Here is a 265932-nt window from a genome sequence, read left to right as displayed (position 1 = left end):
GTTCGCTACTTTCTTCATTTAAACCATGTTTCATGTTTAAATCATAAACGTGTAATATACGCATTTAATAAATATGAATAAAATTAGACGCTCACAAAAAAAAACAAGCAGCTTATTTTTTTGCGAATTGGATTATGCAAGGCAGAGAACTACATTTTGTAGCGGATACATTTTGCTGTGACGTAAAAAAATCCATTCAATACGTCAAAAGACATTATCAGGTAATCAATCGCCACTCCGTTCAAAATACATGTATGTGTATTTGTATGTGAAATAAATAAAATATCTGTATAGCATCTGCTCTGTATCTTTTATAAACAACTCATTGTATAAATGTTACATTTAAAGTAAACTCGGCAAGCATTGTTTCCATTTAATGAAAATATATATATATATATATATATATATATATATATATATATATATATATATATATATATATATATCACAATTCAATTAATTATGTGTTGGTAACCTAAATTGTATTTCCCTAATTTAGCTCCAGTCAGGATAGTAAATGAATGACGAAAAAAAATGCATTTATATTAATTGTCACCAAACTCATAACCACCTCTCTCTCTCTCTCTCTCTCTCTCTCTCTCTCTCATAAGAAGTATAACACAAAAAGGTACGTACCTGGATAACAACGGTTCCAGCTGTAGCCAGTGAAGTTAATTCTTGTGAATGGAATAACAATTGGTGTAGAGCTGTTAGTCGCAAATACTTCTATGGTAGGACAAGCAACTGAAATATTCACCACGAAAAAGGAAATCTAAAATTATGTGAAACTATGTTCTGATCTTTTTCCACTCAGGTCAGATTGAAAGACATTTCACACTTGAATGGACTGGCTGGCGTAACCATACACAATCATCATTAAGAACGTATTTCACGGCTCTCCTTTAAACATGTTCAGTGTTCTAGTAACATGGCTATGCTGGTAAGATTATTATCCACACAGTGTACAAGTTCTAGTGATATGGCTATGTCGGTAAGATTCTTATCCACAAAGTGTACAGTGTTATAGTGATATGGCTATGTGGGTAAGATTCTTATCCACAAAGTGTATAGTGTTATAGTGATATGGCTATGTTGGTAAGATTACTATCCACAAAAGTGTACAGTGCTCTAGTGATATAGCTATGTCGCTAAGATTATTATCCACAAAGTGTACAGTGTTATAGTGATATGGCTATGTCGGTAAGATTATTATCCACAAAAGTATACAGTATTCTAGTGATATGGCTATGTCGCTAAGATTATTATCCACAACGTGTGCAGAGTTATATAGATATGGCTATGTCGGTAAGATTCTTATCCACAAAGTGTACAGTGTTATAGTGATATGGCTCTGTCGGTAAGATTATTATCCACAAAAGTGTACAGTAACCTAGTGATATAACTATTTCGGTAAGATTAGCATCCACAAAGTGTCCTATTGATATGGATATATCGGTAATACTATTATCCACAAACGTGTACAGGTTCTAGTGACATGGCTATGTTGGTAAGATTAGTATCCACAAGGTGTAAAGTGTTCTAGTGATGACTATGTCAGTACGATTATTATCCAAAAAGTGTACACTGTTCGATTGATGTGGCTATGTCGGTAAGATTCGTATGTACAAAGTGTACAGGTTTTAGTAATATGGCTATGTCGGTAAGATTATTATCCACACAGTGTACAGTGTTCTAGTACTATGGTTTGGTTGGTAAGTATATTATCCGCCAAGTGTACAGTGTTCTAGTGATATGGCTATGTTGGTAAGATTATTATCCACAAAGTATACAGAGATCTAGTGATATGGCTATGTCGGTAAGATTATTATCCACAAAGTGTACAGGTTCTAGTGATATGGCTATATCGGTAAGATTATTATCCATAAATGTGTACAGTGTTTGAGCAATTTGGTTTGGTTGGTAAGTATATTATCCGCAAAGTGTACAGTGTTTTAGTGATATGGCTATGTCGGTAATATTATATCCACAGAATGTACGGTGTTCTAGTGATATGGCTATGTCAGTAAGACAATTATCCACAAGGTGTACAGTTTTCTAGTGATATGGCTCTGTGGGTAAGATTATTATCCACAAGGTGTACAGTGTTCTAGGGATATGGCTATATTGGTTAAGATTTTGATGCACAAAGTGTAAAGGTTCTAGTGATATGGATATGTCTGTAATATTATTATCCACAAACGTGTACAGGTTCTAGTGATATGACTATATCGGTAAGATTATTATCCACAAAGTGTACAGTGTTCTAGTAATATGACTATATCAGTAAGATTATTATCCACACAGCGTACAGTGTTCTATTAATGTGGCTATGTCGGTAAGATTTTTATCCACAAAGTGTACAGGTTCTAGTTTTATGGATATGTCGGTAAGATTATTATCCACAAAGTGTACAGTGTTGTAGTAATATGGCCTGGTTGGTAAGATTATTATCCGCAAAGTGTACAGGTTCTAGTGATATGGCTTGGTTGGTAAGAGTATTATCCACAAAATGTACAGTATTCTAGTGATATGGCTATGTCGGTAATATTATATCCACAAAATGTACAGAGTTCTAGTGATATGGCTATGTCGGTAAGATAATTATCCACAAAGTGTACAGTGTTCTAGTGATATGGCTTGGTTTGTAAGATTATGATCCGCAACGTGTTCAGTGTTCTAGTGGTATAGTTATGTCGGTCAGATTGTTATCCACAAAGTGTACAGTGTTCTAGTAATATGGCTATGTCGGTAAGATATGCATCCACAAAGTGTACAGTGTTCTAGTGATATGGCTTGGTTGGTAAGATTATTATCCACAAAGTGTACAGTATTCTTGTGATATGGCTATGTCGGTAAGATAATTATTCACAAAGTGTACATTGTTCTAGTGATATGGCTATGTCGGTAAGATTCTTATCCACAAAGTGTACAGTGTTCAGTAATATGGCTTGGTTGGTAAGATTATTATCCACAAAGTGTACAGTGTTCTAGTGATATGTCTATGTTGGTTAAGATTATTATCCACAAAGTGTACAGTTTTCTAGTGATATGGCTATGTCGGTAATATTATATCCACAGAATGTACAGTGTTCTAGTGATGTGGCTATGTCGGTAAGATAATTATCCACAAAGTGTACAGAGTACTTGTGATATGGCTATGTCGGTAAGATTCTTATCCACAAAGTGTACAGAGTTCTAGTGATATAGCTATGTCGGTAAGATTATTATCCACAAAGTGTACAGTTTTCTAGTGATACGGCTATGTTGTTAAGATTATTATTCATAAAATGTCTTGGTTTGTAATGGAAATAACGTGGTGATATAAATTTCTGCGGTCATTAGCAGGCAATATTATAAAATGATTCATTCATCACGGAAGATATTGACATTAACAGATATGACACCCAAATATACAAATCTAGCCACCTAACTGAAGTTGATGCTACCATCCAAGGTGTAGAAAGGTGCATTTCTGATGTGAAATCATCGATGACATGCAGTGGCGTATTAACCATTAAGCAGACTAAGCACGTGCTTAGGGCACCAGGGCCAAAGGGGGCACCACAAAGTTGAGAAAAGGGTGAAAAGAAAAAGAGAATGAAGATGGGTTTAAAAAATTGATAAAACAAGTGCAAATTGATCATAATGTTCTGTTTATTGATCATGGTGAGCCCTAGGGTTATCTTCCCAGGTGTACGTGGAAAGGAGGAGGGCACCAAGATTTTTCAGTGCGTAGGGCACCAGTGAGCCTTAATCCGCCCCTGATGACATGTGACAAGCTGCAGATGAATGATGATACAACTGAGGCCATTCTGATCACAACACAAAGACTTTCTCATTCACATCCTTTACCTCAAACAATAAGTATCAGCAACACCAACATTAAATTCACACAACCAGTACTAAACCTAGATGTTACTCTGGACAGTATACTCACATTGCACCAACATGTCATGAACATATGCAAGGTTGCATATCTTGAGCTGAGACGCTGGGAGGTTTTATAACAAATTTCGTGCATCTACCATGCATGAATGTACCTTGTATTTATAGATAGAAATTCAGGAGAATTTCAACTATGGCTGAGTTTTGAAGCCCACCAACAGTACGCGTATGGGGCATTTTGTATGTATAGAAAACTGGGTTCTTTAGAACAAAAATTTAAAACATGTGGAAAGTGTAAAGTCTATCTAGTACTGATTGAAATAACGATTTGTCATGTTTGTATAATGGATATTAATGAAACGAAAAACAAAAACAAATTGTTGAAAATGCCATTGTTTTGTATATTCAATTTGCATTATTCGTTTGTTAGTTTATTGGCAGTTTTATTTCATTGTACCCTATGGACATTTGTGTTTTGGACTTGACCCTGTGCAAAATCAAGTTCATTTTCTAATTACCTGAATCGTTGATTTTGGTTTTGTAGTAAACTTGTTTATCTCAATCAAAATCTATAACTTTGGAAAAATGTTATGAGATTCCGGGTCTACATGTTGATTACGATATTTTATATTATAATTTTAGAAATAGACTTATTATAACCAGGCTTTATCTTGTAAACATTTTGAGAAGTCCCGAACGAAACTCTCCGTTAGGTATGTGTTTTCTTAGAAAATGCTAATTGTGAATAGGAATATATAATCTTGTTTATCCCAATATGTGTTCGTGCTGTAAGATATTAGCAGAGTCAATTGTTGGTTGCTGTGTCCAGTAATTCATTTGGTCTGGAATTTATTTATTAAAATTATTTAAGTCTAGTGATTTTTCTTTGGAAATAGAAAGTGTTAAAAAAAATACTTGGAAATACAGACTTTAATATCTTGTGAACTTTCAAATCGGGACATATTCTTGGATTGCGCTCTTGTGATTAAAACAAAATGCTGCTTTCACATCAACACTACACGGGTCACCACAGATTCATCTACACTTTCAGCGTTTGATTTAATTTGGATTTCTACTTTGGTTTATTCAGAACGTTATTCATTGGGATTATTTAGCATTTAATTCGCAATTTCCTAGGTTCCTTTTTTACATTTGCACTTCTTGTCCTAAGAAAATAAATTATTTGTTGAAGTGTACAAGGCTTGTTGCTCCTCACTTTTTTCAATTTCTTGTTTTAGAACCCTATAGTCGCAACACCATACAAAGTACAAAGGATGTACGGCTTGTGCTGAACAGCAAATTCCTGAAACTCGTAGGGTGTATTACATCATATCTACTTGCTAGAAGGATACCGTAATTATAAACGATATATTTGTAGTTTTGGATCAGATATAACTTATGCATAATTTTATGAACATGTGACCTCCAAAGTTAACTTACAATTTGAATGAGAAAATGATGACTGACAAAAAGAGTTTATACAACCAATTAAAGATAGCTCGATAGAGTTGCAAACTAGATTGGAGTTTTGTAGAATTGAAATTGCATCAATTAGGAATAGTAACGACCCAAATATCACTTGGTGTTGAATCTATTTTCTGACTTGAAAAACACTCTAATGATCAGGAGAGCCGGTAAACAAAACTGGTTTCCCAAGAAACACGTTGCATCTGATCTTGAAATAATTAAATATCTCATTACCGTTCAGTTATTTAAATTCCAGGGAGACCAATGCACACTGTTATCAAACAGCCAGAACATATAGTTAAATAGTATAATGTGATATCAGACCTATTAATAGATAAAGTATTTCCTGGATAGATATTTTACGTGACACAGGAATGTAATAGTTGGACTTGCATTACATCTCTGTGACATGGCTTTCTTCATGATGATACAACTCTCTGGTACGATGAAATATTGTTGTGTTATCGGACAACACCGGACATTTCCCTGTGCTCATCCACTTTAGCAGATGTTTGAGATGTAAGTACGGTTCTTTGCTTAGCAACAATACTAAAGGCCTCTCGTTTGGTGAGGCATTTGTTACACCTCGGTTACTTTGTGCCCCTCCGAGAGGAACACCGCACGAGTAACATCCCAGGCGACGCGACAGTCCAAGGGCTGGAATACAGACTTTGATGCTGTTTCAAAAGAGGAGGTACTTTCTAATGTGACAATAATAAACTAGCTTATTATATATATATATATATATATATATATATATATATATATATATATATATATATATATATATATATATATATATATATATATATATATATATATATATATATATATATATATGGGCCATAGAGCTGATAAGCTTCTGTTTAACCTTTCACATCTTCTAATTTACTTTCTTTCTGTTTGTTGCCGTAGATAGGAAACAACGACCTCATTATGTGCCGGCAATACGTCAGCACATGTAGCTATCTGTATGTTGTCTTAGTAGAACTGCCGACTTCGATCTGCATTGATGAGGTAATGAGTTTAGTCATGGAAAATAGTATTTCCATTTAATTTAGTTCAAGGTTTTCTCAGTAACAGTTTTTGAGTTTTAAATGTACACGTGGCACACACCGACACGAAGCATTGTATCTTGTATTTACCTTAAACTGTATAATATCGTCTTGCACATCTGCCACGATAAACACTTTTCCATTTGTGTTGAGTGTTTACGTCATTATGTAATCTGCATTTTAATCTCAGTAAGGCTAGTTTTCTGGCATGCTCTAAGGCTGCAAAGTCTGCGTACAATGTATTTACAGGCATGTTATAAGGCTGCAAAGGCTACGTACAATGTATTTACGGGCAAAGCTATAATGCAGAGATACACAAATACTATGTAGACGCACAAAAAGGCATTTCAGGCAACAGAAAAATAGTTTTACTACTTTTGATTGGATGAATACGGGAACGAAAGTGCAAAGGAAGAAAAACTAGACAAAATGATGATATAGCAAAAACGGAAAAAAATAAAACATAATTACTTTTTAAATTTTTTTTAGATCAAATGCACAAGTTTTGTTAATGAGTCAACTTTTTCTCCTGAGATATATGCCGAACTCTCCCGGCCATAACGACCATATTGGTCACGTCTACCTGAAGGGCAACTTTGCTTGCAGTAAAGAAAGAGATGCATATCTCAGCAATTTGACGTGCTAAAAGTGTTAAAATCCCAAACCAGTAAATTGATTTAAGACATGAGAAATTGTTTACCAAAGATGTAAACCATATGCAAACTTTCTTAAATTTTAATAAGAGCAAAGGTCACATGACCAAAATGCATGATAACTGTTCTTTCAAACTGCGGAAAACACTAACATTTACTCATTTGGCAAGGGGGGGGGGGGGCACGATTGGCCGAATGGTCTAAAGCGCTCTCCAATACGGATCACTGCCATCTCATCTCCCTCTGAGTAGATTCAAGTCTCGGATTCGGCTAATTTGGGTATGTGAGAAAGCTTGCCAGTAACTTATCGTGGGTCGGTGGTACTTTCCGGGGTTTACTCGGGTTCTTCTTCCACAATTAATACTGCCAGCCATGTATAGCCTATCGTGTGCTGAAAAATGCCGTTAAACCCTGCAATAACAACAACAACAACAAAAACAACAACAACATTCGGCAAGGAGTGTTGTCGCTATTGCAATCCCTGATACATCAGTTACAGGAGAAACAACTGTCACTAAATTGCCGACACCATACGCCACGTTTACTGCGTTCTTGTACTTTTCGTACAGAGTGCGCCATTGTGCAGCTTCGGTCTGTAAGAAGTTTTCAAGTTTGCAATTTTGTTCTGGCCTTGGAGTCTTGGATTGGGCGCCAATATAGTTCCTCCGGAAGCAGCGTGATATAAATGTATAATTGATCCGGATGGGTGCGTTGATTAGATCTCCTGTGGACACGCACATCTAACATGTTGTCGTTGTACTCTGGTAAAATGGATATGATGTCAAACAAGGAGTCAGTTTGTCTTATATCATTAGATCTGGAATCAACACGATCTTCACAGACAAGCTCATCATGAGTCAGTCACCAATACATTACCCTCAGTTAGCAAGTTCACCGAATGCATTTATTTTCTGGCCGATTATTGTGAGTCGGCAAAGCGCATCTCTCTCGTATGTAACTATGTCCTTTTAATGTTGGTTCCACTACTGTTCGACTAGTGATTGAGGACCTTACATGCCACGGAGGGAAATTTATCGCCGAGGTCTTTTTGCTACATACTACACTGTCACTGTCGTAACAAGTTAGTTTGAGACCCCGGAGTAATTACGGTTGTTGATCGGACACGCAATGGCAATTAAATCTAGGTCTTTGCTCGTTGGCATATGATGCTCATGGTAACCATAGTGTTTCATGTCATTATGTTCTGCATCTCGTTCTACCCCAATATGAGCTAGAACGTGCAAACCCTAAGTTGGCTTGAATGATCACGGAGCAGTTGTTTGATTTCGTGTTATTGCCACTCACTGTTTGTTCAAACTATACTGCACGTCTTCGTCTAAATCTGGAAGGGAATGCTGCATAAATTAGTCTCATTCTATGTGTGATTGTTCCCCCGTGGTTTTATTTGTTTGCCTTTAATTTATATATTTTGCACCAGTTATAATTTCGAAGCCAAAGATGGTTAGAGTTGCTGGAAATCCAGACGCTTGTGTGCTAACGTTGAGCCCGTTGCACCTGATGACATCGCAATTGGCAAACATTTATGAAACCTAGCCCGTACGATTCAATTGATGTGTATTGAAAGCATTGCCCACGTTCCGTCGTCACGATTCCAATGTAGGGCAATAAGGCAAAGATAATAACGTTGGTGTTGCTGATGGTTCAACAACTAAAGTTTTGAGAGTTATACGCTGAGTTCCAGTGAGAGTGAGGAGATGCATTTATTACGGTAATTTCGCTAACTGTGAGCCTTTAAGTACACGACCAATTTGGTGATGCATCTGCTTTACCTAGCCATTGTAGCTCGGTCCACCTAGGGTCCAGTAATTTTATCACCTGTCGCAACATTAACTGGAGGCATTCTCACATTCCTTGTTTTTACTTGAGTTTGTGAGTGAATGAACATGTCAAAAGCTCTGTCGGGTATGATTGTCAAGTGACACACCAGCTATGTGTGAGTTTGCAAAAATAAGGTGAAATTGTTTGTCTGGTTTACAACATCAGACTATGCTGAAAGAGCCAAAGACCGTACGCTTACCAAGAATCCCTTCTTATATTGCTTTTACATATCACGTGTTTACTTTAAGATAAGGACGCTACTCAACCAGCTGTGGAGCTCCCTCAAAGACAGACAAGTTTCCATTAGTTTGACAATAATTTTGATGCACACTCACTGTTTGCAGAGAGTTTAATGTGGATTTAAAACTGTACATGGCTCCCAAACGTCTCCCACGATGGACATTTAATAATATTGTCGGTTGTATACCCGCAATAAATAGAGCAAACGTGTTTACAAGTGACCTCGATTCCAAGTGACCTGAAGCGGCAAATGGATGGGAAACATTCGTAGCTGACAATTCACAATGCTTTATTCGTGAAATCAAAGTGCGTCTTAACTAAAGCGAGAGAGCATAGGTATTGGCAATCCTGGGTGCGCAATAGGAAACTAAATTCTCAATAACAGGATCGGGCACAGCCTTCGACGCCGAAAATCAGTCCCTAGCTACCGTGGAAGATGCAACTCCACCCCAAAGTACCTTGGCAGTTCTATTCAAAACTATATGGATGTGATTCGTTGTTTAATACGGTACCTTTGCATTATACCTAGAGACGTGTATTTGTGTATATTAACAACGAAATTGTTGAGGAAGTTGTCGATTTAACTTGGCACTAGCAATGCGACATGGTTAATTATCGAAAAATTAGCGCAAATAGAACGGCAGTATTCAACAAATATTCTAAAATAGTGGTTCCAAACATTTCCGGGTCACTGCCCCTTTGGTTCTTTCCAGCGCCTACCTTACCCCGTAAAAAACGTTATTCAGCATTAGCGACCACCCACCCACCCCCCTCGGTAATCACCCCAGGGCACGTACCACCCACTTTGGGAATCACTGATCCGAAAGGAAGCTTTGAGCAAATACAAAGAAAATCACGATGCCATCAAATAGCAATAGTCTTGGCTGATACTAAGTCGTGACCCTCCGAACACCACCAAATTCCTACTTAGAAAACAACTATGATTTTCTAACCTGGTTTACAATATTGGCGTGTGTGCGTGTGTGTGTGTGTGTGTGTGTGTGTGTGTGTGCGTGTGTTTGTGTGTGTGTCTTAATAAATGTTCACCTAGGTCCAAAATAATGTTCCCCTCCTTGATGACCATGGACATTATGGTGCTGCAGGGAAAGTAGATCGAGATTAGACCAAAGTACTAACCACAAGAAAAGTGGGAAAAAAAATGTATCTTCAATAACGTTACGAATTAAGAAGTTTCTCTTTTAGCTGTAAAGAATGCCTTTCATATTAAGATCTTTCAGTATCAAAACTCAAATAAAATGCTTTGTTTTTCTTTCAGAAGTCATCTGCTCGTACAAAATCATAGTCAACGAACCTACTTGGAATCAAAGTCCAAAAACCTCCGTGGAATTAAAGTCCAGGAACCTATTTGGAAACAAAGTCAATGAATCTACTTGGAATCAATGTCCATGAACCTACTTGGATTCAAACTCAATGATCCTACTTGGAATCAAAGTCAATGAAACTACTTGGAATCAAATTTAATGAACTCAGTCTAATTGGAATCAAAGTCAATGAACCTACATGGAATTAAAGTCAATGAGACCCTACCTGGATCAAAGTCAGTGAACCTACTGGGAACCAAAGTCAAATGCCTACTTGGAAACATAGTCCAGAACGCAAAAGGAATGTCTCTATTTTAATTCTTTCCTGCAGACCCGCTTAAATGTGCAAGACATTACATTCCGTTTGACGTTTCTTTTCACTTGATGTTTTAAATATTAAAAATGCTTTAAATAGGTTGCCACAAAGCTATAAGTGGAAACTTCAAACTGCACGTTTCACTTTGACTCAAATATTATCCTTTAATAGAACAAACCAATGGCAATTGAAAATATTTACATGGCAGTGTTACTAAGACTTCCCCCCATATTAAATTTGGAGAAACCTACCTGTACTTCGGACACGTACAGTACTCTGATCCAGATTGGATTGTTCCAGGCGTGTCATTAATGTTTGCATTTCTGATTGAATGTACTGTTCGAAATCCGATGAAAGGCTGCGGCCATTTCCGAACACCAAAAATAAACGTAACCTGACCGTGAGGTTGCTGTAAAGAAAAGAAAATTAAACGTTGATTTAGATTTTTTATTTAGCAATGACGAAAAAAAATCCCAGGACTTGATCAGCTACACGAGACCAAAATGGATCCCTAAAAGATCCTGGTATAACATTTTTTAATTGAAACGTACATTTATCATAATAAATTCAAATAAAAAATGCACACATCAGAGAGGCATGTTATCAACATTAGAATCAGTATTTAACTGCTGACTAAGTTCAGGGTAAAATTGTCGCCTGAACTCGTTCAAGATTTCTGGCATAAATCTGAACAAGGCTTATCGAGTTGTTCCGCCAAGAGACCAAAATCATCAGAACCTGATAACTGTAAATGACGACTTGAATGCAAAGTTCCATGTGATATAAAAGCGATAGTAAATCCCATCATTGTAATTACTGACGACTTGAATGCAGAGCTCCATGTGAAACAAAGTGATTATAAATCCCATGATTTTAATTAATGACCCCTTGAATACGAAGATTCCTGTTCCACAAGGAGATTGTAAGCCCCATCATTGTAATTAATAACGAATTGAATGCAAAGCTTCCTATGAAACAAAGTGAAAGTAAATCCCACCATTGTAATTCTGTAATTTGTTGTGTTGTTTTTTTTAGATCTATCACTAAATGTCGCAGCTATTGGAGAGAATAGTACATTTTCTAATTGGGTAGTAAATTCCCTTTAAATCTGATTATAGGAGAATCACATAATTTCCTGATATGAATCGTAACACTCAAAATGCATATATATATATATATATATATATATATATATATATATATATATATATATATATATATATATGCTCATACTCAATATAATATTTGCAGTTTACCTTGGTTGGACATATTCTATATATGAATTGTAAGAAGTCAACGAAAACATCCATGGTGCTCGATAGGTTTCCTGTTCCCGAATATCACTGAGGGCGAAGTACAACATCTCATTTATTTGAGCTATGTAGGACGAGTCCCTACAGAGGTTGAAAGCAACTGCATTCTGGGAAGGGAAATCCCTGGTTACCCGGAGAGGCATTCTGACCATCATAACGTAGATGAAAACATCTGGTTCTAAAATTACAATTCGGGAAAACTCTTTTCAGCTATTTTTTTTATTTTTTTTTTTTATTTTGTTTTAAGGTTCTTATTTTCTTTTTACTGATACGTTTTTTTTTATAAAAAAAAACTTGTTAAATGCGATGTTCTTTCAAAAGTTTATAACAACGAACACGTCGTCATAAGTAATCCGTCCAATACTTTGCTACAAAGTTGTTGGTCGAAAAACTAATCTTCGCATGTAACACTAACAATGTTGCAAATTGACATGTAATAACTACAAGTGATTCGAATCGGCCATAGTGTTTGCCTTCTTCGCATGTAAGACTACCAGTGATTCGAATCGACCATAGTGTTTGCCTTCTTCGCATGTAACACTACGTGATTCAAATCCACCATAGTGTTTGCCTTCGAATCGACCGTAGTGTTTGCCTTCGAATCGACCGTAGTGTTTGCCTTCGAATCGACCGTAGTGTTTGCCTGTTTTACATGTAACCTTATTATCTTTTCCCGAATTAATGTTGCCGAATATAAGTAATCTATCTTTGATGCGTTCAGTCATGACCAGCCATTAAAGCAGATAGTATCCTCATATGAAGTGATCAGAGGTAGTATTTGTCATAGGTACATATCACTTGTGTGATACATCGAAGGCACTGAGGACCAATTGCCGTGATCAATCGCGGGCACTGAGAATTACCTATGATCAATCGCGGGCACTGAGAATTACCTGCGATCAATCGTCGGCACTGAGAATAACTTGTTGTGACCAATCGGGAAACTGAGAATCCATTATTGTGATTAATCGTGGGCACTGAGAATCACTTGATCTCTGATGTGTTCTATACTCCATAGACAGGTTGCCTGGTGTAATCAATTTCCCATTGGCCAATGGTACAATTCCAAAGTTAAATCTAAGCCAATAGAACCGACCTTTGTCTGAGGATTTTATTACCAGTTAAAACATTCCGTACACACGGACTGTCTTGTCATAAGTATTCCTTTAATCATCCAGTTAAATTGTCTTATTTACCTTTTAATGCCAGTAACCATTAACTATTGTTGGGTATAGTGTCTCAGAAAAAAACAAATTTCAAATACTCGCCTATCCATACTGGATCTATTTTATTATTCTGTTATTTTCTCCGCATGAAGTATTGCTTCGCTTATCGATACACTGATTGGTTCGAAACGCTAGGAAATTGTGTACTTCCTTGAACAAACTTTGATCGGACCTTAACATTGGAAAATATTTGTCGAAACTGAGCATTTTTTATTGCATATATTTCACCAGATTTGTTTTATATTTTATTATTTAACCCTTTTCCTGTAAATTTCGACTGTCACTTAAACATGCATATAGTTTTTTCGCAGCTTTTCTGTCTCGGATTTCTGTTTATTTTCACACGTTCCTTCTTCCTCTGGATATATAGTCTATATATACATTTGTGTATTTGTATTTATGAGAGAGAGATATCTGAAACTTTTACTTATAAAGTAGTTGTATGGCGCCAACTGATTGGGTAAGGAACTGTTCCTGTGCACATATAAAGTCTTTTTGCCATGTATGATGGTTACACAGTATTGAATTATGTTATCTACCGTTTAGAAAACGAACGATTTAATATATATGTTAGATACCGGTCACACACGTAATGATTGATTGCATTTATGTACCGTTCCCACACTTAATCATTAAATGCATGTTACATACCGTTTACACACTATATGATTGAATGCATATTATATACCGTTTACACACAGTATTAATGAATGTATGTTATATACCGTTTCCACACTGTATGACTGAATGCATGTTTTTTACCGTTCACACACTCAATGACTGAATGTGTTATATACCGTTGACAAACTGAATGATGTTATATAACGGTTACACATTGATTGACTGAATGTATCTTGTATAACATTTGCACACTCATTGACTGAATATATGTAATATGATGTTTCCACACTGAATGACTGAACTTATGTTATATACCGTTTCCACGCTGTATGACTGAATGTATGTTATATACCGTTTCCACGCTGTATGACTGAACTTCTGTTATATACCGTTTCCACGCTGTATAACTGAATGTATGTTATATACCGTTTCCACGCTGTGTGACTGAACTTATGTTATATACCGTTTCCACGCTGTATGACTGAATGTATGTTATATACCCTTTATACTTTGAATCATGGAATGAATGTTACATACTGTTTACACGCTGCAACATTGAATGTATGTTATTTACCGACTACACACTGAATGATTGAATATGTTTTATACCGCTGGGTTATAATTTAATATTCTTTGAGTCTTTTAGATAACACAAAACTCACGGTAAATTGAACATAAAGGCTGACAATAAAAATGCATTAGCCACTTGGAAGAAAATGAAGTGCTCAGTTTTGGGGCCTAAAATAATATTAAAGAGCAAGCAATTTGCGATACATATCTTAAGATTATATTTAAGCATGATTTTATTATATTGTCTATGCCACAGTTTCAGTGCTGTAAAAATTAATCAATTCTAATACTTTTTACACGTGTGCTGAAATGCAATTTCAAAATTGCTTTGTAAAGTTAATTTTTATTTATTTGATAAAGCAATATATAAATACTAAACACATGCTTTAAGATACATACAGATATATATATATATATATATATATATATATATATATATATATATATATATATATATATATATATATATCTCATCTGTGTGTGTGTGTGTGTGTAAACAAACCTGCGTATCTCACTAAAATCGTATTCGATTGAATAACATTTTGTGGGTTAAGCGAATACAACCGGAAACTGTAGTAACCAGTGGTCTCCTTAAAATCCGGCAGGTTGATGAAATTCGGCTCTCTTGGAATAAGACCGTCATCTCGAAATATAACAGGAATGGTTAGATTTACTATATACGGACGCTCAAAAGAGGATCCGAATGAAGTCAAGATGTAGTCACTTGAAACGACCTGCAATACAGGAAACACACAGAAAAAAATCATGTTTGAGTCTGTTGCATACTTCTAAGCGTTACTTGAGCATCATTACAATAGTACTTTGTAATCATTAAAATAGAAGCGATTAAATTATCTTTCATCTTTCTTTCTTTGTTATGCTAGTGTTAGGAAATGTGGGAACCAAAAACAACTGGCAACACGGCATCATCATAAGTAGCAATGGTGTTGGTATGGTTGCAGTACTAGTAGTGGCAGTACTTATTCTTGTTGTTGCTGATGTTGCTGTTGTTGCAGCTGAAGCAATATTAATATTCATAATTGAAGTCGAATTTACTGTGTGCAAAGTAGATGCTACCTAACTCGAATTTACAAAACAAAGTAGATTCGACCAAACACAGATTTACAGTGTACAAAGCATAAGCGACCGAACTCGAATTTACAATGTAGGCATATCAGATGCGACTGAACTCGAATTTACAGTGCAGGCATATCAGTCAACCACGACTACCTTGTCCTTATGTCCTTGCCGATAACCTAAAGAGGCCATGTGTGAGTAATTTCATAATATTATGCAAGCTGTGCATGCTTGTGGGACTTTCCCTCGCCAACTGAATAATAATATAGTGTTGAAAGAAAATAGAAAGGCCAATTCAGTTACAAAGAATGTTACAGTATGCCGAAAGAGATATTAACGAATACACGGGGATGCACATAATGCATATATTCAATATATCAGAATGACACCAACTGTCTATATTCATCAATATCATCATTATTTCTTGACATTGCTTCAAAATGTTCGGTAATAATTAATAGTATTGGCATGAAAATATAGTAAACTCTGTTCGGAACTAAATGGCGAGGAGGCCTTAAGAAAATATCACCTTGCGAGAACTATAAATAACAATAACCAAACACAAACAAATAGGACAAACAGTGTCCATCCTTCCCTGAGTTTATGCGAATCAATCATTCCATTTTAATATTTAATATTTCGTTCCTTCATTTTACTCTTCTGTTCAGTTTTGTTGTATACCTCTTCCCCGTTATGTTCAGCAATCAATACTTCATTTTCATTGGGCGGTCGTGACATCTTGAATGTAACCGGAAGTGGAGAGAAGGGACGATTATTCAGGAGCTCTGTTTGGTCCTCATATGGGGAATAGACAGTCATTTCCGCTGGAGCTGTAAAACAAAATCCGATGCAAATCTAACAATTAAAGAAGGACTGGGTATACATTTTTCTTGTGAATAGAATACTAGTCTTTATAAAGAGAAACTATAATTTTAGTAACGCGATATTTCAGTGATTATTCACGCTTGTTTTCACCATTCAGTGTCCTGCCACACATCTTGAAATCTTGTCCGAAAATATTAAATCAAACGGTTGCATATTTCCAGTATTATGTCTAAGTTTGGAGTGACAATCGTCGCCTAAAATGTTGGGCAAAGATTTATTATGAAAATACCAGAGAGTGCTATTAAAAAGTGTCAAGCTGGAAAAGAGCCGGGAAGGTTGAGTAGTTAGCGAAAGTGACATGGTGGAAAGTGGCCGGGGAGGTTGAGTGGTTAGCAAGTGTGATATTTACGCTGTTAACAAGTGTCAAGGTGGAAAATGGCTGGGGAGGTTGAGTGGTTAGAGAGTGTGATATTTACGCTGTTAACAAATGTCAAGTTGGGAAGTAGCCGGGGAGGCTGAGTGTTTGGCGAGTGCGGGATTTACGAACATACGGCTCTGGATTGGCATCTTATCGAGACCATGGTCGGCCGCCGTGGAGTGTCTCCTGGTCAAGTCACTTTACTCAAATGCACCGGAACATTTTACACACCAAACAATGAATCACTTAATATTATGTTGGTTACTATCTCGGTCTAAAATGTTAGACCTCATCAGTGTTAAAGCATACTATACGGACATTGTATTAAACCGATATTGCATAACAGGTGGAGATGTAAAAGGTAGTAGCATTAAGAAATCATGTAAATCGAACTCAATGAAAATATGACGGTGAACAACAATGTGCTCAAATTAAGACTTTTCATTCATTAACATAATAGCTGTGATTCTCAAAGCTCGTAAATCATTTGCATTACTACAAGGTTTTCTGCAGTGACTGTTCGCAGAACAATTCGAGGTATTCCGACGTTTGATATTATGGAAGAAAAGGGATATACAAAGCTTAGCATGGATGTCTCACTACTGAGTTTAACTCACAACTAGCGATGTGTAAAGTGTGGCATGGATGTCTCACTATTGACTTTAACTCACAATTAGCCTTGTACAAAGTGTGGCATGGATGTTTCACTATTTACGTTAACTCATAATTGGATATGTACAATGTTTGACATGCAAGTATCGCTGTTTACTTTATATCACAATTAATATTGTACAAAAGTTTAGCATATAAGTATCGCTATTGATTTTATGCCATAATTAGCATCGCACAAAGTTTAGCATAGAAGGATCGCTATTGATTTTATGCCATAATTAGCATCGCACAAAGTTTAGCATAGAAGGATCGCTATTGATTTTATGCCATAATTAGCATCGCACAAAGTTTAGCATAGAAGGATCGCTATTGACTTTAACAACACATGGTATCGCACAAATGGCAGTTTGTTCTAACCAGTGTTTTCTTAGCTTCGCATTATTCACAAAGATCACCTTTTGATAGACAGATATACAAACAATGATATATATATATATATATATATATATATATATATATATATATATATATTTTGAGATAGGTAGAAAAATTGTTGACAGTACATGACTCTTACCTTTATATCGGGTTGGCATCTGGCAGGCAAAAGGCATTGCAGAATCACAGTCATGTATATCAATTGTCTCAGAAGCCAATGCATTGCAGATACCCGTTGATTTTACCCATACCGAAAGATTCCCAATGCTAAAATCTGCAAAAGAAATAACATTACTATCGTATTGCAACGCCAGAAAGGAAAGCTTCTCTTCTCGATCCAAGAAACAATCAGGTGTATTTTAAGGTCAAATATATAGTGCACAGAGTGTGGCCCCAATCAGGAGACAAACAGAGTGTTCTGATTTGGACTCAATACAAATAGAAATTAAAGACCTATTCATCCCACTATATGTATGTCCGTCTCTTCGTCCGTCTATCGATCCAGCCGTCCGTCCATCCATGTCTCTCCTGATCAATTGAAACTATAACTAATCATATACAGTCTACCTTAGTTTTCGACTCATCTTCCTTGTAGTAGAAAAATGAGGTAAACCAGTCAACGTTATGTCCTTAATACAATAGTATTTATTTTCCAGGTACAAAGAGCAATTTTACCCCCTTCTAGAGTTGAATCGTTCAATAGTGTTGATGATAAGTATGACTCACATGCGTCATTGTTCTTGTACCAGTTATACACGCCACGGGATATGCTCCTGTCAAACTCGGAATCTGCTCTCATCATAGAACCGTTTAGCTTTTGACAGAAGTTGGATGCATCCTCAAAGGTTAAAGAGTTCCTGAAGATCCGATAGCACGCGTCCAATTCTTTATTGCCTATCCAAGCATGTGGGCAGGAAGATGCTGAAATTGGTAATCAGTGCAGTAATACACAGGTTAAGGTAATACACAATGTTACGGGCACACACTATAAATTAATACATAGTATTAAGGGCATACGCAGTATAACGTAATACACAGAATTAAGTAAAGGTGAAATAAAATTGGGTTTAATGGTTAGATATTTATTATCAAATATACTGTTGTGTCCATTTAATAACGCGTGAATATATATTGTGGGTTTTAGTTTTAAAATGCCATGATAGGTACCAGCTTCAAGTTGTACGGAATATTCTTATAATAATATGAAAGCAACCGTTTTGATTCTAAAAACAAGAAAATATGTACCTGGTTTTAGTTGTGTAAATAAATATTTTCCATAACAATTAATTTTTTGGTTGATAAATTTCAAGCAGTTGAAGTCCATAATCAATTTTATTTGAACGGGTTTTCCTTTCTACATCTAAAACACGTACCAGCATGCGCACGAAGAGCAAAAATTCAAACTGCTCCTTAGCAATGTAGGTGAACAACACTTTACTTAGACAAACCGCATACAACAGTGGTAGACCTCTTTTTAATATGTAATTTTAGCAATCCATTCTGTTCTTTTGGGGCACCAACAGATTCATAAAAGTTCAAAATAACACTGCTAGGTTTGTTAGCTCAATGCTGGACATTTACAGATTTTGTGTTACTTGTATCAAACAATCTGAAATATGGGCTGGTTTCGTATTTGATAACACTGGACAACAAATTTTTACAAAAGTCATGTTACTGAAATAAAATTAGTCAATTCTTATCAATTTTTATGTGCTGAACACGAATATGACAGTCAAATTGCAAAATTGGCTCTAGTTTTTTTGTAATCTGCAAGAAATTAATGTTTACATAACGAAATGCATTCCAATAGTAAAAGGTCAACTGTAATAGCCTACCTATAAAAAATCAAGTCATTGACTACATCTTAGATTTCTTCACCTGTCTCTTGTACAGCTGTTCGGGAGCATCTCTGAGGAGTGTCCAGCAGTAGTCAGCCAGCATTGTAGTGGACCATTTTCCCTGGTATCTTTGTTCCATTGTTGCGATATCTTGATGAAAACGTTCGCCGTGTTCATCACTAACAATACCACAGTTGCTAGGAAAGAAATCCAAATGGGAATGAAGGAAGTGAATCTTTAGAGACATATTGCAGCCAAGTTTCTTATACTTCATCAACATGTCTTCTACTAGTTCCTTATAGTTTTCTGCCCTAACATTTCCGAGGAAGTTTGTAGAAACTAGGCGAAAAGCATTCCATGCTTGTTTCGCGTCACCTTCCAGCAAGTTGTTGAACCGGTCATCTTTGAAAAGCTCTCGAATCTGAGGACCCACAAAAACTCCCTCTTTAATCTTTGCTTCGCTGAGTCGAGGGAATTTTTCATGCAGGTATCGGAATGCTGGCAAAGTCCGGTCAATGGCTTTCACGAAGTTCTTCATCAAACCTAGTTTGATGTGAAGGGGTGGTAGCAAGATTTTCTGAGCCTCAACCAGAGCTGGGTGTTGGATATTCTTCTCTCCAATGGCTACATTCTGCCTGTGAGTCCATTCCTTCCTCATGTAGTGCATTTCCCTTGCTCGGCTATCCCACTCGCATAAGAAACACATGTATTTTGTATATCCTTGCTGCAGTCCCATTAAAAGGGCAACTACCTTCAAATCACCACAGAGGTGCCAGCTGTACTTGTTATACTCAATGGAATTCAGTAGCTGCCTTAAGTTATCGTATGTCTCTTTCATGTGGACAGCATACGCTACTGGAATAGATGGAAGAATGTTTCCATTGTGCAAAAGCACAGCCTTGAGACTCAGTTTCGAAGAGTCCACAAATAGTCTCCATTCTTGTGGGTCATGAGTGATTTTTAAAGCATTCATGAGGCCCTCAATATCGGAACAGAATATCAGATTACTTTCCTTTCTGAAGAAAGGCTCCAATTGCTGGTGGCGCTTTCGATATGCAGTAATTGTGACATCTTCTTCTAGAAGATTCCATTGTTGGAGTCTTGATCCTAGCAATTCTGCCTTGTTCTTTGATAAGTCCAAATCACGAATCAGGTCATTTAGTTCTTCCTGTGTTATTCTGTGTGGGGTTGATGATGCACCACAGTGAAAATCTGGATCACTGCATGCTGATGGACCAGGAGAAGAACAGGTCGACTCACTTTTGTCTTCGTCAGATGAATCAAGAGAATATTCTGCTGGAGGTTCTGGAATAGGAAGTCCCTCACCATGTGGAACTGGTCTCAATGCAGACGGAATGTTTGGGTAGACTATTCTCGACTTCTTTCGCTTCGTTATTCCGCCGGAAAGAGGAGGAACCAAGCAGAAGTAACAGTCATTTAGGTGGTTGCTTGGCTCTCTCCACACCATTGGGACTGCAAACGGCATTGATGACCTTTTGCAATTCAACCACTGTGAAAGCTGTGTTGTACATGTAGCACAGCATATATGCGGAGCCCAAGGCTTGTCTTGGTCACCAACCTTGCATCCGAAGTAAAGATGATATGCCTTCTTCACTTGAGAATTGATACTTTTCTTCTGGTTGGCAAATGTCACTTCCCCACAAATATAGCAAAAATTGTCCGCGGTATTAACACACTTTCGAGGCATTACTGTTCTTTATTGTACGTAAATGGATAAAATAATAAGTTTTATGTAACAGTAGCTTGAACTGTCTCGCACAACGTCTAAAATATTTTAAATGCTGAACCTATCTGATTGGGCTTTATATAGTACACTGCTTACGTCAGCTTCAGCAGCCGCCTGGCATTAGTATAATAGGCCTACACATGTATAGTACACTGCTGACGTCAACTTACTTCAGCAGCCGCATGGCATTAGTATTGCATTGCATCAGAAAATGATGCAATCAACTGTGGATGATGTGAGCATGATGGTATTATGCAATGTTACATCATTATTCCGGATGTTGCTGCAGTCCTACTGGAGAAATTTACACAGTGAAACATAGAAAATGAGGTATATGAATATCTTCAAAACGAGAGCCAATACAAATTTTTCACGGTTATATTCGTGTTCGGCACACCAAAATACTACAGATTAGGGCCTTTTCAAGTCAGTAATGATTTCACTGTTGACCAGTGTAATATTGTTAACGTTTCAACCACATACACAAACAATACAGAGAAAGATAACCTGAAGCTCTCGTCCTCAAGCTAATGACGTCATCAGCAGAATGATTTAATTTCTACTGACTGTTAACATCATTCGATGTAATAGTGAACGATGTTAACATATTGTAAGATAAGCGGGAGGTTGTAGCGGCCCCTTCCCTGCTCAGCGTCGGGTTGTGCTGATGACGTACCTCACGTGAGGACGAACGCTTGTGTTTGATTCTGGATCGAATGGATAGCCAGCATAGGGTATAGAGCAGCGGGGAGGTGTGCTCTGACCATAGTACTCTAAGTATGATCTGAGCAGCTATGTTTTGAACTTTCTGAAGTTTGTGGAGTAGATATTGAGACGAACCATACATAATTGAGTTACGATAGTCCAGTCTTGAAAGTACTAATGCACACACAAGTGTTTTAGTGGCATCAACTGAAAGATATTTGAGAATGGAGCTGATGCGTCTCAGCTCAAGATATGCAACCTTGCATATGTTCATGACATGATGACATGTTAGTGCAATGTGAGAGTACTGTCCAGAGTAACACATAGGTTTCGTTCTGATTATGTGAGTTTAATGTTGGTGTTGCATATATTTATTGTTTGAGGTAAAGGATGTGAATGAGAAAGTATTTGTATAGAGATCAGAATGGCCTCAGTGTTATCAACATTCATCTGCAGATTATAACATGTCATCCATTATTTCACATCAGAAATGCGCCTCTCTACACCTTGGATGGTAGCATCAACTTCAACTGGGTGGCTATATTTGTATATTTGGGTGTCATCAGCGTACAATTGGTAAGACACTGGATGGTGATCTATGACACTTGAAAGCGGCTGAGTGTATAAAATGAAGGAAACAGGTCCAAAAACAGACCCCTCCGGAACACCTCTACATATATTAACTGGGCTGGAGTCTATTCCATTTGCAGATACAATTTGTGTCATGTTGACCAAGTAGGACTTGAACCAAAGTTAGGCTGTATCATGAATGCCAAATACATGCTGGAGACGGTGAAATAATATATCATGGTATATTGTGTCAAATGCTGCAGACAAATCAAGAAGGGTGAGGACTGTAATATTTCCGCTATTAAAAGCAGAATGTCATTAACTACTTTTAGAAGAGTAGTTTCAGGATTGTGGCAAGGGCGATATGCAGATTGTATATTCTTAAAAAGATTATTTGCAGTCAGATGAAATACAAGGTGGGATAGGACAACATTTTCTACATGAATCGGAGATTAGAAACTGGGCAGTAGTTCGTTAAATCGTTATGGTCTAGTGTTGGTTTCTTCAGCAGAGGTTTTACAATGGTGATTTTGAAAAATGATGGGAATTCCCCGGATGAGAGAGATGTATTAATAACATCAGTTATTGAATGCAATACTGGATATAATCACTCAGGCAGCAGTGATGTTGCAACTGGATCAAGATCGCATGACTTTGTTGCACTCTTCATCAGTTTTGTATGTACTAAATCCATAGAGACAGGTTCAAATGCTGTTAATTGTTGCCGCTGAAATTCTGTATCCCAACTTTATGGTGACGACGAATCAATTGAAATTGTGTTGTCAAGCTTATCTCTAATGGTTGTCAAGCTTATCTCTAATGGTTGTCAAGCTTATCTCTAATTGGTTGTCAAGCTTATCTCTAATGGTTGTCAGGCTTATATCTAATGGTTGTCAAGCTTATCTCTAATGATCTATATCTAATAACCTTAACCTTTAAAAGTATTGTGTTTCCTTCTTAACAAAAAAAATGGTCTACATCCTTTATAACTTGTGTGTGGAAAGTGGAAATAATCAGAGACAAAAGATACAATGTTACAGGATATTTTACTTATATATATTGCAATTAATATCATTATAAAATCAATTTAAAAAAAAATATTTGTTCAAGAATTTTAAAATTATAAATATAGCAACCTCCAGTTCTAATTATTCAGCTGCTCTATGTCACATTAAAGATTTTGTTTATTAAAAAAGATTAAAATAATTATTTGTTTTAATATTAATGTAGTGACGCATGATTCCGACTTATTTATTGTGTCGCACTTTGTCATGTAAAAGTAGTGTAGTTGGAATTATCAATGATAAGAGAGACAGACAGACAGACAGACATAGGGAGAGATAGTGCACCAAAACTTGCATATTTCATTAAGTTATTTTAACTTTATACATGTATCCTGGGTCGATGAGCAAGTTTTGGGACAGTTTTACTTTCAGCAAGTATCAACAAGGGAAACAACTGTACTGATCTTACTCGATACTTACACAGGATTATAATTGTATACATGTATCCTGGGATGATGAGAGTATTTTTGGACAGTATTATGACTTGCAGTGTGATACTCAGAACAGTTTAACTTTTGGATGTATAGTTCATGCAATCCTTGTTGGAAATATTCAAACATAAAATCTGACCCCTGATCAGGTTGGACAGATTTGGAGAGACAAACAAGTTGCCAAATATTGCCAAAACTTTGACAGAAGTTATTGCTTTAATATTCCTTAAAGGAAGAGCCTATGGAAATCTTGTGGACGCAAACATTATGGTCAAAACGTATTGGTTGCTTTAATTGATATTAGGTAAGGAACCGACAGACTACCATTTTTTTGCTAGATGGTTCATCAAATGTTCAAATCCAGGACTAGATGTACCGTATGTATCTTCTGAGTGGAATTTCCTACCGTATGACAAGTGTGACAAGATCTACGGTATTTATAAACGTTACTTTTGATTCAGATCTTGTGATAAATCGTATTGACACCTAAATGACCAGATTAAGGCGTGTGATGGGCTAGACTATGAATTTCCTGTCTATATAACTTAGGTACAACAATATGCTTGCTCACTGACCAATCATCACCAGCAGGTACATTAGGTGGTCTCCATTTTCTCATAATGACCCCCATTTTTCACGTAGTAACAGACCGGTACTTGTGTGGCTTCAGTTTCTGTAACCCGGTCTGGTGTCTTAGCTGAGTAATAGTACTTGGGGCCTATAACTCACATTAAAATCTCTTGCATGCTTATAAATTAGCTGTTACTTTCTTCTCAGCTATTTTACAACTGCGGTCAGAAATTGACTAGTGGTTTGTATTATTCTGTGAAGAAACTAACTTACTTATGAATCTCTCTCTCTCTCTCTCTCTCTCTCTCTCTCTCTCTCTGCGTGATTTGGTCATTTAAATTATGGAATTTACCTTATCCATTGTTCCAAGGCACATATATTATTTGTAATAACAGGCCAAATTTAAACTTTTATCTCAGGTTCATAAAAATGGTAGTTTGTCAAGGTCAAAGCATCAGAAATAACAAATTAGCAGATGAAATAGAATCCCTTTCGACGTTTTTGCTCAAACAGCTTATTTTATTGCTAGCAAAATAATTCTAAAAAAAAGTGAGCATTTTTGTACAGTGTAAGTATTGAATACAGATCTAGTAACGGAAATTTTTGTGACTTAATTCTTGAAACATTCACTAGCGGATATAAGTAGATTGTTTGTGAGGCATAATTTACAAATGTATGTGGTACACAAAAGGAAAGGTGCCTTGGCCAGTCCAGAATTTACAGTTTTAATTCCTCCGAAATTGCGATTATGAGTACTGTATATGACCAATGCAAAAAGCCAAATAGCGTGAAACGCTAGTCTTTATTCAGAATGTATTCTTGTGAAAGTGAAAAACAAAAGTGACTGGCAAATAAATCTACAAGAATATAGTAACAAGACAATCCAGGTATTTGTTCCTTACAAATGCCTGCCAGAATGATAAGTTTCTTTTAGACTAAGTAATCGAAACAGTATTGTTATTTTAATCCTGGTTTACATGAAATATTTTATTTTCTCTAATATTTCCTATGAAAAGTTAAACACCTTATATACCAATTGTTTATTTTTTAATACTTTATTGCATAGTTGTATTGTGCTGATATTGTTTGTGTCATGACAATATTAACTTATTGACAGGATACAATAACAATAAAATCACAAACTAATGAAGATATTTATGCGGGCGGGGGGTGGGGGGTGGGGTGGATGCTACAACAGCCTGAGCTGTGAGTGGCCTTAAAAAACTTTAAATGTGTTTGTTTTTAAATTTGTGTGTGTATATATGTATGCCTTATTCTTCTAACAGAATTACTGATTTGTATTAATCTTTTTAAATACTACATTAATTTCATATCCAAATGTGTCAAGCAAGTTTGGTTCTGTATTGTAGCAGTAATAATACCAACAAATTGAGCTGGTTACTGGTAGCGGTAGCACTGTTATCTACACTCAATATATTATATTTTTAGTTGCTACGAAAGGAGTCTGATCTTATATCAGTGAAGTACCTTACACTCAATCATCTAATATGTACTATAAATATCGCTACATATATGGATGACTACGATTCTAAATAATAAAAAAAAAATGTAATTTCCAGTTTGATATCTGTCGAAATAAAGAATATAATAATTGTATGGAAGTGTTCTTTATGTTTACATATAGAAACAATATTTCAGGATGCTATAATTTCTTTTCTAATGAAATTAAATAAGTTCATATTTTTGTTGCATATAGCTATGCTACAGTATATGTTTTGCATGTGATGTCATTGTTTCAGGTCATTTGCCTCTTGTTGCTAAATTGAAATTGGAGATCTGTTACTTGTCACAGTCATCTAGTGACAATATTTGCTGGTTATTGCATAAATATCGATGCCATACATATATAAAAATTCCGTATGACTTGAATATTTACTTTCTTGTGTGTGTGTGTGTGTGTGTGTGTGTGTGTGTACCAGTAGAAAGGATTACTATTTAATACAGATAATACTACCATACAGGTTAGATAATTTTAGTCAATACCTAGATGATTTTGGCCTTTAACCCGCGTACCCAGATGAGTTGTTTGAGGACTAACTAAAATCAGACGCTGGTGTAAAGTTTAGTCAAAAACCAGCACTGGTGAGTTTGAATGGCTTCTAACCCTTATTGTACTCTGGCAGTTAAGCTCCTTAATGATTCTGAACACAGGAGTAAATGGTGCTGTTTAAATGTAACAGGCAGCTAGGCATCGTTACCTGTTCACGCAGTGGAACAGAAAATTAATCATGGCGTGACTGTAAATCAAGGAAAGAAAATTGTCACAATGGAGTTTTCTTAAGATCTTAAAAGCACTATACAAGTTATTAGTGAAACAATACTTTCAATACCTTTCAATATCACAACAACAAAAAGTTCCAGTCAAGGCAACCATGAGATTCAACCATTCATACAAAATGCGTAACAATCACACTGATTGCATCATTCAACCATTCATACAAAATACGTAACAATCGCACTGGTTGCATCATTCAGCTATCCATACAAAGTGCGTAACAATCACACTGATTGGATCACATTCGATTCAGATCCATTGCCAGCAATGCCCTAAAATATATATTTTACAAAACAACACGTGTTGATGTAAAATTATTTATAAATTGTGTTCGACAAGTGAAGAGTTTGATATTTTTTGTTGTTGCAAATATTGAATATTGACTTACAACACAATAAAGAACAATAAAACATTAGGAATAAAAAGCAAACGAGATAATGCCGATGTAACATCTCACTTACTGTGTTTTAAATCGCCAGTGGACGTCACAAAGCGTTCACATGTAAACGGTAACTGTTTCTCACACGGCGCTAGAGCCGCCACATATTTCCCAGACGGCCGTGTCTCAGTAACATTCAGATTTCTTGTATCGTCATAATATGTTCGTGATGAGATGTTCTGTTTCATTTTTCCACATTCTCTCAATTCACTTGGTTCCCCAGCTTCCCAATACCAATCTGTGTATGTGTCCAATCTGGAATACAGCGTGCACACAAACCAGCCTTAAGGGTCAATTGTATTTAACAAGCACCTGCCCAAACCATACACTGTTTTAATGCTATGTAAATTAAATTAAGAGGGGCAGAGAAATTCTTCTAGAACATCCAAACAACCTCAGTTGTCAATATTTTTACTTTCACAAATCTGTTGCTATAAATAGTTTATAGCGTAAAACTATTCCATCTCTCTCTCACTATATATATAGAATGCCTAATTTCTCTGAGAACATTAGTATGTATCTCAGAGAAAATTTCAATGGAGACTACTCCTCGTAGAAGAAATAATTGCATATAAATTGCATTGATCCTTTATAATATTCTATATCCTCTTATCTCTGTGAATAGATTTATATAATTTATAAGAAAATAGCTTTGTCATATATCTCTCTCTCCATCTCCCTCTCTCTCTCTCTCTCTCTCTCTCTCTCTCTCGCCACCATATGCACACAAAAAAATGATCATCTGAAAAGTCTCTCATCCTTACTTACTGTCTTCACTGTGTAGAATCTGGAGAACACAAAAGAGAGATAGAGAGACAGACACACATAATCGGGTAAAAATGGAATAGATAAATGTTGAATGTTGCAGATGAAGAAGATTAAGTTACTGGCTTGAGGATAATGATTTAGAAACTATTTGGACAGGGAAACCTACTGGCTTGAGGATAATGATTTGGAAACTATTTGGACAGGGAAACCGTCCCATACGAGTCTTCCTTCTCTAATGTGCATCCCAGTCCAAAACTCCGTTACACCTGAAACATTTAATAATAATAATAATAATAATAATAACGATATTATTATTATTATTATTATTATTATTATTATTATTGTTTTCGTTACTCTTCTAATCATTTCTGCAATCATTAGAAAAAAGATTTAATGTATCATTTGCTTTGAACACGACCCCCAAGGGCTAGAATGCGAAAATCGTATTGAAAGTTACAACTCAATATTTTTATTTTTTGTAATAGATTGAAGTTTAAAATTACAACACAATGCTTTTATTTGTATAATAGATTGGAGTTTAAATTTATAAGTCAATGTTTTTTAAATAGATTCACATTGAAAGTTAAACATTATTCAGTCTAATACTATTATTTAGTGTATAAGATGATATTATCGTTTGATTAACTTGTCATTTATAACAGCAATTAAATTGTTTCCTAATTTATTGCCTAATTGAAGTCCTGATATAAGCAACTGAACAATAAACGAGGACAAAATAGCAACTGAGTAACAGATAGTAAACGTGTTGTAATATGCTCTCAGGTTGTTCAGACTGCATCTTACATTAGACTAACCCTTTTCAAAGGTATAGTTAGTGAAGTAAACCGTTCGTTCTAAAGTTGTGTTGAAGAAACTAAAGGAACTAGGACTGTCCATGTTGATCAGGTAACCAAGATCTGATTTGCATATCTGGTCTGCTTCCGCCCATGTTTTCGGCTCAGGCGAAACCTGCATATACATAAATATTTAAATATAACGTTTAACAAAAGGGCTATTACGGTGTCCGATGAGGTCAAAAATTTAGACGATATGCGCAATTTCTGCAAAACACTATTTCACTTAAATGGAAGCCAGAGCTAACAAAACCGGTGGAAAAGTGTGTTTTGGGGTGAATTCTTCTCATAATTTCAGTTATGAAGTCACACTGATTGTAAGAAAAAGCTCAGCTTCTTGGAAAAGAGAAGTTTTGAAATATGTATTCAGTTGCTGAGTCCATTTCTTTTCGATTCAAAAACACAAAACAACAATTCAACGATTAAAACGAATGTTAAGGCAGTTTTCAAGTATGTATGTATGTACGAACGAACACACATATCTATCTTCCTACCTCTCTCCCTCTCTCTAAGTATGTAAGCATATATATATATATATATATATATATATATATATATATATATATATATATATATATATATATATATATATATATATATATATATATATATAAAGTGGAGTCATTTTCCCCCACAAATAAGAGAAGGATGAGCAGTCACTGTTTTTAAATGGAAAAACTGTTTTAAAAATGTATTATGATAGAAGACAAATCATACCCATTACCTGTACCATTTTATCGTCAAAGAAGACAAATATAATGGATAATTGTTGTTAATCATAGCTGATACCAATAACTATTTATGGTAAAGAAGACAAATATAACGGATACTTTCCGTTACTCATAGGTCATAACAATAACATTTTATGTAAAATAAAGACAAATATAATGGATAATTGTTTTCAGTCATAACCAATACATGCATCGTTCTATTGTGAAAGGTTGTTGTTGTTGTTGTGGGGTTCAACGCCATTTTTCAGCACACGATAGGCCATACATGGCGGCCAGTATTAATGGTGGAGGAAGAACCCGGGAAAACCTCGGAAGAAACCACCGACCCACGAGAAGCTACTGGCAAGCTTTCTCACATACCCACATTGGCTGAATCTGAGACTCGAACCTGCGCGGACAGAGGTGAGATGGCAGTGATCCGTAACGGAGAGTTCTTTAGACCACTCGGCCACTCGGAAAGGAGACAAATAAAATGAATAATTGTCTTCAAGTATAGCCAGCACCTATAATACGTTATGGTTCCAAATCTAATTACAAAGTAGATGAAGCTGCATTTTATTTCTAAGGATTCCCGTCTCATAGCAACACACTGATAATCCTTACAGCAGATGTTGTGTAAGCTTTCAAGCACATATAGCTCCTCTGACGGTTTTCAAAGACACTATTTCGAACGGTTTTATCGTTATCCACTAGAAACGGTAAAACTAAGTTTAATTCTCAATTATGTTTACTGACATTGTGCGTGTGTTGTAACGTTTCTAGTTTGTTGCGACTCCATGGTCACAAAAGGCAAAACCAACAAGTTTTGTAAACAATAATAAATAGTTTTAATTGTCAAAGTCCCATAATGAATATTGAAGAGGTACTTACAATATTATTAATTAAATCCAAAATAATCCTTAAAAAGTAGTTATATAAGTTCTATAGAATCGAACGTTCCGAGCCAGTGTCATATTCACGAATGTACTGGGCTCCCAATAGTCCTGATGTATCAAATGGTACTTTCCAGAACTCCTTTAAATAATTCACAATAGTCCCAGAAATATTTTAGTCCAATGAGCACTTTTTAATTCCAAATAATAATATAAACAATAGATTCGTCTCAAGTAAAATCTAAACACAAGATTAAATACATATCAAATCTGATGTTACAAACAATAACATATGAAATAAGAACAAAAATATTGTCCAGCTTTACTTGTTTATATACAGGCATAGAATCATATTCACTACGTTACATATTGCGCATACCCCACACTGTAATATAACCCACTAGACGGTATAAAGAAATGCGAAATAACTTAATTTTGTTACGGACCCTCTAACAGACCTACCCAATGGGAAATAACCCCAAACATGAACACAAGTTATATTATTAGAAATTTGGCAACATCTATTTATAGATCCTATGCAATCTACAGCCATCCTTAATATCTTAAAATAATCTATACTAGTGTAGAAAATTTAACTGTGTAATAGATTCTTTATAAATAATCACTACAAGTTGTAGTCATTACTTACATGCACAAAAGATAGAGATATCCACAGCAAGATACACATAACTGCATATATGTTTTAATTTATTATTGTTTCAACATTTTAAGATAATGTTAGCATAGCAATAAAACACATATGAATACGTAACAAATGTTCAATCTATTTTAATATCCATTCCTAAAATTGTTATATTTTAGCAGAATTACCTTGATGCATTTCTGGGTAAATCTTTCACTTCTGAAGATAATATATCCATCCGGACATCTGTCCGAATCCGAAATAAATACCGCCTCTGTAAATATCAATAATTCCATTATTAACGTCCCTCCTGACACAAGCCGAACAAATGGTCGACATACATTCTTTCATAAAGGTGACGATTGCCTTCATATATATCACAGGATTTCTTCAAGCTAAATGATTAATACAAAGCTGAACCAATGTTCTTTCCTTTTGAAGGTATTTTATTTCAAAAGTTTTAATGAAACTGACTTCACCAATTTTCAGAGCTTTATTTCAATTTTATTTTAGTTTGGAAGTTGTACATGTGATAAAGTTTAGCATGAACATTGTGGATGATGTCCGAGTAAAACAAACATGTTCAATCAGAGCCTGACAAGAATGTTCTGATATAGTCAGTGTTATGGATATAGCAGATTTAAAACGTTCACTGGAAATTACATCTTTCTGCTTTTCTATTTTATTCTATAATAAAAAAGCAGAATTATTTCAATTAAACGATATTTCATCTTTAAACAGTGAACCATTGCATATAGCATAACCACATTTTGTTATTTTGCGACTTTACCAGCCACGGTGGAAAACAAATATATAAGGTTAGTTCAGTAGAGCGGTCTGCATGCCTGTATAGGTAATTTCTATAGGTGATCCAAAGTAATTAGATTTACAGGTGTTTATTCTACAGGTGTTTAATGTACATGTGTTTAATGTACATGTATCTAAGATTGGATATGCTCTGAACGGTGACTTTGTTTTATAAATATATCGACAATAAAATGTTCAGATTCACCGTTTGGACACTAAGGCCCGTCCACGTAATTCAATTACATGCATTTACTTCGTAACCGTACAAAATCAGTATTGTCTCCATGACAGACCGTCCACACATAACCTCTCGCCGTACAGATATTGCCTGCCATGGCCAGTAATATCACAAAACTTACGAATGATTTTTTGCGGAGAAAAGTTTTCCCGTGCTCTACGTTTTATCTAAATAAACGTTTCATCTATTATTTCTTCAAACTCACCTCTAATGTGTAAAAGGGTAACGAAGATTTGGAGTAGAAAAGGCAGAGCTGGAACCCTGGAAATCATGCTGGATGACCGTTTAGATTTAATATCTGAAATCAAAGAGATATAGAACAGCCTGATACTCAAATCTTTTACCACTCAATAAAGCGAGGAATGAACGAAACGAAGGTCAAGATACCAAACTAAGACTGGGAACATATTGTAATCTCTGATGCATTTCAAAACGAGGGGAAAAAATGACTTTAGTTTTCATATGAGGAATACACAACCATTTCCTCTGGATATGTGCTAAGAATATATGATTAGGTTTAAAATCTGTGATTAAATAGATAAAGAACAATCTGATACTCTGACCCTTACCACAGTCTACTCAATCTTTCGAGGAATGGTTGAAAATAAAGGTCGGATGCCAGACTACAATTGGGAAGCAGTGAAACCATGGTCGGGTACTGGAATAAGATTGGGAAACAACGAAGCCAAGGTTGGTACCAAACTAAGATTGGGAAGCAGTGAAACCAAGGTCGGGTACCATACTAAGATTGGAAACAAGTGAAACAAAGGTTGGGTACGAATCAAAGATTGGGAACCTCTTTTAGCCTCTGATATATTTCAGTTCACATTTAGACTAACTATATTGACATAAGTGCATATGGATGGATCACAGGGGAAGAAAAAAAAAAACATTCATTCTGGGTAAATATAGTATGTTTCATGCGAGACAATGTCTATTACGGACAAGTATATAAGACATACTCTCTGTGCAGCATTTACATTCACAATTATAGTCTCAAATGCCTCGAATGAGATAATATGACAAGACGTTAAAAGTTATCTCCCTTACCATGTCCGACTGGTGTCGAACATGTTGAATACGTATTGATCTTGACAACTGTCTATGTGTATAATATGTTGCAACAACCGTAATGTATTTATTTATTTATTTATTTATTTATTTATTTATTTAAATTGGAGATAGTTTCATCAGTTAAATGTGTGACGTTTATCAGTTCCCGATTTACCACTTTCCGTAAGTTGATATTAATAATATAATGAGACCCGTGTTATTAATATTTTCTTGTCTCCTTTTGTTTAAGCTGATGGACGTTTATTATTAAGTCTTGAGTATGGAAATATATATCTTCTCAGAGCTCTGAAGAATGCTCATTCTCTCGTGCTGAACGGGTTAAAATTGGCTGCGTCGAATTAAACTTTACTACGCGCTCGTCCCTGGGCCGAGTAGATGTTGAATAAAAACCATTGTATTCTAGATGTTTTGCAAACATAAACTATGACTGTTCGAGTCTCCTACTGGTTAGAGCGTCCGCCTTGGATGCTGGAGGTCGCTGGTTCGAACCCCAGCCGAGTCAATTATAAATATTTTCTGACCAAACGAAAAACATACAAACGTTTGATATTCAGTGTCTAAATTTATCTCATATCTAACTCATAAAGACGTGTGATATTCAGTGTCTAAAAACTTAAAGTTCACTGTAAACTCGGATGTCATAAAGACTTAAAGTTCACTGTAAACTCGAATCACTAAGACATCAAGTTCACCGTAAACCTGAACGTCACTAAGACAAAAAGTACATTGTCAACTCGAATATCACTAAGACATAACGTTCACCGTAAACCCGATTATCTCTAAGGCATAAAGTTCACTGTAAACTCGGAATCACTAAGACATTAAAGTCACCGTAAACTCGAACGTCACTAAAACAAAAAGTACATTGTCAACTCGAATATCACCAAAGCATAAAGTTCTCCGTAAACCCGATTATCTCTAAGGCATAAAGTTCACTGTAAACTCGAATATCATTAAGGCATCATGTTCACTGTAAACTCGATTATCGCTATGACATCATGTTCACTGTAAACTCGATTATCACTATGACATCATGATCACTGTAAACTCGATTATCATTAAGGCATCAAGTTCACTGTAAACTGGAATATCGCTATGACATCATGTTCACTGTAAACTCGATTATCGCTATGACATCATGTTCACTGTAAACTCGATTATCACTATGACATCATGATCGCTGTAAACTCGATTATCATTAAGGCATAAAGTTCACTGTAAACTGGAATATCGCTATGGCATCATGTTCACTGTAAACTCCATTATCGCTATGACATCATGTTCACTATAAACTCGATTATCATTAAGACATCAAGTTTACTGTAAACTCACTTATTTATAAGGCATCAAGTTCACTGTAATCTCGATTATTTATAAGGCATCAAATTCACTGTAAAAATTATCTCTAAGACATCAAGTTCAATGTAAACTCGATTATCTCTTATGCATCAAGTTCCCTGTGAACTATAATCTCTAAGACATCATGTTCACTGTAAGCTCGATTATCGTGTCCGAAATCTTACTTATATGCCAATAACAGGGAAATCACGATAAGTAATGTCCGACATCTTACTTATATGCCAATAACAAGGAAATCACGATAAGTAATGTCCGAAATAATACTTATATGCCAGTAACAGGGAAATCTAGATAAGTAATGTCCGAAATCTGAAGTACGTGCCAACGGCAGACCTTTATGGCGAAGAATTGTCCGATGTCTGATGTGTGTACCCACATCAGATAAATATCAACCAGTTTCCTTCCAAATGTAAAAAATAGTGGAGAAATCTTGCTGAAGTTGCTACAAAAATTACTGAAAAGGTTTTAAATCCAAATCACACACACACACACACACACACACACACACACGCACACACACATGCATATTCAGGTACACTCGTACATGCGCTCAGTCGGATTTAAAATGGATTAATTTATAACTTGTGATCATCAGGTACTATCATGAACATGTACTATATACGCATGCCTTAGGTTGCCGACTCCTGATCTATAGGACGTCTTTATTAATCACCCAAGCTTGGACGGAAACATTGTTTTGGTTCGGTTTTAAATAAAAATAGGGGATTTGAATTGACACAGGTAGAGAATTCCAAGGGGTGCTGTGGCAGCAGTAGTTTTGTAATGGTTGATTTTCGACCAAGGATAACGGTGGTAATTATTACTGGTTTATCTGCGATTACACTCAGTATTTGATGTTGTTAGGTCAGTTTGGATGGAGATACAATATGCAAGAGGTTTAGAGGCTTATATGATATGATTTCTTTAAAACAAAGAATACACTTTGTATTGGTAGCCAATGTAGACGTGAAAGCAAAACACTCTCGGTAGTGAAAATATATAATTTCAGAATTATTAGTGGGGACTTTCTTATTCAAGCTTATAAGTTCTGGATAATATTATATGTTGACGTGTTTTGCCATATGGTACAGCCGTAGTCTATCGTGTTTTTCCATATGGTGTAGCCGTAGTAAATCAATGGATCCAAAAAATTACAGTTCAAGTGATTGTGTGTGTTTGATTTTGTAACGTAGATTTAAATTTTTTTTTAGTCATGTCGCTACCATGTCTGCAGTGTGGCAGTATATAGTGATGTACAATGGGGCATCATGCCATAAACATGTAGCATGATGTCCCACCCAATCATATTATCTAGGCACCAGACTGACCAGTCTTAACACTAACATCTTAATGCTGAGCGCCAAGACAGCTGTTAGTACCATTTTAATGACTCGACCGAGGATCGAACCGACGACCTCCGCATCCGAGGCAGATGCTCTAGCTACTAGGCCACCAGAGCGGCTTCAATTGATTGCGGAGATATTAGTAATTATTATTATTATTATTATTATTATTATTGACACTACAAATTTTAGCTATTTTTTTTTTTTTTTAGAAATACATCCATGTCTGAGGATTGGTGCTGTTTTGTTCCAATTTTCATACATTTTGCTTTAGATTCAATGATATACACTGGGGATAAAATGATGAGGTCAATCTGAAGTTTGTTTCAATGGAACTAAGAGACTTATGCAAGGTAGAATCGTCTGCGAAGAGATTATTGTTAAACTGTACTCGATAAAAAAGCTAAATCTTTGATAAACATTTGAAAGAGAACAGGTCCTAATATAGAACCTTGAGGAATGCCTCTCAGAATATTAGAATACTACTCGTATCAGAAGTGAATTTACCCCACGTACATATCGTAATCTGTTAGCGAGATATGAGGTGGACAACATATGCTGAGTTTTGAAAAAAATCAAACATAAACGCTAATCGTTTTTCATTGATCATCGATTATATTCTCATGAAAGCAAAGTGCTCTAACATTTTAGTTATCGATTATACTCACAAGAATACACTGTTCTAAGATTTAGTTATCAATTATACCCAGAAGAATACACTGTTCTACAATTTAGTTATCGATTATGCCCACAATAATACAGTGCTCTAACATTTAGTCATATATTATACCCACAAGAAGGCAGTGTTATAACATTTAGTTATCGATTATATCCACAATAATACAGTGTTCTAACATTTAATTATCGATTATACCAACAAGAAGACAGTGTTCTAACATTTAGTTATCGATTATACCCACAAGAAGACAGTATTCTAACATTTAGTTATCGATTATATCCACAAGAAGACAGTATTCTAACATTTAATTATCGATTATTCCCACAAGAAGAGAGTGTTCTAACATTTAGTTATCGAGTATACCCTCAAGAAGAGAGTGTTCTAACATTTAGTTATCGATTATTCCCACAATAAGACAGTGTTCTAACATTTAGTTATCGTTTATTCCCACAAGAATACAGTGTTCTAACATTTAGTTATCGATTATTCCCACAAGAAGACAGTGTTCTAACATTTAGTTATCGATTATACCCACAAGCATGCAGTGGTCTAACATATAGTTATCGATTATACCCACCAGAAGGCAGTGTTCTAACATTTAGTTATCGATTATTCTCACCAGAATGCAGTGTTCTAACATTTAGTTATCGATTATTCTCACCAGAATGCAGTGTTCTAACATTTAGTTATCGATTATGCCCACAAGAAGACAGTGTTCTAACATTTAGTTATCGATTATTCCCACAAGAATAGTGTTCTAACATTTAGTTATCGATTATACCCACAAGAAGACAATGTTCTAACATTTAGTTATCGATTATACCCACAATAAGACAGTGTTCTAACATTTAGTTATCGATTATTCCCACAAGAATACAGTGTTCTAACATTTTGTTATCGATTATACCCACAAGAAGAAAATGTTCTAACATTTAGTTATCGACTACATTAACAGGACGACAAAGACGTTTAACATTTAGTTCATGAAGTGCTCTAAAAATTCATGTGTTCTGGTATTATGTTAGATGTTAAAAGGGAATGAATTAGGGCATCGCACAAACATTTTTCCAAAAGGTGGCGGGTTCTTGTATGTTCGTTACAGAAGTAAATAAATTTTGTTCGAAACATATACATCCAAGCAAGTCCCTTATACGATTCATTATATTAAAAATATTTTCAAAAATTATGAAAAAAAATAATTTTGGTTTGAATTTAGATACATTAACAAGATGCCCGGAGTGTAAAACGTTGAGCCAACTATATTAGGCACTAGACTAAAACGCATTACTACATGACTGGTTTTATTCCAGCCACTACACTAAAGAGCAATACTGCATGACTGGTTATATAGCCACTACACTAAGGAGCAATACTACATGACTGGTTATATAGCCACTACACTAAAGAGCAATACTGCATGACTGGTTTTATAGCCACTACACTAAAGAGCAATACTACATGACTGGTTATATAGCCACTACACTAAAGAGCAATACTGCATGACTGGTTATATAGCCACTACACTAAAGAACACTACTACATGACTGGTTTTATAGCCACTACACTAAAGAGCACTACTACATGATTGGTTATATAGCCACTACACTAAATAACACTACTACATAACTGGTTATATAGCCACTACACTAAAGAGCACTACTATATGACTGGTTTTATAGCCACTACACTAAAGAGCAATACTACATGACTGGTTTTATAGCCACTACACTAAAGAACACTAATACATGATTGGTTTTATAGCCACTACACTAAAGAGCAATACTACATGATTAGTTTTATAGCCATTACACTAAGGAGCACTACTACATGAGTGGTTATATAGCCACTACACTAAAGAACACTACTACATGACTGGTTATATAGCCACTACACTAAAGAGCAATACTACATGATTGGTTTTATAGCCACTACACTAAAGAGCACTACTACATGACTGGTTATATAGCCACTACACTAAAGAGCAATACTACATGATTGGTTTTATAGCCACTACACTAAAGAGCACTACTACATGACTGGTTATATAGCCACTACACTAAAGAGCAATAATACATGATTGGTTTTATAGCCACTACACTAAAGAGCAATACTATATGATTGGTTTTATAGCCACTACACTAAAGGGCAATACTACATGACTGGTTTTATAGCCACTACACTAAAGAACACTACTATATGATTGGTTTTATAGCCACTACACTAAAGAACATTACTACATGATTGGTTTTATAGCCACTACACTAAAGAGCACTACTACATGACTGGTTATACAGCCACTACACTAAAGAGCAATACTACATGATTAGTTTTATAGCCATTACACTAAAGAGCACTACTACATGACTGGTTATATAGCCACTACACTAAAGAGCACTACTACATGACTGGTTATATAGCCACTACACTAAAAGCAATACTACATGATTGGTTTTATAACGACTACACTAAAGAACACTACTACATGATTGGTTTTATAGCCACTACACTAAAGAACACTACTACATGACTGGTTATATAGCCACTACACTAAAGAGCAATACTACATGATTGGTTTTATAACGACTACACTAAAGAGCACTACTACATGATTGGTTTTGTTGGAGCCTCTACAATTCGTTGAAGAGCACTAAGACGTTCTTCATGATGTTTTGAAATGAACGTTGCATTACAACTTGAATAAGAGGCATATTAACTTATATGAATGCATGCTGATTATATATATATATATATATATATATATATATATATATATATATATATATATATATATATATATATATATATATATATATATATATATATATATATAATTCATGGAACCACATGATGCAGTTTAAAACAGACTGGAAAAATTAGAATATGGGGCTAGGAAAATTGACCGAAATTTTTCTTATTGATAAAAGGAGTAAAAATCACCTGTGCGCAAAATGGGTTTGTTACTGGCTTACCGTGACCCACTTACCTTAGAGCTTGTCAAGCAAGAATGATTGCTTTAATTTGTGTAAAATTTTGTTGTAAAAGTGGATGTGCGTAATACACGAGGATAAATGCATGTGTATTTTCATATAGAGACCAAGCATTTACTTTTCTTTTGGGGTGAGGGGAAGCGATTGGGATGTATCGTCGGGTGGGTGGGTGCTTGGATTCTTTTTTGTTTCATAAAAAGAAGAAAATCCGGCTTTCAATAGCTTAAAGCAATTCTTGCTTTGATTTGTAGATACAAAGAATTTATATCCGCATAACTGTATAATTTTATTATTTAGAACTAAATTTTAAAATATCAGGATATTTCCAAAGAAATCCCTGTCACCCCTTTCACCCAACCCCAAAATAAAAAAAAATGGGTCTTTAGGTTCCGGTAAATCATTATGGAGTCATTTTAATGTATATTTGTTCATTTGCACCTGTAATAAACCTTCTGATTGTTTTTCTATTTATCCCCATCTGTACTTCTCTGTCCATTCACATGTCATTGATTTAGCAAATTCAGTATTAAAAATAGAAACTGAAAGAAAAATGAACCACCTAAATATTTATTTTTATATTTGCCATTGTTTACACACACACACACACACACACACACACATGTATATATATATATATATATATATATATATATATATATATATATATATATATATATATATATATATATATATATCTTGTTACACGCTCACGGGTGTTTACTTGTTTACTTGACCGAGCGGTTGTGAAACCCTGGCGCGATTCTCGCTAGAAATCATAAATTTACCCCGACTTTCCAAAGACTTCCATACGATTTCAGTTGCAAATTAGAAAGCCCGACGTGTCCATTCTATACCTAAACTTTCCTCTAATTAATGCAAGACCACAGATAAACCAAACTGCCAACTGTCTATCGATCGCACCTCTGCATGTTTTACCTTCATCATGTTTCCGTTCACGCCTTAGAAAATATATGAGTACTCCCTAACAATGGGAACTATTTTAACTCCGCCACCTTAGGCCAGTCAATGTGTGCTTTCCAGGCGCATTTCGCCAATATAACTGCACCATATTCGCCCACATGGCGACATAAACGGTGTCTGCCAATTCCCTTTTTATTTATTTAATTTACCGGTTTAATACTGTAAGTACTGTCCTTGCAGTCACGCTACCAATGTATACCACTAGATTTTAATATGTACTATTTTACGACAGGGACATTCATTCGGTTTTGGTCGGAATTCACTGTTAGTGAACCATGACATCATGGAAACACACTAACACTTCACTCCGTGACGTTTGCTCCTAATAATTAGCTCATTATTTCGGGCTAGGAATATTTCCATGGCGCCGAATTCCAATAATCACACAAGTAATCACACAAATCTAAGAATTGCTTAAAACGGGGCGCTATAACCAAGTGCGCATACTCTAAATTGATTACAATATAAATATATATATATATATATATATATATATATATATATATATATATATATATATATATATATATATATATATATAATGTAATTATTAGTCACGCCATCAAAAACACCAATAATTGTCATTCCAAATAACATTAAAATTTGAATGACGTTTCGACTTATTCGGTTACAGTTTATTGATTCATTACAGTATGTGAATTCATCCTTGGACAAGTTACTGAGAATTCATCCTTGGACAAGTTACTGAGAATTCATCCTTGGACAAGTTACTGAGAATTCATCCTTGGACAAGTTACTGAGAATTCATCATTGGATAAGTTACTGAGAATTTATCCTTGGACAAGTTACTGAGAATTCATCCTTGGACAAGTTACTGAGAATTCATCCTTGGACACGTTACTGAGAAATACAGCTTTGGAAAACTGCAAAATTGCTAGTCGATACTGTGCTACTAGCAATGACAAATTTTATTACACCTAGATTGACAGCATTATTGCATTACTGTATTCTTACAGTCATTACTGCAATGGGATAAGATCAGATTGAAACTTAAATACATAAATAAATAAATAAATAATATATATATATATATATATATATATATATATATATATATATATATATATATATATATATATATATATATATATATATATATATATATATTTGTAAAGACATGTTATTCATTACTGTACATGGAATACACATTACTCCATAGTAAACCCATTACTTTATAATCTATGGTACTATTTTCTTCATTGAAATGGATAATACAATAAATACATAAATTAAAAATGATTTCAAATTACTGAATTTTGGATTAGATAATAACAATCATTTTAAATAGATTTCTTAAAACGCCAATGTTTATGAGAGTACAATAATTCTTTAAAATGCAGTACATTTTGTCCCTTACAGACCTCTGATCATGAAGTCTTTCACTAAATATTGTATCTAGCCAGAGGTGGTGGAGAATGTTTTGATTAATCCAATAAAGTAAAACCCAGTTTCCAATATCATTTTTTGAACTCTCTCAACCCACCTGTATTTACTCAGATTATTATTATTATTATTATTATTATTATTGCACTCACTTGTCATTCTGTCTCGTTCTCATCTTAAATTGGAGGCCCCGGGTGGCAACGTTTCTAAGGGCTTGGGTGGTTGAGGAGCCTAAGCTCAAGGGTAGCCGAGTGGTCAAAGGCCCCGAGTATGTCATCTAAGTTGCTCGCCTTTACTGATCACACATCTTTCCACGTGGTTTCGAGTCTCGGGCTCGATCAATGTGGGTATGTGAGAAAGTTTGTCAGAACCTTCCCGTGGGTTCGTTGTTTTTCCATGTATTTTACCTACACCAATTATTAAAGTCACCATGTACAATATATCATGAGCTAAAAATGGCGTTAAACCCATAACAACAGCGTCATCTTATTTATTTCGATTTTGGTGTTTTTTATAATGATCATTTTAATTCTCATCCGAATCCATGATAAAATAAGTTTGAAGTTTCAACGTGATGATAACGTGAGCACACAAGATAATGGTTCTGCCGTCAGTATGTACTATTTGAAGCAAAAACGATACATGAATGGTTATGAAAAAAATACTTAGTGACGTTTATGAGACAGACAGACAGACAGTATCTTTGAATGTATGTGTCTTACCGGTTTATGTTTTTTTCAATGAAGCAATATGGTCTGAACGCGTGTATCACGTGACAATGGTCTTAACACTGTTACATACATCTATACACTCAAGATGTCCAATTCAAACTGAACCAGTAAAACAAATCAGCCAACGTTTGTGGTCATAGTTCACTGCACATGCAATTTAAAGGATGGTCGTGTTTCAGAACACATTCAGCTCACGTCATTTATTTTTTTTTAATGAAATTATGTTATTTGTTTGACCCATGTAAGATCAATGATCCGTTCGTATATATTCGGTCATTACTTAAGATTGTTAGGTAGTGTCAATAATGATCACCGAAAAAATATCTGATATAGAAATAGATATTTGACTCCATCCACATTATTTACAACATACATGTCTCATATGACAAGTTAAGTTAAACATAAAAATAGTAAGTTATGTATTTATATATCTATTGTGGGCTATGCTGATAACTAGAGAATCTGACGTCGGCTTTAAAGTTCAATTTCATCCTCTTGAAAAAAAATTATATCGACCCTGCCATAAGGATAGTCTCAATCGTTCCTGTATTTGCTCTGCTTAAGTTGGCATTATTTCTGGAATAAAGTATTGGTACTCTATATATGATCGTAAATGTTCAGGTTCCACCAATATAAAAACGTAATCATCGTCGTCGTTCTCGTCGTTTGTCAATGCTCCCTAAATTATATATCAGAAATGTCAATTTTGTCTCAGCCATATACTTGTGAAAATCAGTGATCAACACCAGCACGTCTATCGAAGAAGTAAATCAACGCCAGTATGTGAATAGACGTAGAAACTCAACACCACTATGCCGCTAGACGTAGCAAATCAACACCACTGTCACAAGATGTAGAAATCAACACCACAATGTCAATAGACGTAGAAAAGCAACACAGATGTGTCACTAGACGTAGTAAATCAACACAACTATGTCACTAGAAGTATTACATAAACACTATTATGTATCTAGAAGTAGAGCATAACACCACTGTGTCACTATATGTAGCAAAGCAACACTACAATGCAACTAGAAGTAATGAATCAACTTCAGCATGTCAATAGAAGTTTTAAGTCAACACCACAATGACATTAGACGTAATAAATCAACACAACTATCGCATCAGAAATAGTACATAAACACCACTGTGTCGATATAAGTATATCAACACCACTGTATCGCTATAAGTAGTATAAAAACACTACAGTGACGCTAGAAGTAATGAATCAACTCTAACATGTTTTATGTCAACACCACAATGTCACTACGAGTAGCGAATCAATCCCATTGTGCCAACTTAAGTGGTGAATCAACAACACTACCGTCACAAGAAGTAGCGAATCAAGATCACTGTGTTACTAGTAGTAATTCAACAACACTGTGTCACATGAAGTAGTAAGTCAACACCAATGTGTCCACTGTCATTAGAAGTAGTAAACCAACACAAATGTGTTACTAGAAGTAATATATCAACACCAATGTGTTTCTAGAATTAGTAAATCAACACTACTATGTCCATAGGAGTACATCAACACCGGTATGTTAATAGTAGTGGGTAAATCGACGCCACTATATCATGATAAGTAGTCAATCAACACTATTATCTCACTATAACTAATACATTTAATGTTGTTACCAAATGCATTAGTGGCACAGCTTAAACAACTTTCTATTTTAATACCATACAAAATTGGGACCCACTACCAGTATATTCTAACACCATACAAGACTGGAACTCATAACTCAGCTTATATAATACTATACAAGATTAGGACTCACTACACGCCTATTATAACATCATACAGGACTGGAATTCATACACACAATTTGAAACATCATGCAAGATTGGAACTCAGAAGTCATCTTGTAGAACACTACACAAGATTGGAACTCACTACCCACCATTTATGACACCGTACAAGATTGGAACGCACTACACACATTTATAAAATCATACAAGATTGGTACTAACTGTTACCATTTATACCCACCCTTTTAAAAACAAAAATACAAGATTAGAACTGGGGTTTTATGAGCAGGGAACTTTTGATGGGTATCGCGTCCGGGTACCCAGTAGGGAACTACCCGGCGAGTCGGCTTTTATCGGGTAGTGCAAAACTCAGCAGGGTCCGAGTGGCCGGACCGGGTATCCGTAGATCTCGAATTGGATCTCATTAGACACTTTTACAGCACCATACACGATTGCAACTCACGACATGCTTGTATTCCTTAATACAAGACAGGAACTCACTTCCTACTATGACGACACTATGGTCCTAAACTAAATAATAAAAAAGAGCGAAACCAAAAAGTGTTATAAAATTCAACAAATAATTTATTCGGTTAAAATACAAAGTGTAAATGTAAAAATAACCTACGTTATTGCGAATTAAATACAACTAATCCTAGAATTTCTTACACAAGTCCTACTGAATACAGCTCTGATTAAACTTTAGTGGTATTTCAAATAATTTCAAACATACAATTTTATGCTGTACAAATTAAATGATGAGTAATTTAGGATGAAGTGGGATGAGTCTTCTCGGATACGGATTTACGTACGAATGTGGTTATTAGAATAATGATCAGTGTACAATCGTTCCTCTGTTTAAAAAAAATCAATTATTCAACGCGCATGAGTAACATGTATCATTGTGCTCGTAAGTAACCGTGTCTAGTGTATTACACTGAGCAGTCATTGTATTGTTTACTCTTCGCGGGGAGGCATCGAACTTTACGATTTTGTGAAACCTGTACACTGCGATCAATGGTGATGCTGGTCCAGAGGATGGAATCGGTTTACTCAATACGTGTCCAAAGGTCTGGTCCAGCGGTGTTTGGGGTAAGGATATTCTCGAAGGATCCTTCTGCAGATTCGGAGTAGCGGTAGATGTGGAATCGGAAACATCTCGTGTTCGTCGACTGAACGTCACGAGATAAATAACATACATAGCATACCTTCCATTTTTAATCTAAGTCAATGTGTAAAAATCTAATTGATTTTCATTCTGTAGAAAACTAATTCAGTGTTACTGTGTACACATCGAATTCAGTGTTACTGTGTACACATCGAATTCAGTGTTACTGTGTACACATCCAATTCAATGTCACTGTGTACTCATCCAATTCAACGTCACTGTGTACATATCGAATTCAATGTCACTGTGTGCAAATCCAATTTAATGTCAATGTGTGCACATCAAATTCAATGTTACTGTGTACACATTCAATTCAGTGTTACTGTGTACACATCCAATTCAATGTCACTAAGTACGCATCCAATTCAATGTCACTGTGTACACATACAATTTAATGTCACTGTGTACACATCCAATTCAATGTCACTGTGTACATATCCAATTCAGTGTTACTGTACACATCCAATTCAATGTTACTGTGTACACATCCAATTCAATTTTACTATGTACACGTCCAATTCAATGTCACTGTGTACACAATCTAATTCAGTGTTAATGTGTACACATCCAATTCAATGTCAGTATGTAACATAATTTAATTCGGTGTGACTAAGTGTCAAAATCAGATTCAGTGTCACGATATGGGTGAAAATTCAAATACCTGTCACAATCGTCAAAATACAGTTCAGTGTGACAATGTGCTGAAAATCTAACTCATTGTTACTATTTGTGTAAAATCTAATTTAACGTGATTGTGTCCAAAAAAAATTCATTATAATTATGTACTGAAACAAAAGTGGTTATAACTATGTGTCAAAGTCATATTCAATTTGACTTTGTTTCAAAAACATTAAATGTAACGTGTTAAAACCTAATTCAATATTTCTATATGTGTGAAAGTTGAATATAATGTGACATTATGTGTGAAAATAAATCATACACTCATCATACCTGTTGATGAGCCATACCTATTGTCATCATACCTATACACTGTGATCATACCCGTTGGGGAGCCATACCTCAATCACACTGTCATCATACCTGTTGATGAGCCATACCTTTATCACAGTGCCATCATACCTGTTGGTTAGCCATACCTCAATCACACTGTAATAATACCTGTTGATGAAACATATCTCAATAACACTGTCATCATACCTGTTGATGAGCCATACCTTTATCACAGTGCCATCATACCTGTTGGTTAGCCATACCTCAATCACACTGTAATCATACCTGTTGATGAAACATATCTCAATAACACTGTCATCATACCTGTTGATGAAACATACCTCAATCACACTGTCATCATACCTGTTGATGAAAGATACCTCAATCACACTGTCATCATACCTGTTGATGAAACATACCTCAATCATACTGTCATCATACCTGTTGATGAAACATACCTCAATCACACTGTCATCATACCTGTTGATGAGCCATACCTCAATCACACTGTCATCATACCTGTTGATGAAACATAACTCAATCACACTCTCATCATACCTGTTGATGAAACATACCTCAATCACACTGTCATCATACCTGTTGATGAAACATATCTCAATAACACTGTCATCATACCTGTTTATAAACCATAACTCAATCACACTGTCATCATAACTGTTGGTGAGTCATACTTCAATCACATTGTTATCATACCTGTTGATGAGCCATACCTCAATCACACTGTGATCATACCTGTTGATGAAACATACCTCAATCACACTCTCATCATACCTGTTGATGAAACATATCTCAATCACACTGTCATCATACCTGTTGATGAGCCATACCTCAATAACACTGTCATCATACCTGTTGATGAAACATACCTCAATAACACTGTCATCATACCTGTTGATGAAACATATCTCAATCACACTGTCATCATACCTGTTGATGAAACATACCTCAATCACACTGTCATCATACCTGTTGATGAAACATATCCCAATCACACTGTCATCATACTTGTTGATGAAACATACCTCAATCACACTGTCATCATACCTGTTGATGAGCCATACCTCAATCACACTGTCATCATACCTGTTGATGAAACATACCTCAATCACACTGTCATCATACCTGTTGATGAAACATACCTCAATCACACTGTCATCATACCTGTTGATGAGCCATACCTCAATCACACTGTCATCATACCTGTTGATGAGCCATACCTCAATCACACTGTCATCATACCTGTTGATGAAACATACCTCAATCATACTGTCATCATACCTGTTGATGAAACATACCTCAATCACACTGTAATCATACCTGTTGATGAAACATATCTCAATCACACTGTAATCATACCTGTTGATGAAACATATCTCAATAACACTGTCATCATACCTGTTGATGAAACATACCTCAATAACACTGTCATCATACCTGTTGATGAAACATACCTCAATAACACTGTCATCATACCTGTTGATGAAACATACTTCAATAACACTGTCATCATACCTGTTGATGAAACATATCTCAATAACACTGTCATCATACCTGTTGATGAAACATACCTCAATAACACTGTCATCATACCTGTTGATGAAACATATCTCAATAACACTGTCATCATACCTGTTGATGAAACATACCTCAATCACACTGTCATCATACCTGTTGATGAAACATACCTCAATCACACTGTCATCATACCTGTTGATGAAACATATCTCAATCACACTGTCATCATACCTGTAGATGAAACATACCTCAATCACACTGTCATCATACATGTTGATGAGCCATACCTCAATCACACTGTCATCATACCTGTTGATGAAACATACCTCAATCACACTGTCATCATACCTGTTGATGAAACATATCTCAATCACACTGTCATCATACCTGTCGATGAAACATACCTCAATAACACTGTCATCATACCTGTTGATGAAACATATCTCAATCACACTGTCATCATACCTGTTGATGAAACATACCTCAATAACACTGTCATCATACCTGTTGATGAGCCATACCTCAATCACACTGTCATCATACCTGTTGATGAAACATATCTCAATAACACTGTCATCATACCTGTTGATGAAACATACCTCAATCACACTGTCATCATACCTGTTTATAAACCATAACTCAATCACACTGTCGTCATACCTGTTGACGAAACATATTTCAATCACACTGTCATCATACCTGTTGATGAGCCATACCTCAATAACACTGTCATCATACCTGTTGATGAGCCATACCTCAATAACACTGTCATCATACCTGTTGATGAGCCATACCTCAATAACACTGTCATCATACCTGTTGATGAGCCATACCTCAATAACACTGTCATCATACCTGTTGATGAGCCATACCTCAATAACACTGTCATCATACCTGTTGATGAGCCATACCTCAATAACACTGTCATCATACCTGTTGATGAAACATACCTCAATAACACTGTCATCATACCTGTTGATGAAACATACCTCAATAACACTGTCATCATACCTGTTGATGAAACATACCTCAATAACACTGTCATCATACCTGTTGATGAGCCATACCTCAATCACACTGTCATCATACCTGTTGATGAAACATATCTCAATCACACTGTCATCATACCTGCTGATGAAAAATAGCTCAATCACACTCTCATCATACCTGTTGATGAAACATACCTCAATCACACTGTCATCATACCTGTTGATGAAACATATCTCAATCACACTGTCATCATACCTGTTGATGAAACATACCTCAATCACACTGTCATCATACCTGTTGATGAAACATACCTCAATCACACTGTCATCATACCTGTTGATGAAACATATCTCAATCACACTGTCATCATACCTGTTGATGAAACATATCTCAATAACACTGTCATCATACCTGTTGATGAAACATATCTCAATCACACTGTCATCATACCTGTTGATGAAACATACCTCAATAACACTGTCATCATACCTGTTGATGAGCCATACCTCAATCACACTGTCATCATGCCTGTTGATGAAACATATCTCAATAACACTGTCATCATACCTGTTGATGAAAAATACCTCAATCACACTGTCATCATACCTGTTGATGAAACATACCTCAATCACACTGTCATCATACCTGTTGATGAAACATATCTCAATAACACTGTCATCATACCTGTTGATGAAACATACCTCAATCACACTGTCATCATACCTGTTTATAAACCATAACTCAATCACACTGTCGTCATACCTGTTGACGAAACATATTTCAATCACACTGTCATCATACCTGTTGATGAGCCATACCTCAATAACACTGTCATCATACCTGTTGATGAGCCATACCTCAATAACACTGTCATCATACCTGTTGATGAGCCATACCTCAATAACACTGTCATCATACCTGTTGATGAGCCATACCTCAATAACACTGTCATCATACCTGTTGATGAAACATACCTCAATAACACTGTCATCATACCTGTTGATGAGCCATACCTCAATAACACTGTCATCATACCTGTTGATGAGCCATACCTCAATAACACTGTCATCATACCTGTTGATGAGCCATACCTCAATAACACTGTCATCATACCTGTTGATGAAACATACCTCAATAACACTGTCATCATACCTGTTGATGAAACATACCTCAATAACACTGTCATCATACCTGTTGATGAAACATACCTCAATAACACTGTCATCATACCTGTTGATGAGCCATACCTCAATCACACTGTCATCATACCTGTTGATGAAACATATCTCAATCACACTGTCATCATACCTGCTGATGAAAAATACCTCAATCACACTCTCATCATACCTGTTGATGAAACATACCTCAATCACACTGTCATCATACCTGTTGATGAAACATACCTCAATAACACTGTCATCATACCTGTTGATGAAACATAACTCAATCACACTGTCATCATATCTGTTGATGAAACATATCTCAATAACACTGTCATCATACCTGTTTATAAACCATAACTCAATCACACTGTCGTCATACCTGTTGACGAAACATATTTCAATCACACTGTCATCATACCTGTTGATGAAACATACCTCAATAACACTGTCATCATACCTGTTGATGAAACATACCTCAATAACACTGTCATCATGCCTGTTGACAGAGGCGTAATTAAAGTACTTGGAACCCGGACAGATCCTTTGACACCCCCACAAATAATTTTAAGATGTAAACAAACAGATATATATATATATATATATATATATATATATATATATATATATATATATATATATATATATATATATATATATATAATGTTTGCAATTAGACTTTTAAATAGTACAGTTCTGTGAAATCAGAAAGAACTTTTTCTTGGGTGAACTTTTCATTTGGTTTGGAAACTTGTATTTCAAGTCTCCCAATGCACCGCTCCACCCCTCGCACCCAGCTTAGTACGCCACTACCTGTTGATGAACCAAACATCAATCTTAATAAATGTCATACAATGAGCATGTCCATAAATCCACATGACAATCATACTTCTTTATAATTGCGTATTTTAGTAATATTTGATGATAGTTCCATACGCTGATCATGTAAATTGATAAACTAAATAGTAATTATTCGTTCCCCTACGTTGATTGTGTCCTTTGGAATTCCTTGCTTTGAGTAGGTCCACTTATAGTCTGATAAATCAACCACACACATTTGTATTGATACTGATGAACGATGTTGTGGTTATGATGTCACCTGTTCATTGCAATATGCAATTTTGCTGCATGCGAATCATTCCAGAACAAAACCGCGTACACTTTAGACAAATAGCGGTAATTGGTAAGAGTCATAACAAGCGCGAAATTCAACAGGTATGATGACAGTGTGATTGAGATATGTTTCATCAACAGGTATGATGACAGTGTGATTGAGGTATGTTTCATCAACAGGTATGATGACAGTGTGATTGAGGTATGTTTCATCAACAGGTATGATGACAGTGTGATTGAGGTATGTTTCATCAACAGGTATGATGACAGTGTGATTGAGGTATGTTTCATCAACAGGTATGATGACAGTGTGATTGAGGTATGTTTCATCAACAGGTATGATGACAGTGTTATTGAGATATGTTTCATCAACAGGTATGATGACAGTGTGATTGAGGTATGGCTCATCAACATGTATGATGACAGTGTGATTGAGGTATGTTTCATCAACAGGTATGATGACAGTGTGATTGATATATGTTTCATCAACAGGTATGATTACAGTGTTATTGAGATATGTTTCATCAACAGGACAGATGGTTGTGCTATTCCATGTGGATTTACATGTCACCAAACATAGGATTTGCTCAGGAAATATAATATACATCTCACCAAAAGAACCATTCAGCCGACGGTAGCTGCACAACCACGAGAAATACCGATAAGTGTATAAAAAAAAATACATTGATGTGTGCAGCAAATTTGATTGCAGATAATTGCAGCTTATAATGAATAGATGATGTCAGCCCTTCACGCGATAATCAATATCATCACGGGTGAAAGTCTGATTTATCGGCCTAGTCCATTTAGGAACGATATCATTTTCTTTTATTCAAACGCATGATTAAGTTGTCAAATTCATTCATCATTCACTTATATTTTAAAGATAGCATTCACGGAACTGATAAGTGTCTTGGCTAAATCCCAACCATTCTCATCTTATAATGCCCTTAATGACGTCATATTTACAATATAGCGTCATGACAATGTCGTCACTTGATACATAATTGTACCTTTACGCTCTGGACTCGGAGAATGAAAGCTGAACATAAGAGATAGCTTTGTTCAAACTTCTGTCGTTTATAAAATAAAAACAAACATGTATACAAATTATTTTTAATTACCACACAATAATACTAATATCAAGAAACAACCAATTAAAAGAAGACAAAAAAAATCTCTGACCGTACAATGCTTTTGTTATATATATATATATATATATATATATATATATATATATATATATATATATATATATATATATATATATATGAGCCTCGGTGAAACTGTTTTGCAGATAGTCATTCAACTATTAGTTTGGATGAATGCTATTAGCACAATGACGCGATACTTCCTGGCGTGACCAAGTTTCATACGGTGACGTATTTCGTGATGCTTTCTTGTTCCTTTCTAACTTTACATCCTGGATATAACTGCCTCTGAAACAAGCAAAGATCTGAAAGCATTTACACTACAACAGAAGTTCACGAAAACACATGTTTCTACTACTTACTACTACTACTACTACTACTACCACTACTACCGCTACTACAATTATTAATGAATGACGTTAGAGATGAGAGAAACTGAGAAAAATGTCAGGAAAGAAACATACACATGGTTGGTTAACAGAGCACTTTAGTTTGAGGTTTTCTTCCAACTCGTCAATGGGTCGCTTGTGCCATATCCAATATATGTTCATTATTCGTCAGTATGTGATTAGACTAACTGGGCACCATTGCGATAGGCTTAATGTAATGTCCGGCTGAGCGGAAACGGTTGTCAAGTTTTGTGTTGACCTTGTTCTGATGTGGAGTTTGTCCTTGACCTATATACAACTGTATTGCCAACATATTGGATGATATTCGTGTTGCATGTTGGAATATAGTCGCGTTTGTATTAACACTTCCTACTCTTTGGTTTCTATAGTAACTAAGTACTGCATGCTGCTAATCAAGTCAAATTACAAATGGCGTAACAATAAACGCGGCCGTAAAGGAAATAGTTGATACTGCAGATGCAAGCACATGGCAAATTTAGTTTGAAGAGATGACCAACAGTAGTTATTTGAGATACCAACCAAAGGTTATTAAGTAAGTCATTTGCATTGCTTTAGGTCAAAATGTTGGGAAAGATTTTCAGATGTAGATGACCTCAGATAAACATCGGCGTTTGGTGGAATCAAATGTTTACTCGATCCGATGAGACTGCCCGCGAGGGCGCAGTAACTTCTTGACCTTACACAACCCGTGTTTATCTACGATATTTGACACCTGACTTATTTTCTGTCTAACAGTCTTCATGAATTCACACAAATAAAACTAGAAAAAGTGACCAGGGTTTTCTTAGCTTATTAAATCTCTGCTACATAATTTTTTCATATAGAGTCCAAAGCTAATAATGGAAACAAACATTTGGAACTTTGGGCGTGCGTACAAAATAGGATGTGAAAGGTTACTAATAAATGCCGGAAATTAGACACAAACGTCAGTCTTCGTAGGAAAGTCTTCCTTGTGAATCGAATGACGAATGAGGAAAGTGTGACGAATGGTAGTTAAATGAGTGTATAAAGTGTGTAGAATGGTGAATTAAATGAGTGTATAACGCGTGTAGAATGGTGAATTAAAGGAGTGTATACAGCGTGTAGAATGGTGAATTAAAGGAGTGTATAACGCGTGTAGAATGGTGAATTACAGGAGTGTAGAAAATGTAGAGAATGGTGAATTACAGGAGTATAGAAAGTGTATGTAATGGTTATTTACTGGAGTGTAGAAAGTGTATAGAATGGTGAATTACAGGAGTGTAGAAAATTAATAGAAAGGTGAATTAAAGGAGTGTAGAAAGTGTATAGAAAGGTGAATTACAGGAGTGTAGAAAGTGTATAGAAAGGTGAATTACAGGAGTGTAGAAAGTGTGTATAGTGGTGAATTACAGGAGTGTAGAAAGTGTGTAGAATGGGGAAATACAGGAGTGTAGAAAGTGTATAGAAAGGTGAATTACAGGAGTGTAGAAAGTGTATAGAAAGGTGAATTACAGGAGTGTAGAAAGTGTATAGAAAGGTGAATTACAGGAGTGTAGAAAGTGTATAGAACGGTGAATTACAGGAGTGTAGAAAGTGTGTATAGTGGTGAATTACAGGAGTGTAGAAAGTATATCGTATGGTGAATTAAAGGAATGTAGAAAGTGTGTAGAATGGGGAAATACAGGGGTGTAGAAAATGTAGAGAATGGCGAATTACAGGTGTTGAGAAAAGTTTCTCAGTGGTGAAGTAGAGTAGTGGGGAAACATGTACAGAAGTATTCTTAACAGAAAATGAGGCCGAGAAGTGCCATTAATAACGATCAGTTTCTGTGTTCAAACGAATCATGATCATGAAGTTTGCGTCATGTTCGGTTCAGATCATGCTAATATGATTATAAACGTATTTTGTTAGTTTGTTTATCCGGATAAACGACCCCTTTCCCTGAAAATATTTCAAAATGTTATAATTATCGGTGGAATTTAATGGATTCTCTCTCTCTCTCTCTCTCTCACATACACACACACACACACACCATAAAAAGCTTACACCTCCAACTGACCTCACGTACAGATTTTTCCTTATTATCAGGATTTCTCTTCATAGTTACTGATATGTAGACGGATAATGCAAAGGAGAGATTGTTTTATTATCAAAATATATAACATTTCAATTCCTTTCGAAATCCTTCAATTGTTCAGTTTCTGGTCCATGTATATATGTATCTAAAAATATTGTAAGCTGGAAGAAAGAATAACGGAAAAATAGGATGAAAATCAGCGACATCGACTTTTCCCTCAGCTCTAATCGACTTCAGCTATCAGCGGATTTTATTTCCTAGCTGAGCTTAAAAGTGAGGACTCTATAAAAAAAATGTGGATTCCTATGTTACCAAGTTTATATTTCTTTCTCCAGCAACAAACTACAGATCCGGGTCCCCAGGTTTCAAAGCGGTCTAAAGCGCTTGCATTCACCAATCATTGCCATCTCACATAAATCAGGATTGATTTCGATTCTCAGGTTCGGCCAGTGTGCAGGCCGGATCACATTAAGTGTTGGAGTGGGGTGCGGGTTTGTTTTAAAATTTCAAAAAGACCCCGACATGCCTCGAAATGGCACCACAGTAAAAGTTTGTGTGTGCGCACATTTTCTTAAGCGATGGAGGGGTCAGCAACAACCACCCCCTCCGATCCGGCCCTGGGTGTGAGGATGTAAGAAAGCTGCTGGACGCCATGTATAGTTTATCTTGCGCTGATGGTAGGGTTAAGTCCAAAGTAATAACAACAATAAAAACAACAAAACAGAAATAAAAAAAATAATTTACCTTTCACAAAACATTCAGTGGGTGGGCAGAACGCATAGGCATGCGCAGTCTTGAACAAATGCTACATATTGATACCAGTTTCGTGTGACCTTGAAAACATTTCTCTCATTCACTCTTTCATTTCCATTTATAATCAGTACAAAGTTTAGCCAAGTGTGGCTTGTTCCCCCAGGATACACTTAAAATCTTTATCGTTTGCAATGAAAGTTATCTGTTTTACATTCCTCGGTCTAAACATCAGAGATTGGCTATGAGGTATACTTTTTCTACTTTCCTCCGTCGAAACCGTAGATATTTGATTTAGTAATTACTACACTATTGTCACGTGAACAGGACATTATATCATTCCATATCATTGACTCACCAGTTGGTTATGTTACTGTGTTGTTTTTAGCAAATGAACTCTAAATTTGGTTTGTTAGGGATACGCTTATTGCACACGAAGAGGTTTTGAAGTCTAAAAGAGAAGATGCAATGCAAAAATAATTAGATTGTTGCGGCACACGCACGATATGAAGGCAGGAAGGAGTCCTTATGACACAATGGGGGCGTTCCTTACTGTTTACACTAATCAATGCTGTAATATGCGAGCTGTACATTGACTGCCTAAGAGCCTTCACAGGGTTTAATCCGGCACTGCTTGATCTCGACTTAACAGCCGTTTAATATACCATCGTATGCATAATTAGCATATAATAGACCCATAATTACTCTTAGGGGTGGCCAACAGGTTGTTTCTAACTCATGTGCATAATACGCATGCATTAGACCTATAATTACTCTTAATAATAGCCCATTGGTAATTGGTTGATATTAGCTTGATCTCGACTTTACTATATTTATTTGATATACCACCGGATTAAACCCTGTGAAGGCCCTTAGGCAGTCAAAATCATGCCCCCCCCCAAAAAAAAAATTATATCCTACTGCGTTTTATCAATATCATTTTGATCCGTTGTCGCGGGCCCCCTAAAGGGTGTGGGGCCCATAGGCCGGTGCCTACTCTGCCTATTTGGTAATCAGGCACTGAGATCAAGCTAGTATCAACCAATCGGCCACCCCTAAGAGTGATTATGGATCTAGTCCATGATTATAAGATGATGTACTATATGAATATGGTAGGATCGAGATCAAGTTAGTATCAACCATTGGCATATCCACCATACTGTTAATTTGCACTTGTTATTTGTTGAAGAACAAATATGAAACAATATGATTTAGACACAAAATTGAACAGTATTTTTTTTAGTAAGACATGACTCTTTGGTTACGTTTGTCTAATTTCTTTCCTTGTATCTCATTGCAGCTCCTAAACGTTTGAATACATTTTTACTTTTGACATCCGGGCTTTTTAAATCATTTTGATTTTCGTCCCCTTGGTAATGTGCGATAAAGGTGGCAGCTGTTACGAGCGTTGCATTACAACATTTATGTCTGCGGTAGGGTGGGATGAGTAAAGAACCGTGTACCCCCTCCCGCTACCGTTCCGATGGCCTAGTGGTTAGAGCGTCCGCTTCGGAAGCTGGAGGTCGTGGGTTCTATCCCGAGTCGAGTCATATCATGCACTTCCAAAAATGGTACTCCGGTCGGCCTGGTGTCTGGATAATGTGACTAGGTGGGACATCTTGCTACATGTCTGCAGCATGATGCCCCAGTGCTAGACATCACTATAAACTGCCACACTGCAGACATCGTAGCGATATGACTGACAAATTGTTAAAGCTACGTTAAAAAACTCTCTCTCTCCCCCCCCCCACACACCACCACCACCACCACCAAACAACAGTCGATTAGAATAGACAGTATCAGAAAATGTGATACTATTAATATAATGATGATACGGCTCCATCCCAGTCGGGGCCCGGGTGCTCGAATGGTCAGATTACTCGCACATCTCACATCTGTCCGTGTGAGTTTGATTCTCGACTAGACGGACGTGATATGTAAGAAAACTTGCAAACTTGCCACTAGCTTCCCGTGGGTCTGTGGTTCTTCCAGGGTTCTTCCGTCACATAAATGTATTTCGGCATTGCCCAGTATGTGCTAAACGAAATGGCGTTAAACCACACCAGACCAAACCAAACCAAATCAACCATGTCGTTAAATAATTTCATATGGGATAAGTAAAGGTACATGTATATATACATCTACAAATGAAGAAACTAATTGATTGTTTGTGAACCGTAACATTTCGTACAGTGGGGAAGAAGTTATATTTAGGTCAGGAAGAACGATGAGATAGATTCAGAGAAAGAAAGAGATATAAAGAGGGTGACAGCGAGAGAGAAAAGGGGAAACGAGAGAGAGAGAGAGAGAGAGAGAAAGAGAATGAGGGGTAGAGAGCAAATGGCTACAAATGCATGTGGTAAAGAGGGAAAAACAGTCGGACAGTAAGATAACTAAATACTTGTACATTTGTTACAGGTCTTTTTTCCATTAAAATATAAACTCTTGGAATAAACGTTTACTGTGGTAGATATAAAGGTGAACTTTGTATGTATGTATGTATGTATGTATGTGAGATTACTAACCAACTTACTTCATTATATTTTAATTCAAGTTGAGATTTCGTATGAAAGCAGCATTAGATTGTGAATTGTTGTTTCTTCTTTCAGAGTGAATATGATCGGTTTTAAATATTCCTTTTGACTTGCATGATCTATTATTATCGTGATAGGGTAGTTCTTTACTGCGTAATTTTGTCTGTGTCATAATAGGGTAGTTCTTTACTGCGTAATTTGTCAGCGTCATAATAGGGTAGTTCTTTGCTGCGTAATTTGTCAGTGTCGTGTAAGTCTTTACTGTATAGTCTATAGAAAGTAGTAATCTTAAGATTCCCACCTGAATTCTTATAAAAACGTTCCAGCTGTGAGTGGCATCAGCCTGAATCCTAACAAAATGTCCCAGCTGTGAGTAGCATCATCCTGAATCCTAACAAAATGTCCCAGCTGTGAGTGGCATCAGCCTGAATCCTAACAAAATGTCCCAGCTGTGAGTGGCATCAGCCTGAATCCTAACAAAATGTCCCAGCTGCGAGTGGCATCAGCCTGAATCCTACTAAAACGTCTCGGCTGTGAGTGGCATCAGCCTGAATCCTAACAAAATGTCCCAGCTGTGAGTGGCATCAGCCTGAATCCTACTAAAATGTCCCAGCTGTGAGTGGCATTAGCCTGAATCCTACTAAAATCTCCCAGCTGTGAGTGGCATCAGCCTGATATATTTCCACAAATTACACCCAATGATTTTTTTTTTTACAATAAAACTTAATGACATCGCCCCTATATGTGTGCTACAGCTAGCGATATACGTGAAGACCATGAAGTAAAAGAGAGAGAAGGTGAAACATTTATTACCCTTTTTAGGGGAAAATGTGAAGATTGGTTTCGCCCTCGTTTAACATGGCTTATCGCAGGCGATAATGTGCGTACCAAGCACGGGTGATAAAATGTTTATCGTACCGAATCAAACGAGACAGGGAAACATTTTCGCGTGGGGTAGACACACAATCGCACGAAAGCATTTTGTCATATGGCATGTGAATCTACGTTCACCCAGCGTTAACACGGTTACTATATAATTACTTTTATAACGTACTATAATATATTTTCTTCACGCAGGTATTATAAAATTACTTTTATGAGATACATAGAGGATATTTTCTTTTCCTACATTAATACCGGATATATTTCGTCTTGGGGTACAAAAATGTGATATTTGTAACGGGTTTGGAAGCCACAAGTTAAATTATATAGTTTTGGTACCACAACATGAAATATATCCGGTATGACCTTAGGTAAAGGAAACCTCCTCTTTATTATATCCAAAACCTTGCTCTAGAATCGAAGTTTAAGATTAAAGTCACTCTTCGGCACAACACCCACCCCCACCCCTTTTCGTAAATTCACCTCACTTTCATAGCCTGATTACATAAATATACCTGACTAAAGAAAGCGATAGGATTGGGTTGACCTAACCTGTCAGTGTAAATTGCATTTTGATCATTTTGTAAACTATGTCACCCTATCTGAAAACAATGCCGATTTTGCCAATACGACAAAATGGGTTTTTGTCGTTGTTGTCATGGAAATAAGGGATACAACTTCAGTAAGACGCGAACGGCGTCTGCTCAAATTCCATTATCGAAGAATAAGGTACATTACAGAAATGTGAGCGCAGTTTCAATTTGTTTGTTCTAGCTGACAAATGACTCCTTTTTTGTTGTTGCAGGTACAACTTATGTAAATACACCTTCAAGTGTCGCATGGCACGATGGAAAATCTTATAGTTTCACATGTTATATAACGTGAAAATATAGTTCTAAAACAAATATGAAAATTATTTTGCCAATAAGTCTCTCTATTTCAAATTAAGTATGTAATTCAATAATATATTTTCTACACGCAGGTATTATATAATTGCATTAATACGGTATTGATAATATATTTTCTACACGCAGGTATTATATAATTGCATTAATACGTTATTGATAATATATTTTCTACACGCAGGTATTATATAATTGCATTAATACGGTATTGATAATATATTTTCTATACGCAGATATTATATAATTGCATTAATACGTTATTGATAATATATTTTCTACACGCAGGTATCATATAATTGCATTAATACGGTATTGATAATATATTTTCTATACGCAGATATTTGAGATTTACTTTTACGAGGGTCTATACTATATTGTATATACGTATGTATTAAAGATTTGTCATCTTTGCTTTAGCAGAAATCCAGTATCGCGTACACACTATGAGAACTGATGCAGTGTTTCATAGACTCCCATTTACACCTGCTCCATTGTAATATACCGACACATTTGTTCCATCTCGTCTTGAAACGCCGACGCTGTCACTTCACATTTATTCCATGGCACCTATTAAGAATGGAAGCTGAAAAGATCTGAATATTTTGCTATATTTGTTGTAGGTTTAATCTGTTAATATATGCTTCACCGATCAATAGACAAAATGACAATACAACGATCTGCTTGTAGCTGCACGCGCAGCACACCGGATACATGCAGTTAAATGGATGTGATGAACATGTGTACATTTCAGTGATGTAAATACGTCGGAAAAGCAGAATAATTCAGCTATGTGCTACCGTGTAAAGAGCATACTGTGAAATCCTGGCATTCTTACGGTACCGTGCGACTGATATCAAATCCGACTTGGATAAATTTTACGGATGCAATTATCTGTCTTATCCCAAAATGTTTAGGTAGTGTATCGTTCTAAGGATGATCGAAAATGAAGAAAATATGATTCAGGTGCTAGAAGAGTCTTGTTCGCGATGGGAGAGACAGGGAAAGACCTCATAAAAATGAAAGATAACCCATGTTTTAGGAGACCGTTGTCTGTGATTAGAAACACCGGAAGTGATAACACAATAAATGGAAGATGACCCTTATTTCTAGAAAACCGTTGTCTGTAATTGAGATACAAGAAATGATCGCAAATAAATGAAAGAGGGCCCATGTGCTAGACGACCAATGTCTGCGGCTGGAGATACAGGAAGTGATCGTAGAGGAATGGAAGGTGACTCGTGTTTGTAGAAGACCGTTATCTGTGATTGGAGATACAGGAAGTGATTCCAAAACAATGGAAGATGATCCGTGTGCTACATGACCGTTATCTGTGATTGGAGATACAGGAAGTGATCTCAAAACAATGGAAGATGATCCATGTGCTGCATGACCGTTATCTATGATTGGAGATACAGGCAGTGATTCCAGAACAATGGAAGATGATCCGTGTGCTACAGGACCGTTATCTGTGACTGGAGATACAGGAAGTGATTCCAAAACAATGGAAGATGATCCGTGTGCTACATGACCGTTATCTGTGATTGGAGATACAGGAAGTGATCTCAAAACAATGGAAGATGATCCATGTGCTACATGACCGTTATCTGTGATTGGAGATACAGGCAGTGATTTCAGAACAATGGAAGATGATCCTTGTTTTTAGAAGACCTTTGTCTGTAATAGCCGATACAGGATGTAATCGCAAATAAACGAATGGTGATCTATGTATTTTGAAGACCGTTATCTGCGATTAGAGATACAGCAAGTCATCGCAAATAATGAAAAATGACACATTTTCTACAAGTCCGTTAACTGCGATTGGAGACACATGAAGTGATCTCAAACAAGCGATAAATGACCCATTTTCTACAAGTCCGTTAACTGCGATTGAAGACACATGAAGTGATCTGAAACAAACGATAAATGACCCATTTTCTACAAGTCCGTTAATTGCGATTGGAGACGCAGGAAGTGATTGCAAATAAATGAAACATGAACCATGTGCAACATGATCGATTTCTGCTATTAGAAATATAGTAAGTGACCGCAAATTATCCTAAGATCACACTAGTCCTAGAAGACCGTTGATGGAGGAAGTGATCGCAAATAAATAGCATATTATCAGTGTGCAAGAAGAGCGTTGTCAACGATTTGAGATCACCAATAAATGGATGATTTCTCATGTGCTAAAAGGCCGTTGTCTGTAATGGGAATTATATGAATTGGCTGCTGTGAAGGAGACAGCTGATGAAGATGCTGCATGCATAATAGTAGACAACTCTACTTTTACGGACAGTGAAAGCTTCAGTTATTTTAATATATTAAAGAATCATTTGAAGCAAAGAAAGGTTTCTGCAAGTTAGGTCAAGTATTTGTTGACGGCTGATCTAAAGCAGGTCTGGATTGATATCGACAAGCAGTCACTCACCAAAACTATGAGATGATTGGTCTGGATTGATATCGCCAAGCAGTCACTCAACAAAACTATGAGATGATTGATCTGGATTGATATCGCCAAGCAGTCACTCACCAAAACTATGAGATGATTGGTCTGGATTGATATCGCCAAGCGGTCACTCACCAAAACTATGAGATGATTGGTCTGGATTGATATCGCCAAGCGGTCACTCACCAAAACTATGAGATGATTGGTCTGGATTGATATCGCCAAGCAGTCACTATGACATGATTGGTCTGGATTGATATCGCCATGCAGTCACTCATCAAAACTATGAGATGATTAAAGATATTTAAATGAGATTGAGATATATCCATGTGATAAAACGTGGATTTACTTGTTTTGGACCTAAATCACGATCAGTTAATAATAACTTTTGGATACGAGAAAACAGAGACCACAAATCGTCTACGTAGTCGGACCGTCAGTAGTGTTTTATACACATCTGACCGTCAGTATTGTTCTATACACATCAGACAGTCAGTAGTTTTTTTATACACATCAGATCGCCAGTAGTGTTTTATACACATCATACCGTCAGTAGTGTTTTATACACATCATATCGTCAGAAATGTTTTATACACATCAGATCGTCATTAGTGTTTTGTACACATCAGACCGTCAGTAGTGTTTTATACACATCAGACCGTCAGTAGTGCTTATGCACATTAGACCGTCAGTAGTGTTTTATACACATCTGACCGTCATTAGTATTTTACACATCTGACCGTCAGTAGTGTTTTATACATATCTGACCGTCAGTAGTTATTTATAAACATCAGCCCGTCAGTAGTGTTTTATACATATCAGACCGTCAGTAGTGTGTTGTACACATCAGACCGTCAGTAGTGTTTATGCACATTAGACCGTCAGTAGTGTTTTATACACATCTGACCGTCATTAGTATTTTACACATCTGACCGTCAGGAGTGTTTTATACACATCTGACCGTCAGTAGTTATTTATACACATCAGCCCGTCAGTAGTGTTTTATACACACCAGATCGTCAGTAGTGTTTCATACATATCAGACCGTCAGTAGCGTGTTATACACATCAGACCGTCAGTAGTGTTTTATACACATCAGATCGTCATAAGTGTTTATACACATCAGACCGTCAGTAGTGTTTTATACACATCTGACCGTCATTAGTGTTTTATACATATCTGATTGTCAGTAGTGTTTTATACACATCAGATCGTCTGTAGTGTTTTATACACATCAGATTGTCGGAAGTGTTTTATACACATCAGATCGTCAGTAGTGTTTTATACACGTCAAACCGTCAGTAGTGCTTTATACACATTTCACCGTCAGTAGTGTTTTATACACTTCAGACCGGTAGTAGTATTTAATACACATCGCCTTTGGATGTAAAAAGCGCGAAGATCCGGTTTTCAGTGCCTGACTCTTCTTATGTCACTATGCATTTTCTTTGTGTTTAAAGTGTTGCCTAAAGTTATGGAATACTGCCAAAAATCTCGTCCTCGCACCAGTATCCATCTAGTACATGACAACACACAAGAGTAGATATCAGCCAGCGTGACGGACTTACTGAAAGATCCCATCCTGCAATGAGGCAACATTTAGCTTCTAATCATTTTTGTTTGTTCATCAAAGATTCCCTGATCGGCAGACGATTTGAAAGCAACCATGCGATTAAAAGTGCAGTTTTCCAGCGTATGAACAACATACCAACAGGTGAATAACAGGATAATCCAAGAAATCGTATCGAGGTACATGGGGAGAACATTGAGATTATGTAACGATGCATTATTTGGTAATAAAGAACTGTGTTGTACAGTTCGCTATATATTTAAACCTTCTGGTATAAAATATATGTAAAAAATAGTACGTTGATAGATGTCAATCACGTCTTAGAGCCTCTTACTTGCATTAACTGAGGCTACGACAAAGACCTGATAACGGAGGCAACCGAAATGGCTAAAGAAGCGCACCTCAGTGACCTAGCATATATCCTGATCCGGAAATAGATGAGTCATCAGGAAACACTGGTCCATCGTCGAATCGTGGGACACAATAAAGTTAATCCTCCCAAGCAAACATGTAATAGCCTACCGGAGACCAAAAAAAAAAAAACAAAAAAAAAAAACAAAAAAAAAAAATAAAAAAATAAACCTCAACGTCATCCTAGTCAGGGCGAAGCTAACGCCAATATATAACGAAGACCACCCACCCCCTTAGCAAATCTGGCCCCTGTGGCAATATAAGTAGCAAAACTTGTCAACATGTAATAGAGACCAACACATTTTCTAACACAGCGATTAGCGAAAAACTGAGCATACATTGTCCGAACCAAACGTTCAAAACAGAGAACGTAATTTATCTGATCACATGTAAGAGCCGTAGCCTTCAGTATGTCAGAAAACCTGAAAAGCGACACCAAAAGATCAAAATTCACAATCTGATTGGATGACAAAGAAACTGTACAGAAGTCCAATCGCACAACATTTTTCTTCCCGTGGCCACACCTTCAGTTATATAACTCCTATTCCAATTGCTCAAAACATGAAATAGAGTTCAGAAACCAGGTAGGAAAATGAATGCTACAGGATACACCGCCTTGAAAAAAGAAAAGAAAATGACAGTCACGCACAAATAAAATCACCTTTGTGCAGCCGGCACATTTTCATTTAAATAATTTTCTTAATATTCTTATTACTTACTCTTATGTCACGTGTTTAGGCTCGAAAAATAAAACACAAGAAAGAGTGAAGACAATAAGCTTTGAAAAATACATTAATTTATTTCCCTGGAAAAATTCTGTAAAAATTAAAAAATATGAACATACGGTTTTATAGAATCAAATCCAAAAATATTCAGAGAATTATCCAAGAATAATATTTTTGAAGTCCTAATAACAAAAATGTTTTATTTATTTCACGTTCGAATCGCGACGAAGAATCCAAGATGGAAGACGATGACGTATACTGCAATCTGTAGTGTTGAAGTCTACAGTTCCTTGTAGAAACAAGAATTATTACTCCGGTTGAAAAACAAATTTATAAAAATACAAAACTTCATGTTCCACAATATTACACGTATTTTCCAGAAAAATAACAATTAATCCTCTTGAATCAATGTAATTTGAAATAACTCCAAACCAAGTCATTTGAAATAACTCCAAACAGCACAACATACAACTAACAGTTTAACAGCCCAGCTCGTACTGAGATTAATTCTCCAAAGCATGGGTTATATGGTCTTTCTAAAACGTAAACAAAGGGTCACGTGATCATCTTCTGGAAAGTTTTAGAAGCAAATACTTGTTACAGATCACGTTTACCCAATGTGACCCTGACGATAATCAATCATTTTTACTCTAAGAAATAGTTTTAAAAAATTGTTTAAATCTTAAAGACAAAGTCCCGTTATGACATTGGAAACAGCCAATCATTTTAAAATAAAATAGAACTTGTTTACGAAGGTTGCTACAAATTCTGAAACAAGGTCAGGATTTAGATCTACTTCTGGTGTTTATAAACTAACAGTCATAGGCAAACTATTTTTCTAAAAAAAAGTACCATCTCTAGGGAATAAATTACCATTACAATATCATGTAATGAAATTGAAAAAATAAAAAATTAAAACTGACAAAAAATTAAATTGAAATAAATATATATTAAATCAAATATAATTAAATCAAATATACATAACACTCACCCAATAACCTATAAATGCTACAATAACAATAAAATATCCGGGATATAATTTGAGGTTACATAAATATACATTAAATAACAGATAGCGCTCGCTCGTTGATTTTTAGGTCAATATAAAATATTTGTCAGCATTAGCATTAAGTTGAATTAAACTAGTTGAATCATAAAGAAAACAAAATAATTCAAACTTGTATTCTTGTTTATATAGTCATGTAAAGTTTTGTAAGCGCAACTATTTTTCTGTTGTTTCGCTTTTTCTTGTCTGATTTGTATTTGCCTTTGGAAGAGACTCATTTAGAGTCGAAAACACCCAGTCGTTGTCAGTTTCTTGCATTTGCATATATATATATATATATATATATATATATATATATATATATAACATTTTCAAGTTCTTCGGGGTCCAAACTTTTTGATTTAATATTCCCGTACATAGGTAGCATTAAGTCGAGGAACCATCCTACTGACTACCTCACAATTCGTTTTCTACATAAGTGTTGTCTTTCGTAATTAAATGCTTAAAAACAGCTATATTTTGAGCTATTAAAACGGGATATAGGTACTGTTACAAGCCTATGCTTTCAAAATAAATGACAGATAAAGACCGAAGACAACAAGCTTTGTAAAATTTAACAAATAATTTATTTCTCTAGAGTACAAAGTGAAAAATGAGATAAAATGACTTACGGTATGGCGAATTGAAGCCAATATGAATCAAATAATTAAATACACAAGTCCTAGTAATAAAAAGTCCTGAATAAACCTCAGTTCAAATCCCGAAGAGATCAAAAAAATTGAAGACGATGACGTGTCTGTTGTGGCCTACGAAGTACTGATGTGTCTACAGTCTCTTGTTGAATCACATTCATATTATTCCAGGTTTGAATTCAGTATAAATTCCAGCGAATGTCTTTATACAAGAATTTTGTCAAAGCACTTATATTTCCAGAGAAAACAATCACTTGAATTAAATAATTTGAAGAAAATCAAATTCAGCCCAAAAAAATTGGACACAACATAATACAACTTAAATTGCTAGATGTTAAAGCACGACTGGCAAAATTCTGACAGTCACAAGATAATATATTTCTCTGTTTGACCTCAGGTCACAAATTTGCATTTTCTAAAAACAACCATTACCTAATGGAAAATAATTTTCTTGCATGATTTAATGAGCCTTGTTTAATTACAACAAAGTAACCTATTAAATTCACTTGGGAATCTACAAAATCCTGACCCTGATTAACATGCCTTCTTGTTTACTCTAGTAATAATATGGCCAATGAGCTCATACTATTAAAAAAATAAGCTATTATTAGTTGGTTACATAAATTTTAAAAAATTGTTTCTTAAAAAGTCAATCAGGTCAAACAGAATTTAGCTTAATTTTGAACAAGGTCCAGTCTATCAAACAATGTTACATTACAATAACATGTAATGGAATAATAAAGAAAACCCAGACGAATAATTAAATTAAATATACATAACAGTAGGAGAAGAAAAGTCGATAATCTGATGAAAGAAGAATACAATATGATGCAAGAATTAGAAGCGAAACAAGTGTGGAGCAGATGAGTGTGGAACAGAAGAGAATAAGAGACAGGGATATTGTAAGAGTATATGTACATAATAGATATATCTTAAAAATCTAGTTCCTAATAACTTTACTAAAATATAACCGAGAGATAATTCACAACTGTAGATGCATCAACTGATTTTCATACATTTATCAAAAACATTTCAAACAATAGACATAAATTGACTCTTATACGACTAAATTAATAAATGTGTGTCAGTCCGGTTCAAAACGTTTCTATTTATTTTTTTATTTTGGCTAATTCTATCTCACAAGTGTAGTAACATCTAAAACAAATTTAAATAAAGGTAGGAATGGAAATAGTCTTGCATGTTACATATTGTACATGTATCTTTCAGATTCAGATGCCAGCAGTACAAATTTAATTACATTGCCTTCTTCTAACATACCGACAATTATTCATGTAAGCTAAAATGCATGCAGAAAATTAGTGTCGTTTCTAATCCACCGGCTTAAGTTATTCCGAAACTGCTGAACAGTTTGCACAGTCCCAAAAAATGTGAATTAATGTTTCAGGTGAATCCATATAAAAGGAACATTTATTATTAGTTGCTATTCAAATTGTTTCTAGAGTGGTATTTCTTGCAGGAACTCTATGCAATAACGTATACTGAACTCCATGGAGTAATTTATACTCAGATCTATGCAGTAATTTATACTGAACTCTATTCAGTAAATGATATTGAACTCTATGCAGTAATTTATACTGAACTCTATGCAGTAATGTATACTGAACTCTTTACAGTGATTCGTACTGAACTCTATGCAGTAATTTACACTGAACTCAATGATGTACTTTATACTGATCTATATGCAGTAATTTATATTAAAATCAAATTAGATTAGAATCTTTAGTAATTTGATATGCTAAGGTCAAAAAAAAAACGTTCCCAGTCTAATTCTTCTGGTAAATTAAGTTGCGTTTTCCGTTTAATTAATGCTTTAGTTTCAAATATTTCTGTGTCATTTGCTAAGATACTATAAAGATTTATGCAACCTTTCTTTGTTTTAAAGATAAGTAAGGTCCCTTTTGTAATCCAAATTTATTTCAAAATTTCTGGCTTTGATTCGATTGATAATCTATTCATATATGATTTAACCGAATTAAGGAGACTTGCATATTGTAGAAAGTTATTTCCAACATTATAGATTCATTCACTTTTTGCCATGAAAGGAATTGTCCATTACTCTGTCCAATATCGTTTATTAGGAGTGCGCCTTTTTAAAACCCATCTTTTGCTAAAAACAAATAATCCGGGAGGTCGTGAATTTGATCCTCGGCCGAGTCATACCAGAGATTTATGAATAAAGTGGTACTAACCGCTGACTCGCTTGGCGCTCAGCATTAAGAGGTTAGTGTTAAGACTGGTCGGCCTGGTGTCAGGATAATGTGACCGGGTAGGACATCATGCTACATGAGCAGCAGGGAAGGCGAACAGACCTTTATGTAGAAGCGTCCAAAACCGAAAAAAAGCTATCCTACAAATGATCGAAAAAAAGAAAAGCGTCGACAAAATTTAGAAAAGCGTCGACACTTTACTGAGAAAATTCCTCCGGAATTTTTCTAATTAATATTACTTTATTGTCGTTGGTGATTTTTTCTAGTTTATTATGCACGTGCTTTACGCAATTACGTCAACGCGAGGTCGCGACTTCCCTGCTGCTATTAATTTATCCAAAATTTTTTCGAGACCCACACGATATCTTGTTCTAGGATCATGTAAATGTATCGTTATAAATCCGTGTGGAGTAGCCTGCGCTCGTGAAAAGAAATTTCTAAACTTATTTATATCCATGTCACCGGCACACCAAGTCTGATGAATATTTCGCAACGTATGCGTATCGACTCCATTAAACACAACTAAAACATTACAATTGTCTCTGATTCACTTTTGGCATTTGTGTATACCGTTGTGTTACATATATCACATCAGTGTTTTTATGTCTTCCTCGAAAAAATATTCTAGCTGGATTTGATTGTTTGTCTAGCATCACATCATCGTATACAACCAAATTATTAATAAATCCGTCTAAATCATCAACGGTCGGAGCTTCATCAATGTTAGTTATAAATTCAATCACATTCTCGTCATTCAACAGTGTCGCGTTTTCATTAAAATCTTTAAGTACGTCATAACACCGCTGATCATCAACTGATGGCGCCACCAAATGTAACGTATCCCATTTCAACCATCTCATTATTAAATTAAGTAGTAACTGCGTCTTACCCGATTCAGATGGTCATATTATTATCATTCTGATCGAATTTGGCAACGCAGGATGGTGTTTAACTGGCTCTTGTTTTCGAGTCGCTGAGAAATCAATTATATCCATATTATATAAACATATGAATCTATATTGTTTACGCTGTAGAACTAAAACCCTAACTAACCATCTATCCACGGTTACAACAAAAAATGCGAGAATAGCATATGGTGGAAGATGTGCAGTATGTAACAGAAAAAGGTTTTCGTTTTTACCTAAAAGAGATGGTGGTGATATTGCTAAATTAATGTCAAATTTCCCAGGAACCCCATGGGCTACATACCAAGGAGAAAAACATCTACCAGGATATAATTATTGCGGTCCTGGTACTCGACTTGATATCAGACTTGACAATCAGGATCAACCAAACCCAGGCGAGGAACCAATAAACGCTATTGATAAAGCTTGTCATGTTCATGATGTAGCGTATAAAAGTGAAAATCTACAAGACAGACATATTGCAGATGTGAAATTAATTCACGCGTTAAATTCTATAAAAAATAAAAATATCAGAAAATCACTAGCTAAATGGTTAATAAGTTCCGCGATGAAAGGTAAATTAGCGCTAGGTGCTGGTAATGTATAAATGTAATCGATTTATTATTCCCCAAGAGGATACTGGAAAGGTAACGCAGCAGTTAGTAAACTCGCTGATGCAGCAAAAGTCACACGTGTTACTGCTAAAGCGTGGTTATCCAAACAGGCAATATGGCAAATTTACCTGCCACCACCGAAACAAATTCAGTACGCGTATTTCGATGTCAGCGTCCCTAATGAAGTTCATCAAGTAGATATCTTATTTTTACCACATGATACTGTACGCATAAAAACGTCTAAATACGCGCTAACTGTCGTTGATGTTGCAAGTAGATATAAAGAAGCAGAACCATTATTCACAAAGACAGCTGCTGCTGAAGTAGCCGATGCGTTTAAACGAATTTATCAACGCGGACCCGGACCACAACGTGGTCTACAATGGCCACAGCTGCTACAGGCTGATCCTGGCAAAGAATTTCTTGGTCCAGTATCATCGTTGATGAAGCAACATAATGTCAAAATACGACGAGAACACACTGCAATTCATCGTGATCAGGCAATTGTTGAACGAATTAATCGAACACTTGCTGAGCGGTTATTTGGATATCAATACGCGAAGGAATTTATTCAAGACAAGATATCTCGTGAATGGGTTGCAAGATTACCAAGTGTGATAACTGCGTTAAATAATGAAGTAACTCGAACGACCAACATGAAACCTATTAATGCAATTACAAAAAAAATACCCGTACATCGACGTGATTTTTCAACGCAACCAGTATTAAGTAATACCACTGTAAGATATTTATATGAACCCGGTGAACTCCAAGGTGGTAAAAAAAGAGCGACTGATCCTATTTGGAGTGTTACCACACATAAGATATCCACCGTGACAAGATCCTCAGGTAGACCCGCAATCTACAGATTAGATTCAACTGCTCCTCAACGTGGATTTACACGTGAACTATTACAGGTGATTCCTGAGGATACCCAGTTGCCACCGCGATCACTTAACTAGCACCTCTAAGTCGATTACACTCAAAACAGGTCAACATGGTATTTTCTCGTGTATGACCGCGACTGTTATCTTTTCTATCCACGGTAAATTGTCTTGGATTATTATTTGAATGTTTCCATAACATCACACAATTACAACTTGTACAATGATTATTCAGTTGTTGTTTCAACGTGCTAATAAATTCAACGTCGAGATCAAAATCGCGTTTATTTATTTTATTAGATTGTTTATAACCAGCTAATTTTTTTCTTATTACATCATTGTCAATATCATCACTAGTCACTGACTCGTCCAAGACAATTCTCCGCAACTGAGATATTATTCTGACTCGAGACACTGCGAGATAACCATGTTTGACCAGTCGATACGATCATCTATAATCCAAACAACTGTATCAGAAATAGTTAATCCTTGAGATGAATGTATTGTCATTGCATATCCTAGTGTCCACGGAGATTTGTTCAACGATAATGCAATTTCAACAACATCAACATCAACTGTGACAATATCATTTAATACTAAATTCTGTTTCTCTGTCTGTCCCGGTATACCAACGTCAATATTTTGCCGCCGTGTATCAGCTGGTCGATAACATAACGGACCCGGCAATGTTGGAAACTTTTCTCGTTGTAACTGAAACAATTCCCGTTGAAGTGTATCACGAACTATTTTTCTACTTGCCACTATCAAATATTTTGGTCGCCACATTTGTAGAAAGTCGTTCATGGGTGTTTCTGAAATTATTCCACGCATTACTTCACATTGAATTTTATTCGGCTGTAGTCTGATTAATTTTTTAAACTGTTTTAATTCTGCATCAAGCGCTCTATGATCATCATTTATTTCTTCTTAATAATCAACGAATTTTTTTAGCCATCCTTGTGGAGATGGTCCAACAAACGGTGGTGCTTGACCATGATCGCCGCACATTATCACAGCAGTATTTCTTGTCAGTAACCAATCAAGAAATGTTTTTAATGTTTCTAACGGCACAGTGCATATTTCATCCCAAACGATAATCCTCGGAATATATTTTTCTCCCATCCTTAAAGATGTCCATGCATCACCCTTCCACCGGAAGAAGCTATGATAAGTACATGATTGTACCCCTTGTTGTTTCATTTCTCGAGCGAGTCTGTGTGTAGGTGTCAGCACGATCATATCTGATTTCTGAAATAGTTCGATCGCTGGAGCGGTTTTACCAGAACCCCCGGTCCGTTTAGATAAACTGTTTTATTTCTGGTTTTTGGATCGTACACCGATGGTAAGAACGAAGTTGTCGAAGATAGCTTTAATGTTTGATGTTTTTTACAATAAATATCTTTAACCGCAACATCAGCTGATTCGGAATAATCGAGTATATTTTCCTTTTTCATTCTCCACGAATCCCATGATGCACAAGTACCGATATTTAATTTTTCCAACAATCCTGAATATTTTTAATTGATATAAAACGAATCTGTAGCGACTCTGACAGCGAGTGTAGAAACTTTACTTATCATCGATAATAGATTTATTGAAACGTACGCGAGCATCGATGGTCTTAAATGGGTATACTGAGGTGACTAACCGTCCATGTAGCTCACAATTGTACCTAGTTTATTTCCATTTGGCAAGAAAGCTGTTTCTCGACTTATAAACGTATTTCTTTTCGTTGTATCAGCGATTATAAAATCTAACTCAGCATCGTCCATGATCAATCTTGTACAATGTCGTCTGTGATCACATGCTCCTCCTTGGGTGAACTTGCCGATTATTTTTCTACGAGATCTTTTGTAATTTTGTTCTCGTAATCGGTTATATCGGGATTTTCATCATCGGAATACTTCTTTTGTTGTGGTAACCAAACTTCGGTTTGTTTCCGGTATGATATAATTGCTTCACTTACATTCAATAGTGTTAATATCGCACAGTCAAGCATATATCGTAACAATACTATTGGTGCCCACATTTTTTCTGAAAAATGTCTTCCAAACCAAACATAACAAATTGGATGGAGATCTTTAGACATTTCAAATGACTCTATACAAGCAAATCCAGTTAAGTCAAAATCCGGTAATGGTCCATTTATCGATACTCGTGTCATCTCGTGCGTCGGATGACCGAATCGCTCAAAGTACACAGAACAATCTCCGTATCCAAGAAAACTTCCAGAATAACATGCAACCATATCAAACGAAATAACATCTTTATGATCGTATTTAGGATTCCACAATCCACCGTGTCCGTATTCGACACAACTCAGTATTATATGATTACCAAAATCAGACCGAGTTGGTTTCCACAAATTTTTCTTTCTAGCAAAATGAGCCACAACTGACGGAACAGTAAAACAGTTGCTCAGTAGTTCGTCAGTATCATCAGTATATTGCAGCGCAAGATTTTTCATTTTTTCGTGGAGAAGATCTGTACGATAAATAACACCATTCGGTCTTACAAACTGATCAAATTAATTTTTTTCTTCCATATCTGATTCGTCGTTAGAATTCTGAAACAGCCATACTGACACAGGATCGTTTTTACTTATCTCGTTAATAAAATCAAACATGTCTCCGCGATAGTATTTAACAGTTCGATATCGTGGAAACACTGTTACTGCGCTAGTCCACGCGTGCGCGTTATGATCAATAATTTCGATCGAAGCTCCTTTTGATTCATATTTTGATTCATATAAAATCTCTCCTGTTATCGTCGCTACGGTTATTGGGAATTTTAATTTTTTTCCTAACTCAGCGACATCTTTGATAGACGCTCCGGTATCTTTAACCATTTCTCCCCACTTGTTTATTATTTTACGTCTTTTATCTGTTAAACCGTTTGCACGGGCCGCGTTTGTAAAATTTTCTATTACTCGTTAAGCCACACAATTTAGTTTTGAAATTTTCATTGGGGCTAGTTTATCAACGCTGGGTTTTTCATTTGTCACATAAATTCCATAAATAACCGCGGTTACAGGATATGCTCGTTCATAATACGGTTTGTCAATACCAGTCAGCGCTCCTGGTTTGGAATCTTTACTTACTATGACAGTTTTTTTTTTATTAGCAAGAACAGGATCATATTTGTCACGGATAATCCAGTTATCTGTTTCTGTTAACACGACAAATTTTATTCTGAAAAGATAATTTCTATCATCGAGCTGCTCAATAATAGTTGCTGCTCGTTTGTCATTCATCGTAGCGTCGATGATATCTTTGTCGCGTATAATCTTGAACGTTGACCAGACATGAGATGCACCATCTGCATGAAACTCTTTCTTGACGTCATGAATTTTATTGATCAAACTTTTAATTTTTTTATCAACTGGATGTTTTATTAGTAAATCAGAAGATATCCTGTCGAGATTGAATTTACTTCTTTTCCAAGGCTTGATTCTGGATAATCTCTCAAACTCATCCATATTATATTTCAGACAAGTATTTAAATAAAAAATATTATATATACAATGTCTGAACAGAACAAGTGCAAATGGTTGATGATCGGATCATTAACTCACTGTAATAAATCCTGCAGGAAGGAAATTTGTGGACAACACTTGCAGAGCGTTCGTAGAGGTTGTTTAGGACCGATACCGTGTCTGCTATGTGGTGTTGGAGTACGAGATCAAACAGAGTTATGTACGAAAGGTGGTGGAAACAAATATCGCGAGCTTAAAAGATATTATGATTTTAAAAAAATAATGTCAGTGACGGAGCTATAAAATCCGTAGAGGATTATCTAAATAAGTTTTCAGACAAATTATGATTTAAACAAATAATATTATTATATAAATGAGACAAGAATGTGTCCCACAGCCTATAATAACAAACTACGAATCAAATCTTGATGGTGTGATCAGAAATTGCATTTTGAAGAGACCAGTTGGTACTGTTACTAATGCTGATTTTCTAATGTTTGATGCTGGGAAGAAAACATATCTCTGTCATCGATTTGTGTACGAATGTCACAAGGGGAAGATCAAAGATGGTCTTGTGATCGAACATATTGACGGGAATACTCAGAATAATAATTTATCCAACTTTCAAGCTGTTACACAGAGCGAGAATAATCCACGTGGTAATACTGGGAGATGTAAAACAACCGGAAAGAGGGCGGTAAAATCTACAAACATGGAAACTGACGAAGAAATTATATTTCAATCAATGAATTCAGCTGAGAGATATTTTGATATCTGCCGGGGTTCGGTACAAAACTCGCGGAAAATATATATAAATCCTCTTTCTCAAAAAAATATAAACAAAGAGTCATCTTCTAATATTGTTAATGAGATAAATTATCATCACTATCAAGTAATTACGTAGAATTATATATATTTAATTATTTATCTTTTTTGTCAGAAATCCCCATGCTGTCCTTGAAACATCCTCATGAACTTGCTAAAACACTCGAATAGGGGTTCACATGGGGATATATTATATATATATATATATATATATATATATATATATATATATATATATATATATATATATATATATACCGTATAATAATGAACTACGAAAATATTAATAATATTATTTCTGCTATTAAAAAATTGGAAAAAGATGGAATTAATATATCTGATGAACTAAATACTGAAAAAGTAATTTCTGATTTTGAAATTTTACAAGAACGTATGAACCAAGGAATACACACACTATCATCCGAATACAGGTTCATAAAACGAATCCAGGCTGCGATGTTTCAGTCGCTAGCTACTATAGAAGATGATCAAGTGAAGGAATGTGTTCCTCTTTCTGCTGCATTAGAAAATATTAGATCTGAGTTATCCCACGAATACAAGGCAGAAAAAAAAATAATTAGTACTTGTATAAGACAATTAAGAAAAATTATGTAAGCGAATAACTTCGTTACTGATGAAACGACCGAGCACGTTTAATATTTTATTTTATTTTATCAGAAATATTTATTTTATTTTTTACTAAAATATTTTATTTTGTTCTGAAATATTATATGTTATTTTATCAGAAATATTTTATTTTTTCTGAAATATTTTATTTTTTCTGAAATATTTCGACATTTTTAGTCTATTTTGTTATTTTTGCAGCTATTTTTGTCGATTTTGTCAAGGAAAATTGATAAATTTTCCCAAATCATTCGGGTTTAACCTGTTGCGGTTCTCTAATTGATTTATCGATAAATCGTTAAAGAGCAGTAAAATTAGCTCCAAAAAAAATGAGATTTTTCATGCGATTTTTGTTAATTGTTCTGGCAATTTTCGAAAAAATGATGATTTTTAACGACTTATCGATAAATCAATTAGAGAACCGCTTGAGGTTTCACCCGACGAAAAACTGTAATTTGATGAATTTTCTTTGACAAAATCGACTAAAATAGCTGAGAAAAATAACAAATTTGACAAAAATGTTGAAATATTTCAGAAAAAATAAAATATTTCTGAAAAATAAAATATTTCTGATAAAATAAAATATTTGATAAAATAAAATTATTCCTGATCAAAGATCAATGATCAAAAATCATTACGATAAAAGTCTTTAAGATGAAGATCTACGATAAAAGTCTTTAAGACTTTACATGTAGGTTTACAATCAATTCCTCCCCACGCAGGTCAATTAATCGTCCTATGTGGTCGGTGAGTTTGAAATTGATTCGTGACAAATACTGATTATGCGTACGTAGATAAACAGGATTGGTTGGCTCTTGCACGATCAAACTCCCAGGAGATACTTGTGGAGTGAACGTGTATAAGATACATCTTTGCTGAGTCTGATTTGACTTTCCAAGATCTATTTGATAGCTGCCATCGATTACGTCACAAACAAGATTGACTGCGATCGTTGATGTTATATTAACGATTCCTGGTGAAACATGTTTACCACCTCCGTACGGGTCATTGTTGTATCAAAGAACAGTTGCTGGTGGTAATGTTTTTTCCACGCATCGAGTATTTTAGGAAAGTTTTCGTTGATAAGATCATTGAGAGATTTTTTTAGTTCATCCACGTTATATCCGGGGAATTTATAATTCGGTAGATCAGCTTCTTTTATCGAATATTTATTTAAAAATTATTGTTTATCGGCCTAATCTGATTTAGCATTGATTGCTGCCTGAATTAATCGTTGGTTACGATATTCCATGTCCGATACAAGTTGATTTAATATTTCTACACGTGTAATGATCCTACAGCGTGAACTTGTTACATCAAGAAGATATTCTTGGAAGGACTGCCGTAACTGCTCTCGTTGTTGTTCATGATATTGATTAATTTCTTCAAAATATTTAATAAGGTCAGATGTACGAATACCACGAACTAATTTATATCCAGGGTTTATTTCACATATAAATGACCAAAAAGTATCGTTATTATCACGGACTTCAAAATTATCACCCAACGCTGATTTTTTTATATTAAGTAAATTTTGATTGTATGATGGTGTACTTTCATGATATGATTGCCTATCCGTGACATGATCAGACTTTTTCGGTTCTGGTGGTATCGGTGGTATCGGTGGTGGGATTTCAGGCCAACCTAGTAAGGATCTTATCGATGATTGATAAATATCAACGGCATAATCAGGTGAATGTATTTCAATCGTTGCTGATAAAGTTGGCTCATGAACGTTAATGGATATTTTTGCTTCTTTTCCTGTGATTGATTTTATTCCACGTTGAAATTCTTCATTTATTTCCTCGACCTCATAACTGCCAGTTGGTATTCCAACAACGACCCAATTAGGTGTTCCACATGGTTTGTTTTTATTAGCAAATACAAGCGAATTATTTGCTGGTGTTCCATTAAATCATTTTGATCTGATGTTTGGCCAGCTGTAATATACTCGTAATTGTGCTAACGCGATTTCATTTGCGCGAATCGCAGTTGGAAAATTAACACTAAATTCAGGATTAGTCGAGTTTATCGAGATCATTGTTGTTTTTGGTGGAGCTGTGTTTGTCACGATCTGCTGCAGTAGCTCTACTGATGTCATTATTAATACTCTTACCTTTAACAGCACTGTTATATATTTTAATCATTTCTGAAAACTCAGAATCAGAAATTATTCCATCGCTGAGACTCGCTGATAACAACGAAGATAACTTCGAGTATGCGACCGTCGCTGTGTGTAATTTTATTATGTAATCGGATAATTTTTCATTGATGCAGGTGCATATTTTTTTGGCTACGATATTAAAAACACCTGCAATTGTTGTTGCAGCTGAAATACAGATTGTTACGGCTACTGGTGCCATCATTGTCATTGTTGACAATATAACATCTGTTCCACCGGATGCTCAATAAACAATCACGTCGACGATAACCAGTCGTCGACGATATTTTTTACTTTTACCGTATATTGCTCGATGATATCTTTCAACGCTGCTTGCCATTCACGTGCTTGATTGTACCTGTATTGAGATGCATCGTCGATTGAGGTACTCATTGTATTTTATGCAGTAACCAATTGAGGTGTTTCAGCTACAAATTCTATACACCACCAGTAAGATGTTGCGGTTAATTTCTTATCAGCTGCTTCCAGAATAAATATTTCTTCAGTTCCCTTGTTTAATATGATGGTTACAACTCCAGAAGACTTATCAGTTGAATGACGCCATGGATACGTTGTAAATATCTCGAATTTTGCAGCACTGAACACATATAGCCTGTACACGCCAGTGACTATTGCGGTATATTTAATAGTTTTATTCTGCGTTGACCATGTTGCAAATCCCGATGATACCGTGTATACGATGTTGGTAATATGCCCGGGAGTCATTCCAGGTGGAATTTTAATCAAACTAATTTTGTTAACGATCTAAGGAATCCCCGCTACGACGTTTTCGAGTGTTTATTTTAATCGTGTCGATGTTAATTTTGATATCAGATAGTTTTGCGTCAACGGTCAACGGATTACCAAAAAATTCCTCTGCGATTTCGTTAATTTTTCTAAAATTTCTACGGAGATTTGTGAACGCGTTTACGTGAACATCATACTCCGCCCCCAACGTGGATAATTTACCATCTACGATGTTATAGTTGACGTCGACGTATTTTTTCGCTGCTGCGTCTTCGTCGGATGTTGGATCCCTCAAAACTACTATCTTATTCCCGTTCATGCTGAGTTCTCCAGTCATTATGTCACCGGCATTTTTCACGCGATTAGCAACGCTTCTTGCAATTTTATCTCTGATGGTTGTAAACGATACACTTGAGTCTTTGATTTTTCCGCTGTCAGTAAACACAGGGATGTTATCCGTGACCGCACCGAGTACTCGTTGAACTATGTTATTCCATTTGATATTGCTGGCTTTTAAAACACCATATCGGTCCTGAAAAACAACAACTTCATCTCGGTCAACTCCAGCAAGATTCATAATATCGGCAAGTTCATCTTTAGTCGAGTACTTTGACAAATCAATGTCATCGGATTTTTTCTTACTTTTCTTACACGTAGAGGAAGATCTTCCGTAAATACCAACCATTATATAAGATCCTTGATCTGTTTAAAACAACATGCGCGCAACGAAGCGGTTACTTGTATAATCATGTACAACTTTATGTGGCGCTTTGGATGATTTTGATATGGCGTTAAGTACATTAATTGCTTGACGGCCGCATATTGGCGGATCTGTCATTGTTTGTGTTGGTAGCGTTGAATACCAAACTTTTTTATGAAATGGCTCGACATACTTGATAAATTCGACGGGTGGAGCTAACCCGTACGAATCAAAATAAACAATTCCACGTGGATCAACCGCGTATGATACCCAATGAGTACCGGGTCCTGAATTTGAGTCGTGATTAATAATATCCGTTTCGAGTTCGTTCGGTTGTTTTGGTAATTGATCTCGCATAAAAGCACCTCGAAAGGCAGATATTTTTAGTTGTTTAGCAGCATTAAGTAAATCAAATGTTGATGCTGGAACGTCTAACGGATTGTTCCTGGAAGCATTAGACCTCTTCCCCAACGAGATCCTGGTAATCTTAGGCCGCGTCCCTTTTTTGTGTTCTTTTCCTGTTGCTTTCTTTAGAGCCATTCCAGCAGCTGTTCCAACTGTACCTAACGCAGCCGCTTTTGCTACGGCTGGAGGATCAGCAGCTATTAATGCCGGAATGGTCGCGATAAGTGGAAAAATACCACCTGTTTTAACCATGTCCTTGATGGCGCTCGGAGAAAGATGAAAATGAACTCCGGTTTTTAATTTCAGCGCTTTATTGAGATGTTTAATCTGGTTATTTGTCAACGATAATTTGTTTGGACCGCCGCTAGAAATCTGATCTCGCTTTAGTGATATTTTAGTTCCGCATTTGTTGGCGGTTTTTGATTGTAATTTTTTCACCTGACCGGGAGTCAGAGTGACATTAACGTGATTGTATGACATTTTATGATAAATATCTTTTTCTAAATAACACGATTAAAGATTTTCCACTGGTGCATCAATGACTCTCATTCGACCACTACCACCTTCAAGTAACATCGCTTTATCACTGAGCATGACCGCGATTGCTCTGTAATTAACACCACCTGTATTTAATGTTGCTTTAAGATGTATATCAACGACAAATTGTTTTGATAGATCAAGATGCTCCAGCGAAAAATAATAGATAGGATACAAAGTTCTGAAATCATGTTGTGATATTTGCAAACCGGTATCCACATTTTGATCACGTCCCATGAATGACATCAAACGATGATATACACGTCCTATGTGATTTTGTCCATAATTAAGTTGTATATTCTCTGTTGGTTCTTGTTGTCCATTTATCCGTAAAGAAATATCTGTGATACCTAGTTGGTCAAATATCATATGAGAGTGAGTTTGCGAGTTTAATCGATCATAGTTCTGAAACGCAATGAAAATATGCCGCAGCGCAGAAACACCTTGTTGTGATGCTATATGCCATGTAAACTGACCGTTAGCGTTACTTTGTATACTATCCGTGCTTGTTGTTAACCATGATAACAGGGATTTACCACCTGTGTCCATGAAAGAAAGTAATCGCTGTTCTTCTGCGATCGTTGGAGTCATCACCGGCATCCACAAAGATAGTTTTTTTTAGTATTACTTTACCAGCACAACCAATAGGTCTCCACAGAGCATCATTATCATCACCCTTTCTTACAAGAGCAACAGTGTGTCTAGCTCCAAAAATAACTTTTCTAACATTCCTACAAAATCCAAAAATATGCGATAGTGGAATTGTACATGAAAAACTTCTAGTGGTTCCTAGCAACATATTTTTACGCGTTGCAAATCCCAAGTTGAAATTTGGGTTAGCACCATGAACCACTGGCCACACATCAGCTTCAGCGTTATCGGCATTGTTTCTTGGTCGTCTTATATTATACGGATCGCTTTCAGAGTGATTAGAACTATCTTTCACAATAATCATCAATGGACCTGCTGATCTTATATAATCATCAGAATATCTTGCTAATCCTATTATTGTTGTAGCAACGTCGACATCTTTCTGAATCGATTCGATATTTTTCCATCAATCATATAAGTGGCGCTATCAAACAGTGCCATAATACCATTGTTGACAAAACCAACTTTTACTGCATCTCCGTAATCATTATCATCCGTTTTAACAATTGTACCTTCTACCTCAATAAAAGCCTCAGCGGGTAAAAAGTATCTACTTGTATCACGAACTTGTAGTTCAATTCTTCCACTTTGATCTGGTAATCGTGCGTCATAAGAATAAAACTGATAATCGCGTACAGACTCATCTTTAAGGACAGGTGATTCCATGTCAAATGCTGTGTCGGACATGCGCTTGAACATTTTATTGTAATTATTTTTCGTCTAACACGTTGATTACCGCGTTCGGGAAATTCCACTTCCGGATATTAAACTTGAGATATTATTTCCCGATTCATCGAGTCCTTGATCTGCTAGTTCTGCTAGTTTTTATTTGCAGCTTGATTTATTATTTTGCTGACATCTGCGGGCATCACTTCAGTATTTGGTAATTTTACTGGTTGTCGTTTTCGTCGTATTAATCGTGCTAGTCTATCTTTGATCGCTGAGAACGCCTTACCAGCAAAATTGATAATTGCACCAGGAGCTTTTTCACGAACAACATCGATAGATTTCATCGATAATTGTTTTGCAACAGGTGCTAATTTTGGGGCTATCCTTCTAAATAATCCCTGAATAACATCACCAAGTCCATCTCCGTAAATTACTCCGTAGACTGGTAGTCGTGAGTTTACTACTCTGACCGGTACAGGTCTACGATAATTATTATGCATGATCATCTTATCTTATTTATAATTTATCTAATCGCGGTGACTAATCATCAACGAGCTCATCAATAAGTTCTCGGTAAACGCCGATATCCATGATGCCGCCGCGAAACAATCGCTGGCAAATATCAGCTGCTTCATTAATTATTTATGATGAGTTATTTCCGGCACGTTTTCCCCCTATGAGAACTTTTAACCGTGACACGTCATTGAGAATATTATCAGGACAAATAATATTACTTCCGAAACCACTACCAGTAGTAGGTACATCATGAAATTCTTCTTCTGGAGATTGTGATCGAGGAGGTTGTTTTTTCTGTTGTGGAGGAGGTTGTTGTTTCCTTTGTTGCTGCGGTGGTGGAGTTTGTGGTTTTTGCTGTGATAGAGGAGATTGTTTTTTCTGTTGCGGTGAGGAAAATTGTGTTGTTTTTAACGGTGTTGACAGATCTGCGGTTATAACAGGACTTGCAACCATTCTTGCTTTAACATCTTTCCTAAATTGTGTAAATTCATCGTCGGACTTTGCCGTGACCCGCTGAATATCTTTATGTGTAGCAAACACCAACCGTTCCCACTGATCATGAGTCAACGGTGGTGAACCCGGTTCCAGGTAATTGTCGCGATTAGCAAATTCACTTTCAAGACCAACCGCGTTATCGTAATTTTTCAACTTGATATTGTTTGCCATATCTTCCCTGATTTTTGCTTTACCACGTTGGTATTTCGGCGGAGCTTCGGCTTCAAGCGACGTTTCTGGTGCATCTATGAAAACTTCTCCAGGCGGTCTTGTTGTAACTTCCCTGATAGCAGTGGCCACCCTAGCGGCTGCTTCAGCAAATCTTTCAGCTGCGGCTGATAACCGCCTTGTTGCAAAATTTTGTTGTTGAGCAGTAAGCGCTAACGATGTAGTAACAGGTTTAAATAACTTTTTAGTGTCTTCTTCATATTCAATTTGTGCTTCCTGCTGCGCTTGTAGGTTTTCTCTAAATGAATCTCTAACAGGGAGAAATTTCTTAATTGCTTCTAGTCGCTCTCGGGCTATCCTTGCAGTATGAGATTCCGGATGTACCATTTTATTATAACAATAATTTTTTAAAATTAATAGCAGCAGGGAAGGCGCGACCTCGCGTTGACGTAATTGCGTAAAGCGCGTGCATAATAAACTAGAAAAAATCACCAACGACAATAAAGTAATATTAATTAGAAAAATTCCGGAGGAATTTTCTCAGTAAAGTGTCGACGCTTTTTTAAAATTTCGTCGACGCTTTTCTTTTTTTCGATCATTTGTAGAAAGGCTTATTTTCGGTTTTGGACGCTTCTACAAAAAGGTCTGTTCGCCTTCCCTGCTGCTACATGTCTGCGGCATGATGCCCCATTGCTAGACGTTACTATAAACTGCCACACTGCCGACATCGTAGCTACGTTAAAAATCAAAATCAAACACACACACACACACACACACACACACACAAACACACATTCATGTGGCTGTGTAGAGTGTATTGTACTAAAATACTCTACATGCCAGTGGCCATGTGGAATATTCACTACTAGAACTACGAGTACATGGCTCTGGCTCGGTAGAGTGCCTAGTACTAGAACACTGTGTCCATGCCTGTTGCTTTGTAGAGTCTAAAGACGTAAAACAGTGTACATGTCCGTTGTTCTGTTGAGTATATAGTACAAGGATACTGTACATGCCTGTCGCTATGTAGAATGCATAGGACTAAAATACTGTATCCATGCCAATTGCTTTGTAGGGTCTATAGACATAAAACAATGTACATGTCTGTTGTTCTGTTGAGTACATCTTACTAGAACACTGTACATATCTGTTGCTATGTAGGGTCTATAGAAATGTAACAGTGTGCAAGTATGTTGTTTACTTGAGTCTATAGTACTAGAACACTGTACATACCTGTTGCTCGGTATATTTCGTAGTACTAAAACACTGTAGCACATGTATGCTGCAATGTTGAATCTATGGAAGTAGAACAGTGCAAATCTGTTACTCTGTTCAATATTTAGTACTAGAACACTGTCCATACCTGTTGTTCTGTAGCTTTCGTGGTACTAAGACATTGTGCACATGGCCCTTGATATGTAGAGTCTGTTGAGTCTATAGAAATAGTACAGTGTGCATGTATGTTGTTATGTTGAGTCTATAGTACTAGAACACTGTACATACCTGTTGCCTTGTAGAGTGTATATTACAACACTTTGTACATGTCTGTTGCTATGTAGAGTCTATATAAATAGAACAGTGTGCATGTATGTTGTTCTGTTGAGTCTATAGTACTAGAACAGTGTACATGCATGTTGCTATGTAGAACGCATACTACTAAATCGCTGTACATGTCTGTTGCTGTGTAGAGTGCATAGTACTAAAACACTGTGTACATGTATGTTGCTATGTAGAGTCTATATAAATAGAACAGTGCGCATGTATGTTGTTCTGTTGAGTCTATAGTACTTGAACGTTGTACAAGCATTTTGCTATGTAGAACGCATACTAAAAAATCACTGTACATGTATGTTGCTATGAAGAGTGCATAGTACTAAAACACCGTGTACATGTCTGTTGCTATGTAGAGTCAACAGAAAGAGAACAGTGTACACGTTTGTTGTTCTGTTCAATATATAGTAATAGAACACTGTGCATACCTGTTGCTGTGTAGAGTGCAAAGTACTAAAACAATGTGTACATGTATGTTGCTATGTAGAGTGCATACTACTAAAACAGTGTACATGTCTGTTGCTAGGTAGAGTTCATAATACTAAAACACTGTCCATGTATGATGCTATGTAAAATCTATATAAATAGAACGATGTACGTGACTGTTGTTCTGTTGAGTATATAGTACTAGAACACTGTAATACCTGTTGCTAATTGTGTGTGTGCGATATGGATTTTCAACAAAGCTTTAACACTTTTTCAGTCATATCGCTACGATGTCTTCAGTGTGGCAGTTTACAGTGATGTCTAGCACTTAGGCATCATGCCGCAGACATCTAGCATGATGTCCCACCCAGTCACGTTATCCTGACACCAGGCAACCAGTCCTAACACTAACCTCTTAATGATGAGCGCCAAGAGAGGCAGATGTTAGTGCCATTTTTGTAAGTCTTTGGTATGACTCAGCCGGGGATCGAACCCACGACCTCCCGCATCCGAGGCGGACGCTCTAACCACTAGGCCACCAGAGGTTACCTGTTGCTATGTAGAATGCATTGTACTAAAACACTGTTTACATGTCTGTTGCTATGTAGAGTCTATAGAAATAGAACCGTATACATGATGTTGTTTTCTGCTGAGTATATAGTACTAGAACACTGTAATACATGTTGCTATGTAGAGTGCATGGATTTAAAATACTATATACATGTATGGTGCTTTGTATAGTGCATATTACTAAAACACCGTGTACATGTATGTTGCTATGTAAAGTGCATTGTATTAAAACACTATATACATGTATGTTGCTATGTATAGTGCATTGTATTAAAACTGTATACATGTATGTTGCTATGTAGAGTGCATAGTATTAAAACACTGTATACTGTCTGTTGCTATGTAGAGTGCATATTATTAAAACACTGTATACATGTATGCTGCTATGTAGAGTGCATAATATTAAAACACCGCGTATATTTATGTTGCTATGTAGAGTGCATAATACTAAAACACTGGGTACATGTATGTTGTTACGTTGTGTTCATAGTACAAATACACTACATACATTGTATGTTGTTCTGTAGTGTGCATAGTAATAAAACAGTGTGTACATGTCCTTTGCTATGTAGATGCATAGTAGTAAAACATCGTGTGCATGTATTGCTACACATAGTGATTACTACAAAAACACAGTGTATATGCATGTTGCTATGTAGAGTGCATAGTACTAAAACAATATGTACATATATGTTGCTATGTAGAGTGCGTAGTATTAGAACACTATATACATGTTTGATGCCCTGTATGGTATACAATACAAGAACACTGTACATACCACTGGTTTAACAGACTGAACAGTACTTGAAAATATTGTGCATTGACAAAACCATAATCATAATAGAAGAGACAAATGTAAGAAAAATGAAAGAATATTCCAACTTTATTTAAGGTCTTTGTTTGTAAGTAGTAAAATAAACTTAAAACAAATTTATTCAGAATAAAGGTTTATGTAAAAATGACTCGGGATATTTAAATAAAAACATGAGAACATGTATCTAATGACAAGCGTTATAATGAGTATTTATAAGGTGTACAAGAACCGCATTATAATGAGTTTTCTTAACAGTGTTATTAAAAACATGTACTTATTATATCAACATTATACTCCTGAGTCCGTGTTGTCACTTAAAAAACACAAAACATGGTTAATTGTAGCAAAGGCCAGTTTGATAATGATTTAGAAATGGGACACGGTTGACAAGATCACTCTCTCAGAAATGTAATGCTACTTTGTTAAATCAAATGTTTGTCAGCGAGCAACTGAGTGGCTGCCCATCTACAACGGATATGTCCGTAACTAAATGACACAATAAACCGCATTCAGGTTTTCGTGGAGAGATCCCGAATATAATGGGATATAATCCGTTTAAATTACGCAACTTATGTATATAAACGCCGACAAGAATATCGCTCATTCGTTTTTGAAAAATAGAAATTAGGGAAAGGCAATGAAACCCGTGCATAATGTAAAATGAGGTGTACGACAAAAACATGAAACACTTTTTTTCTCTTTTAGTTGTTTAGATATAATCCTTCATTCAGTTGAAACAAAAGTCCAGTCATGATACTTACAATAGTCCTCATCTGTAATACCTACCTATGCAAATCAAAGCGTATCATTTCATGTCATAATGCTCTTAAACACCTACCTATGCAAATCAAAGCGTATCATTTCATGTCATAATGCTCTTAAACACCTAAATATGCAAATAAAAGCGCATAATTTCCAGATATAATGCCCTTTAACACATAAATATGCAAATAAAAGAGTATCTTTTCGTGACATAATGCACTTAACCACCTAAATATGCAAATAAAAGAGTATCATTTCTAGAAATAATGCTATTAAACCCTTAACATGCAAGTAAAAGAGTATCATTCGCGCACTTCATGTTCATAAACACGAGCATATCCATGAATCAAAACATAACATTGGCTGGCATAATGCTTTTAAACACCTATCTATGCAAATAAAAGAGTATCAATTGATGAAATAATGCTATTAAACACCTATCTATGCAAATAAAAGATTATCAATTGATGAAATAATGCTATTAAACACAAACATATCCATGAATCAAAACTGGCATTATGCTCTTAAACACCGACATATGGAATGCACAACGTATCATTTGATGGCATAATGCTCTTAAACACAGACATATGCAATGCAAAACGTATCTTTTGCTGACATAACAATCTTAAGCACAAGAATGTAAAAAAAAATTGTATCATTTGCTAACATAATGCCCTTAAAGTTTGTCCGAAACTGGCATCTTTGAAAACTGCAGATTTAAGAGTGAAACAAACGACTTCTTTTCATTTAAAACTGTAGGCAGCACACTGGCAAAAGGCGAGTCTTTTTATTTAAAACTGTAGGCAGCACACTGGCAAAGGGCGAGTCTTTTCATTTAATACTGTGGGCAGCACACTGACAAAAGGCAAGTCTTTTCATTCAAAACTGTAGGCAGCACACTGGCAAAGGGCGAGTCTTTCATTGTTCGATTATGAGCATCTTCAGTAAAGGGTACAATAACAATAGTGCATGACGTCAAGAAGAAGCAAACTATACATTATCAATATGAACAAGCCAAGACATTAGGTGTTCGGTTTGTTTGAAAACTAAGCAAAAAATCTGCATCACTTTATCATTTGAAAATTAAAATTAAAATCAAAAGTATTTTTCTCCAGCTTATAGTTAGAATGATAAAATGTCGACATATTAACAGTTCTAGTTGTAAAATGGCAGATTTATTTAAATCAAAGCGTATCGTTTGTTGAGATAGTTATCTTAAACACCAGCATATACAAAGCAGAAAGAAATATTTGTATGTCATAATGCTCTTAAACACCAACGTAGGCAAACCAATGCGTATCAATTGATGGCATAATGCTCTTAAACACCAACGTAGGCAAACCAATGCGTATCAATTGATGGCATAATGCTCTTAAATACCAACGTATGCAACGCAAAACGTACCATTTAATGACACAATGCTCTTAAACACCAACATATGCAAGGCAAAACGTATCTTTAGCTGCCATAATGCTCTTAAACACATATATCCAAAAATCAAAACATATCATTTGTTGACAGTGCTCAAAAAGTTTTCAGAAGCCTAATCCTTTCAAACATGTAGATTTAAGAGTGTAAAAAAAATAGGTTCTTTTCATTTAAAACTGTGGAAGGAACAGCGGCAAAGAGCGAGTCGTTCATTGTTGAAATGTGAAAATCATCCATAAATGAATCACATAAAAGTGGTACATTACGTTACGCATAAGCAATATATGAACAAGCCGAGATATTAGGGGGTGGGTTCGTTTGTATAGTAAAGACAAAAGATGCATCACGTTATCATTTGAAAACTAACAACAAACATTTTTCTCCTGCTTATCGGTATAATGATAAAATATCGAGATATTAAAAGTTTGAGTTGTAAAATGGCAGACGTAAACTGATCCATTCAGATTTGAGTCATGTGAATGGTATGTAAATGAATATATTTTGACAGATGCTTTGCTTGTGAAAATGTTAATTTGTCCTTATTTGACTTAGCATGTATTAATTTTGTGCTTAGAACTAATGGGGTGGAAGAGGTTATGATAATACAAATGCCTTTACAGCTAACGTCTATCTTACATCAAAAAAAATGAAAAGCTGCCAGATTACGTAAGCAGTATTTATGTTAGCAAGCAATACAGCAATATTAAAAGCAATCCGTCATTTAACCGGATGAGTGGTTGACACTACTTATATGACCAGATTGCCAGTATACATAATCATTAGTAACATTCTAAGCAATCCATCGTTTAACCTGATGAGTGTTTGTCACTTATGATATTACGTAATCCTTATTTACGCTAGCAAGCAATGCAGCAACATAACGTGTTATCCATCATTTAATCGGACGAATTTTAGACACTATTGATAATACTAGAGTTTAAATGGAGGAGGGTTGTCGGAAGGAATACGTTGATCAGATTGATAAAGACATTGCTCCACTTATGTCACTATCCTCAGCTTCCACACAAACACAGTCCCAGAAATGAGAAATCCTGTTTGTCGATTTTAAACCAAGCAATGCTATCCCAGCGATGTTCAATGGTGATAGTCCAGCATCAAATCCAAGAGCTGCCGTTGCATTCTTTTTTGTTAGACAAGGGGGATAAAATAAATTCGCGCATGCGCATTAAGCACGCCAACAATATAAATGGATATGTTGATGGTCCAGTCGTTAATCCTTTGTATTCCCCATACAAAGCTAATACTAACAAGTGGTGCACTCTACGCATGCCCAGACTTCTCGTTGGAGATATTTGTTGATTGTGACAATGGGACGCTGTATTTAAGGGCATGCGAGTCTGTGGCGCTCGTGGTGTTATAGTCACTTTTCTTTTTACAACATAGCCTTGTCCAACTTTGTCTGACCTATCAGTGCAAAAGAAAAAAATGATTACTATGACGGTGATGATGATGAAATTGTTTTAATTATGACTTCGCTGTTAAATAAATTTTATTTATTATGATATGTTCTAACATATATTCTTTAAGTCTACATGTCGTATTAATGCCTTCGATTACTGGGCTATTATAATTTCTTTTTAAACCTCGATTTACTACAGCGACTAATCCTAGATACCAAAGATTTAGAGTATACATTTTTAAATGGAAATATATATATATATATATATATATATATATATATATATATATATATATATATATATATATATATATTCTTTCTGGAATAAAAGGTATAAAGGAATATATATATATATATATATATATATATATATATATATATATATATATATATATATATATATATATATATATATATATATATATATATATATATATTATACAAGCGGGCCATATAAAAGGTAACTGTACCAAATATTTGCCACTAACGTTACATTTAGTACTCATAAATATATCTCATGTGAACTAAATTTATATTATATTATATTATATTATATTATATTATATTATATTATATTATATTATATTATATTATATTATATTATTGCTGTTGTTGTTTTTGATGTCCTTATATCGATCATAGTTGATGTGTATTATATGTTATCTACGGGATTCGGGATACTTCTATCCGTGCACCCCAAAGGCTCGCGGCTCCCGACCAGATACTAATGGCATGGTCCATAAAAATGAAGATTACAGTTTAAACAAAAACCACTTTTACACCAACTCAGAATATGTATTCAGATGTTGACTTACCTGCTTTTCTCTCGCAGTAAACAGAAGGAATACGAAAAAGCCTTGGAAGGCGTTCAGAAAAGCAAACACGTACATAAAGGCTACTCTGGCGTCTTCAACAGCCAGGAAACCAAATACCCAGGTTAATCCTGCAAAAAAAACCCACACAAATAAAGAAACACAGGCATAAACATAAAGCCTACTTGCATATTTCATTTCACACACCATACACTGAGTGCGAATCTTTGAAGCATTTCGACATTTTAATGACTTGTCCTTAGTGTGTGTGTGTGTGTGTGTGTCTGTGTCTGTGTGACTTTTAAACGTAGCTTTAATAATTTTTCAGTCATATTGCTACGATATCTGCAGTGTGGTAGTTCATCGTGATGTCTAGCAATGGGGCATCATGCCGTAGACATGTATCGTGATGTCCCACACATTCACATTATCCTGACACCAAGCAGACTAGTCCTAACACTAATCTCTTAATGCTGAGCGCCTAGCGAGGTAGTTGTTTGTACTATTTTTTCATAAGTCATTGGTATGACTCGGCCGGAGATCGAATCCGCAACCGCCCCCATCCGCCACGGATCATCTAGCCACTAGGCCATCGGAGCGGTTGTCCTTAGTGGTCTCGACGTCTAATACGTTCCATGAAGTGCGGGATATCCGTCACGGGCTACCACACAAGACTGATGAGGCCATGTTGAGGAAATGGAATGTTTTGGGAACGGTAGTTGTGGTGGTGGTTGAACCTACCGAGACAATTAACACTGTAGAACATTTGATACTTTCTTTATTTCTCGAAATCGGAAATTGACTGCAATGTCGTGAAACTTTGATATTACTTCAGTCTTAGAATCTTTCAGGATAAAATTAATATGTGCCTGTAAGGTGCGCGACGGGCAATTTAGGTAGTGCAAGACTGTCGCTTTAGATAGTGCGAGACTGTCGATTTAGGTAGTGCGAGACTGTCAATTTAGGTAGAGCGAGACGGTTGATTTAGGTAGTGCAGAACTGTCGATTTAGGTAGAGCGAGACTGTCGATTTAGGCGGAGCAAGACTGTCGATTGAGATAGTGCGAGACTGTCGATTAAGGTAGCTCTTACCAGTATCTAACCTAAGGGAGATTTTTCTCAAATATATGCATTGAACATCCAGTCTTGAAAGGTTCGCATATGCTTTAATTAAGAAATATATTGGTTGTTGTCTGGGCGCAAAATAGTTTATATATATATATATATATATATATATATATATATATATATATATATATATATATATATATATATATATATATATATATATATATATATATATTAAAAATGAATTAATTGTACGATCTCTGTATCTATCTACTCCATAGTATATATTTAAATAGCATTGCAATATGTTCTATAAATAGATTATACTTCTGTTCGATACATGTTCTTCACAAATTCAAATGTCTTCCGAAGTATATTGAATGTGTGCAAAACTAATTCTACTGACCGTTATCATGATTACTTCATCATGGAAATATCGAAGGAATAGATTATATTTTTTTTTCTCAGTGTCAGGTGCTTTTTCTAATAATCCAGTAGAATTACAGAATGGGGTATACGTAATGTCAAAATAGAAAGATATATTCACACATTGTATAATATTCCAGTATAATTACAGACACAAGGCGGACTCAGACATCAGACATAGGCACAAACAAACTGTAAGCTTTCAGAGCATATCTCCTTGAGTGCAATTACCGGTAGATATTTACGATAAAAATAACTACAATATATATATATATATATATATATATATATATATATATATATATATATATATATATATATATATATATATATATATATATATGTATGGAAAGAGAGAGAGAGATGTATAGATAGATAGATATCGCCCCAACCAGCCACACGACTTTCATGAACATATTCACAACTTCCTTTTGTTAACTTTTGTACACTAACCGTTTCTTCAGGGATGTTATTCAGACTAGAGAGGGTGATGGTGAAAATTATAATTAATATTAAAATTTATTACATTTCTCTGACCCAGCTAATAGAACAAAACAGTCAGTCAAGCTGTATTTGTTACATTTCTCGGACACTTGGCAGAACAAAACAGCCAGTCCAGCTGTATTCGCTATATTTCTCTGGCCCACATAATAGAAACAAAAAACGGCAAATCCAACTATATTTAGGACATTTCTTTAACTTACCCAGTAAAACAAAAACTGCCACTCCTGCTTGAAAATTCAAAACTGCTATTTTATGCTCTGACTGGTTCACTTGCATTCCTCTGGGTCGTCGACACAGGTTGACGATGACGAGGATAAATACAATACAATTGGCGACGAGAATGAGTCCTATCGGCAGAATGAAGGCCCAGTATAGTGGGTACAGCTGCATCCAGCAACTGTATATTTCAAAATAATACAAAAATAAAACAAGTAAAATATGTTCCGTCTCTTTGAGATTTTACGAATATGCATTTTGGCATTCTGGGATGTATCGGAGTTTTGCTTGATGCTGATGGTAAGATTTGTTATATAATGCACACTTAGAAAATTGAACTATAATTACGATTCCAACTGATCGGATCGTGTGTATCTGCCGCCACTAGGGCAAAACTATATTCCACCAAGAGCAACAGATTTGTCAAGGGATATAATCTGTTTATGAAACCACCTCCAGTATTAAAAAAAATAACAGGGCATCGCCATCTGTACCAGAGATGACCAGTTTGTTGTTACTGCTTTTTTATTCCAAATCTCCTAAAGAAGCAGACTATTTTTATGTAGTAGTCGTTTGACAATATTCTTACATTATTGCAGACCGATATTAACAAAGACTATTTTTATGTAGTAGTCGTTTGACAGCATTCTTACATTATTGCAGACCGATTTTAACAAAGACTTTTTATGTAGCAGTCGTTTGACAACATTATTACGTTAATGCAGACCGATATTAATTCAGCCGATATTAACACAGACTATTTTTATGTTGTAGTCGTTCGACAATATTCTTACGTGATTGCAGACCAATACTGACACATACCATATTTATGTAGTAGTCGTTTGATAGCATTCTTATGTTATTGCAGACCGATATTAACACAGACTATTTGTATGCAGTTATCGGTTGACAGTATTCTTACGTAATTGCAGGCCGATATTAACACAGACTATTTTTATGTAGTAGTCGTTTGAGAGCATTCGAATGTTATTGCAGACCGATATTAACACAGACTATTTGTATGCAGTTGTCGGTTGACAGTATTCTTACGTAATTGCAGGCCGATATTAACACAGACTATTTTTTATGTAGTAGTCGTTTGAGAGCATTCGAATGTTATTGCAGACCGATATTAACACAGACTATTTGTATGCAGTTGTCGGTTGACAGTATTCTTACGTAATTGCAGGCCGATATTAACACAGACTATTTTTTATGTAGTAGTCGTTTGAGAGCATTCGAATGTTATTGCAGACCGATATTAACACAGACTATTTGTATGCAGTTGTCGGTTGACAGTATTCTTACGTAATTGCAGGCCGATATTAACACAGACTATTTTTATGTAGTAGTCGTTTGGGAGCATTCGAATGTTATTGCAGACCGATATTAACACAGACTATTTGTATGCAGTTGTCGGTTGACAGTATTCTTACGTAATTGCAGGCCGATATTAACACAGACTATTTTTATGTAGTAGTCGTTTGGGAGCATTCGAATGTTATTGCAGACCGATATTAACACAGACTATTTGTATGCAGTTGTCGGTTGACAGTATCCTTACGTAATTGCAGGCCGATATTAACACAGACTATTTTTATGTAGTAGTCGTTTGGGAGCATTCGAATGTTATTGCAGACCGATATTAACACAGACTATTTTTATGTAGTAGTCGTTTGGGAGCATTCGAATGTTATTGCAGACCGATATTAACACAGACTATTTTTATGTAGTAGTCGTTTGAGAGCATTCGAATGTTATTGCAGACCGATATTAACACTTATGTGTCGTGATACACAGCACAAGCTCTATGTGTTTTATAAATTGGAATTGCCCTGAAATCTTCCAGCATGTCATTATTTTCTCATTATCTAAAAGAATGATGTCTACCAAAGCGACTATTACCAGAACCAGAATGGTTAGAGGTACAGTTTTGTGCTACATATGCGTCAAAGTGACGACGCATCTGGAAAATTCAACTTTCCCCATATAATATCAGTTCCAAACTCAGTCATGTATATCAGTACTACGATATACTGACAGCTCGATATACAAAAACAAACGTCTCTCTGATAAGATGAGATTCCAAACTTCAATATGTATATTAATGATACGAGAGACTGAACGATAGACGGATATACAGAAGATACAGTAGGTAGAGGAAGCCAAAGACAGACAGACGAAGGGATGCAAAGCCTAAAACTTTCACAGTTGATTACTTTTAGATTTGTCACACTACTGTTACAGGGAAAGGATTAAGGTCCACACTACATTAATATGACATTAAACGATTAGTTGTTTCCTGTTATATATATATATATATATTATATATAATATTCCGTCCTTGTGACATACATAGCAGGAGAGTAATTTGTGTGTCTTTGTGACAGACATATTGATTTTTTTGTGACAGACATGGTAAGGGCGTAATAGTGTGCTTTTGTGACATCATGCGTAGTAAGAGCGTAATAGTGTCTTTGTGACGTAGTAAGAGCGTAATGTGTGTTTCACTGTGACATATGCATCAAGAGAGTAAGAGTGTCTTTTTTTACATACACTGTAAGAGCGTAATAGTTTGTTATTGTTACATACACAGTAAGAGCGTAATGTATGTGAGTAGTGAAAGGGGTCACCCTAGCGACAATGGGAATTAGCATTACAGAGACCCCTGGGTCACTCTAGCGACAATGGAAATTTAACATGGAGAAAAATCGTGGGTCACTCTAGCGACAAGGGGAATTAACATGGGAAAAAACCCTGGGTCACTCTAGCGACAAGGGAAATTGAACATGGGATTTTTTTAAAAATTTTTTTAAAAAAAAAATTTTTAAAAAGGGGTAGGCAATTCAAAGACTATCTCTTTTCGAGAAATATGGCTGGCCCTGAAAAGGGCCTTTGGGTTTTCTTCTTCTTCTTCTTCTTCTAATTTCTTCTTTTCCTCCACCAACTTCTTATTTTATCTCCAACACTCTTTCTCTTCTTTTTTTTCTCCTTCTCTTCTTTCTTCTCTTCCTCCTCTTCTTCTTTCTTCCTCTTCTCATTTTCCTCTTCTTTTTCAATTTTTTCGTTCCATGTTCTTATTCTTATCTTTTCCTCTTCATCCTCCTTCTCCTCCTTGATCTCTTTCATGACACCACTAATCTTGTCCTTTGCTTTCCTTAAATTGTTAATTTCCATCTTTACACGATGGGGACTATAGGAATAATGGTCTTCAACCAGTCTTAATAGCATCTGTTCCATTATTCCTAAGTTGTCTAAAACGTCTTGCAAGGTTTGTAATTTGTCCATTTGGTTTGACGCCATCTTCTTTGTATTCTTTGCAGAATGGTTTGAACGACGAATACTGTGGGTTCTTATACGAAAAGCGCGAACGTGAAGGAAAACATCCCCCTAAAACATAAAATGGATCTTACCTAGATGATGACCCAACATCGCGCGGACGTGAAGGAAAACATCCCCCTACTTTCTCATTTCATATAATATAACCCTAACTATACTCTCCACATTTGCTAAAAAACCCATAATCTACTATTCACACAAATATACCTTAGCTCTTACAAACACATATACTTCCACTATTAATAAAGAGTTAGTGTTTATTTTCACACTACTCTACCTACCCACATTGGCAAATTAATAGTTATTTCTTTTCTAGAGTATTGGGTAGCCCTGAAAAGGGCTGTTTTTTTAAACTCCAGATGCACCTATCTAATGGTTGCACCTTCCTGGCCTGGCGCCGCACACGCATCTTCTTCCCCAGTCTTCTTTCACCTTTCTTCTGGGGAGCGCAGAGGGAGGATGATTCGCTTCAGCACCCCAATCCTCTGTTTCAGGAATATTAAACGACATCATCTCTTCTCTTTTCTTTTCCTCCTCTTCCCTCTGTCTTCTCTCCTCTTCTTCCTTCTTTATTCTTGCTTCTTCTACTATAGCCTCCGCTGATAGTTCGTTTACTATCCGCCTGGCATATTCCAGGTGCATCTGGAGTTCTAACAGTTTCACTATTCTGCTAGTCATTCTTCTGGCTGTGTTGATCAATCAACAAGGGTAGCTGGACTGCCGAACGAGTTTCAATTTATACTGAAAGCGCGGACGTGAAGGAAAACATCCCCCTAAAAACATAAAATTCATCTTACCTAGATCATGACCAAAAAACAACAACAACGCGCGGACCTAAAAGAAACACTCGCTCACTTTTTTATGCTATCCATCACTTCAATAGACTATCCACATACGCAAAGCAATCCAATCTAACCCCAAATATACACCTCAAGCAGCCCAAAAAAAAAAAAAACAAACATCATTTTAATCTACTATCCACACCAACCTACTTTATCACTTACAAACACAAACACTCAAACACATACACTTCCACTATTAATAAAGAGTTAGTGTTTATTTTCACACTACTCTACCTACACACATTGGCAAATTAATAGTTATTTCTTTTCTAGAGTATTGGGTAGCCCTGAAAAGGGCTGTTTTTTTGTTTTTTTTGCTATGGCATTCTTTTTTAGTTTCTAAGAATGCGATGTCCTCTGAGGATAGACTTTCTGGCGATAGGTCTGCTTCTTCGGAAAGAGAAGAAGAACTCTTTGGTGTCGATACGACAATCGACAAAGCCTCTGTCAGCTTCAGGTTGCTGCTGTTGTTGCTGCTGCTGTTGCTGCTGTTGCTGCTGTCTCTGAAGTCTGTACTTCTCTGTCCATTCTTCTTTCTCCCTGTTCATTTCTTCTCTGAAGAGCTCTTCTATCAGGTCTTCAGTGATTTTTAACATTCTCACATTCTCTATTTCTTCTGGCTTCGGTATCAGACTGTGTCTGACCCTATGCAAATTCACGTAGGCTTCGTTGAGCTTAGCTAGTTTGGAGCACATCTTCTTAGGAGGATGAGTCGACAATGGATGGTTAGACTGGGAACAACCCGGTTCTTAAAGTGAAAGCGCGGACGTGAAGGAAAACATCCCCCCCACGGTTTTCGAGCCGCAACGTTCATGAGAGGGATAGTAAGAAATGAAAGAGCATCAATCCAACATTCTTATAGCTAAACAAAAGACAAAGGCATTTTTTTCTAAACACAACATTTTTTATTCAATAAATCACTTAACACTAAACAACAACATTTTTAACAATAATCCAACACTATAACATCAAACAATTTTTTCAAATCACAAACATTTTTTTCTTCAATTACAATCTACTTTAAACAAGGCTGACAACGTTGTGAATGAAATTGTGATTTCCACTGTTGGAAATCATTAGGCCATTGATGGACACTACGTTTCCTAGCTTGAGACAAAAGATAAGCATAATGGTCACAAAACCATCGATCTACTTTCACATCGTTTCTAGCAGAAGAACGAGGATCGAAATGAGTCACTAAATGTTCTAAGGAATAGCCCAGGCTGCGATGATGCAGAAAATACACACAATATTGTCCACACACCAAGGAATCTGTGCCTTGTAATTTCACATTATTGAATCGGGTGGTTTGAGCATTTCTTCTCATAAAGTCAATGATATCGTCTTCCAAAGGGGGCAATCCGTACGAATCGAAATATTCCACACATCCTTCTTGAGGAAAGTAAACGGCTACCCAGTGGGTTCCTGGGAGATGACTATCGTCCGTGTTGATCACGTAAGCTTGATGGTCTTTAGGTTTGCGATGAGGGAGTTCATCTTTAGCACAGACGACGGGATTCCAAGAAGACGTATACGAACTGTGGTTCAAAAGGTAATAAAGTTCCCAGGTATCCATTGTTTTGTGTTGTTTTTTTCTTCTTCACAGGTAATAATAAGTCGTCAATTCGATCCTGACTTTTTGCTTGAAAATGTCTGACGAATAAACGGTTATTCGTTCTGTTTCCTCACTCTGATTCAGGAGAGCTTCGATACGATGGATCTCTTGAGTGGTTAATGGTGGACAAGAATGTTCACGCAAGTCTTTATACCACTGGTGCAACACGTCTTCGTTCGAGATGAGACTCCAAGCTTCGTCCAGATACTCGTCCAATTTTTCTTCTTGACTCAACATCAGGCATTTATCGTGTTGAATTTGACTGGGATGATCGTTTTGACATCCATAGCAATTTTTCTTGATCAATTCCGTTATTTTGTCGACCAAGTGTTTGGCAAAACAGGAGACTAAATGGGCTTCTTGTTCTGGCCATCTCGATTTCATCATGATCACTTCTTCTTCCACAGTCTCCTCACACTCCATCTCCAAACTTTCTCCACTAGGTAAAGAGGGATAACAGTCTTCCATGGCTTTCTAATAATCTAGAATGACTTCTCTCAAACTGTTGATTTCTATCGTATTATCGAATTCGGCATACAGGATGAAGTTCACTGTTGCTGTCAGAGGATTTGCAAACTGAAGTTCCACACGAATCTGGCCAGATTTTATAGGGTGGAAATGTCCCTCGTCGCTGCCTTGGTCTGGAGTGAAATCGAAAGCCCACAAAGCATAGCCTCCGTCATAATCGTTGTACGTAATGCCGTGAGTGGTGTTGGTTCCTAACTGTCCGGTGGCTTCGTACAGGGACAAGTACGATCTCAAGTAATTTTTGTTGGCAAAGTCAGGTTCGAAAGGTCGGGTACACAAGGTCTTGCCATCACGACTGACTTCGATTTTCTTCACCTTGAAGTGTTTAAAGTTGAAAGGATTTTCATCGAAGGCTCCGTTGAAGGCTGAATTCGTGACCATACCAAGGATTAAACGTTTCGGTAACTGTCCTTGAAACAGATGATCTTCGGTTATGGATTGCAGTCCAGCTGAAATGGTGAACGTTTTCACTTCCACACGTCGTATGGGATACTTGGCGGTCGTTCTGCTCAACGTCTGACTGATGTCATTTCCCACTTTAGGTAACACTTCCACGCGCCGTACGTAGAGTCTGGCTTGTAGGATTGTGCTTTTAGGATTGCCACCTTTAGTAGCAGTTTCATCAGCCAACAAATGGAAAGCGGCACTGCTGCGATTCAGTCTCAGGCGCACATTGACACCGTTCAGCAAATATTTCTCTTGCAACCACATGTCCAAATGCAAACGATCCATCAGTTCTAAACTCTTTCCACCTAGGATTTTCTTTTGTCTTTCCTCAAAGCCGTCATTGTCTTTTTTTAATGTGTCAAACTCGTTCGCTTCGTCAGGTTCCCACAGCACACAAGCATTGAGATGAGTATCCTTGGCATCTATTCCGTACGTCAAGAGATTTTCCAGGTAGGCACGGTAAGGGTAAGTATCCATGCTACTGCTGACTAGTTTGTTATTCAAGTACAAGTCCACTGAGCTGAACAAGGAATGCATGAAATTGTTGACGGGAGCTATATTCTCAGTGTCTTCTACTGCACCATCATCCTTATCTAGAACTTGGACTTTCAGGTACAAGTAACTGCTATTCAGATCGATGTAATCTTCGGGCTGTCCTTTGATTTCAAACTCGATGGGAGCTGAGGCTGTCAATGAGGAGACGGGATGAAATTCCACCCATTGGGATTCTTGCATGGTCATCATGGTAGGGGGCATGGCAAACAGATCCAGTTCCGTCTTGGAACAAGCGCAAGACTCTCGGTGCATCATTTTTTGTTGTTGCTGTGTTTCAATAATCGAAAACGTCTAAGTCTCGAACGGTTCTTCTTTTCTTGGCCTTTCTCGCTTGAAGTCTGGTGAAAGGGTGTTTTCTTCTTCGTCGTCTCTTTCTGCCTTGTCCTTGCTGAATGCTTGACTCGGTAGCGTGCAGGGCATTTATAGGTGTCTCTCGTCGGCCCAAAATGTCTTTGCCCGTTTGCAGCAAGACATTTTTGCCTGCCCTCATGAAGGCTTCTTTAGGGTTTTGTTTGTCGATGATGACATTTTGGAGAAATTCTTTGCCTTGTGTCAGTGCTGCATCTTTCAAGGCGTGCAATCCGCGTGTCACCATCGGTTTCAACACCGGGGCCACCGAACGAAAGGCCGATTTTAACATGTCTCCTAAACCGTGTCCTCGCTGTCGAGCAACCCCTCGGTACACTGGATACATGACTTACTTACGAGTCGTGAGAGAACCGTTTTCGAAAATGGAGTTTCACCGTGACTTTTCCTTTGGTGAATGGAATATTTTGTCCCAAATCTCCTTTTATAGTAATGTTGACCGTGTCCAAATACGACTTGCTGACCGGCAAATAGTGAGGATGGACAAATTCGCGGTGGACGTGGTAAGTGTTTCCACCTTCCTCGTCAGCGTTCGTGGCAGAATCCACTTTGAAAGGAATGACACGCAGTAACGGTACGGAGGTGTGTCCCACCACGTTGTATTCCACTACATCGGAGTACACAAAGATCAAATTCAGTCCTTGGTTCAGTTCTACCGGGGAACGAAAATACTGGGCAAAAGAATCGTTGTCGAAAATGACTGATAATTCGGGTGGTGCTTTTTGTTCTCCTTTCTTCCTCAGCTCCATGTCACCGCCCAACATGTCAAACAATTCAGGACAAAATAAAATGGACACGATTTTACTCGGCTCAATTTTCATCAAGAAGCGACGAGCTGCTTTGTGGTACTCCATGGTGACCTTTTTTTGTTGGGCACTTTCCAACGCTTTCCCAAACACGGCATTAAACCTGGAGCTTATGGTGCTGACCAAATGTTGACCACTAAAATAATAGCCTGGGGGAATCAAAATCTTGTAGGTCCACGTTCGAGTTGTTTCATTATATTTTTTGAGATCATATCTGACATTACTCAAGTTCTTTTGCACTTGCTCGTCATGAACTTCCACCGTAAAAAAATTTTGATTGGGAAGGACATTGTGGACTTGGGTCGGGTGAATCATTTCCACTAAAGCCACTTCCCAATGGGCTTCGTGATCTAACGCGATGGCTTGAGGTAATTTGGCCGTGTAACAGCACAACGTGTTGTTGGGAAACACCTCCATGGAACTGTCACTGGGTAAAGTTAAGTAAAATTGGTTTTGGTGACTCATAATTCTAGAGTTCTGTGGTTGTCCGAGGGGTTACTGGACGTCAGAGGCGTGTCTCCGCCCAAAATGGGGTTCTGGTTGTGGTTGTTGTTGGAGTGGTGACTGGCACTGGCACTGGACACAACGTTCCCGTTCGAGGAGAATTTCAGGGAGGGATTGGGAAGTAGGTAACCGATGCAACTGCTCAATAAAATGGTCCACAATTGTTTGTCTCCTTGTTGCAAACTCAAATTGGCGATGGCTGCCCCGATGACACAATACACCACGAAGATTTGGCAGAAAAAGACGATTTGCGTTTTAGGCACACGTTCTCCACACCACACCCACAAGGGTTGTTTTTGTAAATCTTGCACAGAAGAACTAGGGGAAGAAGGACTGGTCGACGTAGCTGCGTCTGATGTGTGAAAGGGCATGATGGTCACTTCTTCTTTTTATAGTCGATGACTTGCGAAGCGTCGATCCAAGAATCGAAACTGGGTGGATATCCTTTCCAACGTACTTTGACTTCTTTGACACGTCGTTTGCCCACTTTACGGGTTCTGCGTTCGAGAATGCTTTCGATGTCGTACACGTCGTCTTCTTTTTTGGTGACACGTTGTAACTCGGGCAAATAAAACGTTCCTTTGAGTACTTCTCCGTTCATGTCTTCCAATTTATAGACGGCAGGATGACGACCATGTACTCGTCCAGTGACGCGAAACAGTTCGGTCGTCCAGTTAGGTAAGTAACCTTTGTCGAAAGTGCGTTTGGTTTTGCCAATGCGCACCCAATCTCCTACGGTCAACTCTCCACTTTTCTTGGGGACAGCCCTCGTCGGGGACGTACCGAACAGGCGCTCGAACACCAGCACTTCGTTGTCGGGAGTCACGTCTTGCGGGGCACGTCCGATGCTTCGATGGTAAGATTGGTTGTACGCTTGCACCAGGTGCGGTAAGATGTCGATGTACTTCAGAGTGTGGTGATGCGTAAAATATTTCCACATGCGTTCTTTCAAAGTGCGTTGAAAACGTTCCACGATGCTGGCTTTGGTTTCGGGATTCTCGGTGGTAAAAAAATGAATGTCACGTTTCTTTAATTCTTTTTGGAAAGCTTGGTTCAGAAATTCGGTGCCTTTGTCCGTTTGCCATCGAAGAGGGCGACGACCGCTTTGTTTCAACACCCGTTGCAGGGCTCGTACTAACTCGCTGCTCGATTTGGAAGTCAAGGGCACGACCCAGGCAAATTTGGAAAAGACGTCGATGACACAAAACAAATATTTGTAACCACGATTGTAGCTGGCCAAATGAGAGACATCGGCTAAATCGGCTTGCCATTGATGATCGATGCCTTCCACTCGGGTGCGACTTCTGGCAAACTTGCGTCGAATGGGTTTGTGTAAAGTGTAGGTAGCTTGTTCTTGTAACCATCGTTGCACTTGAGGTAAACGGAGACTTTTCAGTCGCGTTTTGGCAGCACGATACAATTTTTGAACTCCTGCGTAACCTGCAGGATGCGAGGGATCGTAGTAAATGCTGGCTAAGACTTTTTCCATTTTTTTGTGTTGATTGGTGTCTTAATAAGGCACCCACTCTTGGAAGAGGCTACTCTTTTTCTCTTGGGGTATTTTCTTGGATTGCAAGGCTTTGCGTGTGCGGCCAGCAATAGGTGTCGAAGAGGAGGAGGATGTCTGAGCGGGGGATATCGGTTCTTGTTTCACTTCTGTCTTCACTTCTGTCTTCACTTTCTTTTTCTCTTGTGAGGAAGAAGGGGTGGCCATCATCTTTTTAATCCATCCAATTCTGGAGGTAGGTGGTGTTGTTAACTTGCGTACTTTTTCTGGTGGAGTTTGAAACCCTTCTTCTTCTTCTTCTTTTCCTTTTTCTGTCTTGACCACCGGTACTGGTACTGGTACTGGTACTGGTACTGGTACTGGTACTGGTGATGGTGCTGGACTTTTCATCAAGGTCTTAAAATCTTTCAGAGTGGGGAGAGCTGTTTCGTCTAAAGCTTTCTGGTGAAAGAGTTGCAGTCGTTGCAAGAGTTGACCGTACTTTTGCGATTTTTCTGTTTCGGACAAATCTTGGCGATCCATCAAGGATTGCAATTCGTGTTGTAACTGGGACATCTCGCTCAAATTGGGATTGGGAGGTAAATGCGGGGTGCGTTGTTCTTGCCACCGATGGTATTCCATCCACCGTTTGTAAGGCACTAAAGCTAGTTTTCGTCCTTCCATGGGGTTGTCAGGGGTCGATTCTGAGATCTTGGGACTTCCGAGGGTCTTTTTATCTTGCTCCCACCAGTCCTCCCAACATGGTTCCCAAGACTCCTTTCAGTATGGGGCCTAGCAAGAGAGGTAAAATGCCTCCACGTTGGACCAACATCTTCTTTTTTTGACGAATGGGAATTTTCTTTTGAACCATTTTCCGAAGAACATGACGATGTTTGCCTAAGCATTGTTTCTGGTGTTTGGACAAAGGGATCGTGCCTTTCAAAACGTTCAAACAACATTCGCACACGGTATCGATGACCTCTTTGGAGGCCGTTTGAATGAGTTTTTTTCGTAGGGGTGGAGAAGCTTTCGACAGGACAGATAACAGGTCCCCATGTTTGGCTAAACGTGGTGGCAGTCCTTTCCTTTTCTTTCCTTGGGGTTTTCTGGAGGGTGACATCTTTGAGTCTTTAGGAGCACCTAAAAACACTGATACCCTACTCGGTCACAGGCCTTTTTTATACTGGAACGCGTCGCCACTGATTGTCTTTACGTTTTATCAGTTTGAGGACAGGCATGACACGTCGTGCAGGGGTACGTAACGGACTAAATCGAGCCAGTTCTTGTTTGGACAAATCCAGTAAACTTTGTAACATGCCCGATCTTTCTTGGACTTTGATTTTGGGAGAAGGTACTTTGTGAGCAGCAGCCACTGCCGCTAAATGGGAAGGTCCTGCCACTGGGGAAGTTCTTTTGGGGGTCATCAACGGAGAAGTTCTTGGTGTGATCAACGTCTCCAAGTACTCTTCAGTTCCTGGTGACATCAACGGAGAAGTGGACAAACGTGAGGCTGCCGGAGACGCAGTCACCGCTGTGGCAGGTCGTGGCTTGCGAGTGTAAGGTTGCGTCCTGGCCGAAGTGCCTCTCTTGCGACTAGTTTTCTTCTTCTGTGGACTTTTCTTTTTCTGAGGACTTTTTCTCTGTTTCTTTTTCTGGGGGCTTCTTTTCTTTTTCCGGGGTGATGGTGGTGGTGTCTGGTAAGAGGAGGGTCCTGCCACTGGAGAAGTTATTCTTCTTGGGGACTTGGTCTTTTTCTTTTTCTTCTTGGGGCTTCGTTGAACTTTTGTCTTGGGGATAACTTTGGGGGCATTAGGATCCCATCTTAAGAGTGAGCGAATGATGACCCCTCCTAGAGTACCGCTCCCTCCAGGTTTCAAAATGATTTGTTTTTTGGTTTGAGTGTCAATGCGGGGATCGGCCAGTTGGACCAAAGCGACTTTGTTTCGATCGAAAAAGCGTTGGGTTTGATGAGGAATCTGAATGATTCCTTGGAGTAATTGACGTGCCGTCACCGTGAACCATCGTAAGACTTCTTTGAGACTAGCTTCTAAGACAGGAGCTCGTGTTTGTGGATCTTTTTCTCGGCTGATGCCATACAAGGCACGAATCAATTTGACGGGAAGATGTGACTGAAGGGACGTCATGTTCACACTGTGTGAGACAGACGAAAAAGGGTCTGAGGTTTTTATAGATTTTTTTCATGGGAGGAGTGAAATGAAGTCGAGGACGGAGACGTGTACAGGACAGGTCCTCCGTCTTGGCACCAGTGGTGAAACAAGTGGGTACGAAATCGCAAATCCTCGGGGGTCGTAGGTTTCAAATCGACGAGTAAATAGGCGTGTGGCGTTTGAGTGGCATCGTCGTACGCCTGAGTCAGCCAAGGCGTTCCTAACTGTTTGGCTAAGACTTGCACTTGCGATTTATCTCGAGGGCTTTTAAACAAGACTACGTAATGCGCATTGAGACTGATGGTGCGATGGGCTTTACTTTGTTGAAACAAATTTTGGGTGATGTAAACGACACTGGCATTACGGTGATGCCCTTTGCGCGTAAACCACAATTTAATTTCTTCTTCGTCTTCTCCTAACATGTCGTCGAAAATGACCAAATGGGTTAGACGGGAGTCAGAGACGATGCCATCGTCTTCTTTAGGAATGCCTTCCACAAACACGATGGAATCGCCTTGACTTTCTCGCAAGAGGCTGTACGCCGATTGCCACTCTTTGTAACACCACACGATCCGTTGAGGTGGCCGATCGATCAAATGATGTTTATGTTCGATCAAACGTTTGACGAATTCGGTTTTGCCTGAACCGCTAGGTCCAGCAATGAGCATGTTAAAGGGATGGCGAAGATACAAAGCCTCCCAACTGGCACGATATAAGTGTTCGTCGATGACTTTGACAGTAGAGGAAGAGGGAGCAGAGACAGCAGAGGTAGTCATGGTATGAGAAATGTCACTTGTGACACGAAAAAACAAACAAGACAAGAGTTTATATACTTTTTCAGAACACGTTTATTGAATGTTTCAAATATGAACACGAAAGACAAAAATACATACAACCCAAATAGTGATGTACAGGAATATAAAACACAGCAAAGCGATCAAAGTGGAATATAAACAAGTGTCTGTACAACATGTTTTGGTTAACCAAGATGTCCTAGGGACAGTGTGTAATGTTCTTACAGTTTCTACATGAGGTATTGTCACACAAGTGTCCTCCCGGAATGACCTTTCAGGCATGTCCATGACAGTCCTGTCCTGAAGCGAGTGGTTGTTCTCGGTGACGGGTTCTTCTGGCACCGTCACTAACACGGGTTGAAAAGTAACTTTTTTCCTTGAACAACTCTTGTGCATACTGGGTCACTTCTTGGGTCCAAACCTCAAAACCCCCCTTTTTCCAATCACGAACATCTGTCCAATGAGGGTGTAAGTCACAAGCTACACACACATCGTCATACACGTCTTGGGTCGCTAAAAGTTGACGAATCTTTTTTTCCTGTTGAGGTCGAGAAGTATCCAGATGAAAACGCAAGGCTTTGAACAAAAGGAGTTTTTCGTGACCATTTAAGGCCATGGAGGTGGTAAGTACTGATCGTAAAGAGTCCACAAAGAATCGGCTGGTAAACGAAATCCCAGAAAACAAGTCACTAAGACACACACCACTTGTCGTCCCAAATTGAATGGATAAAGTTCTTGTAATAATTGATGGTAATGATCCACGGTTTGAATATGGTCATTGAGTTCCTTCCACGGAATCTGTTGGATGACATACGACATAAGTCGTGGCATAACTGCCTGTTTTTATAGTCTCTTTGTTTCGAAAAGAATACACGTACTTTCTAGCCAGTGATGTTCGTTTTCCAGTGGGGAATGTAAATCTTGCATACTGTAACCGAAACGTCAGAGTTCGATTAGAAGTTTCCTCTTCCGCTAAGTAGATTCCACGTAAAATATGTTGGTAATCCTTTACCTCGTCTTCCTCAATGGGTTGCTCTAGGTGAATCTCGAAGTAACCAAAATGATCAACACGTGAATCATCGGGGGCCTGGAAGTATTGAACAAGGTCTGACCACTGAAACAATTTCTGACGAATCAGTTCTCTTATACCCTTCAGGTACCAGTGGTTAAAGATCTGGTGACGTAACGGATGCAATTGTTCTTTACGTTTCACTTGTATTTTGACCAGCTCTCGGTAAATGCGTTCTCTAAACTCCACAGGCAAAGCACGAATGTTCTCTTGTAAAGTATCCATGAATAGGTCATACTAAATCCTCTTTGGTCTGACACAAGAAATGTACTCTTTGCACAAACATGGTTTCACTTCAGTGTCGAATTTAAATCGTTGAGTCACTAATCTACACATTACAATTCGTTCAGAAGTTTCCTCTTTCACCAAGTTGACATTGTGTTCAAGATGTTGGTAATTCGTTAACTCTTCCTCTGGAATTCGATGCAGTACGTTTACAATGTAGTAGATAGAATCGTCAATACCAAACCATTCCTTTTTATAACCAGGAGGTCGTTGATCAATGTCTGTCCAATGGAACACTTTCAACTCAATCAGTCCTTGTATAGCCTTCAGGTACCAGTGGTTCAAACACCGGTGACGTAACGGATGCAATTGTTCTTTACGTTTCACTTGTATTTTGACCAGTTCTCGATAAATGCGTTCTCTCAACTCCACAGGCAAAGCACGAATGTTCTCTTGTAAAGTATCCATGAACAAATTATTATGGTAAGAAGTTACTTCAATGTCTCGGTCCCACTAAGGGTAAGTAATGACAATTCGGTGACCATCGAGCATGTTCAACGTAGGCCGAATCTTGCGGTTCCCAGTGGTGAAGTGACACACCACAACTGAAGCACTTGACTTTATCTCCTTCGCCCAAGTAGAAAAATCCGGCTCTGGCTAATTCTTCGGGGGTCGGTCCTCCCAGATACTTTGGCCATTTTCCTTTGAACGATTGAAGACGATTTTCAAAGTCGCAGTATTCCGACGAACGCACAGGAAACGAATATTCGTTTTTCACAGGTTCGTTTCGATGAGGGTTGAGTGACATGGGTAGGAGTTTGCTCAGGGCTGGATGACATCCGTAGGGAGGTAGACGTGAAGGTCGACATTCCCCTTTAAAACGAAACCCAGTAAAATGTCCAAGAGGACGAGCGGCATCGCTTTCGCATCCCTCAGGTTTGACACGCACAGCATCACTTTCCATGACAGGGGCAGTGAGAACAAAGTTCCCATGATGCTTTACGGCATCGCTCAGGTCACAACGTACAGCATCGGTCCCATCGCAAGGCTCACAATCGCACTCGTCTGCAAACTCCGTTACGCAATTACAATGGTAACCACATGGACAATCGCAGTTTCCTTCCGGACATTTTCCGTCGCAATGCATGGGTCTTATCCATCCAGTATTAGTCACACTAGAGGAAGATACAACTTTTTTACAATCCCCAAACTGAAACGATGTCTTTTTCAAAGTATTCATCTTGTTCGCTCGGTCTTGGTAGTCACAATGAACTATCGATCTTGACCATAGCCCCTTTTTCTACTAGTCTCAATGCAGTCTCCAGCTTGTACATCTTTCCTTTTTTACGTTTTTTATGTCTTGTTTCGGAAGGTACCGTCTCTAAGGTACCGTCAACATTGTACCGTAGTGTGATGGGTGGAAAGGCCATAGAAAGGTAAGGGCAGTGCGGAGACCATCGAGTATGTTCCAGAATAGCTGAATCTTTATAGATACATAGATCCATTCGTAACTTCAGTCCGCAAGCGAAACACTGTACCTCGTATCCCAATCCTGACTCAGGTCCCAAGTAGACAAATCCTGTTCTAGCTAAAACATGCGAAGAAGGTAATCCTTCCCTATCCGTAGGCCATTTCTGAAACGTGTCCAATCGACGGGCACAATCACAATAGTCAGGTAAGAAGACTGGAAAATGGTAGGGTTTGAACTTGGAGTTCTCATCGGGTTTCTCACTCGATTCTTGCTGTGGCGAAGTCATCTTTCTGGTGGGGTAACTATCCTCTTACAACCAATGTTTTATACCAACGTGTCCATACGGTAAGGTGAAATGATTGGGAAGTCGAACTCGCTTCTGGTACACGATTTGATAAACTTTTTCCAAGGGTCGACTGACGATGTGGTGAGTGGGTAAACGTACAATCTTGTTCGGTTGGTGAGTGGTCACTTTAAAGTTTCCATCCTCTCCCGATTGCAAGGCTTCTTTCAATACCCCAAAGTTGACCACTCGACTGGTACGATAATTCAGAGTCAGTCCTTTCACTTTGCACGTCGTGTGCACTTCTCCTTGTTTGTCACGGTATTCGTAGCCGTAATTTTTGGGACCGCCACTGACGAAACTTAGAATCTTGTCGTCGGGATGCTCGTCTGTCCAGGCTCCTAAACGGTCTCCTTCGATGCTAGGGTGATGTTGAATCGGGTGATGGATGTAAATGCAACTGTCCGTGTCAAAGTACAGGACGCGTTCTTCTAACAGTTCTAAAGCTTCGTACAATTTTAAGCGAGCATGGGCTGTCACGTAAGCCGTAATGATGACATTTCCAAAAGGGTCGTCTTGTACAAAGTCCAGATCTTCTTCGTAATTGACCAAGATCAAATTCTCTCGAACGACGTCCACGTGTTTCATGTATTTGGTTTTGTCGTGAATCATCTGGAAGTAGCGGGAAGGTTCTGTCAAATATTCCGTCTTGGGTAAACACGGTCGTTGTGCCATTTTACCCCACAAGCAATTTAACATCACTTTGGCAAACGATCGCCTGCCTTCGTTTTTCTCGATGTGGTCTAAAGTGATGCCTTCTTGTTCGTAGTATTTCTCTTTAAATTGTATTTGGTCTTCGGGAGTGTGACACCAGGAAGGATAGCCGCTGGCTTCTTGCTTCAGTTTCAAAAAGGCATCCACGTAGTCGGCGAAAATGCCTTTCTGCGTGGGGTCACCCTTGCGGTATTGTTGTGTCTTGGGAAAATGGCAAATTTCGTACACTTCTAACAGTTGGTATCCCATGTCCAGAGCTTTGAACAATTCTACGCTGACCCAGGTTCCCGTCAAGGCCCGTTCTTCCTGGCTGTGATGGCAAGGTTGGTCTTGGTTGCACGTTTCGGCACAAGTACGGCACAAGGGAAACATCAGTTTGCCTTGACAATGGTGAGGTAAGACGGGATGGTACAGGTTCGTGGGAGGCAAAACTTTACACTTGATCAAGCCTTCGTATTGTCGAATGTTTTTCAGGTCGATGTGTTCCGTCAGCAATTGCGGGTGCCCTACAGGAAAGCGACAATATTTGCACACGTAGGGATACAGCGAACACACGTCCAAGTATTTGATTTCTTCTCCTTTCTCTTCGTCGGCTTGGTACAGCAAGCAGGTGGCATTGGTCCTTCCTCCGTACAAACTATCCCTCGGGTTCAGCGGGTCCATGAACTGGTAACTTTCCACGAGGCGTTTAAACTCGGGATCGGTTTTCGTACGGTGATCGTACTCGTGTTCCCACATTTCCACCACTTGGTATCCTTCCTGTTCCAACTTTAGGCGTCGCTGACAAGTGTCCTGGTACAAGTCTTCCATGGTTCGTTGTAAAAACTGATTTTTAGTGCTACGATCAGGGTAACAGACGGGACATCCGTGAAATAAGCAACCGTTAAACTCGTACACGATCTTGGGGTTTTCTAAGTCCCAGCCATCGACCGAATACGTTCCGATGGTCTTTTCGCCTCCTCCGTTGCGGGCATGCTGAATCCACTTGTCTTCCTTGTCGCACAAGTAATGTAACCAGCGTAGGGCTTTGACCGAGTATTGACGTTTGACAAAGTGGGTCGTTTGAGGACTGATGACAGCCACGGTCTTTTCAGGCATGAATCGTTGGCGGTACACTAAGGAACACGCTTTGGCAATGGTGCAAGCTTCTTTCAAAGGATCGACCCCTCCGTGTTCCATGAACAGTTCTCGAAATTTTCCACAGCAACGCCGTAAAATGTCCACGTCGGAACGACAATACTTTAGCATTTCTTCCTGAAAGTCGAAAGGGTCCGAGGCGTGAATCTGGTACCAAGCGTAGAAAGCTTCTCGTTGTTCGGTACGCATGTTGTCGGGGTCGTAATAGTGAGCCTCTGGTAAATGGGGTAGAACGGCGTGTTGGTTGGCTTCCGTATTGAAAAAGTGTGGAAAGTACCCTTTAGCCATTTCTGTCATTCCAAACGTTTTAGGCATTCGACTCAAAGGCATGGCCAAATAGCTCATCGAATCTTTAAACTGTACTTGTCCCACTTGCATGAAAATGATTTTGGCTCCGTTCAAAGTCACTTTAGGACGCTCGGTGCCTTGTTCCGTATAGTATCTGAGAAGAAACTGTCCATCGTATCCGGAGAAATTGTGAGCCATCACCGTGGCATGGCGATGACAATCTCGGTAACGTTCGATGTCCTCTTGGCTCCATGTCTTGTCGACGGGGTCTAAGACCCATTGGGCAAAATCGGCTAACGTGTTTGGTCCCCGAAAGATTTTTTCACGCCCTCCGGGAATCTTGCTGCAGTGAGGGCAATGACTGAAGATAGGTTCTTGAATGCACTTCTCGCACGCTCGATGAGCCACGCAGAAATTAGGAATGTGAATGCCGGTTTCTTGCATGCATTCGAAATCGAAAAAGATGAAATTGCCTTTCTTCTTGTGACCATCCTCTTTCTCTGGTGGGGGTTGGTATTTCTGCACGTAACATTCGTGTTCCAAGTCCACGATGTGGTGACAAATGTGACATTTTTTCTTTCCTGAACATACGTGTGCCTTGGTATTATTGGTACGTATGCCTTGTCCACACGTAGGGCACAATCTCAGCAGTTGACAAGCGCATTTCTTCTGTGAACCTTGCGTCTTCAAATGTTGTTGGTAACAGGTAGGGCTGACAAACGTGCGCAGACAAGTGGAACAAGGCACTGGTTCTTCGCTCAGACAGGGTGGAGAGGCCAAACATCCTGAGCATTTCCATCCACAATGTTTGTGTTGCTCTCGATTATTATAACCATAGTCACATTTCTCACAATAATAAACATATCGCAGGAATCCAGTGATACTGGTAATGGTATCGAAATGTTCATCGTGATAATAGACATGAATGTATTTTCCGTCCTTAAAGTCTTGGCCTCGAAACAACAGAGGTCCGCGCACTTCTTGAGGGTGCACTTTCAAGGTGTATCGTGGAGCTAGGGCATCTTGCAATTTTTGCATCTCGGGAATGCCGCAGGGTGTGTCTTTGGACAGTCCGGCTTGTTGTAACAGGAGTTCTGCTTCATTTCGTTGTTTGGCTCGGTCGGAACGTTGAATAGTTTTCCAGGTTCTTTTCCATTCTACCGTGTCGTTCTTGTTGGCATAGGTTCGTCCCACCACGATGGCACGGGCTAAACACATCTGGTCTTGAGGGTTGTGAATTCGGACGAGACTTGTTTTGGTGTTGCGAAGGTCGTCCACCAATAACATCTTTTTGCGTCCTGTCCCTTGAGGAGGAGAGACGTGGGTCATGTCCAGTGTAGCTTTACCATCGGTGATGTCAAACTGATCATTAGATTGTTGTACGTGTTGAATCTTGTCCATGACTTTGGAAGCAGTCAATTCTGCAGGGGTGCTAAACTCGATCCAAACAGGGGATTTCAAACCGTCGTGTTGTATGGAAAGTCTCAAGCGATCGTCTTCTTTGGGTTGACATTGTCGCTTGAGTGCAGTGAGCAAAGAATCCCACACCTCGGTGATGAACACTTCTGCTTTCTCTAACGGCACTTCAGCCTTGAAATCTTTAAACTTCACCGTGTATTTGTAAGCCGTAGTTCTAAATTTTCTAGAGGAGCGCTTTTCCGTCTCTCGAATGGAATAATACTTTTCAGGGTTGACTAAGGGTGATGAACTTGGTTTAGAGGGTTCGGATTCTGGTTCACTCATGTCCTCTTCAAAATCACTGGCATGAATTTGTGCCAAGATTTCAGCCCTGGTACGAGGCGATAGATCACGTTTCTGCCTCTTACTTTCTTCTTCTTTCTTCTCGAATGAATGGGATCGTTTCATCTTGAAAGCAAAAAGTCAAATGACTCAAGTTCAAACACCATAAACTACTTTATAGTCATAGCAGACCAGCGTATATAAAAAGGGTGTGTGTCTTGTCCTTTCACTATTCATTTCACTCTCAAGCCGAGCACAACGATGGAAGAGACTAACCAGATGGAACGTTTCGTCAGAGCTTTGCGAGGGGTCATTAGAAAATTCTCTTCAGACCAGCCTACGGACTACTCTCCTTCCTTTAGAGATAAAAGTCAAGATACTTGCTATATCTGTCAGAAGAAAGGGCATTGGTCTTCAGAGTGTCCAGACCGTCAAAAAAGAAAAAAAACAGGGGATAAAAGTCAAGATACCTGTTATTATTGTAAAGAAAAAGGACATTGGTCTCCAGATTGCCCCAAAAAGAAACAAGAGGAGTCAGAAGAAAAGAGGAATTCTTCAGAAGAAGAGAGGGATTCTTCAGAGGAAGAAGAGGAAGAAAAAAGACAATTCTATTTAAATGAGGCAAAGAAACACGAGAAGAAAAGAAGAAGGGAAGAAAGCGAGGAGAAAGAAGAAGAGGAAAAGAGTGTAACGGTGAAGAAATTCAAAAAACAGAGAGGCTAAACAAGGAGAAATCAATGAACTTTTGATTAAAGTGTTGTGTTGTGAATTGTGAATTGGATTGTAAAAAATGGAGAAAAGAATAAATGAATGATATAAGGTAAGAGTCTTTGAGTTGTGATTTTAAAATAAGAAGCTACACTCACGCACTCATACACAGACACGTACTATAAGGGTAACATGGGTGGGGTTTATTTTTTTTTTTGAGTTATTGGCAAATTGAAATTGTATTTCTTTTCGAGAAATGTGGGTGGCCCTGAAAAGGGCCTTTTTCTTCATGGTGTAGGGGTGAGTTTAAGCAATCAGCTTTAACTGCCTTATGCCTTTGCCACGGCCAAGGCCTACTTCTGGACTGCGTAATGTTGATGATGATGATGATAATGATTGGGTTGAAATCACTAAGGGTGGTACGGTAGGCTTAGTCACAGGGTTGACGTGTTTGGCTCGGGAAGGTCGTATTCTCTTCGGTCGTGATAAAGAAGTCTGATACATTTGTTTCAGACTTCTTAACTCCGCTAAAATGTCCAACAGTACCGTGACCGTTTGATTTTCACCCTCTTGTTTCTTTGCTGCTACTTCTTCTTGCTGTTGCTGCTGTTGTTTTTTTCTTACCTCTTCTTCTTGTTGCTGTTGCTGTAGGAGAAAAGCTTGTTCCGCTTCCTTTTGTCGTTGTATAAATTTCTCCAATTCTTCTTTCTGTCTCTGTCTAAAATTTTCCACTTGCGGTAATGAAGAAGGTAACGCAGGTTCCGGAACAAATTCTTGCGAAGAGAGAAAATCCACAAAATCCCAATTCACCTCTTCTGAAAGTAAGTCCGAGTTCCCTTGGGCAGTCTCCCCTGCTGGTGCACCCCAATGGATCGTTTTCTGAGTTTCCGTCATGTTGAATGACTGTCGCATAGATTGACTGCACACAAGCGCTAGCAGATCTATATTGACTACGTGACGTCACAGACTGCTCTCTTCGGATTGGATGCGGCTGGCTGAATTTTGTAACGCGTGTTTGGATTGGTGAATGAACTCAATCCGTTTCAATCCTACCTGTACCTATAAATAAGCGCCGTTGACTGCATTGATTCACCTGTTCTCGTCGCTTCAAGATGTGGACCACAGTTGAGTCATCCACCCTTGTGTCTTCCATGATGTTTCGGACAGACTTGCTCATGTATGTCCGATCGAAGTGGACCGTTGTCCACAGGACAAACACCAGCCTGTGGATACGTAGGATCACATTTGAAAGACAAGGATGCCTAAAAAGAGTGCTGATGTACGGACCAACAGTGAGACGTAGCCTAAGAACAAGAAGAAGACCAATGCGGTGCCATTTATGTTAATGAATAGATTAACATAAAACCCAAAGGCCCTTTTCAGGGCCAGCCATATTTCTCGAAAAGAGATAGTCTTTGAATTGCCTACCCCTTTTTAAAAAAAAATTTTTTTAAAAAATTTTTAAAAAAATCCCATGTTCAATTTCCCTTGTCGCTAGAGTGACCCAGGGTTTTTTCCCATGTTAATTCCCCTTGTCGCTAGAGTGACCCACGATTTTTCTCCATGTTAAATTTCCATTGTCGCTAGAGTGACCCAGGGGTCTCTGTAATGCTAATTCCCATTGTCGCTAGGGTGACCCCTTTCACTACTTATGTGTCTTTGTGACATACATCCGTTCCACATTTAGTTCTAGTTATGATATTGCTTTGTTATGTACCAGAACATCGGCATATAGTGCAATCAGTAATAACGTACGAAATATAACCAATGACTATGAATGCCTTACCACAGCTGAACTAATCGCAACAACTAACTTCACGAGCATTTGTACGAACAAACAAGGTCAGCGTACGTACGGACGGACTAAGGGCAACAATATATACTGCTAACACATGTCGTTATAAGGCATACCAAATACTTACTATCCTCTCCCTCCATAGTAAAGGTTATAATCCACCGCAAGAAGGATTATTACAGGTATAAGCGGCGTCCCTACAAATGACACAAATTATATATATATATATATATACATACATACATACATACGTCAAAAGTCATATGGAAAAAAAGGATTTTTGTTTCTTTTTGTGTTGGCAATATTTTATTCTATTCCGAAAATAGATGCTACTCTCAAGATTCGATTGCCTGTTAATTTTACTTTACAATCTACACTAATCAATCCCTATTTAGCTATCGTTTCCAGATTTGATTCTGATTTTCTGATTGTGATTCTAGTTAAAATCGCCACTAGACAATTTAATAGCATATGTAATTAAGAGTTTTTCTTAAAAATGTGTAGCATTTAACAGGGAATATACAATATAACGATACTCTATGAGTGACACAGAATATTGAATAGTAACAGGTCACGCAGATTCAGTCACTGACAATCTGCATGATTCATCTGAAAAACTAATTATATAAACATTAATACCTGAAACTTGTTTTTTCTTGTTTGGGGTCCATTTTACGCATTCTTGCTGGCGGCTTCCCATTAACTACATGAATGCATACCAGAGGGTCATCGACCATGACAAATATCAAGATCGGTTCATAATGAGAGAGAAATTAAAGGAGGGAGAGTGAGAAGGAAACGAGGGGGGGGGGGAATGAGAAAGACCTAAATATAGAAATAAAGGTCTGTAAAGCATATATAAGGACAGATATATTTCCTAAATGGAAAACAAAAATAGTTCCAACCAAACGTGATGTCACCTCTGTGGCAATAAAAGTGGCATGGCTACTTTGGTGATAGACTTTTCTCGCACTGTTATATTTCATTATCTCATTGTGAAATGTATATAACACTGTTATATTTCAATATTTCATTGTGAAATGTATATAACACTGTTATATTTCAATATCTCTTTGTGAAATGTATATAACACTGTTATATTTCAATATCTCATTGTGAAATGTATATAACACTGTTATATTTTACTATCTCATTGTGAAATGTATATAACACTGTTATATTTCAATATCTCATTGTGAAATGTATATAACACTGTTATATTTCATTATCTTGTTGTGAAATGTATATAACAAATCACAGTGCCTATTTTTGTGTCCTGTATTGTTCAACATTTTGGCTGTCGCTGTTATGCAGAATTTGTTCCTTTTCCATGTTACCATTCAGTGTATGTTTTATATTTCGCCTTTCGCTATACAAAATAATGTCTTGATTTTCCGTGTGTTTATTGGTTTGTTCGATGTAATTTCAATATTTCGCCTTCGCTATACAAAATAATGTCTTGATTGTCCGTGTGTTTATTCGATGTAATTTCAACATTTCACCTTTCGCTATACATAATAATGTCTTTACTGTCCGTGTGTTTATTCGATGTAATTTCAACATTTCACCTTTTGCTACTCAGGAGACTGTGTTAGTTTTCAGTTTGACTGTTTCATATACTTTCTACATTTCGCTGTGCTGGATTATTTGTTCTTTTTCCATACGACTACCCTTTGTATTGTCAAAGTATTGCTTGTCGCTTTGCTAGAGAATTTGTGGACTTTCACGTGACAGCTCAATGTATGTTTAACATTGTGACTGTCTCTGTGCCAGAGAACATATTGGATTTCATGATACTAATCTGTGTACCGCCGTGCCCGAGAACATGATGTTTTCCACGTGACTATTCAGTGTATGTTTAATTATCTCGCCTGTCACTGTGCTAGGAATATCTTGCTTTCCAAGTGATTTTTCAATTAATTTTTTAGCATCTCGCCTGTCGCTCTGTCTAGCATATCACTAGTCGCAATTGGTGGGACTGGAGTGGTGGCCTAGTGGTTAGAGCGTCTACATCGGATGCGGGACGTCGTGGGTTCGAATACGGATCGAGTCGTACTAGAGACATAAAAATGGTACTAACATCTGCCCTGCTAGTCCCTTAGCATTATAATCCAAATTACACACACACACACACGCGCGCGCGCGCGCGCGCACCCCCCCCCCCCCACCCCCCCACGCACCCACATACGTTTCTGGACGATGTGTTTATGTTCCATGTGACTACTCTTTGCAACAGTTTGCGTACCAGTGCGCAGGGAAACGTATTTGTTTCTCGTGTGACCACACTTTGAATCTTCAACACTTCGCCTGTCGCTGTGCTACACAACGTTTTGGTATATGCCATATGACTTTTAGGCTACTCGGTGAATGTCCAGCGTGTCCTGTGTCACTGCACTTGCGAACGTGTTACTTTACATATGACTACTCTATGTATGTTCAACGTTTCACCTTCCACTGTGGTAGAGAATGTGCTAGTTCTCCATGTGACTAATAAGTGTATGTGTAGCAGATCAACTGTCGCCCTGCAGGGAAATTTGTTGGATTAATGATGCATTGGTAGATCTTGCATCTTCTGTTGCAATAGGGCCCGGATGTGACAATATAGTTTTGGTTCGTGGTTGGCCTAAGCCTTGCTCTGACTAAGATGTCTCTTACATTTTCGTGTTTGCTGTCTGAAACACTGCTATGACTAGAACATTCCTCGGATTTTTCGTGTATGTTATAGTAAGCCTTGCCAAGAGTATTATGTCTCTAACTTTTTCTTGTGTACTATATATAGTTTCGCTATGACAAGGAAGTCTCGGATTATTGTATATGCTACTTACGCCTTGCCCATACCAGGATATCTCAGATTATCGAATATGCTACCTTACGCCTTGCCCAAACTATGATGTCTCAGATTATCATGTATGCTACCTTGCGCCTTGCCCTGACCAGGATATCTCAGATTATCGTAAATGCTACCTTACGCCTTGCCCTAACTATGATGTCTCAGATTATCGTATATGCTACGTTAATCCTTGCCCTGACCAGGACGTCTCAGAGTATCGTACATGCTACCTTACGCCTTGCCCTGACCAGGATATCTCAGATTATCGTAAATGCTACCTTACGCCTTGTCAATGACTATGACGTTTCAGATTTTCTGGTCTTCGGTTGGGTACAGCTGGGATGTTTATGATGATTTACTTCAAGGTGTTACACGATTAAACAATGAACTCGAGTTTGAAATACATACTTTGGTGCAGTCTTTTTCAAGATGGATGAATATAACTTGTTACCCCCTTTTCATGGTCCTCTGTAGTGCCTACGATACGATACGATACAGAGAGAGAGAGAGAGAGAGAGAGATAGAGAGAGACTTACCCCATGCTGGTATAGACGTCTTTATCATGAATTTTGGTATGTATGTTCCCAAAACTTTTACAAATCGAAGATACTGTAGAATTCCCTCAATTAACATCCACATAAAAGAAGCCAGGATAAAGTAATGTAGTAGAACGGCAACTGTGATGCAGCCTCCGTATGTTTCCGTTCTGTCAATGCCGACCAGGAACAAAATGGCAGAACCCAACATGGCGAAGCACAAACACACCAGTGTCTTTTGTCCACGACCCTTCCTTAAATTCCTGGAGTTATTAAAGTGGGGAAAAAGTAAGATTAAAGACAAAATATCTTAAGTTCATCAGTGAAACAGATTATTGTATAATGAAAGAAATTTGTATACACATTGATTGGGGTGGTGGTGGATAACTGTAGTTAAAATGACTAAAGACATGAATGAGTTGCTCATCTCTCAAAAAACAAACCATGTAACTAGAACGAATTTTATATTTCTTGGAGATTTTTTTTAGTTCTTTACATATTAATATCCGTTTTGAAAAAGACGGCAAATATAAAATTAATGTGGATAGCCTGAGCGTCTCTCGTCACTTAAAGGGGCACTAGTTTATAAAAGACACATCCTCAAGAAAAAAACGAATGCTGTAAAGAGCAGCATTTATAAATTTTTGGTTAAGATTACTACATACGTCACCTGTATATAAAAACAACCTGTATATTTGGAGACATTGATTGGTGCATTAATCATTATGTATAGGCACCTTTTACTTTTATGAACATTGCATAATTACATTTGACAGGGAGAACAGCTAGACGACAGCAGAAAACATTTAGAAAATGGAAAATACCGATGTTTTCGAAGAAAATAGATTTCCTCAAAATTACTTACACGATCGCAGAAGCTTAGGAAAACTAGTAAGACCTCGAAAATCCAATCTTCCTGGTTTCAAACGTATTAGCTAGAGAGCTAAAAGTTATCTCCTCACCAAGATAGCAGTCAGAGTGATCACCCCTTGATGTATGGATTGGTGCCAAATCTCCTGAGTGAATAAGGCAGTTACTGCTGCAGTGGAAGGCACGCTGTATATAAGGATGTAACTGCATCGAGGCTGGGCGGGTGTATGTGTATTATGATATATCTAGTATTAGTGAAGAAACATATTTACTAGAAACAGATAGCTTTTTCAAATACGTTACCAGATCATAGTACCTTTGGATATAGTTACGAAGTGGAGGAATATACATAAGTTTACATCGGAGAGACCACCTAAGGTATATGAGACAGCTTCTACATAATCCGATCGAAAAAGATCCATTATGTCGGGAAGCGGCTTTGAAATGGAAAATAAAGGCATTTCCGCACACCAGCTGAGGTCGTGAAGCCGCGTCCTTATGAAAATCTTACTTGATCAAGCTAAGCCTTCCAGACAGAAATATCTATGAGATAAACCTGGAAAGGAAGACGAAGATTTTCATGGATAAGTCAGTCCGAGAACACTTGAGCTCATGTACTAACTAAATAAGTCCAGATGCAAAGCAAATTCATTTGGTATTGGGATTATTTTCCCATATGCGGAACGAAAAACAAACTTTGTCCGAGCCAAAAATGTTCGTACAGGTATATAACCCTTTCTTCTGTTATGGTAAGAAGACGAGTGACATTCCTCGACGCATCAACCAGTCCATGTTAAGTACCTGTCTTCTGAGCTTACACTTCGTAGAAGACGCGACATCTAATGAAGTCTCCAGAGTAGACTGTGATGATAATACAAAAGTTTAATTCCCTATCTACTGGAGATCTAGCAATAAAAGCAGGGAACATAATGAGTATCACTGTCCCATCTTGTCGCAACTGGATTTTGTTCGTAATTCAACCTGCCGTTCGCTAATACAGTGAAGAAGCAGGTCTTATATGAGAGGTGAACCAATCAGAGGTCCTTGAGTGCGGCTGGAATGCTTTTTGTTCAGCCGTGTTAATGCCAATGATTCCACTTTGGGAAAGAAGCAAACTTCTTTGGGGCCCCGAGTGGCTGAGTGGTCTAAAGTGCTCACGTGTACGAATCACAGCAATCTCATCTCTGTCTGCGTGGGTTCGGCCACCGTGGGTATGCGAGAAAGCTTATCAGTAGCTTCTCGTAAGTCGGTGGTTCTATCCGGGGTTTTTGCTGGTTCGTCCTCCACCATTTATACTGGCCGCCACGTATAGTCTATCTTGTGCTGACAAATGGCGCTAAACCCTACAACAACAACAGCGTATTTTGGCGTGTGTAAGCCACAGTGGACCGAATATCGGTTAGGTATCTGTTTTGTCCTATATCCATGCTTCTGTGATGACGTTGGGTGTCGGTGGTCATGGAATGGTATCCACTAATTGTGATTGGTGCTAATTCAGTCTCGTCAAAGGGCTATAATAGCAATTTAGCTATTTTAGCAATTGATGCTGTCAGTGGCATAATGTATTCTTGGGAGCTTTACTGTGCGACAATTTTCCAATTGCCTTGGTACGCTTGAAAGTGGAAGACCATCTGACTTGAGCGATTTTTCCAACATTGGCGGTGAGAACTATGTGTTCCCGGTGGTTTGTTTAATATGATTTAGATGTACAGGTTCAGCAACTCCAGATTGGATTAAACACCTGCCGTCGTGCTTGCTACATCAGATGTGGGAATGTATTGATTTTCCTGGAGATTGATGAGGCCGTTGATCCACGACGTTTCCCATTTGAAAAGAGCAAACAGGATGCGACAACACTCCGATTATTTTGCTTTCTGTATCACCTTCTTAATCAAAAGTCTTGGAGGAAGGGTAAGCGTATTCATCCAGGTGGTTCCTATCGATAGAAAATGCAAATGATGCCCAATCGTTCGGATCCGGCACTCCACCATGTTGCAGATAGGACCACCACTGATGTATACCATCGGGCACATATTTGAGTGAAATCCGGGGGATGAAGTGACCATTCTGTATGTATTAAGTGATTCGGATGGCACGACTACAATTAGGAAGCCCATAATATGACAAATTTGTACATGTATTTTGATGTTCAAAACGCCACTAAAGAAATTCTAGAACAAAAAAGCGAAGGTCTTGGTTTTTTTCTTTGCACCTTGCCGCCTAAGATAAGTCACCAGAGTTGAGTTGTTGGACAGACTGAGAACTCCCTTCCCATGTAGATCGTCCTATCACCAATGTAACGCTTTCGACATTGCTTTCATCTCGAGAATTTTGTTATGTCCTAATGGAGCCACACTCCACTGAACCACCAAGCTGGGCATCTAATGCAGGGAATGCCCTTAGGTACTATGCGGGTTTGATTGATCCATGAAAGTGCCTCTATAACCTGGGTTCATAAAACTGGGCAGGTTCGCTTTCCTTTCGGCTGATACTGTATGATCGATTGTGTTCGTGGACCATTACGATTTTATTTACATGGCCGAGTCCAGTCGTGACGGAACAGAGCAATCTTGGTTGGCATGGCATTGTCCACTTCTTGAGATTGAATGGGGTACGGAATATTGTTCCACGTTGCCAGTCTGCAGGTCTGATATGCTGTATGGTAACTGAGACTTTTTATTTGATCTTTATCTCGCTTTCCAGCAAGTGACATGACATTGAACCCTAGCGTGCAAAATGCTGACGGACGTCCTTGTACTTCAAGATGCGCTTCTGAGCCTTCCCCTATAGTGCCTCGAGTATTGCCACCTATTGTAAATAATATGAACGTCTGACATTTAGTCGTAGCTTGGCAAACAGAGTCAGTTACTCATGCAGAATGGCTATCCATTTCGACATGCCCTTATTCTAAATCGTTAAGAAAAGAAATGGATCAGACAATATACACAGGTGTAGCGCAGCACGCGTCTTTATGAACTTTGGAGTGCACAATTATATATCTACACACTATGACAATTACATGTGAAAGGATGTACGTGGTCGCCCGTACTGGCAGAGAATTAGACTGTCGCCATCAATATTTCAAAATGGACACTCAATATCATATCTAATAAAAGGAAAGGCCAACTGACTGCCTAAAGAAGTAAAATCACCAGAGTGCCGCTTATAATAACAGCTACTGAAACAATGAATCAATATAAATGCGTTTCTATAGAACACATCTTACATGCAGATTCAAATGCATTGAAGTGTTATTATTGAAACTAACGAAGTGAACGCTATAATTTCAATTGTAATAAAATGTTATCTGTACGAAAGACCAAAATGACGGCCTGTATAGGTAAAACCAATAAAGGTTCACACGTATGACGAGGAAGTGTACGCTAATATTAGATTAATGCAAGAAACGTTCTTGCATGTATCCGATAGCAGCGAAAATTATAAAGCAATATTATAACATATTCCTACCTCAAACATCCGACATGCCCCTATTTAAATACAACTATATCAATGTGACGGGACACAATCACGACCCATGAATGTGCGGACCAAGGGCTTATAAGAGTGAGGACTGCAGAGTGATGATACTGAAAAGTGAAAAACTTTGTCGCCGAAGAAAAAAAAACAAGCAGAAAAGTTGCAAATTTATAAATGGAGTACACTTTCCTTTGGAGTGAACATTCTTCCAACTTTCTTTAAGATAAAATCTTCCAAAATGCTTGTATGTGGTTTGCGAGGTCTCTCCGTCTTTAGGGAGCGTGTTGTCCGGCAAGAGGAGGAGTGGTAACCGAAGTATTCACGATAACTGTGGCTAAACCCTGTATCAAGGGGAGATCACTACATGCGATATATGTGGGCAGATAAGTTTTAGTTTTTAAGCTAAACATTTTTAGCCTGTAATGTCTGGGGCAGCAATATTTCTCCTTAAGCATTATGATCTGGCAAGGTATTTGTTGAAGACAAAGCAATTCACCTGAATATTAAGAAGGATAATATCGTCAGACCTAATCCCACAATAGACAGTCCGAGACCTATCTTGGTGATAATTCCTAATGCTAATTTGTCAGCTTCAGATATAGTCCGGTCCGGCTGAAGGTCCTGAAAAAGTAAGGAAATTAGGAGACGAACTACAATAAACGATCGAATTCAAACGTGTGAAGACAAAATTATATCCATATTAGAAAAAGAGCTGTTTTGGACGAATTTCCTTTGGTATATATTTGCTCATTTTTAATGTAGTGTGTGTGTGTGTGTGTGTGTGTGTGCGTGTGTGTGTGTCTTCTACTGCTTACATGCCACATATCTAATTATTTAAATTACTATAGTTTTTGTTTATCTTATTTTTTTGTTTGATTTGAGAAATCAATTTCGTAGGAGTTTCTGATAACTTATTGCTCGTTTTCGTCCTTAATATGAAGCAAGATAATTACAAGGCAAGAATTTTCTTTCCAAACTTTCTCTTTGGTATTCAGTTATATGGGTTACTTAAATTCGTTCAGCATTATTACAAAGTTTTCATTCATAGTGAGATAAACGTGTCATGGATGACACTTTGGGACGAATAATAAATACTGACAGGGAATAACGTTTCATGAGCAGATTTGTATATGTACTTATATTGGCGGTGATGGCCATACTTGATATAGATAGCATGTTTTTTACATAAAATGTATGGGGAAGATGTACACTGTCAACGTTTGTTCATTTTAAAAGCAATAGCTGAATGAGTAATTACAAATTCATCAGATTTGTAAGAATATTCACTCTTCATATCAATTCCGCAGAACAAATTGCATGTTGTAGACTTTGTTTCGGTGTGATACAGCTCCTTGAGAAAACGCTTTATACAACTGATAGACTGCGAGGCTTTGTTACGGCATGTCGTAAATCACTGAAGATATCACAATAACTCTTATACATTTTCTTCTTCACTTTTTTAATTTGGATCATATGCTTTTAATGTCAATTATACCATTATGTAACTTTTCATTATTTAATGGACGCCAAATGTCGCAACCATCTTATTTTACGTCTATCTTTAAGTGAATGCATAGCAATATCATGCACTTAGGTAAGGAGTGTCGTCATATAGATGACGTTATATTTTAAATTATTACATCATTTTGACCTTTGCAGAAAGCGTTAAGTTTCCAAAGCCGTTTATCCTTAAGAGGCACGTGCCAAGCGTTGTCAAATGTGGAATAGCTAGCAAGCATGTATAATTATTTATCAATACTTTTACCATCGACTTCGCCTTGCTATCAACTGTTTTGAATTTGACATCGTTAATTTGAAAAACGTATTCACTCGAATATTTTCATCTTGGTTTATTTAACTGCAGTGACAAATGCAATCCAAAACTGATGTTACTTTTATTTTGTGGAGAAATTACAATCATGAAACGCATAGTAAGACTTATTTTCAAGTTGTTATGAACTCCATTTTAAATCATTCATAAATTATGCTAACAGAGTGAATTGGAAAAAAAAGATAATGTTCAGGAAATACGGCTTTGAACTGTGTGAATAGAAAATTTAAAATGGCTACAACCAAACTATTTACTGTCCAACAGGTTCCGAATGTAAATAAAATAAAATTCCATTGGCAGATTAAATTACATACGTGTTTCGAAGCTAATCATTATCTAAAAATAGCTTCATTCCCTAGATAGTCAATTATTCCCAAGATAATCAGTACTTTAGGAATAGCCTTATTCACGTGATAGTCAAAATACTTTATTGAAGAGAGTGATATATACGTCCAAATGATACAACATTTGCTGTCCCAGCAACCTGGCTTCCAAGTTAATGACTATTTTAATGAGTGTCCCAAATGCCAGGTTTCATAGTAAGCAAATGTTTTAATAAGTGCCCCAAAAGCCAATTCTCACAGTAAGTGATTTTGTTAATGAGTGTCCCAAATTCCAGGTTTCATAAATAATAAGTGATTTTTTTAATGAGTGTCCCAAATTATAGGTTCTTTAGTAAGGGGTTTTGTCAATGATTTTCACAAACTCCAGGTTTCATACTAAGTGATTTTCTTCACGAGTGTCCCTAATTCCAGGTTCATAGTAAGGCCTTTTTTAATAAGTATCCAAAACGCCAGGTTTCGTAGTTTCATTGCCTGGACACCAATATGATCTCATACGTTGACTGGCAACCAATATGATCTCGTGCATTGACTGGCAACCATCAGCGACAGTTTTTAAAGCATATTAAAGACAAATGCTGTCTCTGTTTTCTCACTGTTGTCTCAGGTTATTTGAACTAAATATGAGATATGAATTCTTTTTAATACTGGAAACACACAAAGGTGGATATATATGGATGTCTTATTAGATATTAATATGTATTGATATTCAATATATATCACAATGATAATATATGGATTTCGCATCCGACATGAGTTCGTATTAATATAAAATACATATACACATTGCAATATAGGGATTTCTCATCTGCTAACGAAAGCTTTACACAAAGCAATAACTTACAATAAGGACAGCGAAATTTGTGAGATGGTTGCACGTGCAGATATGACGTCCAGCATCCACGCTATGTACACAACCTTCTGTTGACCAGCCTCCGGCGTTTTCATTCCCCGAGTAGTTCCAATGACCGCACACTATATCCACATGCTCCTGGAAATGCGTATTTTCTATGAAATATCTTACATAGTATTGATCTTATCTTCTACAGTAGCCTACACGTATTTATCACCTTTTTTTGAGCTTCTGTTATTAACCGTGTCATTCCTTTACCCTATTTCATACGTATGCTTGTCTATAACCGTGCTATTTCAGTACCCATTTATTCCTGACAGATTTATAAATTTGTAAACAAAATATTGTCTTGCTTCTGAATTTGTAGATTACACATTTAAACAGCGCAATCTATTTTAGTAAAGTTCTTTTGTGGGTGTGAATTATAAAACAAAACGTGAGCATGCGCACAAGTGTGATCTGATGTAAAATTAGTTACGTTTAAAATAATATGATTACATTTTTCTTTTGTCATTACAATTTACAGAAATCTGATAGGCCATACAGTTTTGAGTTTTTTGGGGGTCAATACCTATATGAACCCACATTTTTAAGCCACGCCTACCCGCACTACTTTTCTGTACATAATACTCAGTGAGGGCTATATTTAGAATATTGGATCATTCAAACTGACTTTTTACGTAAGATTTTAATTAAGAATCAACTATTGGACTTATTGTTCCAAATTAATGAGATATCGTTTCTAATTTTACAAGTAAAATACACTTTAAATGAATCTATAATAATCGCTTACTTATATATTTTGATGAGAAAGATATGGCGGTACCATGGGGAATGCATTAGTGTGTGTGTATGTATTAATGTATGATATGAAATCTGTACACGGTGACTATCTGTAACATTGAAATTTGTTTTGTAGAATAAAATACCATAAAAGGATACGCAAAGAGAAGAATATGTTCTAGTGACAGGTGGGAACGAATCCACAACCTTCGCGTTAGAAGCTCAACTCTTAACCAACTGAGTTGTGCGAAAAATTAACAAACTACGTATTTATTTAAAAACTGTATAATATTCCTGCAAACGATTTTAATTTTGAACCAAATACTGGACTGTTTTTCAAAATAAATGCGATATCTTACCTAATTCTACAAATGAAATACACATTAAATGAATAAATAAACATCGTGTGCTTACATATCTTAATTTGAAGACATAACGATACTGTGCGAAATGGCATTTTGCACTGATTTGTACACAGTCCTAAACATTGATGAAACTGAAGAACAAAATCGTGTTCTGCATGAAAGCAACGAAACAATCTTTGTGGGCGATAATTTACAACGTGCAAGGAGTAAAGATTTTGATTTATTTTCAACTGATGTTGCTGGCTCGTCTTCAGCTGATAATCCAGCACAGTTTAAGATAACAATGCTTTTTCTGATTGGCTGGCTATATATATCCTGAATCTTTACTTTCTGTATTATTGCGCTGTATGAATGAAATTCAGAATATGATTCAATAGAAGAATGTTATTCAACTATGAGTTTTGTAAAATATGAATTCTGTTGAATTTATTTGTAAGGATTGATTGTATTTTTTTTAAAAATAGAACGAAACATGAACCAAATTTTAAAAAATAAAGCTGTGGAAATTTTGTGTGATCCATAAACATCAGAAGCGTAATCTTAAAGATATTTCTCATTAAAGCGTAGATGTGGAATAATCTCACATATGTTATTAAAGCGTAGATGTGGAATATTCTCACATATGTTATTAAAGCGTAGATGTGGAATATTCTCACATATGTTATTAAAGCGTAGATGTGGAATATTCTCACATATGTTATTAAAGCGTAGATGTGGAATAATCTCACATATGTTATTAAAGCGTAGATGTGGAATATTCTCACATATGTTATTAAAGCGTAGGTGTAGAATAAGAATTATACTAAGTAACTGTTTTTACAATTGCTTGAATAGTTACATTTTCTGCTTAAAATATATTTTTAATTATGAGCGCATTAGATATAATGATAACAATTACTACTTTTTATTATATAATATAAAATCGTAAGAACTACTCTATTGTGTTATATAGTATAAAATAGTAACACTTTCTTTTGTGTATTGATTAATATAAAATGATAATGGTTATTATTTTGTATCTCACGTAAAAAGAAGAAACAATGTAACGTTAATTTGAATAAATTGGTATCACAGAGGATGGACTCTTGTTAAGTAAAAAGTCTTTAGCATTAGCATTATAAAACACAACACAAGGCAACACGACACAGCACATCACAAGATGATCTGACATAACGCAACGCGGCTCATTATAATACAAACAATACAACACAATACAATACAATACAATACAGTACAATACAATACAATACAATCAAACCTTTAATGGCAGGAAAATGGCTGTAACAGTTTTGTTTCCCAAGTCGACAATGGGTTTTCCGTGTATAGAAAGCCTTACCGCTGCCACCCTACTGATAGTTTCGTATCTGCCGCTGTTGTCAGTGAACATTGTATTGTCCCAATACACCTGCATAGCAAGACGACTTGTAGAGCCTTGATTTAAAAAAGCAAATACGCAAAAATATAATTACAGTTTAAAAGGAGAAACAGTCATAAGTCTCTTAATGTATGTGGCATGAGTCAATTATTTTCTGTAAATGAAAAAAAAAAAAACATTTAGGAACTCTTTCGAAAACAACGGAAACTGTAAATGAAAAGCATGTTATTAGCTTAAAACCTTAGTTGTGTTGTTGTTGGTTTAAATCCTACTTTTCAGTACGAACACCAGTTGATTTAATCAATTAATTTTTTTTAGCTTTTCAGCGCATGATAGGTATATAACTGGTGGGGGAAGAACCCGGGAAACTCCTGTAACATCCACCGACCCACGGGAAGCTACTGGCAAGGTTTCTCACATACCCACCTTGCCGGTGCTTAATCTCGAACTCATACAGACAGAGATTAGATGACAGAGATCGGTAAAGGCAAAAGACGTTAGTCTCACAAGTAGAAAGTTGCAAATAGGTCACGGAAAGATAGATAAATAAATAAATAAATAAATAAATAAATAAATAAATAAATATTTATAGCGTGTAAGCAAAATAAGTTTCGATTGCATCAGCTGCCGCTGCCTAATAACAGACCATTTTAGTTTCGCATTAAGGAGGCCCAGATGCCAATATAACAAGATTATGAGAAACAATATACACTGGTCATGAGTTGCCAATAAACTCAAGATGCCAATATACTCAGATGAGATGCCAATATACGCAGATCAGAAGATGGAAATAGACCTAAATCATGATATGCTAATATACACAGATCATTTGATGCCAATATACCCAAATCATGAGATTCCAAAATACCCTGATCATGGAATGCCAATATACCAAGATTATGATATGCCAATTTAACCAGATCACTAGATGCCAATATAACCGTATCATAAGATGCCAATATACCCAGATTCCGACATGCCAGAATAGGGTGCAAGCAGATTTTTGATAGATGCACATTTTAAACTAACGCACAGCTGTATACTCTATAACCCATAACTCAATCATACACAAAAGTAAAGGGAATACAAGTTATTTTAGCATTGCATATTTATAGTGGGTCGGTGGTTCTTTCCGGGGTTTTCCCGGGTTCTTCCTCCACCATTAATACTGGCCCCCATGTATAGCCTATCGTGTGCTGAAAAATGGCGTTAAGCCCCAAAACAACAACAACAACAACAACAACATTGCATATTTATATACAATGCTTTTATTAAATAGTGAGAATATCGAGGGAAACTCTTTTTCTTTATAAACCTAACCCGTTACAAAATACGAAACTGTGGAGCGCCACCATAAATATTCATGTCATTTGAAAATGAAGCTAGGTCAGCTTGAGGCTGAAAAAAGAGCATTATTATTCTGTGCCATATATGCTGATACCACTTCCAAGTAGATAAAATAACGAAGACTTAGTACTGACCTCATAAATATAATATTAAAATAACTGATCTATAGAAAAGACACTTTATCACCAACATATCGACTAATTCTCTATATCGTTATCACCAAACGATATATCGTTATATGCTTTTGGAAATCACAGTTTAAGATGACGGTATAACAATTGCAAATTTAATGTATTGAAAGTTTGGATCTTCAAATCCGAATTATCATTAAAAGAGGCTCTCCTAATACACGCACCTTGCACAAGCCGTGGATCAATATAAATAGCGGCATCAGTATTTTGCAAATTGTCTGGAGCAGTCTTAAGTGTATTGAGAGATCCATTTTCTATTCGTTTCCAGTTGCCTTGAGTTAACTCTAGACCAATAATGTTTGTTTGAGTTTGGTCCCAGATTTCCGCCGCCATGTAGGGCTGGACTATTCTTCTGGAGTTCTCGCCAAGCAAGTCCGTGTTTTTTGTCAGGTCGTCCACGGCTCGTACTATCCTGAAATACAAACAGTAGAAATGGACCTTTTTCTTTTTCTTCCGGAAGGGAATATCAAACTAAAACTCCGTGGCAAAAAGGTTATGTTGATACCTTTAGCGTGATTTTTGGGCATATAACTCTGGATTCCGGTAGGAATTGGAATCGCATTCAACCGTTACATGGCTGGAATCATGTGAAAATTTCGCATGAATCTCTGAGATAAAAGTATGTTCTGTCTCTGTTTTGCACTATTTCACAGATCATCCTTAACATTATTTTGCAAGATGCCACCTACGTCTAAACCTTTGCCATGATCTTTAACCTTTCTTACATTTTATTCAAGGAATCTTTGGAACTCCGCAATATAATGTGCAAAATTTAATAACAATCAATAAATTGAAACAACAGCATGTATTTTTTAATCATCTCAATTGTGCTCCCACGACTCAATTTGCTTAAATAAGGCATCTGAAGTACGGGCCAGTTTATAGCTCAGGACGTCACACGCCGAAGAAAGGGTATAAAGACCTCGCAGGCTGAGAAAAGGGACTAAAGAGCTCCCTGCCAAGAAAAGGGACTATAGACTATGCATGCCGAGTCAGAGAATCAAATTCATTCAAAATCAGGCATAGTGAATTTGCGGCTACGAATTCGCAGACAAATGCATCCGAATTAAATTGGCCATGAGATCGTATGATAATGGGCTGCCAATATAGGTCGTGTAAAAGCGAAGTCAAGAAAACTTTGAATCAGTCTGACTAATCGCAATAAAAAGTTGAGGCAGGCTTAGGTAGTTAAAAACTGTAAACACGGGCATAGAAATTGTGACCAGCGTTTAGCAACAATATTCAAAGCACTGAAACGTCCAGAATGCACAATTGGAGTTAATATGATTCATTCATATATGAGAGCAAATTGACGTGAGATGAATTAGTTATTTAAGTATTTGATAAAACTTCTCACCTGTTCGCTGCACTGGATAGTTTTTGCGCTGACTGAATGATACGCGGGTTTAATTCCATCATGTTGTTGGCTACTTTGATAACATCGTCCAGGGCCTGCGCAAAATATAAATGAACAATGTGAGCTCATCTTCTATAAAATTTGATTTTGCAGACGTACCAATAAAATAATACAAGCATCTATTGACTAATCATTATTTCACTTATGATTTAGTTGAATTCAACTTCAAATAGCGATACAATTATAGTGGATTTGATATTTTCCTTATATATATATATATATATATATATATATATATATATATATATATATATATATATATATATATATATATATATATATATATAGTGTACAGGAGTTGGAGAACAGGAAACCTTTGTCCTTTTAAAACACCTTGGGGTTCGGCTTGGTTGGCTGTTTAGCACCAAACCAACATTAAGTATGCAATGTACTGTTGAAGATATTTGAATAAAATATTGTTAGACTCAAGGGGTCTCATACAAAATAATCGTGTCAACTGGAAGCTACATAGACACGCAAATACTAAAACTAATTTGTCTCAAATCACCTAATTACCAGAAATCACGAAAGTCGAATTTCACACTTCCATGGTTGTTCTTGTTTCACGTTTGTACAACTTATGCTCTCCAAACACATACCCTACGAGTTTTGCAGGATTTTGCCAATTCACGTAACACAGATGACGACCTCAACACTCAATACAAAGAATTATTAATATATAAAATAACATAACACGTACACCTAAAATGTGCAGAGAATTCCCTAAGTGTAGAAAATAGAGTTGATCCATTTTACGAAACTAATTCTTACTGTCATATATGTCTATTTAACATTGTTCACTAAGACATCTGTTCCTAGAAAATTGCTAATTACGAGCATTAAGAAATATCTAGCATCACTCACTACCATAGTCAAACGAATAATCAATACAACCTAATAAAGTGTGGATATAAATCGCACGTACGCTAGTTTTAATACCGTATCAAGCTATAGGGTCCATCACATCAACCAACGAGGCTGATTTTATGGTAGGATTCGACCCGAACCTTTAGGCAGCTGATCGGTTATGCTAACCAACAATATACTACGATTCCTACCTCCATTACTCGCTTCTACCTTATGTGTCATGGAATGGCGGACAACATGGACAACAGAACTAACCGACCATTTCATTCCAATGTCATGAAACGCATACAATGAGAAGAGAAACCTAGAAAAACGAAGACCAATTTAGTGTTTTTAAAAATACACTAATAGTTCTGTCTCCATCCAATACTGTGCATTACAAACAAATTCAGTTGTACGGTGATCTGATTAATAAACGGAGGAACTATTTAAATAATAAAATTGATTGAACAACTACAAGGCAAAACGGCACGTAATGTCCCTGCATTGAAAACCCAACCCAGCCCAATCACATCATTCCATCTCACCTCAGTTCCTAAAGCACATATGCCAGGAGGATGATCCAGTTTTAATACCACTATAAACAAGGTTGACATACATTCTAAAATACATCGATATTATTGGGACATATTTTTTAGTACAAGTAATACGATTGAATTTTTCTCTAAATTGTATTAAAAGTAATTTTTAAAAATAATTATATTGAAAGTAAAAAAAATTTATTAAAATATATTGAGATTAAATTAATTTATTTCGGCATTACAATTATATACTATTTAATAAAGATTGCGCCCTTATGAGCAAACAGCCAAACTTTCTTGCACTATACAATTCCCTTGTATTGTAAATCAGCAAATAACTAAATTCGGTATGTTATGTAGGTAGCTGAACTAACAAATTCCGAAAATTCCCTCTGAGTGAGTAAATGAGCTGATGTGGCATAATTTTCTGGCTAAGGACGTACATAGACCCAGACGATAGTCCGGAAGAAACAATGAAGCCTTACTTTGAGATTCTGGAGTAATTCAAGAGCAAGACGTATGACCATATTTGGCTGCGCCCTAAGAAGCTCTGTATAAAAACGAGGAGATTTGTTTGACGAATCAGCCTTTTCGTCGGAATCTCAAAGAGGCTCGTATTGATACAGGTAAGATACCGTCTGTGTAATTATTTTATATAAAATAAGAATTTTAGTGATAAGATGTTAATCTAACATCGGTACGTTGCAACATAGGAGTATTTAAATATTTCTTTACTATTCTTCAATATAATGTATTGGAAAGTTTAACTGTTTGAAGAACTTATATTTACTTGTAGTTATTTCATTGATTATAGTACAAAACGACGTCCGCTACCATCTTCATACTAAGTAATAGTTAATTCAGAAATAAAATACTCTTTAAATAATAGAGTTTAATGTGCTGACATTTTACATTAAATTCAGTAAAATATATTTTTATTAAATAATTACGGTATTAGTCTGAAATACTGAACTTTAGATTTTTTGCTATCGTGAATTTATTCGATATTTAATTATCTGTATTATATTCTAAAAGACAGAAATTATACAATGTATGATGTTGGCAAGTGATGGAATATCGTAGTTTTTTTATGCATTTCAATTATCCGTAATTTAAGTTTATGAATTTGATATTTGAATGTAATTTTATATGTTAAATATTTCAATAAAATGAATCCTTCCGTCGGAATCTCTCAGAGGCTTGTATCGTTACAGAATCCCGCACCTCCCACAAAGCCACTTTCCCCCAAGATGTTGCCTTATCAAAATCCGTTATCAGTAACACCTCTTTTAATAAAGCCTGAACTTTTTCCTCTCTCTCTCTCTCTCTCTCTCTCTCTCTCTCTCTCTCTCTCTCTCTCTCTCTCTTATATATGGTGATAGAAAACAGCACTACTAACACTTTATGAGACAAACAGTCTCGTAAAAATATTACTAACGTATTATTTAAGATTAGTGGCAAGACATATAATGCGCGTACGCACAAGTGCAGGAAGGCATACGTGTTCAGACTGATAAAAAATTGTATAGGATATGGAAATTTACAGGAAGGCATACGTGTTCAGACTAAAACAAAACTGTATAGGATATGGAAATTTACAGGAAGGCATACGTGTTCAGACTGATACAAAATTGTATCGGATATGGAAATTTACAGGAAGGCATACGTGTTCAGACTGATACAAAATTTGTATAAGATATGAAAATTTACAGGAAGGCATACGTGTTCAGACTGAAACAAAATTTGTATAAGATATGAAAATTTACAGGAAGGCATACGTGTTCAGACTGATACAAAATTTGTATAAGATATGGAAATTTACAGGAAGGCATACGTGTTCAGACTGAAACAAAATTTGTATGGGATATGGAAATTTACAGGAAGGCATACGTGTTCGGACATATAAAATTGTATGGGATATAGAAATTTACAATAACTTACTTTTGATGGCAAGGAGGAGATCTGCTGTAAATTTTCCAGGATTTGTGCAGTGTAGATGACGTCACCATCTTTTAACGCATCACGGACACTCGTCAAAATGGACGTGTCATTTATTACTTGATAAACGTTGTTGATATCTACCGGAGTCTACAAATATGTTGTATACATAAAGCACAGATGTAGAAGTTGACCAAACTTGCTCTAGAATCACAATAGAAGTTCTGTGAGATCAAAGAAATATAAACAATATTTTCTTAATCGTTGATATTGAATGCTCATATATATATATATATATATATATATATATATATATATATATATATATATATATATATATATATATATATATATATATATATATATATATATATACATACATATCTCTTGTCGAATGCAATATATTTATCTTAAATATTGATGTTTGCATTTAATTATTTATTAATGTAAGAACACCCACCCACCCACCCACCCACACATCTATCTATCTATCTAGCTATATATATATATATATATATATATATATATATATATATATATATATATATATATATATATTACCTTTGAAAGATTCCTAAGCGATAAGGACTGGTTGGAATTTTCAGGGTTAGGTGCTTGATGACAGTCCTTTGCAAATGTAACATTACCCCAACGGGCTCCCGTGTCGTAATCACCTAAACATCGTGCGGAAGCGAAAGCAAGTGAACCTGAAAAAAGGCAGACAAAAAATGGCACTTGGCTAGATTAGATAACATTAATATGGGGAAAACGGAATGTATCTTTGATGCCTAACCATGGGTACCACCGAAAAGTTTACGTTTTCAGAATGGAAGAAAGAAAAAAACGCATACTCCTTTGGACATAAACAATGCATAATTTGGGACATAAACCAGACGAGAATTAGTTTTAAGTGAGTTCATTGGTACGTTAATAAAGGAAGACCTGAATAATGGCAACTAGCCGAGTGAGTTAGACGATTCAAGTCAAACAAACGTCTTTCAATTCGGCGTTTTTGAGTCAAGCTTTTGTTGTGTTGAACTTTTAATCCATAAAAGTCTGAGTTCCATTGTTCATGGAAAGTAACTTAAAGAAGATGAAAATAAACATGATTTCTGCACTGCAAATTCAAAAACTAACATAGCACAATATATTTCTTAATTTGAAGGAAAATAAACTCAGGGTTACAATTATATAAATGTGTAAGTTATGGATAGTCTGAATTTTAAGCAGAGTCTCTTATAACTATTAAATTAGTTAAAGATATAAATGTTCATACCTGGATAACAACGGTTCCAGCTGTAGCCAGTGAAGTTGATTCTTGTGAATGGAATAATAATAGACGTTGAGCTTATGGTCTCATCTAGTTCCAAGGTAGGACAAGCGACTGAAATTTTCAGAGAAAAAGAAATGGAATTCTAAACAATTAATAAAAGCAATTTTTGTTTGACAACAACCTTGGTCAAAAGTATATTTCACATGTGATGTGACTATCTGGCATAATATTTAAATCAAGTAAAATAATATTTACTTGATAACTGACAGGCTCTTCTTGAAAGGTGCGCAGCTTCTAATTTATATAACCATGGTTGACGTGCCCAGTTTTACATTTATATAGCCACGGTTGACGTGCGCAGTTTCCTATTTATATAGCTATGGTTGACGTGCGCAGTTTCCTAATTATATAGCCATGGTTGACGTGCGCAGTTTCCTATATATATATAGCCACGGTTGACGTGCGCAGTTTCCTATTGATATAGCCACGGTTGACGTGCGCAGTTTCCTGTTTATATAGCCATGATTGACGTGCGCAGTTTCCTATTTATATAGCTATGGTTGACGTGCGCAGTTTACTAATTATATAGCCATGGTTGACGTGCGCAGTTTCCTATTTATATAGCCATGATTGACGTGCGCAGTTTCCTATTTTTATAGCCATGGTTGACATATGCAGTTTCCTATTTATATAGCCATGGTTGACGTGCGCAGTTTTCTATTTATATATCCATGGTTGACGTGCGCAGTTTCATATTTATATAGCCATGATTGACGTGCACAATTTCCTATTTATAAAGCCATGGTTGACGTGTGCAGTTTCCTATTTATGTAATCATGGTTGACGTGCCCAGTTTCCTTGTAATATAGCCATAGTGGAAAGTGTATCATTCATTTCGTATGTATGCATACATAGTGGTAAGATTATTATTCATTTCGTATTTATATAGCCGCGGTGAAAAGAGTATCATTCGTATCATATTTATACAGCCGCGGTGAAAAGAGTATCATTCATTTCAGATTTGCATAGCCATGGTGGAAGTAATATTATTCACTTCATATTTATACAGCCGCGATTGAACTTGTATCGATCGTTTCATACTTATACAACCACGGTGGAAAACGTATCATTTATTTTATATTTATACAGTCGAGGTGGAAAGCGTATCATCCAATTCCTATCTACATAGCCAAGGTTGAAGAAAATATCACCCATTCCAATTTATACAGCCGTTGTGAAAGTGTGTAGTTTCCTTGCTACTTAACCATAGAGGAAGGAGTATCATCTATTTCCTATGTATACGGCTATGATGGAAACAGTACTATCCATTTCATATTTTCATAGCCATGGTGCAAACGAGTATGGTATATTTATTATTTATACAACCATGATGGAAATAGTGTGATCCATTTATTTTTTTATATAGCTATGGTGGAACTAGTGTCATGTATTTCCTATGTATACATCCTTGGTGGAACGAGTGTCATCCCTTTCATATTTATATAGCCATGGTGAAAACAGTATGATCCATTTCCTATTTATACAAACATGGTGGAGGAAGTACCATACAATTATCATGTATACAGTCATGGAGTAAAGACAGCTACATATTTCCTATTTATATAGCCATGATGAAAAGAGTATCGTGCACAGCCTTTTGAGTTGCTATGGAAATGTAGTGATGCTAACTATCCCAGAGTGCACGAGGGCGCAATGTCACAAAATAACTCCTTCCTTTGTGACCGGCGGCCAAATATTATCTTCATAAGCTGTTTTACGTACTTAATAATTAATACCACCGGGGAAAAACACAAATAATATAAAGATTGCAATAAACACGTATCCAGGAAACACCAAATGCAAATACCTTCTATTTTGGTTCTTATTATATGGACCGCATACATTAAAAATAACAAGTCTTCCAAAGTGTTGGTGTTAATTGGTATAAAGCAATTTGATATCACAATACTACTGCTATATCAAATTGTGATCCGCCCATGGCGCAATAACACATTCTTGAAACAGTGTGCTGTGAATTCTGGGCCTATCGATCAATGGTGAATTTATATCGATTAGTCATAAGTGACGTGTGAAAAAGATGAGGAAAAGTATTAATAATCCCCGTTTTATAAATGAATTTAATATGGTATACAGTTTCATTGCAAACCTTTCTGCTTTCCTTTTCCCCTCCCCTCTCAAGCATAAGGGACAAAATACTAAGAAATCTGGAGTGAGAGCGAAAAAGAATTTGGCTGAATGAAAACCTTGAAACTGAGCTTACGCAAAGTAATCTACAAAAATATGGTTCGTCTTAACGGTATGTGTACACGTTCCTTGTGATTTATCTACAGTATTTATATAATCAACGATACGAAATTGTAATAGCCTGTTGAAAATATACAGTAAATTTCCTGCTTACAAGGCACACATGCTGTAATGTATTTAATGCTTTATTGCTGCATTTTGGTAACTTAAACTATTATAATGTTCCAAAAAATCAATTATTGTTAATTAAATATGAGAATCTCCAACACCTTTCTCTCTCTCTCTCTCTCTCTCTCTCTCTCTCTCTCTCTCTCTCATTATGAAAGATGGTGAAAGTTCAGTCCAACTGACCAAAGTGAGAGAGAGAGAGAGAGAGAGAGAGAGAGAGAGAGAGAGAGAGAGAGAGAGAATTTCTACGATGCGCCAGTACGTGAATGGCTGAGCGTTCAGTGTATGTAGTGCTATCCTTTCATTAAAACCATCTTTCATGTTTAAAATCATAAGTGTGGCAGCAAAAATTGTTTGGCTTTTGTGCGAACAAACAACTTTCGGGTTCCTTTAGATACATACATACATACATACATACATACATACATACATACATACATACATAACTTGTTTGACTATACAGTCATACGTTATCTTCATGACTATACATACATATATACATGTATGACCTTTTTGACTACATATGCGAAACCTGGATGAACAATGAAATATATCCTGTTTGTTTGGCCTATATGTGTCATTTTATTATTATTATTATTATTACTATTATTATTATTATTATTATTATATCATCATCATCGTCATCATCATTATCATCATTATTATTAATAGTATTATTATTGTTATTATTATTATTATTAGTAGTAGTAGTATATCATCATCTTCATCATCATCATCATCATTATTAATATTATTATTATTATTATGATTATTATTATTATTATTTTTATTATTATTATTATTGTTATTACTATATCATCATTATTATTATTATTATATCATCATCATCATCACCATCATCATTATTATTATTATCATTATTATTAGTAGTAGTAGTAGTAGTAGTAGTGGTAGTAGTATTACTATTATTATTATTATTATTATTATGCTTTACATTGCTAAATAGAAATTCTAAGCGTGTGTGCATCTTGACAAACGCCATCCTCTCTAGCGATTAATTCTTCTTGACCTTAATACCATGTTCCGTCCGTTTTTCCTTGTGTGTTGGGCAGATTTGTGTGGATGGTCACGTGAGTGCATACAATCGACACGATATGTCTGTTACGACACCTGTTCCATTCTTGCTATGAACAAATTATTTATATCTAACCTGTTTGATGATACCGGCATGTTTGTTGTTATGGGTCTTTAAAGACATATACGAGTGTCTAATATACCGTTCCCTTCCTAGATGGCCCCAGAACGTTATGGTACGTTACAGGGAACGTGGGTCAAGGTCGGGTGGAAATGAAGCAATGAGTCAAGTGTGTCGAACAAGTTAAACAGTTTTACTTTTAGCTTTGAAGGAACAACCTCCGTTTGAATTGAAAACTGCCTGAAATTGAATAAGAAGTTCATTCTTTGTTTAAAAAGTCATTTATTCGTCTAAACTTAAAATACGAAGTTAATCAAATGACATATCAAATCAATGTCAAGCACCTACAAGTTAACTCTTTCGTTTTATTTTATCTTCAAATTTTAATTCGCTTCTCCCCATTGCTTGTCATTCCTGTAGATTTTATTCGTTTCGTTTCTAATTTATGTTCAGTTGTTTATTCTGAGAATGTTTCAAATGGGTTGAACAGGCAGTGTGAAACTTCAAACCAAGTACAACTCATTGACTATGAGTCAAATATTATTATCTGAAATCTCAAACCCAGCGTAATTCACTGAATATAATTCAAATATTATCATCTGAAACCTCAAACCAGCGTATCTCGCTGACTATGAGTCAAGTGTTATTCTTTGAAACCTCAAACCTGCTTATTTCACTATGAGTCAAATGTTATCCTTTGAAACCTCAAACTATCATAGTTCACTGACTATGAGTCAAATGTTATCCTATGAAATCTCATACCAGCATATTTCACTGACTATAAGTCCAATGTTATCCTTCAAACGAAATATACCCAGAGAAGTTGAAATTTATGCAATATTTATTATAAGTTAATGTTCCTAAGACTTCTCACCTGAGCTCGTTTTGAGGCACCTACCTGTACTTCGGACTCGTACGGTGCTCAGAATACGACTGGAGTTTGCCAGTCGTGTCATTAACGTTTGCATTTCTGATCGGATGTACTGCTCGAAATCTGACGAAAGGTTGCGGCCATTTTTGAACGTCAAAAATAAACGTAGCCTGACAGTAAAGTCGCTGTAACAGATAGAAAATTCAACATTAAGAATATCTTAATTTAGATTTTCCTACAGCAAAACTTAATAAAAGCCACGCAGCTCAAGTGAGGCCAAATTTATCCCTAAACGACCTTGCTTTGAAACGCGTTAATTTAACGGCGCATTTAACATATTAATTTCAAATATTGAATTTAATTTTTTATAGGAAAAAATTCACACACCCAGGGAGTATATCAAAACTAGAATGAATATATTGCTGACAAAATTCTGTGTAAAACTCTCCTGCACTTGTAGCGATATCTGGCATAAGTCTGAACTTTGCACATAACGTTGTTACTGCCAAGATGCTAGTACCATTAGAAACTGATAATCGTACACGACGACTTAAACGCAAAGCTTCGTGGAACACAAACTCATTGTTAATCGTATGATTCTAATTATTTGCCAATCGACAATCAGATATTAAATGATGCAGCTAGTGGAATGTAAAATGCATTTTCTTTTTGCCAAAATACATCATATACTTCATAGTTGTCAAACTCCCCTAGCAATAATATATATATATATATATATATATATATATATATATATAGAGAGAGAGAGAGAGAGAGAGAGAGAGAGAGAGAGAGAGAGAGAGAGAGAGAGAGAGAGAGAAGAATCTGAATAAGGATTTTAATTTTTTTTTTTACCTTGGATTCACATATTCTATATAAGCGTTGTAAGAATTTAGTGACATTAGCCATGCCGGTCTGTAGACTTGCTGTTGGCGAACATCATTGAGGGCAAAGTATAGCCTCGCAGAAATTGAAGAGATATAGGAATAGTCCCGACAGAGGTTGAAAGCAACAGCGTTCTGAGATGAGAAGTTCAAGCCATTCAGGGTAGACATTGTGACCATCATCACGTATATATAAACATCCCGTTCTAAAATTTGAATTCGGGAAAAAATATAGTTAAATTGAAGACATTTTCATATAAGTAAAAATTATAAAATTACATATTAAATGATTGGTTCTTTGAAAAGTTTTTATCGGATAACAAAACTTCATATGAGATCTATTCAACTAAAACAGCCTCTACGAGATATCGTCAAATAGCACAGTCTCATACGAGATATCGTCATATAGCACAGTCTCATACGAGATATCGTCAAATAGCAAAGCCTCATACGAGATATCGTCAAAAAGCACAGTCTCATACGAAATATGGTTAAATAACACAAGCTAGTACAAGATCTCTCCCATGTTTCTCAAAATATTGTCAGTGGTAAAAAGATAAGTTCTGTATAAAACGCTACCACCGATTGGAATCGACCGTAGTTTTATGTCCATGTTGAGACTAATTTGAACATGTAACTTCCACTTAATTAAATTGAGCATATCTGGTTTAGAGATATCACCATTTTTCAAACAAAGCGTATTTCTCAAAGAAACTGTGTGCGTGTCCATCACGCGTTGTTTTAGTAATTTATGAATGAATTGTGTAAGAATCTGTTACAATTTACATTGTTTCGGTAATTTATGAATGAATTGTGTAAGAATCTGTTACAACTTACATTGTTTTGGTAATTTATGAATGAATTGTGTAAGAATCTGTTACAACTTACATTGTTTTGGTAATTTATGAATGAATTGTGTAAGAATCTGTTACAACTTACATTGTTTTGGTAATTTATGAATGAATTGTGTAAGAATCTGTTCCAAATTACGTTTAATGTAATTTCGTAGCTTATTGTCTCTATTAACAATTTAATGAGTGTCAAACGTAATCCATATGTTAATATTTGTGCAGTCTACGGGGAAATAAAAATCACGTTAAATTTGACATGTACTGACTTTTAAAACACGTCTGTCATGCTATAAAAATGCAACCACTTTGGTGCTTGAACTAATGTTAAAAAACAAACAGTTTATGGTACTTACCAACTGAGTATATTTAAATATGATTTTTACTATTTTACTTTATGATGCGTACAGAGACGACTTTGTATCATGAATCGCTTCTTTCTTAACAAAGTAAATTATAGATGGTTGATCAGGCAATACATATTTTTACCACATAATAAGTATAAATATGGCTTTGTATCCATAGAAACCAACCTGCGTATCTTACTAAAACCGGACTGGTCTGAAACACGTGTTGTGGGTTTAGCGAGTACAATCTGAAGCTGTAATAACCGGCAGTGACATTAAACTCAGGAAGACTGAAAACAAACCCGTCAATACTATTATCGTCACCAATTCCGAAATCATCTGATATCAAAGCACGACGTCTTCGGGTTAACATAACTTGGGCAGGAATGGTCAGATTTAGGAAGTACGGACTCTCAAAAGAGGATCCGAGTGAAACGGAAATATACCTGCCACCAGAGACCTGCAATACCGGAAAAAAAAAAGAAACAGATAGAATTGACTATATTACACACTTAGAACGTCAATTCTGAAAAAGTACAGTTAGAATTTATGAAAAGTAAGACGTTGAAATATTACTATTCATTCCTTCTTTCCTCTTTTCTTTCTTTCTTAGTCATGGCAGCGGTAAGAAAAGTAGCAACAATAATACGGTCATCCAACATCAGTACTGCTAGTGACGGCGGTGATGGTGTTTGCATTAGTAATCCCACCGCTGCCACCACACATTTTCTTGTTACAAGCACACGGAAATTTACTTTACGGAGCGGTGGTCAAACCGTGGAGCGATTCTCGCTAGAAGTCACAAGTTTACCCCGACTTTCCAAAGACTTCCATACAACTTCAGTTGTAAATTTGAAAGCCCGACGCGTCCATTCTATACTTAAATTTTTACTCTAATTAATGCAAGATCTGAGATAAAACAACCTGCCAAATATATATCAACCCCACATCTGCATGTTTTATCTTCATCATGTTTCCGTACCGCCAACCGTTCACGCCTTAGAAAATATGAGTATCCCCTTTCATTGGGAACTATATTAACTCCGCCACCTTAGGCCAGTCATTGTATGCTTTCCAGGTACATTTCGCCTATATAACTGCACCATATTTGCCCACCTGGCGACATAAACGGTATCTGCCAAGTCCCTTCTTATTTATTCCCTTGTGCAATTTACCGGTTTCCTACCGTAAATACTGCCATTGCAGTCACACTACCAATGTACACCACAAGATTTTACAACAGGGACATTTATTCGGCTTTGGCTGGAATTCACTACTGGCATCACGGAAACTCACTAACACTTCACTCCGTGACGTTTGCTCCTAATAATTGACTGATTATTTCGGCTACGAATATTTCCATTGCGCAGAATTCCAATAATCACACAAGTAATCACACAAATCTAAGAATTAATTAAAATGGGGCGTTATAACCAAATGCGCATACTCCGTATGTATTACAGTATTAGAAGTAACATCAGAAAAAAGTACTAGTAGATGTTCTTGTTGCCATGAAATCAGCTGACGTAGTAGTGTTCCCACGACCACCAGTAGGACTAGCATTAGTACAATTACTAACACTTACTAGTATTAGGCCATGTGGTTGTAAGTGTTATTAATGTCGTTTAAGGAGATAATAATGATGATGATGTTAGTTTAAATTTTTCATAGAAAATTCAGACTAAGTAACCTTCAATCAGGTTTTTCGAAAACGCAACTCTGCCGCACAAATGAATGGAATACTAGACCCGGCAAGTCAAATGGAATACTCGTCTCGAATGGAATACTCGTCCCAACAAGTCGAATGGCATACTTGACCCCACAAGTCGAATAGAATAATCGACCATCATCCCATGAAACCTGCACACTTTATAGGACGAACTACTCAATCACAATCTAGACCTATATGCATGTCTTGAAGGTCCTCAAGACTTAAACAGTTTATATACAAGTATACAATGCACGCCAGCATTGAATGTAGGCTGCTGATGCTAGGCTGTAATGATGATTAAAGACAGCAGGTCACTCATACCAGACTGTAGTGGGGCCCCGAGTGGCCGAGTGGTCTAAAGTGCTCACCGTTACGGATCACTGCCATCTCACCTCTGTCTGCGTCGGTTCGAGTCTCGGATTCGGCTAATGTGGTTATGTGAGAAAACTTGCCAGTAGCTTCTCGTGTGTCGGTGGTTCTTTCTGGGGGTTTTCCGGGTTCTTCCTCCGCCATTAATACTGGCCGCCATGTATAGCCTATCTTGTGCTGAAAAATGGCGTTAAGCCCTACAACAACAACAACAACAACCAGACTGTAGTGATGATTAAATACAGCAGGCCGCTGGTGCTAGGCTCTAGAGATGACTAAATACATTAAGATGATAATGCAAGACGGTAATGATGATTAAAGACAACAGGTCACTGATACCAGACTGTAGTGATGATTAAAGATAGTAGGCTGTTGATGCTAGGCTGTAATAATGATTAAAGATAGTAGGTTTGCTGATCCAAGACAGCAATTATGATTAAAGACAGTAGGCTGCTGACAGAAGCCTCTAATGATGATTAAAACCAGTAGGCTGCTGATACCAGACTGTAAATATGATTAAAGACAGTAGGCTGATAATACAAGCCTATAATGATGATTAAAGACAGCAGGCTGCTATTGCCAGACTGTAATGATGATTAACAACCGTAGGCTGCAGATACCAGAATGTTGTTGCTGTTGGGTTTAACGCCATTTTGCAGCAAACGATAGGCTATACATGGCGGCCATTATTAACGTTGGAGGAAGAACCCGGGAAAACACCGGGAAGAAGAACCGACCTTCGAGACGCTACTGGTAAGCTTTCTCACATACCTACATCGGCCGAACCCGAGACTCGAACCCACGCAGACATAGGTAAGATGGCAGTGATCCGTAAGAGTGAGCGCTTTAGACCACTCGGCCACTCGGGGACCCGATACCAGACTGTAATGATGAATACAGATAGTAGGATGCTGATGCTAAGTTGTAATCATGATTAAAGATTGCAGGCTGCTGATGCCAGACTGTAATGATGATTAAAGACATTAGGCTGCTAGTACCAGAGTGTAATGATGATTAAATATTGCAGGCTGCTGATGCCAGACTGTAATGATGATTAAAGACAGTAGGCTGCTAGTACCAGACTGTAATGATGATTACAGAGGATTTACCACTCGGTAATTTGTACCAATATTTGTGAAAGGTCGAGTCTAGTTATCCAAACCATAAACCACCTAATTCACAAGGGAATCTGAAATTGAAAGGTCTGTTGACAATAACAATCAGATCGATAAATACACATTTCAGTCGATTCTCCATGTCATACCCCAACCATTCTGTAAATTGTAAGATGCTACAGAATCCAGATTCAAAGTTGAAATATCTTAGTCATTAGTACCTGTATATCACTGCTAGCATCCAATATAAGGGACTAAAAGTCCGGGTCTTTTGAGAGTAAGTAAAGAATGTTGCACAATGCCTGTTGGTTTATGTTGCTAGGTCTCACACAAATAAACACAACACAGAGATGCCAAGTCACTGCAAGCTAATGTAATTAACAAAAACAAAAACAAAATGTTTCATTTCAGTCTAATTTGGATATATCTTGCTCTTTTATTTAAAAGCAGCAAACTTTAACCTTTTATTGCTGTTGATGCATAACGGGGAAATGTCCTTCAATCAAAGGAGCGTGACTATTGAAACAGAGTTATGAAAGTTCCGTAATGAGTGTGAGTGGGTTATAGAGTCTATTTTTAAACAGGGCATTGAATGTTCTTTTAAGAGTGCGAGTGGGTCCTGTGGATTATTCTTAAACAGAACCATGGATATTCTTTTATGAGTGTGAGTGGATCCTGGGGAATATTTTGAAACAGAGATATGAATGGTCTGTTATGAGTGTGCTTGGATTGTGGGGACTATTTTTAAACAGAGGTATGAATGTTCTGTTATGAGTGTGAGAGGGTCCTAGAAAATATTTTTAAGAAGATGTATGAATGTTCTGCGACTAGTGTGAGTGGGTCCTATGGACTATTTTTAAGCATAGTAATGAATGTTCTGTTACATATTTGCTTCTGCAATAATAATTCTGGACAATTACAAGGTAGAACTTGAAAAGAAAAATATTAATACAGTTACTGAGACTAGATAAAATGAGAGTAACTGCATTGGAAGGCCATTGCAGATCTCCACGTTCTCGGCTGCATTTATGAAGTTTAGTCAGAAAATATTAGAAAACAACTTTGATCCACTCCCCGAGACTGCTGAGGAGGTGGCCATGGATACCACCGTGGTGGTAGTCAAGGATACCACCCTGAGGAGGTTGCCAAGGATACCACCCTGAGGAGGTAGCTAAGGATACCACACGCTTAAATGATGATTATCACAAAGGATGCGAAGCAACAAAATTTTAACGAATTTACGCACGGCCGTTCAGAATGTGTTGTAACAGGAAGAGTGGAAAGAGGATGGAAATCGCAAATACTCGCCTATCAAGCGGTAATTATATCATTTATATTTTTGGTAGAAACTGTATCTTAATTATGGGCGTTACGTTGCAAAATGTGGAAACTGTGAGCCCTGTGAATGCCGTTCAAATTCATGTCAACCATGTTGTTAGCTCTAATTTGTAAATTGTCGGCAATTTTGTTACATATACGCTTTAATTCTACACTGTTCCCTTCATCTCAATCTTTTCGTCCCTTTTGTTTTGTACCTCTTGCCCGTTAAATTCAATGATCAGTTCTTCATTTTCGCTGGGTGGTCGTGACATCTTCAATGACACCGGAAGTGGGGAGAAGGGTGGATAATTCAAGAGCTCGCTTTGGTTCTCGTATGGGGAAGACACTGTAATTTCGTCTGGCACTGTAAACAAAACAACAACTAAAATGCTGTAGCCCAATACATTTCTTTATTTCCAAAGAAAAATAACTTAGTCTAAAGCAAACATATAATATGGATGCCCGGATAGTCCAAAATCAAAATGTCTCATGTTAACAATGAAAGTAAGCTAAGTTTAGAATGACATTTATGACTCGAAATGGGCGGTAACGATTTATGACGAAAATGGCAGAGCGTGCTATTAAGAAGCATCCAATCAGAAATGAACCAAGAGAGAATGCTGTCGTGGTGTGTGTCTGGTCAAGACACTTTACATCAAATGCCTCAGCATATGAAACACCAATTAACCAAGCAATTAATCAAAACCAAACTGCATACGCCCTCGGTTTAAATATTCAGACTTCGTCATTGTGAAAACATATAGTCAGAATACGGCACAGAACCGACGTTTAATAAAAGTTGGATGTGAAAAAGTCGTAATATTAGGAAACTGCATATAAATCTCAGCAAAAATATGCTCAAGTTGAGACGTTTTTAAACAACAGGTTCAATGGATTTTCAAAGCTCTTAAACCATTAGAAAATTTAATGTTTGTTTCGTTTTTGCATTGATTTCAGTAAAAAGAACGGAGGTAGAACCTAATGCTCTCAAATTTGTAATTGTTTAGTAATTTAACAAAGTAAACGACCCTCCGTAACCAAACGAATGTTCTCGACTTTTACCGTCCAATGCTAATAATGACGTCCGGAGAGTCGAGTATATTATACTGCCTTTGAAAAGAGAGGGCGATGTTTTGAATGATTTCCAGAGAATCGGAAACCCTTGACAACAAACAAAAAACGATTTTAAAAAATACAGCTGACGAAACATGCTGTAACCTCAAATGTACCTGCAAGTATTGTATTAGAATCATGACTAATATCGACTAATAAAGGTAAACAACACTCGTACTAATAAAGATAACGATTATCGTACTAAAAAAGATAACGAACCTCGTACTAACAAAGATAAAGATCCTTGTACTAATAAAGATAATGATCCTCGTAATAATAAAGATAATGATCCTCGTACTCATAAAGATAATGATCTTTGTACTAATAAAGATAACGATCCTCGTACTAATAAAGATAACGTTCCTCGTAATAATAAAGGTAACGATCCTCGTACTAATAAAGATAACGATACTAGTGCTAACAACGGTAACGATCATCGTAATAATAAAGGTAATGACAATCGTACTAACAAAGATAATGATCCTCGTACTAATAAAGATAATGATCCTCGTACTAACAAAGATAACGACCTTCGTAATAATATAGATAACGACCCTCGAACTAATAAAGATAACAACCCTCGTACTAATAAAGATCATGACACTCGTACTAATAAAGATAATGATCCTCGTACTAATAAAGATAATGACCCTCGTACTAACAAAGATAACGACCCTCGTACTAACAAAGATAACGATCCTCGTAATAATAAAGGTAACGATCCTCGTACTAATAAAGATAATAACCCTCGCACTAATAAAGATAACGATCCTCGTAATAATAATGGTAACGACCCTCGTACTAATAAAGATAATGATCCTCGTACTAACAAAGATAATGATACTCGTACTAACAAAAATAACGAACCTCGTACTAACAAACATAACGATCCTCGTACTAATAAATATAATGACCCTCGTATTAATAAAGATAATGACCCTCGTACTAATAGAGATAACGACGCTCGTACCAACAAAGATAACGATCCTCGTAATAACAAAGATAACGACCCTAGTACTAATGAAGATAATAACCCTCGTACTAATAAAGATAACAACCCTCGTAAAAACAAAGATAATGATCCTCGTACAAATAAAGATAATGATACTCGTACTAATAAAGATAATGAACCTCGTACTAATAAAGATAACGACCCTCGTACTAACAAAAATAACGATCCTCGTAATAATAAAGATAACGACCCTCGTACTAATGAAGATAGTGACCCTTGTGCTAATAAAGATAACAACCCTCATAAAAACAAAGATAACGACCCTCGTACTAATAAAGATAATGACCCTCGTACTAATAAAGATAACGACCGTCGTAAAAGCAAAATTAATGATCATCGTACTGACAAAGATAATGATCCTCCTACAAATAAAGATAATGATCCTCGCACTAACAAAGATAATGATACTCGTACTAACAAAAATAACGACCCTCGTACTAACAAAGATAACGATCCTCGTACTAATAAATATAATGACCCTCGTACTAATAAAGATAATGACCCTCGTACTAATAGAGATAACGACCCTCGTACCAACAAAGATAACGATCCTCGTAATAATAAAGATAACGACCCTAGTACTAATGAAGATAATGACCCTCGTACTAATAAAGATAACAACCCTCGTAAAAACAAAGATAATGATCCTCGTACAAATAAAGATAATGATACTCGTACTAATAAAGATAATGAACCTCGTACTAATAAAGATAACGACCTTCGTACTAACAAAAATAACGATCCTCGTAATAATAAAGATAACGACCCTCGTACTAATGAAGATAGTGACCCTTGTGCTAATAAAGATAACAACCCTCATAAAAACAAAGATAACGACCCTCGTACTAATAAAGATAATGACCCTCGTACTAATTAAGATAACGACCGTCGTAAAAGCAAAATTAATGATCATCGTACTGACAAAGATAATGATCCTCCTACAAATAAAGATAATGATCCTCGTAAAAATAAAGATAGCGACCCTCGTATTAATAAAAATAATAATCCTCGTACTAACAAAGATAATGATCCTCGTATTAACAAAGATAACGACCATCGTACTAGCAAAGATAACGATCCTCGTAATAATAAAGATAACGATCCTCCTACTAATAAAGATAATGATCTTCGTACTAATAAAGGTAATGATCATCTTACTAATATAGATAATGACCGTCGTAATAATAAAGATAACGACCCTCTACTAACAAAGATAATGATCCTAGTACTGACAAAGAAAATGTTCATCGTACTAATATAAATAATGATCCTCGTACAAATAAAGAGAGCGACCCTCGTACTAATAAAAATAATGACCCTCGTACTAATAAAGATAAAGACCCTCGTACTAACAAAGATAACGAAATTCGTACTAATAAAGATAACGACCCTCGTACTAACGAAGATAATGATCCTGGTACTAATAAAGACAATGACCCTCGTACTAATAAAGATAACGACCCTCGTACTAACAAAGATAATGCTCCTGGTACTAATGAAGATAATGACCCTCGTACTAATAAAGATAACGACCCTCGTACTAATAAAGATAACGACCCTCGTATTAAGAAAAATAACTACCCTCGTACTAACAAAGATAACGACCCTCGTACTAATAAAGATTACGATCCTCGTACTACTAAAGATAATGATCCTTGTACTAATAAATATAACGATCCTCATAATAATAAAGGTAAGAACCCTCGTACTAATACAGATAAGGACCATCGTACTAATAAAGATAATGATCCTCGTACAAATAAATATAACGATCCTCGTACTAATAAAGATAACGATCCTCATAATAATAAAGATAATGACCCTCGTACTAATAAAGATAATGACTTTCGTACTAATAAAGATAACGACCCTCGTACTAATAAAGATAACTACCCTCGTACTAACAAAGATAATGATCCTTGGAATAATAAAGGAAACTACCCTCGTACTAATAAAGATAAAGACCCTCGTACTAACAAAGATAACGAAATTCGTACTAAGAAAAATAACGACCCTCGTACTAACAAAGATAACGACCCTCGTACTATTAAAGATTACGATCCTCGTACTACTAAAGATAATGATCCTTGTACTAATAAATATAACGATCTCCATAATAATAAAGGTAAGGACCCTGGTACTAATACAGATAAGGACCATCGTACTAATAAAGATAATGATCCTCGTACAAATAAATATAACCATCCTCGTACTAATAAAGATAACGATCCTCATAATAATAAAGATAACGACCCTCGTACTAATAAAGATAATGACTTTCGTACTAATAAAGATAACGATCCCCATAATAATAAAGGTAAGGACCCTGGTACTAATACAGATAAGGACCATCGTACTAATAAAGATAATGATCCTCGTACAAATAAATATAACGATCCTCGTACTAATAAAGATAACCATCCTCATAATAATAAAGATAACGACCCTCGTGCTAATAAAGATAATGACTTTCGTACTAATAAAGATAACGACCCTCGTACTAATAAAGATAACTACCCTCGTACTAACAAAGATAATGATCCTCGGAATAATAAAGGTAACTACCCTCGTACTAATAAGGATAAAGACCCTCGTACTAACAAAGATAACGAAATTCGTACTAATAAAGATAACGACCCTCGTACTAACAAAGATAATGATCCTGGTACTAATAAAGATAATGACCCTCGTACTAATAAAGATAACGACCCTCGTACTAACAAAGATAATGCTCCTGGTACTAATGAAGATAATGACCCTCGTACTAATAAAGATAACGACCCTCGTACTAATAAAGATAACGACCCTCGTACTAATAAAGATAACGACCCTCGTACTAACAAAGATAACGACCCTCGTACTAATAAAGATTACGATCCTCGTACTACTAAAGATAATGATCCTTGTACTAATAAATATAACGATCCTCATAATAATAAAGGTAAGAACCCTCGTACTAATACAGATAAGGACCATCGTACTAATAAAGATAATGATCCTCGTACAAATAAATGTAACGATCCTCGTACTAATAAAGATAACGATCCTCATAATAATAAAGATAACGAACCTCGTACTAATAAAGATAACTACCCTCGTACTAACAAAGATAATGATCCTCGGAATAATAAAGGTAACTACCCTCGTACTAATAAAGATAAAGACCCTCGTACTAACAAAGATAACGAAATTCGTACTAATAAAGATAACGACCCTCGTACTAACAAAGATAATGATCCTGGTACTAATAAAGATAATGACCCTCGTACTAATAAAGATAACGACCCTCGTACTAACAAAGATAATGCTCCTGGTACTAATGAAGATAATGACCCTCGTACTAATAAAGATAACGACCCTCGTACTAACAAAGATAACGACCCTCGTACTAATAAAGATTACGATCCTCGTACTACTAAAGATAATGATCCTTGTACTAATAAATATAACGATCCTCATAATAATAAAGGTAAGGACCCTCGTACTAATACAGATAAGGACCATCGCACTAATAAAGATAATGATCCTCGTACAAATAAATATAACCATCCTCGTACTAATAAAGATAACGATCCTCATAATAATAAAGATAACGACCCTCGTACTAATAAAGATAATGACTTTCGTACTAATAAAGATAACGACCCTCGTACTAATAAAGATAACTACCCTCGTACTAACAAAGATAATGATCCTCAGAATAATAAAGGTAACTACCCTCGTACTAATAAAGATAATGACCCTCGTACTAATAAAGATAACGACCCTCGTATTAATAAAGATAACGACCCTCGTACTAATAAAGATAACGACCCTCGTACTCATATAGATAACTATCCTCGTACTAACAAAGATAATGATCCTCGGAATAATAAAGGTAACGACCCTCGTACTAATAAAGATAATGACCCTCGTACTAATAAAGATAATGATCATTCTACTTTGCTCATAATCAATGCCGCACAAGAGTTAGCTCAGGAATATCTATATTAACATTAACAACACATGGCAATATGTAAACAGTGGATTAGTTAACCAATGTTATCTTAGCTTACTCGTAATCACACATAGATTGACATAATTGGAGGTAGTAACTGGCGTAATCACACGTAGGTAGGAATATCAAAGAGCGATAGAAGAGTGTAAGCACACTTAGAATGGCATACAAATGAGATATAAACGCGTACTCAAACATTGTACGATTCGATATACATATACATATACAGATATATATATTGAAACGGAAACTTGACCGTAGAAAGTCTCTTACATTGATATCGGGTTGGCACCTGGCACGCAAATGGCAATGAAGAATCACAATCATAGTAACTAATTTTCTCCGATGTCATCGTATAACAAAACCTTGTTGAATTTATCCATACCGGAAACGCCCCTTTGCTAAAATCTGCAAAGAAATATTATTAACATAAAATTGAAATCGCAAACTTCTTTTCTTGCCGAAATAAACGGTCAAGTTTATTTTTAAGGACAGTTATACAGTGTTTCCCAAATTATTGAGAAAAAAAAAAACATTTTCTGATTTAGATTCAAACAAATTTAAGAAAGGGTTATTTATATTGCTACACGTCAGTCTGTCCTTTCGTCCGTCTGTCTATCCATCAGTCCGTCCAGCAATTTATTTAACACATGATCAGTTGTAATAAATATAAATAATCGCTTTCATGATTTGTACAGAGTCAACCTTACTCAAATAGTTTTCCTTATGGAAAGAAAATGAATTGCATGAACAATGCTTGGCCACGTTTGATGTGCTTACCACGGATTTTTTAAATTTGTAACGATGCTTTATGACACTCTGAAATATCATCAGTGAATAAAAGTGTACATACATGTGGAATTTGTAACTCTTGGATAGAAATGTGTATAAACATGTGGAATCATGTAATTCTTGGATAGAAATGTGTATAAACATATGGAATCATGTAACTAGTGAAAAGAAAGAAACACATTTATGCTAAACGTCCATTTATCACCTTCCGTGCATGAGTTACACTTTGAAATGGTTTTGATCCTAAAATTGACTCACATGCATCATTGTTCATATGCCAGTAATATACGCTACGGGAGATGCTTTTGTCAAACTCTGAATCCGTTGCCATCATAGAGCCGTTTAACTCCCGACAAGAGTTTGCTGCACCTTCAAAGGTTAAGTGGTTCCTGAAGATCCGATAACACATGGCCAATTCTTTGCTACCTATCCAACCAACTGGGCAGGATGAAGCTGAAATACGCATGAAAAATAAAGGCGGGAATGCACAGTATAAAATAGGTTTGTAATACACGGTATAAAATCTACGCGCGCGCTCGTGTGTGTGTGTGTGTGTGTGTGTGTGTGTGTGTGTGTGATTTGGATTTATATCGTAGGTTTGACAATTTTTCAGTCATATCGCTACGATGTCTGCAGTGTGGCAGTTCATATTGATGTCTAGCACTGGGGCATCATGACGCAGATATATAACATGATGTCCCACCCAGTCACATCGTCCTGACACCATACCGACCAGTCCCAACACTAACGTCTGAATGCTGGTCGCCTAGCTAGGCAGCTGTTAGTACCATTTGCATGTCTTTGGTATGAGTCGGCCGGGTTTGAACCCACGACCTCCCACATCCGAGACGGACGCTCTAACCACTAAGCCAGCGGCGCGGTCACAGTATAACAAAGGCAGTTACAAACAGTATAACATAAAGGCAATAATACATAGTATTAGATACAGATGAAACAAAGTTGGTTTAATAAGTAGATACGTAACAAATTGCTCTAATGTGTCAGATCTACTTTCAAACTACTCCAGTGACGTAGTTAAACAACGATATAGACCACGCGATACACGGATCAGTCTCATTTCTATTCTGATTTTTGGCATTTTTTTGTTGAATTTGTTCAAAAGGAAACAAACATTGAACAATTATGAATAACAATTCTCAGCATCAGGCTAAAACATTTATTTATTTATTTTACTTTAGAGAAACATGAGGTAAATACAGGATAAATTGTTGCAACAAGAAATGCAGATATCAATGTGTGATTGCAGTGGCATTTCGAAAGAACGGAGGGCGCCACATTCGGACCAGTTAGAATATACTCTGCTCTCGAGAAATCAAAAGTAGAACAAATGTTATGTGACGACAGGTCGCTGTTATCTTTAGGTCCAAATTTGTATGCTGACAAGTAATTTTAGTTCCTTGGTGTTACTGAACACTGGTACAAAAAGTGTTATTGAAATGTACCAGACAACACTGGTACAAAATGGATTATTGAAATGTACCAGACAACAAAACGTCGCTATTTGCTCAAGTTCGGGGAGCTGAAAATTAATCAAGGTGTAACCGTTTAAAAAGTTAAAACTTAAAAGTCATCTTGAAATGGAAAAAAGATTATTTTTATAAAATGTCTTAAAACTTTAAAAGTCATTAATGCAGCAAAGAGTGTTTTCAATAATTTATGATTCTGAAAAGAGAAAGAGAACTCCTCCAAAGAAATTAGCAAACTGACAATGTAAGAGAAAGACCTACTTATAACACTAATTCGATTACATTATATCAATGTAAGAGAAATACCTACTTATAACACTAATTGGATTACATTATATCAATGTGAGAGAAAGACCTACTTATAACACTAATTGTATTACATTATATCAATGTAAGAGAAAGACCTACTTATAACACTAATTGATTTCATTATATGCAGACCAATTTCTAACAATACATATAATATTGAAAAAACGAATAAACGTGGACACATGAAATATTTGAGTTCTGAAAGGCAATACGGATTATTTTCAACATACATGATATCACATAACAGCTTTCAGCACAAAACAAGAAATAAAAGTCAAAAAGGAAAACAGACACAAACGAACCAAACACCATTGCAACATCTAAAAATGACGTACTGTGTTTTAAATTCTCAACAGATGCCACAACGCGTTCGCACGCAAACGGGAGTATTTTCTCACAGGACGCAAGAGCCGCTAAGTATTTTCCTGATGGACGCGTCACCGTAACGTTCATACGTTTTACTTCGTCATAATACGCCTGTGTCAGCAGCACGTGTTTCATCCTTCCACATTCTCCCAGCTCACTGGGCTCTCCAGCATCCCAGGACCAACCTTCGTTAGATCTGAAATACAATATACCCTCAATTCAGACGTAACGGAGCGGTCACCTGCACTAAGAAATCACCTGTCTTAAACGTACATATTTTAAGCACTCTGTAAACAAAATTACTGGGTCACTGAATGTCTTCTGAGCGGCCAATATTTTTTGTTCCTAAAGATTGTGACTATAGACAGAGTGTAGATCCATCCATCCATCCATCCATCCATCTCGAGTCTCGGATTCAGCCAATGTGGGTATGTGAGAAAGCTTGTCAGTAGCTTCGCCGTGGGTCGGTGGTTCTTTCAGGGGTTTCCCCGCATTCTTCCTCCACCATTAATACTGGCCGGCGTGTATATCATATCGTGTGCTGAAAAATGGAGTTAAACCCTACAACAACAACAACCCATCCATCCATCCATCTATCTATATATCTATCATTCGTGTATCTATCATTCGTGTGTATATCGTTCGTGTATCTATCATTCGTGTATCTATCGATCGAACTAACTGATACTATCAGGAGTGATTATGTGATTGATGTTCAAATTAACTGACATCAACACACATGGTTGTTTTAAATCTGAACGTACTGAGTGATTTAATTCGACATCACAAAAGTCTTGAAAACAGGTAGAAACTATAAATTTAACAAAATCTTGTATGTAATGAACAAAATACAATATATGTTGTATGAAATCTAAAGATATTGTATACTGTGTAAGCTGTACAATATACAATAGATGTTTCATTCCGTGTATGCTATACAAAATACAATAGATTTTGTATGCTGTGTAAGCTGTACATAAAACAACAGCTATTGTATACTGTGTAAGCTGTACAATATACAATGGTTTGTATACCGTGTCAGCTGTACATAATACAATATATGCTGTATACTGTTGTTATCATGCCATTTTTGTGGCATGCAATCCTTCACTCTTTCATACTTCTAACATCCTGTGATATCCATACAAAGTAAATATAGAAATTTCTCAAATGAGACGCCAAGTTTCATTTAATGAATTACCAATATGCTGGATGTATCCATGTGTAACAACTTGTACCAAAATCAAACCCACCTTGGGTACCATTCAACACAACTGTTGTCTGCATCATTCTTCATGAGCCACGTAATTCTTCAAATTATGTGCGGCACACAGACATTGTTTACAAGAGCTATTTTGTACACATTAATACATTCGAAATACGTGTGACCGCAGAGTTATGAACATTGCATAAAGATATTTTACCATAGTATCAAATATTTTAAAAGCATTTGCACAACTAAATAACCCAAGTTTGCTACAGCAATGAATAATAGGCATGAGAGATTATATACAGTGATGAATAATAGGCATGACAGATTGGATACAGAAATGAATAATAGGCATGACAGATTAGATACGGCAATGAATAATAGGCATGACAGATTAGATACGGCAATGAATAATAGGCATGACAGATTAGATACAGTAATCAATAATAGGCATAACAGATTAGATACAGTAATGAATAATAGGCATGACTGATTATATACAGTAATGAATACTAGGCATGCCAGATTAGATACTGCAATGCATAATAGGCATGACAGATTAGATACAGTAATGAATAATAGGCACTACTGATTAGATACAGTAATGAATAATAGGCATGACAGATTAGATACAGTAATGAATAATAGGCATGACAGATTAGAAGCAGCAATGAATAATAGGCATGACAGATTAGATACAGTAATGAATAATAGGCACGACTGATTAGATACAGTAATGAATAATATGCATGACAGATTAGATACAGTAATGAATAATAGGCACGACTGATTAGATACAGTAATGAATAATAGGCATGACAGATTAGATACAGTAATGAATAATAGGCATGACAGATTAGATACAGGAATGAGTAATATGTATAATAGATACGACGATCTATGCAGCTCATGTTTATTTATCCGTTGTTCATGATAAATTGGATGAAAACGCAAGAGCCATTTAATTGCAACGTAAAACTACCAATGTATGGTCACTTGAAACGTAAAAACACTTTTCTAAATTTTATAAAGGCATTATATTCCTTGTAAACAGGATACCCATTGCAGTTCTATTTTGCAAAAGCGTTCTACTGAGAGCATCTTTTGTTGCAATGGCGTTTCCATAGCAGCACATTTAGCAGCATCGAATTCTAAAAGATCATAATATGAAATATCACTACCACATTGCTCTCGCAGTAATCAAATCAAATCGTTAATAAACGAATAACAGAAGATTTAATTCCTTGTCTAATCCCCAACGTACACTGAATTTAAAACAGTTGCCTTTTTCCCCGTGATATCTTTTGAAGCAACACACTTATAAAATGTAATGTAATCTTTCTTGTCCAATGATATATCTGTCTGTCTGTCAATCCATCCATCCATCCATCTCGAGTCTCGGATTCAGCCAATGTGGACATGTGAAAAAGCTTGCCAGTAGCTTCCCCGTGGGTCGGTGGTTCTTTCCGGGGTTTTCCCGGATTCTGTCTCCACCAATAATACTGGCCGCCATGTATATCCTATCGTGTGGTGAAAAATGGCGTTAAACCATACAACAACAACAACAACAACATCCATCCATCCATCATTCGTGTATCTATCGATCGAACTAACTGCTATAATCAACAGTGATTCTTTGATTGATGTTCCAATGTACTGACATCAACAAATCTGGTATATCCTATCGTGTGCTGAAAAATGGCGTTAAACCCTATAACAACAACAACAACAACAACACCAGCAACAACAACTATCCATCCATCCATCCATCTATCTAGCATTAGTCTTTGAAATGCCTAATTACCAAAGACAAAACATAGTACAGACAAATCCTTGATATAGCACCAAGGTCTTTCGATACTGAACATTGATAATATATTCATCTCTTTTTTCCTATATACATTTCTGAATATGTCACAAAAAAGTAGTACCTCTTTCTCTCAAATTCGTCAAAACAAGCAGTTAATCTAATCATACGCAAATGCTAGTCTTTACTATTATATAATTGCTAGAGACACAGGCATACATACAGATAGAAAGGTACAAATCAAATAGAAAAATGTGGAATGTTGCAGATAAAGAAAATTAAGTTACTGGCTTGAGTATAGAGATTTGGATACGATTTGGACAGGAAAACCGTCCCATATAAGTCTTCCTTTTCTAATGTGCATTCCAGTCCAAAACTCCGTTACACCTGAAAACATAATAATAATAATAATAATAATAATAATAATATTAATAAGAAGAAGAAGATGATGATGATGATGATGATGATGATGATGATGATGAACAACAACAAAAGAAGAAATTACTGATGACTGTTTTTCCGATAAATAAATAGACAGCAGTTAAATTTACCGTCAATATACAACACGACCTGTGTATGTGTATGTGTGTGAGAGAGAGAGACAGCGAGAGAGAGAGAGAGAGAGAGAGAGAGAGAGAGAGAGAGAGAGAGAGCGATAGAGAGAGGGAGGGAGAGGGAGAGAGATTAATGTCAAAAGATAACAATCTTTATTCTAGACTCACAAATCAGTATACTAGTGTACTGACAAGACGTTATCAGTGTCAACTAATTAAACACGTTTATCAAAGCAATAAACAATCAATTAAGTTATTGTAATTCATATTTAACTAACACTTTAGACAGACTGAACTGTATCTTTAATTAGATTAACCCTTTTAGATTAACCATTACAGATTGAATATAACGCAAATTACATTGGACTAACCACATCTGGTTGATCAGAGTGTAAACTATATTAAAATAACTATTTTAGGTTGATTAGAGTGTAACTTATATTAGAATAACTATTTTAGATTGATCAGAGTGTAACTAGCAACATTATTTGCATTAGAATGTAACTACTATTGATCTAGTAACACTATTTGCATTAGAATGTAACTACTATTGGTATAGTAACACTATTTGCATTAGAATGTAGCTACTATTGGCATAGTAACACTACTTGCATTAGAATGTAACTACTATTGGTATAGTAACACTACTTGCATTAGAATGTAACTACTATTGGTATAGTAACACTACTTGCATTAGAATGTAACTACTATTGGTATAGTATAGTAACACTATTTGCATTAGAATGTAACTACTATTGGTATAGTAACACTACTTGCATTAGAATGTAACTACTATTGGTATAGTAACACTACTTGCATTAGAATGTAGCTACTATTGGTATAGTATAGTAACACTATTTGCATTAGAATGTAACTACTATTGGTATAGTAACACTATTTGCATTAGAATGTAGCTACTATTGGCATAGTAACACTACTATTGGTATAGTAACACTATTTGCATTAGAATGTAACTACTATTGGTATAGTAACACTATTTGCATTGGAATGTAGCTACTATTGGTATAGTAACACTATTTGCATTAGAATGTAACTACTATTGGTATAGTAACACTATTTGCATTGGAATGTAGCTACTATTGGCATAGTAACACTACTTGCATTAGAATGTAACTACTATTGGTATAGTAACACTATTTGCATTGGAATGTAGCTACTATTGGTATAGTAACACTATTTGCATTAGAATGTAACTACTATTGGTATAGTAACACTATTTGCATTAGAATGTAACTACTATTGGTATAGTAACACTATTTGCATTAGAATGTAGCTACTATTGGTATAGTAACACTATTTGCATTAGAATGTAGCTACTATTGGTATAGTAACACTATTTGCATTAGAATGTAACTACTATTGGTATAGTAACACTATTTGCATTAGAATGTAACTACTATTGGTATAGTAACACTATTTGCATTAGAATGTAACTACTATTGGTATAGTAACACTATTTGCATTGGAATGTAACTACTATTGGTATAGTAACACTATTTGCATTGGAATGTAGCTACTATTGGTATAGTAACACTATTTGCATTAGAATGTAACTACTATTGGTATAGTAACACTACTTGCATTGGAATGTAACTACTATTGGTATAGTAACACTACTTGCATTAGAATGTAGCTACTATTGGTATAGTAACACTACTTGCATTAGAATGTAACTACTATTGGTATAGTAACACTATTTGCATTGGAATGTAACTACTATTGGTATAGTAACACTACTTGCATTAGAATGTAACTACTATTGGTATAGTAACACTATTTGCATTGGAATGTAGCTACTATTGGTATAGTAACACTATTTGCATTAGAATGTAACTACTATTGGTATAGTAACACTACTTGCATTAGAATGTAACTACTATTGGTATAGTAACACTACTTGCATTGGAATGTAACTAATATTGGTATAGTAACACTATTTGCATTAGAATGTAGCTACTATTGGTATAGTAACACTATTTGCATTAGAATGTAGCTACTATTGGCATAGTAACACTACTTGCATTAGAATGTAACTACTATTGGTATAGTAACACTACTTGCATTAGAATGTAACTACTATTGGTATAGTAACACTATTTGCATTGGAATGTAGCTACTATTGGCATAGTAACACTACTTGCATTAGAATGTAACTACTATTGGTATAGTAACACTACTTGCATTGGAATGTAACTACTATTGGTATAGTAACACTATTTGCATTGGAATGTAACTACTATTGGTATAGTAACACTACTTGCATTAGAATGTAACTACTATTGGTATAGTAACACTATTTGCATTGGAATGTAGCTACTATTGGTATAGTAACACTATTTGCATTAGAATGTAGCTACTATTGGCATAGTAACACTATTTGCATTAGAATGTAGCTACTATTGGTATAGTAACACTATTTGCATTAGAATGTAACTACTATTGGTATAGTAACACTATTTGCATTAGAATGTAGCTACTATTGGTATAGTAACACTATTTGCATTAGAATGTAGCTACTATTGGTATAGTAACACTATTTGCATTAGAATGTAACTACTATTGGTATAGTAACACTATTTGCATTAGAATGTAGCTACTATTGGCATAGTAACACTACTTGCATTAGAATGTAGCTACTATTGGTATAGTAACACTACTTGCATTAGAATGTAACTACTATTGGTATAGTATAGTAACACTATTTGCATTAGAATGTAACTACTATTGGTATAGTAACACTATTTGCATTAGAATGTAGCTACTATTGGCATAGTAACACTACTTGCATTAGAATGTAACTACTATTGGTATAGTAACACTACTTGCATTAGAATGTAACTACTATTGGTATAGTAACACTACTTGCATTAGAATGTAACTACTATTGGTATAGTATAGTAACACTATTTGCATTAGAATGTAACTACTATTGGTATAGTAACACTATTTGCATTAGAATGTAGCTACTATTGGCATAGTAACACTACTTGCATTAGAATGTAGCTACTATTGGTATAGTAACACTACTTGCATTAGAATGTAACTACTATTGGTATAGTAACAGTATTTGCATTAGAATGTAACTACTATTGGTATAGTAACACTACTTGCATTAGAATGTAACTACTATTGGTATAGTAACACTATTTGCATTAGAATGTAACTACTGTTGGTATAGTAACAGTATTTGCATTAGAATGTAACTACTATTGGTATAGTAACACTACTTGCATTAGAATGTAACTACTATTGGTATAGTAACACTATTTGCATTAGAATGTAACTACTGTTGGTATAGTAACACTATTTGCATTAGAATGTAACTACTGTTGGTATAGTAACAGTATTTGCATTAGAATGTAGCTACTATTGGTATAGTAACACTACTTGCATTAGAATGTAGCTACTATTGGCATAGTAACACTACTTGCATTAGAATGTAGCTACTATTGGTATAGTAACACTACTTGCATTAGAATGTAACTACTGTTGGTATAGTAACACTATTTGCATTAGAATGTAACTACTGTTGGTATAGTAACACTATTTGCATTAGAATGTAACTACTGTTGGTATAGTAACACTATTTGCATTAGAATGTAACTACTGTTGGTATAGTAACAGTATTTGCATTAGAATGTAACTTATATTAGACTAATCATTTTAGTGTGTGTGTGTGTGTGTGTGCGTGTGTGTGCGTGTGTGTGTGTGTGTGTGTGTGCGTGTGTGTGCGTGTGTGTGTGTGTGCGTGTGTGATTTTAACGTAGTTTTAAGAATTGTTGATTCATATCGCTACGATGTCTGCAGTGTGGCAGCTTAAAGTGATGTCAAGCACTGGGGCACCCGGTCAGATTGTCCTGACACCAGTCCGAACACTAACATTTTAATGCTGAGCGCCTAGCAAGGCAACTGTTAATACCATTTTTGCAAGTCTTTGGTAAGGCTCGACCGGGTTTCGAACCCTTCCCTGGCAGAAGCTCTAACCACTTGTCCACGGGAGCGGTCTCTCTTTAAGGTTGAATAGAATATAATTTATATTAAAATAACTCTTTTAAATAGATTAGAACGTAACGTATATTAGACTAACCCTTTTCAAACGTAAAGTTGCTGAAATAAACCGTTAGTTCTGCAGTGGTGTTGACGAAACTTAGGGAACGTGAACTGTCCATGTCGATCAGGTGACCCAGATCTGAATTGCATATCAGGTCTGCTTCCGCCCATGTTTTCGGCTCAGACGAAACCTGCATATACATATACATATTCAACTATAACGGTACTCAATAGAGACGATACGGTGCATGATAAGATTAAAGAGCTAGGTGAATGTCCACATTATTTTAAAATTATAGATGAAGAGACATAATTCTTCATTAACATCTTTTCACTTAAATCCGCTATAAAAAAAAGATCGGTTTCAAAATTTAAGTTTGAGACGATATTTATTGTATTGTCACGAGGAACAAAATTAGAAACACAAACTGATTCTAAGAGAAGGAATTAATAGAACAAAGTCTTGTAGAAGAGACGTTTTGAATTTTGTGTTATAGATTGGATTCAGTAACAATATAAATGAGATAATCTCACCGCATTAAGGTTCCGTTAGATTTACTCTCAACATAATTGAGATAATCTCACCGCATTAGTGACTGCTCCAGCTGAGCTGATAGTACAGTGGACTGGGGTAAAGGATTAAGATTAACGGAATATACACTTTTACGCTTTAGTCAAAAAATTAAATGATTTAAACAGATGTTTTAATTATTGTTTTCAGTATACACATTGGAGTTAGTTTTTTTCCACCAATAAAATCAAATAAAGGTATTTATTGTTCTCTGCATGGAACAGGTGTAATTAAATTTTATTGCGAAAGAAGACAAATGTAATGGATCATTTTCATCAAGCATAGCCACTGCATATACGATTTTACAGTGAAAGAAGACAAATACAATCGATAACTGTTTTCAAGCAGATCTAATATCTGTACCATTCAAATGTAATAACAAAATTGATGAAATTGCGTTCAGGTTTTAACCGTTCCCGTCGCATAGGAACATGCTGATAATCCATACTGCATCTCTTTTTACATTCACTTATCTCTACTTCGACGATTTTACAAACGTTGTTTTGAACGTTACCGTACGTGTGTTTGTTGTCGCTATGCACCGGAAATGGAATAGCCTAGTTAAAAGCTGAAGTATAGTAAATGTCCGTTATTCAGCTCCACAGTTTTGCACACTGTATATGATTTCATTTTTAAGGAAAAAGGAGTTTCCAATGTTTTCCTGATGCGTTAGTCTGCCTATTTAAGATAGAACCAAGTTATCTTTAGGTGTTGTTAGAAGAACTTTGTGTGTATCATTTATGGGTGCAATATGCGTGATAGAATGTACAGCTTTGTCTTACTTAAAATGTACATCTAATATAAAACTGTTAGCTCCGTTTGCTCTTTTCCATTTTCTGGATTTCAAAGGTAAATTGTATAAAAGCGAGCTGATAACTTCTTTTTAGTTTTAAATTCTGAATATCATGTCACTGGTAAAATTAGTTACTCTATTTTAAAGACAGATTTTAGTAGACAAATTCTAGCTGATTTTTCGATAACATGGCAGCAGCGATTTTGATCAACTAATGTGGAGAGCATGCATAATTTAAGCAGCTTCAAAATGTAAAACCTTCCGTCCTCAATACATGAAAGTGTCATAAAGGTGTGCTAACATTTTATCCAATGAGTATGTTGCAAATGCAAACAAGTTTACCTTACACCTGTCATTCTGTCAGAAGTATGTAATATCTATACAACGTAACTCTTCCTCCACCATTAATACTGGCCGCCATGTATAGCCTATCGTGCTGAAAAATGGCGTTAAACCCCACAACAACAACAACTACAACGTAACCTATCTGCTTGTTGTTACATAATATACTCTCTCTCTCTCTCTCTCTCTCTCTCTCTCTCTCTCTCTATATATATATATATATATATATATATATATATATATATATATATATATATATATATATATATATATGTGTGTGTGTGTGTGTGTGTGTGTGTGTGTGTTAGCAACATAAAACAGGTCAATACGTAAACAATATGCAATTTGTTACAACCTCCATCAGAAAAAATATATTCTGTCTAAGCGGATTCTACCTTAATACACTTATCGGTATACGCTCCATTTCTGAAGAGAAAATATCCATCCGGGCATATGGCTACTGCATCTGTAAATATCCATAATTCTATTATTAAATCATTCCTGGCACAAACAAAACAAAGGTTTATATTAGATGATTCGAAAATAGGATGTATTCGACAGCTATCGACTGAATACAACCCTTTACTAGTGTTCCGTAATTTAGAAGGAATTTTATTTTATAATTTATAATGAAAATGACCCCAATTTTCAGAGCTTTATTTCAGTTCAGATAATTTGCAAGTACAAAGGGTGAGAATGTTTAATACGACAAATGCAGATAATGTGAAAGTAAACAATTTTTGTTTTCGCAAATCGGTGTCTGAATCGATATATTTAATATAAAAAAAGTAAGAACATAAACGTTCATTAGAAATTTCCATATTTTCCTATTTACTTCATTTTGGTCTACGATTTTTAAGTAGAATGTTTCTCAAATAAATAATTTTAAAATAATCATACAGTGAAATATTACAATGTTTTGTAACACGTTGGGAGTTTAGTTTGTGCTAACATTGTCACATTTTATTATTATCCGACTTTGCCAGGCAAGGCTGAGAGCAACTTTATGAGCAACATTCGGGTTTAGATCGTGTACTTGCATCCACTACTAGTGTACATTAACGATTCACAGTCGAATAACTTACAGGTGTTTGATCCTGAGAGGAAATGCTAATAAACGGTGAATTTAGGGGGGAATATATCAACGAGAGATGGTTAATATGTACCAGCTAGACACAAAGGTCCGTCCATGTAATTCAGGTACATGTATTTACTTCCTAACCGTCCAAATTCCAGAATTTCTCATGAGCGGACAGTAGTACACCACATACCTTTCCGCTGTACAGTTATTCCCTGCCATGTCCAGTAATATCAGAAAACAAGCAAAAGTTAATTGCATAGAAAACCTTACTCTAGGTTCTATCTAATTAAAGGTTTCTTCTGTTATTGCTTCAAACTCACCTCTAACGTGTAAAAGTGTAAGGAAGACAAGTAGCAGAAAATGTAGAGCTGAAAACCCGGAAAGCATCCTGGGTGGCTGTCTAGACTTAAAACCTGAAATAGAGTTAAGAAAGAGTCTGATACCCTGACCCTGATTGTACTCAGTTCACTATAGCAAGTAATGCGTGGAACCAAGGTCAGGGTACCAGGCTATCATTGAGAACCTCGTTAAACGTCTGGTTCATTTCAATTTATATTAAGATTATCTTTGGCTGAATATACAGAAATACGTTCAGATGGATAGATTGATTACAAGTAAAAATCAATAATGTTCCTTCTGAATAATTATAGCATGTTTCATTAGGGACGATGACTATTAGAAACAAATATATAGCACGGTTTCACACTGCTGTACTTGTAATCATGTTTACAGTATCAATTAGCCTCGTTTGAAATACCTTTTATAAACCTTGAAATGTTATCTCCCTTAGTTAAGATACCTTTACAGGCAGTGAATGTTATCTCCCTTGGCCTTAGCGCCTGGTATCACGAGTGATGAATGCTCGTGCCTATGGTAGATTACGTACGTATGTATCAGTGTTTATCTTTTGTATGGAATAATGGATGAATGTATGGATGTATGTATGTATTGAAGATATATTCATCCGTGAAATATGCGACTTTTTATTATTTTCCGATTGCCACTACTCGCATACTGGTGGCCATGGCATTATGGGAGATCGATGTTGATGCTATTGTCTTCACTCTTTTTGTTGATGAAGGTTTATTCTAAAAGTCTAACAGTTCCACTGGACATTTTTTTTATATTTTGGCACCAGCCACCAACCATTAGTAAATTAAAGAATATTAGCCAGAAAGCCTTGTGTTTTCATACATTCACACAGAAAATAAATCTGCATTTTGTTTTCATTTATATTCAGTTAGGTTTGAAACTGGCTAGGTTTGCATAGTATCAGTTGAAAATATTGAGAATAGCTAATTACTGTTAAAAATGAATGGAAATATAAAGGGTTGGGAATTGTGTTGACTAATTGCAAAAGAGCATCCTATCCACAAAAATCATTAGTTACTTTTAATTTGGATCCTTAATGAATTAATCCATTTTTTTGTAATCTGTCTTAATCCGATGAAAATTCATCAAAGCAACTGTCAAGCGAGACTTTAAGAAACCGTACACACTTTCCAATCTCCTCAAACGTCATTCATTGTTCCGAACGCTATGTGCGCATTACACAAGGAGACTGGATCCAACATAATAATATATTCTAAACATACACTTCCTGTAGTTTTTTTAATAGAACAGCTATAAGGGAGCTAACTCAACGATGCCAAAGTTAAGTTGGGTTACCTCCCATAATATAAATGAACAGATTAAATCCTTGAAGTTTCATTCAATATGTTTTAATTGAATTAGTTCACATCTAAATTCGATTTGGCAATACTGATTTACGAAGAAAATTAATTTTAAACATTGCGTCCTCAGTTTTATACCGCGATGTCAAATGTCAATGCGGTGTTATAGAAATTACTGTACTTCCGTCGGTGATCAATAGATATTCGTTCACATATGACGTCAAACGGGGGGGGGGGGGGGGAAGAGGGGTCAACATGTTATGACGGAGTGTGACAAGGAGGAAGAAGAGGGTTGAAGAAATGTGACGTCACAGTAAATGTGAGTGTGGAACGCTTCTTTGAAAAACATTGCCAGAACAAACAAAAAAAAAAAGATTTTGTGATCTGCATCTTCAGTCCATTTTTATCCGCAATTGACAGCAGCTTCATCGTGGACGACTTCTATTAACATTGTTGTCTCAGATGAAATATTGGGTAACTGTTATAACCTTTGACTGTCTTTAAACGTTAACATTGTTATCTCAGATGAAATATTGGGTAACTGTTATAACCTGTGACTGGTTTTAAACGTTAACATTGTTATCTCAGATGAAATATTGGGTAACTGTTATAACCTTTGACTGGTTTTAAACGTTAACATTGTTATCTCAGATGAAATATTGGGTAACTGTTATAACCTTTGACTGGTTTTAAACGTTAACATTGTTATCTCAGATGAAATATTGGGTAACTGTTATAACCTTTGACTGGTTTTAAACGTTAACATTGTTATCTCAGATGAAATATTGGGTAACTGTTATAACCTTTGACTGGTTTTAAACGTTAACATTGTTATCTCAGATGAAATATTGGGTAACTGTTATAACCTTTGACTGGTTTTAAACGTTAACATTGTTATCTCAGATGAAATATTGGGTAACTGTTATAACCTTTGACTGGTTTTAAACGTTAACATTGTTATCTCAGATGAAATATTGGGTAACTGTTATAACCTTTGACTGGTTTTAAACGTTAACATTGTTATCTCAGATGAAATATTGGGTAACTGTTATAACCTTTGACTGTCTTTAAACGTTAACATTGTTATCTCAGATGAAATATTGGGTAACTGTTATAACCTTTGACTGGTTTTAAACGTTAACATTGTTATCTCTGATGAAATATTGGGTAACTGTTATAACCTTTGACTTGTTTTAAACGTTAACATTGTTATCTCAGATGAAATATTGGGTAACTGTTATAACCTTTGACTGGTTTTAAACGTTAACATTGTTATCTCAGATGAAATATTGGGTAACTGTTATAACCTTTGACTGGTTTTAAACGTTAACATTGTTATCTCAGATGAAATATTGGGTAACTGTTATAACCTGTGACTGTCTTTAAACGTTAACATTGTTATCTCAGATGAAATATTGGGTAACTGTTATAACCTTTGACTGTCTTTAAACGTTAACATTGTTATCTCAGATGAAATATTGGGTAACTGTTATAACCTTTGACTGGTTTTAAACGTTAACATTGTTATCTCAGATGAAATATTGGGTAACTGTTATAACCTTTGACTGTCTTTAAACGTTGCTTTTTTATTATGTAATTCTTTTTAATATAGTGTAATGTACACTTTAAAAACAAAATTTAGACTAAATAAAATGCAGGCCTACAGGTGATTAAACTTAGAATTTAGAAAAGTAAAACAATAGGCTAACAATTCATCACCGTCCTGACAACAGTCAGACGAGATCAAAGACACATGAGTTTAGCAAGTTGAAAGAGGGTATTGGGTCCGCAGTGAACGTTTAATCATTTAATGTTTTTATGCTGAAAAAAAAACAAAACAAATGTAATTAGTTGAGTAGCGCCATGGTTGGGCCCTTGTGGCGCTTGGACGCCGCACATTGAAAGGAATAAGCATATCAAATTTTAGCTGGTTTTTTTTTTCTTCTTTCTTTCGTTCCTTTTATTTGAAACGTTTTGTTGATACCACTGAATTACTAGATAATAAACGGTCCAACTAGTATAAAGAGTATCTGGACTGAAGTGCGAGATAACAAACGGTCCTACTAGTATAAAGAGTATTTGGTCTGAAGTGCAAGATAACAAACGGTCCTACTAGCAATAAGAGTATTTGGACTGAAGTGCTAGATAATAAACGGTCCTGCGAGTATAAAGAGTATTTGGACTGAAGTACTAGATAACAAACGGTCCTGCGAGTATAAAGAGTATTTGGAATGAAGTGCTAGATATTAAACGGTCCTGCGAGTATAAAGAGTATTTGGACTGAAGTGCTAGATATTAAACGGTCCTGCGAGTATAAAGAGTATTTGGACTGAAGTGCTAGATATTAAACGGTCCTACTAGTACAAAGAGTATTTGGACTGAAGTGCTAGATAATAAACGGTCCTGCGAGTATAAAGAGTATCTGGACTGAAGCGCTAGATAGCAAACGGTCCTGCGAGTATAAAGAGTATTTGGACTGAAGTGCTAGATAATAAACGGTCCTACTAGTATAACGAGTATTTGGACTGAAGAACTACATAACAAACCGTCCTACTAGTACAAAGAGTATTTGGACTGAAGTGCTAGATAATAAACGGTCCTGCGAGTATAAATAGTATTTGGACTGAAGTACTACATAGCAAACGGTCCTGCGAGTATAAAGAATATTTGGACTGAAGTACTAGATAGCAAACGGTCCTGCGAGTATAAAGAGTATTTGGACTGAAGTACTAGACAGCAAACGGTCCTGCGAGTATAAAGAGTATTTGGACTGAAGAGCTAGATAATAAACGGTCCTACTAGTATAACGAGTATTTGGACTGAAGAACTAGATAACAAACCGTCCTACTAGTACAAAGAGTATTTGGACTGAAGTGCTAGATAATAAACGGTCCTGCGAGTATAAATAGTATTTGGACTGAAGTACTACATAGCAAACGGTCCTGCGAGTATAAAGAATATTTGGACTGAAGTACTAGATAGCAAACGGTCCTGCGAGTATAAAGAGTATTTGGACTGAAGTACTAGATAACAAACGGTCCTGCGAGTATAAAGAGTATTTGGACTGAAGTGCTAGATAATAAACGGTCCTACTAGTATAACGAGTATTTGGACTGAAGTACTAGATAACAAACCGTCCTACTAGTACAAAGAGTATTTGGACTGAAGTGCTAGACAATAAACGGTCCTGCGAGTATAAAGAGTATTTGGACTGAAGTACTAGATAGCAAACGGTCCTGCGAGTATAAAGAATATTTGGACTGAAGTACTAGATAGCAAACGGTCCTGCGAGTATAAAGAATATTTGGACTGAAGTACTAGATAGCAAACGGTCCTGCGAGTATAAAGAGTATTTGGACTGAAGTACTAGATAACAAACGGTCCTGCGAGTATAAAGAGTATTTGGACTGAAGTGCTAGATAATAAACGGTCCTACTAGTATAACGAGTATTTGGACTGAAGTACTAGATAACAAACCGTCCTACTAGTACAAAGAGTATTTGGACTGAAGTGCTAGACAATAAACGGTCCTGCGAGTATAAAGAGTATTTGGACTGAAGTACTAGATAGCAAACGGTCCTGCGAGTATAAAGAATATTTGGACTGAAGTACTAGATAACAAATGGTCCTGCGAGTATAAAGAGTATTTGGACTGAAGTGCTAGATAATAAACGGTCCTGCGAGTATAAAGAGTATTTGGACTGAAGTGCTAGATCATAAACGGTCCTGCGAGTATAAAGAATATTTGGACTGAAGTGCTAGATAACAAACCGTCCTACTAGCATAAAGAGTATTTGGACTGAAGTACTAGATAGCAAACAGTCCTGCGAGTATAAAGAGTATTTGGACTGAAGCACTAGATAACAAACGATCCTGCGAGCATAAAGAGTATTTGGACTGAAGTGCTAGATAATAAACGGTCCTACTAGTATAACGAGTATTTGGACTGAAGTGCAAGATAACAAACGGTCCTACTAGTATAAAGAGTATTTGGTCTGAAGTGCAAGATAACAAACGGTCCTACTAGCAATAAGAGTATTTGGACTGAAGTGCTAGATAATAAACGGTCCTGCGAGTATAAAGAGTATTTGGACTGAAGTACTAGATAGCAAACGGTCCTGCGAGTATAAAGAGTATTTGGACTGAAGTACTAGATAATAAACGGTCCTGCGAGTATAAAGAGTATTTGGACTGAAGTGCTAGATAACAAACGGTCCTACTAGCACAAGGAGTATTTGGACTGAAGTGCTAGATAATAAACGGTCCTGCGAGTATAAAGAGTATTTGGACTGAAGTTCTAGATAATAAACGGTCCTGCGAGTATAAAGAGTATTTGGAGCTTGATGACATTTTTAAGTAAAGCAGTCTAAAAAGGACAGGATGAGGTGAGAGAAAAACTTGGAAGTTTCAGCCAGCGTGCGGCACTAGAGATATGTACGCTGTTGGAACTATACAACGTAAGGTGTCCAGTGTTATATTAGTTTTCATGTTCATGGCTTTTCGGCAGACCATATCAAGGGACAGAAATAAATTATATTAGTCTTTATTTAACGCTTCTGTGCTAGCATATCCTTCCAAACCCCAAAAGATTTGCCAAGATAAAATGGAATAGTATCAAGAATGACAGAGAGTTGGCTGAAAACGTTAATCATATGTTGCAAGAGCGTAAGTCGATCTCCGTTACAAGAAAAGGATCACTTCTTAACTTTTGCACAAAACAAGCACCATCCTTTTCAAATAAAGGTTCTATTTGGGATAATTTAGAGTCCAAGGAACAACCGACTGATGTCTTGAATATCATTACTTCTGAAATATTACCTTCTACAAGCCATTTGGTTACTCAGAGAAATGTTACTGTTCAATTACAGTTGAAGTCCCAAATTGTTGTCTTAAATTCTGACCTTGTTGGTCTGTAGAATCGGCAAAAACAAGGACTACTTTCAAATGAGCAGAAATCAGAGTTAAAAGATAAAGAAAATCTGAGTTGGAAAACAAACAAAAGAGGAAGATTGATAATCTAAGAAGATTGATGATCTAAGAAGTTTGGTGATCTAAGAAGATCGATGCTCTAAGAAGATCGATGATCTATGAAGATTGATGATCTAAGAAGATCGATGATCTAAGAAGATTGATGATCTAAGTAGATTGATGATCGAAGAAGATCGATGATATAAGAAGATCAATGATTTAAGAAGATTGATTATCTAAGTAGATTGATGATCTAAGAAGATTGATGATCTAAGAAGATTGATGATCTAAGATGATCGATGATCAAACAAGATCGATGATCTAAGAAGATCGATGATCAGAAGATTGATGATCTAAGAAGATCCCAGAAAGCAAGGGATTTGACAAAATCAAAACTGAATTCTTTATTGGAAGATAATCCTAAAATGCGCACAAAACTGAATATCAAGGCCAGATTTGGTCAACAAAACATCGAAGAGGAACAACCACTGCTTTTGCAAACTATATTGGATATCGCAATGCATGGTTCAGCTTCTCATGAATAAGACAGTTCAATGTCTACAGAAGTATCCAAACCATAGATCAATTAACAGAACATGTAACGCATGGTCCAGCTTCTCATGAATAAGACAGTTCGAAGTCTACAGAAGTATCCATACCATAGATCAATTAACATAACATGTAATGCATGGTCCAGCTTCTCATGAATAAGACAGTTCAATGTCTACAGAAGTATCCAAACCATAGATCAATTAACATAATATTTAAAAAAGTTGGCTTCAATATAAATCGAAGTGGACCATACCTTCGTTTACTTCCTAAGTGTAGTTCATCGTCAGAAGGTAAGCATCATGTAACCACTGCCCCAGTAAAGTTATTTAAAACGCAAAATGATTATCACACTAAACATATTGATGGCCAGTTTTGCACAGCTACAATAAGACATTTGGAAGAACATTCTTCTATGCTTGGACCTGATGAGGTTTGTTTTACCCGCCAGGACGATAAATGTCGCGTCCCAATTGGTCTGGTCGATTGGCAGTCTACTACAAATGCACGCTGAGAATAAAGTAAGTCTTCCTGACCATGACTGAGCACTTGCTACCAGGCACAAGTTTATACCCTGGGTGTATGTCGGCATTGAGGTCGAATGCTTTTAAATGAGCACGCATGGTCAGTCATATCGAATGCTTTTTAATCAGCATGAATGGTCAGTCATATCGAATGCTTTTTAATGAGCACGCATGGTCAGTCATATCGAATGTTTTTTAATGAGCACGCATGGTCAGTCCTATCGAATGCTTTTTAATTAGCACGCATGGTCAGTCATATTGAATGCTTTTTAATGAGCATGAATGGTCAGTCATATCGAATGCTTTTTAATTAGCATGAATGGTCAGTCATATCGAATGATTTTTAATTAGCGCGCATGGTCAGTCATATCGAATGCTTTTTAATCAGCATGAATGGTCAGTCATATCGAATGCTTTTTAATCAGCACTCATGGTCAGTCATATAGAATGATTTTTAATTAGCGCGCATGGTCAGTCATATCGAATGCTTTTTAATCAGCATGAATGGTCAGTCATATCGAATGCTTTTTAATGAGCACGCATGGTCAGTCATATCGAATGATTTTTAATGAGTACGCATGGTCAGTCATATCGAATGTTTTTTAATGAGCACGCATGGTCACTCCTATCGAATGCTTTTTAATTAGCACACATGGTCAGTCATATCGAATGCATTTTAATGAGCATGAATGGTCAGTCCTATCGAAGGCTTTTTAATTAGCATGAATGGTCAGTCATATCGAATGCTTTTTAATCAGCACGCATGGTCAATCATATCGAATGCTTTTTAATCAGCACGCATGGTCAGTCACATCGAATGCTTTTTAATGAGCACGCATGGTCAGTCATATCGAATGCTTCTTAATGAGCATGAATGGTCAGTCATATCGAATGCTTTTTAATGAGCACACATGGTCAGTCATATCGAATGCTTTTTAATGAGCACGCATGGTCAGTCATATCGAATGCTTCTTAATGAGCATGAATGGTCAGTCATATCGAATGCTTTTTAATGAGCATGAATGGTCAGTCATATCGAATGCTTTTTAATGAGCATGAATGGTCAGTCATATTGAATGCTTTTAAATGAGTACGTATGGTCAGTCATATTGAATGCTTTTTAATGAGCACTCATGGCCAGTCGTATCGAATGCTTTCTAATGAGCACGCATGGTCAGTCATATCGAATGCTTTCAAATGAGCACGCATGGTCAGTCATATCGAATGCTTTTTAATTAGCACGCATGGTCAGTCTTATCGAATGCTTTTTAATGAGCATGAATGGTCATCATATCGAATGCTTTTTAATGAGCGCGCATGGTCAGTCATATCGAATGCTTTTTAATGAGTATGAATGGTCAGTCATATTGAATGCTTCTAAATGAGTACGCATGGTCAGTCATATTGAATGCTTTTTAATGAGCACTCATGGTCAGTCGTATCGAATGCTTTTTAATGAGCACGAATGGTCAGCCATATCCAATGCCTTTTAATGAGCACGCATGGTCAGTCATATCAAATGCTTTTTAATGAGCGTGAATGGTCAGTCATATCGAATGCTTTTAAATGAGCACGCATAGTCATAAGTATAGAATGCTTTTTAATGAGTATGCATGGTCAGTCCTATCGACGTTTTTAATGAGCACGCATGGTAAGTCCTATCGACGTTTTTAATGAGCACGCATGGTCAGTCCTATCGAATGCTTTTTAATTAGCACGCATGGTCAGTCATATCGAATACTTTTTAATGAGCACGCATGGTCAGTCATATCGAATGATTTTAATGAGCACGCATGGTCAGTCATATCGAATGCTTTTTAATGAGCACGCATGGTCAGTGACATCGAATGCTTTTTAATTAGCACGCATGGTCAGTCATCTCGAATGCTTTTTAATGAGCATGAATGGTCAGTCATATCGAATGCTTTTTGATGAGCACGCATGGTCAGCCATATCGAATGCTTTTTAATTAGCACGCATGGTCAGTCATATCGAATGCTTTTTAATGAGCATGCATGGTCAGTCATATCGAATGCTTTTTAATAAGCATGAATGGTCAGTCATATCGAATGCTTTCAAATGAGCACGCATGGTCAGTCATATCGAATGCTTTTTAATTAGCACGCATGGTCAGTCATATCGAATGCTTTTTAATGAACATGAATGGTCATCATATCGAATGCTTTTTAATGAGCGCGCATGGTCAGTCATATCGAATGCTTTTTAATGAGTATGAATGGTCAGTGATATTGAATGCTTCTAAATGAGTACGCATGGTCAGTCATATTCAATGCTTTTTAATGAGCACTCATGGTCAGTCGTATCGAATGCTTTTTAATGAGCACGCATGGTCAAACATTACGAATGCTTTTAATGAGTACGCATGGTCAGCCATATCCAATGCTTTTTAATGAGCACGCATGGTCAGTCATATCAAATGCTTTTTAATGAGCGTGAATGGTCAGTCATATCGAATGCTTTTAAATGAGTACGCATAGTCATAAGTATAGCACGCATGGTAAGTCCTATCGACGTTTTTAATGAGCACGCATGGTCAGTCCTATCGAATGCTTTTTAATTAGCACTCATGGTCAGTCATATCGAATGCTTTTTAATTAGCGCGCATGGTCAGTCATATCGAATGCTTTTTAATCAGCATGAATGGTCAGTCATATCGAATGCTTTTTAATGAGCACGCATGGTCAGTCATATCGAATGATTTTTAATGAGTACGCATGGTCAGTCATATCGAATGTTTTTTAATGAGCACGCATGGTCAGTCCTATCGAATGCTTTTTAATTAGCATGAATGGTCGGTCATATCGAATGCTTTTTAATCAGCACGCATGGTCAGTCATATCGAATGCTTTTTAATGAGCACGCATGGTCAATCATATCGAATGCTTTTTAATGAGCACGCATGGTCAGTCACATCGAATGCTTTTTAATGAGCACGCATGGTCAGTCATATCGAATGCTTCTTAATGAGCATGAATGGTCAGTCATATCGAATGCTTTTTAATGAGTATGAATGGTCAGTCATATCGAATGCTTTTTAATGAGCACGCATGGTCAGTCATATCGAATGCTTCTTAATTAGCATGAATGGTCAGTCATATCGAATGCTTTTAATGAGCATGAATGGTCAGTCATATCGAATGCTTTTTAATGAGTATGAATGGTCAGTCATATTGAATGCTTTTAAATGAGTACGCATGGTCAGTCATATTGAATGCTTTTTAATGAGCACTCATGGCCAGTCGTATCGAATGCTTTTTAATGAGCACGCATGGTCAGTCATATCGAATGCTTTCAAATGAGCACGCATGATCAGTCATATCGAATGCTTTTTAATTAGCACGCATGGTCAGTCATATCGAATGCTTTTTAATGAGTATGAATGGTCAGTCATATTGAATGCTTCTAAATGAGTACGCATGGTCAGTCATATTGAATGCTTTTTAATGAGCACTCATGGTGAGTCGTATCGAATGCTTTTTAATGAGCACGCATGGTCAAACATTACGAATGCTTTTAATGAGTACGCATGGTCAGCCATATCCAATGCTTTTTAATGAGCACGCATGGTCAGTCATATCAAATGCTTTTTAATGAGCGTGAATGGTCAGTCATATCGAATGCTTTTAAATCAGCACGCATAGTCATAAGTATAGAATGCTTTTTAATGAGTATGCATGGTCAGTCCTATCGACGTTTTTAATGAGCACGCATGGTAAATCCTATCGACGTTTTTAATGAGCACGCATGGTCAGTCCTATCGAATGCTTTTTAATTAGCACGCATGGTCAGTCATTTCGAATGCTTTTTAATGAGCATGCATGGTCAGTCATATCGAATGATTTTAATGAGCACGCATGGTCAGCCATATCGAATGCTTTTTAATGAGCACGCATGGTCAGTGACATCGAATGCTTTTTAATTAGCACGCATGGTCAGTCATATCGAATGCTTTTTAATGAGCATGAATGGTCAGTCATATCGAATGCTTTTTGATGAGCACGCATGGTCAGCCATATCCAATGCTTTTTAATTAGCACGCATGGTCAGTCATATCGAATGCTTTTTAATGAGCATGCATGGTCAGTCATATCGAATGCTTTTTAATCAGCATGAATGTTCAGTCATATCGAATGCTTTTAAATGAGTACGCATAGTCATACGTACAGAATGCTTTTTAATGAGTATGCATGGTCAGTCATATCAAAGTTTTTAATGAGCACGTATTTTTAGTCATATCGAATACTTTTTAATTAGCACGCATGGTCAGTCATATCGAATGCTTTTTAATCAGCATGAATGGTCAGTCATATCGAATGCTTTTTAATGAGCACGCATGGTCAGTCATATCGAATGATTTTAATGAGTACGCATCGTCAGTCATATCGAATGTTTTTTAATGAGCACGCATGGTCAGTCCTATCGAATGCTTTTTAATTAGCACGCATGGTCAGTCATATCGAATGCATTTTAATGAGCATGAATGGTCAGTCCTATCGAATGCTTTTTAATTAGCATGAATGGTCAGTCATATCGAATGCTTTTTAATCAGCACGCATGGTCAGTCATATCGAATGCTTTTTAATTAGCATGAATGGTCAGTCATATCGAGTGCTTTTTAATGAGCACGCATGGTCAATCATATCGAATGCTTTTTAATAAGCACGCATGGTCAGTCACATCGAATGCTTTTTAATGAGGACGCATGGTCAGTCATATCGAATGCTTCTTAATGAGCATGAATGGTCAGTCATATCGAATGCTTTTTAATGAACACACATGGTCAGTCATATCGAATGCTTTTTAATGAGCACGCATGGTCAGTCATATCGAATGCTTCTTAATGAACATGAATGGTCAGTCATATGGAATGCTTTTTAATGAGCATGAATGGTCAGTCATATCGAATGCTTTTTAATGAGTATGAATGGTCAGTCATATTGAATGCTTTTAAATGAGTACACATGGTCAGTCATATTGAATGCTTTTTAATGAGCACGCATGGTCAGTCATATCGAATGCTTTCAAATGAGCACGCATGGTCAGTCATATCGAATGCTTTTTAATTAGCACGCATGGTCAGTCATATGGAATGCTTTTTAATGAACATGAATGGTCATCATATCGAATGCTTTTTAATGAGCGCGCATGGTCAGTCATATCGAATTCTTTTTAATGAGTATGAATGGTCAGTCTTATTGAATGCTTCTAAATGAGTACGCATAATCAGTCATATTGAATGCTTTTTAATGAGCACTCATGGTCAGTCGTATCGAATGCTTTTTAATGAGCACGCATGGTCAAACATTACGAATGCTTTTTTTAATGAGTACGCATGGTCAGCCATATCCAATGCTTTTTAATGAGCACGCATGGTCAGTCATATCAAATGCTTTTTAATGAGCGTGAATGGTCAGTCATATCGAATGCTTTTAAATGAGTACGCATAGTCATAAGTATAGAATGCTTTTTAATGAGTATGCATGGTCAGTCCTATCGACGTTTTTAATGAGCACGCATGTTCAGTCTTATCGACGTTTTTAATGAGCACGCATGGTCAGTCCTATCGAATGCTTTTTAATTAGCACGCATGGTCAGTCATATCGAATGCTTTTTAATGAGCACGCATGGTCAGTCATATCGAATGATTTTTAATGAGCACGCATGGTCAGTCATATCGAATGCTTTTTAATGAGCACGCATGGTCAGTCATATCGAATGATTTTAATGAGCACGCATGGTCAGTCATATCGAATGCTTTTTAATGAGCACGCATGGTCAGTCATATCGAATGCTTTTTAATGAGCACGCATGGTCAGTCATATCGAATGCTTTTTAATGAGCACGCATGGTCAGTCATATCGAATGCTTTTTAATGAGCACGCATGGTCAGTGACATCGAATGCTTTTTAATTAGCACGCATGGTCAGTCATATCGAATGCTTTTTAATGAGCATGAATGGTCAGTCATATCGAATGCTTTTTGATGAGCACGCATGGTCAGCCATATCCAATGCTTTTTAATTAGCACGCATGGTCAGTCATATCGAATGCTTTTTAATGAGCATGCATGGTCAGTCATATCGAATGCTTTTTAATGAGCATGAATGGTCAGTCATATCGAATGCTTTTAAATGAGTACGCATAGTCATACGTACAGAATGCTTTTTAATGAGTATGCATGGTCAGTCATATCAAAGTTTTTAATGAGCACGCATGGTTAGTCATATCGAATGCTTTTTAATTAGCACGCATGGTCAGTCATATCGAATGCTTTTTAACAAGCATGAATGGTCAGTCATATCGAATGCTTTTTAATGAGCACGCATGGTCAGTCATATCGAATGATTTTAATGAGTACGCATCGTCAGTCATATCGAATGTTTTTTAATGAGCACGCATGGTCAGTCCTATCGAATGCTTTTTAATTAGCACGCATGGTCAGTCATATCGAATGCATTTTAATGAGCATGAATGGTCAGTCCTATCGAATGCTTTTTAATTAGCATGAATGGTCAGTCATATCGAATGCTTTTTAATCAGCACGCATGGTCAGTCATATCGAATGCTTTTTAATTAGCAAGAATGGTCAGTCATATCGAGTGCTTTTTAATGAGCACGCGTGGTCAATCATATCGAATGCTTTTTAATGAGCACGCATGGTCAGTCACATCGAATGCTTTTTAATGAGCACGCATGGTCAGTCATATCGAATGCTTCTTAATGAGCATGAATGGTCAGTCATATCGAATGCTTTTTAATGAGCACACATGGTCAGTCATATCGAATGCTTTTTAATGAGCACGCATGGTCAGTCATATCGAATGCTTCTTAATGAACATGAATGGTCAGTCATATGGAATGCTTTTTAATGAGCATGAATGGTCAGTCATATCGAATGCTTTTTAATGAGTATGAATGGTCAGTCATATTGAATGCTTTTAAATGAGTACACATGGTCAGTCATATTGAATGCTTTTTAATGAGCACGCATGGTCAGTCATATCGAATGCTTTCAAATGAGCACGCATGGTCAGTCATATCGAATGCTTTTTAATTAGCACGCATGGTCAGTCATATGGAATGCTTTTTAATGAGCATGAATGGTCATCATATCGAATGCTTTTTAATGAGCGCGCATGGTCAGTCATATCGAATTCTTTTTAATGAGTATGAATGGTCAGTCATATTGAAAGCTTCTAAATGAGTACTCATAATCAGTCATATTGAATGCTTTTTAATGAGCACGCATGGTCAAACATTACGAATGCTTTTTAATGAGTACGCATGGTCAGCCATATCCAATGCTTTTTAATGAGCACGCATGGTCAGTCATATCAAATGCTTTTTAATGAGCGTGAATGGTCAGTCATATCGAATGCTTTTAAATGAGTACGCATAGTCATAAGTATAGAATGCTTTTTAATGAGTATGCATGGTCAGTCCTATCGACGTTTTTAATGAGCACGCATGGTCAGTCCTATCGACGTTTTTAATGAGCACGCATGGTCAGTCCTATCGAATGCTTTTTAATTAGCACGCATGGTCAGTCATATCGAATGCTTTTTAATGAGCACGCATGGTCAGTCATATCGAATGATTTTAATGAGCACGCATGGTCAGTCATATCGAATGCTTTTTAATGAGCACGCATGGTCAGTCATATCGAATGCTTTTTAATGAGCACGCATGGTCAGTCATATCGAATGCTTTTTAATGAGCACGCATGGTCAGTCATATCGAATGCTTTTTAATGAGCACGCATGGTCAGTGACATCGAATGCTTTTTAATTAGCACGCATGGTCAGTCATATCGAATGCTTTTTAATGAGCATGAATGGTCAGTCATATCGAATGCTTTTTGATGAGCACGCATGGTCAGCCATATCCAATGCTTTTTAATGAGCACGCATGGTCAGTCATATCGAATGCTTTTTAATGAGCATGCATGGTCAGTCATATCGAATGCTTTTTAATGAGCATGAATGGTCAGTCATATCGAATGCTTTTAAATGAGTACGCATAGTCATACGTACAGAATGCTTTTTAATGAGTATGCATGGTCAGTCATATCAAAGTTTTTAATGAGCACGCATGGTTAGTCATATCGAATGCTTTTTAATTAGCACGCATGGTCAGTCATATCGAATGCTTTTTAATAAGCATGAATGGTCAGTCATATCGAATGCTTTTTAATATGCATGAATGGTCAGTTATATCGAATGCTTTTTAATGAGCATGAATGATCAGTCATATCGAATGTTTTTTAATGAGCATGAATGGTCAGTCATATCGAATGCTTTTTAATGACCATGAATGATCAGTCATATCGAATGCTTTTTAATGAGCATGAATGGTAAGTTATATTTAATGCTTTGTCCAATCAATGAAAATTGTGCCAGTAAGTTGATAGTAGACACTGATAGATAAGTTTTCTCAGAGAAGCTTTACATAAACAAATTTTGTCGGAAACATACATGTCATTTATGGAGGAGTTGATTCTTGTCGGAAACATACATGTCATTTATGGAGGAGTTGATTCTTGTCGGAAACGTACATGTCATTTATGGAGGAGTTGATTCTTGTCGGAAACATACATGTCATTTATGGAGGAGTTGATTCTTGTCGGAAACATACATGTCATTTATGGAGGAGTTGATTCTTGTCGGAAACATACACGTGATTTATGGAGGAGTTGATCCTTGTCGGAAACATACACGTGATTTATGGAGGAGTTGATCCTTGTCGGAAACATACACGTGATTTATGGGGAGTTGATCCTTGTCAGAAACATACACGTGATTTATGGAGGAGTTGATCATTGTCGGAAGCATACATGTAATTTATGGAGGAGTTGATTCTTGTCAGAAACATACATGTCATTTTATCGAGGAGTTGATTCTTGTCGGAAACATACATGTAATTTATGAAGGAGTTGATTCTTGTCGGAAAAGTACAGGTGGTTTATGGAGGAGTTAATTCTTGTTGGATAATTACACGTGATTTATAGAAGAGTTGATCCTTGTCGGATAGATACACGCGATTTTATGGAGGAGTTAGTCCTTGTCGGACATTAACACGTGATGTATGGAGGAGTTGGTCCTTTACGGAAACCTGTATTGCATTTGTTAAGAAGTTGTTCTTTGTCGGAACATACTTTAGATATATGGAAGAGTTTGGTCTTTGTCGGAAACATACTTGTGATTTATAGAGTTGTTGTTCCTTGTCGTAATCATGCATCTGATTTATAGAGGAGTTGTTCCTTGTCGTAATCATGCATCTGATTTATAGAGGAGTTGTTCCTTGTCGTAATCATGCATGTGATTTATAGAGGAGTTGGTAATTGTTTAGATATCTGAAATTACGCCTTCTTACGATTTTTCAACTTTGTTTAAAAATACAGGCAAACACGGGTCGTTACCAGGCCTGGTCATTGCTTTCACTTTATAAATTTCAATGACACTGAAAATCTACTGAATGTGATAATACCGGTTATTGCTTCTTTGAGTGAATCACAGATTAACAGAGCCGGCATCCGCTGATTTCTTTTATTATCTACCATGGTAAAATTGATACAATCAATGTAATTATAGACATTTTGAAACTGACATGATCGGTAACCCTTGCATTCACGAAGACAGCAAATTTATTAGAAAGTTAGACCTACGTGTGTGTGTGTGTGTGTGTGTGTGTGTGTGTGTAATTTGGATTTTAACGTAGTTTTAACAATTTTTCAGTCATATCGCTACGATGTATGCAGTGTGGCAGTTTATAGTGATGTCTAGCACTGGGGCATCATGCCGCATGTAGCATGATGTTACACCCAGACACATTATACGGACACCAGGCCAACCGGTCGTAACACTAACATCTTGATGCTGAGAGCCAAGCTAAGCAACTGTTAGTACCATATTTGTAAATTTTTGGCATGACTCTGCCGGGTATCGAACTAACGAACTGCCGCATCCGAGGCGGACGCTCTAACCCCTAAGCTACAGGAGCGGTCTGTTAGACATAACGACACCTTTGGGAAATGTCAATAACAACGAAGTTCAGTTGGTTTGCGATATCATAATTGTTCGTTCATAAAATGTTGTCACTTAACTATAATTTCACAAGAACTTAGAAGTACAGGTTTCGCATCAGTTAATTCTCGTGTGATTCCAGATGGATATGTTATCACAGACTATAGCGATGGCTTCCTTAAAAAAAAACCGTTAACTTGTAATTTCTTTACATCGTTAATAGTAGTTTTCTTTGCGTCGTGCCTCGATGATTTTTCTGCTATACAACTGCGATTGTTTTTAACCGCTTAATTATTTTAATTTGTTGTTGTTTTAAGACGAGCCCAAGACTCTGACCCATGCGGAGAGTGGTAAGATGCAGGGCCGGCGCTACCATATAGGCAAACTAGGCAGCCGCCTAGGGCGCTGATTTCAAGGAGCGCATTTTTTAATTTTTTGTATTGTTTATAAATTTTGAAATTGGTATTTTCGGGGGGGGGGGGGTGCGCCAGAATCTAACCTTGCCTACAGCACCATATAGTCTGGCAGGGTCTGGAGCTGGACCTGGTAAGATGGCAGTGACCGGTAAAGAGGCTAGCTTTATACCACTCAGCCTCCTGGGGTCCCGTTTTTAACTGTGTTAAATGATGTTTATTTAGGATTGCAAGAAAACAGGTTCAAACCAGGCTAATTATAATCCCCGTCTGTTTAAAAAAATGTTAATGAGTTAATATTTTGAGACAGTTCCGAGAAGAATTCGTTTATAGCTACATGTTTTAGAAGCTTGAGTACTGCATATAGACTGTGCATTTCTGCTTACGCGTTAGAGAAACGGGACGGTGATCACTAACAGTATCAGGTACATTAGTCAAGCAAAGGTTTTGTGATCAACCGCGTAGGTACGGTCGATGATGGCAGCAAAAGGGCATGCTACCTGCAGGAAGATAGATTACCTGTGTACGTTCATCAGTTTTTTGTATGAAGCCAAAGCAGTATCAAAGTCTCCATTGATAATTAATCGATTCGTTAAAGGTTGAGGAGTTCTCTAGCTCCTGTTCAATTGAACAAATCCGCGCGCGCGCGCGTGTGTGTGTGTGTGTGTGTGTGTGTGTGTGTGCGTGTGTTTGTTGGAATTTTAACATAGCTTTTTAGCATCGCTAAGATGTCTGCAGTGTTACAGTTTATGATTATGTCTAGCACTGAGGCATCATGCCGCAGACATGTAGCATAATATTCCACCCAGTCATATTATCCTGACAAAAGTTCATCTAATCCTAACTCTAACCTCTTAGGCTGGCCTTCTAACCACTAGGCCACCGGAGCGGTCCGTGATATGTGTGTGTGTGTGTGTGTGTGTTGTGTGTTGTGTGTGTGTGTGTGAGGGGTGTCGGAGATCTGTAAGCAAAGCAAATATAAATTGATAGAGAAGCCACACGAGACACACCATATGCCACAATAAAACACACCAGACACACTGTGTATTGAAATAAGAGAAATACGGAGCACGATCATCCGCATTATGCCTGATCAACACATATTGAATCGAAACAAAGATAAATCTGGCACACGCTTTACCGAAATATCACATCTTGCTCTCCGTATAACCGAAATAACGCAAGTCAGATTGTACGGAACTAATATAAATTTAGGCGTACAGTGTACCAAAATGACCTGAATAGGGTCATACAGGTTACCAGTAGGAGCCGTGGTGGTAAACCAGTGACCGTGCATGACATGTGACCGAAAAATATGGGTTAGAATCCTAACATTGGATCATATCTGATGACCTACAGTGGTGCGTCCTCTCCTTCATATGGAGCTAAACGTTACTCCGACTCCGAAGAAAACTCCCCGTACCCCCAATATAATTGACTCAAACCACAACTGTATTGTTTCCTACGTGTCGACGTCTATAGTCAAACTTGCTTAACAATGTGTTGTTTCAAACGAAATAAAAAATGGGGCACCAATACCTATCCTTATATTATTCACAGATATAAATTTAAAACCTTTGTAAATAATATTATAGTAACAAGAAGACAAAGCGCTGGACGATTAGGTATCGATTTTACGGACAAAAAGACAAAGGTCTTTAAGACATAGTTATCGATTATACTCACAAAAAGACAAAGGTCTTTAAGACTTAGTTATCGATTTTACGGACAAAAAGACAAAGGTCTTTAAGACTTAGTTATCGATTTTACGGACAAAAAGACAAAGGTCTTTAAGACTTAGTTATCGATTATACTCACAAAAAGACAAAGGTCTTTAAGACAGTTATCGATTACACTCACAAAAAGACAAAGGTCTTTAAGACTTAGTTATCGATTACACTCACAAAAAGACAAAGGTCTTTAAGACTTAGTTATCGATTATACTCACAAAAAGACAAAGGTCTTTAAGACTTAGTTATCGATTACACTCACAAAAAGACAAAGGTCTTTAAGACTTAGTTATCGATTACACTCACAAAAAGACAAAGGTCTTTAAGACTTAGTTATCGATTATACTCACAAAAAGACAAAGGTCTTTAAGACTTAGTTATCGATTACACTCACAAAAAGACAAAGGTCTTTAAGACTTAGTTATCGATTACACTCACAAAAAGACAAAGGTCTTTAAGACTTAGTTATCGATTATACTCACAAAAAGACAAAGGTCTTTAAGACTTAGTTATCGATTACACTCACAAAAAGACAAAGGTCTTTAAGACTTAGTTATCGATTACACTCACAAAAAGACAAAGGTCTTTAAGACAGTTATCGATTACACTCACAAAAAGACAAAGGTCTTTAAGACTTAGTTATCGATTACACTCACAAAAAGACAAAGGTCTTTAAGACTTAGTTATCGATTATACTCACAAAAAGACAAAGGTCTTTAAGACAGTTATCGATTACACTCACAAAAAGACAAAGGTCTTTAAGACTTAGTTATCGATTATACTCACAAAAAGACAAAGGTCTTTAAGACAGTTATCGATTACACTCACAAAAAGACAAAGGTCTTTAAGACTTAGTTATCGATTATACTCACAACAAGACAAAGGTCTTTAAGACAGTTATCGATTACACTCACAAAAAGACAAAGGTCTTTAAGACAGTTATCGATTACACTCACAAAAAGACAAAGGTCTTTAAGACTTAGTTATCGATTATACTCACAAAAAGACAAAGGTCTTTAAGACAGTTATCGATTACACTCACAAAAAGACAAAGGTCTTTAAGACAGTTATCGATTACACTCACAAAAGGACAAAGGTCTTTAAGACTTAGTTATCGATTATACTCACAAAAAGACAAAGGTCTTTAAGACTTAGTTATCGATTACACTCACAAAAAGACAAAGGTCTTTAAGACAGTTATCGATTACACTCACAAAAAGACAAAGGTCTTTAAGACTTAGTTATCGATTATACTCACAAAAAGACAAAGGTCTTTAAGACTTAGTTATCGATTACACTCACAAAAAGACAAAGGTCTTTAAGACATAGTTATCGATTACACTCACAAAAAGACAAAGGTCTTTAAGACTTAGTTATCGATTATACTCACAAAAAGACAAAGGTCTTTAAGACAGTTATCGATTACACTCACAAAAAGACAAAGGTCTTTAAGACTTAGTTATCGATTACACTCACAAAAAGACAAAGGTCTTTAAGACTTAGTTATCGATTATACTCACAAAAAGACAAAGGTCTTTAAGACTTAGTTATCGATTATACTCACAAAAGGACAAAGGTCTTTAAGACTTAGTTATCGATTACACTCACAAAAAGACAAAGGTCTTTAAGACTTAGTTATCGATTATACTCACAAAAAGACAAAGGTCTTTAAGACAGTTATCGATTACACTCACAAAAAGACAAAGGTCTTTAAGACTTAGTTATCGATTATACTCACAAAAAGACAAAGGTCTTTAAGACAGTTATCGATTACACTCACAAAAAGACAAAGGTCTTTAAGACTTAGTTATCGATTATACTCACAAAAAGACAAAGGTCTTTAAGACAGTTATCGATTACACTCACAAAAAGACAAAGGTCTTTAAGACAGTTATCGATTACACTCACAAAAAGACAAAGGTCTTTAAGACATAGTTATCGATTATACTCACAAAAGGACAAAGGTCTTTAAGACTTAGTTATCGATTACACTCACAAAAAGACAAAGGTCTTTAAGACTTAGTTATCGATTATACTCACAAAAAGACAAAGGTCTTTAAGACAGTTATCGATTACACTCACAAAAAGACAAAGGTCTTTAAGACTTAGTTATCGATTATACTCACAAAAAGACAAAGGTCTTTAAGACAGTTATCGATTACACTCACAAAAAGACAAAGGTCTTTAAGACTTAGTTATCGATTATACTCACAAAAAGACAAAGGTCTTTAAGACAGTTATCGATTACACTCACAAAAAGACAAAGGTCTTTAAGACAGTTATCGATTACACTCACAAAAAGACAAAGGTCTTTAAGACTTAGTTATCGATTATACTCACAAAAAGACAAAGGTCTTTAAGACAGTTATCGATTACACTCACAAAAAGACAAAGGTCTTTAAGACAGTTATCGATTACACTCACAAAAAGACAAAGGTCTTTAAGACAGTTATCGATTACACTCACAAAAAGACAAAGGTCTTTAAGACTTAGTTATCGATTATACTCACAAAAAGACAAAGGTCTTTAAGACTTAGTTATCGATTATACTCACAAAAAGACAAAGGTCTTTAAGACAGTTATCGATTACACTCACAAAAAGACAAAGGTCTTTAAGACAGTTATCGATTACACTCACAAAAAGACAAAGGTCTTTAAGACTTAGTTATCGATTATACTCACAAAAAGACAAAGGTCTTTAAGACAGTTATCGATTACACTCACAAAAAGACAAAGGTCTTTAAGACAGTTATCGATTACACTCACAAAAAGACAAAGGTCTTTAAGACTTAGTTATCGATTATACTCACAAAAAGACAAAGGTCTTTAAGACAGTTATCGATTACACTCACAAAAAGACAAAGGTCTTTAAGACAGTTATCGATTACACTCACAAAAAGACAAAGGTCTTTAAGACTTAGTTATCGATTATACTCACAAAAAGACAAAGGTCTTTAAGACAGTTATCGATTACACTCACAAAAAGACAAAGGTCTTTAAGACAGTTATCGATTACACTCACAACAAGACAAAGGTCTTTAAGACTTAGTTATCGATTATACTCACAAAAAGACAAAGGTCTTTAAGACATAGTTATCGATTACACTCACAAAAAGACAAAGGTCTTTAAGACTTAGTTATCGATTACACTCACAAAAAGACAAAGGTCTTTAAGACTTAGTTATCGATTATACTCACAAAAAGACAAAGGTCTTTAAGACAGTTATCGATTATACTCACAAAAAGACAAAGGTCTTTAAGACTTAGTTATCGATTACACTCACAAAAGGACAAAGTGTCCTAAGATTTAGTTATTGATTTTTCTTCACAAAAAGTCAATGGTCTAAGGTTTAGTTATGGATTAAATCGAAAAAGACATTGCTTTAAGATTTAGTTATTGATTATACTCACAAAAAGAAAAATTGCATTACGATTTAGTTATCGATTAAACCCACAGTAAGACAACATCCGCTACGATTTAGTTATCGATTATACTCGCGAGAAGGCGGTGCTTTAAGATTAAGTTATCAATTTCACTCACAGGAACTGCAAAGCGCTATATGATTTGGATACTGATTATACTCACAGAACGACAAAGTGCTTTACGATTTATGTATCGATTATGCTGATAACAAGACAAAATACTCAAATATTTAGTTATCGATTATATTCGCAATACAAAGAGCTTTACAATTTAGTTATCGATTATATTCGCCATACAAAGTGCTTTACAATTTAGTCATCGATTCTACTCGCAAGATGACAGTCTGCTCTAAGATTCAGTTATCAATTAGACTCACCTGCAAACAAGCCGGTTAAGATTTAATTCATGAAGTATTTGCCCGTCTTGACAAAGTCGTATGTTCTATTTTTCGTATGGTCAAGTCATTGAGCGTCAGTCACTCCTTCCTTTTTCAAACTGTGTGACGGGGTCTTACACTTACATTCAGTCAACACAGTTAAGGTGTTTTAACATAAAACCTGTGCAAATATTGTATAGGAATCACTGTATTAATGTATATGAATATAATGGGAGAATTATAATTTTGCTAGTTTTGACCACCAAGATAACAGCAAGTTACTTGAACTGAGAGTCAATGAACAAAACATTTTAGATGCATAACTAAAGGTTGCAAAACATTTTAGATGCTACACTAAAGGTCGCAAAATATTTTAGATGCTACACTAAAGGTCGCAAAATATTTTAGGTGCTACACTAAAGGTCGCTACTACATACAACATGACTGGCCTTGTCCTAGGCATTTTTCTATGCGTCTTCATAATAATTATAAATTAAAATTGCAATTAAATTTGAAAAAGTTACAATCTGCGTAGAACGTTCTATGAAAGCACGCTGATTTTACAGAAATAAATATGTGCAGATCGTTCATGCAAACACACCCTCCAGTTTTAAACAGACTGGAAAAATTGGAATGCGGGACTATAAAAAATGACAAAAATAATTCCCATTGATGAAATACGTACGAGTTAAGATCACATGTACACAAAGTCGGTTTGACAGTGGCTTTATAATGCCCAGTTACTTTAGTCCTTGTCAAGAATTAATGCATGAGATAATTTTCGTGCAGTTTTTTTTAAAAAAAATGGATAGGCCTAGCATATGAGATTAATGGGCATGTGGTTTTTTAATTACGTACCGACCATTCGATGAGGAACGGTGCAGTTGGTATTTTGAATTTTAAAAACCAAAGACTGCACACACACACACACACACACACACACACGCACACACACACACACACACACACACACACACACATTGCGACCTCAGTATAGCTAAAACAGTATTGCTTTGATTTGCATGAACACAAACTACCTATTATTTCCATATAATTGGCTGCAAAGTCTACTTTCTTACAATATAAGAAATATTCTTGATTCTAAAAAATATCACAGCACTCCCTCGTTTCCTGGAAAGTAATTATGCGTTCCCTTTGGTTGCCCGTAAAGCAACAAGGAGTCATGTAAACCTGTTTCCCCCTCTATTTAATTGAGTAATAAAGTGTGTGGTTTTATTTTTCCCATCTGTAGGCTCTGTTAAGTTACGTGTCTTTTAATTTTGCAAATCTAATAAAAACTTTTTTTTATGAGAAATGTGTTGCTTATATATATATATATATATATATATATATATATATATATATATATAGATATAGATACATACATACATACATACATACATACATACATACATACATACATACATTAGCGATTGTCTCACATCTTCGTCTTCATTTTCTATTTTAATGTGTGTTGTCTTGTCACGACCACTTTCAAGCCATCCAAAACCATATTTGAATAATTTTTAAGTTTGAACGTAATGACAGAGTGAACACACACACATAATAGCTTAGAAGTCTGTATGAACTGTTTAAGAGATAAAGACAGGTGAAATGCTGTTACAAATAAGAGAGAGAGAGAGAGTACCTTTCAATGTATGTCCTATACCGGTTTCTTTTCTTTCTAATCCAACGAATCGTTGCCGTTTGAATGAGTGTATCAGGTGACAGTGGTCTTTAACAACTTTGCATACGCCTGTACACCAAAGCTGTCTAATTCAGATTTAACCGGTAAAACAAATCACTGAATTCTTGTCATTGTAGTTGACTGCATATATACAAGTAGGATGGTCGGGCATTAGGACGCGTTCCGCCCACGTAATCTATAAATTAATGAAATAATGTTATGTTTGTCCCCTGTATCAGTAATGATCCGTGTGAATAAAGTCAGTAAGTAAGGATATGTCTACATTTCAAAATGATGTTATTTATGACATGTATCAGATTAATGATCCGTGTGGACAAAGTTACTCATAATACGTAAGAGTACAATGTTTAATGATAAAGGTCACCGCAAAACGAACACCTTTTGATATATAGGTCGATATTTGACCGTATCCACAATAGTTTGAGCTTACCTGTCTTGCATTACAGGCAAGGTAAAAAATCACAACACAGTCAATATGGTATTTATGAATTTACTGCCATTACTGATCAACAATAGCTAGCGTGGCCTACTTCGGCTCTAAAACCCAATTTCCCTCCTATTGTTGTTGCATTGGTCTTAACACCATTTTCAGCACACGACAGACTATACATGGTGACCAGTACAACTGGTGGAAGAAGAACCAGGGAGGAACCACTGACCCACGGGAAGCTACTGGGAAGCTTTCTCACAGATCCTCATGGGCCGAAACTAAAACTCAAACACTCCTTTAGAAAAAAATTGATATCTGCACTCTGTCACACAGATGATGCTAACTGTTTGACCACGTACTATCTTTAATTGACACTGATTGATTCATAGAATAATAGTAACATAGTTACAATATTTAAGGTCAAATATGTTTAGTTGCCACTACTTTGTAAATTATCATAATCATCATTGTCGTAGTCGTTATCGTTATCCAAGCTCTTTATGTTTCTCTCAGACATGTCCATCGTGCCTGTGGTCAACATCGGTATGTCATTAGAAGTCGTAAATCAACACCACTCTGTGACTAGTAGTAGTAAATCAACACCATTATGCCATTAGAAAAAGCAAATCAACACCACTATGTCGCCAGACGTAGTAAATAAACACCACTAAATCACTATATATATATATATATATATATATATATATATATATATATATATATATATATATATATATAGTAAAAATAATTTTGTTATACAATTTATTAGTGTGATTGCTTTAAAAACTTTCTATAATAACACTGTACAGGACTGAAGCTCCCTACACACGTTACAATAGTCCTCGAAATGTATCCCTTCCTTGTACGATTTTTTTGTAATTGGTATTGCGGTCGGTTCAGATAGGTCCGTGAGCGCGACGATTTTTCGTAGCGCCAGTTTTCTCGCGCCAAGGAAGAGTTAGGCCAAACCGTTTTTGTCCTATGTACACAACAGTAATACATTCGTGTAGGCAATGTTGTTTTGGCCATGATATCCAAACACATAGATTTTGTCGATAAATATCGAGTTACTGTTGTTGTCGAGTGCTTGCAAGGTCGGGAGACCGTCTTGCTGGCTAGATAGTAGATTTCAAAAATGTCTGCAACCAGATTAGATTCGTACGAGTTCTCGCCTGGTAGATACACTAGAGCAGCCACGTTGACAAAAGTTGCTCGAATTGTCTGAGACGATATTTTTTAATCGGCGATATTGTCTTTTACGATGCAGTTGTTGGTGTTTTCTCATTTGTGTGGTTGTTCATATTGCTGGCCTCCACGGTTGTTACTCGAAATGGTTGCGAATACTTTGTTGCTTATATGCAACAGAAAAAAACTTATGTCCCACTAGGTAAAAAGTTTGCACGAATATTTGCAATAGGTGCAACGACTGGCCCCTCGTTATTTGTGATCGCGAGCTTGTGTGTTTTCGATCGATTTCATATTGGTGGACATAACAAACGAAAAATCATTTTGCGTGTTGGCGAAACGGATGCAAGCCGTACGAGAGGTTACGCTGGTTTGAAAGAAAACAAAGAGTTGCACTTTGATGTTTGGTTGATGGTGGTTGACGGTCTGGTTGTTGAGGTTGTTGTTGTTGTCCTAACTATTTCTCCGATGCTATAATGCATTCTTTTGTGCGCCGGATATTATTACAAAGGGGATATGAGTACAAAGGAACAAAGTGTTGTGATATGTGATGTGATTTGTATTTTTAACGTAGTTTCATCAGTTTTTCTGTCAGATCGCTACGATGTCTGCAATGTGGCGGTTTATAGTGATGTCTAGTACTGGGGCATCATGCCGCAGACAAAGTGATAGAAGGTGGGCTGTAGATCAGTACTGATATCTAAAACCGCTATTACACTCCAGTTTGATCTTATGACATATACAGTAGTGTCAATACTGCTATAAACAAATGATACGATTACTTTTGTGCCAGTACTCCTATAAACACATTATACGATCACATTGGTGTCAACACTGCAATAAACACGTGATACGATTACACTGGTGTCAGTACTCATATAAACACATGATAAGATTACATTGGTGTCATTACTGCAATAAAGCATGATACGATTACATTGGTGTCATTACTCCAATAAAGACATGATACGATTACATTGGTGTCAGTACTCCTATAAACACATGATACGATTACATTGGTGTCAGTACTTTAATAAACACATGATACGATTACATTAGTGCAAGTACTTTAATAAACACATGATACGATTACATTGGTGTCAGTACTCCAATAAACACATGATACGATTACATCTGGTGTCACTACTCTAATAAAGACATGATACGATTACATTAGTGCAAGTACTTCAATAAACACATGATACGATTACATTGGTGTCAGTACTCCAATAAACACATGATACGATTACATCTGGTGTCACTACTCTAATAAAGACATGATACGATTACATTAGTGCAAGTACTTCAATAAACACATGATACGATTACATTGGTGTCAGTGCTCCAATAAACACATGATACGATTACATCTAGTGTCACTACTCTACTAAACACATGATACGATTACATTAGTGCAAGTACTTCAATAAACACATGATACGATTACATTAGTGCAAATACTTCAATAAACACATGATACGGTTACATCTGGTGTCACTACTCTACTAAACACATGATACGATTACATTAGTGCAAGTACTTCAATAAACACATGATACGATTACACTAGTGCAAGTACTTCAATAAACACTTGATACGGTTACATCTGGTGTCACTACTCTACGTGATACTATTAGATTGGTGCAAGTATTTCAATAACCACATTATAAGACCACACTGGTGTTAATACTCCAATAAAAAAATGATACGACTACATTGGTGCAAGCACTTAAATAAACACATGATAAGATTACATTGGTGCAAGTACTTTAAAAACACATGGTACGATTACATCTGGTGTCAGTACTCCAATAACCCATGAGGTGTCTGCATTCCGGTACGTATCTGCATCAGTTGCATTGGTTTTAATAGAGTATATGTCAGCAAAAAAGGTACGTCAGCAAAAAAACACTAATGACAATTTAAACTCTCTCTCTCTCTCTCTCTCTCAGAAACTTACAATATTAATACATAATTGCTCTTCAACTTAGATTAAAAGGCCTTTCTATTTACAGGTATAAACAATATGAAATATAGCCAAGCGTGACTTGTTCCTGCAGGATACATTTAAAACACATTTAAGTTTTTTTTTTCCGGATCCCTTTTACATTTGACTGTTGAATCCGTACAGTTTATTTTTAGTAATTAGTACGTTATAATCCTGTTAAGGACATATTAGATTATTCCATATCATTGACTTAGAGTTTGCTTTAATTTGTTTTCCTTAAGGAACATTTGTTCTGTGAGGGATGCAGGTCATGTACGATTTTTTCAGAGAGTTTTTTATAGATTTGAGAAACCACACAAATTCTTGTAGAAAAGATACATTACATATCTAAGTAGTTTGTTGCAATCCACAGTGAACGTACGATCTAATGAAGGCAAGAAGGAAGTTATGCTACAGAAATGGGGTGCACGAACGATCTCCAGACAGGGAGGAGACTCTATGACAGAAATGGCGACTCCTTTTCATTTTAGACTAAATAACGTTGCTGTATATATGCCGGGACATTTCTGCGTTTTATTTATCATGGTTAAGTATTCGAAAATTCCGCGTTTATTATGAACAAGAGGGTATATCAAACGAATGTAGGATCGAAATCAAGCTAGAATCCTCAAATCTACCACCCCTATGACTACGTATTGGTATAGTCCATATTCTGTCATATAGGTATATGCACATAAAATATATTTAAATATAGAGCTATTTAATTGCACACTTTTGAGAGAATTATCTAATTGTCCTTCTGTCCAAATAATTTGGTTTAGCTATTAGTTATTACTATTTTTTAATAACTTTTCACTTTTTACCCTCATGCGATTATAACATGTTTATTTAGCCACTGTGATAACATGCGACAAGGCTTTTTACATTACGACACCTAAGTCTGCGGCACGGTGGGGATGGGGACTCAGACGTGTAACCATACCCCACTGGTGGACGGTTGAATATGTGATACTAATAATGTTCGTTTGTATGGTAATAATTCAGTTACTCAAGACTAATTATTTTTAGATGAGACAATATAATGTAGTTATATAGTCATATGTGTGTGTGATCTTGATTTTTAACGTAGCTTTAACAATTGTACAATCATATCACTGCGATGTCTTCAGTGTGATAGTTTTATAGTGATATCTAGCATTGGGGCATCATGACATCAGGCCGACGAGTCCTAGCACTAACCTCTTAATGCAGAACGCCAAGCTAGGCAGCTGCTAGTACCAGATTTATTATTATAACTGAACTGGAGCTCCAACCGCAGCAGCCAGCATCCAAGGCGGACGCTCTAACCACCAGGCTACATGACCGGTATGTGTAGTTATAGCACATTTGCTAGTAGGAAATATTTATCCCCATGTATAGACTCATGGATTGCTTGTGAACTATAATGCTTCTTTCAGTGGACACCAGACAAAATTGGTTGATAAGGAACTGTAAAACAATGGAAGGGGTACTAAAATGGAATATACTATTGTTGTAGGGTTATCTTCAGCACGTGAAAGCAACAAATACGGACCGTAAAAACTGGCGTGACAAGCTGTCATTAAAACAACGCAATGCTCGTGGTACTTTGTTACAGGTCTCCTTTATTGCTTGATTTACAAACTGTTGAACAGATTGAGGCGTTTACTGTAACAGAGAGGCAAGTAAAAATATATACATACATACATACATACATACATACATACATACATACAGGCAGGCAGGCAGGCATGCAAGCAAATATACAGACAGACAGGCAGACAGACAAATATATAAACCAGCACATTAAAAGACCGGATTGGGTGAAAGAAGGAAACAAACAGGCACAATAGAAGAGAAAAACTAAACTCTATTTTGTTAGAGAGACATAAGAGAAAAGGGATATATATGCGTGAAGAGACGAAGACACACAGACACATACATACACATATATATCCGAATCCTTGTAACATCGATCTGGCCGAGCCAGGTACTGTGGTGAACATGGAACTTTAAGCTAAAATGTCAGGATATGGGACCGTTTCCCAGGATATAAATATATATATATATATATATATATATATATATATATATATATATATATATATATATATATATATATATATATATATATATTTATATATATTGGTAACTTACATAATATATGAGCTCAACAATAACTTTTTTTCACTTACTTATATTTTAAGAGTGATATAAATGTCAGTTGTATATAAAAGTCAGAATCATTTTCAATACCTTAAAACAGACGGTATTATGTAGCTGAGTGTGGGCAGGGATTAGAGAAAAGTTTCTGAACCGTCTCGTGTTTATGGTGTGCGTGTGTGTGCGTGCGTGCGTGTGTGCATGTATGTATGTATGTATGTATGTATGTATGTAAAACTGCTGCGGTTGTCTAGTGGTTAGAGCGTCCAGCTCGGATGCGGGTTCGAGCCCCTTCGAGTCATACAAATACTTATAAAAATGATACTCGCAGGTGCCTCTTGGCGATCACCATTAAGAGGTTAATTTTGTATGTATGTACGTGCGTCTATTCGTTAGAAGCCACTTATATGTGTGCCCATATGCATTAATCTGTTAAGTAGTTAACATAAGTACACTTACCTTTATAAATGAATGTGCCGTTTCGTGAATGTTCTGCTTATATTTAATTTTTCCTTCTTTTGACTAACCAGGAAAGAATGGACTTCGTGTTTCAGTATCACATTTTTAGTGTTGCTATTTCATAGCAGTTTACAAATAATCAACCTGCAGAATAAAGTGACACTCTCTTTTCTTCCAGCAAATTCAGTCAGATTTAAATAAATCGTTTGCATTGCTTAATATGTCAGTAACGTGATAGGGGTAGTTTGCGGTGTTGTGTTGTCTGTGGAGCTTAATGATATAAGGTTTCAATCCGAATTCAATGACCCGGCTTTAAGTGATGTCATCCAGAAATATTGCCCCAAAGGTCACACCCCTTGATTTTTGTCCAAGCACGAAGTGAACATTATCTCCGTGAAATAAACGACATAACGGATGTCATGTGTCTTTTCTGCCCTTCTGAGAGAGAGATAGAGAGAGAGAGAGAGAGAGAGAGAGAGAGAGAGAGAGAGGAGAGAGAGAGAGAGAGATTTGACGGTTGTTTCACCCTTCACAAGTCATGTTCCACCAGGCGGCTTCGTCCTCGTAGAACATGACTTGTCGCAAGTGAACCTATGACTGGAAAGGAACACGCCGTCCCACATGTCGTAATACCGAAGTAATGGAGGCAAGGCCGCAGTGGGCCAGTGGATATCGTGCCCGAATTGTGAGTGTAAGCGTGCGTGCTTTAATCATATCATTGGATAAACTACGGTCGGCATGACACTTACTCTTATTGCCTCAGCACGACAGAACAGAGGCGTAGCTGGGGGGGGGGGGGGTGCAGGGGGGTACATATGTCCCCGGGCGCCAAGGTACAGGGGCGCCAAAATGAGGCTTACAACGTTACATTATAATAACTAAACAAGGGTAATATTCAAAAATGTGATTAAACGGGAACGGGGCTGGGGCGCCAATTTTATAGTTCGTCCCCGGGCGCAAAATATCATAGCTACGCCTCTGCGATAGAACGTACTCGTTTTACTGTGTAAACCAAAGCCGAAAATACAGTATTTCTGTGTTACTGTGTAAAACAATCTCATATCCTATTTGCGTTACTGTGTCTAAACAAACAACGAAATGCATAGCCTACATGTGCTACTCTGTAAAACCACTACATAGACCATCACACGCACACTACATAGACCAACACATTCACACTACATAAACCACCACACTCACACTACATAAACCACCACACTCACATCACATAGAACATCACACACAAACTACATAAACCACCACACTCACACTACATAAACCACCACACTCACACTACATAGGCCATCACATTCACACTGCATAAACCACCACACTCACACTACATCAACCAACACGCTCACACTACATAAACCACCACACTCACACTACATAAACCACCACACTCACACTACATAGACCAACACACTCACACTACATCGACCAACACATTCACACTACATAAACCACCATACTTACGCTACGTAAACCACAAAACTCACACTACACAAACCATCACACTCACACTACATAGACCAACACACGCACACTACATAAACCACCACACTCACGCTACATAAACCATCACACTCACACTACATAGACCAACACACTCACACTACATAAACCACCACACTCACACTACATAAACCAACACACTCACACTACATAGACCAACACACTCACACTACATAAACCACCACACTCACACTACATAGACCAACACACTCACACTACATAAACCACCACACTCACGCTACATAAACCACCACTCACACTACATAAACCATCAAACTCACGCTACATAAACCTCCACACTCATACTACATAGACCATCACACTCACACTACATAAAACATCACACTCAAGCTGCATAATCCTCCACACTCACACTACATAGATCAACACACTCACACTACATAAACCACCACACTCACACTACATAAACCATCACACTCACACTACATAAACCATCACACTCACGCTACATAAACCTCCACATTCACACTACATAGACCATCACACTCACACTACATAAACCATCACACTCACGCTACATAAACCACCACACTCACACTACATAAACCATCACACTCACACTACATAAACTACATAAGCCATCACACTCACACTACATAAACCATCACACTCACACTACATAAACCATCACACTCACACTACATAAACCATCACACTCACACTACATAAACCATCACACTCACACTACATAAACCATCACACTCACACTACATAAACCATCACACTCACACTACGTAAACCATCACACTCACACTACATAAACCATCACACTCACACTACGTAAACCATCACACTCACACTACATAAACCATCACACTCACACTACATATAGACCATCACACTCACACTACATATAGACCATCACACTCACACTACATAAACCATCACACTCGCACTACATAAAACATCACACTCAAGCTGCATAATCCTCCACACTCACACTACATAGACCAACACACTCACACTACATAAACCACCACACTCACACTACATAAACCATCACACTCACACTACATAAACCATCACACTCACGCTACATAAACCTCCACATTCACACTACATAGACCATCACACTCACACTACATAAACCATCACACTCACGCTACATAAACCACCACACTCACACTACATAAACCATCACACTCACACTACATAAACTACATAAGCCATCACACTCACACTACATAAACCATCACACTCACACTACATAAACCATCACACTCACGCTACATAAACCACCACACTCACACTACATAAACCATCACACTCACACTACATAAACTACATAAGCCATCACACTCACGCTACATAAACCATCACACTCACACTACATATAGACCATCACACTCACACTACATAAACCATCACACTCGCACTACCTTAACCACCACACTCACACTACATAAACCATCACACTCACACTACATACACCATCACACTCACACTACATAAACCATCACACTCACACTACATACACCATCACACTCACACTACGTAAACCATCACACTCACACTACATATAGACCATCACACTCACAATACATAAACCATCACACTCGCACTACCTTAACCATCACACTCACACTACATAAACCATCACACTCACACTACATAAACCATCACACTCACACTACATAAACCATCACACTCACACTACATAAACCATCACATTCACACTACATAAACCACCACACTCACATTACACTCACACTAAATAAACCATCACACTCACACAACATAAACCATCACACTCACACTAAATAAACCGTCACACTCACACTAAATAAACTGTCACACTCACACTACATAACCCACCACACTCACACTACATTAACCACCACGCTCACACTACATCAACCACCACGCTCACACTACATTAACCACCACGCTCACACTACATAAACCACCACACACACACTACATAGACCACCACACTCACACTACATAAGCCATCACACTCACACTACATAAACCATCACACTCACACTACATAAACCACCACACTCACACTACATCAACCATCACACACACACTACATAAACCATCACACTCACACTACGTAAACCACCACACTCACACTACATAAACCATCACACTCACACTACATAAACCACCACACTCACACTACATAAACCACCACACTCACACTACATAAACCACCACAATCACACTACATAAACCAACACCATCAATACATAAACCACCACTCTCACACTACATAAACCACCACACACACACTACATAGACCACCACACTCACACTACATAAACCATCACACTCACACTACATAAACCATCACACTCACACTACATAAACCACCACATTCACACTACATCAACCACCACACTCACACTACATAAACCAACACCATCAATACATAAACCACCACTCTCACACTACATAAACCATCACACTCACACTACTTACACCGTTAAACCATCACATAACTTAGTTGTATTATGACTTTAAACCAATCTCGGCCCTGTATGATCTACTGTTGTTCCCATGCGAAATCAATCTAGGCTTTGCATGACCATATCGCTGTACTTTGTAAAAATATATCCCATCTCCGCACTACATGACCTATTTGTGTTACGGTGTAACACCAACCCAAGCTCGGCACTACAAAGCCTACGCTGTGTTACTAACACGAAATCCAAACGATTTTTATCGTGTTGTCCTGACCTGGTGTGATTTATGGAACGATTGACCCCGAAGAGCAAGTTTATACAGATTACATTTCTTCGAATGAATGGGGAGTTTCAGCATATTTTCGGCGCGCAGAGGTTGTGATGTATTTCGTGCTAATAACCTTTCAAAGCAATTCTTACATTGCTATAACGTAATTCAGTATGGTTCTGTGTATATTCACACATTGTTCTATAACATAATTCAGTATGGTTCATTGTTCATTTATGAACTGTTCTGATCTAGTCTTGATTAGTTACAGATGTAATTAACAAAGCTATACAATCTTCTACTTTAACATATAGTTCTTTCTATAAATGTGCCGACGATAACATATTGACCTTCTCCTCACCAGATTTGACACTCTGATTAAAACACTAGAGGTAGTTATCCAACACTCTGATTAAAACACTAGAGGTAGTTAGCCAACATTCTGATTAAAACACTAGAGGTAGTTATCCAACACTCTGATTAAAACACTAGAGGTAGTTAGCCAACATTCTGATTTACTTGTGGGGGCCCCCGAGTTGCCGAGTGGTCTAAAACGCTCTCCGTTACGGATCACTGCGTGGGTTCGAGTCTTGGATTCGGCCAATGTGGGTATGTGAAAAAGCTTGCCAGTAGCTTCTCGTGGATCGGTTGTTCATTCCGGGGTTTTCCCGGGTTCTTCCTCCACCATTAATACTGGCCGCCATGTATAGCTATCGTGTGCTGGAAAATGACTTTAAACCCCATAACAATAACAATAACAACTGACTGACTTGTGTCCACTGTCGACAAAATAAAAGCTAACTCAGAAACTTTTCAAGCAATACATGTAGGTAAAGAGGCATATAGTATGGAGCCTGTACTTTGTATAAGCAGTTTTATCACAAACTGTGATACATTGATAAACTGTTTGGAACTGACACTGACTATCAAATGCAGTTTGATGTACACGTATCAGTGGGAGGCTTCAAAACAGCTACCTGTCTTGGAAAGTAATGGTCTCAACGAGGTTCAACAGGCTGACAGTCTTGCATACATTTTATGCTTCCGATTTTAATGCCTGTCCCAAGGTGTGGAGCTTCTGCAGGAACATAAATTTAAAATCGACATCAACAATATATCAGTTTGGTGTACAAACAACAACAAAATGCTTACTAATGACTCAAAGATAAAATGTAAGGCAATCGGAACAAGGCAGCGCCATTCGATCAACTTCGATATACTTCGTAATACAAATGGCTTAAATGTGTCAAAATCAAAACGTTTTGGTATCTACATTGATCAACATCTCATCTGGAATAAACATACCGATCACATATGTGCAATGGTATTCAGAAAAAATAAGTATTAAAATTACTGTCGAAATTTCTACCTCACCGTCTACTTGAATTTTAATTATCGTGATATATACTACCACCAATTGTCTACGTCATGCAGTATGGATATAAGCATCCAGTTATAATCTATTCAGAACTGGCAAACTCCAGAAAAAAGGCTTGCACTGTTAATTATGAAACTTCCAATTATGAATCCCTCGAATGATTTTTTTTTCACGTCTACAATGGCTACCCAAACAAAAACCTATTCTTTATTTTAAAAGAATCGTGGCATAAATGTGTTCATGCCATATGTTTCTAGAATATATCTCTAACCTAGCGGAACCAAAACCATCTAAGACTGAGCGTAATCTACAATCAACAACTTACAAAGAACTCCATATTCGGAGGTTGACAACCAATTATTACCAACAAAAAAACACAACAACATTCAATGTATTAACAAATGCAGTTTGGAATTCCTTACCCTTTGCTTTGTTTAAAACATTATTGAAGAAATTCTTTCTTGCCGGCTGGAATAGTATATCAAAGCCTCCCTATATAAACCTCTATCATTGTGTCCAGAAGTAATATGTCCATTATTTTATTCGATGTATGTATATATATATATATATATATATATATATATATATATATATATATATATATATATATATATATACGAGTTCAGATATGTTGAAATGTGTATGCGTGTCTTTAGTATATTATTCATATATGTAGCTGTTAACCAGTATAGTTGCACATATTTATTCATTTTAAATCTAAGTGTATACGCATGCGTGGATAATTAAGTGATTGTCAGTGACATACTTTGTAACACATAATCGGTTACGAAAGTTGAGAACCGCATGGCAAATGGGTCATTTATTCACAAATGTGTTATCCTAGTTAAATAAAGTTTATTATTATTATTATTATTATTATTATTATTCACTGCCTTTGAGATGCTTGTTTGCTCAAGCTCCATGTGCCGTGTGTTTTGTCCAATTAATTCAATTTATTATGATGTATTTTTATGCCTTGCAAATAATGCTTGTTGTAATGGTTCATTTATTTTATGCAATGTCGGTTTTTTTTAAAAAGAAATCATTAGAGCTTACATTGAATTGTTGTTTTAAATTATGCCGACGTTAAAAAAACAATCTTATCTTATCCTAATGACTCTAGACGTTAATTAAATCTCATCTTATCCTAACGACTCTAGACGTTAAATAAATCGTATCTTATCCTAACGACTCTAGACGTTAAATAAATCGTATCTTATCCTAACGACTCTAGACGTTAAATAAATCGTATCTTATCCAGACGTCTTTAGACGTTTAATAAATCTTATTTTATCCTAACTACTCTAGAGGTTTAATAAATCTTATCTTATCCTAACGACTCTAGACGTTAATTAAATCTTATCTTATCCTAACGATTCTAGACGTTAAATAAATCGTATCTTATCCAGACGTCTTTAGACGTTTAATAAATCTTATTTTATCCTAACTACTCTAGAGGTTTAATAAATCTTATCTTATCCTAACGATTCTAGACGTTAAATAAATATTATCTTATCCTAACGACTCTAGATTTGCAATATCAGTAAAGACGCTGGGTCTCCTCGAAATCTTTTTTCACAGATGCTTTCGAACTGGAACCAATCGTTTGCCAATTTACTGAAATAAGGAAGAGGAGGAGAATGAAGCATGCTGAAGTATATATAAGGGCTGGAGGTTGCGATGATTTGGTGAGATGCTTCGTGCAATTATTGATTATGCGCACAAGTAGATAAAGTCCTTTAATGTTTGGTTATCTATTATACTTACAATATGACAAATTAAGATTTGGTTCAATGATTAATTATTTGTCCCCGTTTGACAAATTCGTGTGTTGTATTGGCAAATATTTAGAGCGTATGTGTATTCGTGGTCAAGATTTGAGCGTATTTGTTCTAATGGTCGAGACTTTGAGCATGTATGTTTGTATAGACGAGACTTTGAGTGTATGTGTTTTAGTGGACAAGACTTCTAGCGTATGTATTCAAGTGGTCAACACTTAGATCGCATGTGTTCTAGTGGTCAACACTTAGAACGCACGTGTTCTATTTGTCAAGACTTCGAACGTATGTGTTCAAATGGTCAACACTTAGAGTGTATATGTTCTGCTGGTCACGATTTTGAGTGAATGTGTACTTATGTGGTTCATATTTAGAGTGAATGGTCCAGATTCAGAGTGTATGTATATGGTCAAAATTTAGAGTGTATGTGTAGTGGTCCAGATTTATGTGGTCCATATTTAGAGCGAATGGTCCAGATTTCGAGTGTATGTATATGGTCAAAATTTAGAGTGTATGTGTAGTGGTCCAGATTTATGTGGTCCATATTTAGAGTGTATGGTCCAGATTTAGAGTGTATGTTATATGGTCCAAATTTAGAGTGTATATGTACTTATGTGGTCCAAATCTAGAGTGTATCGTCCAGATATAGAGTGTATGTGTACTTATATGGTCCAAATTTAGAGTGTATATGTACTTATGTGGTCCAGATTTAGAGTGTATGGTCCATATTTAGAGTGTATATGTACTTATGTGGTCCATAATTAGAGTGTATGTTTACTTATATGGTCCTGATTTAAAGTGTGTGTGTACTTATGTGGTCCAAATTTAGAGTGTATGGCCCAGATTTAGAGTGTATGTTTACTTATGTGGTACAGATTTAGAGTGTATATGTACTTATGTGGTCCGTAATTAGAGTGTATGTGTACGTATGGGGCCAGATTTACAGTGTATGTGTACTTATATGGTCCCAGATTTACAGTGTATCGTCCAGATTTACAGTGTATGTGTACTTAAGTGGTCCACATTTAGAGTGAATGTGTACTTATGTGGTCCAGATTTAGTGTGTATGTGTACTTATATGGTCCAGATTGACAGTGTATGTGTACTTATGTGTTCCATATATAGAGTGTTTGGTCCAGATTTAGAATGCATGTGCACTTATGTGGTCCAGATTTAGAATATATGTGTACTTATGTGGTCCAGATTTAGAGTGTATGGTCTAGATTTGGAGTGTATGTGTACTTATGTGGTCCAGATTTAGAGTGTTTGGCCCAGATTTAGAATGCATGGTCCAGATCTAGAATGTGCACTTATGTGGTCCAGATTTAGAATATATGTGTACTTATGTGGTCCAGATTTAGAATATATGTGTACTTATGTGATCCAGATTTAGAATATATGTGTACTTATGTGGTCCAGATTTACAGTGTATGGTCTAGATTTAGAGTGTATGTGTACTTATGTGGTCCAGATTTAGAGTGTATGTGTACTTATGTGGTCCACATTTAGAGTGTTTGGTCCAGATTTAGAATGCATGGTCCAGATCTAGAATGTGCACTTATGTGGTCCAGATTTAGAATATATGTGTACTTATGTGGTCCAGATTTAGAATATATGTGTACTTATGTGGTCCAGATTTACAGTGTACGGTCTAGATTTAGAGTGTATGTGTACTTATGTGGTCCAGATTTAGAGTGTATGTGTACTTATGTGGTCCAGATTTAGAGTGTATGTGTACTTATGTGGTCCAGATTTAGAGTGTATGTCTACTTATGTGGTCCAAATAGAGAATGGGATATACATCATTCTTTTTTTCTTCAATTTTTTAAATACTGTGGGAAAAGAAAACATGTTTTAGCAAAACGGCTATGCAAGGCCTAGGATTCATTGGACTAAATAAATCTGACTATTAAAAAGGTTTGTTTTGGTTAAACGTTTGGGAATAAACATATCAACAAGTTACCTGGACTGGAAACGATGAGCAAAGTATTTCAGGCAAATAATTAAATCAAAACACCTGCCTGGTCTTATTCTGGCCACATGTGTAAATGTCTTCAAAATAAAAATATTTATAATAAACACTGCAGTAAACTTTTAAAAAGTGACTTTATGCACGATAAAGTTATTGCATGCATGCCGATTCGCACAAATAGGTTTGTGTATATCTTTCGCTGGATCACGTGACGCAATTTGCAAACGGGGGGTGGGGGCGTACGTGACAAGACGTATGAGTCAAGGGCAGATGCCCTCTGTAAGGGTCTCTTATTGGCATTCAGCGATCAAATTACCTTTGTGTTTCTCGAACACTATACTTAAGGTAATTTTCGTGCCATTTTTACCAATCGAAACTGAGTGGGTATAATACACTAGGTTAGATGGTACGTACATTATGAGTTAGGTTCACTAAAACAACAGAATGTCTTCTGTAACTTTATCTGTCTTTTTAATAACCCCGTGTGTTCGTCTGTCTTTGTACTCGTGTTTACCACTCTGATCATTTATGTGTTTCTGCTTTTGTAATTTCAGCAATTAAAGATAACACTTTCAAGAAGACTTTCCATTTACATGTATGCTGTGGTAATTTTACTGAACTATGAGGCTGCATATGGCATTGTCTCTCATTTTTATGTTTAATTTATGTCGTTACGCTCGTTACCGTAATCGTGTTACATAGCAAGCTAAATAAGTTTAAAGTTTGAACTTAACGATAACGACGAGACACAAAGCGATGGCCATGCAGCAAAGTCTGAACCATTTTTAACGAAGAAAAAAACACAAAAAACACGTTGATGGTGATGAAATCATCCTGTGTGACGCCTATGAGAGAGACAGATAGACAGACAGAGAGAGACAGACAGATAGACAGACATAGACAGAGATCATACCTTTGTATATAAGTCCCTTTTTGGTTTGTTTTCTTTTTAGTGAAGTGCTGTAATCCGAATTAACGATTACCAATGTTATTTGGTCTTGCACGTACAAGATGTCCGACTGAGATTAAATACGTGAAACAAATCACGGAAATATTCTGAGGGTCATGCTTGACTACACATATCGTAGCACGGATTGTCGGTCGTCATATCATATTCCGCCTGCGTAATCTTTATTTCATTGAAATTATGTTGTTGTTGTTGTTGTTGCTGTTTAGTTTTTTTATATGAGTAATGATGCATGTGGCTAAATCCAGTTATCCCCAAGATTACCACGTACTAGCAAATAAGGTCAGGGTAGGAAAATAAAGCAACTCGAATGTGCCGGTGCAAATTTAGGTTATTGATTGACAGCTGACACGATAGACAGTAACGTTGAACTTACCTATGTCTTATATGACAAGTCAGGTTAAACATAAACAAGCCATCAATACTGTATTTGTGTATTTATTACGAGATCTTTCGATCACCAATAGAGAATTTTACTCAAGCAGTAAAATCGAATTTCCCTCTTACTGAAGTTTTGCTTTTCTCAGTTGTCGTAAGTCGTCTCAACAGTTTTTGAATGCACGCGACATAAGTTTACATTCATTTGAAGTATTAAAAAGGTTACCTTGTGCATTGTAAACGTATTTACGGTAGTAAATTTTCAGTTGCCAAAAATGTTAAAAGCCATTATCGTCATGATCGTCGCCGTCATGACCTTCATCGTCTTTTTGTGTTAAACACAACGAGTTGTGAATACATGTTTGTCATTAGAAGTGGTATATTTAATTTTATTACACGATGTTTTACTGTGATAGATTGAACAATTCTCTATTATGACACCATTCAAAATTGCAAAACATAACCCATCTTTCACAACACCATACATTGTCACCCGGTGGCCGAGTGGTCTAAAGCGCTAGACTTAACCGATCACTGCCATCTCATCTCTGTCCGCGTGGGTTTGAGTCCTGGGCTCAAGGAATGTGTGTATGTGGTTTGGATTTTTAACGTGGCTTTAACAATTTTTCAGTCATATCGCAACGATGTCTGCAGTGTGACAGTTTATTGTAAACGTATTTACGGTAGTAAATTTTCAGTTGTCACTAATTTTAAAAGTCATCATCGTCATGGTCGTCGCCGTCATGTCCATCATCGTCTTTTTTGTGTCTAACACAACGAGTTTGTCATTAGATGTAGTATGTTTAATTTTATTACACAATGTCCTGAAAAATGGCGTTAAACCCTACAACAACAACAACAATGTTTTACTGTGATAGATTGAACAATTCTCTATTATGACAGCAGCAGCAGAGGGGCTGTACAGACCGAAACTTTTTGCACAATAAACCCCTCCAGGAAACTATTCCTCGATAGAGGGCTTATTTCGACGAAATAAACCCTTCTATTCAGAATACAGGACAAAAAAAAATGTCCCCCGAAAACTCGAAGAGTTTCCAGGGACAAACTCGTTGAGTTTGCACTGACAACTTGGGTTACTTCAATAAATCTGAAACAGTTTCCGTGGCGGGGTCGTTATTGAAAAATCCATGGGTCGGGTCCATCCCCTCTGCTGCTCTGGGAAATGAGTTTCCAAGGAAAAACATTTTTATGTTAGCGGAATTAAATCATTGACAAATAAATAATGGCAAATATTGGAGAAGCACATACGACTAGATTAGCTCGAGAACGTCTCGAAGCAATTCAGAAATTTCTTCCTGTCCGTGATAGTGTCAGACAAAAATTACAACTAAGACAGCAAGCACGGGAAGGCTTTGCAGAGACTACGGAGGAATTATTTAAACCCGTGACCAAAGCTACTGAAAAATCCGCAGCTGTTACCAAAGAGGCTTTAATAGAGCAAAGGAAAATTTTACAGGATATTTCAGCTGGACTTAAACCCCCGCCTCCACCCGATGAAGTTGTTGTGTCAGTACCTGCTGGTAAGCGAGTAACAGGGAGAATTACTGACCCCGCCAAAAGATTTACGCCGGATTATATTGAACTTCTTAAAAATGTACCAGAAGAGAAATTACCTGAGACAATACTGTTAGGATTGATTAGAAGAGATGTGTCTTTAAACCCAGAACACGGTTCTATGACAGATGATAATTTTATCAAATATTCGTATCGTATACGTGAAAATAAAAAACAAATCAGCAGGGACGATACAAAATACGATAGACTTGTAGATGCTATACGTAAACTTGAAATTCCACCATCGCAACCTCAAGAAGAAAAATCACCGTTGCAACACACAGAACGACAACAATATCCTTCACGGCGAAGAGCAATAGATCCTGACCTAACTCCGTTAAGTGAATACGAGGCTGCATCTGAAGGAAGTCCGCGGGGCCAAAAATTCAAACAAACTAGGTCGCCGATAATTAGCTTAACAACATCTTCTGAAAGTTTGCCTCAAGACATTTTATCCCCAAGAATTGTACCATCAACAGGGGAGGGTTTAGGATCCGGTTTTATTGCCTGCCCTAATAATATCATCGATGATGTATCACGGTTGGAAGTTCTCATCGGAGGAAGACGTGCCGGAAACAATTCTCCGGAAATTATAAATGAAGCCGCAGATATCTGTCAGAGACTATTTCAGCGTGGCATCATGGATATCAGCATCTACCGGGGGCTCATTGATGAACTCGCAGACGGTTACCACAGCGACTAATAATTAAATTTGCTAGCAAATTCAGTTAGATAAACAATAATTAAATAAAATGATACTACACGATTCTTTTCGCAGACCAAGAAGTGTCAGAGTAGTAAACTCACGATTACCAGTATACGAGGTTGTTTACGGAGATGGAGTCGGTGATGTTGTTAGGGATTTAGTCACAAGAATCGCTCCGAAAGCTGGACCGTTAGCAAAACAATTCGCGATGAAAGCCGCTGATGTTGTCAAGGATAAAGCCATTGGCACTGTTGGTAGTCTTGCCGGGAAAGCATTTCAATCAATCAAGGATCGACTAGCACAGCTGATACGAAAAAAAAACCCAGTCGAGAGGTTGGTGCCAGTAAAACTACCATCCACTGAAGCTATGCCGGCAAATGTTAGTAGCGTAGTAAATAAGGCCGTAAATCAGAAATTAGCTGAGATCGCAACAGCAGGAATTACCTCCAAAGCGTTGCAAGATAGTGTAACTGCTAATTTGATAGCTGGTAGTGGTTTCCGGTGACGATAACATTTTAATTAGATCATCACAAATAATAATAATGTTTGCACGAAAATCCAATGACGCGTTTGATATGTCCAAACCAGTACTTAAAGATGATTCTGTACGTGATTTTCAATATTATTCTTATGAAGCACGTGATCCTAACCAACGCGGAAGAATTGAACTACAGGTCCAGGATACAAGTAGATACTTCTTGCCCGCTGAGGCCTTCATCGAAGTTGAAGGTAGGCTTTTAAAGAATGATAACACTAACTACGGAATCGGCGACCGAGTTGGATTTGTTAACAACGGCATCATGGCGTTATTTAAATCCGCTATTTACATGATAGATGGAAAAGAAATTGAAACAATTCATGATAACGTCGACGTTGCCACAACAATTCTCGGGTTGGCGAGATACTCGGATGATTACACCAGATCAGCCGGACCATCAATGATGTTTGCAAAGGATATAACCGACAGCCCCGAGAACAGGAATGTAACAATGAATAATGCCGGTGACGCAGTTGCATCGATGAACGAAAATTTTAATTTGGGTTTTGCAACACGTAGATCGATGTTAAGTGGAGATGAAGAGTTCTCAGGTGTGATTCCATTGTCTCACATCTTTGGATTCTGCAGAGATGTCCACAAGGTCATATTCGGTGCCAAACACACAGTTGTACTTGTGCGAAAACCTGATGATAATGACGCTATCTGGCGAGATGCTGCTGTTGCCCCTGGTCAGGTAATACTAACTAAACTATGGTTGTGGATGCCAGTGTTGTCTCCGTCAATCACAGAAGAACAACGACTGTTGTCTTTCATGGACACGGGCGGTAAATCACTGCTATCCTGGAAAACAACAACCACAGACGTTATTCAGGGTGATAATGGTGGGTTGTTTACATGGCATATATCATCGCAACAAGGAGTATCAGCACCACGACATATTTTCATTGCATTTCAATACCGTGCTAGAACAGATAGCCAGGAAAGAAATCCAATGGTATTTGATACACTTGGAGTTTCTGAAGTTTCGTTGAGAATAAATGGGCATCAGGAGCCATCTGAGGATATATTAATAGATTTCGAACATCATCGTGTCGCACGCGCGTATCATCGTCTGATGTCATTTATGGGGCGCGACCTTAATGTAGACACTGGCCTGCAAATATCACAGCGAGACTTTATGAGTTTATATCCGATTTATTACTTTTCGCTGGAACATCTTGATCTGGTTAAACAATCTGTTGTCGACCTACATTTCCGAGCTCGTGTAGGTGTTCCTGCTGGTGGTTACAGAGCGATTGCTGTCATACTCTCCGATAAAGCAATGCTGCTTGAAGGTGTTGGCGGACGAATGAGGGTCATCGACGCTCCAATCGAGAATATGTAACGCAATTAAAATCAAACTTAGGATATAATGTCATACAGTCATGTTAATGTCACCTTGACTTCCGGTCAAACGAAGAAATTGCAATCAAAGAACGCAAGCACGTGCGGGACATCAATAACACTAAAACGAGATCAGATTACTGGTGGTCCAAACAAATTGTCGTTGACTAATACTCAGCTTAAACATTTTAATAAGGCACTAACAGCAAAAACCGGTGTCCGACTTGATTTCTCTGCTGCAGCTATCAAGGACATGACTAAAACCGGTGGAATATTTCCTCTTCTCGCAGCAATACCGGCGTTGATTGCCGCGGCAGCACCAGCCGTAGCAAAAGCCGCAGCACTCGGTGCAGTTGGAACTGCAGCTGGAATGGCACTAAAAAAGGCAACGGGAAAAGGATACAAGAAAAAAAAGGGACGCGGTCTAAGACTACCAGGAACTCCACCATCATGGTATCCAAAAAAATTCTAACGCCGTTGAGCAATTTTGATTTACTCGATGCTGTTAAAAAATTGCGTGTAAAACATTTCAGAGGCGTATTTATGCGAGATCAATTACCGCAACGACCGAATAATCCAGAAACTGGCATTATCAATCTCGACAACAAAGATGGTCCGGGAACTCACTGGGTTGCTTACGCGATCGATCCACGTGGAATTATCTATTTTGATTCGTACGGTTTAGCACCGCCAGTTGAGTTTCTCAAGTATGTCAGCAGATTTTCTAATGTTCCAGTGTGGCAGTCGACGTTACCAACACAAACATTAATTGATCCGCCCATTTGTGGGAGGGAGGTTTTAAATGTTCTTGATGCAATCTCAAGAAATCCAGCAACTCCTCCTCATAAAGTAGTGTATGAATATACCGCATCGAGAAATGCTAGCATTTGAAAAACAGCAATAAGAATAATGGTGGATATTTACGGAAGACCTTTCACACGAGGAGGTAAACCAAGCACAGATGCTGATCTCTCAAAATATGCGACCAAAGATGAAGTCGATAATCTTTTGAATATAGCTGGAGTTGACCCAGATGAAGTTGCTATTTTCCAAGACAGGCAAGGAAAACTAAGAACGAGCAACATTAAGTGGAATGATATAATTTGCAGAGTTCTTGGAGCTACCAAGGATAACTTCGTTGCATTTAGTGATGGCGGCCGGATCAAGGACTCGAATATATCAATCGCAAGCATCAAAGACAGTATTGATAAAGGTGTTGATAAATGTGTGAAAAAAGCCGGTGACACGATGACAGGCGAACTCAGCATGAGCGGCAACAAAATAACCGCGTTAGCGAATCCCGAATCCGACCAGGATGCGTCAAACAAACAATACGTGGACATCGTCAACGGTAAACTAAATACGCTGCGTGCAGAGCATGATGTTCACGTGGGCGCGTTTACAAGATTTCGAAGAAACTTCGTAAAAACTGATGAGGTCGTGGATAAGTTCTTTGGGACTCCTCCAGTCGTCGATGTAAAACTCGCTGATGTAAAGACCGACATTAACACGATCAAACAAACACAGCAGGATATCGTATCGGGTATTCCTGATATCGTTAACAAAACCAGTTTGATTAAAGTTCCCACTGGAGTTACTCCGGGGCATATCACCAACATCGTATTCACGGTATCATCGGGATTCGCAACATGGTCACGACAAAATAACACTATCAAATATACAGCAACAGCCACCGGTGTTTACAGGTTGTCTGTGTTTTCAGCCGCTAAATTTGAAATCTTCACAACATATCCTTGGAGACATTCCACCGATAAGTATTCCGGGGTTTGCACTGTAATACTAAACAGCGGAACCGAGGAAACATTTATGCTTGAAGCCGAGGACGATAGTTTAACAGCAACATCTTACTGGTTTTGTTTGGAATTCGTCGCTGCAACGCCTCAATTGGTTACCGCGTAATTGAATAATGTCAACGACGCCAGATGCTCAACAATATCGATACAATCAAGTCCGTGAGTGGCAATCTGAGTTAAAAACTGTCATCGAAGTAACTAGTCAAAAAGTAAAAAAATACAAGCGCCGCATAACAGTGCTGGATATTATGGTTTATTCAGTATCTGCCGTTGTTGCATCTGCCGGAGCAATACTATCAGCGGTCACTCCGGTAACTGCAGCAGTCGCCGCCACGATCTGTGTTTCCGCGGCCACAACAACAGCTGAAGTTTTCGGCATCATAGCAAAAAAAATATCATCATGTGCTAACACAAAATTACACGATTACACGACAAAATTAAATACAGCCACGACCGCATATCAGAAATTATCATCGCTGATATCATCATCGTTAGACGTGCAAAGTAGCGACGCTACGATATCAGATTCTGAATTCAAACTAATGTCAGATGCGTACAATGACTATTTGAAAACTAAACAAATAAATAATGTCAATAGAACTGCTTCAACAAATAGTCACAAACACAACACCGGTAAGGACCACAATGATCTCAGTGTCCTCGACGACACCAGAATTCGGTATTAATTTTCGAACTCCAATTCCAGTGAGTGAAATCGCGTTAGCAAAGCTCAGTGTGTATCACAGCTGGCCCAATGTTAGGTCGGCATCATTTGGTGGTCTGCAGCCAAATAATTCATTCGTGTTCGGGAAAAGCAAAGCCGACTCCGGCGAACAGGGTGAACTTGACTGGAATACAATTACACTTCCCACTGGGAGTTATCAGATCGAAGAAATCAATAATGAGATACAACGCCAAATAAAACGAATCACCGGCAAGGAAGCCAAAATATCTATAACAGCTCATGAACCAACGCTGTCTGCGGTCATTGAAATCTCAACGCCAGGATACGCCGTGGATATTTATAACAGCTCAATCCGAACATTATTAGGATGGCCAAAGGCCCCCGAGGTTAAACCTCGTCCACCAAAACCTGAAAAATCGGATTTTATGACCTATAAAGAAGCACTACACGACCTCGAGTACAATTATTATTTACTCCTTGCAGATCAATTACTAGCAAGAAAAAGTACTTTAATGCCCGATACTTGGAGTATAGAAGCTCCACGTGTTAAGGGGGGGCAGGAGCTCCGTGTTTACCGTCTAGATGATATAGAATCTGAATTATTTATTCCGATCAATCTAGTACATAAACAACAGCTACAACTCCTGCGAGTATATTTCCAAGATTATATTTCTGATTTAACAAGTCCGCGTGATAATATTATCACAACCATAGAAAAACTAAACAAACTCGCATCGGCCATGGAAACTATAAATCTAAGAATAATTCAGGCTTTACTGGATCTTAAAGACTATATCGATGATAATTATAGACAGATAGCCAGAGCAGATTTTGCAATTAAATATGGTATTCAAGTGAATGATATTTCAGATTTTAAATTTCCTGGATATAACGTGCCCGAGCTGAGAAAATCAGTCTCTGATCTCATCGATCAATCTTTCGAAGATATTCTTGCCGCGTACGAACGAATAAAACCACAACCTGTTATTCTCAAGCACGACAACAGTACAGCATCCGATGGCAGACACATCTCACCCGGGATCGTAAATATCACAGATGTTATTGCGGTCAATCTTGTATGTGACGTCATCGATGGCAGTTACAGCGCATCAGATACTACGACGGCACAACAGGGGTTTATCCTGTATACGTTCACACCAAGAGACCCCCCTGGTTTTCTGATTGTGCAAGAACCAATCAATCCGGTCTATCTACGGTGTCATAACCCGTGGTTGTCAACGATAAATTTCAAACTCACCGACCAGAGGGGGAATTTGTTGGACCTGCGTGACGAGACTGTTAGTATAAACTTACTGGTGAAGTCCTAAGTCAAGGGATCCATAATATTTATAATAGTTTTTTTTTCTGCACTGATCCATTTTCGTCATTTTATCGTGCAAATACCCTATCAAAACCAGCATAAGTTATCGTTGAAAGTGCTAGCACGCATTTAAAAAAAACGGTTGTGTATAATGTATCAACCCGAGTACATTCATGCACGAGTTCATATTCATGATAAGCAAATTCTTTACGAGGCAATAAAAACCGCATTTCAAATACAGACATTCCCAGAACAGTATTTCCCCGTTAAAATAGTTATTGACGTGTATGGTGACGAAGACTTCTTGTTAACTCCGTCACAATTAACAGAGCTACAGCAAAATCATATGATCATAGTTTGGTGTCAACGAGAACAGATTATGAACTATTCTCATTCCTGTATTGATGTTGAAACGCTTAAGCAAATCCTGAAAATCTGAAAGCGCCCTTCACTTGAGAAACTCTTTGAGTTTCCAAGGGCAAAAAAAATAATACACTTTTTTTTTTACCCGTGGAAATGTGCTTTACACTCCAAGCGGGGGGGGGGGGGGCGCTAGCGTTCTCAGGTTCTACTTTCACTTTGTGCTGTGAGTCACACGCTATGCGGTTTATACTTCCTTGTCGGCCTCGTAGTCAGAAACACTAGTATTTTTGTCAGAAATGCAAGGCATTTCCGTGTCTAGATTCTTTATATAACCTTTTAACCGTCTCACCCTGGTGCTAATTAATTTTCGAGTCTCATACTCTTGTGACAATCCAAGACGAATCTTCTCAACTGCACGGCACAGTGGAATAAATTCAGATACCTGATTTTCAGTTATCCCGGCAAGTGATCTGTAAACACGATCTTGCAAACCCTTAATGAACCTATAACGAGCAGGGAGATTGTTCTTCCCCAAGCGTGATAGCTCATTCAAGGATTCAAAATCTGACATAATTGTTTCAGTGTCTAGTAAAATATTAAAACCTCGCTGTTGTAATTCTTTAATTTCAACAAGTATGGTATTTATATTTTCGTGATTCATATTATTATATATTTTTATATTTTTAATAGAAACACTTTGCATGAGAAACGCTAGCTTTCCAAAACAAAACGAGACAGTCGGAAACATTTATCCCCTGCAAGGGCCTAGATCGTCAAATAACGTTCTAGAACCCCACCAGGACTGCTTCCGACATGACAATACAACATGTAACACGAAACACTTTATCCCCTGCAAGAGCCTCTAGATCGTCAAATAACGTTCTATAGGCTCAAGAGGACGTGTTTAGTGAATTGACAAGGACAAACATATAACACGTAACTTATCCTAAGGACGGACCCCTCTGACTGCCAAGTGACTCAGAGGCACATTTATTTACAAGACGAGACAGCCCTGGCTTCTAGGATCGAGTTCTCTAGCAGGCCCGGCAAACATTTATTTGACAACACAAACAACCTTTACCTCTGATTCGAGTATCACAGCAAGCAAAGGTACAATGAACATGTAATCTTATCCTAAGAGACGGTACAGAACAGACAACCTTTACCTCTGATTCGAGTATCACAGCAAGCAAAGGTACAATGAACATGTAATCTTATCCTAAGAGACGGTACAGAACAGACAACCTTTAACCTCTGATTCGAGTATGACAGCAAGTAAAGGCACAATGAACATGTAATCTTATCCTAACTTATCCTAAGACCTTATCCTATGACGACACAAACATACACAGGTGGGTCATTTTCTACGGTCAGCAGCAGAGCAAAACCATCCATTGAATCGACCATTGGATGGTGCACAAAAGACACCCGCCATTGGCGGATTAAATTTATGGTTTTGCTTGCGCGTGCTGACTTTCGATCGACCCAAAGGTCTTAGGGAGCGATTTCGTATATAACCCAACTGTTACTTGCGAGTTGGAAATTCGCTCTAGCAGTGGGCGGGACTTGTTTAAAATATTTTAATTGTATGTTTTCTTAAGCGCGGTCATATAACAAGCACAGAAGAGCAAAACAGTCGGATATATTCAGTAAAACGAGGATATTGTTTGTAAAAAAATATATATTCTACGGTAAATAAATGATTACATGTTATGAACTCGATAAAATATTTTATCAAGGTGGCTTTCTTAGGGGGAGCAAATCCTCTGACCAGCAACGACAACTCTGCAAAGCGTTACACACTCTCGGAGGAGTTATCGTCGTTTGTGTCAACGATAAGAGTTATATAACAGAATGAAATCTTCTGTTTGAGCTTCTTTGAAAATGCTGTTTTGTAGATCCCATCTGCGACATGCTGTACAGAAGGTGGACAAATACCGAAATACCTACCGGCTGCGCTCATTGATTGAAATATTATTTCTTCACGAGTCTCAACATTCACAGATTTCACTGCTCTTCTTATAGCTGTTTTACATTTAACTCTTCCTCGTATGGTATTCTTGCTCTGAGTGATCGCTTGAAGGTTTTCAATACTGTTATCAAGTCTGTTCCCGTTAATATGATCAATGACAAGGCCTTTAGGGATCTCTCCGTTAAAAACCTCATAGACGAAACGATGACATAAATACCTCCCTTTCCTAACAGTAAATCTTAAATAACCAGCATTATCAACTGTACCAACTTGTTTCCTCAGCCTGTAGTTTCTCACTATGCCATCTCGGTTTGCCTCATAATTTGGAATAGTTGGATGTCGGACGAATTCTTGATTCATTATACTATAAGCAAATCATTGTCTAATTCATAATTTGTCTGAAAACTTATTTATGTAATCACGCTCGCATTTGAGAGCGTTATCACAGTCTGGATTTTTTTTATCATAATACCGTTTTAGTTCTCGATAGCGTTTTCCACCACACGCTGAACATAATTGCGTTTTTCCTCGTACTCCAATGCCGCATCTGATACACGGTATCGGTCCTAGACTCCCACCGCGGACCTGTTGAGCATGTTGTCCACAGTATTCGCCTCTGCAGGGTTTGCTACACGGCGCTGATGAATTTAGTTTGATCCACTTGCATTGGTTCATCATATAATATATTTGTCTATTTAAATATTTGTCTTAATTATAATAATGGGTTTTGAAAGACTATCCAGAATAAAACCCATATCAGGTTCTAGATTCGATCTTGACCGGTTAACCGCTGATCCACGACGAAGAGAGTTAGCAGAGGTAATTGGTGTTATCAAGAATGCCAAAGAAGAGTTTCGTCGTGATGGTGCCGCACACACGTGGTCTTCGTATAAAATTATCCTCGGAAACGCGAGCATTTCTCGTGACCGTATCATTGATGCTACCATGAACGATACAATCGCGCGTAACATAATTGGGTATCTCGACGATAGAAGATATTTCGTACAGATAAAATTTATTGTTGGAGTCGGCGAGGGAACGTGGATTATCAGAGACAAACTAGACCCTGTTCTTGATGCCAGAGGCGTTCGTGGAAAAACCGTTCTGTTAAGTAAAGACTCAAAACCGGGAGTACTTGTTGGGATTGATATACCATATTATGCCAGAGCGTATCCTGTGACCGCAGTTGTTTATGGAATTTATCCGATGAAGAAACCACGCGTTGATAAACTCAAACCGATGAAGGTGTCGGTGTTGAATTGTGTAGCTGAGCGAGTAATGGAACATTTTAAAAATGCAATGCGAGGAAACGGCCTAACACCGCTAAGACAAACTAAAATAACAGCGTGGGCGACACGAGTAGCGGATAAAGGAGCGTCAATAAATGATGTTGCTGAGCTAGAGCGATTACTAAAATTTCCTATAACGGTTTCATCGTTAACCGGTGAGGTATTGTATGAGTGTAAATACAATTCCCGTGGAACACCAATAACTATTATCGATCATAACAGTCACGCCTGGACTGACTCGGTTAGGATATTTCCGCAAGACCGTGTTGTGAAGTATTATCCGGAATTGCAAAGCAATTCTGGGAGCATGTTTGATTTTATTTATCAGATAAGTAAAACCGATCCAGTGTCTGTGTGGTTATTCAGAAGTAGCGAAGATGGAGAATATGATCAGTTTGTGAGACCCAACGGGGAAATATACAGAACAATGGCGTTACAGCAGGAAATGAAAAAACTCGCAGAAAAATATCATGCTGGCAACACTGATACGTTACTGACACACTGTTTTACTGTCCCGGGTGTTGTCGCGCATGTAGCCCGGGAACGAAATTCATGGAGACCAACTCCGAAAAGTTTTCTTGCTGATATCCAGCAGAGCTGTGTCGAATACGGACACGGCGGTTTGTGGAATACTCAGTATGATCACCGCGGTATGATATCCGTGGACATGACGGCGTGTTATCCAGGAAGTTTCCTTGGGCGTGGAGAATGCAGCGAATATTTTAAACGGTTTGGCCACGCTGGCAATACCATGACAAGAGTAGCTGTCAACGGTGTTTTACCCGATTTTGACTTGACCGGATTTGCTTGTGTGTCGTCGTTTAAATTCGCTAAGGATTTACATCCTGTGTGTTATGTTTGGTTTGGCAGACATTTCGTTGAGAAGCGATGGGCACCGATAGTGTTATTGCGATACATGCTTGACAGTCGAATACTGTTGTCGCTGACGGTCAGCGAAGCGATTATATGTTATTGTCGTCAAACCGAAGTTTGGTTGCCAACTCCAACGCCGGTTACGTTAGAAGAAGTCATCGAAGATTGGTCACGAGAATATCCAGAAACTTCTATCGACGCTATCATCAAGAAAGCTCCTGAAGTACTTAAAAGCAAACTCAGAAATGATGAAAGCACAGCAAAAGATCTAGGACGAAGAATAATAGGGAAATTCACTCAAGGTGGAGCGTATGATCATAAACAACATCACAGTCGATTAATCATGGACAAGACTGAATTGGATCTTATTGTCGCTGATGCAGCCACGAACAACATGTTCTGTAACCGCAAAGATGTGTTTCTGTCAAACGGGGAAAAACTAGGGACTGTTTTTAGTTATATTGACGGAGAATCATCTCAGTACATACATTTGAGATCTTCGATGCTGGCTTATGTATCCATAAATTTGTTGTCGATGATCAATAGATTCCCTGTTGCCGCAGTGAGAGTTGCAACGGATTCATTTTATATTGATAAAAAACACTCAGCGCTGTTGGATAATGTTATATCGGATGATCCATCGTGGGGCTCGTGGAGAATAAAGAATGAAATGTTACACGGATATTGTAAATCGGCTGATGTTGAAATCGAGGATGAGTATCGCAGCGCAGAAATATCTTCGATGGTTTCGTCGGGGGCAACTTCGTTGTTGCCGCCGGTGCACGATCCTGTTACAAGACACAAAACAGTTTATCTGAACGGTCCTGGTGGTTCTGGTAAAACAACTCGAGCGATTGAATTATTTAGAAACTCTGACATGATTGTGCTAACACCCACACACAGACTTGCCAGGGAGATGAGACAACGGGATGTTAACGCGTGCACGTATCACAGTTTTTTCAAATACAGCGGCGGCACGTGGACACCTGAACGAATGGGAACGAAATATATTCCCGAGAAAATCATCTGGGATGAGATAGACACTGTGCCGTTGGATACATTAAAACAGTTTCTGGATTGGCTGCTAAAGAAAAATACCGCAGTGGTGATGTGCGGCGATCATGGTCAACCACCCCCATTTACAGGTGAATCTCCACACGAGTGGCTGAAAACTTTTGTAGATTATTATGAGGAAATAACTAACGATGTTAGAGCACTCGATGAAACGCTGAAAGAGTTTAAGGCACTGATCAGGCTACAAACCAATAAAGTCCAGTGTGAGATAATGCGTGAAATAATTCCAGAGACTTCGCTGAGCGACTTTTGGGAAACGTGGAAACCAGGTGATTTAATTGTGGCAAGTAGAAAGATAGTCAGGGACACACTTCAGCAGCGGTTATTTCAGTTACATCAGAAGAAATTTCCCATGTTGCCAGTGCCGTTGTGTTATAGACCAGCTGATACGCGATTGCAGAATATTGATGTTGATATTCCACGGCGCCTGACTGCGTCGGGTCCGGAGAAACAGAATTTAGTATTAAATGATATTGTCACAGTTGATGTTGATGCTGTTGAACAGGCACTGAAAATGAGCAAATCCCCGTGGACGCTAGGATACGCTATGACCATCCACAGTTCGCAGGGACTAACTATTTCAGATACAACAGTTTGGATTGTTGATGATCGCATCGAGTGGTCAAATTTAGTTTATTTAGCCGTGTCAAGAGTAAGAAGGATAGGTCAGTTACGAAGAATTGTATTAGATGATGTTGTCAACGACAGCTCAATCGCTGATGACACAATAAGAAAGAAATTAGCCGGTTACAAACAGAGCGACAAAAAAAATGGTAGAGAGTTTGATCCCAAACAAAGTTTGGATGTTGAATTTGTAATACAATTACAACAACAGCAGAATAATCACTGTGCGAGTTGTAATTGTTTATTGCTGTGGCAGTATTCGAAAAACGACCCAAGGCAATTCACCGTAGATAGAATAGATAGCAGTCGCGGTCATACACGTGAAAATGTGATGTTGACCTGTCTTGAGTGTAACCGACGCAGAGGTGTTGCTGCAGTTATTTAAATGATTGAATCACTTCAGTGCGGATCACTTTAGTGATCGGGGTGGTAATTGTGTATCCTCGGGAATCACCTGAAGTTGCTCGCGTTTAAATCCGCGTTGAGGAGCAGTCGAATCTAATCTGTAGATTGCGTTTCTCCCAGTTGATCTGGTTATGCTGGATATCTTATGTGTAGTAACACTCCATGTGGGATCGGTTGCTCTTTTTTTTCCTCCTTCTAGTTCGCCTGGTTCGTATAAATACCTAACGGTGACATTACCCAGCAGTGGGGACGCTAGCGTCCCTGGCTGCGTTGAAACATTTTGTTGCTGTTGTCCGCGTTCACTGACGCGGGGTATATATTTTTTTGTGATTGCATTTACAGGTCTCATGTTTGTTGTTCTGGTAATTTCATTATTCAGTGCGGCTATCACGTTTGGCAGTCTTGCAACCCATTCACGAGATCTCGTATCGTAAATGAATTCCCTCGCGTACTGGTATCCGAATAATCTCTCAGCGAGTGTTCTATTAAATCGCTCAACAATTGCCTGATCCCGATGAATTTCAGTATGTCCTCGTCGTATGGTAACGTTATGCTGCTTTGTCAGTGATGACACCGCGCCCTGAAATTCCTTGCCAGGATCAACTTGTAATAATCGTGGCCAGTTTAGAGGTCCTCGTTGATAAATTCGTTTAAACGCAGAGGCGACTTCGGACGCTGTTTTAGTCGCTAACGGTTCTGCTTCTTTGTATCTACTGGCAACATCAACTACTGTTAGCGCGTATTTGTATATTTTTCTACGGACAGTATCATGAGGCAGGAATAGTATGTCAGCCTGATGAACTTCATTGGGCACACTAACATCAAAATGTGCAAAGTTGATTTGTCGAGGTGGTGGTAAGTAGATTTGCCATATTGCTTGTTTTGATAGCCAATTTTTGGCAACCTCGCGTGTTACTGATGCCGCGTTGGCGAGTTTATTAATTGCTGAGTTACCTCTCCAGTATCCGATTGGGGAATAATAAATCGCTTGCATTTTTATTTAATTATCCAGCGCCTAATACTAATTTAGATTTCATCGCTGATCTTACTAACCAATTAGCGAGTGACTCCTTAAATGATTTATTTTTTATGGCGCTTAGTGCATGAATTAATTTCACATCCGCGATATGCCTGTCTTGTAGATCTTTACTTCGATAAGCAACATCATGTATGTGACACGCTGCGTCGATAGCGTTTATCGGATACTCTCCCGGTTTTGGTTTAGATTGTTCATCAAGTCTGATATCTAGTCGGGTCCCTGGACCGCAGTAATTGTATCCTGGGAGATGTTTTTCTCCGGGATACTTTGCCCAGGGAGTTCCGGGGAGCTTTCCAAGTTTGGCTGCAATGTCACCTCCGCTAAATTCTCGCTTTTTTTTTGAAATCTAAATTTTTTTGTGCCACATCGCGTACACTTACCAGAAAGTGCTTGTCTGTTATTTTTTGTTGTAATGGTTGTTAGATCATTCGTAGGGGTTCGTGCCTTACACTTCACACAATATAGATCCATAATTATTATTCTTTATATACAAATGGAAATTACAGATTTTTCTGCGACAAAAAAGAAAGAGCCAGTTAAGCATAATTCAGTGCTACCAAACTCTATCCGCGCGATTATAATTGGGCCATCCGGTTCAGGTAAAACACAGCTGTTGCTGAACTTGATAATGAAGTGGATGAAATGGGATAAACTCTATTTGATAGCTCCATCTGTAGATGATCAACGATGCTATAACGTTATAAAAGATTTTAATGAGAGTGCAAGCGCGCTGAGTAAAGACGGTGAGGATGTTGTTGAATTTATCACTGATATCGAAGAAGCCCCCAGCGTCGAGGATCTTGATGAATCAATTAACAACCTAGTAGTGTATGATGATGTTATGTTGGACAAGCAAAAAAATCCCGCAAGAATATTTTCCCGGGGACGTCACAAAAACACTGATGTGATTTATGTTACTCAGCGTTATACACAAATTCCTAAAGTAATCAGGGATAATTGTAATCTTCTTGCGATATTCAATGGAGTTGATACACATACACTGAGAAATATTCATCAAACCTGGTGTGGTGGCGATATGGATTTAAATAAATTTAAAAATTTCTTCAGTCATGCTCAAAGAAAACCTCACGGATTTGTGACAATAAATTTACACGATCCCAGAACAAGATACCGTATTGGACTTGATACACTATTTGCAACATAAAAATGTTTTTCCTTGGAAACTCATTTCCCAGAGCAGCAGAGGGGATGGACCCGACCCATGGATTTTTCAATAACGACCCCGCCACGGAAACTGTTTCAGATTTATTGAAGTAACCCAAGTTGTCAGTGCAAACTCAACGAGTTTGTCCCTGGAAACTCTTCGAGTTTTCGGGGGACATTTTTTTTTGTCCTGTATTCTGAATAGAAGGGTTTATTTCGTCGAAATAAGCCCTCTATCGAGGAATAGTTTCCTGGAGGGGTTTATTGTGCAAAAAGTTTCGGTCTGTACAGCCCCTCTGCTGCTACACCATTCAAAATTGCAAAATATAACCCATCTTTCACAACACCATGTATAATCCCCCAGTGGCCGAGTGGTCTAAAGCGCTGACCTTTATCGATCACTGCTATCTCATCTTTGTCCGCGTGCGCTCGAGTCCTGGGCTCAAGGAATGTGTGTGTATGTGGTTTGGACTTTTAACGTAGATTTAACAATATTTCAGTCATATCGCTACGATGTCTGCAGTGTGACAGTCTATAGTGCTGTCTAGCACTGGGGCATCAGGCCGCATACATGTAGCATAATGTCCCACCCAGTCGTATTATCCTGACCAGTCCTAACATGAACCTCTCAATGCTGAGCGCCATGCGAGGCAGCTGTAAGTACCATTTTTGTAAGTCTTTGGTATTACTCGGCCGGGGATCGAACCCACGACCTCCCGCATGGCTCAACCAATGAAGGTATGCGAGAAAACCTGTTTCCAGTCAGTCGGTGGTTCTTACTGGGGATTTACATAAAACATAATAAAAATCTGGAAGTAATACACACCATTTAAGACTAGAAGTCACTACAAACAGTTTAAGCACAAAAACGTTCGCCTTCACCGATCACTGCCATCTCACTCCTGTCCGCGTGGATTCGGGTCATGTGCTCGGCTAATTTCAGTATGCGAGAAAGCTTGTTTACCGTTGGGTTTTCATGGGTTCTTCCTAAACTGGTTATATTGGTCGCAGTTCTTATGTTACGTGTTTAGGCTCGAATAAACAGTAACACAAGAAAGAGTGAAAACAACAAGCTTTGACAAATATAATTTATTTTCCTGGAAAAAATCTGTAAAAATAAAAAATAAAAAATATGAACTTACGGTTTTAAAAATCAAATCCAAATACAATCCAAGAATAATAATCAAATACATTTTTTGAAGTCCAAATAACAAAATGTTCTAATGATTGCAAGTTCGAGTCCCGACGAAGAATCCAAGATGGAAGACAATGACATATGCTCTAACCTGTATTGTTGAAGTCTACAGTTCCTTGTTGAAACAAGAAATATCACTCCGGTTTTGGAAATCTGAATAAATTGTTATAATAGCTGTCCTTGTTCAACAATAATTTCATATGCGCACACGTATTTTCCAGGCAAAAAAGAATTAATCCTTTTGAATCTAAGTAATTTGAAATAACTCCAAACAGCACAACATACACATTCCAGTGTAAAGAGAAAGTCCAACTACTGAAAATATCTCTCCAAAACCAAGGTCATATCGTATTCTAAAACGCAAAAAGGGGATCACGTGATCATATTCCAGAACTTCATCGAAATTATTTACTTGTTAAAGGTCACGTACACCCAGTGTGGCACTGACGAAAACCAATCATTTTACTCTAAGAAATACAATATATAAAAAATAGTTTACATCTTAAATCAGTAATCCCATAATGACCTGGACAACAAACAATCATTTTCAAATAACAAAAGAACTTATTTACGTGGTTGTTACTAATGTTGACTCAAGGTCAGGATCTAGGTCAACGCCTGGTGTTTACTAAAACGAACAGTCAAGGTCAAATTATTTTCTGGAAAAAGTATCATCTCTAGTGTATAAAATTACATTATAATAGCATGTAATGAAAAATAGTTTTCTTTTAAAGCTGGCAAACAATTTAATTGAAATAAATATATATTAAATCAGATATAATTAAATCAACAATACATAACAGTGTATAACCTATATTGCTATGAGAAATGATGTTAAACCCAAAGCAACAAGGAATACACTACTCAGATTTCACACCACAGTACAAATGCAGGATTTGAACTCACGTCATTTATATCACCATACAAGAATGTAAGTCACGTAACACCTTATAACACCGTACAAGATTGGAGCTCACAACATACCTTTTAAGACACCATATACGATTTTAACTCACCATACACCTTTAATGACACCATACACTATTGTACGTCACTACACATCTATTAAAACACCATACACGATTGGGAGTCACCACACACCTTTCATGACACCATGAAATATTGGAACTCACTACGCACTTTTAAAAACACATTTAAAAGAATGGAAGTCACTACACACATTTGAAAAGGCAATACAAGACTGTAAGTCATTACACGCCTTTTAAAACACAAAACAAGAATAGAAGTCACTACACACCTTTCAAAACACATTACAAGACTGGAAGTCACTACATACCTTTTAAAACACAACACAAGACGGAAAGTCACTACACAAGCTTTAAAACACAATACAAGACTGGAATTCACTACACAACCTTAAGAACACAATACAATACTGGAATTCTCAACACAACTTTTAAATCACAATTTAAGACTAGAAGTCACTAAACAACTTTTAAAACGCAATACCAGTCTGGAAGTCACTATACAAATTTTAAAATGCAATACATTATTTGTTTTATTCACACTGATTTTTTATATCTCATATGGATTAATTGTATATGGTAATGTGGCTTAATGCATACTCCAGTCCTGATTCTTTTATCTCAGAATGTGGCCTAATGCGCACAGTAGTCCTGATGTTTATTTTATCTCGCAATTTGGCTTTATGTACTTTTTATATTGCAAATCCTGATATTTTTATATCTCGCAATGTGCCTTAAGGTGTACTCCAGTCCTAATTATTTTTATCTCGCAATGTCGCTTAATATGTACACCAATCCTGACTATTATTTTTATCTCGCAATGTGGCTTAATGTGTACTCTAGTCCTGATTTTTTTATCTCGCAATGTGGCTTAATGTGTACTCGACTCGTGATAATTTTATCTCGAAATATGGTTTAATTTACATTATGACTAATACATACTACTACAAAGTCTCATGGGACCGCTCCGGTGGCCTAGTGGTTAGAGCGTCCGCTCCCGATGCGGGAGGTCGCGGTTTCGAACCCCGGCAGAGTCATATCAAAGACTTACAAAAATGGTACTAACAGCTGTCTCGCTTGGCGCTAAGCATTAAGAGGTTAGTGTTAGGACTGGTCGGTCTGGTGTCAGGATAATGTGACTGGGTGGGACATTATGCTACATGTCTGCGGCCTGATGCCCCAGTGCTAGACATCACTATAAACTGTCACACTGAAGACATCGTAGCGATATGACTGAAAAATTGTTAAAGCTACTTTAAAAATCTAAATCACAGAGAGAGAGAGAGAGAGAGAGAGAGAGAGTCTCTTAAACACTTGTTCATATCACTAACCCATGCTACTACAAAGTCTCATGGGGTCCCCGAGAGGCGGCCGAGTTGTCTTAAGCGCTCGCCGTTACGGATCACTGCCATCTCACCACTGTCTGTGTCGGCTCGCTCTCGGATTCAGCGAATGTGGTTATATGAAAAAGCTAGCCATTAGCTTCTGTGGGTCAATGGTTCTTTCCGGGGTTTTCCCGGGTTCTTCCTCCACCGTTTATACTGGCCGCCATGTATAGCCTATCGTGTGGTGCAAAATGGCGTTAAATCTTACAACACCTTTTAAAATACAATACCATGGCAGCACCTACAACAACAACAGAGTCACGAATACTGTACATTATCACTGTTGCTTTGTTCATCGCCTAATTACTTGGTTTATGAAATAGCATCCCAATACACCATTCTCATCATTGAAGAAATAATCACTAAACAATAACAAAGCTATACAAGGAGATATAATTATAAAAAAATTACATACTTTTTAAATTTATTACAGTTTAATATATGTACTATATGTTGATTGTACCAAAATCATCGCTATATTTTCTCCTCACATTCCTTGTCTAGACCCCATCCTCTATGTCGTAAGAGGTGACTAATAGAGACAACCGCTTTGACCTGGGTCGTGTCCCATGATGATCTAAGAAAGTTTTCGTGTTTTAAAATGGTAGTGAGAAGATTTTTCATTGTGACGTCACAGCGCGCTAGATTCAATCCGGTTTATACTGGATCACATAATCAGCTTGACATCGTCCAAATATTTCTGAAGCCGCAAGGGCCCAGTGTTTAGCGTGCTAGAATGACGACCGGGAGGGTGCTGGTTCGAATACTACGATCGGACCAGCCTGAAAAGCTACTGTGGTGTCATTGGGTAAGGCACTTTACTCCGATTGCCTCTGTACTAAACGATCTACTTGTGTTGTTGTGCCGTAAAAAAAGAGCAAAATAAATTAAAGCTTAAAGTCCCACATACTTTAACTTGGATTATTTCCGTATATATATATCGGTATGTATACATAATGACCTTTCAAATTGATATGGGTGTATGACGATCCAAAAGAAGTGAATAACTGCTATTTAAAGGTATGTGTAATCAAATTTCATAAAGGTGAAAACAGTCGATACTGAATGTCTCTGCGACTTCTACATTAAGTTAGCGTTACCTAGCTGAGTAATGTTACTAAAATTAGACTTTAAATAAGGTTTGCCTATCTGAATAATTTAACTAAAAATAGATACGTAGAAGTTAGGTACCAGTTGCTATGCAATAATGAATTTAAGGCTATAATTTTTCCAGCTTCCACCACGATTATACTAACTCTATTTCAGCGCTCCGAGCTTAGTTTACTGTACGGGCACATTCCCCATCAGGAAACAGTTCACAATCAATACTTCCAGTTCAGTAACCACGAATTAAGTTCTAGTCTATTTTTAGAACATTTTTTCCTCTCTCATTTTGGTGGTGATATAAGAGTTTTATTTATGCATTTTTGGTAGGGATTTAAAGGTAACTGTTTATTCTTGATAATATGAGCTCAGGGTGTTGTTGTCTGTGTGTATTTCGGCGACAGTGCACAGTGAGTAATAAGACCTTGGTGATGATCCAGAAGTGAAATCTGTGTTCTGTTTACATGCTGCTCTGTTGACAGTCCAGCATCTAAGAAAAGTGCAGGTCAACCTTTGACGAGAACTTCACCGTGAAGTCATCTTTGAAGGTATTTTAGATTAACATATGATTTGCATTCATTGTCACACAGTGGAAAGGTCAGTACTGAGAAACAAATGTAGAGAACATATAGTAAAATTTATTGTGTCCTATGTCCATCAGAGGAGTTGGGGCCAGGGTTCCATATGACCTGTGCATAAATCCGAAAGGGGCCTCGAAAAACATTATCTAAATAATCAATTCTGATCACAATGTGTGTATTTTGTTTTCTTTTAAATTTTTATACAATAAATTACATAAGCTTGTTTCAGTATTCAATTAATTTCCACATTTCAATAGAGCAAGGGCCTAGGGTCCTCAAACTCTCGAAGTAGCCCGGATCTCTCTCAAGCCCTCAAGGGGCCCGATACGTCATATAATAACACTGGACAACAAATTTTTACAAAAGTCATGTTACTGAAATAAAATTAGTCAATTCTTATCAATTTTTATGTGCTGAACACGAATATGACAGTCAAATTGCAAAATTGGCTCTAGTTTTTTTGTAATCTGCAAGAAATTAATGTTTACATAACGAAATGCATTCCAATAGTAAAAGGTCAACTGTAATAGCCTACCTATAAAAAATCAAGTCATTGACTACATCTTAGATTTCTTCACCTGTCTCTTGTACAGCTGTTCGGGAGCATCTCTGAGGAGTGTCCAGCAGTAGTCAGCCAGCATTGTAGTGGACCATTTTCCCTGGTATCTTTGTTCCATTGTTGCGATATCTTGATGAAAACGTTCGCCGTGTTCATCACTAACAATACCACAGTTGCTAGGAAAGAAATCCAAATGGGAATGAAGGAAGTGAATCTTTAGAGACATATTGCAGCCAAGTTTCTTATACTTCATCAACATGTCTTCTACTAGTTCCTTATAGTTTTCTGCCCTAACATTTCCGAGGAAGTTTGTAGAAACTAGGCGAAAAGCATTCCATGCTTGTTTCGCGTCACCTTCCAGCAAGTTGTTGAACCGGTCATCTTTGAAAAGCTCTCGAATCTGAGGACCCACAAAAACTCCCTCTTTAATCTTTGCTTCGCTGAGTCGAGGGAATTTTTCATGCAGGTATCGGAATGCTGGCAAAGTCCGGTCAATGGCTTTCACGAAGTTCTTCATCAAACCTAGTTTGATGTGAAGGGGTGGTAGCAAGATTTTCTGAGCCTCAACCAGAGCTGGGTGTTGGATATTCTTCTCTCCAATGGCTACATTCTGCCTGTGAGTCCATTCCTTCCTCATGTAGTGCATTTCCCTTGCTCGGCTATCCCACTCGCATAAGAAACACATGTATTTTGTATATCCTTGCTGCAGTCCCATTAAAAGGGCAACTACCTTCAAATCACCACAGAGGTGCCAGCTGTACTTGTTATACTCAATGGAATTCAGTAGCTGCCTTAAGTTATCGTATGTCTCTTTCATGTGGACAGCATACGCTACTGGAATAGATGGAAGAATGTTTCCATTGTGCAAAAGCACAGCCTTGAGACTCAGTTTCGAAGAGTCCACAAATAGTCTCCATTCTTGTGGGTCATGAGTGATTTTTAAAGCATTCATGAGGCCCTCAATATCGGAACAGAATATCAGATTACTTTCCTTTCTGAAGAAAGGCTCCAATTGCTGGTGGCGCTTTCGATATGCAGTAATTGTGACATCTTCTTCTAGAAGATTCCATTGTTGGAGTCTTGATCCTAGCAATTCTGCCTTGTTCTTTGATAAGTCCAAATCACGAATCAGGTCATTTAGTTCTTCCTGTGTTATTCTGTGTGGGGTTGATGATGCACCACAGTGAAAATCTGGATCACTGCATGCTGATGGACCAGGAGAAGAACAGGTCGACTCACCTTTGTCTTCGTCAGATGAATCAAGAGAATATTCTGCTGGAGGTTCTGGAATAGGAAGTCCCTCACCATGTGGAACTGGTCTCAATGCAGACGGAATGTTTGGGTAGACTATTCTCGACTTCTTTCGCTTCGTTATTCCGCCGGAAAGAGGAGGAACCAAGTAGAAGTAACAGTCATTTAGGTGGTTGCTTGGCTCTCTCCACACCATTGGGACTGCAAACGGCATTGATGACCTTTTGCAATTCAACCACTGTGAAAGCTGTGTTGTACATGTAGCACAGCATATATGCGGAGCCCAAGGCTTGTCTTGGTCACCAACCTTGCATCCGAAGTAAAGATGATATGCCTTCTTCACTTGAGAATTGATACTTTTCTTCTGGTTGGCAAATGTCACTTCCCCACAAATATAGCAAAAATTGTCCGCGGTATTAACACACTTTCGAGGCATTACTGTTCTTTATTGTACGTAAATGGATAAAATAATAAGTTTTATGTAACAGTAGCTTGAACTGTCTCGCACAACGTCTAAAATATTTTAAATGCTGAACCTATCTGATTGGGCTTTATATAGTACACTGCTTACGTCAGCTTCAGCAGCCGCCTGGCATTAGTATAATAGGCCTACACATGTATAGTACACTGCTGACGTCAACTTACTTCAGCAGCCGCATGGCATTAGTATTGCATTGCATCAGAAAATGATGCAATCAACTGTGGATGATGTGAGCATGATGGTATTATGCAATGTTACATCATTATTCCGGATGTTGCTGCAGTCCTACTGGAGAAATTTACACAGTGAAACATAGAAAATGAGGTATATGAATATCTTCAAAACGAGAGCCAATACAAATTTTTCACGGTTATATTCGTGTTCGGCACACCAAAATACTACAGATTAGGGCCTTTTCAAGTCAGTAATGATTTCACTGTTGACCAGTGTAATCTAATCAGTATATATATATATATATATATATATATATATATATATATATATATATATATATATATATATATATATATATATATATATATATATATATATATATATATATCTGAGGACAGCGCCGTAGTAAATGATGAGAGAGAGAGAGAGAGAGCAGCACTTCTATTTATGCAATTCTGGTAACAATTTTGAACGAAAGCTTTCAATCATTATAAGTCAAGCTTGATCCATTCCAGATTCATTCAATCATTCTAGGTCAAGCACAGTTCGTTCCAGATTCATTTATTCAATCTAGGTCAAATATGGTTCGTTCCAGATTCATTCAATCATTCTAGGTCAAGCACAGTTCGTTCCAGATTCATTTATTCAATCTAGGTCAAATATGGTTCGTTCCAGATTCATTCAATCATTCTATTTCAAGCTTGGTCCGTTCCAGATTCATTCATTATAGGTCAAGCATGGTCCATTCCAGTTGATAACTACAACCGATTGGCTCTCTTTATAAAGTAAGAAAGCAAAAATGTCAATAATTTATGTTTTCAGTTTTAACTATTCATGCATGCAAAGAGGGTTGTGCTGCTATACTTTTATTTGGAATTTCTTTCTCACAGAAAACAATGTTCGCTGTACTGTATGGCAAATCTTTTAAAGGGAATAAATTACTAGATTTCATTTACTTGAATATATTTATTTTAAGTCAAAGATTGAACTGACCTAAGCTTGATACTTTCGTTTTTCAAGCCAACATACTTTCGAAGTAAGCGAGACAAAAATGGACGATTATGATGTTAAATTGCTTACTGTTTGCTGTGCAGCCAAAAATGACGAGACCAAAGTTTGCTGCTTGCTGAGAAGGCGATATGGCGGGATCAAATTTTACAGCTTACTGTACCGCACGAAGTTACAATTAAGACGTTACTTGGTAACTAAGTCTCTCTCTCTCTCTCTCTCTCTCTCTCTCTCTCTCTATATATATATATATATATATATATATATATATATATATATATATATATATATATATATATATATATATATATATACATACATACATATACAATGATCAATACATTTAAGTTACTTTACATTGTATTGCTCCCTGGATATATAAATATTTTTAATATTGTTTTCATCTCAAAGTTGAAAAAATAATTTTAAAAAAATTTCAATATTTAAAAGCGATCATCTTTTACAGCTGTCACGGATATAGTTATGCTAACGTTTAATGTTTCATATACTTTGCTTGCTTCTCACCTCAGATGGTTACTCTTTACTCTTGACAAGGTTGAATCTATGATTTCAAAAGGAACAATCATAGTTTAAAAAAAAAACAAAGAAGAAATAAACAACCCCTCAATTTTTCCAAAAGATAAACAGTCAAAATAAATACAGCTGAGAAACAAAACGAAGTCAGGCAAAGATAAAGCAACGACCACGCCGTCCCAAGCCGTTTCCTAACGTCGAATAAACAAAACGAAAGTTTTGTCTGTTCGTACTGATGAAGAACGTATCTATTTAAACTATGAAACTATTTATTTCTAATGGAGAACATTTAATAAAAAATTCCTATCAAGCAGGTGTCGACTAACCCATAAAAGACCGGTTTAGTCCAATTAAGAGTTTACTGTCCAACAAAAACACCGTTTGTGAGATGAAAGATTTGTCTGAATATGAAGAAAAGTTAAACCCTCGCGGCCTGTAGCCCCATGATCTCACAAAACAGTGTTTATCTGGGACAGTAACCCCTTGACTTCGCAAACCGTGTTTATCTGGGACAGTAACCCCATTATCTCACAAAACCGTGTTTATCCGGAACAGTAAACCCTTAATCTCACAAAACCGGTGTATATTTCGAGCATTAGTTTCGTGACCTCACAAAACCAGTGTTTATCTGGGACATTCACTTGATCTCACAAAACCAGTGTTTATCTGGGATATTCACTTGATCTCACAAAACCAGTGTTTATCTGGGACATCCACTTGATCTCACAAAACCAGTGTTTATCTGGGATATTCACTTGATCTCACAAAACCAGTGTTTATCTGGGATATTCACTTGATCTCACAAAATCAGTGTTTATCTGGGACATCCACTTGATAAAACAAAATATGTTTTAAGACTCTATGGTCTTACACTAAGTAACTTGAAAATAAAACAAGCCATATTTTGTAAAATCCAACAAACAATTTAATTATCTGGATTTGTTAAATAAAGGAACGTACAGTTCTATGAATTAAATGCCAAGTTTAATTACACGTCCATAGGTATAGAATGATCCGAATGAATTCAAGTGGTGTACCGAATTAACTCCAATCTACAATGTGCTGGTGTGTTGCGGGATTGTTGTGATTGTAGTTATATCGTATGATCGATCTCGGTGTTATTGCCCAGATGGAGTGGATAGTAAAATTTGAAATACAAATTTAATAAATTAGATAAACAAAATGAAATTGTACAAAACACATGAAGGATTCACTTCTGTTAGAAACAATATTTACCAAAAGTTACTAAAAAAGCAAATAGCAGCTCCGTTAACAGAGATAATACAACTTTCATCATAAAACTAAGTGAGAGTTTTCGAACTTAATTATCCAGCATGACTGGATAACCTTATGACCTGGTTACGGGGCACTCCAAATACAACTCTGATAGGGACAGATTAATCCCTGTGACTCCTTTATGTTGCTGAAAACAAAGACACCCTCTCTCTCTCTCTCTCAGGTTACCTCTTTATTCGCAAACGGATCGTCTTACTTCTACGTATCCCGCTGTGTTGTTGCGTGGTGTTGCGTGGAGATATCTCCTCGCTCTCCTTTCCCCTTTTACAGGATCGTCTTTTTTCCCTTTTCAGAATCGTCACTCAAGGCGTCCAATTACACGTTCCCTGGACAATCGTTAGAATAATTACACGTCCCCTGGACAATCGCTTGGAGTAAGTACGCCCTGCCCCTGGAGGTAAGACCTCTACCTCACGAAAAGCTTAGACTGGTTAAATTTACAGCAGAAGACAATAATGAAACACGAAATGTCTTGAATCAATGCTCCACCAACTGCTGTATCGCTTGCGTCAACAAACATTTTAAATGAGAAGTTTGGAGCTAAATGAAATGTAGGACTCTAACGTGTGACCTTTAACTTATCATGTGATGCCTGACATTCGTCAGACCAATACTATTTGCATTTCCTACTCAGTAAATTTGTCAGGGGTTGAGCAAGTATGGATACAATTGAGCAAAATTTCCGGTCATAACCAGCATAACCAAACGTCGCATCAGGTGCTTTCTAACGATAGGCACTGGGAATTCAAAGATAGCACTGGGAATTCAAAGATAGCACTGGTCTAAACTTCTACGGGTTTAACTTGAGTATGTCACACATTATGTCCTAAAAATGAACACAAGCACGGCAGTACTCACCTTTACCTAAATTAATCAAATTTGCATCATCGAGTCTACCACAGAATTGTAGAATGGTTTCCAAGTGATCTTTTCAACTATCTTTGTCAATGATGATGCCGTCGATGTACTCATCACACTTGTCTAGAACAGATGTGATAATGTTCATTGAATGCTAAATGTCGAAGGAGAATGTTTCAAACCAAACGGCATTACTTCACAACAATAATAAAGTTCATCTGAAGTTGCAACTACCAAACTTTTTTTGATCGTTCTGTCAGTGGACTTAACTTGTCAGAATTATTGTTAAAGATCAAACTTGATGACGTATTTTGCATTTCCAAATTTGTCTATGCAGAGATCGTTTCCTGGAATTAGAAATAAACCTGTTTTGGGGCCGCCATGTATGGCCTGTAGTTTCTATGCAAAATACATGGAGAACTCAATTACTTTTATCTCGTTCAATAAAATCGTTCTCAAACATTGATTTTTTTCAAACCTTCCTGCTTGATAGGATTTATCGTGTAAGGATGCTGCTTCACACGTGAAGAATCTACAATCTCAGCCTCATAGTTAATTGTATTTGTTCGTGTTGGAACATTTCGAAAAAAGTGTTCATATTCACATAATAGCTGTTTGGTTACTCTTTTCTTGTTGCTGTTGATGTGAATGGTTCTGATCTATTTTTTTTCCTTCATATTTCTGAATTACGAAGATTGGTTAAACCAACGTCACTAGAGTCAGATTGCATTTCGTCGTTTACATCCTCACGGCGTCGGGCATGTACAGATATACCGACTGAATGACTAATAGGGCTACCTCTATCAGCACATTCCTTTAACATACTTCTATGGGAAAGTTGTTTTTTGTTTTCCCATCCCATGAATCTTAATGATGTAATTTAAGTCATTTATTTTCTTTTCAACCATATAAAGACCGAATTTCTCCTTTGACAAATAATACTTAGCCAGACGAGGATTTTGAGAGCCACAGCTCTATCACCAAGCTGACAATTTGATTTATGTTGTATTTCTGTCACTCTTTAGTGTCAGTTTTGAGTGAATATAGGGCAGATTAGTTTTTGCTACATCGAACACCTTTGACTACTTATATTTGAAATTTGAGACATAGTCAAGAAGATTAATTTCTGAATCTCTGGTTGAAAGAAGTTTCCCGTACAAGGACTTCAGAAGTTCACAGTCAGTATGCCCAGTAATTAAGGACTACGTACTAATAAATTCTAATGATTATTGAACTGATCCCCTAAAAGTAAACAATAGTAAATGAAAACCACATCCCACTCTTTTCTCGTATCAAAACAATACGACCAAATAATCCTTTTCCACATTTGACGAAATCTTTCTACAACTCTTGACTTTCGGCGTTATATACAGGCAGAACGCTTATACTGCTGGATGCCTTAATTCGTGCATAACACGTTGTGACACGGTTCTAGACAAAATTTTATCCATGATCGACAGGACAGATTTGGAAGGCCAACAAATATAAAATAAAATATTTATCAAAGCTTTAAATATGGTTTTAATTGTAATATTCCTCAAACGAATTGCCTCTGCAATCTTGTTCACGCACACATTGTGGTCAACAAGTATTGAGAGCCTGACTTGGTCATAGGTAAGGAAAGGATTGTTTTAGTCTATGTTACTCAGAAATATGGTTTGTTTGAGTGGTTGACATCGTCCAAATAGTTCTGGAGCAGCCATGTCACATTAGATAGCGCACCAGAATAACGTTCCAAAGAGTGCGGGTTCGAATCCTACCTACTGTGCTCCGATTGTCTCTGCACTAAACAACCTACTTGTGTTGTTGTGCCGTAATAAAATGCAAAATAAATTTAAAAAACTTAAAATCCCCACTAACTTTAAAATGGTTTATTTCCCTATATAATTGTCGGTGTGTATACATGTTGACCTTTCAAACAGATATGGGTGACTAATTGCCACTTAAAGGTATGTGTACTCAAATTTCATAAAGGTGGAAATAGTCAATACTGCGACTTCTAAGTTAGCGTTACCTAGCTGAGTAATGTTACTAAAAATAGACTTTAAATAAGGTTTGCCTATCTGAGCAATTTAACTAAAAATAGATACGTAGAGGTTAGCTACCACTTGCTATGCACTAATTAATTTAAGGCATTTTTTCAGCAAGCACCGCGAATATACTAGCTCTATTTCAGCGCATGCGTTTCGACCGAGCTTAGTATACTGAACGGGCCACTGGCCCAGCGGAGCTGGGTTCAGGGTTCCATGTGGCACGGACCTCAACCCGTAAGGGGCCTCGAAAAGCATTATCTAAGTAATTAATTCTGAACATAATGTGTGTATTGTATTGTCTGTTTAATACGGGCCTATGGGCCTAAAGCTCTAGAAGTAGTCCGGACCTCTCACAAGCCCTTAATTGGCCTGGTGCGTCATATAATAAAGTAATCGGTAGATAAAAGTGAGCACAAGTACCGTAGTAAACGAGAGCACAGGAGAGAGAGAGAGAGAGAGAGAGAGAGAGAGTTTGTGTGTGATTTAGATTTGTAACGTAACAGTAGGTTTTCATCTCATGATTTTGGGCTGCTCAGCAAGCAGTAGATTTTCATCTCATGATTTTGGGCTGTTCAGCAAGCAGTAGATTTTCATCTCATGATTTTGGGCTGCACGGCAAGCAGTAGGTTTTGATCTCATCACTTTGGGCTGCATAGTAAGCAGTAAACAATTTAACAACATCATAATCGAAAATTTTTGTCTCGCGTACACCAAACTTATGTTGGCTTGCAAAACGAACGTAACAATCTCATACCAATGGAATCTTCGATTTAAAATAAATATATTAAATTAAATAATTTATTCCCTTTAAAAGGGTTGTCATACAGTACATCAACTAATGATTTACTAGGAGAAAGGAATTGGTAATGAAAGGATAGTATCACAACCAACTTAGCATGCGTGAATATTTGACAATTATATTTGGAACGGACCATGCCTAACCTATAATGATTGACTGAATGAACGGACCATGCTTGACCTAAGATGATTGAATGGCTCTTGTTCAATAGTACTACCAGAATTGTATATATATAACTCTTTTCTCTTTTCTCTCTCTCTCTCTCTCTCTCTCTCTCTCTCTCTCTCTTTCGACCGCTCCGGTGGCCTAGAGGTTAGAGCGTCCGCCTCGGATGCGGGAGTTCGTGGGTTCGATCCCTGGCCAAGTCATACCAAAGACTTACAAAAACGGTACTAACGGCTTACTCGCCTGGCCCTCAGCATTAGGAGGTTATTGTTAGGACTGGTCGGCCTGGTGTCAAGATAATGTGACTGGGTGGGACATCACGATACATTTCTGTGACATGATGCCCCAGAGCAATAAAATTGCCATACTGCGACTTCGTAGCGATATGACTAAAAAAGTGTTAAAGCTACGTTAAAAATCTACATCAAACACACACACACACACACACACACACACACACACACACACTATTTCAAAAGAAACAGTGACAATAAATAAAGATGGAGAAAAGTAGTGGCGGAGAGCATTTAATAAATAATTCCAACTAATCAGGTGTCGACTTTCAAAGTTATAATATATCCGAATCTTGAATTATAGCCTTAAATTAAGAAGTTTACAAATTATCCCTTGAATGTCCTCTGCATACAAGTATTCTCTGTTTTGTCAACGCTGCGAGTATAGCATTGATGATTAGCATATAAAAAGACTGAAGTAAAACATATATGCCAGGCTTGACATCCAATAACCAAGATACCCATGCTTGACTAGCCATCCGTATTAATTATATACTGTATAGGTAAATTCATAGTATTATTTGTAATGATGGGGTAAACATAAACGTGTCACAAAAGTAGAACATTCTCACGCAAAATATGGCTGAATTCTATGGTGGCTGTGTTGTTAACGAGAAGTAAGCCTGCATTAAAAAGACTCTCTATGGAGATTATCATATCTATAGCTGACAAAAATAAAAAGTTTTATTGATGTAATTTATGTCCATTTTGTATAATTCATATAGGAAAACTCATATCTGAAACTGGCACCCGAATTTTAAGGTGCGAAATTTAAAAGACATGTTCCAAAACACACGGAGATAGAATAAAAAAAAACAAACTCAACCTTGCTCACACTATGATTTTCTCTACACAGGAGTTTGCATCAAGGAATGGTCCATATTGTTAAATGTATGCTTGATAATAACCCTTCAGAAATGTAAAGTTACTGAAATCTTAATATAACAGTGTTTCCATAGATTTACTGTGGGAGCCAAATTAGTACCATACGTCGAATGAACATCATTGATCTGGAAGTATGGGGGACACATGGTGTCATTATCTACTCCAAACACGCAAATTCTTTTGTAAAGCGATGTAAATGTCGACCATTATGAGATTACAAACACAGTATAGCCCAGCTTTGCTCTGTTGGAATCATTAATACCACTTAATCTCTCTGATCCATGGTTCGAGGAGTTTCGCGCAAAATAATTATACCGAGTGCCCCCAAACTCGAGAGAGTCAGTCACGCTCTGGTAAATGCTCAAGAGATCTGACTATCGGACAATCCTTTTATTTCCGTATAATTTCCATTTAATTATTTAACATCTAGTAGTCAAATTACGATACTATAAATAGAACAGGATAAGATTATTAACACCAATGCATATCATGACCTTTTCATTTTCAGGAAGTATTAATGCTTTCAAGCAAAAATAAAAGACCGGTTAATATCCTGTTCCTATTTCATACTTGTGTACAGTTTTCTTTTCTTCATTTTTTCAAATCTGTTAGAATCGTGTGAGGTGATATAAAACACATATTTGCTAAATACACCTGTACCAAATTTTAATATAGGGATTTTACGCTTGTAGAATATGTAATATAATCATGTGTCATATTTGTACAATATGCTAACATTGTTTATGTTACACTTGTAGAATATGTCAATATTGTTTTGCGTTACACTTTTGATCTAATATTCATGCCAACTGTTTTTCTTAAGATGGTCGTTGATATTTAACTTAAATTATTTTCATAATTGTCGTCTCACATGGGTAAGCACATTTTGTATTAACGTTTTTACAAATCAGATGACTGTGAAGTGAAGTGAGGGGATTGTATCATTACACTGCCACCGGTTAGACACTAATTCAGAACAGTGTCATATATATATATATATATATATATATATATATATATATATATATATATATATATATATATATATATATATATATATATATGCCTTTATTCCATACCTTAAATAAGATAAACATAACAAAATACAGTTACTTGAATAGTTGCACTTGGTTGTATATATCACTCATATATGGGTTTTGTGCTATTTAATAATCATAACTGTCGTGTCTTTCACCCACCCCTCTCTTTTTATTTTGAGGTATAGATTAGAATGTAACATTATATACCATACCAGATTAACGATGGATAATAATTTGCTGTCTTTGTCACCACTCTGCCAGATTCGGCCATTATGTTGTACAGAATTGTGTAATGGTATGCCTTGTGGGATAGACACATCCGTGTCTACATCCGGTTGAGCCCTACGTCATAACTGCAGGCGATTCAAAGCAGTTCAGGAATGAAGAAGAGATGAAACGGTCAGAATAGTGCAGGTTATTCCAAAGGCATTGGACATGGGGAGAAACGAAAGGAGCATCAATAAAGACCTAGCTAAGTCATTATGTTATTTTCAGTTACATTTTTATAACCTACCTTATGATCGACAGTATATAACGCAATACACAATTCTACCACATTTGCCCATAATACCATGCGTTCGATGAGTCGCTGCCCTCCTGACATAACAGTTTGCGCAATACTTATATTTAATATAAGCCGGGGATTGCGGGTCTGAGGACCACATGGCAGATGGGTCAGTCATGACCAAATGTGTTGTCCTCGTTAAAGATAGTTTATTATTATTATTATTATTATTATTATTATTATTATTATTAACATAAAGATTAAATGACAAACAGTAACACTCGTAAAATAACATATTTTCAATTAGCCCAGGCACCATTTACTCATGAAATAATATTATTTTTTAAATTTGCCCCGGCAACTATGGCGGGTTTTGAAAATGCAACAATGGTGATGCTTCACTGAAAACAACTTTCAAGAACAAGAATAGTTCCATGCACAAAGATTATATTTTTATTATTTGTGTTTGCTTATTCATCTCGATTTTCTTACTTTGCTTGCAAATATTAAATATAAAGACTTGGGGAAAAAATGAATAGGTGAATGTACATACGCATGAAGATCTGCAAATATGGATTTAGTTTTGTAGACGTGGTATATCATTTATCATATATACATACATTATTTTTATTTAATTTGCTTAGTTTTATTTTCAGTTTTCTTTTTTAGTTACATGCGATTGTAATGTAACATTGTGCATTGGACTTGACCTTATCCAAAACTGAGTTCATTTCTGCTTGAGCCGAATTTACTTTTTTAATACTTTATTCTGTATAAACAACTAATACATAGTTAAATTATTCTCTATGTGTATGAGATTAAAATCAGTATTATTATTAATAGAGGTAAATATGTTTATTTGGGTCTAGATTTTGGAATTTCCTAAGTTTATTTTACATATTCCTGGTTACGGCTTGGATTTTGTAAACAATGAGTCATACTAGAAGGTTATCATCTATTAGGTAATGCTGTTTTTAGAAAATGCTAATTTTGACCTGAGGTCAAGTAGAGATCTGTTTAATCTTGTAACTGAGGTGATTTGTTCAGTTGTGCTTTAAGACCTAGCACTTTTACGTTGTATTATAAGTTGTGTCCAGTAATTGATTTTTTTGGACATGAAAATGTATTTCTTCAAATTATTGAATTCATTGATTATTTTCTCTGGAAGTACAAAAGTGTTCTGGTACAATTCTTGGATGGAGACATTCACTAGAATTAATAGTGGATTCAGACCTGGAATTACGTTGATGTGATTCAAGAAAAGACTGTTGGCACTACAGCACTATACAAGCTACCACAACTGCTGAATTTTAATCAGAACTTTTAATTATTCCGACTTTTGTATGTATTCATTGGATTTTTGGGATTTTATTCGCGACACCGTAAGTTCTTTTTTTTCCATTTACACTTCGTTTTTTAGGGAAATAAAATATTTTGTTAAATTTGACAAAGCTTGTTGCCTTTCACTATTTTCTGTTACTTGATGGAATAAAATAGACTCGTAACAACTTCCTGCACGCGATAATGCTCTCAATATTGTACAGTCCTGACAGATGACTTTTTCGAAATATTGGTACTCTTTTATTTTTCTTATAAAAGAACGGTTGTTACAAATTGAAGTTGCATTATATATATATATATATATATATATATATATATATATATATATATATATATATATATATATATATATAAGGGAGATAGAGAGACAGAGTGTGAGAGAGAGACAGAGACAGACAGACAGACATACAGAGACAGAGAGAGACAGAGAGAGAGAGAATGCAGTGTCATAAAAGAATAAACCAAAACAAATACGTATTTGTTCTCTACACTGTATAGACCCACATTTTACATCAAACAACAAAATACATAATGCGTACGAGGTACTTTGTTTAACTGTAAGAAACTGATTGAAATGCGTGATTGTGCTTCAAGAAGACGAGATCGTCACACGATTCAACCGGAACTATTAAAGCATATAGTTTGTTTGCAATTTTGAAGAAAAAATTAAAAAGGAGTGCTTAAAGTACATCACATATCATTCCAGTCGCACTTTTCGCTTTGTAAAAGTTATTTCACGACTCAAATGTTAAAAATAGAAATGACAAGAACCGCCCTTCCTGCACGCGATAATGCTCTCAATATTGTACAGTCCTGACAGATGACTTTTTCGAAATATTGGTACTCTTTTATTTTTCTTATAAAAGAACGGTTGTTACAAATTGAAGTTGCATTTTTGTTAATGATTTTTATATTTTGCAGTGAATCCCTGTTAATCTCTCCTTGAATCCGACGTGTCCGCTTTCTTATCCTCTCCTCCTGGATACCCACGTGTCCGCTCTGTTATCAAGGTTAGCAAACATCTGAATCAATTGACGATCTAACTCTTCACGAGCTCTTCCTGAGTGAATAAATAAATAAAGAAATAAATAAATAAAAAAATTAAAATAAATAAATAAATAATATTGTCTTTTAAAAACATTTTTTTGATTTTTCTCATAGCCTGTATCATTATTTGATAGTTACAAATTCAAAGACAATACGAATGACAAAAACGATATAATAATAATTAGACATGGATTTCAACCTATTTGATGTTGCCTTCGACTAAACAAATATACTTGATTCTCAAAAATTGAAGATACTTACTGTTTATATAAACACTTATACAGATTGTCCAGGTGACCGCTAAAACAAAGCCAAGCATACCTGCAAAAAGTATAAAAATCAGTGCAAAATATATGTAATTTAAATTTTAAAAATTTCGTTTATTTGATCCTATATTGAGCTTAATACATTTGCTCTGGAAATGCATGCACGAGTCAAGCACAATGGACATACATGTTATGTTGGTCAAGCCCCCCACCCCCCTTTACTAAATTTATTTTTGTAGCTTTTGTTTAAACCAAACATTACCAGATGTCGACTTTGCTTTATTCTGGTCGAAGCCATTTATGTTCGTCTCTTTCCACCACTGCAAATAAATAAACCACACGAGTATCACTTTTACTCCATCAGACTCCTGTGAAACAAAGCCCAGATGGACCAAGAACTCTGAAGTGTGCTATAACCACGTAAACACATATGAAGGATATGAAGGTGCACTGCGGTGTGAGTCCCAGTATCCCAATATGCGATGTGAGTCCAAATGAGATTTGAGTCCCAATATGCGATGTGAGTCCCAATATCCGATATGTCCTTACAGCCAAGTTTCTGATAAACGCAGTCTAATTATTTGCTTCCAATTTAAAAAGAAACCAAATGCAAAAAGACACAATCATCATAATTGTCATATTGTCTTCGTCACGATAATTATCGTCATCATGACCATCGTTGTCAATAATAATAATAATAATAATAATAATAACAATAATAACCGTCGTCATTGTCATCATCATCATCATCATTAATGATGATGAACACCAGCAATCAGCATCATTATCAACAATCATTATCAACAAGCATCGTCAATAATCATAATAATAATAATGTCACTGATCATTATCATAATAATCGTCTTTATCATTAACGATCTTCATCATTAATAATTATCATTATCATTTTTATCATCAGTATTCATCATCAGAGGTATCATCAGCGGCAATTAAAACAATAATAGAAGCAACTTTAATATTAAAATTGTAATCATTTGTTGTCATAATACAAAACCAGTAACATAAATACTACTGTCTTCCTACCTTGACCGCAGTACATATAGTTTGCCTTTAACAAATTAAAAAAAAAATTAAAATGATTTTGTAATTGAAATTTTAGTGCATTTCGCTTTATGTCCCAACCTCGAGGGATTCCAGGAGAGGGAGTCATTGGTGGTACGTAATAAGCATCTAACAGATGGTAACCATGGGGACGGGAGCCCTTTAGCACCTAACAGATGGTAACCATGGGGACGGGAGCCCTCTAGCACCTAACAGATGGTAACCATGGGGACGGGAGCCCTCTAGCACCTAACATTTAGTAACCATGGGGACGGGAGCCCTCTAGTACCTAACAGATGGTAACCCTATGGGCAATATAGCTACACAATTTCTTTAATTTCCAGCTGGCGGATTACGAACTGAGGTAAAGGAAAGCGGACAGACTGATGGATTTGCGAACGTAGGGGTAGGCCTATAAAATACCTGAAGTATTTTAGATAAGCGTAGGACTACTACTACTGCTACTGCTACAAATACCACCACGACCACTACCACCATTTCTACTGCTACTGTCAATGCAACAACTAATACTGCTAATACCGTATTTGCTGTGTCACAAGAATGCATATTGAGTGCGTATATTATTAAATAACATGCATTAGTCTTCTCATTTGCGGAACATATACCATGCTCTACCGAGTTATTCCCCTTGTAATGCAGCGAACGCCCGAACCAAGCAAACTGTACAGTAAATGGGTATTCGTTAGTCAAGTTTACTTGGAACATCAGTACATCTAATAAGAGATCAGTTCTTTTTTTATTTTGCATTTGATTTTATCCTGAGTATGCTGGAATATATATTGTACATCTTCCTCGATATAAAATAAATATGCAAAATGTGATAAAATTCTTACTCTGACAATAGAATGAAAATAGGAGTTGGGAAATCAGGTTTTTCTCTTTATTACGCCAATCATAACCTTCAGTCAACACTTATGTTACTCTTTATAAGAAAGTACACGTGTACATAATGTTGTATTATAATGGAAACATTTTGATATGTTGATTGAGTTTTCAACTGCAGTTCTGTGCACTTGAGTGGCTGTTCATATTTATTAAACGATACAAAACAAATCAAAAGAAAATTGACTGCAACACAGGGCTGAACTGCTAAAGCTGTTTTTATTGGTGTTATGCTATTTTCCCCCCTCCAGTAATATAATGATTATTCCGTATGAATAGGTTTAGTTTGTTTTTATGGTAAGTCGTCACTGGTGCTAAAAACGATACTGATGAAAGTTTTGTAAACTCGCACTATAGACCGGTTATTGAATTACGCAAGTTATATCCTGATTTTAGCTTTCATTTTTTCAAAGAAGTGTAATGAGTAGCGAGATTGGCACTCAATTATATCTTATGTTGTATATTTAATTTTATCAATTTTGGTTTCATGATTATGGTACAGACTGATTGCATTGGAGTTATTAAAGAAATGGTATTAGCAGCTGCCATGCATGGCACTTAGCATGAAGCGGTTCGTGGTAGGAGTGGTCAGGCTGATGTCAAGATAACGTTTCTTGGTGGGACATGATTCTACGTGCCTGCAACACCTTGCCTCATTGCTGGACATCACTGTAAACTGCCACACTGCAGTCATCGTAAAGATATGACTAAAACTGTTAAAGTTTCGTTAAAATGGATATCACACACACACACACACACACACACACACGCAACTACGATTGCCAATAAATGGCAATCAGACACTAGAATCGACCTTTTTGTGAAACCGATCTGTATGTCTTGTTTCGTATATATGGTCTTAGACTGAATATCAGAAAGGAGCGAGAACCAAAATGTTTTGAAACATTCAACAACTAATTTATTTACCTAGAATATAAAGTGACGATGTAGAAAGAACTAACACTATTGTGATTTAAATCCTTAATAGTCATCAAAATTCTGTCACAAGTCCAACCACAGGAACTATTGAATTTCTGCGGGAGTTAACAAACATTCCGATATTGAATGTGTTGATGTGCCTTTAGTCTTGAAGATGCTAATATGCCAAAGGCCTGGATTGTGATGATGTACCAAGAGTCTTATGATGTATCACACAAACATAATCCAAAATGTCCTTGTCTGGATTCAGTATACTTCCAAATTAATGTTTCTGTCCAACACTATTATTGAGCACCTTGTTATTCCAGCAAATAATAATTTGAAGAAATAAACCCCACCCAAACAAACAAACAAAAAAAAAAAAAAAAAAAAAAAAAAACTGAACACAACAATAGGATTGATACTGATTCAGATGTTAGGGCAAGAATGAATAATTATTCAAATCAACAGCATTATCTAAATAGCTAAGACACAATAATAGATCCATGATGTAGATCAGTCTCCTTCATAAAACATTCAAAGCTGTGAACAAGTTTAAGAATTTCCAAGTGAAAAATATGACCTAGACTCAGATTCAAATAAACGTGCTTATCGTTAATAATGATCTAAATATTTAATCTACAACCATAGAGAAATATTTTGCTATATATTATGTTGTTTACAAAATAAATGTTACTGGTCAGGTACAATAAGAACTTGAGTTTGGACAGGGTCAGCTACAAAATACGGATATAAGTAATATACAATAATTTAATAACAACAAGAAAACCAATACGAATTAAATATACATAGCACTGTGTAACTAATGTTAATATGTGTAAACGATCTTTGTGTGTGTAACCGATTTGCATATGTATAACCGATTTTAATATGCATAACCGATTTGTATGTTTAACTGATTTTTATATGTATAACAGATCTTTATATATGTAACCGATTTTTATTTGCATAACCGATCTTTATATGTGTAGCTGATTTTAAAGATAACAGTTTTATTTATTTAAAAAAACTTAAGATGTGTGCTGTACAATTTTCAATGTCCACTATAATTACTTATCTAATACATATGATGTTTTGCTGCTGTAATGTACGTGAAATTCTATCAGATGATGAACAGAAATGTCGACGTCTTGACGTTGTATCACAATGTGCACCATGCTGGATCGAAAATAGAAAGATTATTGTTAGGAGACTGAATTTTTTTCAGGTTTAGTTAGAGTGTGTGCATTTATCGATACTGATAAATACATGTATCTCGTCATGTTTTAGTAATAACGTGGTTGCAACGGTGTTATATATGTGAAACATAATATAGTTGTAACACTGCTGTATATGTGAAGCATAATGTGGTTGTAACACTGTTGAATATATGAAGCATACCGTGTTTATAACACTATTGTTTATGTGAAGCATAATGTTCTCGTAACACTGTTGTATATGTGAAACATAATATGGTTTTAACACTGTTATATGAAGCATAATGTGGTTGTAACACTGTTGCATATGTGAAGCATACTGTGGTTGTAACACTGTTGTATATGTGAAGCATACAGTGTTTGTAACACTACTGTATATGTGAAGCATAATGTGTTTGTAACAATGTTGTATATGTTAAGCATAATGTGTTTGTAACACTGTATATGTGTAGCATAATGTGTTTGTAACACTGTTGTATATGTGAAGCATAATGTGGTTGTAAAACTGTTGTATATGTGAAGCAAATTTGGGTTGTAACATTGTTGTATATGTGAAGCATAGTGTGTTTGTAACACTGGATATGCGAAGCACACTGCGTTTGCAACACCGTATATGTGAAGCATAGTGTGTTTGCAACACTGTTGTATATGTGAAGCATAATGTGTTTGTAACACTGTTGTATATGTTAAGCATAATGTGTTTGTAACTGTATATGTGTAGCATAATGTGTTTGTAACACTGTTGTATATGTGAAGCATTATGTGGTTGTAACACTATATATGTGAAGCATAATGTGGTTGTAACACTGTATATGTGAAGCATAATGTGTTTCTAACACTGTTGTATATGTTAAGCATAATGTGTTTGTAACACTGTATATGTGTAGCATAATGTGTTTGTAACACTGTTGCATATGTGAAGCATACTGTGTTTGTAACACTGTTGTATATGTCAAACATAATATGGTTGTAACACTGTTATATGAAGCATAATGTGGTTGTAACACTGTTGTATATGTGAAGCATAATGTGGTTGTAACACTGTTGTATATGTGAAGCAAATTTGTGGTTGTAACATTGTTGTATATGTGAAGCATAATGTGTTTGTAACACTGTTGTATATGTGAAGCACAATGTGTTTGTAACACTGTATATATGAAGCATACTGTGTGTTTGTAACACTGTATATGTGAAGCATAGTGTGTTTGCAACACTGTTGCACATGTGAAGCATAATGTGTTTGTAACATTGTATATGTGAAGCATAGTGTGTTTGCAACACTGTTGTATATGTGAAGCATAATGTGTTTGTAACACTATTGTATATGTGATGTTTACTGTATTTATGTGAAGCATAATGTGTTTGTTACACTGTATCTGTGAAGCATAATGAGTTTGTAACACTGTTGTATATGTGAAGCATAATGTCGTTGTAACACTGTATATGTGAAGCATACTGTGTTTGCAACACTGTTGTATATGTGAAGCATAATGTGCTTGTAACACTGTATATGTGAAGCATACTGTGTTTGTATCACTGCTGTATATGTGAAGCGTATTTTGTTTGTAACATTTTCGTATATGTTAAGCATAATGTGGTTGTAACACTGTATATGTGAAGCATAATGTGTTTGTAACACCGTATATGTGAAGCATAGTGTGTTTGTAACACTGTATATGTGAAGCATAATGTGTTTGTAACACTGTATATATGAAGCCTACCGTGTTTGTAACACTGTTGTATATGTGAAGAATACTTTGTAACATTTTCGTATATGTGAAGCATAATGTGGTTGTAACACTGTATATGTGAAGGATAATGTGGTTGTAACACTGTATATGTGGTGCATACTGTGTTGTAACACTGTTGTATATGTGAAGCATAATGTGTTTGTAACACTGTATATGTGAAGCATACTGTGTTTATAACACTGCCTTATATGTGAAGCATACTTTGTTTGTAACATTTTTGTATATGTGAAGCATAATGTGGTTGTAACACTGCATATGTGAAGCATACTGTCTTTGTAACATTGCTGGATGTGTGAAGCATTATGTGTTTGTAACACTGTTGTATATGTGACTCATAATGTGGTTGTTACACTGTATATGTGAAGTATAGTGTGTTTGTAACACTGTTGTATATGTGCAGCATAATGTGATTGTAACACTATTGTGTATGTGAAGCATAATGTGGTTGTAACGCTGCTGTGTATGTGAAGCATAATGTGGTTGTAACACGGTTGTATATGTGAAGCATAATGTGGTTGTAACACTGTATATGTGAAGGGTAATGTGGTTGTAACACTGTATATGTGAAGCATACTGTGTTTGTAACACTGCTGGATGTGTGAAGCATAATGTGTTTGTAACACTGTTGTATATGTGAATCATAATGTGGTTGTTACACTGTATATGTGAAGTATACTGTGTTTGTAACATTGTTATATGTGAAACATAATGTGATTGTAACACTGTTGTATATGTGAAGCATGATGTGGTTGTAACGCTGCTGTATATGTGAAGCATAATGTGGTTGTAACACGGTTGTATATGTGAAGCATAATGTGGTTGTAACGTTGCTGTATTTGTGAAAAATAATGTGTTTGTAACATTGTTGTATATATGAAGCGTAATGTGGTTGTAACACTTTATATGTGAATCATACTGTGTTTGTAACACTCTTGTATATTTGTAACATAATGTGTTTCTAACACTGTTATATATGTGAAGCATAGTGTGGTTGTAACACTTCATATGTGAATCATACTGTGTTTGTAACTGTTGTATATGTGGAGCATGATGTGTTTGTAACACTGTTGTATATGTGAAGCATAATGTGTTTGTAACACTGTTGTATATGTGAAGCATAATGTTGTTGTAAGACTGTATATGTGAAGCATGCTGTGTTTGTAACACTTTTTTATTTACGAATCATGCTTTGGTTGTAACACTGCTGTATATGTGAAATATAATGTGTTTGTAACATTGTTGTATATGTCAAGCATCATATGGTTGTAACACTTTATATGTGAATCATACTGTGTTTGTAACACTCTTGTATATTTGTAACATAATGTGTTTCTAACACTGTTGTATATGTGAAGCATAGTGTGGTTGTAACACTTCATATGTGAATCATATTGTGTTTGTAACTGTTGTATATGTGAAGCATGATGTGTTTGTAACACTGTTGTATATGTGAAGCATAATGTGGTTGTAACACTGTATATGTGAAGCATACTGTGTTTGTAACACTGCTGGATATGTGAAGCATAATGTGCTGGTGACACTGTATATGTGAAGCATGCTGTGTTTATAACACTGTTGTATATGTGAAGCATAATATGGTTCAAACACTGTAGTATATGTGAAACATAATGTGTTTGTAACACTGTTGTATATGTGAAGTATAATGTGTTTGTAACACTGTTGTATATGTGAAGTATAATGTGTTTGTAACGCTGTTGTATATGTGAAGTATAATGTGTTTGTAACGCTGTAGTATATATGAAGCATAACGTGTTTCTACCACTGTTGCATATGTGATGCATAATGTGGTTGTAACATTGTTGTATATGTGAAGTATAATGTGTTTGTAACATTGTTATATGAAGCATAATGTGGTTGTAGCACTGTATATGTGAAGCATACTCTGTTTGTAACACTGCTGTATATGTGAAGCATAATGTGTTTGTAACACTGTTTTATATGTGAAGCATAATGTGTTGGTAACATTGTTGTATATGTGAAGCATAATGTGGCTGTAACACTGTTGTATATGTGAATCAATTCATGCTCTGATACAATAATAATGGTCGTCTTTACTCTATCTGTATATGTGTGTAGTAGAGGCCAATACTGATATTTTGCTAGGGGTGGGTGGGGTGGGGAATTTGCATCTTAGTGGATTTTTTGGGGTGCTGACTTGAAAACTTCCACTGACTTGGCACTCACAATACTTTCGCTGAGGTGGTTCTAATGCACACGAGTTTTTAAAAAGAAAGAGTTTCTAAAGTGTTCATTAGTCGAACTCGTAACAACAAAACAGGTAGAATTGTCAGCGACCTTATTGTCTACAAAGCTTTTAGCTTCAAAGTCATTGGGGGATTTAGATTGTATGCATCCACTAGGTTTTAATTTTACTAAATAATCAGTGGTGTAAATTGCAAGTACCCCATATAATTCACTATTTTGAATAGGTAAGTGAGCTTATTGAATTCACGTCGTTGTGGAAGGCAGAAGTGTTCCAGTGATTGTGGCATCCAGGATACGCAGCCTTCATCACGAGATTCACACTCATTTGGAATAAATCGTGCAGCTTGGCGCTAAATCCATTCGATGGATTGTATATCTTTAGCATGGTAGTGGTCCCACATAGATGATCCATGCTAAGCTGATAATCTCACTAATCCACTGCCACTACACTTAGCACACAAACACTCGCACTTTGATCCTTTATAAAGACAACAATATCCGTTCCATTCCTGTATCACCTTACATGTAGGACCCTTTAGGATCTATTAAAAATGCTTTACCAAACAAAAGTAAAGAAGATCTGGTGTGGGATTTTCAGGGTAATATTCATGTGTTGAAAACTCGTAGAATTTTATTTAAAACTCAGTTTAAAGACCATTTCATATCTAGCTGTTTGGGTTGTCTACCCTGATTTCAGACTGTTAACTTACCAACAACAAATTCTTCTAATGGAATGGCGTCACCATGGCAATTTTTATCTATCAGGAGACGCTCAGGAAACCTTTTATCGTAACTGAAACAGTAGCCCAACCTCCGCCTGACGATCTCAAGATTGTGTTTGTCACCTTCATTCCTGATCAGCAATGAATAAATAAATAATTAAATAAATAAATAAATTAAAAAATAAATAAGAATGAAAGAAAGAAATACGTAAATAAATAAATAAGTAAATAGAGTATATAATGCAAGTACTTAAAAATGGGCAACTTGCACGTCATAAATACATATTACAAAGACATAATTACATGATAATCAGTAATGTCACTGGCATATTACTCTGTTTTATCTGATTCTGTTTTATTTTATTGTAATTTATTGTCACTTAAATAAGAAAGAAACATTTGAGTCCAAACGGAGCCATTGATTATCATTCAGCTATTAGCCAAGCATACCGTACTATCGAATCGTGTCCAATGACACCATATAAACAGAAAATGTTTAAAGCCTGATGATCGGTATATATTCATAGACCAGCCCCACTTCCTCTATAAATAGTATTAGACCCGCCCCACTCCCTCCATAAATAGTCTATGACACTCCCCATTCCATCCGTTAGTACACATTTCCGCTATTTTTAAAGTTTCCATGCTGAACTTAAATACGATACATGATTTATTTTTGAGTTTTCGTAAAATAGACTAATATGCATCACATGTTGTACAATAATATTCAATATAAAATCATACTCTTATATCATTTAACTACTAAAAATAATTATGATAAAGTGTTGGATCACACAATTATTTTGGCGTGCTACTTCTGATGCTGTTACTACAGTTACCACTAACATTGCTATTACATTCAATACTACTACCACTATTACTATCAAAAGATTTAACTGGAATAAATATTCTTTCCATATATTATCACATAGCCTTGTCCAGAGGTACAACCCCCGTTTTCAACGTGGAAACCCCCCCCCCCCCCACCTATCCCACTTTCGTCCGATTTACTTAATGGACTGCTTAGCAGACTGAGGAACACTTAGCTAAAATGCATCTGAAGTTTTCACTGTCCTTCTTCTCTTTTTAACAAGCGGCCGTAAACTTGTCCGGTGTTAAAAATGATCAATGGACAGTTTCTCAAATTTATGGAAATCTTGGAAAGACAACGCTGAGTAAATGTCTGGTTAAACGTAAATAAATACTGTCTAGCGTTGGATGACACTGAGCGTCATAATTTGGATGCATTAGCGTAATAATTTCGTATTGTTGCTGAAAGGGATAAAACGTTTAACTCTGATCGTAGAAAACATCGAACCTGAGTCGTCTTTTCGCAATCCGGCTCACAAACTATAATACAAATTGGTCCAGACCAGCTAGGTTGGTTGCAAAGCAGCCTTAAACACCTGGACCACGTGACTTAGACTTTGTGTCATTTGATGTCATCCAGGTTACGCTCTTGGCGCTTGAACAGCATTGTCCTCCTCGCCACTCAGACGAGCTGACAAAGATGAAACAGAAAGTGAGAAAAAGTCTGTCAAATTTGGGAATCGAACCCGGTTTTATTTGTTTCGCAGTCAGTTGCACATACCACCTAACTAAAAGGTTCGAACCAGATAGGCTGGCTTGCAAACGTTTACAAATCTTCCGAACTCTATAATATTTTATAAAAGGTACATGTTCTTACTTATCCAGACCATATGCAACAAACAAGTTTGCAAACGCCGCCAAGAGGAAGCACACAAGCATCAACAATTTCAAGTCCAATAGCTTCATGTTGAAATCGCAGAATCTTTTCTTTAGATCCTTCCATAGAACCTCGTTCACTCATCGTTTCTGCTTCTCAACGCCATTCGTGCTACTGTTTGATTGGCAACGTCGTAACTTGACAACATGACGTCAACTTTCAGTCTAAATCTTCGAGTCTATACATGACGTAGCCTACGTATAGGTTAATCCCTTTGTATTGGAAAATATGAAAGAGGTTGTTTTTTTTCGGATGGAAACTGCATGACCTAGGGAGTGCAGTTTATTCATCTGACAAAAATGAGTTCATATTTTTCTATACAAATGCAGTAACTCTTTTATCATATACTCGTATTATTGTTCGACCTAACGCTTAATTATATAAACAAAAATACACTACAAGAAACCAAGTAGACTAAATTTATGCTGTATACCAAAATAAATGCACGAGCACAGATTTGAATTTGAACTTAGTCTCGCGTTTGACATCACTTTCGAAAGAAAATGTCGTTTTTGTCTAATTAAAATTGAAATTTAGTCATATTGTGAATGAATGCATTTTGCAACAACTTTTCCATTTCTTCTAGAATGAATGGATTTTGTTATTTTTGTCGATTCTACTAAGTTTCTTAATTATGAACTGGATTTATCTCTGCCAATTCTACATGAAGTACATCTGACTTGAGCAGCGAGGCGGGCATTTTGACTCATCTACATGTGTGTTTCTGTTCTTTCACTGAATGTTTGGACTCATAATGTGGAGATAATATGAACTAGTTCATTCAGAAACAAATTTAATCAATAAAATCCTAAAGCGGCTACTACACGAGTGTACATGTTTTGCTTACAAAGTTGTTCCTAATACACTATACTGCTATTGGGCACATGTGTCGTGCACGAGCGTGCAATATGAAGGTGTTCAATATCGTAAAATATTGCACGATTAAGACAATGTAACGTTAACGGAGACGCAAATGAACATATAATTAATACATATATCGATTCAATAGCAAGCTTTGAATACAGAAGTGATTGGAGGACACTATTAAGTATATGCTATTTGTGAAGAGTTACTGATATAATTTGCTGTTTCTCACACGTATTCTATTTGAAACGACATTGTCTGGAAAGCAGAATGTTTCATAATCGCAGACTTCGTTCTGTGCATCAGAAAGGTGTAAATAAAAGGTGCAGACACAAAATTCTGCAGACCTACAAGATTAACGAATTTAAATAGATTTTAAATCTTATTGTCCTTACAGGAATCACTATTTCCCATTGTTAGAATTTAAACGTTGTGACGGAAAGGAGCGGTCTTAAAAATGTTTAATGTAAACATACGGTGCTTAATGTGGAATATTGGACATAATGATCTAATAAAACGCATCCGGGTTCCTAGCTTACCGTTCTTAGTTCATTGTAGATTGCTAGCTTGCATGCTTCGACTTTATCCTTTATTTTATATACCTATTACATTTTATATACCTATTCAATTTTGTACTCCTTTTTATATACCTATTTTATTTTATATACCTATTCGATTTTATATATTTTTTTATATACCTATTTTATTTTATGTAGCTATTACATTTTATATGCCTATTACATTTTATATAGGGGCCCCGAGTGGCCGAGTGGTCTAAAGCGCTAACCGTTACGGATCACTGCCGTCTCACCTCTGTCTGCGTGAGTTTGAGTCTCAGGCTCGGCTAACGTTGGTACGTGAGAAAGCCTGCCAGTAGCTTCTCGTGGGTCGGTGGTTCTTCCCGGGGTTTTCCAGGGTTCTTCCTCCACCAATTATACTGGCCGCCATGTATAGCCTATCTTGTGCTGAAAAATGGCGTTAAACCCTACAACAACTACAACAACAACAATTTTATATACCTTTTGATTTTATATACCTATTACATTTTATATACCTATTTGATTTTATATACCTATTTCATTTTATATACCTATTACATTTTATATACCTATTTGATTTTATATACCTATTTCATTTTATATATATATTACATTTTATATACCTATTTGATTTTATATACCTATTTCATTTTATATATATTACATTATATATACTTATTACATTTTATATACCTATTTGATTTTATATATATATTACATTTTATATACTTATTACATTTTATATACCTATTACATTTTTATACTTATTACTTTTTATATACTTATTACATTTTATATACCTATTACATTGTATATACTTATTACATTTTATATACTTATTACATTTTATATACCTATTTGATTTTATATATATATTACATTTTATATACTTATTACATTTTATATACTTATTACATTTTATATACCTATTACATTTTATATACCTATTACATTTTATATACTTATTACATTTTATATACCTATTACATTTTATATACTTATTACATTTTATATACCTATTACATTTTATATATATATTACATTTTATATACCTATTTTGTATACCTATTTGATTTTATATATATATTACATTTTATATACTTATTACATTTTATATACATATTTTATATACCTATTTTATTTTATATACCGATTACATTTTATATACTTAGTACATTTTATATACCTACTACATTTTATATACCTATTTTATTTGATATACATATTACATACTTTGTACATCTTTATCTTTTAATTTGTATCGTTAATACTGGATGATTTTTTTTCTCTCAGAAGGCTTATTATACTATATTCATTCATTCGTTCATTCATTCATTCATTCATTCATTCGTTCATTCGTTCATTCATTCATTCATTCATTCATTCATTCATTCATTCATTCGTTCATTCATTCATTCTAAGAACTTTTGCTTTTATTCGGCACCATAGCCATTGTTGTGCTGATGAGTCGTTAAACCATATAACCACCACTACTAATTATGTCTGTGCAAACCTAAAAGCAGCCAACCACGCCAGAGACAATGTATTGAACACAAACCATAATTGATGTTGCTGAGATGATGAATATATATCACAGTGACCTATTTTATTAATTGGAGTTGCATTCCAGGAGACATCACCAGACAATGCTCCACGCCTTGGCGCCCAACTGTTCTTGACTCATTCACTTATAAACATGCCCTGGGGACGTTAGTAATGGAGAACAAAGTTGTTTTATATGTCCCTTCACAATTTCGGATAATTCACGACTCCTTTCATTGCAATATCATAAATTACGCCGCATTGCTAGGATAAACGCTGTACATTAAGGATGCCATAGCGTGCAGGAAGTTTGGAGTACATGATAAACCTTTTAGGAAGATGGTCGTGTATGCATAGAACTTTGATGGAACTGCAGGAATTCATCAATAACGCAAATAATATATTTGTGGGTTTAGCTAATCCGTACAAGCATAGACGTCATAAACTATTAAATGCAAGTTAAGACAGAACTATGTAAATGGTCAAACGAAGTTTCATGCTTCGTCAAAATCAAACAAGAGGCCAAACTGGTCGGTTTATCGGTCACATTGCTGGTGTGGCTACTATAGATCAGACTTTAAAAATTATACACAGCTTGAAGGTATATCTGTGTTTGTATAATGAAAAGGAATCTTTAAATCTTGTTTATACAATTCGAACCATTGAATCTGAACAAGAACGTATCCATGACAAGAAAAATGAAAACATCCACGAATCTAATTTATTTTAAAATTCACCTGTGACCTTAATGACATTGAAGAACTTGTTCAAGGTCATGATCCCAGATGATCTAAAAGGTATACAAATTTACGGATATAAATATTTCTGTCCATCGTTTTCACATGCTCTTACCTTATTGTGTCTAAAATCAATGATGGATTAAGCAGAATTGTATTTGTTAACATATTATGCTTTTTCGCAAATAAAACCGTCTGTGCCGCAGACACGCGGGGCAGATTACAAAAGGAGCTAAACAATGCAACCAATCCAATATAATCGCGGAATATAAATAACAATATCCACTTCAACAAGTTAAGAGTCAATCGAAGATTTGTACATATTAGAAATATATAATTGTCTGATCGGCATGGCTAGTGAGGCATAAACGATGCCTAACAAAACAACTACCCACGTAAATGTCAATCACAGATTTCAGTTGTACATTCTCCGTTCTTATCTGTTATTTTGCAAATGGTAGCGTATGACAGGTATATATTACCATCGTTATACGGACATTTCTACATCTCTTATCTTCCTTACAAGAACATTTTCTACACTAATTACCATCGTTATAAATACATTTTCTACACTACTTACCCTCTTTATAAGGACATTTTCTATACTACCATCATTATCAGAAGACGTTCAACTCTAATTACCATTATTATTATAGAGAAAACATTTTCTACTCTGCTTACAATTGGTATAAGGACATTTTCTACACTAGTCAACCTCATTATACGGAGGTTTTCTACATTAATTACCATCGTCATAAGGACGTTTTCAACACTAATTACCATCGTCATAAGGACATTTTCTACACTATTTACCACCTTAACAATGACATTGACAATTACCATCATTTTATGACATTTTCGACACTAATTACCATTGTTATAAGCATATTTTCTACACTATTTACTACCGTTATAAGGACATTGTCTACACTAATCACCATCGTTATACGGATATTTTCTAAAATACTTATACTCTTTTTACGTATGCTCTAGTTACCATCATTATGATGACTATTATAACTAATACATTAGCGTGTAACAGTAGCGTGTCATTGCAAAGGGGGCGTTCTACATATATAAAATGCTGGTAGTGTGACACGTGTAACGAAGATGGTAATCAACTAAAGACCAAATATTCACGAGACTCTAATTTCAGACTGGCATGGGTTGTCGTACTTGGCAATTGTATGACTTATCAGAACGCTTCTCTAAGCCGTATATCTGTATATCATACCAATATTACCCAAATATCTAAGACACTGAATTATTTCAATCTCACATTAACAGACACTTAAATGTTAAGAAGTTAGGAAGGTCCTTTGGATTAAACTAATGCTACCGTAAATCTGGTAAATATTGTACCTTGTAACCTTTGCTTCTAGTAACTGGCTAATTACTAGGTTTGAGAAATATCTTTACACCAGTGACTTTTCGTACTTTGATAATAATCCATATAATCTACGAAAGTTATAAACAGAGAAAAACCACATACCCATGACTTGTTACAATAGTTTAGTATCACACAGTTTAGTAATAACGATTTCAGGATAAACTGCTGTAAACGGAAATGGTTGCTAGGGAAACGCATTGCAATAAACTGAGAACGGCAGTACTATCTACTGACTGTTATTAACATATTTTGTTGGCAAAAAAACCCACTTCCAATCAGTGTAATACATTTTGGCCATGCTTGACCCTTGTAATGGACTTTACTACTTAACATGAAATGACGTTTGATCCGTATAATGAACTATTTACTTGGTGTAAATTGACAAATTAAATATGTAATGAGCACTAACTTGCCATGAAATGTCTCTTGACCCATGCTATGGATTCATTACTTGGCATACAATATTGTTTGACCAATGTTATGGACTCCATATTTGGCATACAATAATGTTGACCAATGTTACTGACTACACTTGGTATAAATAATGTCTGAATCATATAATGGACGATCTATTTGGTAGAAAATGACGCTTGACCCATGTGAAGGACTCAGTACTTGGTATAAGATGACGTTTGACCCATGTGATAGACTCAATAATTTGTATCAAATGACGTTTGACCCATGTGAAGGACTCAATAATTTGTATCAAATGACGTTTGACCCATGTGAAGGACTCAATACTTGGTATAAACTGACGTTTGACCCATGTGAAGGACTCAATACTTGGTATAAAATGACGTTTGACCTATGTGAAGGACTCAGTACTTGGTATAAGATGACGTTTGACCCATGTGATAGACTCAATAATTTGTATCAAATGACGTTTGACCCATGTGAAGGACTCAATAATTTGTATCAAATGACGTTCGACCCATGTGAAGGACTCAATACTTGGTATAAAATGACGTTTGACCTATGTGAAGGACTCAATACTTGGTATAAACTGACGTTTGACCTATGTGAAGGACTCAATACTTGGTATAAAATGACGTTTGACCCATGTGGAAGACTCAATACTTGGTATAAAATGACGTTTGACCCATGTAATAGACTCAATACTTGGTATAAAATTACGTTTGACCCATGTGAAGGACTATTACTTGGTATAAAATTACGTTTGACCCATGTGAAGGACTAATACTTGGTATAAACTGACGTTTGACCGATGTGAAAGACTCAATACTTGGTATAAAATGACGTTTGACCCATGTGATAGACTCAATACTTGGTATAAAATGACGTTTGACAGATGTGAAGGACTCAATACTTGGTATAAAATGACGTTTGACCCATGTGGAAGACTCAATACTTGGTATAAAATGACTTTTATCTCGTATATGGAACTCAGTGATTGATATAAAATGACGTTTAACTCATATAAGGAACTCAATGTTTGATATATAGCTATGTTTGCCCCATGTTAGGACTCTATATTTAGCATAAAATGATGTAAGAACAGTGTAATAAACACCATACTTGGTACAAAGGGCTATTAGACCCAACGTTTGGACACGGTACATGGTATACAAGGATACTGACCCATGGTATGGACTCCATACTCGGAATAAAATGATGTTGGACCCATGCTATGGATTCCATACTTGGAATAAAATGATGTTGGACCCATGCTATAGATTCCATACTTGGGATAAAATGATGTTGTACCCATGCTATGGAATCCATACTTGTGATAAAATGATGTTGGACCCCTGCTATGGATTCCATACTTGACATACACTGGTGTTGGACCCATGCTATGGATTCCATACTTGGGATAAAATGATGTTGGACCCATGCTATGGATTCCATACTTGGCATACATTGGTGTTGGACCCATGCTATGGATTCCATACTTGGGATAAAATAATGTTGGACCCATGCTATGGATTCCATACTTGGCATACATTGGTGTTGGACCCATGCTATGGATTCCATACTTGGCATACAATGATGTTGGACCCATGCCATGGATTCCATACTTGGCATACAATGATGTTGGACCCATGCTATGGATTCCATACTTGGCATACAATGATGTTGGACCCATGCTATGGATTCCATACTTGGCATGCAATGATGTTGGACCCGTGCCATGGATTCCATACTTGGCATACAATGATGTTGGACCCATGCTATGGATTCCATACTTGGCATACATTGGTGTTGGACCCATGCTATGGATTCCATATTTGGCATACAATGATGTTGGACCCATGCCATGGATTCCATACTTGGCATACAATGATGTTGGACCCATGCTATGGATTCCATACTTGGAATAAAATGATGTTGGACCCATGCTATAGATTCCATACTTGGGATAAAACGATGTTGTACCCATGCTATGGAATCCATCCTTGGGATAAAATGATGTTGGACCCATGTTATGGATTCCATGCTTGGCATACATTGGTGTTGGACCCATGCTATGGATTCCATACTTGGGATAAAATGATGTTGGACCCATGCTATGGATTCCACACTTGGCATACATTGGTGTTGGACCCATGCTATGGATTCCATACTTGGCATACAATGATGTTGGACCCATGCCATGGATTCCATACTTGGCATACAATGATGTTGGACCCATGCTATGGATTCCATACTTGGCATACATTGGTGTTGGACCCATGCTATGGATTCCATACTTGGCATACAATGATGTTGGACCCATGCTATGGATTCCATACTTGGCATACAATGATGTTGGACCCATGCTATGGATTCCATACTTGGCATACAATGATGTTGGGTCCCATGCTATGGATTCCATACTTGGCATAGAATGATGTTGGACCCATGCTATGGATTCCATACTTGGCATAGAATGATGCTGGACCCATGCTATGGATTCCATACTTGACATACAATGATGTTGGACCCATGCCATGGATTCCATACTTGACATACAATGATGTTGGACCCATGCTATGGATTCCATACTTGGCATACAATGATGTTAAACGATTCTATATAATCTTTACCTGTTATATAAGGATGTATTTATTACACAGGAATGAACATTATCCGTGGTTTAAAATGATGTTAACTTGGATTATATATTTGGTATACATGTCACGAACTCTGTGCTCTCTAGGAAATGATGCTGATCCATGTTAGAGGAACAAATGATGTTCGACCCTTACTAGTTAGTGTAAAATATGATATAACATGATCTTTTGCTCCATGCTTTGGGTTCTATACGCTGTATAGACCATTTCAAGGTTATTATCTCCCCTTGAAAACACCAGCTGGCGTCTCGGTGCAA

At 36.7% G+C, this 265932-nt stretch overlaps 2 protein-coding genes across 2 annotated transcripts; both read right to left on the bottom strand.

Annotated features, from left to right (window-relative positions):
- Positions 1–87211: 87211 nt before the first annotated feature.
- LOC149789684 (uncharacterized) lies at positions 87212–210096 on the bottom strand. Its single transcript, XM_089971700.1, has 26 exons — positions 209980–210096; positions 193461–193695; positions 168433–168525; positions 167427–167497; positions 165363–165516; positions 160988–161087; positions 157653–157879; positions 155780–155974; positions 155003–155137; positions 148823–148971; positions 144279–144552; positions 142869–143103; positions 142041–142198; positions 137557–137664; positions 136842–136987; positions 136284–136430; positions 132895–132989; positions 131702–131949; positions 129883–130055; positions 127468–127614; positions 124948–125072; positions 120105–120367; positions 116866–116935; positions 93783–93979; positions 91589–91716; positions 87212–90778 (listed from the first exon to the last, which is right to left on the bottom strand). The coding sequence occupies exons 3-26, from the start codon at positions 168497–168499 to the stop codon at positions 90635–90637; spliced, it is 3756 nt and encodes a 1251-aa protein (XP_089827826.1). The 5' UTR covers positions 168500–168525; positions 193461–193695; positions 209980–210096; the 3' UTR covers positions 87212–90634.
- Positions 210097–246145: 36049 nt separating this feature from the next.
- On the bottom strand, positions 246146–259402 carry LOC149789683 (uncharacterized). The gene is made up of 4 exons (XM_089973348.1): positions 257470–259402; positions 255771–255913; positions 246979–247038; positions 246146–246730 (listed from the first exon to the last, which is right to left on the bottom strand). The coding sequence occupies exons 1-4, from the start codon at positions 257556–257558 to the stop codon at positions 246636–246638; spliced, it is 387 nt and encodes a 128-aa protein (XP_089829474.1). The 5' UTR covers positions 257559–259402; the 3' UTR covers positions 246146–246635.
- Between the last annotated feature and the right edge of the window lie 6530 nt (positions 259403–265932).

This window comes from Sinohyriopsis cumingii, chromosome 10 (assembly GCF_028554795.1).
Source record: "Sinohyriopsis cumingii isolate HCF-2022 chromosome 10, ASM2855479v2, whole genome shotgun sequence".
Taxonomy (NCBI): Eukaryota; Metazoa; Mollusca; class Bivalvia; order Unionida; family Unionidae; genus Sinohyriopsis; species Sinohyriopsis cumingii.
The sequence above is the reverse complement of the archived record's forward strand: the minus strand, read 5'-3'. Positions and strand labels throughout refer to the sequence as shown.

Coding starts and splice junctions, on each gene's coding strand:
- LOC149789684 (XM_089971700.1), bottom strand. CDS start 168,499: ATGCTTTCCGGGTTTTCAGCTCTACATTTTCTGCTACTTGTCTTCCTT. Junction 136,988..137,556: donor CTGGAACCGTTGTTATCCAG/GTATGAACATTT, acceptor GCCTTTTTTCAG/GTTCACTTGCTTTCGCTTCC. Junction 132,990..136,283: donor TCTCCTCCTTGCCATCAAAA/GTAAGTTATTGT, acceptor TATTTTGCGCAG/GCCCTGGACGATGTTATCAA.
- LOC149789683 (XM_089973348.1), bottom strand. CDS start 257,558: ATGAAGCTATTGGACTTGAAATTGTTGATGCTTGTGTGCTTCCTCTTG. Junction 255,914..257,469: donor GTTGCATATGGTCTGGATAA/GTAAGAACATGT, acceptor ATTGCTGATCAG/GAATGAAGGTGACAAACACA. Junction 246,731..246,978: donor TATAAGTGTTTATATAAACA/GTAAGTATCTTC, acceptor TTATTCACTCAG/GAAGAGCTCGTGAAGAGTTA.